Below are 288,358 nucleotides of genomic sequence, written 5' to 3' on the forward strand. Positions count from 1 at the left end.
AGTGTCCAAAATCTATAAAGAACTTAACAAACTCAACACCCAAAGAACAAATAATCCAATCAAGAAATGGGCAGAGGACATGAACAGACGTTTCTGCCAAGAAGACATCCAGATGGCCAACAGACACATGAAAAAGTGCTCCATATCACTCGGAATCAGGGAAATACAAATCAAAACCACAATGAGATATCACCTCACACCAGTCAGAATGGCTAAAATCAACAAGTCAGGAAATGACAGATGCTGGCGAGGATGCGGAGAAAGGGGAACCCTCCTACACTGTTGGTGGGAATGCAAGCTGGTGCAACCACTCTGGAAAACAGCATGGAGGTTCCTCAAAATGTTGAAAATAGAACTTCCCTATGACCCAGCAATTGCACTACTGGGAATTTACCCTAAAGATACAAACGTAGTGATCCAAAGGGGCACGTGCACCCGAATGTTTATAGAAGCAATGTCCACAATAGCCAAACTATGGAAAGAACCTAGATGTCCATCAACAGATGAATGGAGCAAGAAGATGTGGTATATATACACAATGGAATACTATGCAGCCATCAAACGAAACGAAATCTTGCCATTTGCGACAACATGGATGGAATTAGAGCATATCATGCTTAGCGAAATAAGTCAAGCGGAGAAAAACAACTATCATATGATCTCCTTGATATGAGAGAGTGGTGATGCAACATGGGGGCTTAAGTGGGTAGGAGAAGAATCCATGAAACAAGATGGGATAGGGAGGGAGACAAACCATAAGTGACTCTTAATCTCACGAAACAAACTGTGGGTTGCTGGGGGAGGGGAGTTGGGAGAAGGGGGGTAGGGTTATGGACATTGGGGAGGGTATGTGCTTTTGGGTAAATTGGAAGGGGAGATGAACCATGAGAGACTATGGACTCTGAAAAACAATCTGAGGGGTTTGAAGTGGCAGGGGGATGGGAGGTTGGGGTACCAGGTGGTGGGTATTGTGGAGGGCACGGCTTGCATGGAGCACTGGGTGTGGTGAAAAAATAATGAATACTATTTTTCTGAAAATAAATAAATTGGGAAAAAAAAAGAAAAAAAGAAAAAAGGCGTGCCTGCTGAGTCTGCCCGAAACCCCACATGAGGATCCCCCTGCCCGGCCCTCGATGGCACCCTAATATCATAGGCCGCCATGGGCACTGAGGCTCTGTCTGACACAGCCTGAGCCACGAAGTCCAGACAGCCATGCAGACAATGGGCCAATATCCTGCAGGTGGGCCCTGCCATAGACTGAAACCATCATCTCTACTCAACATGGGTATTCAGGCATCTTTACCACCATAGCTCAAATCCCTGCCTATGGGGGAACCTGAAGCACAAGAGTACTCCTTATTCCCAATGGCAGGAAACCTGGATGTTGAGATGGGTGTCCAACCCTAAGAGTGGGAACCAGCTACATGGTCCATGAGAACATGGTCACTCATGGGAGATGCCCTGGGCAAAAACAGGCATTGTGACCCTCAGCGTGAGCCTGTTTTCAAACAAACACCTTGCGGAGCTGGACCAGGAGACTGCAGAGCGGGCCTGCAGGTCCCTAGGGCCAAATGCTCACGATCGTTTGTGTTTTCCTGGTGGACTGACCAAGAACCTGTTTCTGGAATCTCTTCTATTGGGTCCCCTTAGACGGAAAAATGCAGTTTTCCCTTCTCTCAGAGACAAAAAAACTCTTGGGAGCTGGGTAGAATCCCCAGAAATGAAGAATCTCCCATGGCCTAATGAGGTCATCCCTATCTTTTCCGAGTTTCCTGGAAAAACAATCCCAAAACAAAAGCCTCCACTTCTGCCTCCATGACACCTTAATTTCACTACTCTATGAGCTACCCTCAGGGCCTGCAGATTGGGCCCGTGATCACCTCGGCCCTCACCCTAACCCTAGTTCGCCTTTGCAGATTTCTGTCCCGAAAGTGCCTGCCCCACATGCCCTCCAAGATGGGGCCTCTGGGGCCACGCCAGACAACTGTGCCTACCCTCCCAAAGGAAATTGCCCTTCACTATTGCCCAAACCCTGAAGATTAGGAGCGATCTACAAAGCCCCTGAGCTGGGGCAATCCGAGACGGAACAACTCCAGAGCAGAGTTCTAAGGATGGATGCCTGGGCCGCCCAACTCTCATTCCAATTGTCTCCTAGCGACAAGACAAGTTCGATCTGCTGGCTCTGGGGAGCAACCATGGGACTGAGTTGAAAAGGACTCTCCTGTGGATGGGTCATAATGTGGGTTTGTCTCAAAGGATACCTTGGAATGAGGCAGAGGCACCAGGGCCCTGAAGGATTCTCTTAACTGGAGGTTTTGACACAGCTCCAATGAGCATGGTTCCCATGGGGAGACAAGAATTGTTCTAATGGGTTCCTCAGGAAATCACCATATGCTGGTATTGGAAACCAGGCCTCTTATAAGAGATGCCTGGATACCAAAGCAATGGATCCGATTGGGGCCTAGGGTTTTGTCCTGTTCAATCTTCTTCTCTGTGGACATTTGTCTATGGGTCTGAGTGGAGGTAGTTCCTCAGCTGGTGTCAGATCGCCCCTGTTTGTCCCAGGTGGCCTATGCTTTGGGATGGCCTTGGGGACATTGGAGGTTTCTCCTAATTTGTATGGCTGTGGCAAATGGAATGGGCAGAATTCCCTTGGAGAGAACAGGCACAGTCCTGAGGTGTGGCTCCAGGGGGTTTACCCTGGAGGATGTGTGGTCCAGGGATGTGGACCCTGTGTTTGAAAACACAAACTCGGCTAAGGCTTGGGGACAAAGATATGGCAGGCCCGATCTACAGACCTTGAGGAGGACTCTTTGGCATATGAACAAAGGGCAAGTGTGAGGTGCTTGCTCAAGCGTTTGTCTCTGGATTTTGTGTCAGCAATGGCTGTGGAATGTCGTGGAGGCTTCATGGGTTGTGGACGAGTCTCCCTCTCTGTGGATTTGGCATCATCCCAAGAGTTTTGGGCCAATGTGTGGGATGGGAGGAGTCCTTTCTGTTTTTTTACCTCAGGTGTTCCACCAAAAGAGGGATGCCAGAGCAGAGCCCTGGTGAGGTGCAACTGGACAACCTGAACTCTGGTTAAAAATTGGGGCCTAAGGACATGGCAAGCCCGATACACCGTCTCTTTGTCCAGCCACTGAGAGGCCTTACTTGAGGACAGGACTCATGCTGAGGGTCACAATGTGTGTTTGTGCTCTCGTGGCGCTCAACATGATCCCGGCCTCATGGGCCACGCTGGTTTCTCCTATACTGAACTTTGGACAAGATGCCAACCACAATGCTTCTTGCCATGGGGAAGGAGTTCTGATTTCTGCATCACGTTCACCCCTGGGCAGTGATTGGAGTGAAGGTGTAGGTTCTGAAGCCTGAAAACCGAGGTTGGGAAGAGATGACAACCTAAGGCCATGGCGGGTCCAATGTGCTCAGTGTGCCACCAGCTGTCTTGGTGTCGGTCGGGAGGTCTGTGCTAAGGCATGACATGTAGGGCTTTAGTGCCCAGAGTAGACTGTATAATTGGGATACAGTTGAGTTGCGTGCAGGTTCATAATCAATTGGGTTTTCTGTGTAGCCCCGTAAGGCAACGTTTTTCTTCTGCAGGACAGGCAGAATGCTGCACTGTGACTCCGGAATTCCCAAACTGGAGGTCTTGTGGGCCAGGAGTGTGAGGGCGGAATTCTGAGAACACAAGAGAGGCTTAGGTTTGGGGGCGAGGGCATGGAAGGCACACTCTGCAGAGCTGAGTCGATATCTCATGCTTCTGAAGTCAGGGCGAGGATCAGACGTTGGCTCAGGTTGGAGTTTCTGTCCATGATGGCCCCTTCTTGAAGGGGTGGGGCATCACGTGGCCATGGAGATTTTCCCATATTTGGAGTTGTGAGATGCTCCAAACCGCAAGGATTCCTTCTGCGGGACAATTGAGACCTATTGAATGGCTGCGGGACGTCCCATACAGAACGACTCCAGATCACTGTTATAAGAATGGATGCCTGGGCAGCCCACCTCTCATTCCAATGGTCTCCAGTGACAAGACAGGTTTGATCGACTGTCTCTTGTGGAGAAAGTGAGGGGGTTGAGTTCATATGGACTCTCTTGCAAATGGATCCTAATGCGGGTTTGTGTCCATGGAGACCTCAGAATGGAGCGGTGGCACCGGCGCCCTGAAGGATTCTCCCAACCGGAGGTTTTGAAACAGCTCTAACAAGCAAGTTTCCCATGTGGAGAAGAGATTTGTTCTAATTGGTACCTCCGGAAACCCCCATATCCTGGTATTGGATACCAGGCCTCTGAGGAGAGATGCCTGGAAACCAAAGCAATGGATCCGATTAGGGCCTACAGGCCTGTCCGGTTCAATCTTCTCTGTGGACATCTGTCTATGGGTCTGAGTGAAGGTATTCCTCAGCTGGTATCAGATCTCCCTGTTTGTCCCAGGCGGCCTACACTATTGGGATGGCCTCGGGGACTTTGGAGGTTTCTCCTAATTTGAACGGTTGTGGCCAATGGAATGGGCAGAATTCCCTTGGAGAGGACTGACAAGGTCCTGAGTTTTGGCACCAGGGCCCCCAGCCTGGAGGTTGTGTTGGCCCTGTCAGTGGGGACAGTAGTCTGAAAACACAAATTCCTCTTAGGTTTGGGGATGTAGGTATGGCAGACCCGATGTACGGACCGAGAGGAAAATTCTTCAGGATATGAACAAAGAGCGAGCTTGAGGCACTTGCTCAGGCTTTTGCCTCTGGATTTTGTGTCAACGATGGCCGTGGAATGTCAGGGTGGCCTAATGGGCCATGGATGTGTCTTCCTCTCTGGGTATTTGGCCAGAACCCAAGAGTTTGGGTGCATTCTGTGGGATGGAAGGAGTCCGTTCTGATTTTTTACCTCAGGTGTCTCACTAAAAGAGAGATTCCAGAGCAATGTCCTGGGAAGGGGTGACTTGACAACCCGAACTCTGATTCAGATTGGGGGCCTAAGGGTACAGCAATCCCCATATGCAAGCTCTTGGTCTAGCCACTGAGAGGCCTTACCTGTGGATAGGACTCACTCTGAGGGTCACAATACTTGTTTGAGCCCAACCCAGCCCTCAAGCATGGGTGGGGCCTCATGAGCCTAGCTGCTTTCTCCTATACTGAACATTGGACAAAATGACAACCACAAGGTTTCTGGCCATGGGGAAGAAGGAGTTCTGATTACTGCATCACGGTCACCACTGGGCAGTCACTGCAGATAATTTCTTGATTCTGAAACCTGAAAACCGAGGTTGGGAAGAAATGACGTCCTAAGCCATGGTGGGTACGATGTGCTCAGTGAGTGGCCAGCTGTCTGGGTGTCGGTCGGGAGGTCCAGGCTCAGGCTGTGTCAGACAGGGCATTAGTGCCCAGGGTAGACAGTATAATTAGGGTAGAGTCTAGTGGCGTGCAGGCTGATCATTTGGTGATTCTGAGTTGCCCCATAGGGCAAAGTTTTTCTTCTGGAGTGTAGGCAGAGTGCTGTATTGTGGATCCCGTATTACCAAACTAGAGTGTTAGTGGGCCAGAAGTGTGAGGACAGAAGTCTGAGAACACAAGCTAGGCTTAGGTTTTGGGGTGAGGGCATGGCAGGCACACTCTGCAGAGCTGAATTGAGATCTCGTGCATCTGAAGTCAGGACGAGGATCAGACGTTGGCTCATGTTGGAGTTTCTGTCCATGATGGCCCCTTCAAAAGGGGATGGGCATCACAAGGCCATGGAGGTTTTCCCACTATGGGAGTTGTGAGTTGTTCCAAACCATAAGGATTCTTTCTGCAGGACAATTGAGACCCGTTGGATGGCTCCAGGATGTCCCATATGGAACTACTCCAGAGCAGGATCTAAGGATGGATGCCTGGGCAGCCTGCCTCGCATTCCAAGTGTCTCCTAGCGTCAAGACAGGTTCTATCTGAGGGAGCAACCAAGGGTGCTGAGTGGAAATGGATTCACCTGCAGATGGGTCCTAATGTGGGTTTGTGTCCATGAATACCTGGGAATGGCGTGGTGGCACAAGGGCCCTAAGGATTCTCCTAACCGGAGATTTTGACAGCTCCAATGCACAAGTTTCCCATGTGGAGACAAGATTTGTTCTGATGGGTGCCTCAGGAATGCCCCATATGCTGGTATTGGAAACTAGGCCTCTGAGGACAGAAGCCTGGAAACCAAAGCAATGGATCCGATTCGTGCCTAGGGGCCTGTGCTTTGCAATACTCTTCTCTGGGAACATCTGTCTACGGGTGAGTGGAGATAGGTGCACAGATGGTGTCAAATTGCCCATTTGTACTGGGCGGCTTACACTATTGGGAAGGCCTCGCGGACTTTGGAGGTTTCTCATTTGTACGGTTGTGGCTAATGGAGTGGGCTGAATTCCCTTGGAGAAGGCAGGCACAGTCCTGAGGTTTGGATTCAGGGGCCCCAGCCTGGAGGGTGTGTGGGCCAGGGCTGTGAGGACAGAAGTCTGGAAACAAAAATTTGGCTTTCATTTGGGGACGTAAGTATGGCAGGCTCGATCTACAGACCATTAGGAGAACTCTTTGGGACATGAACAAAGGGTGAGTGTGAGGCACTTGCTCAGGCCTTTGGATTTTGTGTCACCAATGGCCATGGAATGTCCTGGTGGACTCATGGGCCATTGAGGAGTCTTCCTTTCTGGGGATTTGAACCGATCCCAAGACTTTGGGGTCATTCTGTGAGAAGGGAGGAGTCCGTTCTGCTTTTTTGTTTTGTTTTGATTTGTTTGTTTTTGTTTTTTGTTTTTCCCCTCAGGTGTCTTTTTTTTCCCATTTTATTTATTTTCAGAAAAACAGTATTCATTATTTTCTCACCACACCCAGTGCTCCATGCAAGCTGTGCCCTCTATAATACCCACCACCTGGTACCCCAACCTCCCACCCCCCCGCCACTTCAAACCCCTCAGACTGTTTTTCAGAGTCCATAGTCTCTCATGGTTCATCTCCCCTTCCAATTTACCCAAAAGCACATACCCTCCCCAATGTACATAACCTTCCCCCCTTTTCCCAACCCCCCTCCCCCCAGCAACCCACATTTTGTTTCGTGAGATTAAGAGTCACTTATGGTTTGTCTCCCTCCCTATCCCATCGTGTTTCATGGATTCTTCTCCTACCCACTTAAGCCCCCATGTTGCATCACCACTCTCTCATATCAAGGAGATCATATGATAGTTGTTTTTCTCCGCTTGACTTATTTGGCTAAGCATGATACCTCTAATTCCATCCATGTTGTCGCAAATGGCAAGATATCGTTTCTTTTGATGGCTGCATAGTATTCCATTGTGTATATATACCACATCTTCTTGCTCCATTCATCTGTTGATGGACATCTAGGTTCTTTCCATAGTTTGGCTATTGTGGACATTGCTGCTATAAACATTCGGGTGCACGTGCCCCTTTGGATCACTACGTTTGTATCTTTAGGGTAAATTCCCAGTAGTGCAATTGCTGGGTCATAGGGAAGTTCTATTTTCAACATTTTGAGGAACCTCCATGCTGTTTTCCAGAGTGGTTGCACCAGCTTGCATTCCCACCAACAGTGTAGGAGGGTTCCCCTTTCTCTGCATCCTCGCCAGCATCTGTCATTTCCTGACTTGTTGATTTTAGCCATTCTGACTGGTGTGAGGTGATATCTCATTGTGGTTTTGATTTGTATTTCCCTGATTCCGAGTGATATGGAGCACTTTTTCATGTGTCTGTTGGCCATCTGGATGTCTTCTTGGCAGAAACGTCTGTTCATGTCCTCTGCCCATTTCTTGATTGGATTATTTGTTCTTTGGGTGTTGAGTTTGTTAAGTTCTTTATAGATTTTGGACACTAGTCCTTTATCTGCTATGTCGTTTGCAAATATCTTCTCCCATTCTGTCAGTTGTCTTTTGGTTTTGTTAACTGTTTCCTTTGCTGTGCAAAAGCTTTTGATTTTGATGAAATCCCAAAAGTTCATTTTTGCCCTTGCTTCCCTTGCCTTTGGCAATGTTCCTAGGAAGATGTTGCTGCGGCTGAGGTCGAAGAGGTTGCTGCCTGTGTTCTCCTCAAGGATTTTGATGGATTCCTTTCTCACATTGAGGTCCTTAATCCATTTTGAATCTATTTTTGTGTGTGGTGTAAGGAAATGGTCCAATTTCATTTTTCTGCACGTGGCTGTCCAATTTTCCCAACACCATTTATTGAAGAGGCTGTCTTTTTTCCATTGGACATTCTTTCCTGCTTTGTTGAAGATTAGTTGACCATAGAGTTGAGGGTCTATTTCTGGGCTCTCTATTCTGTTCCATTGGTCTATGTGTCTGTTTTTGTGCCAGTACAATGCTGTCTTGATGATGACAGCTTTGTAATAAAGCTTGAAGTCCGGAATTGTGATGCCACCAACTTTGGCTTTGTTTTTCAATATCCCTTTGGCTATTCGAGGTCTTTTCTGGTTCCATATAAATTTTAAAATTATTTGTTCAATTTCTTTGAAAAAGATGGATGGTACTTTGATAGGAATTGCATTAAATGTGTAGATTGCTTTAGGTAGCAAGGACATTTTCACAATATTTATTCTTCCAATCCAGGAGCATGGAACATTTTTCCATTTCTTTGTGTCTTCCTCAATTTCTTTCATGAGTACTTTATAGTTTTCTGAGTATAGATTCTTAGCCTCTTTGGTTAGGTTTATTCCTATGTATCTTATGGTTTGGGGTGCAATTGTAAATGGGATTGACTCCTTAATTTCTCTTTCTTCTGTCTTGTTGTTGGTGTAGAGAAGTGCAACTGATTTCTGCGCATTGATCTTATATCCTGACACTTTACTGAATTCCTGTATAAGTTCTAGCAGTTTTGGAGTGGAGTCTTTTGGGTTTTCCACATAGAGTATCATATCATCTGCGAAGAGTGATAATTTGACTTCTTCTTTGCCGATTTGGATGCCTTTAATTTCCTTTTGTTGTCTGATTGCTGAGGCTAGGACTTCTAGTACTATGTTGAATAGCAGTGGTGATAATGGACATCCCTGCCGTGTTCCTGACCTTAGTGGAAAAACTTTCAGTTTTTCTCCATTGAGAATGATATTTGCAGTGGGTTTTTCATAGATGGCTTTGATGATATTGAGGTATGTGCCCTCTATCCCTACACTTTGAAGGGTTTTGATCAGGAAGGGATGCTGTACTTTGTCAAATGCTTTTTCAGCATCTATTGAGAGTATCATATGGTTCTTGTTCTTTCTTTTATTGATGTGTTGTTTCACATTGACTGATTTGCGGATGTTGAACCAGCCTTGCAGCCCTGGGATAAATCCCACTTGGTCGTGGTGAATAATCCTTTTAATGTACTGTTGAATCCTATTGGCTAGTATTTTGGTGAGAATTTTTGCATCTGTGTTCATCAAGGATATTGGTCTATAGCTCTCTTTTTTGATGGGATCCTTGTCTGGTTTTGGGATCAAGGTGATGCTGGCCTCATAAAATGAGTTTGGGAGTTTTCCTTCCATTTCTATTTTTTGGAACAGTTTCAGGAGAATAGGAATTAGTTCCTCTTTAAATGTTTGGTAGAATTCCCCCGGGAAGCCATCTGGCCCTGGGCTTTTGTTTGTTTGGAGATTTTTCATGACTGTTTCAATCTCCTTACTGGTTATGGGTCTGTTCAGGCTTTCTATTTCTTCCTGGTTCACTTTTGGTAGTTTATATGTTTCTAGGAATGCATCCATTTCTTCCAGATTGTCAAATTTGTTGGCGTAGAGTTGCTCATAGTATGTTCTTATAATAATTTGTATTTATTTGGTGTTAGTTGTGATCTCTCCTCTTTCATTCATGATTTTATTTATTTGGGTCCTTTCTCTTTTCTTTTTGATAAGTCTGGCCAAGGGTTTATCAATTTTATTAATTCTTTCAAAGAACCAGCTCCTAGTTTGGTTGATTTGTTCTATTGTTTTTTTGGTTTCTATTTCATTGATTTCTGCTCTGATCTTTATGATTTCTCTTCTCCTGCTGGGCTTAGGGTTTCTTTCTTGTTCTTTCTCCAGCTCCTTTAGGTGTAGGGTTAGGTTGTGTACCTGAGACCTTTCTTGTTTCTTGAGAAAAGCTTGTACCGCTATATATTTTCCTCTCAGGACTGCCTTTGTTGTGTCCCACAGATTTTGAACCGTTGTATTTTCATTATCATTTGTTTCCATGATTTTTTTCAATTCTTCTTTAATTTCCCGGTTGACCCATTCATTCTTTAGAAGGATGCTGTTTAGTCTCCATGTATTTGTGTTCTTTCCAAACTTCCTCTTGTGGTTGAGTTCTAGCTTCAGAGCATTGTGGTCTGAAAATATGCAGGGAATGATCCCAATCATTTGATACCGGTTGAGTCCTGATTTAGGTCCGAGGATGTGATCTATTCTGGAGAATGTTCCATGCGCACTAGAGAAGAATGTGTATTCTGTTGCTTTGGGATGAAATGTTCTGAATATATCTGTGATGTCCATCTCATCCAGTGTATCATTTAAGGCCTTTATTTCCCTGTTGATCTTTTGCTTGGATGATCTGTCCATTTCAGTGAGGGGAGTGTTAAAGTCCCCTACTATTATTGTATTATTGTTGATGTGTTTCTTTGATTTTGTTATTAATTGGTTTATATAGTTGGCTGCGCCCACGTTGGGTCATAAATATTTAAAATTGTTAGGTCTTCTTGTTGGACAGACCCTTTGAGTATGATATAGTGTCCTTCCTCATCTCTTATTATAGTCTTTGGCTTAAAATCTAATTGATCTGATATAAGTATTGCCACTCCTGCTTTTTTCTGATGTCCATTAGCATGGTAAATTCTTTTCCACCCCCTCACTTTAAGTCTGGAGGTGTCTTCGGGTTTAAAATGAGTTTCTTGGAGGCAACATATAGATGGGTTTTGTTTTTTTATCCATTCTGATACCCTGTGTCTTTTGATTGGGGCATTTAGCCCATTAACATTCAGGGTAACTATTGAGAGATATGATTTTAGTGCCATTGTATTGCCTGTAAGGTGACTGTTACTGTATATTGTCTCTGTTCCTTTCTGATCTACCACTTGTAGGCTCTCTCTTTGCTTAGAGGACCGCTTTCAGTATTTCCTGTAGAGCTGGTTTGGTGTTTGCAAATTCTTTCAGTTTTTGTTTGTCCTGGAAGCTTTTAATCTCTCCTTCTATTTTCAATGATAGCCTAGCTGGATATAGTATTCTTGGCTGCATGTTTTTCTCGTTTAGTGCTCTGAAAATGTCATGCGAGCTCTTTCTGGCCTGCCAGGTCTCTGTGGATAAGTCAGCTGCCAATCTAATACTTTTACCATTGTATGTTACAGACTTCTTTTCCCGGGCTGCTTTCAGGATTTTCTCTTTGTCACTAAGGCTTGTAAATTTTACTATTAGGTGACGGGGTGTGGGCCTATTCTTATTGATTTTGAGGGGCGTTCTCTGAACCTCCTGAATTTTGATACTCGTTCCCATTGCCATATTGGGGAAATTCTCCACAATAATTCTCTCCAGTATACCTTCTGCTCCCCTCTCTTTTTCTTCTTCTTCTGGAATCTCAATTATTCTATTGTTGTTTCGTCTTATGGTGTCACTTATCTCTCGAATTCTCCCTTCATGGTCCAGTAGCTGTTTGTCCCTCTTTTGCTCAGCTTCTTTATTCTCTGTCATTTGGTCTTCTATATCGCTAATTATTTCTTCTGCCTCATTTATCCTAGCAGTGAGAGCCTCCATTTTTGATTGAACTTCATTAATAGCTTTTTTGATTTCAACTTGGTTAGATTTTATTTCTTTTATTTCTCCAGAAAGGGCTTTTATATCTCTGGAGAGGGTTTCTCTAATATCTTCCATGCCTTTTTCAAGCCCGGCTATAACCTTGAGAATTGTCATTTTGAACTCTAGATCTGACATATTACCAATGTCTGTGTTGATTAGGTCCCTAGCCTTCGGTACTGCCTCTTGTTCTTTTTTTTTGTTGTGAATTTTTCCGCCTTGTCATTTTGTCCAGCTAAGAGTATATGAAGGAGCAAGTAAAATACTAAAAGGGTGGCAACAATCCCAGGAAAATATGCTTTAACCAAATCAGAAGAGATCCCAAATCGTGAGGGGAGATTTCTCCCCCCTCACGATTGGGTGAGGGATCTCCTCTGATTGGGATCTCCTTTGATTGGGATCTCCCAATCTCTTCTGATTGGGATCTCCCAATCTCTTCTGATTGGGATCTCTTCTGATTTGGGGATAAAAAGAGGTTCAAAAAGAAAGAAAGAAAAAAAAGAAAAAAGAATTAAAAAAAAGAGATTGAATTAAAAATTCAATCAAGAATTTAAAAAAGAATTATGAAAAAAAAAGATTGAAGAGATTAGGATCTCTTCTGATTTGGGGATTAAAAAAGGTTCAAAAAGAAAGAAAGAAAAAAAGAAAAAAAAAGAATTAAAAAAAAAGAAAATGAATAAACAAAAGTATAAAAAAGAAAAATATATATATTAGATAATCTTGTTAAAAAACGTTAAAAGAGAAATGGGTAAAAGTTATAAAAAATTTTAGCAGAAGAAGAGAAAAAAAGTGAAAAAGAAAAAAATTAAATTAACTGCAAGACTGAAAAATCACAGGCCGAAAGCCATGAGTTCCATGGTTTGTTTTCTCCTCCTCTGGAATTCTGCTGCTCTCTCCTTGGTATTGAAACTGCACTCCTTGGTAGGTGAACTTGGTCTTGCCTGGATTTCTTGTTGATCTTCTGGGGGAGGGGCCTGGTGTAGTGATTCTCAAGTGTCTTTGCCCCAGGCGGAATTACACCGCCCTTACCAGGGGCCGGGCTGAGTGATCTGCTCGGCTTTGCTTTCAGGAGCTTTTGTTCCCTGAGTGCTTTCCGTAGAGTTCCGGAGGTCGGGAATACAAATGGCCGCCTCCTGGTCTCCGGCCCCGCTCCCCTGTGCGCCCTCAGTGAACAGCTCCCAGTAACTCGCTTCTGCCCAACCTCCGGCCGCGCTCCGAGCTCACCGAGCTTGCGACCGGTTCAAGGCAACTCCAAGCTGCGAGCTTACTGTCGGCTCTGTCTCTGCAGCCGGCTTTCCCGTTCCAATATCCGCAAGCTCTGCGACACTCAGACACCCCCGATCCTTCTGTGACCCCGCAGGACCTGAGGTCACGCCGACCCAGTGTGGGCTTCGGCCCGGTTTAGCCTCCGGAGCGATGTCCCTCAGCAGAACAGACTTTTAAAAGTCCTGATTTTGTGCTCCGTTGCTCCGCCGCTTGCCGGGAGCCGGCCCCTCCCCCCGGGGTCTATCTTCCCGTCGCATTGGATTCACTTCTCTGCCAGTCCTACCTTTAAGAAAGTGGTTGTTTTTCTGTTTCTAGAATTGCTGTTTTTCTTCTCTTCGATCTGCCGATGGATTTGCAGGTGTTTGCAATCTTTAGATAAGCTCTCTAGCTGATCTCCTGCTAGCTGAGGTAGTCTCAGCCTGCTACTTCTCCGCCATCTTGACTCCTCCCCCTCCCCTCAGGTTTCTTACTAAAAGTAGGATTCAAGAGCAGAACACTGGGGAGGGGCATCTGGACAGCCCAATCTCTGGTTAAGAATGGGGGCCTAGGGGCTTGGGAAGCCCCATATGCTGATTTTTGGTCAAGCCACTGAGAGGCCTAACCTGAGGACAGGGCTCATGATGAGGGTCACAATGCGTGTTTGTGCCCAACGCTGCCTTCATGCATGGGTGGGGACTCATGAGCCACACTGGTATCTCCTACACTGCACTTTGGACCACATGCCAACCACATGCTTTCGGGCCATGTGGAAGCAGGAGTTCTGATTTCTGCTTCACGTTCAACCCTTGGCAGAGATTGGAGATAAGGTATAGGTTCTGAAGCCTGAAAACCATGGTTGGAAAGAGATGACAATCTAAGTTCATGGCAGGTCCCATGTGCTTAGTGTGCGAACACCTGTCTGTGTGTTGGTCAGGAGGTCCGGGCTGAGGCTGTGTCAGATAGAGCATCAGTGTCCAGGGTAGACTATATAATTGGGATATAGTCAAGTGGCGTGCAGGCTGATCCCATTTTGGGGTTTCTGGGTAGCCCCCGAGGGCAACGTTTTTCTTCTGGAGGGCAGGCAGAGAGCTTTATTGTGGCTCCGGAATACCAAACTGGAGGGCTTGTGGGCCAGGAGTGTGAGGACGGAAGTCTGAGAACACAAGAGATGCTTAGGTTCTGGGCGAGGGCTCTGAAGAGCTGAATCGAGATCCCGTGCATCTGACGTCAGGGTAAGGATCAGACGTTCGTTCAGGTTGGAGTTTCTTTCCATGATGGCCCCTTCCTTAAGAGGGGTGGGGCAACATGAGGCCATGGAGTTTTTCCCTCGATGGGAGTTTTGAGATGCTCCAAACTTCAAGGATTCCTTCTGCGGGAGAATTAAGACCTGTTGGATGGCTTGAGGACGCCCCATATGGAATGACTCCAGAGCAGGATTCTAAAAACTGATGCCTGGGCAGCCCGCCTCACATTCCAATTGTCTCCTAGTGACAAGAGAGGTTTGATCTGCTAGCTCTTGGGGAGCAATGGAGAAGGCTAAGTTGAAATGGACTCTCCTGCAGATGGGTCATAATATGGGTTTGTTTCCATGGAGACCTTGGAATGGGGCAGTGGCACTGAGGCCCTGAAGTATTCTCCTAATAGGATTTGACACACCTCCAAAGAGCAAGTTTCCCATGTGGAGATGAGATTTTTTCTGATTGGTGCCTCAGGAATCCCCCACATGCTGCTATTGGAATCCAGTCCACTGAGGAGAGATGCCTGGAAACCAAAGCAAGTGATCCGAATAGAGCCTAGGAGCCTGTCTGGTTCAATCTTCTCACGGGGGACATCTGTCTATGTGTCTGCATGGAGGTAGTTGGTTAGCTGGTGTCAGATCGCCCCTGTTTGTCCTGGGTGACCTACACTATTGGGATGGCCTCAGACACTTTGGAGGTTTCTCCTAATTTGTACGGTTTTGGCCAAAGAAACGGGCAGAATTCCCTTGGAGAGGGTAGGCACAGTCCTGGGGTGTCACTCCGGGGACCCCAGCCTGGAGCGTGTGTGGGCCAGAGCTGTGGGGACAGAAGTCTGAAAACACAAACTTGGCTTAGGTTATTTCATAGGTATGGAAGTCCTGATGTATAGACCGTGAGGAGAACTCTTTGGGATATGAACAAAGAGCGAGTGTGAGGCACTTGCTCAGGCTTTTGTCTCTTGTATTTGTGTCACTGATGGCTGTGTAATGTCAGGGTGGCCTCAGGGGCCATGCACGAGTCCCCCTTTCTGGGGATTTGGCCCAATCTCAAGAGTTTGGGGTCATTCTGTAGGACGGGAAGAGTCCTTTCTGTTTTGTTTTGTTTTACCTCAAGTGTCCCAACAAAAGAGGTATTTCCGAGGAAAACCCTGGGGAGGGGTGTCTGAAAAACCTGACCTCTGGTTAAGAATGGTGGCCTAGGGGCATGGCAAGTCCCATATGTGGGCTCTTGGTCCAGTCACTGAGGAACCTTACTTGAGGGCAGGGCTGAGGGTCACACTGCATGTTTTTGCCCAACGGGTCCCTCAAGCATGGGCAGATCTTCATGGGTCCCGCTGGTGTCTCCAAGACTGAACTTTGGATAAAATGCAAACTACAAGGTTTCTTGCCATGGGGAAGGAGCAGTTCTGATTTCTTCATCACATTCACCCTTGGGCAGTGATTGGAGATAAGGTCTACGTTCTGAAACCTGAAAACCGAGATTGGGAAGAGATGATGACCTAAGGCCATGGAGGGTACATGTGCTCAGTGTGTGGCCAGCTGTCTGGGTGTCAGTCAGGAGGACTGGGCTCAGGCTGTGTCAGACAGAATATTAGTGCCCAAGGTAGACTGTATGTTGGGGTAGAGTTGAGTGGTGTCCAGGTTGATCCTCATTTGGGGTTTCAGTGTAGCCCCATATGGAAAAGTTTTTCTTCTGGAGAGCAGGCAAATTGCTGCATTGCGACTCTGTAATTGCCAAACTGGAGGGCTTTTGGGCCAGGAATGTGAGGTCGGAAGTCTGAGAACACAAGCTAGGCTTACTTTATGGGGCGATGGCACAGCAGGCACACTCTGCAGAGCTGAATCGAGATCTCGTGCATCAGACGTCAGGACGAGGATCAGACGTTGGCTCAGATTGGAGTTTCTGTCCATGATGGACCCTTCATGCAGAGGTGGGGTCATCACGAGGCCATGAGGTTTTCCCACGATGGGAGTTGTGAGATGCTCCAAACCGCGAGGATTCATTCTGCAGGACAACTGAGACCTGTCGGATGGCTCCAGGAACTCCCATACGGAATGACTCCAGAGCAGGGTTTTAAGGATGGACTCTTGGGTAGCCTGCCTCACGTTCAAATTGTCTCCTTGCAATAAGACAGGTTCTATCTGCTGGCTCTAGGGGAGCAACCGAGGGGGCTGAGTTGAAATAGACTCTCCTGCAGATGGGTCATAATGTGTTTTTGTGGCTAGTAGGACCTTGGAATGGGGCTTGGCACCAGGGTCCTGAAAGATTCTACTAACTGGAGGTTTTTACACATCTCCAACATGCAAGTTTCCCATATGGAGACGAGATATGTTCTGATGAATGCCTCAGGAAACCCCCATATGCTGGTATTGGAAAGCAAGCCTCTGAGGAGAGATGCCTGGAAACCAAAGCAATGGATCCAATTAGGGCCTAGGGGCCTGTCTTGTTCAAACTACTTCTCTGGGGATATCGGTCTATGGGTCTGAGTGGAGGTAGTAGCTCTGCTGGTCTCAGATCGTCCCTGTTTGGCCCGGTCGGCCTACACTATTGGAATGGCCTCAGGATCTTTTAATGTCTCTCCTAATTTGAAAGCTTGTGGCCAATGAAATGGGCAGAATTCTCTTGGAGAGGGCAGGCACAGTCCTGAGGTATGGCTCTAGGGGCCCCAGTCTGGAGGGTGTGTGGGCCAGGGCGGTGGGGACAGAAGCCTGTAAAAAAAATGGGTAAGTTTGGGGATGTAGCTATGGCAGGCCCCACCTATAGACTGTGATGAGACCTCTTCGGGATCTTCTTTTCTTGGGACATCTGTCTAGGGGTCTGAGTGGAGGTAGTTGCTCAGCAGGTGGCAGATTGTTCCTGTTTGTTCGGGGCAGCCAACACTCTTAGGATGGCCTCGGGGAATTTGGAGATTTCTCCTGCTTTGTTCTTATTGGAGCCATCCCGACATTTCATGGACATCATTGACATAAAATCTAGACAAAAGCCTGAGCAAGCACATCACACTCCCTCTTTCTTCATATCCCAAAGAGTTCTCCTCATGGTCTGTAGATCAAGTATGTCATACCTTCGTCCCCAAACCCAAGCCGAGTTTGTGTTTTCACCCTTATGTACCCACAGTCCTGGGCCACATACCCTCCAGGCTGGGACTCCTGGAGCCACACCTCAGGACTGTGCCTGCCCTCTCCAAGAAATTCTGCCCATTGCATTGGCCACACCTGTTCATATTAGAGGAACCTCTTAAGTCCCCAAGGCCATGCCAATAGTGTAGGCCGCCCTGGACAAACAGGGGTGATCTGCCACCAGGGGAGCAACTGCCTCCACTCAGACCTGTAGACAGACGCCCCCAGAGAAGAACATTGAACCCAAAAGGTCCCTAGACCCTAATCGGATCCATTGCTTTGGTTTCCAGTCATCTCTCCCCAGAGACCTGGTTTCCAATACCATCATTTGGGGTTTCGTGAGGCACCAATCAGAACAAATCTCATCTCTATATGGAAAAGTTGCTCTTTGGGGCTGTGTCAAAACCTCGGGTTAGGAGAGTCCTTCAGGGCCCTGGTGCCACCGCCCCATTGCAAGGTCTCCATGCACACAAACCCACAATATGACCCATTCGCAGGAGAGCCCATTTCAACTCAGCCCCCTCAGTTGCTCCCCTGAGCCAGCTTATTGAATATGTCTTGTGGCTAGGAGACATTTGGAATGTGAGGAGGGCTGCCAGGCATCAATCCTTAGAACTGTGCTCTGGAGTCGTTCTGTATGAGATGTCATGGAGCCATCCAATAAGCCCCAATTGTCCCACAGAAGGAATTCTTGTGGTTTGGAGCATCTCACAACTCCCACTGTGGGAAAACCTCCACGGCCTCCTGATGCACCCCTTTCATGAAGGGGCCATCATGGACAGAAACTCCAACCTGAGCCAACGTCTGGTCCTCGCCATGACTTCAGAAGCCCGAGATCTCGATTCAGCTCTTCAGAGTGTGCCTTCCCTGCTCTTGCCTAGAAATCTAAGCCTAGCTTGTGTTCTCAGACTTTTGTCCTCGCATTCCTGGCCCACAAGCCCTCCAGTTTGGGAATTCCGGAGCCACAATGCAGCAATCTAACTGCCATCCAGAAGAAAAATGTTGCTTTATGGGCCTACCCAGAAACACCAAATTATTATCAATCTGCACGCCACTCACTGTACCCCAATTATACAGTCTACCCTGGGCACTAATGCCTTGTTTGACACAGCCTGAGCTGGGACCTCCTGACTGACACCCAGACAGCTGGTCGCACAGATAGCACGTCGGACCCGCCATGGTGTTAGGTCGTCATCTCTTCCCAACCTCGGTTTTCAGGCTTGAGAACCTAGACCTTATCTCCAATCACTGCCAGGGGTAAACTTGACGCAGAAATCAGATCTCTTCCATCCCCATAGCAAAAACCCTTGAGGTTGGCACGTTGTCCAATGGTCAGTGTAGAAGAAACCAGTGTGTCAGTGAGGCTCTACCCATGCTTGTGGGCTGCGTTGTGCACAAACATGCATTGTCAAACACAGCGTGAGCCCTGTCCTCAAGTAAGGCCTCTCAGTGGCTGCAAAAAGAGCCCACATATGGGGGTTGCCATGCCTCTAGGCCACCATTCTTAACCAGAGGTCGGGATGTCCAGACGCCCTCCCCAGGGCTCTGCTCTGGAATCCCTCTTTTGGTGGGACACCTGAGGTTAAATAAATAAATAAATACAGAAAGGACTCCTCCCATCGAACTGAATGACCCCAAAACTTGGGATCTGGCCAAATCCCCAGAGAGGGAAATTCCTCCAGTGCCCATGAGGCCAACTTGACATCCCATGATAATCTTTGACAAAAAATACAGAGACAAAAGCCTGAGCAAGAACCTCACACTCGCCCTTGGTTCATATCCTGAAGAGTTCTCCTCATGGTCTGTAGATCGGGCCAGCCATACTTACGTCCTGAAACCTAAGCCGAGTTTGTGTTCTCAGACTTCTGTATCCACAGCCCTGGCCCACAAACCCTCAAGGCTGGGGACCCTGGAGCCACACCTCAGGACTGTGCTTGCCCTCTCCAAGTGAATTCTGCCCATTCCATTGGCAAAACCGTACAATTTGGGAGAAATCTCCAAAGTCCCTGGGGCCATCTTAAAGTGTAGGCCGCCCGGGACTAACAGGGGTGATCTGACACCAGCTGAGCAACTACCTCCACTCATACCCATAGACACATGTACACAGAGAAGATTGAACTGGACAGGCATCGAGGCCCTAATCAGATACATTGCTTTGGTTTCCAGGCATCTCTCCTCATAAGCCTGGTTTCCAGTACCAAATTATGGGTGTACCTCAGGCACCAATCAGAACAAATCTTGTCTATACATGGGAAACTTGCTCTGTGGAGCTGTGTCAAAACCTCCGGTTAGGAGAAAGCTTTAGGTCCCCGGAGCCATATCCCCATTCCAAGGTCTCCATGGACACAATCCCACATTATGACCCGTCCTCAGGAGAGTCCATTTCAACTCAGCTTCCTCGGTTGCTTCCCCAGAGCCAGCAGATCGAACCTGCCTTGTCGCTAGGACACAACTGGAATGTGAGGTGGGCTCTCCACACATCCAACCTTAGAACCCTGCTCTGGCGTCGTTCTGTATGGGACATGCTAGAGCCATCCAACAGGTCTCGACTGTCCCTCAGCAGGAGTCTTTGCAGTTTGGAGCATTTTACAACTCCCTTCATGGGAAAACCTCCATGGCCACATGTTGCCGCCCACCTTCATGAAGGGGGGTCATGGACAGAAACTCCAACCTGAACCAACGTCTTATCCTCGCCCTGACTTCAGATGCACGAGATCTCCATTCAGCTCTGCAGAGTGTGCCTGCCGAACCCTCAACCCAAATCCTAAGTCTAGCTTGTGTTTTCAGACTTCCATCCTCACTCTCCTGAACCACAAGCCCTCCAGTTTGGGAAAACTGGAGCCACAATGCAGCACTCTGTCTGTCCTCTAGAAAACAAATGTTGCCTTTTGGCTACCCAGAAACCAAAAATGAGGATCAAATTGTACTCCATTCGATTGTACCCCAATTATACAGTCTAGCCTGGGCACTAATGCCGTGTCTGACACAGCCAGAGCCTGGACATACCAACAGACACCCAGACAGCTGTAGCCACACCTCAGGACTGATCCTGCCCTCTCCAAGGGCATTCTTCCCATTACATGGGCCAAAACCCTACAGAATAGGAGAAACCTCCAAAGTCCCCTTGACCATCCCCATAGTGTAGGCCGTCTAGGACAAACAGGGGCATTCTGCCACAAGCTGAGCAATGACCTCCACTCAGAACCATTGGCAGATATCCCCAGAGAATAAGTTTGAAGTGGACAGGTCTTTAGGCCCTAATCAGATCTATTGCTTCATTTTCCAGGCATCTCGCCCCAGATGCCTGGTTTCCAATACCAAATTATGGGAGTTGCTGAGGCACCAATTAGGACAAATGTCATCTCACATGGGAAACTTGCTCTTTGTAGCTGTGTCAAAACCTCCAGTTAGGAGAATACTTCAGGGCCCCGGAGCCACCGCCCCATTCCAAGGTCTCCATGGACACAAACCCACATTATGACTGATCCTCAGGTGAGTCCATTTCAACTCAGTCCCCTCTGTTGCTCCCCCAGAGCCAGCAATTCGAACCTGCTTGTCTTTAGGAGACAATTCGAATGTGAAGTGGGCTGCCAAGGCATCCATCGTTAGAACCATGCTCTGGAGTAGTTCCTTATGGGACGTCCTGTATCCATCCAACAGGTCTCGACTGTCCCACAGATGGAATCCTTGAGGTTTGGAGCATCTCACACTCCCACCGGGGGAAAACCTCCACGACCTCATGATGCACCCCCACCTTCATTAAGAGGCCATCGGGGACAGAATCTCCAACTTGAGCCAACGTCTGATCCTCGCCCTTACTTCAGATGCACTAGATCTCGATTCAGCCCTGCAGAGTGAGCCTCCCATGCCCTCGCCCCGAAACCTAAGCCTAGCTTGTGTTCTCAGACTTCTGTCCTCACACTCCTGGCCCACAAGCCCTCTGATTTGGGAATTCTGGAGACACAATGCAGCACTCTGCCTGTCCTCCAGAAAGCCCTATGGGGCTACACAGAAACACCAAATGAGGATCAACCTGCACGTCACTCTACTGTACTCCAATTATACAGTCTATTCTGGGCACTAATGCAATGTTTGACACAGCCTGAGCCTGGACTTCGCGAACAACACCCAGAGAGCTTGCCACCCAATGAGCACATCGGACCCGCCATGGCCTTAGGTCGTCATTTCTTCCCAACCTCGGTTTTCAGGCTTCAGAACTTAGACTTTATCTCTACTCACTGCCCAGGGGTCAATGTGATGCAGAAATCAGAACTCATCTTTCCCCATGACAAGAAACCTTGTGGTTGGAATGTTGTCCAACGTTCAGTATAGGAGAAAGCAGTGTGACCCATGAGGCCTCGCCCATGCTTAAGAGCTGCGATGGACACAAACACACATTGTCACCCTCAGCTTGAGCCCAGTCCTCAAGTAAAGCCTCTCACTGGCTGGACCAAGAGCCCGCATATGGGGCTTGCCATGTCTCTATTCTGCCAATCTTAACCAGATGTGGAGATGATGAGTCACCCCTACTCTGGGCTATGCTCTGGAGTTCCTCTTTGGTGGGACACCTGAGGCAAAAAAATACAGAAATGACTCCTACCATCCACAGAATGGCCCTAAACACTTGGGATCGGGACAAATCCCCAGAAAGAAAGACTCGTCCATGGCCCATGAGGGGACCCTGACATTCCAGTGCCACCGTTGACACAAAATCCGGAGACAAAAGCCAGAGCAAGCGCCTCACACTCGCCCTTTGTTCATAGCCCGAAAAATTCTCCTCACGGTCTGTTGACCAGTCCTGCCATACCTAGGTCCCCAAACCTAAGCCGAGTTTGTGTTTTCAGATTTCTGTCCCCACAGTCCTGGCCCACACACCTTCCAGGCTGGGGCCCCTGGAGCCACACCTCAGGACTTTGCCTGCACTATCCAAAGGAATTCTCCCATTCCAATGGCCACAACCCTACAGAATAGGAGAAACCACCAATGTCCCAGAGACCATCTTAATAGATTAGGCCACCTGGGACAAACAGGGTGATCTGACACAAGCTGAGCAACGACCTCCACTCAGAACTGGAGACAGATATCCCCAGGAAAGATGATTGAACCGGACAGGCCCCTAGGCCCTAATCAGATCCATTGCTTTCATTTCCAGGCATCTCTCCTCAGAGGTCTGGTTTCCAATACCAGCATATGGGGGTTTCCTGAGGTACCTATCAGAATAAATATCGTCTCCACATTGGAAACTTGCTCTTTGGAGCTGTGTCAAAACCTCCAGTTAGGAGAAACCTTCAGGTCCCCGGAGACACCGCCCCATTCCAAGGTCTCCATGGACACAAACCCACATTATGACTCATGCTCAGGAGAGTCCATTTCAACTCAGCCCCTTCAGTTGCTCCCCCAGAGCCAGCATATCCAACAGGCCTTGCTGCTAGGAGATGATTGGAATAAGAGTTGGGATGCCCAAGCATTCATCATTAGAACCGTGCTCTGGAGAAGTTACTTATGGGATATACTAGATCCATCCAACAGGTCTCGACTGACCCGAGGATGGAATCCTTGTGGTTTGGAGCATCTCAACTCCCACTGTGGGAAAACCTCCATGGCCTCGTGATTGCCCCCCCCCACATTCATGAAGGGGCCAGCATGAACAGAAACTCCAACATGAGTCAATGTCTTTTCCTGCCCTGACTTCAGATGCACGAGATCTCGATTCAGCTCTGTATAGGGTGCCTCCCGTGCCCTCACCCCAAAACTTAAGCCTAGCTTGTGTTCTCAGACTTCCGTCCTCACACTCCTGACCCACAAGCCCTCCAGTTTGGGAATTCTGGAGGCACAATGCAGCATTCTGACAGCCCTCCAGAAACAAAACAATACAAAACAAAACAAACAAACAAACAAACAAAGTTGCTCTATGGGGCTATCCAGAAACCCCAAAGGAGGAAAAACCTGCACGCCTCTTGACTGTACCCAAATTATACAGTCTAGCCTGGGCACTAATGCCCTGTCTGACACAGACTAATCCCGGAAATCGCAACCGACACCCAGACAGTTGGCTGCACATTGAGCACATTGGAACCATCATTTCCTTAGGTCGTTATCTCTTCCCAACCTCGGTTTTTAGGCTTCAGAACCTAGACTTATCTCCGTTCACTGCCCAGGGGTGAATGTGATGCAGAATAGGAACTCTTCCTTCCCCATGGACAGAAAACTTTTGGTTGGCATGATGTCCAACTTTCAGTGTAGGAGAAAGCAGCGTGGCCCATGAGGACCCGCCCATGCTTGAGGGCCGCGATGGGCACAAACACACATTGCTACCCTCTGGTTGAGCCCTGTCCTCAGATAAAGCCTCTCAGAGGCTGGACCAAGAGCCTGCATATGGGGCTTGCCATGCCCCTAGGCCCCCAATGTTAACCAGATGTCGGGTTTTCTAGTCCCCTCTCCCCAGGTCTCTGCACTGGAATCTTTCTTTTGGTGGGACACCTGACGGAAAACAAAACAAAACAAAACAAAACAAACAAAAAAACATGAATATACTCTTCCCATCCTAGAAAATGTATCCAAACTCTTGAGTTCGGGCCAAATCCCCAGAGAGGGAGACTTGTCCATGGACCATGAGGCCACCCCAACATTCCATGGCCATTGTTGGCACAAAATCCAGAGAGAAAACCCTGAGCAAATGTCTCACACTCCCCTTTGATCATGTCCCGAAGAGTTCTCCTCACGGCCTGGAGATAGTGCCTGCCATACCTATGTCCCCAACCTAAGCAGAGTGTGTTTTTTCAGACTTCTGTCCCACATCCCTGGCCCACACACCCTCCAGGCTGGGGCCCCCGGGCCACACCTCAGTAATGTGCCAGCCCTCAACAAGGGAATTCTGCCATTCCATTGGCCACAACCCTACAGATTAGGAGAAACATACAATGTCCCTGAGGCCATCCCATTAGTGTTGACTACCCAGGACAAATAGGGGCTATCTGACTAATGCTGAACAACTACCTCTAATAAGACCTGTAGACAGATGTCCCCAGAGAATCAGATTGAACTGGACAAGGCACTAGGCCCTAATAGGATCCATTGTTTTGGTTTCCAGGCATCTATCCTCAGAGGCCTGGTTTCCAATACCAACATACGGGGCTTTCCTGAGGCACCAATAAGAAAAAAATGTCATTTCAACATGGGAAACTTGCTCGTAGGAGCTCTCTCAAAACCTCCCGTTAGGAGAATCCTTCATGGCCCCATAGCCACTATGCCATTTCAAGGTCCCCATGGATTCAAACCCACATTATGACCCATATAAAGGAGACTCCATTTCAACTCAGCCCCCTCGGTAGCTCCCACAGAGCCAGAAGATGGAACCTGACTTGTCGCTAGGAGAGAACTGGAATGGGAGGCGGGCTGTCCAGGTATCCATCCTTTGAACCCTGCTCTGGAGTCGTTCCATATGGAACATCCTGGAGCCATCCAACAGGTCTCGACTGTCTTGAAGAAGGAATCCTTGTGGTTTGGAGCATCTCACAACTCCCACTGTGGGAAAAAAATCTATGCCTCGCTAGACCATCCCCCTTCAGGAAGGGGATATTAAAGACAGAAACTTCAACTAGCCCAATGTCTGATCCTAGCCCTGATTTGAGATGCACGAGTTCTCGATTCAGCTCTGCAGAGTGTGCCTGCCATGCCCTCGCCCCAAAACCTAAGCCTATCTTGTGTTCTCAGACTTCAGTCCTCACACTCCTGGTCCACAAGCCCCTCATTTTGGGAATTCCAGAGTCACAATGCAGCATTCTGCTTGTCCTCCAGAAGTAAAATGCTGCCCTATGGGGATATCCGGAAACATAAAATTAGGATCAACATGTATTCCAAATGTACCCCAATGATAGAGTCTAACCTTTTCACTAATGCACTGTCTGACACAGCCAGAGCCAGCACCTCCCAACCGGCACTCAGATAGCTAGCCGCACACTGAGCACATCGGATCTGCCAGGGCCTTAGGTCATCATTTCTTTCCAACCTTGGTTTTTGGGCATCAGAACATAGACCTTTTCTCCAATCACTGCCTAGGGGTGAACGTGATGCAGAAATCAGAACTCCTCATTCCCCATGGCCAGAAACCTTGTGTTTGGCATGTTCTCCAATGTTCCGTGTAGGAGAAACCAGTGCGGTCCATGAGGCCCCGTCCATGTTGAGGGCCGCATTGGGTACAAACATGATTTACGACTCTCAGCATGAGCCCTGTCCTCAAGGAAGGCCTCTCAGTGGCTAGACCAAGAGCCTGCATATGAGTTTTGCCATGCCCCTAGGCCCCCAATCTTAATCAGATGTCAGGTTGTCCAGTGGCTCATTCCCAGGGCTCTTCTCTGGAATCCCTCTTTTGGTGGGACACCTGATGTTAAAAACAAACAAACAAACAAACAAACAAAAACCAGAAAGGACTCCTCCCATCCCACAGAATGTACCCAAAATCTTGGGATCGGGCCAAATCCCCAGAGAATGACTCATCCATGGCCCATTAGGCCACCCCTACATTCCATGTCCATCGTTCACACAAAATCCAGAGACAAAACCCTGAGCAAGTGCCTCACACTCACCCTTTGTTCATATCCCAAAGAGATCTCCTCACAGTCTGTAGATTGAGACTGCCATATTTACTTCCCCATATCTAAGCGGAGTTTGTATTCTCAGATTTCTGCCTTCACAACCTTGGCACACAGACCCTCCAGGAAGAGGCCCCTGGAGCCACACCTCAGGACATTGCCTGTCCTTTCCAAGGGAATTCTGTCTATTCCATTGGCCACAATCCTACAGATTAGGAGAAACCTCCAAAGTCCCTGAGGCCATCCCAATAGTGTAGGCCACCCAGGACAAACAGGGGCGATCTGCCAAGCTAAGCAACTACCTCGCCTCAGACCCATAGACAGCACCTGAGAAGAGACTGAACTGGACAGGCACCTAGGCCCTAATTGGTTCCATTGCTTTTGTATCCATGCATCTCTCCTCAAAGGCCTGGTTTTCAATACCAGCTTATGGGGGATGCCAGAGGCATCAGAACAAATTTCAACAGAACAAATCTCTTCTCCACATAGGAAATGTACTCTTTGGAGTTCTGTCAAAACCTCCATTTAGGAGAATCCTTCTGGGCCCCAGATCCACCACCCCATTCCAAGGTCTCCATGGACATAAACAGACATTATGGCTTATCCTCAGGAGAGTCCATTTCAACTCAACCCCATCGGTTACTCCACCAGAGCCAGTCAATCGAACCTGCCTTGATGCTAGGAGGCAATTGGAATGGAAGGCGGGCTGCCCAGGCATCCATTCTTAGAACCCTGCTCTGGAGTTGTTCCGTATGGGATGTCCTGGAGCCATCCAATAGGTCTCGAGTGTTCCACAGAAGGAATCGTTGTGGTTTGGAGCATCTCACAACTCCCACCATAGGTAAACCTCCATGGCCTCGTGAGACCCTCCCCTTCATGAAGGGGCCATCAGGGAAAGAAACTCCAACCTGAGCCAAAGTCTGAAACTCGCCCTGGCTTCAGGTGCACGGGGTCGCGATTCAGCTCTTCAGAGTGTGCCTGCCATGCCCTCGCTCCAAAACCTAAGCCTAGCTTGTGTTCTCAGACTTCTGTCCTCACACCCCTGGCCCACAAGCCCTACAGTTTGGGAATTCCGGAGCCAAATGTAGCACTCTGCCTGCCTTCCAAAAGAAAAACATTGCCCTATGGGGTTACACAGAAACCCCAAATGAGGATCAACCTGCATGCTACTCAACTGTATCCTGATGATACAGTCTACCCTGGGAACTAATGCCCTGTCTGACACAGCCTGAGCCCCCACGTCCAGACTGACACACAGACAGCTGGCTGCACAATGATCACATCGGTCCCGCCAGGGTCTTAAGTCGTCATCACTTCCCAACCTCGGTTTTCAGGCTTCAGAACCTAGACCTTATCTCCAATTACTACCCATTGCTAAACCTGATGCAGGAATCAGAATTCCTCCTACCCCTTGGCCAGAAATCTTGTGGTTGGCATGTTTACAACGTTCAGTGTAGGGGAAAACAGCATGGCCCATGAGGCCCAGCCCATGGTTGAGAGCCGCATTGGGCACAAACACGCTTTGTGATGCTCAGCGTGAGCCCTGTCCTCAAAGAAGGCCTCTCAGAGATTGGACTAAGAGCCCGCATATGGGTCTGGCCATGCACCTAGGCCACCAGTCTTACCCAGATGTTGAGTTGTCCAGTCTCCCGTCCCCAAGGATCTGCTCAGGAATCCTTTTGGTGGGACATCTGAGGTAAAAAAACAGAAAGGATTCCTCCCATCTCACTGAATGACCCCAAACTCTTGGAATCAGGCCAAATCCCCAGAGAGGGAGATTCATACAAGGCCCTATGGGACACCCCTACATTCCACGGCCATCGTTCACACAAAATCCAGAGAGAAAAGCCTGAGCAAGGGCCTAACACACGCCCTTTATTCATATCCCGAAGAGTTCTCCTCACGGTCTGTAGATCGGGCCTGCCATACCTTCGCCCCCAAGCCTAAGCGCAGTTTGTGTTTTCAGATTTCTATCCCAAAACACTGACCCACGCACCCTCCAACCTGGGGCCCCTGGAGCCACATCTCAATACTGTGCCTGCCATCAACAAGGGAATTTTGCCCATTCCATTGGCCAAAACCCTACAGATTAGGAGAAAACTCCAAAGGCCCTGAGGCCATCCAAATAGTGTAGGCCGCCCGGGACAAAAAAGGGCGATCTGACACAAGCTGATCAACTACCTCCACTCAGACCTGTAGATAGATGTCCCAAGAGAAGCAGATTGAACCAGACAGGCCCCTAAGCCCTAACTGGATCCATTGCGTTGGTTTCCAGGCATCTCTCCTCAGAGGCTTGGTTTCCAATACCAGCATATGGGGGTTTCCTGATGCACCAATAAGAACAAATGCCATCTTGAGAGGTGCAGTCAAGATGGCGGAGAAGTAGCAGGATGAGACTACCTCAGCTAGCAGGAGATCAGCAAGAGAGCTTATCTAAAGATTGCAAACACCGGCAAATCCATTGGCAGATCAAATAGAAGAAGAACAGCAATTCTAGAAACAGAAAAACAACCACTTTCTGAAAGGTAGGACTTGCGGAGAAGTGAATCCAAAGCGACGGGAAGATAGACCCCGGTGGGAGGGGCCGGCTCCCGGCAAGCGGCGGAGCAACGGAGCACAAAATCAGGACTTTTAAAAGTCTGTTCCGCTGAGGGACATCGCTCCGCAGGCTAAACCGGGGCGAAGCCCACGCGGGGTCGGCGTGACCTCAGGTCCTGCGGGGTCACAGAAGGATCGGGGGTGTCTGAGTGTCGCTGACCTTGCGGATATTGGAACGGGAAAGCCGGCTGCAGAGACAGAGCCGACAGTAAGCTCGCAGCTCGGAGTTGCCTTGAACCGGTCGCAAGCTCGGTGAGCTCGGAGTGCGGCCGGAGGTTGGGCAGACGCGAGTTACTGGGAGCTATTCGCTGAGGGCGCACAGGGGAGCGGGGCCCCGGGCTCTCGGCTCCTCAGGGCCGGAGACCAGGAGGCCGCCATTTGTATTCCCGTCCTCCGGAACTCTATGGAAAGCGCTCAGGGAACAAAAGCTCCCTGAAAGCAAAGCCGAGCAGATCACTCAGCCCAGGCCCTGGTAAGGGCGGTGTAATTCCGTCTGGGACAAAGACACTTGAGAATCACTACACCAGGCCCCTCCCCCAGAAGATCAACAAGAAATCCAGGCAAGACCAAGTTCACCTACCAAGGAGTGCAGTTTCAATACCAAGGAGAGAGCAGCAGAATTCCAGAGGAGGAGAAAACAAACCACGGAACTCATGGCTTTCTGCCTGTGATTTTTCAGTCTTGCAGTTAATTTAATTTTTTTCTTTTTCACTTTTTTTCTCTTCTTCTGCTAAAATTTTTTTGTAATTTTTACCCTTTTCTCTTTTAACGTTTTTTAACAAGATTATCTAATATATATATTTTTTTCTTTTTTATACTTTTGTTTATTCATTTTCTTTTTTTTAATTCTTTTTTTTTCTTTTTTTCTTTCTTTCTTTTTGAACCTTTTTTTATCCCCAAATCAGAAGAGATCCTAATCTCTTCAATCTTTTTTTTCATAATTCTTTTTTAAATTCTTGATTGAATTTTTAATTCAATCTCTTTTTTTAATTCTTTTTTCTTTTTTTTCTTTCTTTCTTTTTGAACCTCTTTTTATCCCCAAATCAGAAGAGATCCCAATCAGAAGAGATTGGGAGATCCCAATCAGAAGAGATTGGGAGATCCCAATCAAAGGAGATCCCAAACAGAGGATATCCCTCACCCAATCGTGAGGGGGGAGAAATCCCCCCTCACGATTTGGGATCTCTTCTGATTTGGTTAAAGCATATTTTCCTGGGATTGTTGCCACCCTTTTAGTATTTTACTTGCTCCTTCATATACTCTTAGCTGGACAAAATGACAAGGCGGAAAAATTCACAACAAAAAAAAGAACAAGAGGCAGTACCGAAGGCTAGGGACCTAATCAACACAGACATTGGTGATATGTCAGATCTAGAGTTCAAAATGACAATTCTCAAGGTTATAGCCGGGCTTGAAAAAGGCATGGAAGATATTAGAGAAACCCTCTCCAGAGATATAAAAGCCCTTTCTGGAGAAATAAAAGAACTAAAATCTAACCAAGTTGAAATCAAAAAAGCTATTAATGAAGTGCAATTAAAAATGGAGGCTCTCACTGCTAGGATAAATGAGGCAGAAGAAATAATTAGCGATATAGAAGACCAAATGACAGAGAATAAAGAAGCTGAGCAAAAGAGGGACAAACAGCTACTGGACCATGAGGGGAGAATTCGAGAGATAAGCGACACCATAAGACGAAACAACATTAGAATAATTGGGATTCCAGAAGAAGAAGAAAGAGAGAGGGGAGCAGAAGTTATACTGGAGAGAATTATTGGGAAGAATTTCCCCAATATGGCACAGGGAACGAGTATCAAAATTCAGGAGGTTCAGAGAACGCCCCTCAAAATCAATAAGAATAGGCCCACACCCCGTCACCTAATAGTAAAATTTACAAGCCTTAGTGACAAAGAGAAAATCCTGAAAGCAGCCCGGGAAAAGAAGTCTGTAACATACAATGGTAAAAGTATTAGATTGGCAGCTGACTTATCCACAGAGACCTGGCAGGCCAGAAAGAGCTGGCATGACATTTTCAGAGCACTAAACGAGAAAAACATGCAGCCAAGAATACTATATCCAGCTAGGCTATCATTGAAAATAGAAGGAGAGATTAAAAGCTTCCAGGACAAACAAAAACTGAAAGAATTTGCAAACACCAAACCAGCTCTACAGGAAATACTGAAACGGGTCCTCTAAGCAAAGAGAGAGCCTACAAGTGGTAGATCAGAAAGGAACAGAGACAATATACAGTAACAGTCACCTTACAGGCAATACAATGGCACTAAAATCATATCTCTCAATAGTTACCCTGAATGTTAATGGGCTAAATGCCCCAATCAAAAGACACAGGGTATCAGAATGGATAAAAAAACAAAACCCATCTATATGTTGCGTCCAAGAAACTCATTTTAAACCCGAAGACACCTCCAGACTTAAAGTGAGGGGGTGGAAAAGAATTTACCATGCTAATGGACATCAGAAAAAAGCAGGAGTGGCAATCCTTATATCAGATCAATTAGATTTTAAGCCAAAGACTATAATAAGAGATGAGGAAGGACACTATATCATACTCAAAGGGTCTGTCCAACAAGAAGATCTAACAATTTTAAATATCTATGCCCCCAACGTGGGCACAGCCAACTATATAAACCAATTAATAACAAAATCAAAGAAACACATCAACAATCATACAATAATAGTAGGGGACTTTAACACTCCCCTCATTGAAATGGACAGATCATCCAAGCAAAAGATCAACAGGGAAATAAAGGCCTTAAATGATACACTGGATGAGATGGACATCACAGATATATTCAGAACATTTCATCCCAAAGCAACAGAATACACATTCTTCTCTAGTGCGCATGGAACATTCTCCAGAATAGATCACATCCTCGGTCCTAAATCAGGACTCAACAGGTATCAAAAGATTGAGATCATTCCCTGCATATTTTCAGACCACAATGCTCTGAAGCTAGAACTCAACCACAAGAGGAAGTTTGGAAAGAACACAAATACATGGAGACTAAACAGCATCCTTCTAAAGAATGAATGGGTCAACCGGGAAATTAAAGAAGAATTGAAATAAATCATGGAAACAAATGATAATGAAAATACAACGGTTCAAAATCTGTGGGACACAACAAAGGCAGTCCTGAGAGGAAAATATATAGCGGTACAAGCATTTCTCAAGAAACAAGAAAGGTCTCAGGTACACAACCTAACCCTTCACCTAAAGGAGCTGGAGAAAGAACAAGAACAAAACCCTAAGCCCAGTAGGAGAAGAGAAATCATAAAGATCAGAGCAGAAATCAATGAAATAGAAACCAAAAAAACAATAGAACAAATCAACCAAACTAGGAGCTGGTTCTTTGAAAGAATTAATAAAATTGATAAACCCTTGGCCAGACTTATCCAAAAGAAAAGAGAAAGGACCCAAATAAATAAAATCATGAATGAAAGAGGAGAGATCACAACTAATACCAAAGAAATACAAACTATTATAAGAACATACTATGAGCAACTCTATGCCAACAAATTTGACAATCTGGAAGAAATGGATGCATTCCTAGAAACATATAAACTACCAAAATTGAACCAGGAAGAAATAGAAAGCCTGAACAGACCCATAACCAGTAAGGAGATTGAAACAGTCATGAAAAATCTCCAAACAAACAAAAGCCCAGGGCCAGATGGCTTCCCGGGGGAATTCTACCAAACATTTAAAGAAGAACTAATTCCTATTCTCCTGAAACTGTTCCAAAAATTAGAAATGGAAGGAAAACTTCCAAACTCATTTTATGAGGCCAGCATCACCTTGATCCCAAAACAAGACAAGGATCCCATCAAAAAAGAGAGCTATAGACCAATATCCTTGATGAACACAGATGCAAAAATTCTCACCAAAATACTAGCCAATAGGATTCAACAGTACATTAAAAGGATTATTCACCACGACCAAGTGGGATTTATCCCAGGGCTGCAAGGCTGGTTCAACTTCCGCAAATCAGTCAATGTGATTCAACACATAAATAAAAGAAAGAACAAGAATCATATGATACTCTCAATAGATGCTGAAAAAGCATTTGACAAAGTACAGCATCCCTTCCTGATCAAAACCCTTCAAAGTGTAGGGATAGAGGGCACATACTTCAATATCATCAAAGCCATCTATGAAAAACCCACTGCAAATATCATTCTCAATGGAGAAAAACTGAAATCTTTTCCACTAAGGTCAGGAACACGGCAGGGATGTCCATTATCACCACTGCTATTCAACATAGTACTAGAAGTCCTAGCCTCAGCAATCAGACAACAAAAGGAAATTAAAGGCATCCAAATCGGCAAAGAAGAAGTCAAATTACCACTCTTCGCAGTTGATATGATACTCTATGTGGAAAACCCAAAAGACTCCACTCCAAAACTGCTAGAACTTATACAGGAATTCAGTAAAGTGTCAGGATATAAGATCAATGCACAGAAATCAGTTGCATTTCTCTACACCAACAACAAGACAGAAGAAAGAGAAATTAAGGAGTCAATCCCATTTACAATTGCACCCCAAACCATAAGATACCTAGGAATAAACCTAACCAAAGAGGCTAAGAATCTATACTCAGAAAACTATAAAGTACTCATGAAAGAAATTGAGGAAGACACAAAGAAATGGAAAAATGTTCCATGCTCCTGGATTGGAAGAATAAATATTGTGAAAATGTCTATGCTACCTAAAGCAATCTACACATTTAATGCAATTCCTATCAAAGTACCATCCATCTTTTTCAAAGAAATGGAACAAATAATTTTAAAATTTATATGGAACCAGAAAAGACCTCGAATAGCCAAAGGGATATTGAAAAACAAAGCCAAAGTTGGTGGCATCACAATTCCGGACTTCAAGCTTTATTACAAAGCTGTCATCATCAAGACAGCATGGTACTGGCATAAAAACAGACACATAGACCAATGGAACAGAATAGAGAGCCCAGAAATAGACCCTCAACTCTATGGTCAACTAATCTTCGACAAAGCAGGAAAGAATGTCCAAAGGAAAAAAGACAGCCTCTTCAATAAATGGTGTTGGGAAAATTGGACAGCCACGTGCAGAAAAATGAAATTGGACCATTTCCTTACACCACACACAAAAATAGATTCAAAATGGATTAAGTACCTCAATGTGAGAAAGGAATCCATCAAAATCCTTGAGGAGAATACAGGCAGCAACCTCTTCGACCTCAGCCGCAGCAACATCTTCCTAGGAACATCGCCAAAGGCAAGGGAAGCAAGGGCAAAAATGAACTTTTGGGATTTCATCAAAATCAAAAGCTTTTGCACACAAAAGGAAACAGTTAACAACACCAAAAGACAACTGACAGAATGGGAGAAGATATTTGCAAACGACATATCAGATAAAGGACTAGTGTCCAAAATCTATAAAGAACTTAACAAACTCAACACCCAAAGAACAAATAATCCAATCAAGAAATGGGCAGAGGACATGAACAGATGTTTCTGCCAAGAAGACATCCAGATGGCCAACAGACACATGAAAAAGTGCTCCATATCACTCGGAATCAGGGAAATACAAATCAAAACCACAATGAGATATCACCTCACACCAGTCAGAATGGCTAAAATCAACAAGTCAGGAAATGACAGATGCTGGCGAGGATGCGGAGAAAGGGGAACCCTCCTACACTGTTGGTGGGAATGCAAGCTGGTGCAACCACTCTGGAAAACAGCATGGAGGTTCCTCAAAATGTTGAAAATAGAACTTCCCTATGACCCAGCAATTGCACTACTGGGAATTTACCCTAAAGATACAAACATAGTGATCCAAAGGGGCACGTGCACCCGAATGTTTATAGAAGCAATGTCCACAATAGCCAAACTATGGAAAGAACCTAGATGTCCATCAACAGATGAATGGAGCAAGAAGATGTGGTATATATACACAATGGAATACTATGCAGCCATCAAAAGAAACGAAATCTTGCCATTTGCGGCAACATGGAAGGAACTAGAGCGTATCATGCTTAGCGAAATAAGTCAAGCGGAGAAAGAGAACTATCATATGATCTCCCTGATATGAGGGAGTGGTGATGCAACATGGGGGCTTAAGTGGGTAGGAGAAAAATCCATGAAACAAGATGGGATAGGGAGGGAGACAAACCATAAGTGACTCCTAATCTCCCGAAACAAACTGTGGGTTGCTGGGGGGAGGGGGGTTGGGAGAAGGGGGGTAGGGTTATGGACTTTGGGGAGGGTTGTGCTTTTTGGTAAATTGGAAGGGGAGATGTACTATGAGAGACTATGGACTCTGAAAAACAATCTGAGGGGTTTGAAGGGGTTGGGAGGTTGGGGTACCAGGTGGTGGGTATTATAGAGGGCACGGCTTGCATGGAGCACTGGGTGTGGTGAAAAAATAATGAATACTGTTTTTCTGAAAATAAATAAATTGGAAAAAAAACATAACAAAAAAACAAAAAAGAACAAATGCCATCTTTACATGGGAAACTTACTTTTCAGAGCTGTGTCAAAGCCTCCAGTTAGGATAATTCCTCAGGGCCCCTAGCCACCGCCCCATTCCAAGGTCTCCATGGATTCAAACCCACATTATGACGAATCTCAGGGGACTCTATTTCAACTCAGCACCCTCAGTTGCTCTCCCAGAGCCAGCAGATAGAAAATGCCTTGGTGCTAGGAGACAACTAGAATGGGATGTGGGTTGCCCAGCCATCCATCCTTAGAGCCCTGCTCTGGAGTTGTTCCATATGGGATGTGCTGGATCCAACCAACAGGTCTTCATTGTCCTGCAGAAATATTCCTGTGGTTTGGAGTATCTCACAACTTCCATTGTGGGAAAACCTTCATGGCCTCATGATACCCTCCCTCTTCATGAGGGGCCATCATGGACAGAAACTCCAAACAACCCAACGTCTGATCCTCGCCCTGACTTCAGATACTCGCTTTCTCGATTCAGCTCTGCAGAGTATGCCTGCCGTACCCTCGTCCCGAAACCTAAGCTTAGCTTGTGTTCTCAGACTTCCGTCCTCACACTCATGGCCCACAAGCCCTCCAGTTTGGGAATTCCGGGCCACAGTGCACTATTCTGCCTGTCTTCCAGAAGTAAAATGTTGCCCTATAGGGCTACGCAGAAACCCCAAATGAGGATCAACCTGCATGCCACTCGACAGCACCCCAATGATACAGTCTACCCTGGGCACTAATGGCCTGTCTGACACAGCCTGAGCCCAGATGTCTCGAACGACACCCAGACGACTGGCCACACACTGAGCACATCGGACCCAACAGGACTTTGGGTCAGCATCTCTTCACAACCTTGGCTTTCAGGCTTCAGAATCTAGACGTTATCTCCAAGAATTGCCCAGGGGTTAACGTAATGCGGAAATTAGAACTACTCCTTCCCCATGGCCAGAAACCTTGTTTCCTGCATGTTGTCCAACTTTCAGTGTAGGAGAAACCAACGTGGACCATGAGACGTCGCCCAAGCCTGAGGGCTGTGTTGGGCAAAACACGCTGTGTGACCCTCAGTGTGAGCCCTGTCCTCATTTAAGGCTTCTCAGGGGCTGGAACAAGAACCCGCATATGGGGCTTAGCCTGCCCCTAGGCCCCCAATCTTAACCACAGCTCAGATTGTGCAGTCAACACTCCCCAGGGCTCTGCTCTGAAATCCCTCTTTTGGTGGGACACCTGAGTTAAATAAATAGATAAATAAATGAATGAATGAATAAATAAATTAATTAATTAAATAAATAAATATAACAGAAAATACTCCTCCCATGCCATAGAATGTCCCCAAAATCTTCGGTTAGGGCCACAACCCCAGCGAACGAGACTGGTTCAAGGCCCATGAGGCCACCCCAACATTCCTTGGTCATTGTTGACACAAAATCCAGAGACAAAAGCCTGAGCAAGTGCCTCACAATCACCTTTTGTTCATACACCGAAGAGTCCTCATGGTTTGTAGATTGGGCCTGCCATACATACATCCCCAAACCTAAGCCGAGTATGTGTTTTCAGATTTCTGTCCGACAGCCCTGGCCCACACACCTTCCAGGATGGGACCCTGGAGTCACACCTCAGGACTGTGCCTGCCCGCTCCAAGGGAATTCTGACCATTCCATTGGCCTCAACAGTACAGATAAGGAGAAACCTCCAAAAGCCTTGAGGCCATCCCAATTGTGTAGGACACCCTGAAAATAGGGGCTATCTGATACAAGTTGGGAATCTTCCTCAAATCAGATTTGTAGTCAGATGTCCTCAGAGAAGCACATTGAACTGGACAGGACCCTAGGCCCTAATCGGATCCATTGCTTTGGTTTCCCATCATCTCTCCTCACAGGCCTGCTTTCCAATACCAGCATATGGGGGTTTCCTGAGGCACCAGTAAGAACAAATGTAATCACATGGGAACCTTGCTCTCTGGAGCTGTGTCAAAACCTCTGGTTAGGAGAATCATTTAGGGTCCCTTAGCCCCGCCCCATTCCAAGGTCTCCATGGACTCACTCAAATTATGACACATCCTCAAGAGAGTCCAATTCAACTCAGGTGCCTCGCTTACTCCCCAAGAGCCATCACATAGAACCTGCCTTGTCACTAGGAGACACTGGAATGGGAGGTGGGATGCCCATTCATCCATCCTTTGAACCCTGCTCTGGAGTCAACCGACATGTCTCAACTGTCCTGCAGTAGGAATCATTGCGGTTTGGAGCATCTTACAACACCCATCGTGGGAAAACCTCCATGGACTCGTGAGATCCTCCCATCTAAGCCTAGATTGTGTTTTCAGACTTCTGTCCTCACACTCCTAGCCCAGAAGCCATCCAGTTTGGGAATTCTGGAGCCACAATGCAGAACTCTGCCTGCCCGCCAGAAGAAAAAAGTTGCCCTATGGGGCTACCCAGAAACCCCAAATGAGGAACAACCTGCATGCCACTCTACTGTACCCCAATGATACAGTCTACCCTGGGCACTAATGCCCTTCTGACACAGCCTGAGCCTGCACCTCCCGACTGACACCCAGACAACTGGCCACACACTGAGCACATCGGTCCCACCAGGGCCTTAAGTCGTCTTCTCTTCCCACCCTCGGTTTTTGGGATTCAGAACCTAGACCTTATCTCCAATCACTGCCCGGGGTGAACGTGATGTAGAAATCAGAACTCCTTCCCCATGGCAAGAAACCTTATGGTTGGCATGTTGTCCAACATTCAGTGTAGGAGAAACCAACGTAGCCCATAAGGCCCTACCCATGTTGAGGGCTGTGAGGTCACAAATACGATTTGTGACCCTAAGCGTGAGCCCTCTCCTCAAGGAAGGCCTCTCAGAGGCTGGAACAGGAGCCCACATATGGGGCTGGCCATGCCCCTAGGCCACAAATCTTAACGAGAGGTGGTTGTCCATCGCCCATCCACAGGGATCTGCTCTGGAATCTCTCTTTTGATGGGACATATGAGTTAAAAAACAGAAAGGCCTCCTCCCATCCCACAGAATATTAGTGGTGAGGTGATTGCAGGCATAATGAGTAGATCTGGAAGGCAACTCATCATGAACTGTAATTAGGGTGACTGGAAGGCGGTAGCACAGGCTTTTCTATCTGCACTGTGTATCCAGGGTAGCCTCGGAATGCAGGTGTGGTCTCATGGGTCCATGGGAGACATTTCCTCTCTAAGGATCCTGGTGGAACTCCATAGTTTGGTCGCTTTTTCGGGTAAGGGAAGAGGGCTGTTTTCTGTCTTATGGTTGCCTCTAAACAGGGATTCCAGTGACGGGCTCTAGCTCAGGGTGCCTGGAGAATTTCACGAAGGGTTAGGATTTGGGCCTTGGGGTGTAGCAGGCCTACAATGCGGGAACCTGGTGGTGCAACTGAGAAGGCTTGTTTGAAAGCATGCTCAGGCTGACGGTCACAATGCCTGTTTGTGCCCAGGGCGACCCAAAGGAGTGGGCATGGTCTCATTGGCCACGAAGCTGGCTCCCATTTTGAGGGATGGACACCCATACCAACTGCCAGGGTTCTGCCATGAGGAAGGAGGAGTTTTCTATCAGGCTTCAGGTTCCCCCATTGGCAGGGATTCCCGCAATGTTCTGGGGACAGATGCCTGAATACAAAGGATGTATAGAGATGACAGACTTGGGCCATGGCCGGTCCCATATGCTATATATGGGGACCGCTCGCTGGGTGAGTGACACCAGGTCGGGGCTCAAACTCTTTCAGACACAGCACTAGTGGCCACGGCACCCTATAAATTGGGTTCCCTCGAGGGCTGAGCAGATTGATCCTCATGTGGGGTGTCAGGCCGTACTCAACAGGATCTTCTTCTTTCTATGAGGAAGGCAGAATGCTGCACTGTGGCTCTAGCATTTCCTATCAATAGGGAATGGGGACAGTAGGGGTAGGATGGAATTGTAAACACAAGCTACGGTTCAATCAGTGCCAAGCGGAATGCAGTTCCATTGTGCAGCAGCTTAGTCAAGGTATCCAGCACTTGAGTAAGGGCCAATGGCATATGTTTCCACACAATGGAGTTTGTGTCTATGATGACTGACAAAGGGAGGGGTGGTATCAAGAGGCCATTGGAGGATTTCCCATGCTGACGCTTGTGAGATGCTCAAAAAAGCAAGGTTTCCTTCCACTGGACAGGTGGAGCCTGGTTGGTTTGCTCCAGTGTCCCCCATGTGGAAAATTTGGGTAGGAGAGCTCTCCCACAGGGATGCCTGGAAAGCACACCTCCATTGACTAATGCAGCTGAGGAACAAGGCAGGATTATTCTGAAGGCTCTGGAGCGAAGTACCATGGCCTTGAGTTGACATGGAATCTCTTGCAGATCGCCTCAATGCTGTTTTGTTACCACGGAGTTCTTAGAATATGCTGGTGGCTAAGGTACCATTCAGGATTCTCCTACCCTGAGGGTGTGGCAAAGGTCAAAGAGCACGGTTTCCTTCTCAGGACAGGGGATGTTCTGTAGTGTGGCTCAGGGAACACATGTTGTATCATAAACTGGTCTTTCACAACAGGCCTCTGAGGACAGATACCTGAAAACATAACTTAGGGTTCCAGTGAGGTCCTAGGGGCATATAAGGTTCAATATTCTGACTCAGGACCATTGACTTGGCTATCTGCCTGGATGTAGGTGATGAGAGTGTTTCAGACTGTGTATTTGCCTTCAGAGCAGCCGACAATATTGGGGTGAGCTCAGGGACCTTGCATGTTTCTCCTAATCTGGAAGTTTTGGGAAACTCTGATGGGCACAGTTTCCTTGTGGATGGCATCACAGTCCTGTGGTGTGGATCCAGAGACCCTATCTTGGAGGGCATGTGAGAAATGGTTTTGGGAGAGAAGTCTGTAAACAAAAATTTGGTGATTGCAGGCCCAATTCGTAATCCTGGAGGGCAGCTTGTCAAGAAATGTATTTAGGGTGACTGGATGGCTGTAGCACAGTCTTATCTATCTGGATTGTGTGCCTCGGAATGCAGGTGTGGTGTCATGGGTCGATGGGACACATTTCCTCTCTAAGGATCCTGGTGGCTTTCCATAGTTTGGTGGCTTTTTTGGGGAAGAGAAGAGTGCTCTTTTCCATCTTAGGAGTGCCCCAATACAGGGATGCCAGAGACGGGCTCTGAGTCTTGGCGCCTGGAAAATCCCACCAAGGTATAGTATTTGGGCCTAGGTGCATACCAGGCCTGCAATGCGGGATTCTGGTGGTGCAACTGAGAGGTCTCATCTGAAAACATTCTCAGGCTGAAGGTCATAATTCCTCTTTGTGCCCAGGGCGGTGCTCAGGAGAGGGTGTAGTCTCATTGGCTATGCAGCTGGCTCCCACTTTAAGGGTTGGGCACACATCCAAGCAGCCAACCAGGTTTCCTGCCTTGTGGAAGGAGGTCTCTAGTGGGTTCAGGTTCCACCCTTGGCAGGCATTGCAGCAATGGTCTGGGGACAGGTGCCTGAACACCAAGGATGGGTAGAGACGCCAATCTTGGGCCATGGCCAGTCCCACTTGCTAAATATGGGGCCGGCTCTCTGGGTGGCTGACACTAAGTCGGCGCTCAGGCTCTAGTGGCACTGGTGACCAGGACAGCCTATAAATTGGGGTTCCAGTGAGGACTGAGCAGAATGAACCTCATGTGTGGTTTCTGGCCATACATACCAGGTTCTTCTTCCTTCTATGGGGAAGGCATTTTGGCTCCAGAATTCCTAATCAAGTGGGTTTGGGGACCAGTAGGGTAAAAATAGAATTGTAAACACAAGCTACGGTTCAATTCAGTACCAGGCGAAAGGCAGTTCCAATGTGCAGTGGTATATTCGAGATATCCAGTACCTGAGTAAGGCAGAATCAGGTGGTTGCTCACACTGGTGTTTGTGTCTATGACAGACAAATGAAGGGTTCGCGTGAAGAGACCATGGATGATTTCCCATGCTGAGGCTTGTGAGATGCTCCAAACAGCAAGGTTTCCTTCTACTGCAAAAGTGGAGTCTCTCTCTCTCTCTCTCTTTTTTTTTTTTTTTTTTTTGCTCCAGGATCCCCCATGATGAAAGATTGGGTAACAGAACTCTGCTACATGGATGCCTGGAAAGCACACCTTCATTGACCATTGCAGATGAGGAACATGGCAGGTTTGTTCTGGTGGCCCTGGGGCGAAGGACCAACCCCTGGGGATGACATGGAATCTCTTGCAGATGGGCCACAATGCTGGTTTGTTACCAGGGAGATCTTAGAATGTGCTGGAGGCTAAGGTACCATGTAGGATTCTCCTACCCTGAGGGTTTGAGACAGGTCGAAGAGCACGGTTTCATTCTGGGGACAGGAGAAGTTCTGTTGTGTAACCCAGGGAACACACGCTGAAATATAAATTCTTATTCCAGAACAGGCCTCTGAGGACAGATGCCTGAAAACCTAATGTAGGGTTCCAATGTGGACCACAGGGCATGTCAACTTCAATCTTTTGACTCAGGACCATTGACTTGGATGTCTCTGGATGTAGGTGATCAGGTTGTTTCAGACTGCCCATTTGCGTCACAATGGGACACCAATATTGGTGTAGGCTCGGGGGCCTTGCAGGTTTCTCCTAAACTGGAAGGTCTGGGCAACTGTGGTGGGCACAGTTTCCTTCAGGATGGAAGCCAGAGTCCTGTGGTGTGGCTGAAGAGCCCATCCTCAAGAGCATGCGAGCCATGTTTTTTGCAGAGAAGTGCAACCTCAAATTCCGATTAGGATTAGTGGCGAGGTGATCACAGGCCCAATGAGTAGATCTAGAAGGTAGCTCGTCAGGAACTGTAATTAGGGTGACTGGAAGGCGGTAGCACAGGATTTTCTATCTGTACTGTGCGTCCAGGATGGCCCCGGAATGCAGGTGTGGTCTCATGGGTCCATGGGATACTTTTTCACTCTATGGATCCTGGAGGCTTCTCACAGTTCGGTGGCTTTTTAGAGGGAGGGAAGAGTGCTGTTTCCATCAAAGGGGTGCCCCATAACAGGGATTCCAGAGACGGGCTCTAGGTCTGGGCAACTGGAAAATCAAATGAAGGGTTAAAATTTGGGCCTTGGGGCGTACCAGGCCTACAATGCAAGAACATGGTGGTACAACTGAGAAGGCTTGTTTGTAAGCATGCTCAGGCTGAGGGTCACAATACATATTTGTGCCCAGGGCGGCCCTGAGGAGTGGGTGTGGTCTCATTGGCCATCAAGCTCGTTCCCACTTTGAGGGTTGGACACCCATCCCAATTGTCATGTTTCCTGCCATGGGGAAGGAGGAATTCTCTATTGGGCCTCAGGTTGCCCAATTTGCAGGGATTACAGCAATGGTCTAGGGACAGTTGCCTGAATACTAAGGATGTGTAGAGATAATGGAATTGGGCGATGGCCAGGCACATGCTAAATATGTTGCCTGCTCTCTGGATGGGTGATACTTGGTCGGGGCTCAGACTCTATCAGACACAGCACTAGTGGCCAGGTCAGCCTATACATTGGTTTCCTTCGAGGGTCGAGCAGATTGATCCTCATGTGCCGTTTCAGGCCCTACTCAACAGGATCTTAATCTTTCTATGAGGAAGGCAGAATGCTGCATTGTGGCTCCAGCATTACCTATCAAGAGGGCTAGGAGACCAGTAGGCTGTGGATGGAATTGTAAACACCAGCTAAGGTTCAGTTCAGTGCCAAGCAAAATGCAGTTCCATTGTGCAGCAGCTTAGTCAAGATATCCAGCACCTGAGTAAGGACCGATGGCAGATGTTTGCTCACACTGGAGTTTTTGTCTATGATGACCAACAAATGGAGGGGTGGCACCAAGAGGCCATTGGAGGATTTCCCACGCGGATGCTTGTGAGATGCTCCAAACAGCAAGGTTTCCTTCCACTGGACGGTGGTTTGCTCCAGGGTCCCCCATGTGGAAAGTTTGGGTAGCAGAGATCTCCTGCAGGGATGCCTGGAAAGCATACCTCCATTAACCATTGTAGCTGGGGAACAAGGCAGGATCGTTCTGAAGGCTCTAGAGCGAAGTACCAAGCCCTTGAGTTGTCATGGAATCTCTTGCAGATGGGCCACAATGTTTGTCTGTTACCACGGAGTTCTTAGAATGTGCTGGTGGCTAAGGTGCCATTCAGGATTCTCCTACCCTGAGGGTCTGACAAATTTCGAATTGCATAGTTTCCTTCCTGGGACAGGAGATGTTCTTTTGTGTGGCTCAGGGAACACATGTTGTATCATAAGTTGATATTCCAGAACAGGCACCTGAAGACAGATGCCTGAAAACCTAAACTAGGGTCCCAAGGAGGTCCTAGGGGCATGTCAGCTTCAATTGTCTGACTCAGGAGCATTGACTTGGCTGTCTGCCTGGATGTACGTGATCAGGGAGTTTTAGACTGCACATTTGCATCTAGAGCAGCCGACTGTATTGGGGTGGGCTCAGGGGCCTTGCAGGTTTCTCCTAATCTGGAAGATTTGGGCAACTCTGAAGGGCACAGTTTCCTTGTGGATGTCATCACAGTCCTGTGGTGTAGATCCGGAGACCCTATCCTGGAGGGCATGTGAGCCGTGGTTTTGGGAGGGTAGTCTGTAAACGAAAATTGGGATTTGGGTTAGTGGTGTGGTGATCGCTGGCCAAATGCGTAGTCCTGGAGGGCAGTTCCTCAGGAAATATAATTAGGGTGACTGGAAGGACATAGCACAGTCTTTTCTATCTGGATTGTGTGTCCAGGATGGCCTCAGAATGCAGGTGTGGTCTCATGAGTCCATGGGACACATTTCCTCTCTAAGGATCCTGGTGGCTCTCCATAGTTTGGTGGCTTTTTTGGGGAAGGGAAGAGTGCTCTTTTCCATCTTAGGAGTGCCCCAATACAGGAAAGCCAGAGACGGGCTCTGAGTCTGGGCACCTGGAAAATCCCACCAAGGGATAGTATTTGGGCCTAGGGGCATATCAGGCCTGCAATGCGGGATTCTGGTGGTGCAACTGAAAGGTCTTTTTTGAAAGCATGCACAGGCTGAAGGTCACAATGCCTGTTGTGCCCAGGGAGGCCCTCAGGAGTGGGCATGTTCTCACTGGCTATGCAGCTGGCTCCCACTTTGAGGGTTGGACGCCCATACAAGCAGCCAGCCAGGTTTCCTGCCATGAGGAAGAAGGTCTCTATTGGGCTCAGGTTCAACCCTTGGCAGGGATTCCAGCAATGGTCTGGGGAGAGGTACCTGAATTCCAAGAATGGGTAGAGACGCTGGTCATGGGCCATGGATATTCCTACATGCTACATATGGGCCCTGCTCTCTGGGTGGCTGACACTAGGTCATGACTCAAGCTCTAGTGGCACTAGAGACCAGGGCACCATATAAATTGGGGTTCCCTCGAGGACTGAGCAGATTGAACTGTATGTGAGTTTTTTGTCCATACTCACCAGGCTTTTCTTCCTTCTATGGGGAAGGCAGAATGCTGGATTTTGGCTCCAGAATTTCCTATCAAGTGGTTTTGGGGACCATTAGGGTGAGTATGGTATTGTAAACACAAGCTACGATTCAATACAGTGCCAAGCGGAAGGCAGTTCCAATGCACAGTGGTTTATTCGAGATATCCAGTACCTGAGTAAGGCAGAATCAGGTGGTTGCTCACACTGGTGTTTGTGTCTATGATGACAGACAAATGGAGGGGTGGTGTCAAGAGGCCGTGGATGATTTCCCATGCTGAGGCTTGTGAGATGCTCCAAACAGCAAGGTTTCCTTCTTCTGAAAGGTGAGTCTCATTTTTTTTGCTCCAGGATCCCCCATAAGGAAAGGTTGGATAGTAGATCTCTGCCACATGGATGCCTGGAAAGCACACCTCCATTGACCATTGCAGCTGAGGAACATGGCAGGTTTGTTCTGGTGGCCCTGGGCGAAGGACCAACCTCTTAGGATGACATGGAATCTCTTGCAGATGGACCACAATGCTGGTTTGTTACCAGGGAGATCTTAGAAAGTGCTGGTGGCTAAGGTGCCATGCAGGATTCTCCTACCCTGATGGTTTTTCTCGTGTCGAAGAGCACGGTTTCCTTCTGGGGACAGGAGAAGTTCCTTTGTGTGGCCCAGGGAACACATGCTGAAATATAAGTTCTTATTCCAGAACAGGCATCTGAGGACATATGCCTAAAAACCTAATGTAGGGTTCCAATGCGGTCATGGAACCGCAGGGGCATGTCAGTTTCAATCTTTGGACTCAGGACCATTGTCTTGGGTGTCTGTCTGGATGTAGGTGATCAGGTTGTTTCAGACTGCCTATTTTGTCACGATGAGCAGCCCATATTGGCGTAGGCTCGGAGGCCTTGCAGGTTTCTCCTAAACTGGAACGTCTGGGCAACTGTGGTGGGCACAGTTTCCTTCAGGATGGCAGCCAGAGTCCTGTGGTTTGGCTGAAGAGCCCATCCTCAAGAGTATGTGAGCCATGGTTTTGGCAGAGAAGTGTAACTGCAAATTCAGATTAGGATTAGTGGCGAGGTGATCACAGGCCCAATGAGTAGATCTAGAAGGTAGCTCATCAGGAACTGTAATTAGAGTGACTGGAAGGCGGTAGCACAGGATTTTCTATCTGTACTGTGCGTCCAGGATGGCCTCGGAATGCAGGTGTGGTCTCATGGGTCCATGGGATACTTTTCTACTCTAAGGATCCTGGCAGATCCCCACAGTTTGGTGGCTTTTTAGAGGAAGGGAAGAGTGCTGTTTCCATCTAAGGGGTGCCCCACAACAGGGATTCCAGAGACGGGTTCCGGGTCTGGGCGCCTGGAAAAACCCATGAAAGGTTAAAATTTGGGCCTTGGGGCGTACCAGGCCTACAATGCAGGAACCTGTTGGTGCAACTGAGAAGGCTTGTTTGAAAGCATGCTCAAGCTAAGGTCACAATGCGTTTTTGTGCCCAGGGCATCCCTGAGGAGTGGGTGTGGTCTCATTGGCCATGCAGCTGGCTCCCACATTGAGAGTTGGCACCCATCCCAAATGCTAGGTTTCCTGCCATGGGGAAGGAGGAGTTCTCTATTGGGCCTTAGGTTCCCCATTGGCATGAATTCCAGCAATGGACTAGGGACAGGAGCCTGAATACCCAGGATGTGTAGAGATGACAGACTTGGACCATGGCCAGTCCCACATGCTAGATATGTTGCCCGCTCTCTGGATAGGTGACATTAGGTCGGGGCTCAGACTCTGTCAGACACAGCACTAGTGGCCAGGTCAGACTATACATTGGGTTCCCTCGAGGGCTGAGCAGATTGATCCTCACGTTCCGTTTCAGGCCCTACTCAACAGGATCTTAATCTTTCTGTGAGGAAGGCAGAATGCTGCATTGTGGCTCCAGCATTTCCTATCAAGAGGGCTTGGGGACCAGTAGGGGAGGATGGAATTGTAAACACCAGCTACGATTGAATTCAGTGTCAAGCGGAACACAGTTCCATTGTACAGCGGCTTAGTCAAGATATCCAGCACCTGAGTAAGGGCTGATGGCAGATGTTTGCTCACACTGGAGTTTGTGTCTATGATGACCGACAAAGGGAGGGGTGGCATCAAGAGGCCATTGGAAGATTTCCCACGCTGATGCTTGTGAGATGCTCCAAAAAGCATGGTTTCCTTCCACTGGACAGGTGGAGCCTGGTTGTTTTGCTCCAGGGTCCCCCATGTGGAAAGTTTGGGTAGCAGAGCTCTCTCTCAGGGATGCCTGGAAAACACACCTCCATTGACCAATGCAGCTGAGGAACAAGGCAGGATTATTCTGAAGGCTCTGGAGCAAAGTACCAAGGCCTTGAGTTGACATGGAATCTCTTGCAGATGGCCACAATGCTGGTTTGTTACCACGGAGTTCTTAGAATATGCTGGTGGCTAAGGTGCCATTCAGGATTCTACTACCCTGAGGGTGTGGCAAAGGTCGAAGAGCACGGTTTCCTTCTCGGGACAGGGGATGTTCTTTTGTGTCCTGCCATGAGGAAGGAGGTCTCTACTGGGCTCAGCTTCCACCCTTGGCAGTGATTCCAGTAATGGTCTGGGGACAGGTGCCTGAATACCAAGGATGGTTAGAGATGCCGGATGTGGGCCGTGGCCAGTCCCACATGCTACATATGGGGCCTGCTCTCTGGGTGGTTGACACTAGGTCGGGTCTCGGGCTCTAGTTAACACTAGTGACCAGGGCAGCCTATAAATTGTGGTTCCCTCGTGGACCGAGCAGATTGATCCTCATGTGGGGTTACTGGCCATACTCAACAGGCTCTACTTTTTTCTATGGGTAATGCAGAATTCTGCATTTTGGCTCCAGAATTTCCTATCAAGTGGGTTTTGGGACCAGTAGGGTGAGGATGGAATTGTAAACACAAGCTATGATTCAATTAAGTGCTAAGCGGAAGGCAGTTCCATAGTGCAGCGGCTTATTCGAGATATCCTGTACCTGAATAAGGCAGAATCAAATGTTTGCTCACACTGGTGTTTGGGTCTATGATGACCGACAAATGGAGAGTTCTCGTCAAGAGGCCATGGGCGATTTCCCATGCTGAGGCTTGTGAGATGCTTCAAACAGCAAGGTTTCCTTCTTCTGCAAAGGTGGCGTCTTGTTTTTTGCTCCAGGGTCCCCCATGAGGAAAGTTTCAGTAGCAGATCTCTGCTACATGGATGCCTGGAAAGCACCACTCCATTGACCATTGTAGTTGAGGAACATGGCAGGTGTGTTCTGGTCGCCCTGGCGTAAGGACCAGCCCTTAGGATGACATGGAATCTCTTACAGATGGGACACAATGCTGGTTTGTTACCAGGGAAATCTTAAAATGTGCTGGTGGCTAAGGTGCCATGCAGGATTCTCCTACCCTGATGGTTTGTCACGTGTCAAAGAGCACGGTTTCCTTCTGGGGACAGGAGATGTTCTGTTGTGTGACCCAGGGAATACATGCTGAAATATAAGTTCTTATTCCAGAACAGGCCTCTGAGGACAGATGCCTGAAAACCTAATGTAGGGTCCCAGTGCGGTTCTAGGGGCATGTCAAGTTCAATCTTCTGACTCAGGACCATTGACTTGGGTGTCTGCCTGGATGTAGGTGATCAGGTTGTTTCAGACTGCACATTTGCGTCAAGACTTGCCGCCAATATTGTCATAGGCTCCAAGTCATTGCAGATTTCTCCTAAACTGGAAGGTTTGGGCAACTGTGGTGGGCACAGTTTCCTTCGGGATGGCAGCCAGAGTCCTGTGGTGTGGCCGAAGAACCCATCTTGTGGTGCATTTGAGCCGTGGTTTTGGCAGAGAAGTGCAAACACAAATTCGGGTTAAGATTAGTGGCGAGGTGATCACAGGCCCATTGAGTAGATCTAGAAGGTAGCTCGTCCGGAACTGTAAGTAGGGTGACTGGAAGGCGGTAGCACAGGCTTTTCTATCTGTACTGTACATTCAGGATGGCCTTGGAATGCAGGTGTGTTCTCAAGGGTCCGTGGGATACTTTTTCGCTCTAAGGATCCTGGCGGCTCCCCATAATTTGGTGGCTTTTCTGGGGAAGGGAAGTGTGTTTTTTCCATCTAAGGGGTGCCTCAAAACAAGGATTCCAGAGACAGGCTCTGGGTATGGATGCCTGGAAAATCCCATGAAGGTTTATGATTTGGGCCTTGGCGCATACCAGGCCTACAATGCAGGAACCTAGTGGTGCAACTGAGAAGGCTTGTTTGACAGCATGTTCAGGCTGAGGGTCACAATGCCTGTTTGTTTCCAGGGTGGCCCTGAGGAGTGGGTGTGGTCTTATTGGCCATGCAGCTGGCTCCCACTTTGAAGGTTGGATACCCATCCCAACTGCCAGGTTTCCAGCCATGGGGAAGAAGGAGTTCTCTATTGGGCCTCAGGTTCCCCCATTGGCAGGGATTCCTGCAATATCTGGGAACAGGTGCCTGATTACCAAGGATGTGTAGAGCTGACTGACTTGGGCCATGGCCGGTCCCGCAGCTTAGATATGTTGCCCGCTCTCTTGATTGGTGACACTAGTTCGGAGCTCAGACTCTGTCAGACACAGCACTAGTGGCCAGGGCAGCCTATACATTGGGTACCCTTGAAGGCCGAGCAGATTGATTGTCATGTGGGGTTTCAGGCCCTACTCAACAGGATCTTCTTCTTTCTGTGAGGAAGGCAGAATGCTGTGTTGTGGTTCCAGCATTTCCTATCAAGAGGGCTTGGGGACCAGTAGGGTGAGGATTTAACTCTAAACACAAGCTAAGGTTCAATTCAGTGCTAAGCGGAATGCAGTTCCATTATGCAGCGGCTTAGTCAAGACAACCAGCACCTGAGTAAGGGCCGATGGCAGATGTTTGCTCACACTGAAGTTTGTGTCTATGATGACCAATAAATGGAGGGGTGACGTCAAGAGGCCATTGGAGGATTTCCCACGCTGATTCTTGTGAGATGCTCCAAACAGCAAGGTATCCTTCCACTGGACAGGTGGAGCCTGGTTGTTTTGCTCCAGGGTCCGCCATGTGGAAAGTTTGCATAGCAGAGATCTCTCTCAGGGATGCCTGGAAAGCACACCTCCATTGACCAATGCAGCTGAGGAACAAGGCAGGATTTTTCTGAAACCTCTGGAGCGAAGTACCAAGGCCTTGAGTTGACATGGAATCTCTTGCATATGTGCCACAATGCTGGTTTGTTACCACAGAGTTCTTAGAATATGCTGGTGGCTAAGGTGCCATGCAGGATTCTCCTACCCTGAGGGTGTGGCAAAGGTCAAAGAACACGGTTTCCTTCTGGAGACAGGAGATTTTCTGTTGTGTGCTCAGGGAACACATATTGTATCATAAATTGGTCTTCCAGCACAGGCCTCTGAAGACAGATGCCTGAAACCTAAACTAGGGTTCCAACAGTTTTTAGGGGCATCTCAGTTTCAATCGTCTGACTCAGGACCATTGACTTGGCTGTCTGCCTGGATGTAGGTGATCAGGGTGTTTCAGATTGCGCATTTGCATCCAGAGCAGCCGACAATATTGGGGTGGGCTCAGGGACCTTACAGGTTTCTCCTAATATGAAAGTTTTGGGAAACTCTGATGGGCACAGTTTCCTTGTGGATGTCATCACAGCCCTGTGGTGTGGATCCAGAGACCCTATCCTGGGGGGCATGTGAGAAATAGTTTTGGGAGATAAGTCTGTAAACAAAAATTTAGATTAGGGTTAGTGGTGTGGTTATCACAGTCCCAATGCTAGTCCTGGAGGGAAGCTCTTTAGGAAATGTAACTAGGTTGACTGGGAGGTACAAGCACAGTCTTTTCTATCTGGATTGTGTGTCCAGGATGGCCTCAGAATGCAGTTGTGGTGTCATGGGTCCATGGGACACAATTCCTCTCTAAGGATCCTGGTGGCTCTTTATAGTTTGGTGGCTTTCTCAAGGAACGGAAGAGTGCTGTTTTCCATCTTAGCGGTGCCCCAATACTGGGATTCCAGAGACAGGCTCTGAGTCTGGGCACCTAGAAAATCCCACCAAGGGACTGTATTTGGCCTAAGGGCATACCAGGCGTGAATGCGGGATTCTGGTGGTGCAACTGAGAGGTCTTTTTTGAAAGCATGCTCAGGTTGAAGGTCACAATGCCTGTTTGTGCACAGGGCAGCTCTCAGGAGTGGGCGTGTTCAAATTGGCCTTGCACTTGGCTCCCGCTTTGACGGTTGGACACCCATCCCAACAGCCATATCTTCCTCCATCGGGGAAGGAGCAGTTCTGAATTGTGCTTCAGGTTCCCCTTTGGCATGGATTCCAACAAAGGTCTGGGACAGATTCCTGAATACCAAGGATGGGTAGTGATAATGGAGTAGGGTCATGGCCAGTCTCACATGCTAGATATGGGTTTGGTTCTCTGGGTGGTTGACACTAGACTGGGACTCAGAGTCTGTGAAACACAGCACTAGTGTCCAAAACAGCCTCTAAATTGGGGTTCTTTTGAAAGTGGAGCAGATTGATCCTCATGTGGGGTTTCTGGGCAGTCTCACCAGGCACGTCTTCTTCCTATGGGGAAGGCAGAATTCTGCATGTGGCTCTAGAATTCCCAATCAAGAGTCTTTGGGGACCAGTAGATGAGAATGGAATTGTAAACAATGCTATGGTTCAATTCAGTACAAGCAGAATGAAGTTCCAATGTCCATGTCTTATTCGAGATATCCAGTACCTGAGTAAGGGCAGATGTCAGATATTTCCTTCCACTGGAGTTTGTGTCTAAGATGACCGATAAATAGAGGGGTGGCGTCAAAAGGCCATGGATGATTTCCCAAACTGAGGCTTGTGAGATGCTCCAACAGCATGGTTTCCTTCTACTGGACAGTTGGTGTCTGGTTTGTTTGCACCAGGTTCCCCCGTGTGGAAAGATTGGGTACTAGAGCTCTCCTGCAGGGATGCCTAGAAAGCACACCTCCATTAACCATTGCAGCTGAGGAACATGTCTGGTTCATTCTGGTGGCTCTGGGGCGAAATACCACGGCTTTCAGTTTACATGGAATCTCTTGAAGTTGGACGACAATGCTCTTTTGTTACCAGGAAGATCTTAGAATGTCCTGGTGGCTACTGTCCCGTGCAGGATTCTCCTACTCTGAGCGTTTGGCATAGGTCGAAGAGCCCCGTTTCCTTCGGGGGACAGGAAATGTTCTGTTGTGTGGCTCAGGTATCACGTTTTATCACAAGGTGGTATTCCAGTACAGACATCTGTGGCCAAATGACTGAAAACCAAATCTAGGGTTCTAGTGAGGTCCTATGGGCTTGTCAGGTTCAATCTTTTGACTCAGAACCTTTGACTTGGCTGACTGCCTCGATGTAAGTGATCAGGTTGTTTCAGAGTGCACATTTGCGTCCAGAGCAACCTCCAATATTGGGGTGGGTTTAGGGGCCCTGCAGGATTCTCCTAATCTGGTAGGTTTGGGCAACTGTGATGGACACAGCTTCCTTGGGGATGGCAAGCACAGTCCTGTGGTGTGGCACTTGAGACCCCATCCTGGAAGACATGTGACCCATGGTTTTGGGGGAGAAGTCTGAAGACACAAATTCGGGTTTGGGTTAGTGGCAAGGTGATTGCTGGCCCAATTCATAGACCTGTGGAGCAGCTCGTCAAGAACTGTAATTAAGGTGAGTAGAAGGCTGTAGCACAGTCTTTTCTAACTGGATTGTGTGTCCAGGATGGCCTAGGAATGCAGGTGTGTTATCCTGGCTCCATGGGATATTTTTCGCTCTAAGGATCCTGCCAGCTCCCCATAGTTTGGTTGGTTTTTTGGGAAGGGAAGAGTGCTGTTTCCCATTTAAGGGTGCCCCAAAACAGGGATTCCAGAGATGGGCTCTGGGTTAAGGCACCTGGAAAATCCCACCAAGGGTTACAATTTGGGCCTAGGTCCATAACAGGCATGCAATGTGGGATCCTGTTGGTGCAACTGAGAGGTCTTGTTTGAAAGCATGCTCAGGCAGAGGGGCACAATGCATGTTTTTGCCCAGGGCGGCCCTCAGGATTGGGCATGTTCTCATTGGCCATGCAAGTCGTTCCCACTCTGTGGGTTGGACACCCATCCCAACAGCTAGGATACCTGCCATGGAGAAGGAAGAGTTCTCTACTGTGCTTCAGGATCCCCCATTGGCTTGGATTCCAGCAAAGGTCTGGGGACAGATGCATGAATACTAATGGTGGTTAGAAATCATGGACCAGAGCCATGTCCGGTCTCATATGCTGGATATGGGGTCTGCTCTCTGGGAGGCTGACACTAGGTTGGGACTCAGGCTCTGTCAGACACAGCACTAGTGGCCAAGGCAGCCTATAAATTGGGGTTCTCTCGAAGTCCATGCAGATTGATCCTCATGTGGGGTTTCTGGGAAGACTCACCAGGACCACCTTCTTTCTATGGGGAAGGCAGAATGCTGCATTGTGGCTCCAGAAGTCCCTATCAAGTGTGTTTGGGGACCAGTAGGGTGAGAATGTAATTGTAAGCCCAAGCTATGGTTATATCCAGTGCCAAGCAGAAGGCAGCTCCAGTGTGCAGAGGCTGATTTGAATATCTGGCACCTGAGTAAGGGCAGAGGTCAGATGTTTGCTCACGCTGGACTTTGTGTCTATGTTGACCGACAAATGGTGGGGTGGTTTCAACAGGCCATGGAGGATTTCCCACGCTGGGGCTTGTGAGATGCTACAAAAAGCAAGGTTTTCTTCTAACAGACAGGGGGAGTCTGGTTTGTTTGCTGCAGGTCCCCCATGTGGAAAGTTTAGGTAGCAGAGCACTCCCGAATGGATGCTTGGAAAGTACACCTCCATTGCCCATTGCAGTGGAGGAACATGGCAGGTTTGTTCTGGTGGCTCTGGGGCGGAGTACCAAGGCCTTGATTTGACATGGAGTCTCATGAAGACGGGCCACAATGCTGGTTTGTTACCAGAGAGATCTTAGAATGTTCTGGTGGCTAATCGGCCGTGCAGCATTAATCTACCATGACGGTTTGACACAGGTCCAAGAGCACGGTTTCCTTCTGGGGACAGGTGATGTTCTGTTGTATTGCTAAGGGGCTACATGTTGTATCATAAGTTGGTATTTCAAAGCAGGCACCTGAAGACAGATGCCTGAAAACCTAATCTAGGGTTCCAATGAGGTCCTAGGGGCATATCAGGTTCAATCTTCTGACTAAGGTCCATTGAGTTGGCTGTCAGCCTGGATGGAGGATATCAGGGTGTTTCAGACTGCTCATTTGCACCCAGAGCGGCCACCAATATTGTGGTGGGCTCATTGACCTTGCAGGTTTCTCCTAATCTGGAGGGTTTGGGAAAAAGTAAAGGGCACAGTTTCCTATGGATGGCAGGCACAGTCCTGTGGTATGGATGCAGAGACACCAACCTGAAGGGCATATGAGCCATGGTTTTTTGAGAAAAGTCTGCAAACACAAACTCGGGTCAGGGTTAATTGCAAGGTGATCGCATTCCCAATGCATAGACCTGGAAGTCAGCTCTTCAGAAACTGTAACTAGTGTGACTAGAAAGCGGAAGCACAGGCTTTGCTATCTGGAATGTGTGTCCAGGTTGGCCTCAGAATGCAGGTGTGGTCTCCCGGCTTCACGGGAGATTTTTCCTCTCTAAGGATCCAGGTGATTCCTTATAGTTTGGTGGCTTTTGATGGGAAAGGATGAGTGCAGTTTGCCATCTTAGGGATGCCCCAAAACAGATATTCCAGAGACAGGCTCTGGTTTTGGGCACCTGGAAATCCCACCAAGGGTTAGGATTTGGGCCTAGGGGCATAACAGGCTTACAATGCAGGATCCTTGTGGTGCAATTGAGAGGGCTTGTTTGAAAGCATGAGATGAAGGACTTGGGCCCTGATCTGTCTCAGAGTGCCTGGTGAGTCTCCCCAGAAACCCCACATGAGTATCAATCTACTCAGCCCTCTAGGGAACTCCAATGTTTAGGCTGTCCTGACCACTAGTGCTGTGTCTCACAGAGTCTGAGCCCCGACCTAGTGTCAGCCACCCAAAAAGCGGGCCCCATATCTAGAATGTGGGAGGGGCATGGACCAAGTCCATCATCTCTACCCATCCTTGGTATTCAGGCACCTGTCCCCAGATCTGTACTGGAATCCATGCCAATGGGGAAACCTGAAGCACAATAGAGAACTCCTCCTTCTCCATGGCAGGAAACCTGGCTATTAGGAAGTTGGTCCCAATCTCAAAGTGGGAGCCGACGTCAATGTTCCTGAGTCAGAAGATTGAACCTGCCATGCCTCTAGCACCCCATTGGAAACCTAGATTAGTTTTTCAGGCATCTGTCCTCAGAGGCCTGTTCTGGAATACCAACTTATGATACAACATGTGGTCTCTGAGCCACACAACAGAAAATCTACTGTCCCCAGAAAGACACCGTACTGTTTGACCTGTGCTAAACCCTCAGGGTAGGAGAATACTGCACGGCACCTTAGCCACCAGCACATTCTAAGATCTCCCTGGTAACAGACCAGCATTGTGGCCCATTTGCAAGATATTTCATGTCAACTCAAGGCTTTGGTCCTTCCCCCAGAGACACCAGAACGACCCTGCCATGTTCCTCAGCTACAATGCTCAGTGGAGGTGTGCTTTTCAGGCATTCATGCAGGAGTGCTCTGATAACCAAATTTTCCACATGGGGGTACCTGGACCAAACAAACCAGAGTCCACCTGTCCACTAGATGAAAACTTGCTCTTTGGAGCATCTCACAATCCTAAGCGTGGGAAATTCCCCATAGCCACTTGATTCTACCCCTTCATTTGTCGGTCATAATAGATACAAAGTCGAGCGTGAGCAAACATCTGACATCTGCCCTTACTCAGGTGCTGGATATCTCGAATAAATCACTACACATTGGAACTGCCTTGTGCTTGGCACTGAATAGAACCGTAGCTTGTATTTACAATTCCATCGTCACCATACTGGTCCCCAAGCCCTCTTGATAGAGAATTCTGAAGCCACAAGGCAGCATTCTGCCTTCCCCATAGACAGAAGAAGTGCCTGGTGAGTCTGCTCAGAAACCCCACATGAGGATCAATCTTCTCTGCCCTCGAGGAAACCCCAATTTATAGGCTGCCCTCGCCATGAGTGCTGTGTTTGATAGAATCTGAGCGCCGACCTACCGTTGGTCACCCAGAGAGCGGGCCCAATATGCAGCATCTGAGACTGGACATGGCCCAAGTATGTCATCACTATCCATCGTTGGTGTTCAGGCACCATGCCCCAGACATTTGTTGGAATCCCGGCCAATGGTAGATCCTGAAGCACAATAGAGAACTCCTCCTGCCCCATGGCAGGAAACCTGGCTGTTGGGATGGGTGTCCAACCATCAGAGTGGGAGCCAGCTGCATGGCCAATGATACCATGCCAACTCCTGAGGGCTGCCCTGGGAACAAACAAACACTGTGAACCGCAGCCAGAGCATGCTTTCAAACAAGCCCTCTTAGTTGCACTATCAGTATCCTGCATTGCAGGCCTGGTAGCCCCTCGGACCAAATCCTAATCCTTGGTGGGATTTTCCAGGCTCCCAGATTCAGAGCCCGTCTCTGGAATCCCTGTTTTGGGGCACCCCTAGGATGGAAAACAGCACTCTTCCCTCCATGAAAAAGCCACCAATCTATGGGAGCTGCCATTATTCTTAAATAGGAAAAATATCCCATGGACCCAAGAGACCTCACCTGCATTCCGAGGCCATCCTGGACACACAAACCAGATATAAAATCCAGTGCTATCACTTTCCAGTCACCCTAATTACAGTTCTTGACAAGCTCCCCTCCAGGTCTATGCATTGGGCCTGTGATCACCTCGCCACTAACACTAACCCAAATTTGTGTTTGCAGACTTCATTCCCAAAACCATGGCTCACATGCCTTCCAGGATGGGATCTCCAAGAGCCACAACACAGGACTGTGCCGGACATCTCCAAGGAAATGTGACTGTCAGAATTGCCCAAGCCATCCAGAGTAGGCGAAACCTGCAAGATCCCTGAGCTCTCCCCAATATTAGCGGCCACTCTGGACACAAATGCGCAGGTGAAACACGCTGATCACCTACATCCAGGCAGACAGCCATGTCAAAGGTTCTGAGTCAGATCATTGACCTGACATGCCCCTGGGACCTCATCTGAACCCTAGATTAGGTTTTCAGGCATCTGTTCTCAGGGGTCTCTTCTGGTATACCAACTTATACTGGTCCCTGGGCCACATAACAGAACATCTGCTGTCCCCAGAAGGAAACCGTGATCTTCGATCTGTGCCAAACCCTCAGGGTAGGAGAATCCCACTGGGCATCTTAGCCACCAGCATATTTTAAGATCTCCCTGGTAACAAGCCAGCATTGTTGCCCATCTGCAAGAGGTTCATGTCAACCCAAGGTCTTGGTACTTCACCTGAGAGCCACCAGAACGAACCTGCCATGTTCCTCAACTGGAATGATCATAGGAGTTGTGCTTTCCAGGCATCCATGCCAGAGAGCTCTGTTACTCAAACTTTGGACATGAGGGACCCTGGAGCAAACAAACCATAATCCCCCTGTCCAGTAGAAGAAACCTTGCAGTTTGGAGCATCTAAGAAGCCTCAGCGTGGGGAGTCCTCCATGGCTTCTTGTAACCACCCCTCCATTTGTCGGTCATCATAGACACAAACTCCAGTGTGAGCAAACATCTGACATCCACCCTAACTCAGTTGCTGGATATCTCGAATCAGCCACTGCACTTTGGAACTGACTTCTGCTTGGTATTGAAATGAATTGTATACTGTGTTTACAATTCCATCCTCACCCGACTGCTCCCAAGTCCTCTTGGTAGGGAATTCTAGAGATAAGAGGGAGCATTTTCCTTCCCCATAGAAAGAATAAGTGCCTGGTGAGTCTTCCCAGGGACCCCACATGAGGATCAATATGTTCAGCCCCGATATATAGGCTGCCCGGTCCACTAGTGCTGTGTCTGAGAGCCTGAACATGACGTAGTGTCATCCACCCTGTGATCGGGCCAGATATCCAGCATGTGAGACTGGCCATGGCCCAAGTGTGTCATCTCTACCCATCCTTGGTATTCAGGCACATGTCCCCAGACCTTTTTTGGAACTCCTGTCAATGAGTCAACCTGAACCACAATAGAGAACTCCTCCTTCCCCATGGCAGGATTCCTGACTGCTGGGATGGGTGTTCAACCCTCAAAGTGGGAGCCAGATGCATGGCGAATGAGACAACACCCACTCCTGAGGGTCGCCCTGGGCACAGACAGGCATTGTGACCCTAGTCTGAGCATGCTTTCAAACAAGCTCTCTCAGTTGCACCACAAGGTTCCCTCATTGCAAGCCTGATATGCCCCTAGGCACAAATCCTAACCCATGATGGGATTTTACAGGCACCCAGAACCAGAGCCCATCTCTGTAATCCTTGTTTTGGGGAACCTCTAAGATCTAACAGAGCACTCTTCCCTTCCCAGAAAAAGACACCAAACTATCAAGAGCTTCCAGGAACCTAAGAGAGGAAAAGTCTTCCATTGACCCATGAGACCACACTTGCATACCGTGGCCATCCTGGACACACAATCCAGATAGAAAAGCTTGTACTACCACCTTCTAGTCATGCGAATTAGAGTTCCTGACATGCTACACTTAGGTCTATGCACTGGGCCTGCGATCACCTCGTCAATAACTCACACACGAATTTGAAATTGCAGACTTCTCTCCCAAACCCATGGGTCACATGCCTTCCTGCATGGGGACTCTGCAGCCACACCACAGAACTGTTGCTGCCATCCCCCCAAAAACTGTTCCCATTACAGTTGTCCAAACCATCCAGATTTGGAGAAACCTGTAATGCCCCCGAGCCCACTGTAATATTGGCCGCCGATCTGGACGCAAATGTGCAGTCTGAAACACCTTGATCACCTACATCCAGGCAGAAGGCCACGTCAATGGTCCTGAGTCAGAAGATAGAACCTGACATGCCCCTAGGAACTCATTGGAAACCTAGATTAGGTTTTCAAACATTTGTCCTAAGAGTTCTGTTCTGGAATAACAACTTATAATACAACATGTGGTCCCTGAACCACACAACAAAAAATATCATGTCCCCAAAGGGAAGCGTGCGCTTCGACCTGTGCCAAACCTTCAGGGTAGGAGAATCCTGCACAACACCTTAGCCACTAGCACATTCTAAGATCTCCATGGTAAAAAACAAAACAAAACAAAACAAAACAAAAAACAAAAACAAAAACAAAACATCATTTCGACCATCTACAATAGATTCCATGTCAACTGAAGGCCTTGGTACTTCACCCAGAGCCACCAGAAAGAACCTTCCATGTTCCTTAGCTGCAATGGTCAATGGAGGTGTGCTTTCCAGGCATCCATGCAGGAGAGTTCTGCTACCAAAACTTTCCACATGGGGACACTGGATCAAACAAACCAGACTCCACCTGTCCAGTAGAAGGAAGACTTGCTGTTTGGAGCATTTCACAAGCCTCCACGTGGGAAATCCTCCATGACCTCCTGAAGAACCATTCCATTTCTCAGACATCATAGACACAAAATCCAGTGTGTGCAAATATCTGAGATCTACCCTTACTCAGGTGCTGGATATCTTGAAACAGCCACTGCCCATTGCAATGGCCATCCTCTGGGCATTGAATTTAACCTTAGCTTGGTTTGCCAATTCCATCCTCTCCCTACTTGTCCTGAAGCCCTCTTGATAGGGAATCCTTGAGCCACAACGCTGCATTCTGTCTACCCCATAGAAATAAGTGCCTGGTGAGTCTGCCTAGAAACCCCACATGAGGATCAATCTGCTTAGCCCTAGAGGGAACCCCATTAAAAAAATATTTATTTATTTATTTAACGGAGAGAGAGAGAGGGAGAGAGAGAGAGAGAGATCAGAAGCAGTCAGAGAGGCAGGCGGGGGGTGAAGCAGGCTCCCCACTGAGCAGAGAGCCCCACGCGGGGCTCGATCCCAGGACCCTGAGATCATGACCCAAGCCGAAGACAGAGGGCCAACCCACTGAGCCACCCAGGCTCCCCGAGGGAACCCCAATTTATAAGCTTCATGACCACTAGTGCTGTGTCTGACAAAGCCTGAGCCCCAAACTAGTGTCAGCCACCCAGAGAGTGGGACCCATATGCAGCATGTGAGACCGGCCATGCCCCAAGTCTGTCATCTCTACACATCCTTGGTATTCAGACACCTGTACCCAGAACTTGCTGGAATACCTGCCAATGGGGGGACCTGAAGCACAATACAGAGCTCCTATTTCCACATGGCAGGAAACCTGGCTGTTCGGATGGATGTCCAGCCCTCAGAGTGGGAGCCAACAGCATGGTCAATGACACCACGGTCACTCATCAGGTCCTCACTGGTCAGAAAGAGGCATTGTGACCCACAGCCTGATTATGCTTTCAAACAAGCTCTCTCAGTTGCAATTCCAGTATCACGCATTGTGGGCCTGGTCCACCCTTCAGCCCAAATCATATCTCTTCTTGGAATTTTCCACATGCCCAAACCCAGAGCCTGTCTCTGGAATCCCTGTTCTGGAGTACCCCTAAGATGTAAAACAGCACTCTTCCCTTCCCTGAAAAATCCACCAAACTATGGGTAGCAACCAGGATCCTTAGAGAGGAAAAATCTCCCATGGACCTAGGAGACCACACCAGCATTCCGAGGCCATCATGGACACACAATCCAGAGAGAAAATCATGTGCTACCACCTTCCACTCATGCCATTTACAGTTCCTGAGGAGCTGCTCCCAGGTTTATGCATTGAGCCTGTGATCACCTCACCACTAAACCTAACCCCTGTTTGTGTTTGCAGACTTCTATCCCAAAACCATGACTCACATGCTCTCCAGGATGGCTTCTCTGGAGCCACACCACAGGACTGTGCCTGCCATCCCCTTTGAAACTGTGCCCGTCCCAGTTGCTCAAACCCTCCATATTAGGAGAAACTTGCAAGGCCCCTGAGACCACCCAAATTTTGGAGGTCGCTCTGAACACAAATGTGCGTCTGAAACACCCTGATTACCGACATCCAGGCAGACACCCACGTCAATGGTCCTGAGTCAGAATATTGAAACTGACAGGCACCTAGGACCTCATTGGAACCCTAGATTAGGTTTTCGGTCATCTGCCCTCAGAGTCCTGTTCTGGAATACCAACTTATGATACAACATGTAGTCCCTGAGCCACACAACAGAACATCTCCTGTCCCCAGAAGGAAACTGTACTCTTCGTCCTGTGTCAAACCCTCAACGTGGGAGAATCCTGCATGGCCCCTTAGTCACGAGCACATTCTAAGAGATCCCTGGAAACAAACTAGCATTGTATCCCATCTTCAAGAGATTCCATGTCATCTCAAGGCCTTGGTACTTGGATACAGAGCCTCCAGAATGAACCTGCAGTGTTACTCAGCTGCAATGGTCAATGGAGGTATGCTTTCCAGGCATCCAGGCGGGAATGCTCTGCTACCTAAACTTTCCACATGGAGGACACTGGAGCAAACCAACCAGACTGCCCCTGTCCAGTAGAAGAAAACCTTGCACTTTGGAGTATCTCACAACCCCTGCGTGGGAACTCCTCATTGGCCTCATGATGCAACCCCTCCATTTGTCAGTCATAATAGACACAAACTCCAGTGTGAGCAAACCTCTGAATCACCCTTACTCACAGGCTGGATATCTCAAATAAGCCAATGCACATTGGAACTGTTTTCCGCTTGGCACTGAATTAAACCGTACCTTGTGTTTACAATTCCATCCTCAGCCTACTGGTCCCCAAGCCCTCTTGATAGGGAATTCTCAAGCCACATCGAGTATTCTGCCTCCCCTACAGAAAGAAGAAATGCCTGGTGAGTCTGCCCAGAAACCTCGCATGAATATCAATCTGCTCGACCCTCGAGGGAACCCTGATTTATAGGATGCCCTGGCCAATAGTGCTATGTCTGAAAGAGCCTGAGCCCCGACCTAGTGCCCTCCAACCAGACAGCGGGTCCCATATCCAGCATGTGAGGCCAGATATGGCTCATGTCTGTCATCTCTACCCATCCTTGTTATTCAGGCGTCTGTCCCTAGTCCTTTCCTGGAATCCTACCAATGGTGGAACCTGAAGCACAATAGTGAACTCCTCCTTCCAGATTGCAGGAAAGCTGGCTGTTGGGATGGGTGTCCAACCCTCAGAGTGGGAGCCTGCTCCATGGCCAATGAGACCACGCCTACTCCTGAGAATCACCCTTGGCACAAACAGGCATTGTGACCCTCAGCCCGAGCATGCTTTTAAACGAGCCCTCTTAGTTGCACCACCAGGATCCCGCATTGCAGGCCTGGTATGTCCCTAGGCCCATATAATAACCCTTGGTGAGATCTTCCAGGCACCCAGACCTAGAGCCGTCACTGGAATCCCTGTTTTAGGGCACCCGTAGGATGGAAAACAGCACTCTTCCCTTCCCCGAAAATGCCACCAAACTATAAGGAGCCACCTGGATTCTTAGACAGGAAAAATCTCCCATGGACTGTCACGGCCGGTGCAACAAGTGGAAGCAGGGTTGAAGGTTAGAAGAATGAAGAAAGAGAATGTGGCCAACAGGAGGGACAAAGGCGAATGTGTCAAGCAAGTGTCAAAGTTTATTTTGTAAAGTTCTGATTTATACCACACAGTAAAGGAATCACTTCCTATACATCTGGTGCTAGTTTCTATTTTGGCCTGAGAGTAGCTAGCCATGCAGAGATATCAGACAGCCTTGACATTTGTGGTTTGGATTCTTAGGCCATAACTCAATATTCACAAATCACAGGAGCCTTATCAACTTAGTCTTGAGACAGCAGCTGCAATGGCAACAAGCCGAACCTCACAATGTTCTCTTAACAATCACCAGGGAGACATGGGTGGCACTCTAGTTTGCCATCTGTGAAGGTCCTCAGTTGAAGAGGTTCCCAAGAACTGTTGCTCTATTGGGTTAACCCCTTCTAGACACGAGGTCCCCAACATTTCCCCCTTTTTGTTTTAAATGGAGAAAATAGATTTGTGCCTGTGTCAAAGCAGCTGACCTGTTCCACCTATTACACATACAACACCATATCATTGTAATTAGTACAATTAAAATGAGCACTCCACAGAATAGCCATAAGGAATGTTACAAAATGTTTCCAGGGTTAAACCTCCTGAGGGTTCTCAGGAATTGTCCAGCAATATTAGAAGGGTCTGTAATATCCAAGTGTGATTGTCTCATGGCGTGAATTTGTGATTGTAGCTCATCTAGGTCCAGGCTCAAATTGGTATGATGCCAGAAGCTACGCAAATGTCTCTGAACATTTTCCCAAGAGTGGTTATCCACGGGTAAGGGCATAACACATATGTGTTGATATCCTCCATGACATATCAATGACATTTGAGTCAGGAACAAAGATAATTGATTTTCCAAATATTCTACTGCTTCTTCAAGGCCATCGAGTCTACTCAATATCTTTCTATCTATAGTTTCCTGAGTGGAAAAAGAGTGAGATATATTTCGAGACAGAATATTAACATGTTCTGCAGTGTGAGCACTCTGAGATAATGCCAAAGAAGAGACAGTAGCTGTGGCTATTAGGGAAACTAAAGCTGCAATACCTGTTATAAGTAACACAACAAATCGACGTGTTTGTTTTAACTGTTTTTCTAATTTCAAAGCAAACTGATATCCATAGTTAGCATACCAAGGTCCTGTAACTTCTACAGACAATAAAACATAAGGCGGCTGCATAACTAAAAATAACATTGTAGGCCAATCAGACCTATGCAAACCGAAAGCAAGCAAACAATTAGTCAATATACAGCGAGGACAGTGAAGCTTGTACATAGTAGTTCCATTAACTGCATATCTTGCTATTATTCCTGCCCCAACAACCAATAGGAAGGGTCAAGGGATACAAGCTCTTAAGATCAGCTTTTTATTTGCTGGGTAAAAAGAAGACAGAGGTGCATCTGTGATAACAAACTCCATAGCAGCCACAAGCTTCCAAAGCTCTGGATGAAACATACCCTGTGGTGTAGAAAACATGCTACCATGGATAGCATTAAGATGAACATTAAGAGAATCAATACCAGCAGTGTGAGACCTTTGGGAGTTAAGATTTTTTCTCTTAGACCAATTAGTAATAGAGATGTCAGTGATACCATAGGGAGTAAGAACCTATGGATGTTTCTGCAAACATTCTACCCAAGGAGGTGAATTGGTGCACCAGGAACTAGAAGTAGTGCAATAAGGATGATCTAAAGGAGTCACCCCAACTACTGGATGAATGGGCATAGTTTTTTATTGTACCTCCAGCAGGGTCCAATGTTCTTTCTTAGCTCCTGGTTTAGCTATGGAAGTCTCTGTATCCTCATCATAACTCATGGTGAAACCACCTAAGTATTTTAAAGTATGTGAGGAGTTAGAAGCAATTAGGCACCCATATAGTGGTTGTTGATTATCTCGGGGAAACTGAAAACAAATGGGAGGGCCCAAGGTGAGGCCCATCCAATTAAATTCATGAGCAACAGTGTCAGGTGAGACAGTATCACTTACGCCTCCAAAAGCCCAGGTAAAATTTGTCTGGACCCTTGGAGACAGGTCACTCCAAGTAGCCGCCTGAATAGTAGGGAGATCTTACATGTAGGTTCAATATGGGCGAGCCTCTGAGGCAGAATTTAACAAAGCAAGGAATGCTAAGAACAAATTGGTTGGGGTAACAGGCTTATCTGCGGATTTTATTAATGCCACAGCTCAAGAAGAATGGGCTTTCACGGTGCCCCAAGTAGGTGTTGCTTGACGTCGAGCATGTCATTTCCTGGGCTCACTCAGTCGACGTTTGGCTATCTTCCTATTTATTGGGGAGGAATCGCACCCATCTTGCTGGGAGCTATCACGGAACTTCCTCATCCTGTGTAAAAATACAAATAAAATCATGTCCTCTGTGGAGGACAGGATTAGGATCCTTTCAAGTGTCTGTCAGGGGTTCTTTCCACCTAACATAAGGAAGTGGAGAAAAGTCTGGATCCCAAAAGTGTTCAGCTGCTGTGCGACCTATATTGTCAACATTCAAAAAATTTAAAACATAAAGAATTAAAATTAAATACATATGAGGAGAGTATTTCATGGTTCCCTGTAGTATCTCCCCATCTTTTAATTTTTTGAGATATGATTTAAGGGTACTGTTAGCTCTTTTGACAATGGCTTGTTCTTGTGAATTATAAGGGATGTTTATTGAATGTTTTGATTTGTTTGTAAATAAATATTTTTATATTTTGTAAGTTACAAATATCTTAAGAAAAAAAAATATCCCTAATCTGGAAGAGCAAACAATAGAGAACCAGTAATGTTTAAAATAAGACAAAACATTAAGAGACACAATATTATAATCCTTTAGTTTATTTAGTTCCATGTTACTAAATCTGGTTTAGTCCAAATGCAGTAGCCCTTATTTCTTTAAATTTTTACCCATTTTAGTTCCCAGAAATTTAACATATTGAAGACCTGTAATTGTCCTGAAATTTTTCCCATATGAATATCCTTTTAAGGTGGAATTCATCTTACAAGAGAACAAAAACAATAACAAATTAAAAAACTCAGAACATATATAGTTAAATATTAAGTGATGACAATTAACAAATCATTAAAATTTTAGGAAATGTATAGAACCTCTAGAATAATTACAGCATTTACCCAAATGCAACCCAAGGTTTATCTGTAACTTAGAATATTAAGGAAGCCTGGAGGAGTCAAGATGGCGGAGAAGTAGCAGGCTGAGACTACCTCAGCTAGCCGGAGATCAGCTAGAGAGCTTATCTAAAGATTGCAAACACCTGCAAATCCATCGGCAGATCAAAGAGAAGAACAGCAATTCTAGAAACAGAAAAACAACCACTTTCTGAAAGGTAGGACTGGCGGAGAAGTGAATCCAAAGCGACGGGAAGATAGACCCCGGGGGGAGGGGCCGGCTCCCGGCAAGCGACGGAGCAACGGAGCACAAAATCAGGACTTTAAAAGTCTGTTCCGCTGAGGGACATCGCTCCGGAGGCTAAACCGGGGCGAAGCCCACGCGGGGTCGGCGTGACCTCAGGTCCCGCGGGGTCACAGAAGGATCGGGGGACTCTGAGTGTCGCAGAGCTTGAGGATATTGGAACGGGAAAGCCGGCTGCAGAGACAGAGCCGACAGTAAGCTCGCAGCTCGGAGTTGCCTTGAACCGGTCGCAAGCTCGGTGAGCTCGGAGTGCGGCCGGAGGTTGGGCAGACGCGAGTTACTAGGAGCTGTTCGCTGAGGGCGCACTGGGGAGCGGGGCCCCGGGCTCTCGGCTCCTCTGGGCCGGAGACCAGGAGGCCGCCATTTGTATTCCCGTCCTCCGGAACTCTATGGAAAGCGCTCAGGGAACAAAAGCTCCTGAAAGCAAAGCCGAGCAGATCACTCAGCCCGGCCCCTGGTAAGGGCGGTGTAATTCCGCCTGGGGCAAAGACACTTGAGAATCACTACAACAGGCCCCTCCCCCAGAAGATCAACAAGAAATCCAGACAAGACCAAGTTCACCTACCAAGGAGTGCAGTTTCAATACCAAGGAGAGAGCAGCAGAATTCCAGAGGAGGAGAAAACAAACCATGGAACTCATGGCTTTCTGCCTGTGATTTATTAGTCTTGCAGTTAATTTAATTTTTTTCTTTTTCATTTTTTTTCTCTTCTTCTGCTAAAATTTTTTATCACTTTTACCCTTTTCTTTTTAACGTGTTTTAACTAGATTATCTAATATATATACATATATATTTTATACTTTTCTTTATTCATTTTCTTTTTTTTAAGTCTTTTTTTTCCTTTCTTTCTTTTTTGAACCGCTTTTTATCCCCAAATCAGAAGAGATCCTAATCTCTTCAATCTTTTTTTTCTTAATTCTTTTTTAAATTCTTGATTGAATTTTTAAATCAATCTCTTTTTTTTAATTCTTTTTTTCTTTGATTTCTTTCTTTCTTTTTGAACCTCTTTTTATCCCCAAATCAGAAGAGATCCCAATCAGAAGAGATTGGGAGATCCCAATCAAAGGAGATTCCAATCAGAGGAGATCCCTCACCCAATCGTGAGGGGGGAGAAGTCCCCCCTCACGATTTGGGATCTCTTCTGATTTGGTTAAATCATATTTTCCTGGGATTGTTGCCACCATTTTAGTATTTTACTTGCTCCTTCATATACTCTTAGCTGGACAAAATGACAAGGCGGAAAAATTCACAACAAAAAAAAGAACAAGAGGCAGTACCGAAGGCTAGGGACCTAATCAATACAGACATTGGTAATATGTCAGATCTAGAGTTCAAAATGACAATTCTCAAGGTTATAGCCGGGCTTGAAAAAGGCATGGAAGATATTAGAGAAACCCTCTCCAGAGATATAAAAGCCCTTTCTGGAGAAATAAAAGAACTAAAATCTAACCAAGTTGAAATCAAAAAAGCTATTAATGAAGTGCAATTAAAAATGGAGGCTCTCACTGCTAGGATAAATGAGGCAGAAGAAATAATTAGCGATATAGAAGACCAAATGACAGAGAATAAAGAAGCTGAGCAAAAGAGGGACAAACAGCTACTGGACCATGAGGGGAGAATTCGAGAGATAAGCGACACCATAAGACGAAACAACATTAGAATAATTGGGAATCCAGAAGAAGAAGAAAGAGAGAGGGGAGCAGAAGGTATACTGGAGAGAATTATTGGGGAGAATTTCCCCAATATGGCAAAGGGAACGAGCATCAAAATTCAGGAGGTTCAGAGAACGCCCCTCAAAAACAATAAGAATAGGCCCACACCCCGTCACCTAATAGTAAAATTTACAAGCCTCAGTGACAAAGAGAAAATCCTGAAAGCAGCCCGGGAAAAGAAGTCTGTAACATACAATGGTAAAAGTATTAGATTGGCAGCTGACTTATCCACAGAGACCTGGCAGGCCAGAAAGAGCTGGCATGATATTTTCAGAGCACTAAACATGAAAAACGTGCAGCCAAGAATACTATATCCAGCTAGGCTATCATTGAAAATAGAAGGAGAGATTAAAAGCTTCCAGGACAAACAAAAACTGAAAGAATTTGCAAACACCAAACCAGCTCTACAGGAAATACTGAAAGGGGTCCTCTAAGCAAAGAGAGAGCCTACAAGTGGTAGATCAGAAAGGAACAGAGACAATATACAGTAACAGTCACCTTACAGGCAATACAATGGCACTAAAATCATATCTCTCAATAGTTACCCTGAATGTTAATGGGCTAAATGCCCCAATCAAAAGACACAGGGTATCAGAATGGATAAAAAAACAAAACCCATCTATATGTTGCCTCCAAGAAACTCATTTTAAACCCGAAGACACCTCCAGACTTAAAGTGAGGGGGTGGAAAAGAATTTACCATGCCAATGGACATCAGAAAAAAGCAGGAGTGGCAATCCTTATATCAGATCAATTAGATTTTAAGCCAAAGACTATAATAAGAGATGAGGAAGGACACTATATCATACTCAAAGGGTCTGTCCAACAAGAAGATCTAACAATTTTAAATATCTATGCCCCAACGTGGGAGCAGCCAACTATATAAACCAATTAATAACAAAATCAAAGAAACACATCAACAATAATACAATAATAGTAGGGGACTTTAACACTCCCCTCACTGAAATGGACAGATCATCCAAGCAAAAGATCAACTGGGAAATAAAAGCCTTAAATGATACTAGATGAGATGGACATCACAGATATATTCAGAACATTTCATCACAAAGCAACAGAATACACATTCTTCTCTAGTGCACATGGAACATTCTCCAGAATAGATCACATCCTCAGTCCTAAATCAGGACTCAACCGGTATCAAAAGATTGGGATCATTCCCTGCATATTTTCAGACCACAATGCTCTGAAGCTAGAACTCAACCACAAGAGGAAGTTTGGAAAGAACACAAATACATGGAGACTAAACAGCATCCTTCTAAAGAATGAATGGGTCAATCGGGAAATAAAAGAAGAATTGAAAAAAATCATGGAAACAAATGATAATGAAAATACAACAGTTCAAAATCTGTGGAACACAACAAAGGCAGTCCTGAGAGGAAAATATATAGCGGTACAAGCTTTTCTCAAGAAACAAGAAAGGTCTCAGGTACACAACCTAACCCTACAACTAAAGGACCTGGAGAAAGAACAAGAAAGAAACCCTAAGCCCAGCAGGAGAAGAGAAATCATAAAGATCAGAGCAGAAATCAGTGAAATAGAAACCAAAAAAACAATAGAACAAATCAACCAAACTAGGAGATGGTTCTTTGAAAGAATTAATAAAATTGATAAACCCTTGGCCAGACTTATCCAAAAGAAAAGAGAAAGGACCCAAATAAATAAAATCATGAATGAAAGAGGAGAGATCACAACTAATACCAAAGAAATACAAACTATTATAAGAACATACTATGAGCAACTCTACGCCAACAAATTTGACAATCTGGAAGAAATGGATGCATTCCTAGAAACATATAAACTACCAAAAGTGAACCAGGAAGAAATAGAAAGCCTGAACAGATCATAACCAGTAAGCAGATTGAAACAGTCATTAAAAATCTCCAAACAAACAAAAGCCCAGGGCCAGATGGCTTCCCGGGGGAATTCTACCAAACATTTAAAGAAGAACTAATTTCTATTCTCCTGAAAATGTTCCAAAAAATAGAAATGGTAGGAAAACTTCCAAACTCATTTTATGAGGCCAGCATCACCTTGATCCCAAAACCAGACAAGGATCCCATCAAAAAAGAGAGCTATAGACCAATATCCTTGATGAACACAGATGCAAAAATTCTCACCAAAATACTAGCCAATAGGATTCAACAGTACATTAAAAGGATTATTCACCACGACCAAGTGGGATTTATCCCAGGGCTGCAAGGTTGGTTCAACATCCGCAAATCAGTCAATGTGATACAACACATCAATAAAAGAAAGAACAAGAACCATATGATACTCTCAATAGATGCTGAAAAAGCATTTGACAAAGTACAGCATCCCTTCCTGATCAAAACCCTTCAAAGTGTAGGGATAGAGGGCACATACCTCAATATCATCAAAGCCATCTATGAAAAACCCACTGCAAATATCATTCTCAATGGAGAAAAACTGAAAGCTTTTCCACTAAGGTCAGGAACACGGCAGGGATGTCCATTATCACCACTGCTATTCAACATAGTACTAGAAGTCCTAGCCTCAGCAATCAGACAACAAAAGGAAATTAAAGGCATCCAAATCGGCAAAGAAGAAGTCAAATTATCACTCTTCGCAGATGATATGATACTCTATGTGGAAAACCCAAAAGACTCCACTCCAAAACTGCTAGAACTTATACAGGAATTCAGTAAAGTGTCAGGATATAAGATCAATGCACAGAAATCAGTTGGATTTCTCTACACCAACAACAAGACAGAAGAAAGAGAAATTAAGGAGTCAATCCCATTTACAATTGCACCCCAAACCATAAGATACCTAGGAATAAACCTAACCAAAGAGGCTAAGAATCTATACTCAGAAAACTATAAAGTACTCATGAAAGAAATTGAGGAAGACACAAAGAAATGGAAAAATGTTCCATGCTCCTGGATTGGAAGAATAAATATTGTGAAAATGTCTATGCTACCTAAAGCAATCTACACATTTAATGCAATTCCTATCAAAGTACCATCCATCTTTTTCAAAGAAATGGAACAAATAATTTTAAAATTTATATGGAACCAGAAAAGACCTCGAATAGCCAAAGGGATATTGAAAAAGAAAGCCAAAGTTGGTGGCATCACAATTCCGGACTTCGAGGTCTATTACAAAGCTGTCATCATCAAGACAGCATTGTACTGGCACAAAAACAGACACATAGACCAATGGAACAGAATAGAGAGCCCAGAAATAGACCCTCAACTCTATGGTCAACTAATCTTCGACAAAGCAGGAAAGAATGTCCAATGGAAAAAAGACAGCCTCTTCAATAAATGGTGTTGGGAAAATTGGACAGCCACGTGCAGAAAAATGAAATTGGACCATTTCCTTACACCACACACAAAAATAGATTCAAAATGGATTAAGGACCTCAATGAGAGAAAGGAATCCATCAAAATCCTTGAGGAGAACACAGGCAGCAACCTCTTCTACCTCAGCCACAGCAACATCTTCCTATGAACATCGCCAAAGGCAAGGGAAGCAAAGGCAAAAATGAACTTTTGGGATTTCATCAAAATCAAAAGCTTTTGCACAGCAAAGGAAACAGTTAACAACACCAAAAGACAACTGACAGAATGGGAGAAGATATTTGCAAACGACATATCAGATAAAGGACTAGTGTCCAAAATCTATAAAGAACTTAACAAACTCAACACCCAAAGAACAAATAATCCAATCAAGAAATGGGCAGAGGACATGAACAGATGTTTCTGCCAAGAAGACATCCAGATGGCCAACAGACACATGAAAAAGTGCTCCATATCACTCGGCATCAGGGAAATACAAATCAAAACCACAATGAGATATCACCTCACACCAGTCAGAATGGCTAAAATCAACAAGTCAGGAAATGACAGATGCTGGCGAGGATGCGGAGAAAGGGGAACCCTCCTACACTGTTGGTGGGAATGCAAGCTGGTGCAACCACTCTGGAAAACAGCATGGAGGTTCCTCAAAATGTTGAAAATAGAACTGCCCTATGACCCAGCAATTGCACTACTGGGAATTTACCCTAAAGATACAAACGTAGTGATCCAAAGGGGCACGTGCACCCGAATGTTTATAGCAGCAATGTCCACAATAGCCAAACTATGGAAAGAACCTAGATGTCCATCAACAGATGAATGGATCAAGAAGAAGTGGTATATATACACAATGGAATACTATGCAGCCATCAAAAGAAACGAAATCTTGCCATTTGCGACAACATGGATGGAACTAGAGCGTATCATGCTTAGCGAAATAAGTCAAGCGGAGAAAGACAAATATCATATGATCTCCCTGATATGAGGAAGTGGTGATGCAACATGGGGGCTTAAGTGGGTAGGAGAAGAATCCATGATACAAGATGGGATAGGGAGGGAGACAAACCATAAGTGACTCTTAATCTCATGAAACAAACTGTGGGTTGCTGGGGGGACGGGGGTTGGGAGAAGGGGGGTAGGGTTATGGACATTGGGAAGGATATGTGCTTTTGGGTAAATTGGAAGGGGAGATGAACCATGAGAGACTATGGACTCTGAAAAACCATCTGAGGGGTTTGAAGTGGCGGGGGGGTGGGAGGTTTTGGTACCAGGTGGTGGGTATTATGGAGGGCACGGCTTGCATGGAGCACTGGGTGTGGTGAAAAAAAATGAATACTGTTTTTCTGAAAATAAATAAATTGGAAGAAAAAAAATTAAAAAAAAAAAAAGAATATTAAGGAAGCCTTATGAGCCAAAGAGATTTCACTTATAACTCTGGGCAAGCAAAGAGAAAACTCATTTATATTTTAGTTAACCGAAGAAAACTTTGCACTTGTTTAGATAATTGGGGGCATTAAGCACGAAAATGTCTAAAATTGCCACACTGAAAACATGCTTATTAAATTGTCCTCCCTTAGATTTAATAAAGAGTCGGTGCATTTCTTGAGGGGAAATTCATTTTAATATCGCAGCCATAGTAACTTCTTGAATATAGGAAGGCCGAATTTCAGCACACAATCGAATGTAATCTTCTAAAGTGCCTGTTTTTCTCCAAGGGCGTATAGCAGTCTGACATGCAGAGTTAGCATTTTCATAAGCCAATTGTTTGACTATAATAGTCCCAGCTTCACCATCCAATACAATGTCCATCAACAGATGAATGGATAAAGAGGATGTGGTATATATACACAATGGAATACTATGCAGCCATCAAAAGAAATGAAATCTTGCCATTTGTGACGACGTAGATGGAACTAGAGGGTATCATGCTTAGCGAAATAAGTCAAGTGGAGAAAGACAACTATCATATGATCTCCCTGATATGAAGAAGTGGTGATGCAACATGGGGGCTTAAGGGGGTAGGAAAAGAATAAATGAAACAAGATGGGATTGGGAGGGAGACAAACCATAAGTGACTCTTAATCTCACAAAACAAACTGAGGGGAGGGGGGCTTGGGAGTTGGGGAGTGGGGTTATGGACATTGGGGAGGATATGTGCTTTGGTGAGTGCTGTGAAGTGTGTAAACCTAGCGATTCACAGAACTGTACCTCTGGGAATAAAAATATATTATATGTTTATAAAAAATTAAAAATTAAAAAAAGGAAAGAAAAGAAATGGGCCAAAAAGTCCTGATAGGGTTCATCATGTCCCTGTCGAATTTTAGATAATTCCTCAGTTTTGGCCCCTGTAGTAGGTAATCTCTTTCAAGCCTTAAGAGCACATTCATTACTTTGAGTGTATGTAATCTCTGGAAAATCTATTTGAGTGCCAACATCATAATAAGGCCCAGCTCCTACTAACATATCATAAGTAATACGAATCTGTGTTCTTCTATTATACAAAGCCATTTCATTAGCTCTTTCAGTGAATTCAGCCTTCCATAATAGGAAATCTCTACCTGATAAACATGCTTGAGCTATGACCTTCCAATCACCAGGACACAAAGCTTCCCTTCCCAAATTATCAAGTAGAGGTAAAGTAAAAGGAGTGGTAGGATCATATTGAGCAGGGGCAGTTTTCATTTCTTTTAAGACTTTGAAATTAGAGCTGTGTAAATTCTTTGTCCTTGTTGGTTGGCAGTAACAGGGAGTGAAGAAAAGTCTGCAATATCTTTCCCTTTTTGCTGTGCTTGATACAAAGCGCACTGTTATGGTGTTACTCCCGATACAGAAAATGACCGTGCACTTTGTTGTGCAGCACAGTTACAGGAAAAGCAGCACATTTAGCTCTTACTTTCACTTTATGACTTGGCGCCTGCCATCTAGTATCTGGGATTTCACAGGCCGATTTTATCTTAGATTCACCCCCTAAAAAGGGTGTAGTATCAACCCCAACATGAGTGCACTGTGGCATTAAAGGATTATTCGGTACCAGCTGTTTACATGGTGTATCTAAAAAGGAGTGCAGCAGAGCTGGAGAAGAGGAAACATGGTAGACATTATAGTAATCAAGATAAACATCATCTTTTCAATTTCATCACCCCCTGAAGTTATTAATACTGGGCCGGTAAAGTGATCACACTGGGAGGACTCTCAGATATATGACTTTTATTGAATAATTCCTCCAAAGAAGGGAGAGATGGCACCGACGCCATCATGTGCTCTCTGCCCTGAGAAGGGCTTAAACTGCACATTAGAAAATCCTCACCTTCTCCCACTGACTGAGATTTTAAAGACAATAATTCAATAGAATGTTTAGGGTCCAAAAGGTCCCAAATCTGGGACCAGAGGTTCATTGTACCCTCTGGAACTGCTGCAGCACTGCGAGCAAAAATTTGATTAATTTCTTGACCCATATGGCGCCATTGTTCAAGATCTATACTCCCTTCCTTAGGAAACCAGGAGCATAAATCACTAACAACCTCAAAAAACCCCTGAAGAGTCTTGTGAGACACTGTTGACCCTCTCTCCTTTAGAAGAGCTTGCAGGGATGGCAAAAATAACCCTCTTAGGTTGACTGAGCTTTCCCCATATTTTACTCCTGTCATTCCACACCACCTGGATTCTCCTAGTTAATACAAAGTCCTCAAAAGAGATGCCACTTGTCCTCAGATCCCTGTTAGGGCGCAACCTGAGGCGGCCAGTGCGAGAAGAGGGAGCAGGGTTGAAGGATAGGATAATGAAGAAAGGGAATATGAAGAACAGGAGGGACACAGGCGAACCTGTCAAGCAAGTGCCAAAGTTCATTTTTCAGAGTTCTGATTTATGCCACACAGTAAGGGAATCACCTCTTATACTCTGGTGCTAGTTTCTATTTTGGCCTGAGAGTAGCTGGTCATGCAGAGATATCAAACAGCCTTGAACTTCGTGGTTTGTACATTTAGGCCATAACTCAATATTCACAAAACACAGGAGCCTTATTAGCTTAGATATTATTAGCTATTAGCTTGAGACAGCAGCTTCAATGGTAAGAAGCCAAACCTCACAATTTTCTAACAATCACCAAGGAGACATGGTGGCACTCTGGCTTGCCACCTGTGAAGGTCCTCAGTTGAAGAGGTTCCCAAGAACTGTTGTTCTATGGGGTTAACCGCTTCTAGGCACGAGGCCCCAACAATGGACCCTTGAAACCACACCTGCATTCAGAGAAAATCCAGGACACACAATCCAGATATAAAAGCCTGTGCTACCACCTTCGATTCACCCTAATTACAGTTCCTGATGAGCTGCCTTCCTGGTCTATGCATTGGGCCTGCTATTACTCTGGCGCTATCCCTAACCCGAGTTTGTGTTTGCAGACTTCTCTCCCAAAGCCATGGCTCATATGTCCTCCAGGATGGGATCTCTGGGGCCTCACCACAGGACTGGGCCGTCCATCCCCAAGGAAAATTTGTCCATCACAGTTGCCCAAACCCTCAGATTAGGAGAAACCTGCAAGGCCCCTGAGCCCACCCCAAAATTAGAGGCCGCTCTGGACACCAATGCCCAGTCTGAAACACCCAAATCACCTACATGCGGGCAGATATGCAAGTCAATGTTTCTGAGTCAGAAGATTGAACCTGACATGCCCCTAGGACCTCATTGGAACCCTAGATTAGGTTTTCAGGCATCTGTCCTAAGAGGCCTGTTCTGGAATACGAACTTATGATATAACATGTGGTCCCTAAGCCCACAACAGAACATCTCCTGTCCCCAAAAGGAAACCGTGCTCTTAGACTTGTGCCAAACCCTTATGGTAGGAGAATCCTGCATGCCACCTTAGTCAACAGCACTTTCTAAGATCTCCCTGGTAATAAACCATCATTGTGACCCCTGTGAAAGAGATTCCATGTCAAATCAAGCCTTGGTACTTCTCAGCAGAGTCACCAAAAGAGACCTGCCATGTTCCTCAGCTGCAATGGTCAGTGGAGGTGTACTTCCCAGGCATTGATGCAGGAGAGCTCTACTACCTAAATTTTCCACATGGGGGACACTGGAGCAAACAAACCAGAATCCCCAAGTCCAGTAGAAGAAAACCTTGCTGTTTGGAGCATCTCACAAGCCTCAGCTTGGGAAATCCTCTATTCCCTCTTGACGCCACCCCTCCTGTTGTTGGTCATCTTAGACACAAACTCCAGTGTGAGAAAACATCTAACATCCACCCTTACTCAGGTGCTGGATATCTCCAATAAGCCAGTGCACATTGGAACTGCCTTCCACTTGGCACTGAATTTAACCATAGCTTGGTTTTACAATTCCATCCTCATCCTACTGGTCCCAAAGCCAACTTGATAGGGAATTATTGAGCAACAATGCAGCATTCTGCCTTACCCATAGAAAGAAGAATGCGTGCTGAGACTGCCCAGAAAGAGCACATGAGAATAAATCAACTCAGCCCCCGAGAGAACCCCGATTTATAGGCTTCCCTGGCCACTAGTGCTGTGTCTAACATAGCCCGAGGCCCAACCTCGTGTCAGCCACCCAGAGAGAAGGACCCATATCCAGCATATGAGACTGGCTATGGCGCAATTCTGTCATCTGTACCCATCCTTGGTATTTAGGCATTTGTCCCCAGACATTTGCTGGAATCCATGCCAATGGGGAATCTGAAACACAATAGAAAACCCCATGTTTTCTATTTCCCCATGTCAGGAAACCTGGCTGTTCGGATAGGTGTCCAACCCCCAGAGTGGGAGCCAGATGCATGGCCAATGAGGCCACGCCCACTCATGATGGCTGCACTGGGCACAAACAGGTATGATGACCCTCAGCCTGAGCATGCTTTAAAGCCAGCCCTCTCTGTTGCACCACCAGGATCCCACACTGCAGGGCTGATATGCCCCTAGGCCTAAATCCTAAAACTTGGTGGGGTTTTCCAGGCCCCAAGACCAGAGCCAGTCTCTGGTCCCTGTTTTGGGGAACCCCAAAGATGGAAAACAGCACTCTTCCCTTCCCCGAAAAATCCACCAAACTATTGGAATTCTCCAGAATCCTTAGAGAGGAAAAATAGCCCATGAACTGTTGGGACCACACCTGCATTCCCAGGCCATCCAGGACAAACATTCCAGATATAAAAGCCTATGCTAACATCTTCAAGTCAACCTAATTAGAGTTTCTGACGAGGTGCTCTCCATGTCTACACATTAGGCCTGCGATCACCTTGCCACTAACCCTAACCTGATTTTTTGTTTGCAGACTTCTCTCCAAAGCCATGGCTCACATGTTTTCAGGATGGCGTCTGTGGAGCCACACCACAGACTGTGCCTGCAATCCCCAAGGAAACTCTGCCTGTCACAGTTGCCCAAATCCTCCTGATTAGGAGAAATCTGCCAGGCCCCTACACTAATCCTAATATTGGAGGCTTCTCTGGATGCAAATGTGCAGTCTGAATCATACCGATCACCTACATCCAGTCAGTCCCCCACGTCAATGATCCTGAGTCAGAAGATTGAACCTGACATGCCCCTAGGACCTCATTGGAATCCTAGATTAGGTTTTCAGGCATCTGTCCTCAGAGGCCAGTTCTGGAATATAAACTTATGATACAGCATGTGGTCCCTGAGCCACACAACAGAACATCTCCTGTCCCCAGAAGGAAACCGTGTTTTTCTTCCTGTGTCAAAACCTCAGGGTAGTTGAATTCTGCATGGCACCTTAGCCACCAGCACATTCTAAGATCTCCCTGGTAACAAACTAGCTTTGAACACATCAGCAAGAGATTCCATGTGAATTCAAGGCCTTGATACTTCCCCCCATAGCCTCCAGACTGAACCTGCCATGTTCCTCAGCTGCAATGGTCATTGGAAGTGTGCTTTCCACACATCTCTGGGGGAGTGCTCTGCTATAGAAAGTTTTCACATGGGGGACACTGGAGTACACAAACCTTATTCCACCTGTCCTGTAGAAGGAAACCTTGCTGTTTGGAACATCTCACAAGCCCCAGGAAGGGAAACCCTCCATGGTCTATTGACGCCACTCCTCCATTTGGTGGTCATCATAGACACAAACTCCAGTGTGAGCAAAAGTCTGACATCACCATTTCTCAGGTGCTGGATATCTCGAATCAGCCGCTGAACACTGGAACTGCCTTCCGCTTGGCACTGAATTGAACCATAGCTTGTGTTTACAATTCCATCCTCACCCTACTGGTCCCCAAGCCCTCTTGGTGGGGAATTCTCCAGCCACATCACAGCATTTTGCCATCCCCATAGAAGGAAGAAGTGCCTGGTGAGTCTGTCCAGAAACCCCATTTGAGGATCAATCTGCTCAGCCCTCGAAGAAAGCCCGATTTATAGGCAACTTTGGCAGAGCCCGAGCCCCGACCTAGTGCTCTCCACCCAGAGATCGGGGCCCATATCCAGCATGTCAGACCGTTCATGGCTCAAGTCCGTCATCTCTACCCATCCTTGTTATTCAGGCATCTTCCCCAGTCCTTTCCTGGATTCCCTGCCAATGGGGGTGTTAGGGTCTGTAATCAAAGAAGCGGGACTGATACAAAGTGAAGGTCAAGCAAAGCTTTATTTTGCGCCAAGCATCGAGAATCAAACTGACTGGTCAGGGCCGTCCCTTATAAAGAGATGACCCCTCCCAGCCCTACATTTTATAGAGGTAGTTTAGCCGGGCTATACGCAGGTGGCCAATGAGTTTGCAATACACAGAGAACACTGCACAGTCAAGCTAATTCTGCCACACACAGAAAAAAAAAAAAAAAAAAAGCTAGGTAACACACGGGTGCCCATTTGAATTTCAATTTACCCTAGTAGATATATGTGTGCCCCACTGATTGGATGTCTTCAACTGGCCTGACCCGCCCTTGTATCTAGGCTTTGCAAGTAAGTTCCTCTGGGCGGGGTGGGGTCAATCTAAGTTTACTGCATAGGGTCAATCTAAGTTCAATACCTAAACATAAAATGATGCCCTCTGGCCCACCAGGCCCTTACATTCCCCGCTTTTCTTTGGAGATTAGTCAAATCCTTGACTTTAAAGCCTGTTCTATGTTCTCTGGTTGTAAGGGCTTATATTTAGCATGTAAGTCCATTTTTATCACTCTAGTTTTCTTTTGTACAAATGACACTAGTGCACAGTCAGCTGATGAGTTACCCATTTACCCCTTTATCTAATTTCCTACCGATACTTTACATAAACAGGTAACAATAAGAGCAACAATAGACTCATAGTATTTTGAGTCTTAGCTTTAGTCCATGGTCAGCAGGGTCCATTGGCTGTGGCTTCCACCTCAGTGGGGTGGGGGGCGTCTTCATCCTCGGCTCTTTTGACGTGACACTTGTGAATCCAGGCCCTGATGCTTTCTACTTTTATTGATGTGGGGATGGTCAAGATAACAGTATATAGTCCCTTCCAGCAAAGCTCCAAGTTCCCCATTGATAGTGATGTATCCAATACAAATCCTTGGATTGGTAAGGATGTGGTTCCACCTCCATCTTCATCCCAGTATGGGCAGTCTGGATTCCTGCAAGGGCTTTTTTTTAAGACAGACTGTAATGCCTTCAGTGATTGGAGTACAGACTAATCAGTAATTTCTGCTAGTGCAACCTCTTGTAGATGAGGACAGAGTGGGGAGGGGTTCCCCAAACATTATTTCAAATGGGGTCACCCAGTTTAAATAGGGTGTACATCGTGCACTGAGGAGGGCAAAGGAAGAAGATCCACCCATCTACTGCCAGTCTCTAGAATTATTTTTGTCAAGGTCTCTTTAATTCTTGTTCGTTCTCTCTACTTGCCCAGAACTCTGGGGCCGATAGGCACAACGTAGTTTCCAATTTGTGCCCATGGCCTTGGCCAATGTCTGTGAGACTGAGCTCAAAATGCAGGGCCATAGTCTGACCCAATCACGAGAGGCAGCCCAAAACTCGGATTATTTCTTCCAGTAGCCTTTTTTTGCCTAACACTCCTGCCATCTCAAGTTTGGTGGAAAAAGCCTCTACCCATCCTGAAAAAGGTATCTACAAAAACTAACATACTCTTGTGCCCATATTTTAGAGGTTTCATTTCTATAAAATCAATTTCCCAATAAATTCCTGTTTCCTTACCTCTTTCTCTTTTCCCTCTTTTAATTCTAGCTCCTCCCACCTCAACTGCCTGGCATTGAGCACATCTATCAACTACATCCTGAACCATATGCCCTAATTTCGAAATCTGAAATTGCTTGCCTATAAGGTCCTTGAGTTTGTGTACCCCGAAATAAGTACCTTGATGTATCTGGTCTTCTAACGTCTTACCTAGTCTTTGAAAAGAATTAAATTTCCTCTTTTAGTCTTAACCCAGTCCCCTTCATAATCTAATTTAGCCCATTTTTGTAAATACTTTAAATCTTCCTCTGAATAGTCTGGTTTTTCTGGTAGGGCTAGAGCCGGGAGTATAACCAGCTCTTGACTGTCTCAGGCTGCTTGCTTTGTGGCTTGATCTGTTAAGTGGTTTCCTTTTGAAATCAGATCAGTCCCCTTTTGGTGTCCCGGGCAATGCATAACAGTCACCTCTTTTGGGTCCCAAATAGCCTGGAGGAGAGCCAGTATTTCTCCTCTGTTTATAATTCCTTTTCCTTTGGCTGCTAATAGGTCCCTTTCTTTATAAATAGCCACATGTATATGGAGAGTAGCAAAGGCATATCTGCTGTCCATATAGAAGTTGGTGGTTTTACCTTTGGCCATCTGCAGTGCTTTAGTGAGTGCAATCAGTTCTGCTTTTTGTGCTGAAGTTCCATATGGCAGGGCAGCTGTCCAGAGTTCCTGCTAAGGAGAAACCACCACAGCCCCCAACTACCTCCTTCCATTGACCATGTAGCTACTCCCATCTGTGAAGAGAGTCATCTTGGCATCCAGGAGGGGAATGTCTCTGAGATCCGGCCTTATTCCTAAGACATGGTTTAGGACCTCCCCAAAGTCGTGTGGATGGTCAGTCAGCTCCTCTGGCAGCAGTGTGGCTGGATTTAGCACCACCGGGGGATGGAAGGTCACTCTTGGTTCGTTTAGGAGGAGGGCCTGATAACCTCAGGTGTTCATCATTCATCAGTCGGGAGGAGTCCAGAGAATGCCCTCGATAGCGTGGGTGGTGGTCAAGATGAGATTTTGACCCAAAATCAAAATTTGCATCCTTGCACAGTCAAAATTTTCATCCTTGACCAGGAGGGCTGTGGCAGTAATTATGCAAAGGCACTGGGGGGAACCCAGCTGCTACTGGATCTAGTTTCTTGCTAAGATAGGATACTGGCCTTTACCAAGTCCCCAGTGTTTGAGTTAAAACCTCTTTGGCCACCCCTGCTTTTTCATCCGCATACAAATGGAAGGGCTTGGTAACATCCGGGATGGCCAATGCTGGGGCACTCAGTAAGGCTGTTTGTAATTCCTGAAATGCTCCTTCTGCCTTAGCTGTCCACTCTACCCAAGTGAGCCCTTCTTTTGCCAGTTAGTAGAGAGGTCAGGCAATCTCCGCAACCCGCGGTATCCACAGCCTACAGTAGACCATCATGCCAAGAAACTCCCTTGCTTAACGGGATGTGGTGGGGTGGGGGTATCGGGTGATCACCTGTTTCCTGGACTCAGACAGTGAACGCACTCCCTTGTGGAGATCATAGCCTTTAAGTGTCATGGCCCTGACAGAGCTGTGCTTTCTTCGCTGACACCCGATACCCTTTTTCCTGCAGTCTGTAAGAGAGCTCTCCTTCCTCACTAACATGACTTATAGTCCTCACAGGTTATTAACAAGTCATCAATATACTGTAGCAGAGTGAGTTCTGGGTTGGAGGTTCTCTACTCATGCAAATCCTCATGTAGGGCCTCGTCGAAGATAGTGGGCGAATTCTTGAACCCTTGGGGAAGCCTGTCCAGGTGAGCTGGCCTTGGAATCCTTCCTCTGGGTCAGATCACTCAAAAGCAAAAAGGTTCTGAGAATTCCTTTGCTAAAGACATGCCAAAAAAATGCATCCTTGAGCTCTGAGATGGTATACACAGTTCATCTGGGGCCCAGGAGGGCGAGTAGGGTATAGGGTATCCATCAAGTGGATATCTTCAACCCATTTATTAACTTCCCACAAGTCCTGGACAGGTCCGTACTCCCCAGTCTCACCCTTTATGACCTGCAGCAAAGGTGTGTTCCATGGATATTTGTAAGGAACTAGGATCCCCTCTCCTCAAAGGCGGATAATGTGTTTTCTGATCCCTTCCTTTGCTTCCCTGGGAAGGGGAGTACTGCCGAACGCGAACAGCCATAGCTGTCACATTTAATTGTACCACAACTGGAGGTAGTTTCTTGGCAAAGGCAGGGGGCTACCCTTCTGCGCAGACCTCGGGATACTCATCCTGTAGGATTTGGAGAAGGATCCCCCCACTTTATTTCCTTTGATTTTGAGACTGGCTCATAAAGGAGGTATTTATCTACTGCTGCCATAAGCACTTGTACAGTGGGTGGTCTCGAGGTTACAGACATGCCTCCTTCCAAGAACTGAATGCCAGCTCTTAACTTGTAGAGGAGATCTCTTCCCATCAAGTTATATGGGGCATTAGGGAGGACCAAAATTTGATGTTTAACTATTCCTGAGGCTAAATTTAAAGTCCTTTCTGTTGCCCATTTTTGTCTCTCTGTGCCATTTTCTCCTTGTACCCAGATTTCCTCTCCAAGTAGTTTTCCCATAGGTTTAAGTAATGATGAAAATTGAGCTCCCATGCCAACCAACAAATCAACTGATTTCCCCTCCACTTCAATTTGTACCCGAGGTTCGGGGAGGGGTACCAAACTATGACCCCTTCAGTCTCTGGTGGCAAGCATTGCTGTCTTCCTTTTGGGGCACTCCCTTGCCCAATGTACTCTTTTCTTACATTAAGCACACTAATCTGATTCTAAGTCTTCTCGCCTGCCTTCTCTGTGCTTAAGGTTTTCCTTCCATTGACTATCCCCTACCCATCTTCTCTCTGCCTCATGTAATGCCAAAACCTCACCAGTTTTTTTTATTTTTTCGTCTGTTTTTCATCCTCCTGTGCATCCCTGTTGTTAAACAACATTTCTGCTATTCCCACTAACACAGATTCTTCCCTTTAAATCCTTCAATTTTCTGAAGTTTCCTATATCTGGGGCTGACTGACTGACAAAGCAAGATCGTCTAAGTGAGCTATCATGCAACTTCCTGAAGATTACCTCAAGTTGTCTAGCTTAAGTAAACAAACATTTAAAGACAATCAAATCTAGAATTTAACATACATGAAGGTGTGCTACTAAAACATAATTTTTTCTCTCTAAAATAACCCTCGTTTTCAGAGATATTCAAATCAGGACTAATTTATTTGAAAAACAAGTCCAGTTGTAACAAGCTTGGCCTAATTATTTACATAAGCTCAGCAAGAACAGTGAGGGATCATATAAATCTTTTAGAACCTGCTCTGCTGCAACTTCTCATCAGGAATCTCTAGGTTGAACTTAATATAGCCTCTCCAGGCCAGAAACCAAGCTACATACTTGCACTTGCCATCAGACATGCCTGCAATACTTGTCAATTTGTGTGAATTCCACTTCCTGAGGCCCCCAAGAATCCTGAGGTTCCTGCACCTTCCAGGAAGTAACATCCTTTACTCACCTGGTGAGGCTGCTGGGAACTCTTTAAGCAAGGTAACAGGCCAACAGTTCCAAAGCGCTTTACGGTTCCAGGTTTTAGAAAGTCAACCTTAGTTTCTTTAAGCTGTCTAGTCATATCTGAGTCTTTTCTAATATGTCATTCCAGTCAAAGCCATAGTAAAATAAAATAACCAATGTTTCCAATGGTGTCCTGTTACAAGGAGAATGGATTCTTATTGAACTTTAGCAGATGTATGATTGCCATGGAAGAAAGAATACTTGCTGAGACATTTTCGTTTCAGAGAGTTCAGATAGAGAGAAAGACTTGAATACCTTGATTTGGTTACAAATGACTATGTTTTATCTCTGTAAGTTACAAATAACTTAAGAAAAAGTATCCTTAGTCTGGAAGAGCAAACATAAGACAAAACATCAAGAGATACAACATTATAGTCTTTCAGTTCACCTAGTCCCATGTTAATAATTATGGTTTAGTCCGAATGCAGCTTTTACCTCTTTAAATTCCTACCCATTTCAGCTCCAGAATTTCAACATATCAAAGACCTGTATTTGTCCTGAAAGTCTCCCATATGAATTTTCTTTGAGATGGAATTTATCTTACAAGAGAATTGAAACAATTACAAATGACAAAAACTCAGAATAGATATGGTAATGAGCTGGTGAGATGAGAATTTACAATGTAACTGGCAAGAAAATCAGGTTACTTCTGTGACACGTAACATTTCCATGATCACAATATCAAGTGGTGATCTATCAACGTATTAAAACTTTAGGAAATGCATGGCATTTTCCTAAATGTAACCCAAGGTTTACTGTTGGTTTAAATCTTGTCAACAATTGCTAAAACATTAGAAAGTTTTAAAATACATGCCAAAATATAATTAGGGATGTTAAACACCTGATAAAACAAAACAAAGAAACTGAATTTTCTGGGCAGGAAAAGAGAAATCCATAACAGATCAATTAACTTAAGAAAACTTTGTCTTTTTAAACATAGAGAACACCAACTTTTCTATACCAGTGTCTTTTTTTAAAGTATGCAGATAATGAGTTTACTAGGTTTTCCTCCCATTGTGAATGATGTTGCAGACAAGGGGAGGGGGAATCTTTCAGATGCTGTCCTGCTCGCGTAGCTCGTGGGAACTTAGGAGCTTCTTAGCTAAGGTCTGTCCGGATAAAACCCGGACCAGGATACTTTGTAAAGTAGATGACTGTTATGCCATATGATGCCTCGTGAGACTCAGGGTGCAGCCCACTCAGACTCTGTAGAGGAAGTGGAGCCATACAGACACATTCACACAGTCAGGCACTTTTCAGATTCAAACTTTCACATATCTCCTACTTTTTACATACAGAGTTGTTTTTCTCATTTCCATCAGTCTTAATTACACTTAACAGAATTTTTTACTCTTAGAAATACGTGAATGTCTACTGAAGTTCTTATACTGAAGACTAAATATAAATCAATTTTGAGTTATTACAACAGAATTCTTTAGATGGCAAATTTATCAATCAGTTGCACAGAATGTGTTCACCAGCAGATTTCAAAAGCACAAACCCAGTTCCAGCAGCCAATGTTCTAGCATTTTATCCCATTTGGTTAATACCTACATGTCCAACAAATTTAATTCCATTTGTCATTCAAGCAACCCTTCACAGTTTCAGATTACCAAAGACTTCGGAAGCCACTTTAACAATTACTCATTAAAACCTTGAGACAGACAAATAACCATCTCCATGTCAGATGCCATGCTCTCCCACCAGCAAGGGGGAGGGGCTATGCAGTCCACGTTGGGCCAGAAAAGGCAAAGAATTCCCCCAAACAAAGGGAGTTTTGGCAGCTGTCTGGGAATATTCCTTAAAGTTTCTGTCTCGATATCAGTTCATCCCCCAGTGCCAGTTCTGCTTACCAAAAATGGACCACTAGGCACTCATATTCCACACCCGGCTGCAGTGAGCCAGCATTGGGCATCTTTGCCCAGCATTAGACTAACCCCAGTTGGTTCCACTTATAGCCCTTAACACACAAAATGAGTGAGAGAGATGCCTCACAACTATTATGAAGAATGGAGTGTTGAATGTCAGAGTCCCCTTACTCTCTGCTTTCCCTATTCCTTCAATCATAACAAACAACACAACAGACAAAAAAGGACCAGGCAAAGACAACCACAGGTCCAAGGATTCTTACCCATAGCATGCCACTGGTGGGGGCTTTATCCCCTGACCATCTAGGGGGACTCAAAACCCCCAACAGCCCAAGGGGACTCAAGCCCGCAACTGCCCAGGGGTCTCAACCCCCACTACCATCTAGGGGGGCTCAAACCCCCTGACTTCCCAAGGAGACTCAAACCCCTTGAGAGTCTAGGGGGACTCAAACCCCCCGACCATAGCGGGTCTCGAATCCCCTGACCATCTAGGGGGACTCAAGCCACCCCACCGCCCTGGGGGATTTGAACCCCCGGCAGGCCCCTAACTGACCGGGGGATTCATACAGCCTGGTGACCGCCTAGAGTGACTCCAAATCCCCGACCGCCCAGGGGCACTAGAACTCCCCATCGATCTATCAGCAGAGGGATGGGGCATCCCTGCATCCACTCCAGTCCTGGGGAGCACGGCTGCGTCCATCTTCTCACTGGTGGGCCATACCATGGAGCGCCAACCAGACAGACAGATAGGATCCCGAGATCTTACCTCTGGAGGCTTTTCCCCAAAATTCCGACGCTGGCTCAGTTCTCATCCTTTGAATCTGGGTGCCCCTCCAACGTTAGGGTTCGTAATCAAAGGAGTAGACTGATAAAAAGCGAAGGTCAAGCAAATCTTTATTTTGCGCCAAGCATAGAGATTCAAACTCACTGATCAGGGTTGTCTCTTGCAAAGAAGCAAACCCTCCCAGCCTCACAGACTAACTTTTATAGAATTAGTTTAGCCGGGCTGTACACAGGTGACCAATGAGATTGCAATACACAGAGAACACTGCACAGTCATGCTAAATCACCACACATAGAAAAAAATAATGCCAGGTAACACACAGTGCCCAACTGAATTTCAATTTACCCTAGTAGATATATGTGTGCCCCATTGATTGGATGTCTTCACCTGGCCTGTCCCACTTGTATTTAGGCTTTGCAATAAAGTTCCTCTGGGAAGGGCGGGGTCAATCTAATTTTACTGCATAGGGTCAATTAAGTTCACTACATAAACACAGAATGACTTCCTCTGGCCAACCTGACCCTTACAGGGAAAACTTAAGCACAAGAGAGAACTCTTCCTTTCAGATTGCAGGAAAGTGACTGCTGGGATTGTGTCCAAACTCAGAGTGGGAGCCAGCTGCATGGCCAATGAGACGACACCCACTCCTGAGGCAAGCCCTGGGCACAAAGAGGCATTGTGACCCTCAGCCTGAGCATAATTTCAAACGATCACTCTCAGTTGCACCACCAGGATCCTGCATTGCAGGCCTGCTACGTCCCTAGGCCCAAATCATAAAGCCTATCATGCGTTCTCAGACTTTTGTCCTGAAATTCCTGGCCCACAAGCCCTCCGTTGGGAATTCTGGAGAAACAATGCAGCACTCTGCCTGCCTTCCAGAAGAGAAACATTGCCCTATGGGGCTACCCAGAAATCCCACATGAGGATCCACCTGCACGCCCCTCATCTGTACCCCAATAATACAGTCTAGCATGGGCACTAATGCCCTGTCTGACAGCCTCAGCCCGGACCTTCCGTCTGACACCCAGACAGCTGGATGCACACTGAGCACATTGGAACCGTCAGGACCTTAGGTTATCATCTCTTCCTAACCTTGGTTTTCAGGCTTCAGAACCTAGACCTTATCTCCACTCACTGCCAAGTAGTGTACATGATGCATAAATCAGAACACCTCCTTCCCCACGACCAGAAACTTTGTGCTTGGCATGTTGTCCAATGTTCAGTATAGGAGAAACCTGCGTGGCCCATGAGGCCCTGCCCATGCTTGAGGCTGCATTGGGCACAAACACACATTGGGAATGTCAGAGTGAGCCCTCTCCTCAAGTAAAGCCTCTCAGGGGCTGGACCAAAAGCCCGCATTTTGGCTTGCCATGCCCCTAGTCCCCCTATCTTAACCAGATCTCGAGTAGTCTAGTCACCCCTACTCAGTTCTCTTCTTTGGAATCCCTCTCCAGAGGGACACATGAGGTAAAAAAAAAAAAATAGAGAAAGGACTCCTACCATCTAAAGAATGACCCCAATCACTTGGAATTTAGCCAAATCCCCAGAGAGAAAAATTCGTCCATGGCCGATGAGGCCAGTCCAACATTCCCCGGCCATCGTTGACGCAAAATCCTGAAAAAAAAAAAAAAAAGCCTGAAAAAGCGCCTCACACTTGCCCCTTGATCATAGCCCGAAAAATTATCATCGAGGTCTGTAGATCAGTCCTGCCATACCTCTGTCCCCAAACCGAAGGTGAGTTTGTGTTTTCAGACTTCTGTCTCCACAGTCCTGGGCCACACACGCTCCAGGCTGGGGCCCCTGGAGCCACACCACAGGACTGTGCTTGCCCTCTCCAAGGGAATTCTGCTCCTTCCTTTGCACACAACCTGACAGATTAGGAGAAACCTCCAATGTCCCTGAGGCCATCCCAATAGTGTCAGCCACCTAGGAAAAACAGGGGTAATCTGTCATAAGCTGTGCAACTACCTCAACTCAGACCCGTAGACAGATATCCCCAGAGAAGAAGATTGAACCGGACAGGCACCTAGGCCCTAATGGGATCCAATGCTTTGGTTTCCAGGCATCTCTCCTCAGAGGCCAATGCAAGCATATGTGGTTTCCTGGAGGTATCAATCAGAACAGACCTTGTCTCCACATGGGAATCTTGCTCTTTGGATCTGTGTCAAAACCTCCAGTTAGGAGAGCCCTTCAGGTACACGGAGCCACTGCCCCATTCAAAAGTCTCCATGGACACAAACCCACATTATGAATCATCCTCAGGAAAGCCCATTGCAAATCAGCCCCCTTGGTTGCTCCCACAGAGCCAGCGAACTAACCTGCATTATCGCAAGTAGATAATTGGAATGCGAGGCGGGCTGCCCAGGATTCCATCCTTAGAACCCTGCTCTGGTGTCGTTGCATAATGGACATCCTGGAGCCATCCGACAAATCTCGACTGTCCTGCAGAAGGAATCCTTGGGGATTGGAGCATCCCACTACTCCCATCTTGGAAGAACCACCATGGTCTCATGATGTGCCTGCCCTTTCATGAAGGGGAGAAATGGACAGAAACTCCAACTTGAGCCAAAGTTTGATCCTTGCCCTGACTTCATATCCACGAGATCTCGATTCAGCTCACAGAGTGTGCCTGACGTGCCCTCACTTCGAAACCTATGTCTAGCTTGTGTTCTCAGACTTTCGTCCTCACCCTCCCGGGCCACAAGTCCTCCAGTTTGGGAATTCTAGAACCACAATGCAGCACTCTGTCTGCCCTCCAGAAGAGAAGTGTTGCCCTATGGAGCTACCCAGAAACCCCAAATGAGGATCAAGCTGCATGCCACACGACTGTATCCCAATTGTATAATCTACCCTGGGTACTAATGCACTGTCTGACACAGCCTGAACCCAGACCTCCCAACCCACACCCAGACAGCTGGGGCCAAACCTCAGGACTGTGCCTGCAATCTCCAAGGGAATTCTGCCCATTTCATTGGCCACAAACCTACAGATTAGGAGAAACCTCGAAAGACCCCGAGACCATATCAATAGTGTAGGCCTCCCGGGAGAAACAGGGGCGATCTGATACAAGCTGAGCAACACGCGCCAATCAGGATTGTAGACAGATATTTCCAGAGCAGAATATTGAAGTGGGCAGGCCCCTAGGCCCTAATTGGATCCATTGCTTTGGTTTCCAGGCATCTCTCCTCAGAAGCCTGGTTTCCAATACCTGCTTTTGGGGTTTCCTGAGGCACCAATCAGAACAAATCTTGTCTCCACACGGGAAACTTGCTCTTTGGAGCTGTGTCAATACCTCCGGTTAGGAGAATATTTCAGGGCGCTGAAGCCACTGTCCCATTCCAAGGTCTCCATGGACACAAACACAAATTATGACCGATCCTCAGGAGAGTCCACTTCAACTCATCCCCCTTGGTTTCTTCCCCAGAACCAGCAGACCGAACCTGCCTTGTTGCTAGGAGATAATTGGAATGAGAGTTGGGCTTCCCAGGCATCCATCGTTAGAACCCTGCTCATGAGCAGTTCCCTATGGGATGTCCCGGATCCATCCAACATGTCTCGACTGTCCCACAGAAGGAATCCTTGCGGCTTGGAGCATCAGACAATCCCACCATGGGAAAACCTCCATTGCCTCATGATGCCCCCCCCCACTTTCATTAAGGGGCCATCATGGACAGAACTCCAAACTGAGCCAACATCTGATCCTGCCCTGACTTCAGATGCACGTGATTTAGATTCAGCTCTGCCAAGTGTACATGCCATGCCCACGCCTCGAAACCTAAGACTAACTTGTGTTCTCAGACTTCTATCCTCATAGTCCTGCTCCACAAGCCCTCCACTTTGGCATTCCAGAGACACAATGCAGCACTCTGCCTTCCCTCCAGAAGAAAAATGTTGCCCTATATGGCTACCCAGAAACGTCAAATGAAGATCAACCTGCACGCCACTTGACTGTACCCAAATTATACAGTCTAGCCTGGTCACTGAACCCCAGTCTGACACAGCCCGAGGCTGGACATCCCGACCGACACCCAGACAGCTGGCTGCGTACTGAGCACATAGGACCTGCCATGGCTTTAGGTCGTCATCTTTCCCCAACCTCGGATTTCAGGCTTCAGAACCTAGACCATGTCTCCACTCACTGAGCAGGGTTGAATTTTATGCAGAAATCAGAAATTTTCCTTACCCATGGCCAGGAACCTTGTGGTTGGCATGTTGTCCAACGTTCAGTATGGGAGGAAACCAGTGTGGCAAATGAGGTCCACCCATGCTTGAAGACCGCCATGGGCAAAAAGAAACACTGGGGCTCTCAGTGTGAGCCCTGTCCTCAAGTAAAGCATCTCAGTGACTAGACCAAGAGCTCGAATATGGGGCATGCCGAGCCCATAGTCCCCCAATCTTAACCAGAGGTCAAGATGTCTAGTAACCCCTACTCAGGGCTCTGCTCTGGATTCCCTCTTTGTTTTTTGTTTTTTTTTTAAGTTTTTTTTTAAGATTTTATTTATTTATTTGACAGAGAGAAATCACAAGTAGATGGAGAGGCAGGCAGAGAGAGAGAGAGGGAAGCAGGCTCCCTGCTGAGCAGAGAGCCCAATGCGGGGCTCGATCCCAGGACCCTGAGATCATTACCTGAGCTGAAAGCAGCGGCTTAACCCACTGAGCCACCCAGGTGCCCCTGGATTCCCTCTTTGGTGGGACACCCATAGTAAAAAAAAATACAGAAAGACTCCTCCCATCCACAGAATGACCCCAAACACTTGGGATCGGGCCAAATCCACAGAAAGAAAGACTTTTCCATAGCCCATGAGGCCACCTCAACATTCCACGGCCACCATTGACACAAAATCCAGAGACAAAAGCCTGAGCAAGTGCCTCACACTCGTCCTTTGTTCATAGCCTAAAAAGTTCTCACGGTCTGTAGATCAGGCCTGTCATACATACGTCCCCACATAAGCTGAGTTTGTGTTTTCAGACTTCTGTCCCCACAATCCTGGCCCACACCCCCTCCAGGCTGGGGCCCCTGGAGCTACACCTTAGGACTGTGCCTGCCCTCTCCAGGGGAATCATGCCCATTCCATTGGCCACAACCCTACATATTAGGAGAAACCTAAAAAGTCCCTGAAAACATCCCAATAGTGCTGGACGCCCAAGTCAAACAGAGGCAATCTGTCACAAGCTGAGCAACGACCTCCACTGAGACCCATAGACAGATATCCCCAGAGAAGAAGTTTGAACCAGACAGGCACCTAGACCCTAATCAGATCCATTGCTTTTGTTCCAGGCATCTCTCCTCAGAGGCCTGGTTTCCAATACCAGCATATCGGAGTTTCCAGAAGTATCAATCAGAACAAATCTCGTCTCCACATGGGAAACTTGCTCTTTGGAGCCGAGTCAAAACCTCCAGTTATGAGAAAACTTCAGGTCCCTGGAGCCACCGCCCCATTCCAAGGTCTGCAAGGACACAAACCTACATTAATACCCATCTTCAACAGAGTCCATTTCAACTCAGCCCGCTTGGTGGCTCCCCCAGAGCCAGCAGATTGAACCTGCCTTGTTGCAAGGAGACATTTGGAATGGGAGGCAGGCTGCCCAAGATTATATCCATTGAACCCTGCTCTGACGTCGTTCTGTATGGGACATCCTGGAGCCATCCAACATGTCTCGACTGTCTTGCAGAAGGAATCCTTGCAGATTGGAGCATGTCGCAACCCCCTTCTTGGGGAAAACACCATGGCCCTGTGATGCCACCCCCTTATTTAAGGGGGATCATGGACAGAAACTCCAACCTGGCCAAAGTCTTATCCATGCCCTGACTTCAGTTACACGAGATCTCGACTCAGCTCTTCAGAGTGTGCCTGCCAGGCTTACGCCCTGAAACCTAAGGCTAGCTTGTGTTCTCACACTTCCTTCGTCACTCTCCTTGGCCACACACCCTCCAATTCGGGAATTCCGAAGCCACAATACTGCACTATGTCTGCCTTCCATAAGAAAAACGTAGCCCTATGGGGCTACTCAGAAACCCCACATGAGGATCAACCTGTAGGCCACTCGACTGTACCCCAATTATACAGTCAAGCCTGGGCAGTAATGCCCAGGCTGACACAGCCTGAGTGCAGACCTTGTGACCAACACCCAGACAGCTGATCGCACACTGAGAACATCAGCACGCCATAGCCTTAGGTCGTCATCTCTTCCGAACTTCTGTTTTCAGGCTTCAGAAACTAGACCTTATCTCCACTCACAGCCAAGAGGTGTACGTGATGCAGAAATCAGCACTTCTCCTTCCCCATGGCCAGAAACCTTGTGTTTGGCATGTTGTCCAACGTTCATTATAGGAGAAACCAGTGTGGCGCGTGAGGCCCCAGCCATGCTTGAAGACCGTGATAGGCACAAACCCATATTGGGACCCTCAGCGTGAGCCCTGTCCTCAAGTAAAGCCTCTCAGGGGATGGACCAAGAACACACATATGGGGCTTGCCATTCCCCTAGTCCCCCAATCCTAACCAGAGCTCGAGAAATCTAGTCACCCCTACTCAGAGCTTTTTTCTGAATTCTCTCTTTGGTGGGACACATGAGGTTAAAAAAGAGAGAGAGAGAGAGAAAGAACTCCTACCATCCAAAGAATGATCCCAAACACTTGGAATCAGGCCAAATCCCTAGAGAGAAAAACTCATCTCTGGCCGATGAGGCCAGCCCGACATTCCACAGTCACTGTTGACACAAAATCCGGAAACAAAAGCCCGAAAAATCGCTTCACACTCGCCCTTTCTTCATAGCCCAAAAATTTCTCCTCATGGTCTGTGGATCAAGCCTGCCATACCTATGTCCTCAAACATAAGCCGAGTTTATGTTTTCAGGCTTCTGTCTCCACTATCCTGGAACACACACCCTCAATTCTGGGGCCCCTATAGCCACACCTCAGGACTGTGCCTGGCCTCTTCAAGGGAATTCTGCTCATTCCTTTGGACACAACCCTACAGATTAGGAGAAACCCCCAATGTTCCTGAGGTCATCCCAATAGTGTAGGACGTCCAGGACAAACAGGGGCGATCTGACACAAGCTGAGCCACTACCTCCATTCAGACCTGTAGACAGATATGCCCAGAGAAGAAGATTGAACCGGACAAGCACCTAGGCCCTAATCAGATCCATTGCTTTTGTTTCCATGCATCTCTCCTCAGAGGCCTGGATTCCAATACCAGCATATCAGGGTTTCCAGAGGTACCAATCAAAACAAATCTCGTCTCCACATGGAAACTTTGCTCTATGGAGCTGTGTCAAAACCTCCCGTTAGGAGAAAACTTTAGGTCACCAGAGCCACCACCCGATTCCAATGTCTCCATGGACAAAATCCCACATTATGACCCATCCTCAGGAGAAACCATTTTAACTCAACCCCCTCGGTTGCTCCCCCAGAGCCAGCAGATCGAACTGGCCTTGTCTCTAGGAGACAATTAAAATGCCAGGCGGGCTTTTCAGGCATCCATCCTAAGAACCCTGCTTTGGTGTCATTCTTTAATGGACGTCCTGTAGCCATCCAACAGGTCACAACTGTCCCGCAGAAGGAATCCTTGTGCATGGAGCATCTCACAGTCATGGGAAAACTTCTTAGGCCATATGATGCCCCCAATCTTCATGAAGGCGGATCATAGGCAGAAACACCAACCTGAGCCAACGGCTGATCCTCGCCTGACTTCAGAAGCACGGGATCTTGATTCAGCTTTTCAGAGTGTGCCTGCCATGTCCTTGCACTGAAACCTAAGCCTAGCTTGTGTTCTCAGACTTCTGTCCTCACACTCCTGGCCCACAAGCCCTCCAGTTTGGGAATTTCGGAGCCCCAATGCAGCATTGTGCCTTCCCTCCAGAAGAAAAACGTTACCCTATGGGACTACACAGAAATCCCAAATGAGAATCAACCTGCACGCCACTTGACTGTTCCCCAATAATACAGTCTACCTTGGGCACTAATGCCCTATCTGACACAGCCTGAGCTCAGAAATCCTGACTGGCATCCAGACAGCTGGCCGCACAATGAGCATATAGGACCCGCCAGAGACTTAAATCATCATCTCTTCCCAACCTCGGTTTTTGGGCTTTAGAACTTAGACCTTATCTCCAATCACTGCCTAGCGGTGAACATGATTCAGAAATCAGAATTCCTCCTTCCCCATGCCCAGAACCTTTGGTTCGCATGTTATCCAACGTTCAGTGTAGGAGAAACCAGCGTGGCCGATGAGGCCCCAGCCATGTTGAGGGCGCTTTGGACACAAACACGCTTTGTGACCTTCAGCGATTTGACACAAGCTGAGCAACTACCTCCACTTAGACCGTAGACATATGTCCACAGAGAAGCAGATTGAACCAGAGAGGACCCTAGGCCTTAGGCCGTCATCTCTTCCCAACCTGGGTTTTCAGACATCTGAACCTAGACATTATGTCAAATCCCCGCACAGGTGAGTACCTGAAGCACAAATCAGAACTCCTCCTCTCCCATGGCTGGAAAGCTTGCTGTTGGCATGGAGTCACACCTTCAGTGTAGGAGAAACCTTCATAGCCCCTGAGGCCACACCCAAACTTGAGTGCCGACTTGGGCACAAACTCGCATTGTGACCCTCAGCGTGAGCACCATGTCGAAGTAAGGCCTCTCAGGGCCGGAACCAAGAGCCCCCATATGGGGCTTGCCAAGCCCCTATGCTCCCAATCCACACCAGAGTTCAAGTTTTCCAGTCGCCTGTACCTGGGGCTTTGCTCTGGAATCCCTCTCTTGGAGAGACAACTGAGCCAGACAACAGGACTCCAACCTTCCCACAAAATGACCTCAAACTCTTGGGAGCCGGGCCAAATACCCAGAGAGGGAGACTCCTCCATAGCCTCTGAGGCCACCCAATAATCCACGGCTATCCAGAACGCAACATCCAGAGACAAAAGCCTGAGGGACTGCCTCCCACTTGCCCTTCTTTCACAAGTCGAGGAGCTCCCCTAATGGTCTGTAGATCCAGCCTGCCATACCCTCTGCACCACACCTAAGGCGAGTTTGTGTTTTCAGACTTCTATGCACATGGCACAGATCCACACACCTTCCAGGCTAGGGCCTATGGAGCCACACCGAAGGAGATTGCCTGTCCTCTCCAAGGAAACTGCCCAATCCATTGGCCACAACCCTACAAATTAAGAGAAATCTCAAAGGCCCCCGAGGCCATCCCGGTAGTGTAGGCTTCCCTGGACTAAGAGGGGCACTCTGACACTAGGTGAGCAACTATCTCATCTTAGACACTCAGACAGTGTCCCCAGAGACAGAAGATTGAAACGGACAGGCCCCTAGGTCTTAATCTGAACCCTAGTTTTGGTTTCCAGGTGTCTCTCCTCAGAGGACTCGTTTCAAAGACCAGCATCTGGGGATATTATGAGGCACCCAACAGAACCTCTCTTGTCTCCACATAGGGAGCTTTCTTATTGGATCTATATCAAACCCTTCAGGTAGGTGATTTCTACAGGGCCCAGCACATTCCAAGGTCCCATGGACACAAATCCACAATATGACCCATCCTCAGGAGAGCCCATTTCAACTCAACCCCCTGGGTAGCTCGCCCCAGAGCCAGTAGTTCAAACATGTTTTGTTGCAAAGAGCCAGTGGGAATGCGAGGTATGCTGTACAGGCATCCATCCTTCGAACCCTGCTCTCCAGTCCTTCCATATGGGACGTCTTGGAGCGATCCAATAGGATTCAACTGTCCCACAGAAGGAAACCTTGTGGTTTGGAGCAACTCACAAACTCAGCGTGGGAAAACCTCCTTAGCCTCATGAGGCCCCCGCTTCATGAAGGGGCCATCATGAAAACAAACTCCAGCCTCAGCCAACGTTTGATCCTCACCCTGACTTCAGATGCAGGAGATCCCGATTCAGCCTCTGCAGAGTGGGCCTGTCATGCCCTTGGCCCCAAACCTCACCATAGCTTGTGTTTTCAGACTTCCATCCTCACACTCCTGGCACACAAGCCCTCCTGATTGGGAATACTGGGGCCAAAACAAGGCACTCTGCCTGCCCACCGAAAGAAGTACATTGTCTATGGCGTTGCCCAGAAAACCAAAATGAGGATCAACCTGCTCGGCCCTCGGCAACACCCCAATTACATAGGCTACCCTAAGCACTAATGCTCTGCCTTATATAGACTGAGTCCAGACCTTCCGACAGACACTGAGACAGCTGGCCGCACACCCAGCACCTTGGACCCACCATGGCCTCAGGGCATTTATCCATTCCCATTGACTTTTGTGTCTTCCTGGAGGTATGTTCTGAGACTGTGTCAGACTGTGCGTTTTTCCAGAGCGGCCTATGGAATTGGGGTGGGCTTAGGGGTCTTGGAGGTTTCTGCTAATCTGGAGGGCTTGGGAACCTGAGACGGGCAGAGTTTCCTTGGAAGAGCAGGCCCAGTGATGTGATGTGATGTGGTTCTGGAGGCCCCATCCTGGAGGGCATGTGGGTCAGGGATTTGGGACCAAAGTCTTCAGACACAAACTCAGGTAAGAGTTAGGGGTGAGGTGATGGCAGGCCCTATCTTCAGACCCTGAGGGCAGCTTTTATGGATTTGAAATTCGGATGGCTGGGAGGCAGGAGCACAGGCTTTTCTGTCTGGATTGTGTGTTTAGGATGGCCATGGTATGGAGGGGTGGCCTCATGGTTCCATGGGAGATTCTAACTCTCTGGGGATTCCTCCCGGCACGCAAGAGTGTGGTGTCTTTCAGGGGGAAGGGGAGAGCACGGTTTTCCATCTCAGGCGTCCTGTCCAAACAGGCATTCCGGAGATTGGTTCTGGGTACAGGCACCTGCATAACCCACTAAGGCTTACGATTTGGGCCTAGGGGCATGACAAGCCCACTCTGTTGGCTCCTGGTCCAGCTCCCGTGGGGGATTGTTGGAAAGGGGTCTCAGGCTAAGGGTCAAAATGCCTGTCTGTGCCTAGAAGCCCATACGGGGTGGGTGTGGTCTCATAGGCCATGCATTTGGCTCCCACTCTGAGGGTTGGCCAGCCATCTCAACATTCAGTTTTCCTGCCATGGAGAAGGAGAAGTACTCTTTTGTGCTTCTGGGTCACCCATGGGCAGGAATTTGTTCCATGTTCTGGGACAGGTACCTGAATACCCAGCTCAGTTGAGAAGACGTTCTCGGGCCAAGACAGGACCCACCTGCATGATATGGGGTCTGCTGTCTGGGTGGCTGACAGGAGTTCGGGGCTCGAGCTGTGTCAGACAGAGCATTCGTGCAGAGGGTGGCCTATGATAATGGAATGCCATTGAGAGATGTGCACCTGGATCCATGTGGGGTTTCTGCACAGACCCTTAGGGCAATTCTTCTTTCTGGTGGGCAGGCAAAGACTGCTTTGTAGCTCCAGTATTCCCAATATGGAGGTCTTGCAGGTAAGAAGTGTGAGGACAGATGTCTGATAACACAAGCTATGGTTAAGCTCAGTGCTGAGCACATGGTCGTTCCAATGTGCAGTGGGTTTTTCGACATCTCCAGCACCTGAGTATGCGTGAGGGTCAGATTTCTGCTCACGCTGGAGTTTGTATCCATGAAGGTCAAAAAATGGTGGGGTTTTCTCAAGAAGCCTTAGAGGTTTTCCCAAGCTGGAGCTTGTGAGCTGCTCCAAACAGCAAGGCATCCTACTGTGGGACAGGGGTAGTCCGCTTAGATTCGATAGCAGAGCTCTCTAAATGGAAGCCTGGGAAGCCCACCTCAGGTTACCATTACAGCCGAGGAACAGGGCAGGCTTGATCTGCTGTTTCTGGTTCCAAGTTCCAAGTTATCTGAGTTGACGGAAGTTCTCAGTCTAACGTGTCCCAATGCTGCTTCATATTCAGGGAGACTTTAGCATATGGTGGAGGCCATGGGTCCATGCAGGATTCTCCTATCCTAAGGGTTAGACCCAGTTCCCAGGAGAAAGGTTTCCTTCTCGGGACAGTAGGGGTTCTCTTGTATGTCTCACGGACCACAGGTTGAAACATATATTGGTTTTCCAGAAGAACCCTCTAGGGACAGAGGCCTGAAAACCTAAGCTAGGGTTCTGATTACGTCCTAGGGGCATGGCAGATTCAATCTTCGGACTCAGCGCCATTGACTTGCGTGTCTTCCTGGAGGTAGGTGCTGAGGCTCAGACAGACTGTACATTTCTTTCAAGAGCAGCCTATGAAATTGGGGTGGGCTCAGGGTCTTTGCAGTTTACTTCTAATCTGGAGGGTTTGGGCAACTTAGACGGGAATAGTTTCCTCTGGAGAGCAGGCCCAGTGATGTGCTATGGTTCTGGAGGCCCCATCCTAGAAGGCATGTGGTTCAGGGTTCTGGGACCAAAATCATCAGACACAAAATCTTGTAAAAGTTAGGGGCGACGTGATGGCAGGCCCGATCTGCAGACCCTGAGGACAGCTCCTCGGGATTTGAAATTCGGGTGGCTGGGAAGCATGAGCACAGGCTTTTCTGTCTGGATTGTGTCTAGGATGGCCATGGCATGGAGGGGTGTCCTCATGTGTCCATGGGAGTTTCTTCCTATCTGGGGATTCTGGCCCGGCACCCAAGAGTTTGATGTCTTACTGGCGGAAGGGGAGACCGCATTTTACCGTGTCAGGGTTTCTGTCAAAACATGAATTCCAGAGATGGTTTCTGGGTCCTGGTGCCTGGGTAATCCCACCTAGGCTTAGGATTCGGGCCTAGGGGCCTTACAGGTCTGCTATCTGAGGTCCTGGTTCAGCTCCCACTGGGGCTTGTTGGAAATGGGTCTCAGGTTGAGGATCACAATGCCTGTTTGTGCCAAGCTGCCCATTCTGTGTGGGCGCTGTCTCTTGTTCCATGCACCTGGATCCGAATCTAAGGGTTGGACAACCATATCAACATTTAGTTTTCCTGCCATGGGGAAAGAGGAGTACCCTTTTGTGCTTCAGGTTACCCCATGAAAAGGAATTCGAGCTATGTTCTGGAACAGGAACCTGAATACCCAGGTTGGTTCAAGATGAAAGACTCAGGTCAAGGCAGGTCACACCTGTAGGATATGGGACCCGCTATCTGTGTGGATGCCAGGAGGTCGGGGCTCGGGCTGTGTCAGACAGAACATTAGTGCACAGAGTGACCTATTATATTGGGGTGCCATAGAGGGCCGTGCAGGTGGATTGTCATGTGGATTTTCTGTGGAGACCCATAGGGCACTTCTTTCTGGTGGGCAGGCAGAAGGCTGCATTGTGGGTCCCAAATTCCCAATACAAAGGGCTTACAGGTGAGGAGTGTGAGGACAGAAGTCTGAATAGATAAGCTACATTTAAGCTCAGTGCTGAGCACATGGCTGTTCCAATGTGCAGCGGTTTTTTCGAGATCTCCAGCACCTGAGTATGGTTGAGGTCAGATGTCTGCTTATGCTGGAGTTTGTATCTATGACGGCCAATGAACGAGATATCCAGCACCTGCGTAAGGGCAGATGAATGATGTTTGCTCACTCTGAAGTTTGTGTCTATGATGACCGAAAAATGGAGGGGTGGCATCAAGAGTCCATGGACAATTTCCCACGCTGAGTTTTGTGAGATGCTCCAAGCAGCATGTTTGCCTTCTACAGAACAGGTGGAGCCTGGTTTGTTTGCTCCAGGGTCCCCCATTGGGAAAGTTTGGGGAGGAGAGCTCTCCCACATGGATCCCTGAAAAGCACACCTACATTGACAATTGCAGCTGCGGAACATGGCAGGTTCCTTATGGTGGCTCTGGGGCGAAGGAACAAGGCCTTGAATTGACATGGAATCTCTTGCAGATGGGTCACAATGCTGGCTTGATACCAGGGATGTCTAAGATGATGCTGGGAGCTATGGTTCCGTGCAGGATTCTCTAAAATTGAAGGTTTGGCAAAGGTCGAAATGCACGGTTTCCTTCTGGGGACTGGAGAAATTCTGTTGTGTGGCTCAAGGACCACATATTTTATCCTAAGTTGGTATTCCAGAACAGGCCCCTCAGGACAGATGTCTGAAAAACTAACCTAGGGTTCCAATGGGAATCTAGGGGCATGTCAGGTTCAATCTTCTGACTCAGGACCATGACATGGCTGTCTGCCAATATGTAGGTGATCAGGGTGTTTCAGACTGCACATTTGCATCCAGAGCAGACAGCAATATGGGAGTAGGCTCAGAGGCCTTGCAGGTTTCACCTAATCTGGAAGGTTTGGGCAACTGTTACTGGCCCAGTTACCTTGAGAATGGCAGGCGCAGTCCTGTGGTGTGGCTCTGGAGATGCCATCCTGGAGGGCATGAGAGCCATGGTTTTGTGAGAGAAGTATGCAAAAACACAAATTCAGATTAAGGTTAGTTGCGATGTGATCGCAGGCCCAATGCATAGACCTGGACAGCAGCTCATCGGGAACTGCAATTAGGTGACTCGAAGTCGGTAGCACAGGCTTTCTATCTGGATATCCAGGATGTGTGTCCAGGATGGCCTCAGAATGCAGTGGTGTTCTCATGGCTCCATGGGAGATTTTTCCTCTCTACGGAGCCTGGTGGTTCCCCATAGTTTGGTGGCTTTTTCGGGGAAGGGAAGAGTGCTGTTTTCCATCTTAGGGGTGCCCCAATACAGGGATTCCAGAGACGGGCTCTGGATCTGAGCCCCTGGAAAATCCCACCAAGTGTTAGGATTTAGGCCTAGGGGTGTACCAGGCCTGCAATGCGGGATTATGGTGTTGCCACTGAGAGTGCTTGTTTGAAAGCATGCCCCGGCTGATGGTCACAATGCCAGTTTATGCCCATGGCATCCCTCAGGAGTGGTCGTGGCCTCATTGGCCATGCATCTGGCACCCACTTTGAGGATCCGACACACATCCCAACAGCCAGATTTCCTGCCATGGGGAAGGAGTTCTCTATTTTGCATCAGGTTCCTCCATTGGCAGGGATTCCCACAAAGTTCTGGGGACAGGTGCCTGAATAACAAGGTTGGGTGAGATGACAGATTTGGGCCATGGTCGGTTTAAAATGCTGGATATGGGGCCCACTTTCAGGGTGTCTGACACTAGGTTGGGGCTCAGTCTCTGGCAGACACAGCACTAGTGGCCAGGGCAGACTATGAATCGGTATTCCTTCGAGGACCTAGCAGATTGATCCCCATGTGGGGTTTCTGGGCAGACTCACCAGGCACTTCTTCTTTCTAAGGGGAAGTCAGAATGCTCTGTTGTGGCTCCAGGATTCCTCATCAAGAGGGTCTGGGGACCAGTAGGGTGAGGATGGAACTGTAAACATAAGTTAGAGTTAAATTCAGTGCCAAGCAGAAGGCAGTTCCAATGTGCAGCGGCTGATTTGAGATATCTAGCCCCTGAGTAAGGGCGGATGTCAGATGTTTGTTCACACTGGAGTTTGTGTCTATGATGACCAATAAATGTAGGGGTGGTGTCAAGAATCCATGGATGATACCCCACGTTGAGGCTTGTGAGATGCTCCAAACAGCAAGGTTTCCTTGTACTGGGCAGGTGGACCCTGGTTTATTAAATCCAGTGTCCATCTATGGAAAATTTGTGTAACAGAGCAGAGCATGGATGCCTGGAAAGCACAGGTCCATTGACCTTTGCAGCTGAGGAACATGGAAGATTCATTCTGGTGGCTCTGCGGCAAAGTACCAAGGCCTTGAGGTTACATGAAATCTTTTACAGATCGGCCAAATTGCTGGATTGTTACCAGGGAGATCTTAGAATGTGCTGGTGGCTAAGGTGCCAGCAAGATTCTCCTATCCTGAGAGTTTGGCACAGATTGTAGAGCACGGTTTCCTTCTGGAGACAGGAGGTGTTTTCTTGTGTGGCTCAGGAACCACATGTTGTATTATAAGTTGGTATTCCAGAACAAGCCTTTGAGGACTGAATCCTGAAAACCTAAGCTAGGGTTCTATTTTGGTCCTAGGGGCATGTATGGTTCAATCTTCTGACTTCGAACAATTGACTTGGCTGTCTGCCTGGATGTAGGTGATCAGGTTGTTTCAGACTGCATTTGCATCCGGAGCGGCCGCCAATATTGGGATGGTCTCAGGGACTTCATGTTTCTCCTAATTTGGAATGTTTGGGCAACTGTGATGGGCACAGTTTCCTTGGGGATGGCAGGCACAGTCCTGTTGTGTGGCTCTAGAGACCCCATCCTGGAGGGCATGTGAGCCATGGTATTGTTAGAGAAGTCTCCAAACACAAGTTCAGGTTGGGTTTAGTGGCTAGGTGATTGCAGGCCCAATGCCTACACATGGAGGGCAGCTCGTAAGGAATTGAAATTAGGGTGACTCGAAGGCGGTAGTAAAGCCTTTTCTAGCTGGATTGTTTGTCCAGGATGGCATTAGAATGCAGGTGTGGTTGCCTGGGTCCATGGGAGATTTTTGCTTTCTAAGGATCCTGGTGGCTCCCCATACTTTGTTGGCTTTTTCGGGGAAGGGAAGAGTGGTGTATTACATCTAAGGGGTGCCCCAAACAGGGATTCCAGAGATGGACTCTAGGTCTGAGCACCTCAGAAATCACTCCAAGTGTTAGAATTTGGTCGTAGGGGCATAGCAGGCTTTCAGTGCATTATCCTGATGGTGCAACTGAGAGGAGATGTTGGAAAGCATGCTCAGACTGAGGGTTACAATGCTTGTTTGTGCCCAGGGTGGGTCCTCAGTCATGGGCGTGGTCTCATTGGACATGCAGCTAGCTCTGACTTTGAGGGTTGGACACCCATCCCAACAGCCAGGCTTTCTGCCATGGGGAAGGAGGAGTTCTCTATTATGCTTCAGGTTCCCCCATTGGCAGGGTTTCCAACAACGATCAGGGGACAGGTTCCTGAAGACCACGAATGGGTAGAGATGATGTTCTAGGATATGGGCACCACTCTCAGTGTGGTTGAGATTGGTATGGGCTCATGGTCTGTCAGACACAGCACTAGTGGTCAGAGCAGCCTATAAATCAGAGTTCCCTTGAGACCCGAATAGATTGATCCTCATATGGGTTTTCTGGGCAGACTCATCAGGCACTTTGCCTTTCTATGGGGAAGGCAGAATGCTGCGTTGTGTTTCCAGAATTCCCTATCAAAAGGGCTTGGGGATCAGTAGGGTAAGGATTGAAATGTAAACACAAGCAACCGTTCAGTTCAGTGCCAAGTGGTAGACAGTTCCAATGTGCAGTGGATTATTCGAGATATCCAGCACCTGAGTAAGGTGGAATCAGATGTTTGCTCACACTGCAGTTTGTGTCTATTAGGAGCGACAAATGGAGGGGTGGCGTCAAGAGGCCATGGAGGATTTCCCAATCTGAGGCTTGTGAGATGGTTCAAACAGCAAGATTTCCTTCTACTGGACAGGTGGAGTCTCATTTGTATGCTCCAGGGTCCCCCATGTAGAAAGACTGGGTAGCAGAGAACTCCCACATGGATGCCTGGAAAGCACACCTCCATTGACCATTGCAGCTGAGGAACATGGCAAGATCTTTCTGGTGGCTCTGGGGCGAAGTACCAAGGACTTGAGTTGACATGGAATCTCTTGCAGATGGGCCACAATGCAGGTTTGTTACCAAGGAGATCTTAGAATGTGCTGGTGTCTAAGGTGCCATGCAGCATTCTTCTAACCTGAGGGTTTGGCAAAGGTCGAAGCACACGCTTTCCTTGTGCGGACAGGAGATGTTCTGCTTTGTGGCTCACGGACCACCTCTTGTATCATAAGTTGGTATTCCAAAACAAGCCTCTGAGCACAGATGCTTGAAAACCTCATCTAGCGTTCCATTGAGGTCATAGGGGCATGTCAGTTTAAATCTTCTGACTAAGGACAATTGACGAGGCTGTCTGCCTGGATATAAGTGATCAGGGTGTTTCAGACAGCACATTTGCGCCCAGAACGGCTGACAATATTCGTTGGACTCAGGGGCATTGCAGGTTTCTCCTAATCTCAAAGATTTTGTCCACTGTGATGGGCACAATTTCCTTGGGGATGACAGGCATAGTCCTGTGATGTGGATCCAGAGACCCTACTCTGGAGAGCATGTGAGCCTTGGTTTTGGGAGAGAAGTCTGTAAACTCAAATTCTGATTTGGGTTAGTGACATGGTGATTGCAGGCCCAATCCGTAGACCTGGATGGCAGCTTGTCAAGAACTGTGATTAGATTGATGGGAAGGCTGTAGCAAGGCTTTTCTATCTGGATTGTGTGTCCAGGATGGCCTCGGAATGCAGATGTGGTCTCACGGGTGCATGGGAGACATTTCTTCTCTAAGGATCCTGGTGGCTCGACATCGTTTGGTGGCTTTTTTGGGGAAGGGAAGAGTGCTGTTTTCCATCTTAAGTGTGCCCTGATACAGGGATTCCAGAAACGTACTTTGGGTCTGGTCGCCTGGAAAATCCCACCGAGGGTTAGGATTTGGGCCTAGGGGCGTACCAGGCCTGCAATGCGGGATACTGGTGGTGCAACTGAGAGGGCTTTTGAAAGCTTGATCAGGCTTAGTGTCACAATGCATGTTTGAGAGTTGTACATACATCCCAACAGCCAGGTTTCCTGCCATGGGGAAGGAAGAGTTCTCTATTGGACTTCAGGTCACCCCAATTTCAGGGATTCCAGCAAAAGTCTGGGGACAGGTACCTGAATAACAAGAATGTGTAGAGATGTCAGAGTAGGGCTATGGCCCATCCCACATGCTCTGTATGGGTCCCGGCCTCTGGGTGTCTGACACTAGGTCGGGGCTCAGGCTCTCTTAGACACAGCACTAGTGCCAGGGCAGCCATTAAATCGGTGTTCCCTCAAGGTCTGAGCAGATTGATCCTTATGTGGGGTTTCTGGGCAGCCTCACCAGGTACTTCTTCTTTCTATGAGGAAGACAGAATGCCGTGTTGTGGCTTTTTAATTCCCTTTCAAGGGGCCTTGGGGGCCAATATGTTGAGGAAGGAATTGTAAACACAAGCTGCGGTAAAATTCAGTGCGAAGCAGTAAGCAGTTCCATTGTGCTGCGGCTTATTTGAGATATCCAGCACCTGAGTAAGGGCAGATATCAGATATTTGCTCACACTGGATTTTCTTTCTATGATGAACGACATATGGAGGGGTGGCGTCAAGTGGCCTACGCTGAACATTCTTAGAGAGAAAATGTCCCCCATGGACCCGTGAGACCACACCTGCATTCAGAGGTCATCCTGGTCACATAATCCAGATATAAAAGACTGTGCTACCGACTTGCAGTCACTCTAATTAAAGTTCCTAATGAGTTGCCCTCCAGGTCTACATATTGGGCCAACGATCACCTCACCACTAACCCTAACCCGAATTTGGGTTTGCAGAATTTTCTCCCAAAACCATGGCTCATATGCCCTCCAGGATGGGGTCTCTGCAGCCACAGCACAGGTCTGTGCTGGCCATACAACCTGTGCTGCCTGAGCTACACAACAGAACATCTCCTGTCCCAAGAAGGAAACCATGTTTTAGACCTGTGCCAAACCCTCAGGGTAGGAGAAACCTGCACAACACCTTACACACGAGCATATTCTAAGATCTCCCTGGTAACAAACAGCATTGTGGCTCATCTGCAAGAGATTCCATGTCAACTCAAGGCCTTGGTACTTCGACCCAGAGCCACAAAAACGAATCCGCAATGTTCCTGTCCTGCTATGGTCAATGGAGGTGTGCTTTCCAAGCATCCATGAAGGAGAGCTCTGCTACCCAAACTTTCCACATGGGGGACCCTGGAGCAAACAAACGAGACTCCACCTGTCCAGGAGAAGGAAACCTTGCTGTTTGGAGATTCTCACAATCCTCAGCATGGGAAAACCTCCATGGCCTCTTGACACCATCCCTCCATTTGTCGCTCATCATAGACACAAAATCCAGTGTGAACAATGATTCCACCTTACTCAGGTGCTGGATATCTCGAATAAGCCGCTGCACATTTGAAATGCATTCCGCTTCACATTGAATTGAACCGTAGCTTGTGTTTACGATGCCTCCTCATCTTACTGGTTCCCAAGACCCCTTGATAGGGAAATCTGGAGCCACAACGCAGCATACTGCCTTCCCCTTAGAAATAAGACATGCCTGGTGAGTCTTCCCTGAAACCCCACATTAGGATGAATCTGCTCGTCCCTGGAGGGAACCCTGTTTTATAGGCTGCCCTGGCCACTAGTACTGTGTCTGACAGAGCCTGAAATTCGACCTAGTGTCAGCCACCCAGCGAGCAGACCCAATTCGAGCATGTGGTATCGGCCATGGCCAAAGTCCCTCATCTCTACTCATGCTTGGTAATCAAGCACCTTTCCCCAGACCTTTACTGGAATCACTGCCAATGGGGGAACCTGGAGCAAAATAGAGAACTCCTCCTTCCCCATGGCAAGAAACCTGACTGTTGGGATGGGTGACCAAACCTCAAAGTAGGAGCCAGCTGCATGGCCAATAAAACCACAACCACATCTGAGGGCCAAACTGGTCCCAAGAAGGCATTGTGACCCTAAGCCTGAGCAGGCTTTCAAACTAGCCCTCGCAGATGCACCACCATGATTCCGCATTGCAGGCTTGGTACGCCCTAGGCCCAAATCCTAACCCTTGGTGGGATTTTCTAGCCTCCCAGACCCAGAAGCCGTCTCTGGCATCCCTGTATTGTGGCACCCCTAAGATGGAAAAGATCACTCTTCCCAACCCCGAAAAAGCCACAAAACTATGGGGAGCCGACTGGATCCTTAGAGAGGAAAAGCATCCCATGGTCCCATGAGACCAGATCGGCATTCTGAGGCCATCCTGGACACTCAATCCAGATAGAATACCCTGTGCTACCGACTTCCAGTCACACTAATTACAGTTACTGACGAGCTGCCCTCCAGGTCTACGCATTGGGCCTCCGATCACCTCGCAACTAACCCTAACCCGAATTTGGGTTTGCAGACTTCTCTCCCAAAACCACTCACATACCCTCCAGGATGGGATCTCTGGATCCACACCACAGGACTGTGCCGGCCTTCCCCAAGGAAACTATGCCTGTCACATTTGTCCAAACCTTCCAGATTAGGAAATCCTGCAAGACCCCAGAGTCCACCCCAATACTGTTGCCGCTCTGGATGCAAATAGCTGTCTGAAACACCCTGATCACCTACATCCAGACAGACAGCTAAGTCAATGATCCTGAGTCAGAAGATTGAACCTGACATTCCCTAGGAACTCATTGGAACACCAGATTAGGTTTTCAGGCATCAGTCCTCAGGGGCCTGTTCTGGAATCCCAACTTATGATACAACAGGTGGTCCCTGAGCCACACAACAGAACATCTCCTTTCTCCAGAAGGAAACCGTGATCTTGGACCTGTGTCAACCCTCAGGGTAGATGACTCCTGCATGGCCCCTTAGCCAACAGCATATTCTCAGTTCTCCCTGGTAAAAAATGAGCATTGTGACCCATCTCCTGGAGACTCCATGTCAACTCAAGGCCTTGCTACTTCGCCCCAGAGCCACCAAAACGAACATGCCATGTTCCTCAGCTGCAATGGTCAATGGAGTTGTGCTTTGTAGGCATCTATGCGGGAGTGCTCTGCTACCCAAACTTTCCACATGGGGAACCCTGAGGCAAACAAACCAGACTCTCCCTGTCCAGTACAAGGAAACCTTGCTGTTTGGAGCATCGCACAAGCCCCAGCATGGGAAATTCTCCATGGCCTCTTGACGCAACCCCTCCATTTGTCGGTCAGCACAGAAACATACTCCAGCATGAGCAAACATCTGACATCCGCCCTTACTCAGGAGCTCGATTTCTGATCCAACCGCTCCACACTGGAACTGCCTTTTGCTTGACACTGAATTTAACCATAGCTTGGGTTTACAATCCCATCCTCACCCTCATCATCCGCAATCCCTCTTGATAGTGAATTCTGGAGACACAACGCAGCATTCTGCCATCCCCAAGGAAAGAAGAAGGGCCTGGTGATGCTGCCCAGTGCTCCACATGAAGATCAATCTGCTCGGCCCTTGAGGGAACCCTGATTAATAGTTTACCCTGGCCACTAGTGCTTTGTCTGACAGAGCCTGAGATCCGACCTCGTGTCAGAAACCCAGAGGGCAGCGCCCATATCCAGCATGTGAGACCGGCCATGGACAAGGGCCGTCAACTCTACACATCCGTGGTATTCAGGCATCTGTCCCCAGACCTTTCCTGGAATCCCTACCAATGGGGGAACCTGAAGCACAATAGAGAACTCCTCCTTCCCCATGGCAGAAATCCTGGCTTTTGGGATGGGTGTTCAACCCTCAGCGTGGGAACCAGCGTCATTGCCAATGAGACTATGCCCACTCCTGAAGGCAGACCTAGGCACAAGCAGGCATGGTGAACCTCAGCCTGAACCTGCTTTCAAACAAATGTTATCAGTTGCTCCTCCAGGATCCCTCATTGCAGGCCTGGTATGCCCCAGGCCCAAATCCTAACACTTGGTGGGATTTTACAGGAGCACAGACCAGAGCTCCTCTCTTAAATAACTGTTTTGGGGCACCCCTAAGATGGAAAACCACACTCTTCCCTTCTGCGAGAAAGGCACCAAATCATTGGGAGTCTCCAGGATCCTTAGAGAGGAAAAATCTCCCACGGACCCATGAGACCACACCTGCATTCCAAGGCCATCCTGGACACACAATCCAGATACAAAAGCCTGTGCTACCGCCTTCGAGTCACCCTATTTACAGTGCCTGATGAGCTGCCCTCCATGTCTATGAATGGGGCCTGCGATCACCTCACCACTAACCATAACCCCAGTTTGTGTTTGCAGACTTCTTTTCCAAAACCATGGCTCACATGCCCACCATGATGTGGTTTCTGGAGCCAAACCACAGGAAAGTGCCTGGCATCCCCAAGAAAACTGTGCCTGTCACAGTTGCCCAAACCCCCAGAATAGGAAATACCTGCCAGACCCCTGAGCCCACCCCAATACTGGAGGCCGCTCTGAACACAAACGTACAGTCTGAAACATCCTGATCACTTCCATCCAGGCAGACAGCCAAGTCAATGGCCCTGAGTCACATGATTGAGCCAGTCATGCCCCTAGGACTTCACTGGAACCCTAGATTGGGTTTTCAGACATCTGTTCTCAGAGTCCTGTTCTTGAATACCAAGATAGGAAACAACATGTGGTTCCTGATCACCACAACAGAACATCTCCTGCCCCCAGAAGGAAACGATACTTTTGGACCTGTGTCAAACTTTCAGGGTAGATAAATCCTGCACGGCTCATTAGCCACCAGCACATTCTATGACCTCCGTGGTAACAAACCCGCATTGTGACCCATCTTCATGAGACTCCATGTCAACTCAAGGCCTTGGTAATTCACCCCAGCCACCAGAATGAACCTGCTATGTTCCTATGCTGCAATGGTCAGTGGAGGTGTGCTTTCCAGGCATCCATGTGGGAGTGTTCAGTCTTTCCACATGGGGGACCCTGGAGCAAACAAATCGGACTGCCCCTGTCCAGTAGAAGGGAACCTTCTGTTTTTTGCATCTCAGAAGTACCAGCATGGGAAATCCTCCATGGCCTCTTGACACAACCCCTCCATTTGTTGGTCATCATAGACAAAAACTCCAAAATAAGCAAACATCTGACATCGGCCCTTCCTCAGGTGCTGGATTTTCATTTCCACCACTGCACACTGTAACTGCCTTTCACTTGACACTGAATTTAACCATAGCTTGGGTTTATAATTCTATCCTCAGCCTCCTGGTCCGCAAGCCCTCTTGAGAGGGAATTCGGGAGCCACAAAGCAACATTCTGCCTGCCCCTTAGAAAGAAATAGGGCCTGGTGAATCTGCCCAGAAACGCTATATGAGGATCAATCTGCTTGGCACTCAAGGGAAGCTTGATTTATAGGCTACTCTGGGCACTAGTGCTGTGTCTGACAGAGCCTGAGCCAAGGCCTAGTTTCAGCCACCCAGAGATCTGAGACCATATCCAGCATGTGAGACCGGCCATGGCCCAAGTCCATCACCTCTATCCATCCTTGGTATTCAGGCATCTGTCCCCAGACCTTTGCTAGAATCCCTGCCAATGGGGGAACTTGAAGTCCAATAGGGAACTCCTTCCCAATGGCAGGAATCCTGGCTGTTGAGATGGGTGTCCAAACCTCAAAGTGGGAGCCAGCTGCATGGTCAAGGAGATCACGCCCACTCATGAGGCCCGTCCTGGGCACAAGCAGGCATTGTGACCCTCAGCTTAAGCATGCTTTCAAAGAAATGCTCTCAGTTGCACCTCCAGGATCCCGCATTGCAGGCCTGGTACGCTCCTAGGCCCAAATCCTAACTTTTGTTGGGATTTTCCATGTGCCCATACCCAGAGCCCATCACTGGAATCCCTGTTTTGGGCCACCCCTACAATGGAAAACAGCACTCTTCTCTTCCCTGAGAAAGCCACCAAACTATTAGGATCCCCCAGAATCCTTGAGAGGAAAAATCTCCCAAGGACCCATGAGTCCACACCTGCATTCAGATGCCATCGTGGATACACAATCCAGATACAAGAGCCTGTGCTACTGCCTTTGAGTCACCTGATTTATAGTTCCTGACATGCTGCCCTCCAGGTCTATGCATTGTGCCTGCCAACACCTCACCACTAACCTTATCCCAAGTTTGTGTTTGCAGATTTCTCTCCTAAAACCATGGCTCATATGCCCTCCAGGATGGGGCCCCTGAAGTCACACCACAAGACTGTGCCTGCCATCCCCAAGGAAACTGGGCCCATCACAGTTGCCCAAACCCTCCTGATTAGGAGAAACCTGCAAGGCTCCTGAGCCCACCCCAATATTGGAGTCCGCTCTGGACTCCAATGGGCAGTATGAAGCAACGTGTTCACCTCCATCTAGGCAGACACCCAAGTCAAAGGTCCTGAGTCAGATGATTGAAACTGACATGGCCCTAGGACCTCACTGGAAGCCTAGATTAGGTTTTAAGGCATCTGTCCTCAGAGGCCTCTCCGAGAATACCAACTAATGATACAACATATGGCCCCTGAGCAAAATCTCCTGTCCCCAGATGGAAGCCATGCTCTTGGACCTGTGTCCATTCCTCAGGGTATATGAAACCTGCACAGCCCCTTAGCCACCAGAACATTCTAAGATCTCCCTGCTAACAAACCAGCATTATGACCAATCTTCTTGAGACTCCATATCAACTCATGGCGTTGATACTTCACCCAGAGCCACCAGAACGAACCTGCCATGTTCCTCAGCTGCAATGGGCAATGGAGGTGTGCTTTCCAGGCATCCATAAAGTAGTGCTCTGCTACCCAAGCGTTCCACATGGGGGACCCTAGAACAAACAAACCAGGCTTCCCCTATCTGGAAGAAGGAAACCTTGCTGTTTGGAACATCTCACAAGCCCCAGCTTGGGAAATCCTCCATGGCCGGTTGACGCCACCCCTTCACTTGTCAGTCAACATAGACACAAACCCTAGCATGAGCAAACATCTGGTATTCACCCTTACTCAGGTGCTCTGCCTGTGGATATCTCAGCTGCTGGATATCTCGAATAAGACTCTACACAATGGAACTGCCTCCTGCTTTACCCTAAATTGATCCGTAGCTTGTGTTTACAATTCCATTCTCTCCCTCCTGGTCCACAAGCCCTCTTGAGAGGGAATTCTAGAGCCACAACGCAATATTCTGCCTTCCCTGTAGAAAGAAAAACGGCCTGGCGAGTCTGCCCAGAAGCTCCCCATGAGGATCAATCTGCTCGGTGCTCGAGGGGACCCCAATTTATAGGCTCTCCTGGGCCTTATTGCTGTGTCTGCCAGAGCCTAGCCAAGACTTAGTGTCAGCCACCAAGTGAACAGGGCCCATATCTAGCATGTGGGAACGGCCATGGCCCAAGTCCGTCACCTCTACCCATTTTTGGTATTCAGGCATCTGTCCCCAGACTTTTGCTGGAATCCATGCCAATGGGGGAACCTGAAGCACAATAGAGAATTCCTCCTTCCCCATGGCAAGAATCCTAGCTGTTGGGATGGTTTTCCAACCCTCAAATTGGAAGCCAGCTCCATGGCCAAGGAAACCACGCCCACTCATGAGTGCCACCCTGGGACCAAGCAGGCATTGTGACCCTCAGCCTGAGCATGCTTTCAAATGATCCCTGTCAGTTGCACCACGAGGATCCTGCATTGCAGGCCTGGGACAGTCTAGGCCCAATCCTGACCCTTGTTGGGATTTTCCAAGTGCTCTTACCCAGAGCCCGTCTCTGGAATTCCTGTTTTGGGCACTCCTCAGATGGAAAACAGCATTCTTCCTTTCCCCCCAAAACTACCGAACTATTGGTAGCCACCAAGATCCATAGAGAGGACAAATCTCCCATGGAACCACACCTGCATTCCGAGGCCATCATGGACACACAACCCAGATAAAAATGTCTGTGCTTCCACCTTCGAGTCCCATAATTATAGTTCCTAAGGGGCTGCCCTCCAGGTCTATGCATTGGGCCTGTATCACATCGCCTTAACCCTAACCCGAGTTTGTGTTTGCAGACTTCTCTCCCAAAACCATGGCTCACATGCCCTCAAGGATGAGGTCTCTGGTGCCACACCACCGGCCTGTGACTGCCATCCCCAAGGAAATTGTGCCCATCACAGTTGTCCAAACCCACCAAATTAGGAGAAACCTGCAAGGCCTCTGAGCCCACTACACTATTGGAGGACGCTCTGGACAGAAATGCAGTCAGAAACAACCTGATCACCTACATCCAGGCAGACAGCCCAGTCAATGTTCCTGAGTCAGAAGATTGAAACTGACATGCCCCTAGGACCTCATTGGAAATGTAAATTATATTTTCAGGCATCAGTCCTCAGAGGACTGTTTTGCAATACCAACATACGATACCACATGTGGTCCTTGAACCACACAACAGAACAACCCCTGTCTCCAGAAGGAAACCGTTTTCTTGGACCTGTGTCAAACCCTCAGGTTCAGAGAATCCTGCATGGCACCTTAGCTACCAGAACATTCTAATATTTCTCTGGTAACACCTGCACTGTGACCCATGTGCAAGAGATTCCAAGTCAACTCAAGGTCTTGTTACTTCGCCCAAGAGTCACCAGAATGAACCTGCCATGTTCTTCAGTGGCAATGGTCAATGGAACTATGGTTTCCCAGTCTAAGCAGTAGAGCTTTGCTACCCAAACTTTCCACATGGGGGACCTGGAAGCAAACCAACCAGACTCCACCTGTCCAGAGGAAGGAAACCTTGCTATTTGGAGCATCTCACAAGTCTCAGTGTGGGAAATCCTCCATGGCCTCTTGATGTAACCACTCCATTAGTCAGTCATCATAAACACAATCTTCAGTGTGAGTAAACATCTGACATCCGCTTTTACTCAGGTGCTAGATGTCTTGAATAAGCTGCTGCACATTAGAACTGCCTTCCTCTTGGCACTGAATTAAACTGTAGCTTGTGATGACAATTCCATCCTCACCCGACTGGTCTCCATGCCCTCTTGATAGGGCATTCTGGAGCCACAATGCTGCATTCTGCCTTCCCCATAGAAAGAAGAAGGGACTGGTGAGTCTTACCAGAAAACCCACATGAGCATTAATCTGCTTGGCCTTCGAGGGAGCCCCGATTTATCGGCTTCCCTGGCCACTAGTGCTGTGTCTGACAGAGCCTGAGCCCCGGCCTTCTGTCAGCCACCCAGAGAGGGGGTCCCATATCCAGCATGAGAGACTGACCATGGCCCAAGTCCATCATATCTACACATCCTTGGTATTCAGGCACCTGTGCCAGACCTAACCCTATCCCGAATTTGTGTTTCCGACTTCTCTTCCAAAACAATGGCTCACATGCCCTTCAGGATGATGTCTCTGGAGCCACACCACAGGACTGTGCCTGCCATCATCATGGAAACTGTGCTTGTCATAGTTGCCCATACTTTCCAGATTAGGAGAACCCTGCAAGGACCCTGAGCCCACCACAATATTGGCGGCTGCTCTGGAGACAAATGGGTAGGTGAAACACCCTGATCACCTACATTCAGGCACAAAAAAGTCTATGTCCTGAGTCAGAAGATTGAGCCTGTCATATCCCTAGGACCTTTTTGGAACCTTATATTAGGTTCTCAGGCATCTGTCCTCATAGGCTTGTTCTGGAATACCAACTTATGATACAATATATGCACCCTGAGCCACACAACAGAACATTTCCTGTTCCCAGAAGGAAAACATGCACATCAACCTCTGTCTAACCTCAGGGTAGGAGAATCCTGCATGGCATATTAGCCACCAGAACATTCTAAGATCTCCCTGGTAACAAACCAGCATTGTAGCCCTTCTTCCAGAGATTCCATGTCAACTCAAAGCCTTGGTACTTTGCCCCAGAGCCACCACAACGAACTTGCCATGTTCCTTAGCTTTAGTGGTCAGTGGAGGTGTGCTTTCCAGGCATCCATGCGGGAGACCTCTACTACCCAATCTTTCCACATGGGGGACCCTGGAGCAAATAAACGAGACTACACCTGTCCAGTAGAGGGCAACCTTGTCGTTTGGAGCATCTCCAAAGCCTCAACATGAGAAATCCTCCATGGCCTCTTTACACCACCCCTCCATTTGTTGGTCTTCATAGACACAAACTCCAGTGTGAGCAAATATCTGACTTCTGCCTTTATTCAGGTGCTGGATATCTCTAAAAAGCCTCTGCACATTGGAACTGCCTTCTGTTTGGGACTCAATTGAACCGTAGATTGTGTTTACAATTCCACCCTCACCCAACTGGTCCCCAAGTCCGCTTGATAGGGAATTCTGGAGCCACAGGGCCGCATTCTGCCTTCCCCATAGAAAGAACAAGTGCCTGGTGAGACTTCCCAGAAAACCCATATGAGGATCAATCTGCTTGGCTGTCGAGGGAACCCCGATTTATAGGCTGCCCTGGCCACTAGTGCTGTCTGACAGAGCCTGAAATCTGACCTAGTGTCAGCCACCCAGAGAGCTGTTCCCATATCTAGCATGTGGGATGGGCCATGTCCCAAGTCCGTCAACTCTACCCATATTTTGTATTCAGGCACCTGTCTCCTGACCTTTGCTGGAATCCCTGCCAATGGGGGAACCTCAAGCACAATAGAGAACTCCTCCTTCCCAATGGCAGGAGACCTCGCTGTTGGGATTGTTGTCCAACCCCCAAAGCGGGAGACAGCTACATGTCCAATGAGACCCCAGCCACTCCTGAGGGCCACCCTGTGCCCAAACAGGCATTTTGACTCTCATTATGAGCATGGTTTCAAACAAGCCTTCTCAGATGCACCACGAGTATCCCACCTTTGGGCCTGGTACACCTTAGGCCCAAATCCTAAACATTGGTGGGATTTTCCAGGCACCCAGAACCAGAACTCGTCTCAGAAATCCCTGTTTTGGGGCACCCCTATTATGGAAAACAGTACTCTTCCCTTCCCCGAAAAAGCCACCAAACTATGGAGAGCCCCTAGGATCCTAAGTGAGGTAATGTCTCCCATGGACCCAAGAGAACACACCTGCATTCAGAGTCTAACCTGGACACAGAATCCAGAGAGAAAAACTTGTGTTACCACCTTCCAGTCACACTAATTACAGTTCCTGAGGAGCTGCACTCCAGGTCTATGCATTGGGCCTGCAATAACCTCGCCACTAAACTTATCCAGGTTTGTGTTTGCAGACTTCTCTCACAAAAACATGGCTCACATGGCTTCCAGGATAGGGTTTCTGGATCCACACCACAGGGCTGTGCCTGCCATTTCCAGGGAAACTGTGCCCGTCAAAGTTGCCCAAACCTTCCAGATGAGGAAAAGCCTGCAAGGCCCCTGAGCCCACTCCAATATTCTAGGCAGTGCTGGATGCAAATATGCAGTCAGAAACACCCTGATCGCCTACATCCAGGCAGACAGCCAAGTCAATGTTCCTGGATCAGAAGATTGAACCTAACATACCCCTAAGACCTCATTGGAACCCTAGATTAGGTTTACAGGCATCTGTCCTCAGGGTCCTGTTCTGGAATACCTGAGCCACACAACAGAACATCTCCTTTCCACAGAAGGAAACCGTACCCTTCGACCTGTGCCAAACCCTCAGGTTTGGAGAATCCAGCACATGCGCTGAGTCTGTGTGTTGCTCCAAACCACAAGGTTTCCTTCTGCGGGAGAGTCAAGTCCTGTTGGATGGCTCCAGGATGTCCCATATGGAAGGACTGGAGAGTAGGGTTCGAAGTATGGATGCCTGTACACCATACCTCGCATTCTCATTGGCTATTAGTGACAAAACATGTTTGAACTTCTGGCTCTGGGCAGGTTACCCAGTGAGCTGAGTTGAAATGGACTCTCCTGAGGATGGGTTGTAATGTGGGTTTGTGTCCATGGAGACCCTGGAATGTGCTGGTGGCTCAGGGGCCTTGCAGATTTTGCCTAACCCAAGGGTTTAATACAACTCCAATAAGGAAAGCCCCCCCTGTGGAGATGAGAGAGGTTCTGTTTGGTGCCTCAGAAAAGCCCCAGATGCCGGTATTCGAAACCAGTCCTCTGAGGAGAGACACCTGGAAAACAAAGCTAGGGTTCAGATTAGGGCCTCAGGGCCTGTCCGTTTCAATCTTCTGTCTCTGGGGACACTGTCTGAGTATCTACATGGAGACAGTTGCTCAGCTGGTGTCAGTGTGCCCCTCTTAGTCCAGGGTGGCCTACACTATTGGCATGCCCTCGGGTGCCTTGGAGGTTTCTCCTAATCTGTAGGGTTTTGGCCAATGGGTTGGGCACAGTTTTCTGGGAAAGGACAGGCACAGTCTTTTGGTGTGGCTCCAGAGGCCCTAGCCTGGAGGTTGTTTGGGTCGAGGCTGTGGGCACAGAGGTCTGAAAACACAAACTCGGCTTAGGTGTGGCACCAAGGGTATGGCAGGCAGAGATCCACAGACCATGAGGGGAGCTCCTTGGGTTATGAAAGAAGGGGGAGTGGGAGACGCTTGCTCAAGGTTTTGTCTCTGGATGTTGTGTCTCCCATAGCTGTGGAATGTAGGGTGGCCTCAGGGGCTTTGGAAGAGTCTCCCTATCTGGGGATTTGACCCAGCTCCCAAGATTTTGGGGTCATTTTGTGGGAAGGGTGGAGTCCTGTTGTCTGGCTCAGGTGTTTCCCCAAGAGAGGAACTCCAGATCACAGCCCTTGGTGCGGGCGACTGGAAAAACTTGAACTCTGGTGAGGTTTGGGAGCATAGTGGCTTGGCAAACCCCATATACAGGGTCTTGGTCCAAGCCCTGTGAGGCCTTACTTCAACATGGGACTCATGCTGACAGCAACAATGCGAGTTTGTGCACAAGGCGGCACTCAAATTTGGGCTTGGCCTCAGGGGAATGAAGGATTCTCCTACACTGTAGGTGTGACTCCATGCCAACAGCAAGCTTTACAGCCATGGGGAAGGAGGAGTTCTGATTTGTACTTCAGGTACCCACTTTTTCTGTGATTTGATATAATGTCTAGGTTCAGATGTCTGAAAACCCAGGTTGGGAAGAGATGAGAGCCTAAGGCCATGGCGAGTCTGATGTGCTAGTGTCAGCTGTCTCCTTGTCTGTTGGTACATCTGGCCTCACTCTGTGTCAGACAGAGTATTAGTGCCCAGGGCAGCCTATCCAATTGGGGTGTGGTCGAGGCCCCAGCAGTTTGATCCTCATTTGGGGTTTCTGGAGAGTCCCATAGGGCAACGTTTTTCTTCTGGTGGGAAGGCAGAGGGCTGTGTGTGGTTCCAGAATTCTCAGTCTGGAGGGCTTGTTTTCCAGGAGTGTGAGGAAGGAAGTGTGAAAACACAAGCTAGCTTTAGGTTTGGGGCCAAGCACATGGCAGGCCCACTCTGCAGAGGCTGAATCGAGATCTCCTGCATCTGAGGTCAGAGCAAGTATCAGACGTTGCCTCAGGGTGGAGTTTGTGTCCATGATGGCCCCTTCCTGAAGCGGGTGGGGGTGTCAGGAGTCCAGGGAGGTTTCCCTACACTGGGAGTTGTGAGCTGCTCCAAACCTCAGGTTTCCTTCTGTAGGACAGTCGAATCCTAATGGATGGTTCTTTCCAATACGGAAACAATCGAGAGCAGGAGTCTAAGCATGGATGCCTGGAAATTCCACCTCACATTACCACTGGCTGGTCGGGCAAGGCAGGCTCAATATGTGGGCTTTTAGGCGAGCTATCCAGAGGGCTGAGTTGAAATGTACTCTCCTGAGGATGAGTCATAATGTGGGTTGGTGGCCATGGAGACCTTGGAATGTGACGGTGGCTTAGGGACTCTGCAGGACTCTCCAGCCCAAAGGGTTTGACACAGCTTCAACAAGGAAGCTTCCCATGTGGAGACAAGAGGTGTTCTGTTTGGTGCCTCAGGAAAGCCCCATATGCTGGTCATCGAACTCTGTCCTCTTAGGAGTCACACCTGGAAACCAAAGCCAGAGTTCATATTAGGGCCTAGGGGCCTGTCTGGTTCAATCTTCTGTCTCTCCGGAAATATGTCTATGTGTTTGTGTGGAGGTATTTGCTCAGTTTGTGTCAGGATGCTCCTGTTTGTCCAGGGTGGCTTACAGTAGTGGGATGTCCTCGGGGACCTTGAGGTTTCTCCTATTCTCTAGGGTTTTGGGCAATGGAATGGTCACAGTCTCCTAGGAGAGAACAGGCACAGTCATGTGGTGTGGCTCCAGAGGCCCCAGCCTGGAGGATATGTGGGCCAGGGATGTGGGTATAGACTTCCAAAAACACAAACTTGGCTGAGGTTTGGGGCCTAGGTTATGGCAGGACTGATCTACAGTCTGTGAGGTGAGCTCCTCGCGATATAAAAGGAGGTTGAGTGGGAGGCGGTCATTCAGGCTTATGTCTCTGGATGTTGCATTCACGATGGTCGTTTAATGTAGGAGTGGGATCATGTGCCATGGAAGAGTCTCCCTCTCAGGTGATTTTCCCATCTCCCAAGAGATTGGGGTCATTCTGTGGGAAGGGCGGAGTCCTGTTCTCTGCATCATGTGTCCCGCCAATTGAGCGATTCTAGAGCAGAACACTGGGTACAGACAAGTGGAATACACGCCCTCTGGTTAGGCCTGGGGGCCTACGGACATGGCAAGCCCCGTACGCGGGCTCTTGTTACTTGACTAGGGGACTCACGCTTAGGGTCACAATGCGTGTTTTTGCCCAAGCCGGTCCTTAATCCTGGGCAGGACCTCATTAAACATGCAGGTTTCTCCTACACTGAATGTTGGACAACATGCCAATCACAAGGTTTCTTGCCATGGGGGAGGAAGAGTTCTTATTTCTGCATCACATTCACCTCTGGGCAATGATTGGAGATAAGGTCTAGGTTCTGAAGCCTGAAAACCGAGGTTGGGAAGAGATGATGACCTAAGGCCATGACGTTTCCAATGTGTTCAGTTTGGGGCCAGCTTTCTAGGTGTTGTTCAGGAGGTCTGCACTCAGGCTATGCCAGACAGGACATTAGTGCCCAGATAGGCTGTATAATTGCTATAGAGTCGAGTAGCGTGCAGAAGATAATCATTTGGGATATCTTGGTAGCCACATGTGGCAAAGTTTTTCTTCTGAAGGGCAGGCAGAGTGCTGCATTGTGGCTCCAGAATTGCCAAACTGGAGGGCTTGTGGACCAGGAGTGTGAGGACGGAAGTCTGATAACACAAGCTAACCTTAGGTTTTGGGGCGAGGGCACGGCAGGCACACTCTGCAGAGCTAAATCAAGATTTCGTTCATGTGAAGTCAGTGCAAGCATCAGACATTGGCTCAGGTTGGAGTTTCTGTCCATGATATCCCCATCATGAAGGGGGGTCATTTCGAGGCTATGGGGGTTTTCCCATGATGGGAGTAGTGAGATGCTCCAAACCACAAGGATTTTCTGCGGGTCAATTGAAACCTTTTGGATGTCTTCGGGATGTCCCATACAGAAAGACACCAGAGCAGGGTTCTAAGGATGGATGCCTGGGCAGTCCACCTCACATTCCAATTGTCTCCTAGCGACAGGACATATTTGATATGATGGATCTGGCATAGCAACTGATGGGGCGAAGTTGAAATGGACTCTCCTGAGAATGGATCATAATGTGGGTTTGTGTCCATAGAAACCTTGGAATGGGGCGGTGGCACCAGGGCCTTGAAGGATTCTCCTAACCGGATGTTTAGACACAGCTCCAATGAACAAGATTCCCATAGGGAGATGAGATCTGTTCTCATTGGTGCTTCAGTAACCCCCCATATTCTGGTACTGGAAACCAGAACTCTGAGGAGAGATGCCTGGAAACCAAAGCAATGGATCTGATTAGGGCCTAGGGGCATGTCTGGTTTAATCTTCTTCTCTGGGGACATCTGTCTATGGGTCTGAGTGGAGGTAGTTCCTCAGCTGGTGTCAGATAGCCCCTGTTCCCCTCGGGCGGTCTACACTATTGGGATGACCTCAGTGACTTTGGAGGTTTCTCCTAATTTGTAAGTTTGTGCCCAATGAAATGGGCAAAATTCTTTTTGGGAGGGAAGGCACAGTCCTGAGTGTCGCTCCAGGGGCCCAAGCATGGAGGGTGTGTGGGCCAGAGATGTGGGGACAGAAGTCTGAAAACAGAAACTCGGCTTAGGTTTGGGGACGTAGGTATGGGAGGCCCGATCTACAGACCTTGAGAACTCTTCATGATACGAACAAAGGGCGAGTGTGAGACGCTTGCTCAGGATTTTGTCTCTGGATTTTGTATCACCGATGGCCATGGAATGTCTGGGTGGCCTCATGGGTCATGGATGAGTCTCCCTCTCTGGGGATTTGTCCCAAAGCCAAGATTTTGGGGTCATTCTGTGGGATGGGAGCAGTCCCTTCTGTTTTTTTTTTTTGTTTGTTTGTTTTTTTGTTTTTTTGTTGTTTTTTTTTTTACCTCAGGTGTGTGCCACTAAAAGAGTGATTCCAGAGAAGAGCCCTGGGATGGGCGACTGGACAACCCGACCTCTGGTTAAGATTGGGGGCCTAGGGGCATGGCAAGCCCCATATGCGGGATATTGGTCCAGCCACTGAGATGTCTTACTTGAGGACAGAGCTCACACTGAGAGTCACAATGCATGTTTATGCCCAATGCAGCCCTCAAGCATGGGCGGGGACTCTTGGCCATGCCGGTATCTCCTACACTGATTGTTGGACAACATGCCAACCACAATATTTCTTGCCATGGGGAAGAGTTCTGATTTCTGCATCACGTTCACCCCTGGGCAGTGATTGGAGATAAGTTCTAGGTTCTGAAGCCTGAAAACCGAGGTTGGGAAGAGATGATGACCTAAGGCCATGGTGGATCCAATGTGCTCAGTGTGCGGTCAGCTGTCTGGATGTTGATCAGGAGATCCAGGCTCAGGCTGTGTCAGACTGGCCATTAGTGCCCAGGTTAGAGTATATAATTTGGGTACAGTTGAGTGCCGTGTAGGTTTGTCCTCATTTGGGGTGTCTGGGAAGCTCCATAGGGCAACATTTTTTTTTTTTTTCTGGAGTGTAGGCAGAGTGCTGCATTGCGGGTCCAAAATTGCCAAACTTTAGGGCTTGGGGGCCAGGAGTGTGAGGACGGAAGTCTGAGAACACAACCTAGGCTAGGTTTCAGGGCGAGAGCAAAGCAGGCAAACTCTGCAGAGCTGAATCGAGATCTCGGGCATATGGAGTCAGGGCAAGGATTAGATGAACGCTCAGGTTGGAGTTTCTGTCCATGATGGCCCCTTCATGAAGGAGGGGGACATCACAAAGCCATCGAGATTTTCCTACATTGGAAGTTGTGAAATTCTCCAAAACGCAAGGATTCCTTCTGCAGGACATTTGAGACCTGTTGGATGGGTCCAGGACATCTCATACAAAAGGAGGCCAGAGCAGGATTCTAAGGATGGATGCCTGGACAACGGCCTCGCATTCCAATTGTCTCCTAGCGACAAGACAGGTTTGATCGGCTGGCTCTGGGGGTGCATCTGAGGGAGCTGATTTGAAATAGACTCTCTTGTGGATGGGTCCTAATGTGGTTTGTGTCCATGGGGACCTTGGAATGGGGTGGTGGCACCGGGGCCCTGAAGGATTATTTTAACCGGAGGTTATGAGACAGCTCCTAAGAGGAAGTTTCCCATGTGGAGACGAGATTTGTTCTAATTGGTGCCTCAGGAAACCCCCATATGCTAGTATTAGAAACCAGGCTTCTGGGGCGCCTGGGTGGCTCAGTGGGTTAAGCCGCTGCCTTCGGCTCAGATCATGATCTCAGGGTCCTGGGATCGAGTCCCGCATCAGGCTCTCTGCTCAGCAGGGAGCCTGCTTCTCTCTCTCTCTCTCTCTCTCTGCCTGCCTCTCCATCTACTTGTGATTTCTCTCTGTCAAATAAATAAATAAAATCTTTAAAAAAAAAAAAAAAGAAACCAGGCTTCTGAGGAGACACCTGGAAACCAAAGCAATGATTCCGATTAGGGCCTAGGGACCTGTCCGGTTCAATCTTCTTCTCTGGCAACATCTGTCTATGGTATGAGTGGAGGCAGTTGCTCAGCTGGTGTCAGACCGCTCCTGTTTGTCCGGGAGGCCTACACTATTGGAATGGCCTCGGGGACTTTGGAGGCTTCTCCTAATTTGTACAATTGTAGACAATGGAATAGGCAGAATTCTCGTGGAGTGGTCAGGCACAGACCTGATATGTGGCTCCAGTGGCCAGTCTGGAAGGTGTGTGGGCCAGGACCGTGGATACAGATGTCTGAAAACACAAACTCAAATTAGGTTTGGGGACGTAGGTATAACAGGCCCGAATACAGACCGTGAGGAGAACTGTTCGGGATATGAAGAAAGGGCGAGTGTGAGGCGCTTGCTCAGGCTTCTGTCTCTGGATTTTGTGTGACGATGGCCGTGGAAGGTCAGGGAGGCCTCATGGGCCATGGACGAGTCTTCCTCTCTATGGATTTGTCCCGATCCCAAGAGTTTTGGGTCAATCTGTGGTATTGGAGAAGTGTTTTCTGTTTTGTTACCTCAGGTGTCCAACCAAAAGAGGGATTCCAGAGCCGAGCCCTGGGGAGGGGCGACTGGACAACCCGAATTCTGGTTAAAAATTGGGGCCTAGTGGCATGGCAAGCCCAATATGCCATCTCTTGGTCCAGCCACTGAGAGGCCTTACTTGAGGCAGTGCTCATGCTGAGGGGCACAATGCATGTTTGTGACCAACGTGGCCGTCAAGCATGGGCGGGACCTCATGGGCCACACTGGTTTCATGGACACTGAACATTGAACAACATGCTAACCACAAGGTTTCTTGCCATGGGGAATGAGTATAGATTTCTGCATCATGTTCAACCCTGGGCAGTGATTGGAGATAAGGTCTAGGTTCTGAAGCCTGAAAACCGAGGTTGGGAAGACATGACAACCTAAGGCCATGGTGAGTCCTATGTGCTCAGTGTGCGGTCAGCTGACTGGGTGTGTGTCAGGAGGTCCAGGCTCAGGCTGTGTCAGAAAGGGCATTGGTGCCCAGGGTAGACTGTATAATTGGGGTACATTCAAGTGGCATGCAGGTTGATCCTCATTTGGCGTTTCTGGATAGCCCCAGAGGGCAATGTTTTTCATCTGGAGGTCAGGCAGAGTGATGTATTGTAGTTCTGTAATTGCCAAACTGGAGGGCTTGTGGGCCAGGTGTGTGAGGACGGAAGTCTGAGAACACAAGCTAGGCTTAGGTCTCTGGGCAAGGGCACGGCAAGCACACTCTGCAGAGCTGAATTGAGATCTCGTGCATCTGAAGTCAGGGCGAGGAGCTGATGATCGCTCAGGTTGGAGTTTCTGTCCCTGATGGCCCCTTCATGAAGGGTGGGGGATCTCGAGGCCATGGAGGTTTTCTCTCAATGGAAGTTGTGAGATGCTCCAAACCACAAGGATTCTTCTGTGGGACCATTGAGACCTGTTCGTTGGCTCGAGGACTTCCCATACGGAACGATTCCGAGCAGTTCTAAGAATGGTATGCTGGGCTACCCGCCTCTCATTCCAATTGTCTCCTAGCGACAAGACAGGTTCGATCTGCTGGGTCTGGGTGAGCAACCGAGGGGGCTGAGTTGAAATGGACTCTCCTGTGGATGGGTCCTAATGTGGGTTTGTGTTCATGGAGACCTTGGAATGAGGCGGTGGCACTGGGGCCCTAAAGGGTTCTCCTAACCAGAGGCTTTGACACACCTCCAATGTGCAAGTTTCCCATGTGGAGATGAGATTTGTTCTGATGGGTGCCTCAAAAAACAGTCATATGTTGGTATTGTAATCCAGGCCTCCAAGGAGATATGCCTGGAAACCAAAGTAATGGATCTGATTAGGGCCTGGGGGTCTGTTCCTTCCAATTTTATTTCCTGGGGACATCTGTCTACGGGCCTGAGTGCAGGTAGGTGCTCAGATGGGCTCAGATTGCCTCTGTTTGTCCTGGGCGGCCTACACTATTGGGATGGCCTCGGGGACTTTGGACGTTTATCCTATTTGTAGGGTTGTGGCCAATGGAATGTGCAGAATTCCCTTGGAGAGGGCAGGTGCAGTCCTCAGGTTTGACTCCAGGGGCCAGAGCCTGTAGGGTGTGTGGGCCACAGCTGTGGGGACATTTGTCTGAAAATACAAAATCGGCTTGGGTTTCGGGTCATAGGTATGGCAGGACTGATCTACAGACCGTGAGGAGAACTCTTTGGGATATCAACAAAGGGTGAGTTTGAGATTCTTGCTCAAACTTTTGTCTCTGGATATTGTGTCATCGATGACCTTGGAATGTCTGCGTGACTTCATGGGCAATGGAAGAGTCTCCCTCTCTGGGGATTTGGCCCAAACCCAAGAATTTGGGGTCATTCTGTGTGATGGGAGGAATCCGTTGTGTTTTTTTGTTTGTTTGTTTGTTTGTTTTTTACCTCAGGTGTGTCACCAAAACAGGGATTCCTGAACAGAGCTCTGGGGAGTGGCGACCTCTGATTGAAAATGTGGGCTAGGGGCATGGTATCACCATATGTGGGCTCTTGGTCCAGCCACTGTCAGGCCATACTTGAGGACAGGACACACGCTGAGGGTCACAATGTGTTTTGTGCCCAATACAGCCCTCAAGCATGGTCGTGGCCTGATGGGCCACGCTGTTTTCTCCTACTCTGTACGTTGGACAACACGCCAACCACAAGACTTATTGCCATAGGAAAGGAATACTTCTGATTTCTGAATCACGTTTACCCCTGGGAAGTGATTGGACATAAGGTCTAGGTTCTGAAGCCTGAAGAATGAGGTTAGAAGTGATGACGACTTAAGACCATGGCGGGTCTGATGTGCTCAGTGTGCAGCCAGCTGCCTGGGTGTCAGTCGGGAGTTCCGGGCTCAGGCTGTGTCAATCAGGACATTAGTGCCCAGGATAGGATAGACTGTATAATTGGGGACTAGTCGTGTTGCATGCAGGTTGATCCACATTAGGAGTTTCTGGTTAGCCTTATAGGGCAAAGTTTTTCTTCTAGATGGCAGGCAGAGTGCTGCATTGTGGCTCCGGTATTGCCAAACTGGAGGGCATGTGGGCCAGGAGTGTGAGGATGGAAGTCTGAAAACAGAAGTTAGGCTTAAGTTTCAGGGCGGGGGCATGGAAGACACACTCTGCAGAGCTGAATCGAGATCTTGTGCAGCTGAATCAGGGCGAGGATCAGACGTTGATCAGGTTGGATTTTCTATCCATGATAGCCTTTTCATGAAGGGGATGGTACATCATGGGGCAAGGAGGTTTTCCCAAGATGGGAGTTGTGAGATGCTCCAAGCCGCAAGGATTCCTTCTGTGGGACAATTGAGACCTGTTGGATGGTTCCAGAACCTCTGATACCAAATGACTCCAGAGCAGGGTTTTAAGGATAGATGCCTGGGCAGCCTGCATTGCATTCCAATCATCCACTTGTGACAAGACAGGTTCGATTGGCTGGCTGTGGGGGAGTAACCAAGCATCTTTCAATTGGCTACAATGTGTGTTTGTGTCCATGGAGACCTTGGAATTGTGTGGTGGCACCGGGGTCCTGAATGATTCACCTAACTGGATGTTTTGACACAGCTCCAATGAGCACGTTTCCCATGTGGAGACGAGATGTGTTCTGATGGGGCCCTCTGGAAATCCCCATATGCTGATATTGGAAACCAGGCCTCTGGGGAGATATGCCTGGAAACCAAAGCAATGGATCTGATTAGGGCCTAGGGGCCTGTCCCTTCAATCTTCCACTCTGGGGACATCTGTTTATAGGTCTGAGTGGAGGTAGTTGCTCAGCTGGTTTCAGATCACCCCTGTTTGTTCTGGGCAGCCTAGACTATTGGGATGGCCTCGGGGAATTTGGAGGTTTCTCCTAATTTATACGGTTGTGGCCACTAGAATGGGGAGAACTCCCTTGGAGAGGGCAGGTACAGTCCTGTGGTGTGGCTCCAGGGTTCCTAGCCTGGCGGGTGTGTGGGCCAGGGCTCTGGGGACAGAAGGATGTAGGTATGGCAGGACAGATCTACAGACCATCTGGAGAACTCTTTGGGATATGAACAAACCGCAAGTGTTAGGCACTTGCTCAGGCTTTTGTCTCTGGATTTTGTGTCAGTGGTAGCCGTGGAATGTCGGGTTGGCCTCCTGGGACATGGACGTGTCTCCCTCTCTGGGGATTTAGCCCGATCCCAAGAGTTTGGGGTCATTCTGTGGGATGGAAGGAGTCTGTTATGGGTTTTTTTTTTGTTGTTGTTGTTGTTTTGGTTTGTTTTGTTTTTGTTTTTTGTTTTACCGCAGATGTCCCTCCAAAAGAGGAATTCCAGAGCAGAGCCCTGAGTGGAGCGACTGGACAACCCAACCTCTAGTTAAGATTGGGGGCCTAGGGGCATGGCAATCCCCATATGCGGGTTATTGGTCCAGCCACTGAGAGATCTTACTTGAAGACAGGTCTCTCCCTGAGTGTCACAATGCATGTTTGTGCCTAACGCTGCCTTCTAGCATGAGCGAAGCCTCAAGGGCCATGCTGTTTTCTCCTACACTGAACATTGAACAACATAACAAATACAAGGTTTCTTGCCATGAGGAAGGAGGAGTTCTGATTTATGCATCATGTTCACCCCTGGGCAGTGATTGGAGATAAGGTATAGGTTCTGAAGCCTGAAAACCAAAGTTCGGAATAGATGACATGGACCCGCCATGGCAGGTCCAATGTGCTCAGTGTGCGGCCAGCTGTCTGGGTGTCGGTCAGGAGGTCTGGGGTCAAGCTGTGTCCGCAGGGCATTAGTGCCCAGGGTGGACTATGTAATTGGGGTACAGTCGAGTGGTGTGCAGGTTGATCCTCATTTGGGGTCTCTGATTAGCCCCAGAGGGCAATGTTTGTCTTCTGGAGGGCAGGCTGAGTGCTGCTTAATGGCTCCAGAATTGTCGAACTGTAAGGCTTGTGGGTCCGGAGTGTGAGGACTGAAATCTGAGAACACAAGCTAGGCATAGGTTCGGGGCGGGGGCACTGAAGTCACACTCTACAGAGGTCAATCAAGCTCTCATGCATCTGAAGTCAGGACGAGGATCAGACTTTGGAAGGTTGGAGTTTCTGTCCATGATGGCCCCTTCAGGAACGGGATTGGGGCAAAAGGAGGCCATGAATTTTTTTTCTCGATGGGAGTTTTGAGATGCTCCAAACCACTAGAATTCCTTCTGCGGGACAATTGAGACATGTTGGATGGGTTAAGGATATCCCATACAGAACAACTCCAGAACAGTGTTCTAAAATTTGATACCTGGGCAGCCCACTTCATATTCCAATTGTCTCCTTGGGACAAGAGAAGTTCGATCTGCTGGGTCTGGAGGAGCAACCGAGGGGTATGTGTTGAAATGGACTCTCCTGCGGATGGGTCATAATATGAGTTTGTGTCCATGGAGACCTTGGAATGGGGCGGTGGCACTGGGGTTATGAAGGATTCTCCTAACCTGAGGATTTGACACACCCCAACAAGCATGTTTCCCATGTGGAGACGAGATGTGTTCTGATCGGCGCCTCAGGAATCCCCCGTATGCTGGTATTAGAAACCAGTTCTCTGTGGAGATGCCTGGAAACCAAAGCAATGGATCCGATTAGGGCCTAGGGGCCTGTCTGGTTCAATCTTCTTCACGGAGGACATCTGTCTATGGGTCTTAGTGGAGGTAATTCCTCAGCTGGTGTCAGATCACCCCTGTTTGTCCTGGGGTGCCGACACTTTTGGGATAGCCTCACGCTGTTTGGAGGTTTCTCCTAATTTGTATGGTTGTGGCCAATGGAATGGGCAGAATACCCTTGAAGAAGGCATGCACAGTCCTGAGGTGTCACTCCAGGGACCCCAGCCTGAAGGCTGTGTGAGCCAGGGCTGTGGGGACAGAAGTCTGAAAACACTACAGACCATGAGGAGAACTCTTTGGGATATGAACAAAGGGCGAGTGTGAGGCACTTGCTCAGGCTTTTGTCTCTGGATTTTGTGTTACCAGTGGCTGTGGAATGTCGAGGTGGCCTCATGGGCCATGGACGAGTCTCCCTTTATGGAGACTTGGTCTGATCCCAGGAGCTTGGGGTGATTCTGTGGGATGGGAGAAGTCCGTTCTGTTTTTTATTTCAGGTGTCCCACCAAAAGAGGGATACCAGAGCATAGCCCTGGGGAGGGGCGAATGGACAACCCGAACTCTGATTAAGAATGGGGCCTAGGGGGGCGCCTGGGTGGCTCAGTGGGTTAAGGCCTCTGCCTTCAGCTCAGGTCATGATCCCAAGGTCCTGGGATCAAGCCCCACGTCAGACTCTCTGCTCTGCAGGGAGCCTGCTTCCTCCCCCTCTCTCTCTCTGCCTGCCTCTCTACCTACTTGTGATTTCTCTCTCTCTGTCAAATAAATAAAAAAAAATATCTAGAAAAAAAAAAAAAAGAATGGGGCCTAGGGGGCGCCTGGGTGGCTCAGTGGGACCTCAGCCCTCGGCCCAGGTCATAAACACAGGTTGCTGGGATCGAGCCCCACATCAGGCTCTCTGCTCAGCAGGGAGCCCGCTTCCTCCTCTCTCTCTGCCTGCCTGCCTCTCTGCCTACTTGTGATCTCTGTCTGTCAAATAAATAAAATATTAAAAAAAAAAAGAATGGGGCCTAGGGGCATGGCAAGCCCCATATGCGGGCTCTTGGTACAGCCAATGACAGGGTTTACTTGAGGACTGGACTCACGCTGAGTTTCACAATGTGTGTTTGTGCCCAATGAAGCCCTCAAGCATGGGCGGGGCCTCATGGTCCACGCTGGTTTCTCCTACTCTGAATGCTGGAAAACATGCCAACAACAAGGATTCTTGCCACGGGGAAGGAGGAGTTCTGATTTCTGCATCACCTTCACTGCTGGGCAGCGATTGGAGTTAAGGTCTAGGTTATGAAGCTTGCAAAACGAGGTTGGGAAGAGATGACGACCTAAGGCCATGGCGGGTCTGATGTGCTCAGTGTGTGGCCAGCTGTCTGAGTGTCAGTGAAGAGGTCCAGGTTCAATCTGTCAGACAGGGCATTAGTGCCCAGGCTAGACTGTATATTTGGGGTACAGTTGAGAGGCGTACAGGTTGATCCTCATTTGGCGTTTCTGGGTAACCCCGCAAGGCAACGTTTTTCTTCTGGAGGGCAGGCAGAGTGCTGCATTGTGGCTCCAGAATTGCCAACCTGAGGGCTTGTGGGCCAAGAGTGTGAGGATGGAAATCTGAGAACACAAGCTAGGCATAGGTTTTGGGGCGAGGGCATGGCAGGCACACTCTGCAGAGCTGAATGGAGATCTTGTACATCTGAAGTCAGGGCGAGGATCAGACGATGGCTCAGGTTGGAGTTTCTGTCCATGATGCCCCCTTCATGAAGAGTGGGGACATCACGATGCTATGGAGGTTTTCCATGATAGGAGTTGTTGAGATTCTCCAAACTGAAAGGATTCCTTCTGCGGGACAACTGAGACCTGTTGGATGGCCTAGGACATCCCATAGGGACGACTCCAGAGCAGGGTTCTAAGGATGGTTGCCTGGGCTGCCCGTCTCACATTCCAATTGTCTCCTTGCAATAACACAGATTCCGTCTGCTGTCTCTGGGGGAGCAACCGAGGGTGCTGAATTGAAATGGACTTTCCTGTGCATGGCTCATAAGGTGGGTTTGTGTCCATGGGGACCTTGGAATGGGGTGATGGCACTGGGGTCATGAAGGTTTCTATTAACCAGAGGTTTTGACACAGTTCCCATGTGCAAGTTTCCCATACGGAGACGAGATTTGCTCTGTAAAATGCCTCAGTAAAGCCCCATATGGGGCTATTGGAAACCAGGCATCTGAGGAGAGATGCCTGGAAACCAAACCAATGGATCTGATGAGGTCCTCGGTTCCTGTCCGGTTCAATCTTCTTCTCTGGGGACATCTGTCTCCCAGTCTGAGTGGAGGTAATAGCTCAACTGGTGGCAGAGAGCCCCTGTTTGTCCCAGTCGGCCTACACAGTTAGGATAGCCTTGGGGACGTTGGAGCTTTCTCCTAATTTGTTCTGATTGGTGCCACCCCGACATTCCATGGCCATCGTTGACACAAAATCCAGTGACAAAAGCCTGAGCAAGCACCTCACACTCGCCTTTTGTTCATATCCCCAAGAGTTCTCCTCAAGGTCTATAGACCATGCTTTCCATACCTACGTCCCCAAACCTAAGGCCAATTTGTGTTTTCAGACTTCTGTCCCCACCACCCTGGCCAGCACACCCTCCAGGCTGGGGTCCCTGGAGCCAGACCTCAGTACTGTGCCTGCTTTCTCCAAGGGAATTCTGCCCATTCAATTGGCCACAACCATACATATTAGGAGAAACCTCCAAAGATCCTGAGGCCATCCCAATAGTGTAGGCAATCCGGGACAAACAAGGGCGATCTGACAAAGAGGGGCCATGTGACACACGCTGAGAAACTCCCTCCAATATGACCTGTAGTTTGATGGCCCCAGAGAATCAGACTGAACCAGATAGGCCCCTAGGCCCCAATCGGATCCATTGCTTTGGTTTCCAGACATCTCTCCTCAGAGTCCTGGTTTCCAATACTAGCATATGGGGGATTCCTGAGGCACTCATCAGAACAAATCTCGACTCCACATTGGAAATTTAATCTTTGGAGTTCAGTCAAAACATCCGGTTGGGAGAATCCTTCAAGTCCCCGGATCCACTGCCCCATTCCAAGGTTTCCATAGACACAAACGCACAATATGACCCTTCCTCAGGAGAGTCCATTTCAACTCAGCCCCCTCGGATGCTCCCACAGAGCCCGTAGATCGAACCTGCCTTGTTGCTAGGAAATAAATGGAATGTGAGCCGGGCACAACACGCATCCATCCTCAGAATCCTGTTCTGGAGTCGTTCGTATGTGACCTCCGGAAGCCATCCAACAGTTCTTGAGGGTCCTACAGAAGGAATCCTTGTGGTTTGGAGCATCTCACAATTCCCATCATGGGAATACCTACATGGCCTCTTGAGAACCTCCCCCTTCATGAAGAGGCCATCATGGACAGGAACTCCAACCTGAGCCAAAGACTGATCCATGCCCTGAGTTCAGATGCACGAGATCTCAATTAAGCTCTGCAGAGTGTGCCTGCCATGCCTTCGCCCCGAAACCTAAGCCTAACTTGTGTTCTCAGACTTTCGTCCTCACACTTCTGGCCCCAAAGCCTTCCAGTTTGGGAATTCTGGAGCCACGGTGCAGCACTCTGCCTGCCCCCCCCAGAAGAAAAACATTGCCCTATGGGGCTACCCAAAAACCCCAAATGAGGATAAACCTACATGCCACTCGACTCTACCCCAAATATATAGTCTACACTGGGCACTAATGCCCTGTCTGACACAACCGGAGTCTGGACCTCCCGAACGACCCCCATACAGCTGGCCGCACACTGAGCACATTAGACCCGACCATGGCCTTATGTCATCATCTCTTCCAAACCTCTGTTTTCAGGCTTCAGAACCTATACCTTATCTCCTATTACTGCCCAGGGTTGAACGTGATGCAGAAGTCAGAACTACTCCTTTCCCATGGAAAGAAACCATGTGGTTAGCATGTTGCTGAACCTTCAGAGTAGGAGAAACCAGCGTGGCCCATGAGGCCCCACCCATGCTTGAAGGCCAGGTTGGGCATAAACTCGCATTGTGACACTTACCATGAGCCCCGTCCTCAAGTAAGGCCTCAGAGTGGCTGGACCTGGAGCCAGCATATGGGGATTGCCATGTCCCTAGGCCCCCATTCTAAATCAGAGGTCGGGTTGTCCAGTCGCCCCTCCCCAGGGCTCTCCTCTGGAATCTGTCTTTTGTTGGACACTTGAGGTAAAAAAAAAAAAAAAAAAAAAAAAAAAAAAAAAAAAAAAAAACCAGAAAGGACTCCTCCCATCCTAAAGAATGACCCCGAAGTCTTGGTATCGGGCCAAATCACAGAGAGGGATACATGTCCATGGCCGATGAAACCACCTGGACATTCAATGGCTATCGTTGATACAAAAGCCAGACAAAAGCCTCAGCAAGCGCCTCACGCTGGCTCTTTGTTCATATCCTGAATAGTTCTCCTAAAGGTCTGTAGGTCGGGCCTGCCATACCTCCGTCCCCAAACCTAACCCGAGTTTGTGTTTTCAGGCTTCTTCTGTCACCACAACCCTGGCCCACACACCCTGTAGGCTGGGGTTTCTGGAGCCACAACTCAGGACTGTGCCTGCCCGCGCCAAGTGAATTCTGCCCATTCCATTGGCCACAACTGTACAAATTAGAGGAACCTCCAAAACCCCAAAGTTATCCCAATGGTGTAGGTCGCCCGGGAGAAACAGGGGCGATCTGCCACGAGCTGATCAACTACCTCCACTCAGATGCATTGACAGATATCCCAAGAGAAAAACATTGAACCCGACATGCCCCTAGGCCCTAATCAGATCCATTGCTTTTGTTTCCAGTCATCTCTCGCCAGAGGCCTGGTTTCCAATACCAGCATTTGGGGTTTCCTGAGGCTCCCATCAGTGCAATTGTCGTCTCCACAAGTTAAACGTGCTCTTTGGACCTAGGTCAAAACCTGCAGTTAGGAGAATCCTTCAGGGCCCCGGTGCCACTGCCCAATTCCAAGGTCTCCATGGACACAAACCCACATAATGACCCATCCTCAGCAGACTCCATTTCAACTCAATCCCCTCGGTTGCTCCCCCAGAGCAAGCAGATGTAACCTGCCTTGTTGCTAGGAGACAATTGAAACGAGAGGTGACTCTTCAGGCATCCATCCGTAGAACCCTGCTCTTGCGTTGTTCCTTATGGGACATCCTGTTGCCATCCAACAGCTCTCGACTATCCCGCAGAAGGAGTCCTTGCGAATTGGAGCATCTCACAACTCACATCGTGGGAAAATGTCTATGGGCACTTGATGCCCCCAATCTTCATGAAGGCGGATCATGGACAGAAACTCCAACCTGAGCCAATGGCTGATCCTCACATTGACTTCAGTTGCATGAGATCTCGATTCAGCTCTTCAGAGTGTGCCTGCCGTGCCCTTGCCCTGATACCTAAGTGTAGCTTGTGTTGTCAGACTTCCATTTTCAAATTCCTGGCACAAAGCCCTCCAGTTTGGGAATTCTGGAGGCACAATGCAGCACTCTGCCTGTCCTTCAGAAGAAAAAGTTTTCCTCAATGGGGCTACCTAGAAACCACAAATGAGAATCGACCTGCACGCCACTTGACTGTACCCCAATTATACAGTCCAGCCTAGGCAGTAATGCACTGACTGACACATCCTGAGCCCAGACTTCGTGAACGACACCCAGACAGCTGAACGCACACTGAGCACATTGGACCCGCCATGGCCTTAAGTTGTCATCTCTTCCCAACCTCGGTTTTCAGGCATCAGAACCTAGACCTTATCTCTACTCACTGACCAGCAGTGAACTAGATGCAAAAATCAGAACTTCTCCTTCCCCATGGCAAGAAAGCTTGTGGTTGGCATGTTGTCCAACATTCAGTGTAGGAGGAACCAGAGAGGCCCATGAAGCCCCGGTTACGCTTGAGTGCTGTGATGAGCACAAACACATATTGGGACCCTCAGCGTGAGCCTTATCCTCAAGTAAAGACTCTCAGTGGCTGGACCAAGAGCCTGCATATGGGGCTTGCCATGCTCTTAGTCTCCCAATCTTAACCAGAGTTCTAGATGTCTTGTCACCCCTACTCAGGGCTCTGCTCAGAATCCCTCTTTGGTTTGACACCTGAGGTAAAAAAAAAAAAAATACGGAAAGGACTCCGCATCCACAGAATGACACCAATCACTTGGGATTGGTCCAAATCTCCAGAGAGAAAGACCCGTGCATGGCCCATGAGGCCAGCCCGACAGTCCATGGCTACCGTTGACCCAAAATCTGACGTCAAAAGCCTGAGTAATCACCTCAAAATTGCTCTTTGTTCAGAGCCCCAAAATTCTCCTCATTGTCTGTAGATCAGGCCTGCCATACTTATGTCCCCAAACCTAAGCCGAGTTTGTGTTTTCAGACTTCTGTCCCCACAGTCCTGGCCCACACACCCTCCAGGCTAGGGCCCCTGGAGCCACACCTCAGGACTGTACCTGCCCTCTCCAAGGAAATTCTCCCCATTCCATTGGACACAACCTGACAGATTAGGAGAAACCTCCAAAGTCCCCAAGACCATCCCAATAGTATAGTATGCCCAGGACAAACAGGGGTGATCTGTCACAAGCTGAGCAATGACCTTAACTCAGACCCATAGACAGATATCCCCAGAAAAAAAGATCGAACCAGACAGTCCCTAGACCGTAATTGGTTCCATTGCTTTTTGTTTCTAGGCATCTCTCCTCAGAGGCCTGGTTTCCAATGTCAGCATATGAAGGTTTCCAGAGATACCAATCAGAAAAAATCTCGTCTCCACAAGGGAAACTTCTCCTTCAGAGCTATATAAAAACCTCCAGTTAGGAGAAACCTTCAGGTACCCGGAGACACTGCCCTATTCCAAGGTCTCCATGGACACAAACCCATATTATGACCATTCCGCAGGAGAGTACATTTCAATTCAGCCCCCTCGATGGCTCCCCCAGAGCCAGAATATCAAACCTGCTTTGTCGCTAGGAGACAACTGGAATGTGAAGCAGCCTCTCCAGGCATCCATCCTTAGAACCCTGCTCTGGCATTGTTCTGTATGGGACGTCCTGGAGCCTTCCAGCAGGTATTGACTGTCCCTCAGAAGCAGTCCTTGCAGATTGGAGCATCTCACAACTCCCATTGTGGGAAAACCTCCATGGCTTCGAGATGCCCCCCTACCTTCATAAAGGGGCCATCATGGACAGAAACTCCAACCTGAGCTAACGTCTGATCCACGCCTTGACTTCAGATGCACGAGATCTCCATTCATATCTGCAGAGTGTGACTGCCGTGTCCTCGCCCCGAAACCTAAGCCTCGCATGTGTTCTCAGACTTCCATCCTCAAACTCCTGGCCCACAAGCCCTCCAGTTTTGGAACTCCAGAGCCACAATGCAGCACTCTGCCTGCCTTCCAGAAGAAAAACTTTGTCTTACGGGGCCACTCAGAAATGCCAAATGAGGATCAACCTGCACGCCTCTCTACTGTACCCCAAAAATACAGTCTAGCCTGGGCACTAATGCCCTGTCTGACAGACTGAGCCCGGACCTCCCAACCGACACCCAGACAGCTAGAGCCACACCTCAGGACTGTGACTGCCCTTTCCATGTGAATTCTGCCTATTCCAATGGAAACAAACTTACAGATTAGGAGTAACCTCCAAATTCCCTGAAACCATCCCAGTAGTGTAGGCCGCCTGGGACAAACAGGGACTATCTGTCACAAGCTGAGCAATGCCCTCCACTGAGAGCCATAGACAGATGTGGCCAGAGAAGATTGAAGCATACAGGCCCCTAGGTGTGAATCGGATTTATTGCTTTGGATTCCAGGCATCTCTCCTCCATGCCTGGTTGCCAATATCAGCTTATGGAGGTTCCTGAGGCACCAAACAGAACAAATCTCGTCTCCCACATGGGAATCTTGCTCTTTGGAGCTGTGTGGAAACCTCCAGTTAGGATAATCCTTCAGGTCCCCATAGCCACCGCCCCATTCCATGGTCTCCATGGACACAAACCCACATTATGACCGATCCTCAGGAAAGTCCATTTCAACTCAGCCCCCTCGGTTTCTCCCCCAGAACCAGCAGATCAAACCTGCCTGGTCGCTAGGAAAGAATTGGAATGCAAGGTGGGCTGTGCAGGCATCCATCCTTAGAGCCCTGCTCTGGAGAACTTCCTTATGGCATGTCCTGAATCAATCCAACAGTTCTCGACTGTCCCGCAGAATGAATCCTTGTGGTTTGGAGTATCACACAATCCAAACTTGCGAAAACCTCCATTGCCTCATGATACCCCCCCACCTTCATGAACGGGCCATCATGGACAGAAACTCCATCCTCAGTTAAAGTCTGATTCTTACCCTGATTTCAAAAGTATGAGATCTCAATTCAGCTCTGCAAAGTGTGCCTGCCATGTCCTCGCCCAGAAAACTAAGCCTAGACTGTGTTCTCAGACTTCCATCCTCACAATCCTGGCCACAATCCCTCCAGTTTGGCAATTCTGGAGACACAATGCAGTACTCTGCCTGCCCTCCAGAAGAAAAACGTTGCCCTATAGGGCTAACCAGAAAGGCCAAATGAGGAACAACCTGCATGCCACTCGACCGTACCCCAATTATACAGTCTAGCCTGTGCACTAAAGCCCTGTCTGACACAGCCTGAGCCCAGACCTCCCGTCCGACACCCAGGCAGCTGGCCGTACACTGAGCCCATCACACGCACAATGACTTTACATCATCATCTCTACCCAACCTCGGTTTTCAGACTTCAGAACCTATACATTATCTCCACTGACTGCCCAGGAGTGAACGTGATGCAGAAATCAGAACTCCTCCTTCCCCATGGCCTGAAACCTTGTGGTTGGTATGTTGTCCAACGTACATTGTAGGAGAAAGCAGCATGGCCCATGAGGTCCCGTCTATCCCTGAAGGCCGCAATTTGTACAAATACACATTGTGACCCTCAGAGTGAGCCTTATCCTCAAGTAAAGCGTCTCAGTGACTGGAACAAGAGCTTGCATATGGGGCTTGCCAAGCCCCTATTCCCCTAATCTCAACCAGATTTTGAGATGTCTAGTCACCCCTACTCAGTGCTCTGCTCTGGAATCCCTCTTTGGTGGACAACTGAGGTAAAAATAAAAAATACAGAAAGAACTCTTCACTTCTACAGAATGACCCCAACCACTTGGGATCAGGCCAAATCCCCAGAGAGAAAGACTTGTCCTTGGCCCTTGAGGTCACCTCGACATTCCACAGACACCCTGGACACAAAATCCAGACACCCTTGACACAAAAGCCTGAGCAAGCTCCTCACACTCGCCCTTTGTTCATAGCCCGAAAAATTCTCACGGTCTGTAGGTCGGACCTTTCATACATATGTCCCCAAACCTAAGCTGAGTTTGTGTTTTCAGACTTCTGTCCACACAGTCCTGACCCACACACCCTCCAAGCTTGGGCCCCGATCCAAACTTCAGGACTGTGCCTGCCCTGTCCAGGGGAATTCTTCCCATTCCATTGGTGACAACCCTACACATTAGGAGAAACCTAAATGTCCCCAATGCCATCTCAATAGTGTCGGTCGCCCAGGACAAACAGGTGTGATCTGTCACAAGCTAAGCAACTACGTCCACTCAGACCCAGAGATAGATATTCCCATAGAAGAAGATTGAACCGGACAGGCACCTAGGCCCTAATCGGATCCATTGCTTTTGTTTCCAGGCATCTCCCCTCAGAGGCCTGGTTTCCAATACCAGCATATGGGGGATTACTGAGGCAATCATCAGAAAAATCTCGCCTCTACATAGGAAACGTACTCTTTGGAGCTCTCTCAAAACCTCCAGTTAGGAGAATATTTCAGGGCCCCCAATCAAGCGCACCATTCCAAGGTCTTCATGGACTTAAACCCACATTATGATGCAACCTCAGGACAGTCCATTTCAACTCAACCTCCTTGGATTCTCCCCCAGAGCCAGCAGATCGAACCTGCCTTGTTGCTAGGAGACAACTGGAATGGGAGGCAGGTTGCCCAGGCATCCATCCTTAGAACCCTGCTCTGGATTCATTCTATATGGGACATCCTGGAGCCATCCAACAGGTCTCAAGTATCCCACAGAAGGAATCTTTGCGGTTTGGAGCATTCATAACTCCCATTGTGGGAAAACGTCCATGGCCTCATGAGACACTCCCCTTCATGAAGGGGCCGTCATGGACAGAAACTACAACCTGAGCAAACGTCTGATATTCGCCCTGGCTTCAGGTGCATGAGATCTCGATTCAGCTCTGCATTGTGTGCCTGCCATGCTTTCGCCCCAAAACCTAAGCCTATCTTGTGTTCTCAGACTTCTATCCTCACACTCCTGGCCCACAAGCCCTCCAGTTTGGGAATTCTGGAGACACAATGCCACACTCTCCCTGCCATCCAGAAGAAAAATTTTGCCCTATGGAGCTACCCAGAATCCCCAAATGAGGATCAACCTGAACACCACTCAACTGCACCCCAGTTATACAGTCTACCCTGTCTAATGCCCTGTCTGACACAGCCTGAGCCCTCACTTCTGGACCTACACTCAAGAACTGGCCGCACACTGAGCTCATCGGACGATTTAGGTCCTTAGGTCTTCATGTCTTCCCAACCTCGGTTTTCAGGCTTCAGAACCTAGACCTTAACTCCAATCACTGCCAAGGGGTGAATGTGATGCAGAAATAAGAACTCCTCCTTCCCCATGGCCAGAAACCTTGTGGTTGGCATGTTGTGCAACGTTCAGTCTAGGAGAAACCAGCGTGGGCCTATTTGGGCACAAAGAGGCATTGTGACCCTCAGCGTGAGCCCTTTCCTCAAGGAAGGCCTCTCAGTGTCTGGACCAAGAACCCGCATATGGGACTTGCCATGCCCCTAGGCCCCCAAACTTAACCAGACGTGGGGTTGTCCAGTTGCCCCTCCCAAGGGCTCTGCTCTGGAATTCCTCTTTTGGTGGAACACAAGAGGTAAAAACAAAAACTAAAACAAAAACAGAAAGGACTCCTCCCATCCCACAGAATGTACCCAAACTCTTGGGATAAGGCCAAATCCTCAAAGAAGGAAAAATATCCATGGCCCATGAGACCATGCCAACATTCCACCCACATTGTTGACACAAATCCAGAGACAAAACCTGAGCAAGCATCTCAAACTCACCCTTTTTCATATCTCAAAGCGTTCTCCTCATGGTCTCTAGATTGGGCGTGCCATACCTACGTCCCAAATCCTAAGCAGAGATTGTGTTCTCAGACTTCTGTTCCCACAGGCCTGGCCACACACCCTCCAGGCTGGTGCCCCTAGAGCCACACCTCAGGACTGTGCCTGCCCTCATGAGGGGAATTCTGCCCAATCCATTGGCCACAACCCTACAGATTAGGAGAAAACTCCAATGTTCCTGAGGACATCCCAATATTATAGGCCTCCCAGGACAAACAGGGGCAATCTGACACAAGCTTAGCAACTACCTCCCCTCAGACCCATAGACAGATATCCCCAGAAAAGAAGATTGAACCGGATAGGCACCTAGGCCCTAACAGATCCATTGCTTTTGTTTCTAGGCATCTCTCATCAGAAGCCTGGTTTCCAATACCAGCATATGGGAGATTCCTTAGGCACTCATTAAAAACAATTCTCATCTCCACATAGGGAAAGTACTCCTTGGAGCTCCATCAAAACCTCCAGTTATGAACATCATTCAGGGCAGATCATTCAGGATCTGCCACCCCATTCCAAGGTCTCCATGGGCACAAACGCACATTATGGCTCATCTTCAGGAGAGTCCATTTCAACACACCCCCCTCAGTTGCTCCCCCAGAGCCTACAGATCGAACTTGCCTTGTCGCTAAGAGACAGTTGGAATGGGAGGCGGACTGCCTTGGCATTCATCCTTAGACTCCTGCTCTGGAGAACTTCCTTATGGGACGTCCTGGAGCCATCCAACAGGTCTTGACTCTCCCACAGCAGGAATCATTGCGGTATGGAGCATCTCACAACTCCCATCGTGGGAAAACCTCCATGGCCTCGTGAGACCCTCCCCTTCATGAAGGGGCTGTCATGGAAAGAAACTCCAACCTGAACCAACGTCTGATCCTAGCTCTCTCTTCAGGTGCACGAGATCTCGAATCATCTCTGCAGAGGGTACCTGCCGTGCCCTTGCCCCGAAACCTAAGTCTTGCTTGTGTTCTCAGACTTCCGTCCTCACACTCCTGGCCCACAAGCCCTCCAGTTTGGGAAGTCCGGAGCCAAAATGCGGCACTGTGTCTGCCCTCCAGAAGAAAAATTTTGCCCTCTGGGGCTACACAGTAACCACAAATGAGTATCAACCTGCAAGAAACTCTACTGCACTCCAATCATACAGTCTAGCCTGGGCACGAATTCCCTGTCTGCCACAGCCTGAGCTCACACCTCCCGACCCACACTCAACAGCTGGCCAAACATTGAGCACATAGGACACGCCATGGCCTTAGGTCTTCATCTCTTCCCAACCTCGGTTTTCAAGCTTCAGTACCTAGAACTTAACTCTAATCACTGTCCAGGGGTGAATGTGTTTCAGAAATCAGAACTCCTCCTTCCCCATGGCCAGAAACCTTGTGTTTGGCATGTTGTGCAACATTCAGTGTAGGAGAAACCAGCATAGTACATTAGGCCCCACCCAGGCTTGAGGGGCTCATGGGCACAAATACGCATTGTGAACCTCAGCATGAGCCCTGTCCTCAAGGAAGGCCTCTCAGTGTCTGGACCAAGATCCCCCATATTGGGCTTGCCATGCCCCAGGGTCCCGTGTTAACCAGAGGTCTGGTTGTCCAGTCGCCCCTCTCTAGGACTCCGCTCTGGAATCCCTCTTTTGGTGGTATACCTGAGGTAAAAAACAGAAGGGTCTCCTCGCTTCCCGTAGAATGCCCCAAAACTCTTGGGATCATGCCAAATCCCCAGAGAGGGAGATCGTCCATGACCCATGAGGCCACCCTGACATTCCACAGCCATCGGTGATGCAAAATCCAGAGACGAAAGCCTGAGCAAGCGCCTCAACTCATCCTTTCTTCATATCCCGAAGATTTGTCCTCACAGTCTATAGATCGTGCCTGCCATACCTACATCCCCAAACATAAGTGAAGTTTCTGTTTTCAGACTTCTGTCCCGAAAGTCCTGGCCACACACCCTCCACGCTTGAGTCTCTGGAGCCACGCTTCAAGACTGTGCCTGCCCTCTCCAGGGTAATTTTGGCCACTCCATTGGCCACAACCCTACAGATTAGGAGAAACATCCAAAGTCACCGAGCCCTCCCAGGAAAAACAGGGTTGATCTTAAATCAGCTGAGCAGCTACCTCAACTCAGACCCATCGACAGATGTCCCAGAGAAGAAGATTGAACCGGACAGGCCACTAGGCCCTAATCAGATCCATTTCTTTTTTTTCCAGGCATCTCTCCTCAGAGGCCAGGTTTCCAATACCAGCGTAGGGTGGTTTCCTGAGGCACAAATAAGAACGAACCTAGTCTCCCCATGGAAAACTTGCTCGTTGGAGCTGTTTCAAAACCTCTGGTTAGGAGAATGCTTCAGGGCCCTGGTGCCACTGCCCCATTCCAAGGTCTCCATGGACTCAAACCCACATTATGACCCATCCTCAGGAGAGTCCAGTTCAACTCAGCCCCCTTGATTGCTACCCCAGAGCCAGCAGATCAAATGTATCTTTTCGCTAGGAGACAACTGGAATGTGAGGCCGGCTTCCCCGGCATCCATCCTTAGAACCCTGATCTGGGGAACTTCCTTATGGGACGTCCTGGAGCCATCCAAAATTTCTTAATTGTCCCGCAGAAGGAATCCTTGCGGTTTGGAGCATCTCACAACTCCCATTGTGGGAAAACCTCCATGGCCTCATAATGTACCCCACCTTCATGAAGGGGCCAACATGGAAAGAAACTCCATCCTGAGTGAACATCTGATCTTCGCCCTGCCTTCAGATGCATGAGGTCTTGATTAAGCTCTGCAGAGTGTGCCTGCTGTGCCCTCGCCCCGAAACCTAAGCCTAGCTTGTGTTCTCAGACTTCCTCCTCACACTCCTGGCACACAAGCCCTCCTGATTGAGAATACTGGGGCTAAAACAAAGCACTCTTTTGCCCACTGGAAGAAATACATTGTTTATGGTATTGCCTAGAAACCCAAAAGGAGGATCAGCCTGATAGGCCCTCTGCAACACCCCAATTGCATAGGTTACCCTAAGCACTAATGTTCTGTCTTACAAAGCCTGAACCCAGACCTTCTGACAGAAACCAAGACAGCTGGCCGCACACCCAACACCTTGGACTGACCATGGTCTTAGGGCATTCATCCCTTCCCATTGACCTGCATGTCTTCCTGGAGGTATATTCTGAGGCTGTGTCAAACTGTGCATTTTTCAAAGTGGCTTATGGAATTGGGGTGGGCTTAGGGGCCTGACAGGTTTCTGCTAATCTGGAGGGCTTGGGATACCGAGATGGGCAGATTTTCCTTGGAAGAGCAGGCCCAGAGATGTGATGTGGTTCTGGAGGTCCCATCCTGGAGTGCATGTGGGTCAAGACTTGGAGACCAAAGTCTTCAGACACAAACTCGGGAAAGAGTTAGGTGGGAGGTGATGGCAGGCCTGATTGCAGACCTTGAGGGCAGCTGCTCGGGATTTGAAATTCGGACGGCTGGGAGGCAGGAGCACAGGCTTTTCTGTCTAGATTGTGTGTCTAGGATGACCATGGAATGGAGGGGTGGCCTCATGGATCCATGGGAGATTCTATTTCTCTGAGGATTCTGCCTGGCACCCAAGAGTTTGGTGTCTTTCAGGGGGTAGGGGAGAGCACGGTTTTACATCTCAGGGGTCCCATCAAAACAGGCATTCTAGATATTGGTTCTGGGTCTAGGCACCTGGATAACCCCACCAAGGCTTAGGATTTGGGCCCAAGAGCATGACAGGACCACTCTGTGGGATCCTGGTCCAGCTCACGCTGGGGGCTTGTTGGAAAGGGTCTTAGGGTGAGGGTCACAATGCCTGTTTGTGCCCAGCTGCCCATCCTGAGTTGGTGTGGTCTCAGGGGCCATGCACCTGGCTCCTACTCTAAGGGTTCCACTGTCATCTCAACATTCAGTTTTCCTGCCATGGGGAAGGAGTAGTACTCTTTTGTGCTTCAGGGTCCCCCGTGGGCAGGAATTTGTGCTAAGTTCTGGGACAGGTACCTGATTACCCAGGTTCCTTCAAGAAGGAACCTCGGGCCAAGGCAGAGCCCACCTGCTGGATATGGGGCCCACTGTCTGGGTGGCTGACCGGAAGTTGGGGCTCAAGCTGTGTCAGACAGAGCATTTGGGCAGAGGGTGGCCTATGATATTGGGGTGCCATTGAGAGCTGTGCGACTGGATCCTTATGTGGGGTTTCTGCGCAGACCCATAGGGCACTTCTTCTTTCTGGTGGGCCCACAGTAGGCTGCATTGTGGCTCCAGAATTCCCAATATGGTGGGCTTGCAGGCGAGGACTATGTGGACAGAACCCTGAAAACACAAGCTATGGTTAAGCTCAGTTCTGAGTTCATGGCTGTTCCAATGTACAGTGGTTGTTTTGAGATCTCCAGCACCTGAGTATGGTCGAGGGTCAGATGTCTGCTCACGCTGGAGTTTGTATCCATGATGGCCAACGAGTGACCTCAAGAAGCCTTGGAGGTTTTCCCAACCTGGAGCTTCTGAGCTGCTCCAAACAGCAAGGTGTCCTAATGTGGGACAGGGGAAGTCTGTTTAGAGGGTTCCAGGTTCCCCCATATGGAAGGTTCGATAGCATAGGTCTCTGAATGGGGGCCTGGGAACCCCACCTCACGTTACCATTACAGCCGAGGAAGAGAGCAGACCTGATCCGCTGTCTCTGGTTCCAAGTTGGAAGTGATCTGAGTTGATGGAAGTTCTCAGTCTAATGGGTCCCGATGCTGCTTCGTGTCCAGGGCCAAGGGAGACCTTAGAATGTGACAGTAGCCCGGGGACCATGCAGGATTCTCCTGTCCTAAGGGTTAGACCCAGTTCCCAAGAGAAAGTTTCCTTCTCTGTCAGGAGGGTCTCTCTTGTATGGCTCACGGACCACATGTTGGACCATATATTGGATTTCCAGAACAAGCCGCTGGGGACAGAGGCCTGAAAACCTAAGCTAGAATACTGACGAGGTCCTAGGGGCATGGCAGATTCAATCTTCGGACTCAGCGCCATTGACCTGTGTGTATTCCTCGAGGTAGGTTCTGAGGCTGTGTCAGACAGTGCATTTTTTCCAGAGCGGCCTATGAAATTGGGGTGAGCTCAAGGGACTTGCAGGTTTCTCCTAATATGGAGGGTTTGGGCAACTGAGACAGGCAGAGTTTCCTCCAGAGAACAGGCCCAGTGATGTGCTGTGGTTCTGGAGGCCCCATCCTGGAGGGGGTGTGGATCAGGGCTCTGGGGTCAAAATCTTCAGACACAAAATCGGGTAAGAGTTTTGGGCGAGGTGATGGCAGGCCCGATCTGAAGACCCTGAGGGCAGCTCCTCGGATTTGAAATTTGGGCAGCTGGGAGGCAGGAGCACAGGTTTTTCTGTCTGGATTGTGTCTAAGATGGCCACTGAATGGATGGGTGTCCTCATGTGCCCATGGGAGTTTCTTCCTATCTGGGGTTTCTGCCCGGCACCCAAGAGTTTGGTGTCTTACTGGGAAAGGTGAGACCGTGTTTTACCGTGTCAGGGTTCCTCTCAAAACATTGATTCCAGAGATGTGTTCTGGGTCCTGGTGCCTGGGTTATCCCACCAAGGCTTAGGATTTGGGCCTAAGGGTCTTACAAGCCTGCTCTCTGAGGTCCTGGTCCAGTTCCCGCTGGGGCTTGTTGGAAATGGGTCTCAGGGTGAGGGTCACAATGCCTGTTTGTGCCTAGCTCCCCATCCTGAGTGGGCACTGATTCTTGTTCCATTCACCTGGATCCCAATATGGGGGCTGGACAACCATCTCAACATTTAGTTTTCCTGCCATGGGGAAGGAGGGGTACTCTTTTGTGCTTCAGGTCCCCCATGGGCAGTATTTTGAACTATGTTCTGGAACAGGTACCCGAATACCCAGGTTGGTTCTAAATGAAAGACTCAGGTCAAGGAAGCTCACACCTGTAGGATATGGGGCCCACTATCTGTGTGGCTTCCAGGTGGTCAGGGTTCGGGCTATGTCAGACAGGGCATTAGTGCCCAGGGTGGCCTATTATATTGGGGTACCATAGAGTGCCATGCAGGTGGATCCTTATATGGATTTTCTGCGAAGACCCATAGGGCACTTCTTCTTTCGGGTGGTCAGGCAGAAGGCTGCATTGTGGCGCCCAAATTACCAATATGGAGCACTTACAGCCAAGGAGTGTGAGGACAGAATTCTGAATTGACAAGCAACATTTAAGCTCAGTGCCAAGCAAATTGCCCTTCCAATGTGCAGCGGTTTATTCAAGATCCCCAGCACCTGAGTATGGGCGAGGTCAGATGTCTGCTCACCCTGGAGTTTGTATCTATGATGGCCAATGAACGAGATATCCAGCACCTGAATAAGGGTGGATGAATGATGGTTGCTCACACTGGAGGTTGTGTCTATGATGACCGACAAATGGAGAGGTGGTGGCAAGAGGCCATGGAGGATTCCCCACACTGATGCTTCTGAGATGCTCCAAACAGCAAAGTAGTTTTTTCTACTGACAGGTGGAGTCTGGTTTTGTTTCTTTTCTTTTTTTTTTTTTTTTTTGCTCCAGAGTCCCCCACGTGGAAAGTATGGATAGCAGAGCTCTTCTGCATGGATGCCTGGAAAGCACACCTCGAATGACCATTGCAGCTGAGGAAAATGACAGGTTCCTTCTGGTGCACTTCGGCCAAGTACCAAGGCCTTGAGTTGACCTTGAGTCTCTTGCAGATGCGCCACAATGCTGGTTTGTTGAAAGGGAGATCTTAGAACATGCTGGTAGCTAAGGTGCCATGCAGGCTTATCCTACCCTGAGGGTTTAACACAGGTCAAAGTGCTGTGTCCACTTCTGGGAACAGGAGATGTAGTGTTTGTGGCTCAGGGACCACATGTTGTATCATAAGTTCATATTCCAGAACAGGCCTCTGAGGACAGATGCCTGAAAACCTAATCTAGGATTCCAATGAAGTCGTAGGGGCATGTCAGGTTCAATCTTCAGACTCAGGACAGTTGACTTGGGTGTCTGCCTAGATGTAGGTGATCAGAGTGTTTCAGACTGTGTATTTGCGTCCAGAGCGGCCTCCAATATTGTGTTGTGCTCAGGGGATTGGCAGGTTTCCTAATCTGGAGGTTTGGGAAACTGTGACATGTACACTTTCCTAAGTGATGGTACACGCAGTGCTGTGGTGTGATTTAAAGACCCCACCCTAGTGGGCATGTGAACCATGGTTATGGAGAGAAGTCTGCAAACAACAACTCAGGTAGGGATAATGACGAGGTGATCGCAGTCCCAATGAGTAGACCTGGAGGGAAGCTCATCAGAAACTGTAATTAGGGTGATGCGAAGTCAGTAGCACAGGCTTTTATATCTGGATTCTGTATCCAGGATGTCCTCAGAATGCAGGTGTGTTCCCATGAGTCCATGGGAGATTTTACTCTTTAAGGATGCTGCCGTCTCCCAATAGTTTGGTGGGGTTTTCGGGAAGAGAAGAGTGCTGTTTTCCATCTTAGGGGGTGCCCCAAAACAGGGATTCCAGAGATGGGCTCTGGGTCTGAATGCTTGAAATATCCCACCAAGGGTTAGGATATGGGCCTAGAGGCGTCTCTGGCCTACAAAGCGGGATTTTGGTGGTGCAACTGAGAGGGATTGTTTGAAAGCATGCTCACGCTGAGGGTCACAATGCCTATTTGGGCTGTAGGAGGCCCTCATGTGTGGTTGTGGTCTCATTGGCCATGCAGCTGGCTCCAACTTTGAGAGTTGGACAACCATCCCAACAGTTAGGATTTCTGCCATGGAAAAGGTGGAGTTCTCTGTTGGTTTCAGGTTCCCCCATTGGCAGGGATTCCAGCAAAGTTCTGAGAACAGACGCCTGAATATCAAGGATGAGTAGAGATGATGGAGTAAGGACTTGTTCAGTCCCACATGCTAGATACGGTCCCGCTCTCTGGGTTGCTGACACTAGATCGGGGCTCAGGCTCTGACAGACACTGTATGAGAGGCCAGGGAAGCCTATAAATAAGGGTTCCCTTGAGGGCTTCACAGATTGATCCTCATGTGGGTTTTCTGGGCAGACTCACCAGTCACTCTTCTTTCTATGGAGAAGGCAGAATACCGTGTTGTGACTCTGGAATTCCGTATCCAGAGGGCTTGGGGACCAGTAGGGTGAGAATGGAATTGTAAACATAAGCTAAGGTTAAATTCAGTGCCAAGAGGAAGGCTGTCCCCATCGGCAGCAGATTCTGTGAGATCTCCAGCACCTGAGTAAGGGAGGATGTCAGATGTTTGCTCACACTTGAGTCTGTGTCTATGATGACCGACAAATGGAGACGTGGCGTCAAGAGGCCATGGAGGATTTCCAACACTGGGGCTTGTGAGATGCTCCAAACAGCAAGGTTTTCTTCTACTGGACAGGTGGACCCTGGTTTGTTTCCTTCAGAATCCCCCGTGTGATAAGTTAGGTAGTAGAATTCGCCTGTTTAGATGCCTGGAAAGCACACCTCCATCGTCCATTTCAGCGGAGTAACATGGTGACTCTGCTGGCTCTGGGGATAAGTTCCAAGCAATCTGAGTTGACATGGAGTTTCATGCTGTTGGATCACAATGCTGGTTGGTATCCATGGAGAAATTAGAATGTTGATTGGTCAGAGGGCCATGCAGAACTCTCCTACACTGTATCTGGAACACAGCTACCAAGAGCAGGTTATCCTACTGTGGATAAAAGGGGTTCTTTAGTGTGGCTCAGGGACCGCATGTTAGAATATAATTTGGTCTTGTGGAACAGTGGACAGTCACCTGAAAACCTAAGCTCATGTATTGATGAAGTCCTAGAGGAATGTCAGGTTCAATCTTCTGACTCAGGTCCTTTGACTTGAATGTCTGCTTGGAGGCAGGGGCTCATTGTGTGTCACAATGCACATTTGGGTCCAGAACGTTCTTCAAAATGGAGGTCGTCTACTTTGCTCCTATTCTTCAATGTTTGGGCAACAGTGAAGGGCAGAGTTTCCTTTGGGAGGATAGGCACAGTTGTCCGGTGTGGCTCCAGAAGCCCCTTCCTGAGAGCATGTGGGTCAGGGCTTTGGGGACAGAAATCTGCAAATGCGAACTAGCGTTACAGTGAGGACCGAGGTAATCATAGGTCTGATCTGCAATCCCTGAGTGCAGCTCATATTGTACTGAAATTAAGGTGCCATGGAGGCAGTAGCACAGGCTTGTCTGCCTGGATTGTATGTGCAGAACGGTCCCAAAATGTAGCTGTGGATCATGGGGCCATGGGAGATTCTTTGTCTCTGGGGATTCTGCTCAGATCTCAAGAGTTTGGTTTCTCTGCGGGAAGGAAAGACTGCTGTTTTCGGTCTTGGGGGATCCCTAAAAGAGGGATACCAGAGACAGGTTCTGGGTGGGAGACTCAAAATAAAAAAAGACGGTGAGGATTTGGCCCTAGGAACATGGGAGACCTGCTCTGTGGGCTCCTGGCCCAGCTACTGAGGAGGTTTGTTTGAAAGCAGGCTCATGTTGAAGGTCACAAACCTTATTTGTGCCCAGGGTGGCTCTGAAGAGTTACAGTGGTCTAATGGCCCATGCAGCTGGTTCCACTCTGAGGATTGGACACCTATCCCATCAGCCAGTTTACCTGCCATGGGGAAGGAGGGTTACACCTGGGCTTCAGGTTTCCCCATAGGCAGGGAGTTGAGCTATGGTCTTGGGAGAGATGCCTGAATATGCAGGTTGAGTAGATGTGACGGTTTTGTTCCACGACAGGTCCCTCCTGCAGGATATGGGGTCCACTGTCTAAGGGCCCTTCTGAAGGTCATGGCCCAGGCTGTGTCATACAGATTCTCAGTGCCCATGGTGGCCTATGATATTAGGGTGCCGTCGAGGGCCGGGCAGGTGGATCGTCATGTGGCTTTTCCCTCCTACAGACTCACCAGGCACTTCTTCTTCTGTGGGGCAGGCAGAATGCTGTGTTGTGGCTCAAGAATTTCCTATCAAGAGGGCGTGTGCAAAAGGAGGGTGAGGATGGAATTGTAAACACAAGCTACGACTCAATTCAGTGACAAGCGGAAGGCAGTTCCAGTGTGCAGCGGCTGATTCTAGATATCCAGCACCTGAGTAAGTGTGGATGTCATATGTTTGTTCACACTGGAGTCTGTGTCTATGATGACCGCCAATTGGAGGGGGGGCGTCATGAGGCCATGGAGGATTTCCCAACCTGTGGCTTGTGAAATGCTCTAAACGACAAGATTTCCTTCTATTGGAGAGGGGGAGTCTGGTTTGTTTTCTCCAGAGGCCCCCATACGGAAACTTTGGGTAGAAGAGCTATCGCTCATGGATTCCTGGAAAGCACAATTCCATTGACCATTGTAGCTGAGGAACATGACAGGGTCGATCTGGTGCCTCTGGGGCAAAGTTCCAAGAGGCCTGAGTTGAAATGCAGTTTCATGCTGTTGGATCAAAAAGCTAGCTTTTCCAGCTCTACAGAAAATACTGAAAGGGGTCCTCTAAGCAAAGAGAGAGCCTACAAGTGGTAGATCAGAAAGGAACAGAGACAATATACAGTAACAGTCACCTTACAGGCAATAAAATGGCACTAAAATCATATCTCTCAATAGTTACCCTGAATGTTAATGGGCTAAATGCCCCAATCAAAAGACACAGGGTATCAGAATGGATAAAAAACAAAAACCCATCTATATGTTGTCTCCAAGAAACTCATTTTAAGCCCAAAGACACCACCAGATTTAAAGTGAGGGGGTGGAAAAGAATGTACCATGCCAATGGACATCAGAAAAAAGCAGGAGTGGCAATTCTTAGATCAATTAGATTTTAAGCCAAAGACTATAATAAGAGATGAGGAAGGACACTATATCATACTCAAAGGGTCTGTACAACAAGAAGATCTAACAATTTTAAATATCTATGCCCCCAACGTGGGCGCAGCAAACTATATAAACCAATTAATAACAAAATCAAAGAAACACATCAACAATAATACAATAATAGTAGGGGACTTTAGCACTCCCCTCACTGAAATGGACAGATCATCCAAGCAAAAGATCAACAGGAAAATAAAGGCCTTAAATGATATACTGGATGAGATGGACATCACAGATATATTCAGAACATTTCATCCCAAAGCAACAAAATACACATTCTTCTCTAGTGCACATGGAACATTCTCCAGAAGAGATCACATCCTTGGTCCTAAATCAGGACTCAACCGGTATCAAAAGTTTGGGATCATTTCCTGCATACTTTCAGACCACAATGCTCTGAAGCTAGAACTCAACCACAAGAGGAAGTTTGGAAGGAACCCAAATACATGGAGACTAAACAGCATCCTTCTAAAGAATGAATGGGTCAACCGGGAAATTAAAGAAGAATTGAAAAAAATCATGGAAACAAATGATAATGAAAATACAACGGTTCAAAATCTGTGGGACACAACAAAGGCAGTCCTGAGAGGAAAATATATAGCGGTACAAGCTTTTCTCAAGAAACAAGAAAGGTCTCAGGTGCAAAACCTAACCCTACACCTAAAGGAGCTGGAGAAAGAACAAGAAAGAAACCCTAATCCCAGCAGGAGAAATCATAAAGATCAGAGCAGAAATCAATGAAATAGAAACCAAGAAAACAATAGAATAATAAAACAATAGAACAAATCAACGAAACTAGGAGCTGGTTCTTTGAAAGAATTAATAAAATTGATAAACCCCTGGCCAGACTTATCAAAAAGAAAAGAGAAAGGACCCAAATAAATAAAATCATGAATGAAAGAGGAGAGATCACAACTAACACCAAAGAAATACAAACTATTATAAGAACATACTATGAGCAACTCTACGCCAACAAATTTGACAATCTGGAAGAAATGGATGCATTCCTAGAAACATATAAACTACCAAAATTGAACCAGGAAGAAATAGAAAGCCTGAACAGACCCATAACCAGTAAGGAGATTGAAACGGTCATTAAAAATCTCCAAACAAACCAAAGCCCAGGCGTTGGTGGTATAGTGGTGAGCATAGCTGCCTTCCAAACCAAAGACCAGGGCCAGACGGCTTCCCGGGGGAATTCTACGAAACATTTAAAGATGAACTAATTCTCCTGAAACTGTTCCAAAAATAGAAATGGAAGGAAAACTTCCAAACTAATTTTATGAGGCCAACATCACCTTGATCCCAAAACCAGACAAGGATCCCATCAAAAAAGAGAGCTATAGACCAATAACCTTGATGAACACAGATGCGAAAATTCTCACCAAAATACTAGCCAATAGGATTCAACAGTACATTAAAAGGATTATTCACCACGACCAAGTGGGATTTATCCCAGGGCTGCCAGGTTAGTTCAACATCCGCAAATCAGTCAATGTGATACAACACATAAATAAAAGAAAGAACAAGAACCATATGATACTCTCAATAGATGCTGAAAAAGCATTTGACAAAGTACAGCAACCTTCCTGATCAAAACTCTTCATAGTGTAGGGATAGAAGGCACATACCTCAATATCATCAAAGCCATCTAAGAAAAACCCACCGCAATATCATTCTCAATGTAGAAAAACTGAAAGCTTTTCCACTAAGGCAGGGATTTCCATTATCACTACTGCTATTCTACATAGTACTAGAAGTCCTAGCCTCAGCAATCAGACAACAAAAGGAAATTAAAGGCATCCAAATCAGCAAAGAAGAAGTCAAATTATCACTCTTCGCAGATGATATGATACTCTATGTGGAAAACCCAAAAGACTCCACTCCAAAACTGCTAGAACTTGTACAGGAATTCAGTAAAGTGTCAGGATATAAGATCAATGCACAGAAATCAGTTGCATTTCTCTACACCAACAACAAGACAGAAGAAAGAGAAATTAAGGAGACAATCCCATTTACAATTGCACCCCAAACCATAAGACACCTAGGAATAAACCTAACCAAAGAGGCTAAGAATCTATACTCAGAAAACTAAAAAGAACTCATGAAAGAAATTGAGGAAGACACAAAGAAATGGAAAATGTTCCATGCTCCTGGATTGGAAGAATAAATATTGTGAAAATGTCTATGCTACCTAAAGCAATCTACACATTTAATGCAATTCCTATCAAAGTACCATCCATCTTTTTCAAAGAAATGGAACAAATAATTTAAAAATTTATATGGACCCAGAAAAGACCTCAAATAGCCAAAGGGATATTGACAAAGAAAGCCAAAGTTGGTGGCATCACAATTCCGGACTTCAAGCTGTATTACAAAGCTGTCATCATCAAGACAGCATGGTACTGGCACAAAACCAGACACATAGATCAATGGAACAGAATAGAGAGCCCAGAAATAGACCCTCAACTCTATGGTCAACTAATCTTTGACAAAGCAGGAAAGAATGTCCAATGGAAAAAAGACAGCCTCTTTAATAAATGATGTTGGGAAAATTGGACAGCCACGTGCAGAAAAATGAAATTGGACCATTTCCTTACACCACACACAAAAATAGATTCAAAATGGATTAAGGACCTCAATGTGAGAAAGGAATCCATCAAAATCCTTGAGGAGAACACAGGCAGCAACCTCTTCGACATCAGCCGCAGCAACATCTTCCTAGGAACATCACCAAAGGCAAGGGAAGCAAAGGCAAAAATGAACTGTTGGGATTTCATCAAGATCAAAAGCTTTTGCACAGAAAAGGAAACACTTAACAAAATCACAAGACAACTGACAGAATGGGAGAAGATATTTGCAAACGACATAGCAGATAAAGGACTAGTGTCCAAAATCTATAAAGAACTTAACAAACTCAACACCCAAAGAACAAATAATCCAATCAAGAAATGGGCAGAGGACATGAACAGACATTTCTTCAAAGAAGACATCCAGATGGCCAACAGACACGTGAAAAAGTGCTCCATATCACTCGGCATCAGGGAAATACAAATCAAAACCACAATGAGATATCACCTCACACCAGTCAGAATGGCTAAAATCAACAAGTCAGGAAATGACAGATGCTGGCGAGGATGCGGAGAAAGGGGAACCCTCCTACACTGTTGGTGGGAATGCAAGCTGGTGCAACCACTCTGGAAAACAGCATGGAGGTTCCTCAGAATGTTGAAAATAGAACTGCCCTATGACCCAGCAATTGCACTACTGGTTATTTACCCTAAAGATACAAACATACTGATCCAAAGGGGCACGTGCACCTGAATGTTTATAGCAGCAATGTCCACAATAGCCAAACTATGGAAAGAACCTAGATGTCCATCAACAGATGAATGGATCAAGAAGATGGGGTATATATACACAATGGAATACTATGCAGCCATCAAAAGAAACGAAATCTTGCCATTTGCGACAACATGGATGGAACTAGAGCGTATCATGCTTAGTGAAATAAGTCAAGCAGTGAAAGACAACTATCATATGATCTCCCTGATATGAGGAAGTAGTGATGCAACATGGGGGCTTAAGTGGGTAGGAGAAGAATAAATGAAACAAGATGGGATAGGGAGGGAGACAAACCATAAGTGACTCTTAATCTCACAAAACAAACTGTTGGTTGCTGGGGGGAAGGGGGTGTGGAGGAGGGGGGTAGGGTTATTGACATTGGGGAGGGTATGTGCTTTTGGGTAAATTGGAAGGGGTGTTGAACCATGAGAAACTATGGACTCTGAAAAACAATCTGAGGGTTTTGAAGTGGCTGGGTGGGTGGGAGGTTGGGGTACCAGGTGGTGGGCATTATAGAGGGCATGGCTTGCATGGAGCACTGGGTGTGGTGAAAAAATAATGAATACTGTTTTTCTGAAAATAAATAAATTGGAAAAAAAGATATATTCAGGGCACTGAATGAGGAGAGCATGCAGCCAAGAATACTTTATCCAGCAAGACTGACATTCAAAATGGATGGAGAGATAAAGAGTTTCCAAGACCGGCAAGGCTTAAAAGACTATGCAACCAAAAAAACTCTGTATTTGAGTATATTTTCAGGAAGATTTTTTAGGAAAACAAAAAATAGCTTGAAATTAGATACCAGGTTCATTGGCTTTGGCTGAATGATACACTTCACTTAGTAACCTGATGTGATCTTTGTAAAAGAGAACAAGAGTGTTCATTATGGCTACTTTCAAAAAAAGGTTGAATGTGATTGTAGTCTCTTCACAGTTCTTCTCATTTTCTGCTGTGTTCTGGAGGATCATGGGGGAAGAACTGCTCATGGGCGGAAAAACCAAGTTGAAGACTTGACTCTGTTTTAAGAATAAATGGTGCCTGTTAAAGGGCTTTTCTTCTTTTACTTCTCTTTCTCCTGCTCCTACTGCTCCTCCTCTTTTTCCTTTGTTATCCTTGTCTTTGTACAGTTACGGTCCTGTTCTTATGAATATAATTAAAAAACAGCATTTTACCTAAAAAAAAAAAAAAGCTGGTTTTTATCCAGGCAGATGTTAGCATGTTGGGGTGCTTAGGGTCTATGCAGGATTCTCCTACACTGAGTCTTGAACAAAGCTAGCAAGAGTAAGGTATCCTTCTGGGGACAGGAGGGGTTCTGTAGTGTGGCTTAGGAACCATATGTTAGAATATAAATTGGTATTGGAGGACAGGCTTCTGGGGACTGGCACCTGATAATGTAAGATAGGGTATTTATGAAGTCCTAGGGGCATGTCAGGTTCAATATTCTGACTCAGGACCTTTTACTTGGATGTCTTCCTGGAGGCAGGTGCTCATTGTCTGTCAGAATAGGCATTTCGGTCCAGAGTGTCCTTTGAAATTGACAGGGGCTCAGGGGCTTTTACTTTGCTGTTAATCTTCAGAGTTTGGGCAACAGTGAAGTGTAGAGATTCCTTCAGGAGGGTTGGCACAATCATCTGGTGTTGCATCAGAGGCCCCATCCTGGAGGACATGTGGGCCAGGGCCTTGGGGACAGAAATCTGCATACGCGAACTAGGGTTAGGGTGAGGCCTGAGGTGATCACAGGCCAGATCTGTAGGCCTTGAGGGCAGCTCATAGTGTACTGAAATTAAGGTGTCATGGAGGCTGTAGTGAAGGCTATTTTGTCTGGATTCTGTGTTCAGGACAGTCGCAAAATATAGGAGTGGCTTCATAGGGCCATGGGAGATTCTTCATCTCTGGGTATTCTGCCCAGTCCCCAAGACTTTGGTGTCTCTGTGCGAAGAGAGTACTGCTGTTTTCCGTCTCAGGGGAACCGGAAAAGAGAAATTCCAGAGACAGCTTCTGGGTCTGGGTGTCTGGAAAACACCAACAAGAAAGAGGATTTGGCCATAGCAACCTGGTAGGCCCGCTCTGTGGACTCCTGGTGCAGCTAACGAGGGGTACTTTTTGAGAAAGGCTCACGCTGAGGGTCACAATGCCTTTCAGTGCTCAGGGCATCTCCCATGAGTGACCGTGGTCTCAAGGGAAATGCAGCTGGTTCCCCCTCTGAGGATTGGAAACCCATTTCACGGACCAAATTTCCTACTATTGGGAAAGAGGAGTACTCTTGTGCTTCAGGTTCCCACATAAGCAGGGATTTGAGCTAAGTTCTAGGGACAGATGCCTGAACAACCAGGTTGAGCAGAGATGACAGTTTTGGGCCACGCCTGGTCCCACTTTCAGGATATGGGGCCCAATGTCTAGATGGCTGACTGGAGGTTGTGAATCAGGCTATGTCAGACAGAGCTTTAGTGCTCATGGTGGCCTATGATATTAGGGCATTGTTGAGGGCCATACAGGTGGATCCTAATGTGGGGGATCTGGGCAGACTCACCAGGTACTTCTTATTTATATGGGGCAGGCAAAATGCTGCGTTATGCCTCAAGAATGCCCTATCAAGAGGGCTTGGGGACCAGTAGGGTGAGGAAGGAATTGTAAAAACAACTATGTTTAAATTCAGTGCCAAGCGGAAGGCAGTTACATAGTGTGGGGGCTTATTCAAGATATCCAGCACGTGAGTAAGGGCGGATGTCAGGTGTTTGCTCACACTGGAGTTTGTGTCTATGATGGACGACAAATGGAGAGGTGGCATCAATTGCCATGGAGGATTTTCCACTCTGAGACTGGTGACATGCTCCAAAGAGCAAGGTTTCCTTCTAATGGACATATGGAATCTGGTTTGTTTGCTCCAGGGTCCCCCATGTTGAAATTCTGTATAGCAGAGCTCTCTGACATGGATGCCTGGACAGCACACCTCCATTGACCATTGCAGCTTAGGAACATGGCAGGTTCGTTCTGTTGGCTCTGGGACAAAGTACCAAGGGTAATGAGTTAACATGGAATCTCCTTCAGATGGATCACAATGCTGGTTTGTTACCAGGGAGATCTTAGAATGTGCTGGTGTGCTAAGTTGCCATGTAGGCTTCTCTTATCCTGAGTTTTACATAGGTCAAAGAGCAGAGTTTCCTTCTGGGGATAGGATATGTTCTGTTGTGTGGCTCAGGGACCACATGTTGTATCATAAGTTGGTATTCCAGAATATGTCTCTGAGGACAGATGCTTTACAACCTAATCAAGTGTTCCAATGAGGTCCAAGGGCATGTCAGGTTCAATCTGACTCAGGACCATTTACATCGGTGTCTGCCAGGATGGAGTGGATCAGGTTTCAGACTGCGCTTTTGCATACAGAGCGGCCACAATATTAGGGTGGGCTCAGGGGCCTTGCAGGTTTCTCTTAATCTGTAAGGTTTGGGCAACTATGATGGACATGTTTTCCTTAGGGATAGCAGCCACAGTTCTTTGGTACACCTCGAGTGACCCTATCCTGGAGGGCATGTGAGCCATGGTTTTGGGAGTGAAGTCTGCAAACAAAAATTCTGGTTCAGGTTAGTCGAGAGCCGATTTCAGGCCCAATGCATAGACCTGGGGGGCAGCTCGACAGGAACTGTAGTTAGGGTTACTGGAAGAGTGTAGCACAGACTTTTCTATCTGGATAGTGTGTCCATAATGGCCTCTGAATGCAGATGAGGTCTCATGGGTCTATGGGAGACTTTTCCACTTTAAGGATTCTGATGGCTTCACATAGTTTGGTGGTTTTTTCGTGGAAGATAAGAGTGCTGTTTTCCATCTTAGAGGTGACCCAAAACAGGGATTCCAGAGAAGGGCTATGGGTCTGAGCACCTGGAAAATCCCACCAAGGGTTAGGATTTGGGCCTAGGGTCATACCAGGCCTGCAATGTGGGAACCTTGTGGTGGAACTGAGAGTGTTTGAAAACATACTCAGGTGAGGGTCACAATGCCTGTCTGTGCCCCGGGCAGCCCTCAGGAGTTGATGTGGTCATATTGGCCATGCACCTGGCTCTGACATTGAGGGCTGCACACCCATCCCAACAGGCAGGTTTCCTTCCATGGGGAAGGAGTAGTACTCAATTATGCTTCAGGTTTCCCCATTGGAAGGATTCCAGCAAAGTCTGGGGAAAGGTGCCAGAATACCAGGATGGGTAGAGATGATGGACGTGGGCCATGGCCAGTCCCACATGCTAGATATGGGGCCCACTCTCTGGATGACTGACACTAGGTCGGGGCTCAGGCTCTGTCAGACACAACATTAGTGGCCAGGGCAGTCCATATATTGGGGTTCCCTTGAGACCCGAGCAGATTGATCCTCATGTGGGGATTCTGGATAGACTCAGCAGGCAATTCTTCAATCTATGAAGGAGGCAGAATGTTGCACTGTGGCTCCAGAATTCAATATCAAGAGGCCTTGGGGACCAGTAGGGTGAGGATGGAATTGTTAACACAAGCTACTGTAAAATTCAGTGCCAGCAGAACACAGTTTGAATGTGAAGCGTCTTTTTCGAGATATCCAGCACCTGAGTAAGGGCGGATGTCAGATGTTTATTCACACTGGAGTTTATGTCTATGATGACCAACAAACGGAGGGGTGGCATCAAAAGCCCATGGAGGATTTCCCCCGCTGAGGCTTGTGAGATGCTCCAAACATCAAGGTTTCCTTCTACTGGACAGATGGAATCTGGTTTGTTTGCTCCACTGTACCCCATGTGGAATGTTTGGGTAGCAGAGCTCTTTGGCATGGATGCCTGCAAAGCACACCTCCATTATTTTTTTTCCAATTTATTTATTTTCAGAAAAACATTATTCATTATTTTTTCACCACACCCAGTGCTCCATGCAAGCCGTGCCCTCTATAATACCCACCACCTGGTACCCCAACCTCCCACCTCCCCGCCACTTCAAACCCCTCAGACTGTTTTCAGAGTCCATAGTCTCTCATGGTTCACCTCCCCTTCCAATTTACCCAAATTCCCTACTCCTCTCTAACGCCCCTTGTCCTCCATGCTATTGGTTATGCTCCACAAATAAGTGAAACCATATGATACTTGACCCTCTCTGCTTGACTTATTTCACTCAGCATAATCTCTTCCAGTCCCGTCCATGTTGCTACAAAAGTTGGGTATTCATCCTTTCTGATGGAGGCATAATACTCCATAGTGTATATGGACCACATCTTCCTTATCCATTCATCCGTTGAAGGGCATCTTGGTTCTTTCCATAGTTTGGCGACTGTGGCCATTGCTGCTATAAACATTGGGGTACAGATGGCCCTTCTTTTCACGACATCTGTGTCTTTGGGGTAAATACCCAGGAGTGCAATTGAAGGGTCATAGGGAAGCTCTATTTTTAATTTCTTGAGGAATCTCCACACTGTTCTCCAAAGAGGCTGCACCAACTTGCATTCCCACCAACAGTGTAAGAGGGTTCCCTTTCTCCACATCCTCTCCAACACATGTTGTTTCCTGTTGTGTTAATTTTGGCCATTCTAACTGGTGTAAGGTGATATCTCAATGTGGTTTTAATTTGAATCTCCCTGAGGGCTAATGATGATGAGCATTTTTTCATGTGTCTGATAGCCATTTGTATGTCTTGATTGGAGAAGTGTCTGTTCATATCTTCTGCCCATTTTTTGATGTGTTTGTCTGTTTCGTGTGGGTTGAGTTTGAGGAGTTCATTATAGATCCAGGATATCAACCTTTTGTCTGTACCGTCATTTGCAAATATCTTCTCCCATTCCATGGGTTGCCTCTTTGTTTTTTTGACTGTTTCCTTTGCTGTGCAGAAGCTTTTGATTTTGATGAAGTCCCAGAAGTTTATTTTCGCTTTTGTTTCCTTTGCCTTTGGAGACATATCTTGAAAGAAGTTGCTGTGGCTGATATCAAAGAGATTACTGCCTATGTTCTCCTCTAAGATTCTGATGAATTCCTGTCTCACGTTGAGGTCTTTTACCCATTTTGAATTGATCTTTGTGTACGGTGTAAGAGAATGGTCGAGTTTCATTCTTCTACATATAGCTGTCAAGTTTTCCCAGCACCATTTATTGAAGAGACTGTCTTTTTTCCACTGTATATTTTTTCCTGTTTTGTCAAAGATTAATTGACCATAGAGTTGAGGGTCCATATCAGGGCTCTCTACTCTGTTCCACTGGTCTATGTGTCTGTTTTTATGCCAGTACCATGCTGTCTTGGTCATCACAGCTTTGTAATAAAGCTTGAAATCAGGTAAGGTGATGCCGCCAGCTTTATTTTTGTTTTTCAACATTTCCTTAGCGATTCGGGGTCTCTTCTGATTCCACACAAATTTTAGGATTATTTGCTCCAGCTCTTTGAAGAATGCCAGTGGAATTTTGATCGGAATGGCATTAAAAGTATAGATTGCTCTAGGCAGTATAGACATTTTAACAATATTTATTCTTCCGATCCAAGAGCATGGAATGGTCTTCCATCTTTTTGTGTCTTCTTCAATTTCTTTCATGAGTGTTCTGTAGTTCCTCGAGTACAGATCCGTTACCTCTTTGGTTAGGTTTATTCCCAGGTATCTTATGGTTCTTGGTGCTATAGTAAATGGAATCAATTCTCTAATTTCCCTTTCTGTATTTTCATTGTTAGTGTATAAGAAAGCCACTGATTTCTGCACATTGACTTTGTATCCTGCCACGTTGCTGAATTGCTGTATGAGTTCTAGTAGTTTGGGGGTGGAGTCTTTTGCGTTTTCCATATAAAGAATCATGTCATCTGCGAAGAGAGAGAGTTTGACTTCTTCATTGCCAATTTGGATACCTTTTATTTCTCTCTGTTGTCTGATTGCTGTTGCTAGGACTTCTAATACTATGTTGAACAAGAGTGGTGAAAGTGGGCATCCTTGTCTTGTTCCTGATCTCAATGGGAAGGCTGAAAGCTTTTTCCCATTGAGGATGATATTTGCTGTGGGTCTTTCATAAATAGATTTGATGAGGTTCAGGAATGTTCCCTCTATCCCTATACTTTGAAGCATTTTGATCAGGAACGGATGCTGGATTTTGTCAAATGCTTTTTCTGCATCAATTGAGAGGACCATGTGGCCTTCTTTATGGGTGCATTTAGGCCATTCACATTGAGAGTGATTATTGATAGATATGTTTTTATTGACATCGAGTTACCTTTGAAGTCTTTCTTTCTGTAGACTGTCTCTACATTTCTGTTCAATGCTACTCTTGGGATTTTTCCTCTTTTATAGAACCCCCCTTAATATTTCCTGCAGTGTCGGCTTGGTGGTTGCATAGTCTTTTAAGCCTTGCCGGTCTTGGAAACTCTTTATCTCTCCATCCATTTTGAATGTCAGTCTTGCTGGATAAAGTATTCGTGGCTGCATGTTATTCTCATGTAGTGCCCTGAATATATCTTGCCAGCCTATTCTGGCTTGCCAGGTCTCTGTGGACAGGTCTGACGTTATTCTGATGGGCTTCCCTCCGTAAATAAGGAGCCTCTTTGCCCTGGCGGCTTTCAAGAGATTATACCTTCAATTATAATTCCCCAATTTGACTATCAGGTGTCGTGATGTTTTTTTGGAGTGTATAATCTTGGGTGGAGACCATTCAGCCTCTAGTACATGAACGCTGGTTTCATTCGCGAGATTCAGAAAATTTTCATGAAGGACTTGTTCCACGATATCTTCTAGACTTCTTTCTTTCTCCTCCCCTTCAGGGATTCCAATAATTCTGACGTTGGAATGCTTCATGGCATCATTTATTTCCCTGATTCTGCTTTCGTGGGATCTAAGCTGTTTGTTCCAGGCTTCCTCCTGATCCTTTCTCTCTATCTGTTTGTCTTCCAGATCACTAATTCTATCTTCTGTCTCAGTTACCCTAGCTTTGAGAGAGTTTAGATTAGATTGGAACTCATTGAGAGCATTGTGGACCTCCTCCCTGGTAGCTTTAAGCTCTGCCCTAACATTGTGAACATCCTGTCTGGTCGCCTTCAGTTCGTCCCTAATCAATTCTGTTTGGTCATCCATGGTTTTCTCCAACCTAGCTATTGCCTGGATAAGTGTTAGCCTGAATTCTCTTTCGGACATATTGTCTATGTTGATAGCCGTTAGCTCTGTTGCAGAAGGTCCATCCTCTGTATTTTTCTTCTGTTGGGCATTTCTCCTCCTAGTCATTTTGGTGGGAGAAGACTGAACAGATGTAGCTGGATGTATCAACTCTGGTGCAGTCAAGGTGCACCCTGGAACACTTCCTGATATCCATCTCAGAGAGAAGCCTCAGTCTGGGTGCAGAAGCTGAATACATTCTCCCTTGGACGCTGGCAGCGCAGGTTCCAAGTTGCAGACCCTGGGGGCGCAGGATCTTTTGCTCGTCCCCAAAGCCAAGGCAGTGGCGGCTGTCTGGGAGCTCCTGACCGCCAGAGAGGTTCCAAGCAGCGATCGCACACTGAGATTTTGCCACCGGCCCGGGCTGGGAGTGCCCGGCTCTCGCGCACCTCTTTTCAGAGGCGGCTGTGGGTCGGGCGCGCGTCTGGGGCACTGAGAACGGGGCGCTGGTCCGTAAGCCGCAGGCTGGGCTTTTGCGCGCCTCTGTCCGGGGAAGAGTTTCGTGCGCACGCGCGGCTTAGGCTTTGAAACAATTGCGCGGGTCAAGGAGCTCCGGCTGGGCCTCAGTAATCCAGGGGAGGTCGAGGGACGTGCGCGCGCATCTCAAGCTTTGTGGTAGGGCTAGCGCGCCTTCTGCAGACCGGCGGGGCTCCCATCCCCTCACAGGAGCTGGAACCCATGCGCTCTGGGGCGCGCTGGCGGCTTAGGGACCAGGATCTGGTTTCTCCGCTGCACTCACTCTGCCTCCACGCTGGGGAGGCCGTCTGGGACCAGGGACTTAATCCCCTGTCCCTAGCCGCCCCGATTCCCACAATTTCCCCCTGCGATCCTTTGCTCTTTTGGAGTGCTTTCAACCAGTCTCCAAGTTAATGCTGGTCCCCAGACGCAGGGCACTCTTGCTCGTATTGGGGTATTACTTTCCCACCAGTCGCCACTGGTGGCTCCCTCCCCCTTTTGTTTATCTTCCGATATCAATCCGCCATTCCCATTCTGCTTTACCTGCTCACTGGCGTCTTCTGCCCCTGTAGAGATCCGGACGTGTATAATTCTGATCTCAGGCTGATTCCATGGGTGATGGGAGTTCTTTGGTATGTAATCAGCTCACTTTGGGGTACCAGCTGGAAAGACGCCTCTTCCTACTACCCCGCCATCTTGTCCCCACCGCACACCTCCATTCTTAATTGAAGTTGAGGAACATGGCAGGTTCATTCTGGTGGCTCTGGGGCGAAGTACCAAGGCTTTGAGTTGACATGGAATGTCTTGCAGATGGTCCACAATGCTGGCTTGTTACCAAGGAGATCTTAGAATGTGCTGGTGGCTAAGGTGCCGTGCAGGATTCTCCTACACTGAGGGTTTGGCACAGTTCGAAGACCGCGGTTTCCTTCAGGGGACGGGAGATGTTCCTTTGTGAGTCTCAGGGACCACCTGTTGTATCATAAGTTGGTATTCCAGAGCAGACCCCGGAGGACAGATGACTGAAAACTTAATCTAGGGTTCCAATGAAGTCCTACGGGCATGAAAGTTTCAATCTTCTGACTCAGCACCATTGACTTGGCTTTCTGCCTAGATGTAGGTGATCACAGTTTTTCAGATGCATATTTGCATCCAGAGCAGCCCCCTATAATGGGGTGGGGTCAGGGGCCTTGCAGGTTTCTCCTAATCTGGAAGATTTGGGAAACTGTGACAGGCACAGTTTCCTTGGGGATGGCAGGCACAGTTCTGTGGTTTGGCCCCAGACACCCCATCCTGGAGGACATGTGATGAATGATTTTGGGAGAGAAGTCTGCAAACACAAATTCGGGTTAGGGTTATTGGTGAGGTGATCACAGGGCCAATGTGTAGACCTGGATGGCAGCTCGTCAGGAAATGTAAAGGTGACTGGGAGGCGGTAGCACAGGCTTTTTAATCTGGATTGTGTGTCCAGGATGGGCTTGGAATGCAAGTGTGGTCTCCTGTGTCAATGGGATATTTTTCTTCTCTAAGGGTTCTGGCTACTCCCCACAGTTTGCTGGCTTTTTCAGGGAAGGGAAAAGTGCTGTTTTCCATTTTGGGGGTACCCCAAAACAGGGATTCCAGAGATGGGCTCTGGGTCTCGGCGCCTGAAAAATCCCACCAGGATTTCATCCTAGGGGAGTACCAGGCCTGCAATGAAGGATCGTGGTGGTGCAACTGAGAGGTTTGTTTGAAAGCATGCTCAGGCTGAAGGTCACAATACCTATTTGTTCCCAGGGCAGACTGAAGGATGGGCGTGGTCATTTTGGCCATGCAACTGGCTCCCACTCTGAGGTTTCCTAACAGTCAGGTTTCCTTCCATGGGGAAGGAGTAGTTCTCAATTGTGCTTCAGGTTCCCCTACTGGAAGGATTCCAGCAAAGTTTGGGGAAAGGTGCCAGAATACTAAGTATGGGTAGAGAGGATGGACTTGGGCCATGGCCGGTCTCACATGCTGGACTAGGGGCCTGCTCTCTGGGTGGCCAACACTGGTTCAGGGCTCAAACTCTGTCATACATAACACTAGTGGCAAGAGCAGCCTATAAATCGGGGTTCCCTCCAGGGCTGAGCAGATTGATCCTCATGCGGGGATTCTGGACAGACTCAGCAGGCACTTTTTCTTTCTATGGGCGAGGCAGAATGCTGCCTTGTGGCTCCAGAATTCAATATCAAGAGGCCTTGGGGAGCAGTAGGGTGGGGATGGAATTGCAAACCCAAGCTACGGTTCAATTCAGTGCCAAGCAAAACGCAGTTCCAATGTGAAGCGTCTTTTCCAAGATATCCAGCACCTGAGTAAGGCAGTTGTCAGATGTTTGCTCACACTAGAGTTTCTATTTTGATGACCCACAAATGGAGGGGTGGCCTCAAGAGGTTATGGAGGATTTCCCACGCTAAGGCTTTTGAGATGCTCCAAACAGGAAAGTTTCCTTCTACTGGACAGTAGGAGTCTGGTTTGTTTGCTCCAGTGTCCCCCATGTGGAAAGTCTGGGTAGCAGAGTTCTCCGGCATGGATGCCTGGAAAGCACACCTCCATTGACCATTGCAACTGAGGAACATGGCAGGTTCGTTCTGGTGATTCTGCAGCGAAGGACCAAGACCTTGAGTTGACATGGAGGCTCTCTCAGATGGGCCACAATGATGCATTGTTACCAGGGAGATCTTAGAATGTTCTGGTGGCTATGGTGCCATGCAGGATTCTTCTACCCTGAGGGTTTGACACAGGTCAAAGAGAACGGTTTCCTTTTGGGGATAGGAGATGTTCTGTTCTGGGGCTCAGGCACCACATGTTGTATCATAAGTTGGTATTCAAGAACAGAACCCTGAGGAAAGATGCCTAAAAACTTAATCTAGGGTTCCAATGTGTTCCCGGGGGCATGTCAGATTCAATCTTCTGACTCAGGACCATTGACTTGGCTGTCTGCCTGGATATAAGTGATCAGGGTGTTTCAGACTGCGCATTGTCATAGAGAGCAGCTGCCAATATTGGGGTGGGCTCAGGCGTCTTCCAGGTCTCTCCTAATCTGGAAGGTTTTTGGCAACTGTGACGGGTACATTTTCCTTGGGGATGACAGGCACAGTCTTGTAGTGTGGATCCACAGACCCCATCCTGGAGGGCCTGTGGCCCATGGTTTGGGAAAGAAGTCTGCATACACAAATTAGGGTTAGGGTTAGTGGCAAGGTGATCTCAGGCCCAATGTGTAGACCTGGATGGCGCCTCATCAGGAACTGTAATTAGAGTGATGAAAGGAAGTAACACAGGCCTTTATATCTGGTTGTGTGTCCATGATGTCGTGGAAATGCAGGTGTGGTCTCATGGATCCATGGAGACTTTTCCTTTCTAAGGATCCTGGTGGCTCCCACAGTTTTGTGGCTTTTTTGGGGAAGGGAAGAGTGCTGTTTTCTATCTTAGGGGTTCCCCACAACAGGGAATCCAGAGACAGGCTCTGGTTCGGGGCATCTGGAAAATCCCACCAAGGGCTTGGATTTGGGCCTAGGGCGTACCAGACCTGCAAAGCATGATCCTGACAGTGCAACTGAAAGGGCTTCTTTGAAAGCATGCTCAGAATGAGGGTCACAATGCCTGTTTGTGCCTAGGGAGGCCTTCAAAAGTGGGAATAGTCTCATTGGCCATGCAGCTGGCTCCCTATTTGAGGACCGGACACCTATCGCATCTACCAGCATTCCTGCCATGGGGAGGAGGAGTCTTCTATTGTGCTTCAGGTCCCCCATTACCAGGAATTCCAACAAAGGCCTGGGGACAGGTGCCTGAATACTAAGGATGAGTAGAGATGACGGACTTGGGCCATAACTGGTCTCACATGCTAGATATTGGTCCCTCTCTCTGGGTGGCAGACACAGGTCAGTGCTCAGGCTCTATCAGACACAGCAATAGTGGACAGGGCAGCCTATAATTCGGGGTTCCCTCGAGGGCCGAGCATATTAATTCTCATGTGGGGTTTCTGGGTAGACTCACCAGGCACTTCTTCTTTCTATGGGGAATGCAGAATGCTGTGTTGTGGGTCCAGAATTCCCAATCAAGAGGGCTTGGGACCAGTAGGGTGAGGATGGAATTGTAAACACCACCTACTGTTCAATTCAGTGGCAAGCGGAAGGCAGTTCCAATGTGCCGTGGCTTATTCAAGATTTTCAGTACCTCAGTAAGGGCAGATGTCAGATGTTTGCTTACACTGGAGTTAGTGTCTATGATGACAGACAAATGGAGGGGTGGAGTCAAGAGGCCATGGAAGATTTCCCATGCTGAGGCTTGTGAGATGCTCCAAACTGAAAGGTTTCCTTCTACTGGACAGGTAGAGTTTATTTTTTTGCTCCAGGGTTCCCCATATGGAAAGTTTGGATAGTGGAGCTCTCCCGCATAGATGCCTGGAAAGTACACCTCCACTGACCATTGCAGCTGGGGAACATGGCAGGTTCGTTCTCATGGCTCTAAGGCGAAGTACCAAGGCCTTGAGTAAATATGGAATTTCTTTGAGATGGGCCACAATGCTGGTTTGTTATCAGGAAGATCTTAGAATGTTCTGGTGGTTAAGGTGCCATGCAGAATTCTCCTACTCTGAGGGTTTGGCTCAGGTTGAAGGGCATGGTTTCATTCTAGGGACAGGAGAGATCTGTTGTGTGGGTCAGGGACCACCTGTTGTATCATAAATTGGTATTCCAGAACAGGCCCATGAGGACAGATGCCTAAAAACCTATACTAGGGTTCCATTGTGGTTTAGGGCATGTCAATTTCAATCTTCTGACTAAGGAACATTGACTTGGCGGTCTGCCTGGATTTATGTGATCAGGGAGTTTCAGATTGTACATTTTCATAAGAGTGGCCGCCAATATAGGGGTGGGCTCAGGGGTCTTGCAGCTATCTCCTAATCTGGAAGGTTTGGGCAACTGTGAAGGGAACGGTTTCCTTTATGATGGCAGGCACAGTCCTGTGGTGTGGATCCACAGACCCTATCCTGGAGGGCACGTGACCCATGGTTTTGGGAGAGAAGTCTGCAAAGACAAATTAGGGTTAGTGTGTGTGGTGAAGTGATCACAGGCCAGGGGGGAAGCTTATCAGAAACTGTAATTAGGAAGCCTGGAAGAATGTAGCACAGGCTTTTCTATCTGGATTGTGTGTCCAGGATGGCCTCGGATTGCAGGTGTGGTCTCATGGATTCATGGGAGACATTTCCTCTCTAAGGATTTTGCCAGCTCCCCATAGTTTGGTGGCTTTTTCGGGAAGGGAAGAGAGCTGTTTTCCAATTTAGGGGTGCTGCAAAACAGGGATTCCAGAGGAGGGCTCTGGGTGTGCTTGCCTGGAAAATCCCACCACAGTTTAGGATTTGGGCCTGGGGCATATCAGACCTGCAATGCAGGATCCTGGTGGTGCAAACGAGAGGGCTTGTTTGAAAACCTGCTTAGACTGAGGGTCATATTGCCTGTTTGTGCCCAGGGCATCCCTCAAGTGCGGGCTTGGTCTTATTGGCTATGCAACTGTCTCCCACTTTGAGGTTTGGACACCCATCCCAATACCCAGGTTTCTTGCCATGGGGAATGAGGTGTTCTCTATGTGCTTCAGGTTCCCCCATTGGCAGGGATTCCACCAAAAGTCTGGGGAAAGGTGCCCGAATACCAAGGATGGGTAGAGATGACAGACTTGTCCCATGGCGGGTCTCACAGGATGGAGTGGGGCCCACTCTCTGTGTTGTTGACCTAGGTCGGGACTCGGGCTCTGTCAGAGACAGCACTAGTGGCCAGGGCAGCCAATAAATCGGGGTTCCCTCGTGGGCAGGGAAGATTGATTCTCATAGAGTGTTTCGGGGCACACTCACCAGGCACTTGTTCTTTCTATGGGGAAGGCAGAATGCAGTGTTGTGGCTCCAGAATTCCCTATCAAGGGGGCTTTGGGACCAGTAGGGTTAAGATGGAATTGTAAACACAAGCTACGGTCCATTTCAGTGCCAAGGGGAAGGCAGTTCACATGTGCAGCAGCTTATTTAAGATATCCAGCACCTGAGTAAAGGGCAGATGTCCGATATTTGCTCACACTGGAAATTGTGACTTTGTTGACTGAGAAATGGAGGGGTGGCGTCAAGAGGCCTTAGAGGATTTCCCACTCTGAGGATTGTGTGATGCTCCAGTCTGCATGGTTTCCTTCTAGAGGACAGGTGGAGCCTGGTTTGTTTGCTGCAGGTTTCCCCATATGGAAAGTTTGGGTAGCAGAGCTCTCCCTCAAGGATCTCTGGAAAGTACACCTACATTGACAATTGCAGCTTAGGAACAAGGAAAGTTCGTTCTGGTGGCCCTGGGGCGAAGGACCAAGCCTTGAGTTGACTTGGAATCTCTTGAAGATTGGCCACAGTGCTGGTTTGTTACCAGAGAGATCTTAAAATGTTCTGGTGGCTAAGGTGCCATGCAATAATCTGCTAACCAAGGGTTTGGCACAGGTCAAAGAGCACGGTTTTCTTCTGGGGACAGGAGATGTTCTGTTGTGTGTATCAGGGACCACCTGTTATATCATAAGTTGGTATTCCAGAACAGGATCCTGAGGACAGATGCCTGAAAACCTAATCCAGGGTTCCAATGAGGTCATAGAGGCATGTCAGGTTCAATCATCTGACTCAGGATCATTGACATGGCTGTCTGACTGGATGTAGGTGATCAAGGTGTTTCAGACTGTGTATTTGCGTCCAGAGCAGCTGACAGTATTGCGGTGGGCTCAGGGGCCTTGCAGGTTTCTCCTAATCTGGAAGGTTTGGACAACTGTGATGGGTACAGTTTCCTTGGGGATGGCCTACACAGTCCTGTGGTCTGGATCCAGGGACCCATATCCTGGAGGGCATGTGAGCCATGGTTTTTGGAGAGAAATCTGAAAACACAAATGCAGGATAGGGTAAGTGGCGTGGAGATCGCAGGCCCAATGCATAGACATGGAGGGCAGTTTGTCAGGAACTGTGATTAGTGTGATGGGAAGGTGGTAGCACAGGCTTTTCTATCTGGATTGTGTGTCCAGGATGTACTCCAAATGCAGGTGTGGTTTCATGGGTTCATGGGAGACATTTCTAATTAGGGATCCTCAGCTTGTGAAATCCTCCATGGCCTCTTGATTCCACCCCTCCATTTGTCAGTTATCACAGACCCAAACTCCAGTGTGAGCATATATCTGACATCTCCCCTTACTCAGGTGCTAGATATCTTGAATAAGCCGCTGCACATTGGAATTGCCTTCCGCTTGGAAATAAATTGAACCATGCCTTGTGTTTACAATTTGATCCTCACTCTAATGGTCTGCAAGGCCCCTTGATAGATAATTCTAGATCCACAACGCAGCATTCTGCCTTCTTTATAGAAAGAAGAAGTGCCTGTTGAGTCTTCCCAGAAACCCCACATGAGGATAAATTTGCTCGGACCTCGAGGAACCCCGATTTATAGGCTGCCCTAGGCACTAGTGCTGTGTCTGGCAGAGAATGAGCCCTGACCTAGTGTAAGCCACCTACAGAGCTGGACCCATATCTAGAATGTGGGACGGTCCATGGCCCTACTTCCTCATCTCTACCAATCCTTGGTATTCTGGCATCTTTTCCCAGAACTTTGCTGGAATCCCTGCCAATGGGGGAACCTGAAGCCCAATAGAGAATGCCTCCTCTCCATGGCAGGAAACCAGGCTGTTCGGATGGGTGTCCAACCCTCAAAGTGGGAGCCAGCTGCATGGCCAATGAGACAACGCACAATCCTGAGGACCGCCCTGGGCACAAACAGGCATGGTGACCCCCAGCCTGAGAACGCTTTCAAACAATCCCTCTCAGTTGCACCACCACAATCATGCATTGCAGTACTGGTATGTCCCTATGCCCAAATCCTAACATATGGTGGGATTTTCCAGGGGCCCAGACCCAGAGCCCATCTTTGGAACCCCTGTTTTTGGGGCACCCCTAAGATGCAAATCTGCATTCTTCCCTTCCCCGAAAAAGCCACAAAACTATGGGAAGCCACCAGGATCTTTAGAGAGGAAAAGTGTCCCATGGGCCCAAGAGACCACACCTGCATACCGAGGCCATCCTGGGCACACAATCCAGAAAGAAAAGACTGTGCTACCACCTTCCTGTCACCCTAATTAGGTCCTCTCCAGGCCTATGCATTGAGCCTGCGACCTCCATGCCACTAACCTTAACCCAAATTTGTGTTTTTGCAGATTTCTCTCCAAAAACCATGGCTCATATGCCCTCCAGGTTGGGATCTCTGGAGCCACACCATAGGACTGCTGCCATCCCCAAGGACACTGTGCCTGTCACAGTTGACCAAACCTTCCAGATTATGAGAAACCTGAAAGTCCCCTGAGCCCACCCCAAAATTGGCAGACACTCTGGGAGCAAATGCACAGTCTGAAACAACCAGATCACCTACATCCAGACAGACACCCATGTAAATGGTACTGAGTCAGAAGATTGAAACTGACATGCCCCTAGAAATGCACTGTAACCCTAGTTTAAGAATTAAGGCATCTGTCCTTAGTGTTTTTTTTTTTTTCTGGAATACCAACTTAGGATACAACATGTTGTCCCTGGGCCACACAACAGAACATCTCCTTTCCCCAGAAGGACACCATGTTCTTTGACCTGTACCAAACCCTAAGCGTAGGAGAATACTGCAAGGCACCTTAGCCACCAGCACATTCTAAAAACTTCCTGGTAACAAACCATCATTGTGACCCATCTGTAAGAGATTCATGTCAACTCAAGTCCTTGGTCCATCGCCCTAGAGCCATCACAACATACCTGTCATATTCCTCAGCTGCAAAGGACAATGGAGGTGTGATTTCCAGGCATCCATATGGGAAAATTCTCCTACCCATACTTTCCACATGGGGGACACTGGAGCAAGCAAACCAGACTCCACCTGTCCAGGAGAAGGACCTTGCTGTTTGGAGCATCTCACAAGCCTTGGCATGGGAAATCCTCCATGTCCTCTTGATGCCGCCCCTCCATTTCTCAGTCATCATAGACACAAACTCCAGTGTGAGCAAACACCTGAGAGCCGACCTTACTCATGTGCTGGATATCTCGAATAAGCTGCTGCACATTGGAACTGCCTTCAGCTTAGCACTGAGTTGAACCATAGCATGTGTTTACAATTCCATCCTCACCCTGCTGGTACCAAAGGCCTCTTGTTAGGGAATTCTAGAGCCACAATGCAGCATTCTACCTTCCCCACGAAAGAAGTAGTACCTGATGAGTCTGCCCAGAAACCTCACATGAGGCTTAATCTGTTCAGACCTCAAGGGAACCCCAGTTTATAGGCTTCCCTAGCCACTAGTGTTGTGTCTGACAGAGCCTGATCCCTGACCTATTCTCAGCCACCCAGAGAGCGGGACCCATATCTAGCATGTGGGACCGGTCATGGCCCTACACCATCACCTCTACCCATCCTTGGTATTCAGGCATCTGTCACCAGACCGTCGCTGGAATCCCTGCCAATGGGGAAACCTGAATCCCAATAGAGAAATCCTCCTTATCCATAGCATAAATCCTAGCTGTGGGAATTGTGTCCAACCCTCCAAGTGGGAGCCAGCTGCATGGCCAATTAGACCACGCTCACTGATGAGGGCCGCCCTGGGCACAAAAAGGCATTGTGACCCGAAACCTGAGCATGCTTTCAAACAAACGCTCTCTGTTGCACCTTCAGGATCCCACATTGCAGGCCTGGTACACCCTTTGGCCCAAATCCTAACACGTGGTGGCATTTTCCTAGGGCCCAGACCCAGAGCCCTTCCTTGAATCTCTGTTCTGGGGCACATGTAGAATGGAAAACAGCACTCTTTCCTTCCCAGAGAAAGCCACCAATCTATTCGGAGCTGCTAGGAAATATATGGAGTTAAAATCTGCCATGGACCCAAGAGACCACACCTGCATTTGGAGGCCATCCTGGACATACAATCAAGATACAAAAGCCTGTGCTACCACCTTCGAGTCATCCGATTTACAGTTCCTGATGAGCTGCATTCCATGTCTATGCATTGGGGCTGTGATCACCTCACCACTAACTCTAAATGAATTATTGTTTACAAACTTCACTCTCAAAACCATGGCTCACATGCCCTCCAGGATAGGGTCCCTGGAGCCAGACCACAGGACTGTGCCTGCCATCCCCAAGAAAACTGTGCCCCTCACAGTTGCCCAAACATTGCAAATTAGGAGAAACCAGCAAGGCGCCTGAGCCTTTCCCAATATTGTCGCCTCTCGGGATGCAAATGCGCAGTCTGAATCATCCAGCTTACCTACATCTATGCAGACAACCAAATCAATGGTCCTGTGTCAGAAGATTGAAACTGACATACCCCTAGGACCTCACTGGAACCCTAAATTAGGTGTTTAGGCATCTGGCATCAGATGCCTGTTCTGGTATATCAACTAATGATACAATGGGTTTTCTCTGAGCCACACCCCAGAACATCTCCTGTCCCCAGAAAGAAACTGTGAACTTCGACCTTTGCAAACCCTCAGAATAGGAGAATCCTGCACAGCACCTTAGCCACCAGCACATTCTATGATCTCCCTGGTAACAATCCAGCATTGTGACTCTTCTGAAAGAGATTCCATGTCAACTCAAGGCCTTAGAACTTCGCCCCAGCGCCACCAGAATGAACCTGTCATGTTCCTCATGTTCAAGGTCAAAGAAGGTGTGCATTCCAGGCATCCATGTGGGAGAGCTCTGCTACCCAGACTTTCCACATGGGGGACCCTGGAACAAACAAACCAGACTCTACCTGTCAAGGAGAAGGAACTTGCGGTTTGGAGCATATCACAGGCCTCAGCGTGGGAAATCCTCCATGGGCTATTGATGCCACCCCTCCATTTGACGGTAATCATAGACAAAAACTCCTGTGTAAGCAACATCTGACATCTTCCCTTACTCTGCTGCTGGATATCTTGAATAAGCCACTGCAAATTGGAAGTGGATTCCGCATGGCACTGAATTGAATCGAAGCTTGTGTTTACAAAGCCATCCTCACCCTACTGGTCCCCTAGCCCTCTTGATAGGGAATTCGTGAGCCACAACGTAACATTCTGCCTGCCCTATAGAAAGAATAAGTGCCTGGTGAATCTACCCAGAAACCCCACATGAGGATCATCTGCTTGGCCTTCGAGGGAAACCCAATTTAAAGGGTTCCCTGGCCACTAGTGCTGTGTCTGATATAGAATGGCCCCAAAATAGTGTGAGCCACACAGAGAATGGGTCCCATTTCCAGCATGTCAGAAAGGCCATGGCCCAAGTCTGTCATCTTTACACATCCTTGGTATTCAGGCACCTGTCACCAGACCTTTGTTGGAAACACTATGAATGAGGGTACCTGAAGAACAATAGAGAACTCTTCTTTCCCATGGCAGGAAGCCTGGCTGTTGGGACGGGTGTCCAACCCTCAAAGTGGGAGGAAGCTGCACGGACAATAAGACCATGCACACACCTGAGGGCCGGCCTGGGCACAAACAGGCATTGTGACCCTCAGCCCGAGCATGCTTTCAAGCAAGCCTTCTCAGGTGCACTACCAGGATCCTGCATTGCTTGCCTGGTATGCCCTAGGCCCAAATCCTAACATATTGTGGGGATTTGCAGGAGCCCAGACCCAGAGCCCATCTCGGGAATCCTTGTTTTGTGGCACCCATAAGATAGAAAAGAGCACTCTTCACTTCTCCGAAAAAGACACAAATCTATGAAGATCCACGAGGATCCTTACAGAGTAAAAGTCTCCCATGGACCAATGAGACTACTCCTGCGTTCCCAACCCATACTGGACACACAATCCAGATAGAAAACCCTGTGCTACCGCCTTCCAGTCACCGTATTTACTTTTCTTGTTGTGTTCACCTCTAGGTCTATGCATTGGGCCTATGACTACCACTCCACTAACCCTAACCTGAATCTGTGTATGCAGACATCAATCCCAAAACCAAGGCTCTCATGCCCTCCAGAATGGGGGTCTCTGGAGCCACACCACAGGACTGTGCCTGCCATCCCCAAAGAATCTGTGCCTGTCACAGTTGCCCAAACCTTCCAGATTAGAAGAAAGCAGCCATGCCCTGATCCAACCCCTATATCAGCGGCCATTCAGGACAGAAATGCACAGTCTTTGAAAACCTAATCACCTACATCCAGACAGACAGTCAAGTCAGTCGTCCTCACTCAGATTAAACCTGACATGCCCCTAAAACCACATTGGAACCGTCGATTAGGTTTTCAGGAATCTTTCCTCAGGTGCCTGTTCTGGAATACCAAGTTATGATACAACATTTGGGCCCTGGGTCACACAAGAGAACAAATCTTGTCCCCACAAGAAAACCGTGCTCTTCGAACTGTGCCAATCCCTCAGGGTAGGAGAATCCTGTATGACACCTTACCCACCAGAACATACGAATATCTCCCTGGTAACAAACCGTCATTGTGGCCCCGCTGCAAGACATTCAATGTCAACTCAAGAACTTGGTACTATGCCCCACAGCCACCAGAATGTACCTGTCATATTCCTCAGCTGCTATGCTCAATGGAGGTGTGCTTTCCAGGCATCCATGTGGGAGACATCCGCTACCCAAACTTTCCACATGGGGGACCTTGGAGAAAACAAACCAGACTCATTCTGTCTAGTAGAAGGAAACCTTCCTGTTTGGAGCATCTCACAATCCTCAGTGTGGGAAATCCTACAGGGCCTCTTGACGCCACCCCTCCATTTGTTGGTCATCATAGGTACAAACTCCAGTGTGAGCAAACCTCTGACATCCGCCCTTACTCACGGCCTGGATATCTTGAATAATACTTTGCACATTGGAACTGTCTTCCGCCTGGCACTGAATATAACCGTGGCTTGGGTTTACAATTCCATCCTCACCATACTCGTCCTCATGCCCGCTTGATGAGGAATTCTGGAGCCACAACGCAGCATTCTGTCTTCCCCTTAGAAAGAAGATGTTCCTGGTGAGACTGCCAGAAAACCCCACATGAGGATCGGTCTGCTTGGCCCACAAGGGAACCCCAATTTATAGGTATACTGGCGACTACTGCTGAGTCTGACAGAGCCTGAGCCCCGACTTCTTGTCAGCCACCCAGATAGCCGGGCCCATATCCAGCATGTGAGACCAGAGATGGCCCACGACTGTCATCTCTACCCATTCTTAGTATTCAGTCATTTGTCTCCAGACCTTTGCTGGAATCCCTGCCAATGGGGGAACCTGAAGCACAACAGAAAACTCCTATTGCCCCAAGGCAGGAAACTTGGCTTTTGGGATGGTTTTCCAACCCTCAGAGTGGGAACCAGGTGCATGGCCAATGAGACCATGTCCACTCCTGAGGGCCGCCCTAGGGACAAACAGGCATTGTGACCCTCAGCTTGAGCATGCTTTCAAGCCATCAGTCTCATTTGCACCACCAGGATCGGGCTTTGAAGGCCTGGTATGCCTCTAGTCCCAAATCCTAACCGTTGGTTGGATTTTTCAGGTGCCCAGACCCAGAGCTCATCTCTGGAATCCCTATTTTGGGGCACACATACGTTGGAAACCATCACTCTTCCCTTCCACAAAAAAAGCCCCCAAATTACAGGGAGCCAGCAGATTCCATAGAGGGGAAAAGTCTCCCATGGAACCATGAGACCACACCTGCATTTCATCCATCCTGGACACACAATTCAGATATAAAAGCCTGTGCTACCGCTTTTGAGACACCCTAATTACAGTTCCTGATGAGCTGCCCTTCAGGTCTATGCATTGGGCCTGTGATCACCTCTCCACTAACCCTAACCCGAGTTTGTGTATGTATACTTCTCGCCCAAAACCATAACTCACATGCCCTCCAGGATAGGGTCTCTGTAGCCAAACCAGAGGACTGTGAATGCAATCACCAAGGAAACTATGGCCATCACATTTGCCCAAAACCTCCAGTTTGGAAGAAACCTGGAAGGCCCCTGAGCCCATCCAAGTATTGAAGACAGTTCTGGTTGCAAATGCGGAATCTGAAACACCCTGATCACCTCCATCGAGGCAGACACCGAGGTGAATGGGCCTGAGTCATAATATTGAACCTGACATGCCCTTAGGACCTCACTGGAACCCTAGATTAGGTTTTCAGGCGTTTGTCATCTGTTCTGGAATACCAACTTAGGGTACAACATGTGGTCCCTGAGCCACACAACAGAACATCTCATATCCCTAGAAGCGAACCGTGCTGTAGGACCTGTATACAACCCTCAAGGTGGGAGAATCCTGCATGTCCCCATAGCCACGAGCACATTCTAAGATCTCTCTGGTAACAAACCAGCATAGTGAAACATCTGCAAGAGATTCCGTGTCAACTCCAGGTCTTGGTACTTCGCCCCAGAGACAACAGAAGGAACATGCCATGATCCTCAGGTGCAATGATTTATGGCCATGTGCTTTCCAGGCATCCATGCGGGAGAGTACTGTTACCCAAGCTTTCCACATGGAGGACTGTGGAACAACCAAAGCAGACTCCACCTGTCCAATAGAAGGAAACCTTGCTGTTTGGAGCATCTCACAAGCCACAGCGTGGGGAATTCTCTGTAGCCTCTTGACACCACCACTCCATTTTTTGGACATCATAGACACAAACTCCAGTGTGAGCAAATATCTGACATCCCCCCTTACTCAGGTGCGGGCTATCTCGAATAAGCCGCTGCCCTTTGGAACTGCCTACTGCTTGACACTGAATTGAACCATAGCTAGTGTTTACAATTCAATCCTCAACCGACTGGGCCCCAAGCCCTCTTGATAGGGAACTCTGGAGCCACAACGCGGCATTCTGCCTTCCCCATAGAAAGAAGAATGCTTGTTGAGACGGTCCAGAAACCCCACATGAGGATCATCTGCTCAGCCCTCGAGGATCCCCAATTTACCAGCTGCCCTGGCCAGTAGTGCTGTGTCTGACAGAACCTGAGCCACGACTTCGTGTCAGCCACCCAAAGAGTGGTTCACATATCCAGCATGTGAGACCGGCCATGGCTCAATCCGTCCTCTCTACCCATCCTTGGTATTCGGGCATCTGTCCCCAACCCTTTGCTGGAATCCCTGCCAATGAGGGAACCTGAAGCCCAATAATGAACTGCTCCTTCCCCATGGCAAGAAACCTAGCTGTTGGGATGGGTGTCTAACGCTCAGAGAGGGGGCCAGGTGTATGACCAATGAGACCATGCCCACTCCTATGGGTCGCCCTGGGAAAAAAACTGGCATTGTGACCCTCAGCCTGAGCATGCTTTCAAATAAGCCCTCTCTATTGCACCACCAGGATACTGCATTGCAGGGCTGGTATGCCCCTAGGCCCATACCTAACCCTTGGTGGGAATCTCCTGGCGCCCAAACCCAGAGCCCATCTCCGGAATCCGTTTTGGGGCACCCCTAAGATGGAAAACAGTACTCTCCCCTTCCCTGAGAAAGCCACCAAACTATTAGAAGCCACAAGGATCCTTAAGGAAGAAAAATCTCCCATGGACCTATGAGATCACACCTGAATTCTGAGGCCAACCAAACACACAATCCAGATAGGAAAGCCTGCCTTATAGTCGTCCTAATTACAGTTCCTGATGAGCTCTCCTACAGGTTTACACACTGAGCTTATGATCACCTCACCACTAAGCCTATCTGAGTTTGAGTTTGCAGTCTACTCTCCCAAAACCATGGCTCATATGTCCTCCAGAATGGGGTTTTTGGAGCCACACCACAGGACTGTGCCTACCATCCCCAAGGAAAATTTGCCCATCCTAGTCTCCCAAACCGTCTAGATTAGGAGAAACCTCAAAGATGCCTGGGCCCACCGCCATATTGGAGGCTGCTCTGGACACAAATGCACAGTCTGAAACAGAATGATCACCTACATCTGGAAGACGCCAAAGTCATTTGTCCTGAATCAGAAAATTGAAACCGGCATGCCCCTAGGACCTCACTGGAATCCTAGATTAGGTTTACAGGCATTGTCCGCAGAGGCTTGTTCTGGAATAACAACTTATGATATAACATGATATAACAAGAATAGCTCCTGTCCCCACACAGAAACCGTGCTCTTTGACCTCTGACAAATCCTGTTTGGCCCCTTAGCAACAGGACATTCTAAGCATTCCTTGGTAAAAAACCAACATTGTAACCCATCTGAAAGAGATTCCATGTTAATTCATCGCCCTTGGTACTTCGCACCAGAGCCACCAGAAAGAACCTGTCATGTTCCTCAGCTTCAATGGAGAATGGAGGTTTGCTTTCTAGGTATCATGCAGTAGTGCTCTGCTACCCAAACTCTCCATGGGGGAATGTAGAACAAACAAACCAGACTCCACATGTCCAGTAGAAGGAAACCTTGCTGTTTGGAGCATCTCACAAGCCTCAGCATGGGAAACCCCCCGTGGCTTCTTGATGCCACCCCTCCATTTGTCGATCATCATAGATACAAACTAGAGTGTGAGAAAATATCTGACAACAGCCTTTATTCAGGTACTGGTTTCTCAAATAAGTTGCTACATATTGGAACTGCCTTCCACTTGGCACTGAATTGAACAGTAGCTTGGTTTTACAATTCCATCCTCACCCTACTGGTCTCCAAGCCTTGTTGAGAGGGAATTCTGGAGCCACAATGCAGCATTATGCCTTCCCCATAGAAGAAGAGCCTTGTGTGTCTGACCAGAAACCCAAAATTAGGATGAATCTGCTCAGCCCTCTAGGGGACCCTGATATATAGGCTTCCCTGGCCATTTGTGCTCTGTATCACAGAGCCTGAGCCCCGACCTCGTGTCATCCACCCAGAGGCTGGGGCCCATATCCAGCATGCAGACCGGACATGGCTTTAGTCCGTCATATCTACCCATCCTTGGTATTCAGGCATTTGTCCCCAGTCTTTTGTTGGAATCCTTGCCAATGGGGGAACTTGGAGCACAATAGAGAACTCCTCCTTCCCCATGGCAGGAAACCTGGCTGTCGGGATGGGTGTCCAACCATCAGTGTGGCAGCCAGCTGCATTGCCAATGAGACAACACCCACTCCTGAGGACCGTGCTTGGATCATAGAGGCATTGTGACCCTCAACCTGAGCATGGTTTCAGACAAGCACTCTCAGTTTCACCACCAGGATACGGCATTGCCAGCCTGGGACACCCCTAGGCCCAAATCCTAACCCATGGTGAGATTTTCCAGGTGCCCATACCCAGTTCCCATCTCTGTAATTTCTCTTTTGGGGCACCCCATAGATGGAAAACAACACTCTTATCTTCCCTGAAAAAGCCACCAAAGTATTGGGAGCTGCCAGGATCCTTAGAGAGGAAAAATATCCCACAGACCCATGAGACCACACCTGCAATCCAAGGCCATCCTGGGCACACAATGCAAATATAAAATCCTGTACTACCTCTTTCAAATCACCCTAAGTACAGGTCCCGAGCTGCCATCCAGGTCTATGCATTGGGCCCGTGATCACCTCGCCACTAACCCTAACTCGAGTTTAGGTTTGCAGATTTCTCTCCCAAAACCATGGCTCAAATGCCCTCCAGGATGGGGTCTCTGGCCAAACCACAGGACTGTGCCTGTCATCCCGAAGGAAAATTTGCCTGCCACAGTTTCCCAAACCCTCCAGATTAGGAGAAACTTGCAAGGCCCCTGAGCCCACTACAATATTGGAGTCCGCTCTGGAAGTAAATGCGTATTATGAAACACCCTAATCACCTACATCCGGCAGACACTCAAGTCAATGGTTCTGAGTCAGAAGATTGAAACTGACATGCCCCTAGGACCTCACTGGAACCCTAAATTAGGTGTTCAGGCATTTGTCCTCAGAGGCCTGTTCTGGAGTACCAACTTATGATATAACATGTGGTTCCTGAGCCACAGAACAGAACATCTCCTGTCCCCAGAAGGAAACCATGCCCTTCGACCTGTGTCAAACCCTCCGGGTTGGATAATCCTGCATGGCCCCTTAGCCACCAGGACATTCTAAGATTTCCTTGGTAACAAACTAGCATTGGGGCCCAACTGAAAGAGATTCCATGTTAATTCATTGCCCTTGGTGCTGGACACCAGAGCCACCAGAACGAACCTTCCATATTCCTCAGCTGCAATGGACAATGGAGGTGGGCGTTCATAGCAGCCATGCGGGAGAGCCGTACTACCCAAACTATCCACATGGAGGACACTGGAGCAAACAAAACAGACTCCCCAACTCCAGTAGAAGAAAGCCTTGCTGTTTGGAGAATCTCACAAGCACAGGCGTGGGACAACCTCCATGGCCTTTTGACGCCACCCTTCCTTGAGTCAGTCATAATAGATACAAACTCCAGACTGAGCAGACATCTGACATCCACCCTTACTCAGGTGCTGGATATCTCGAATCAGCTGCTGCACACTGGAGCTGCCTTATGCTTCACACTGAATTTAACTGTAGTTTGTGTTTACAAATCTATCCTCACCCTCAAGGTCTCCATGGCCTCTTAATAGGTAATTCTTGAGCCACATTAGAGCATTCTGCATTCCTCATAGAAGGAAGAAGTGTCGTTCAATCTTCCAAGAAAGCCCACATGAGGATCAATCTGCTCGACCCTCGAGGGAACCCCAATTTGTAGGCAGCCCTGGTCACTAGTGCTGTGTATGACAGAGCCTAAGCTCTCCCCTGGACCCCTGAGACCATACCTACATCCCAATGCCTTCCTGGACACACAATCTAAATAGAACATCCTTTGCTACTGTCTTTGAGTCACCCTAATTACAGTTCCTGATGAACTGCCCTCTAGGTGTATGCATTGAGCATGAGGTCACCTCACCACTAATCCTAACCTAAGTTTGTCACAGTTTTCCAAACCCTCCAGAATAGGAGAAATCTGCAAGAACCCTGAGCCCACCCCCTTACTGGAGGCTGATCTGGTCACAAATGTGCAGTCTGTACACCTGATCACCTACATCCAGGCAGGCACCCAAGTCGATGTTCCTGAGTCAGACGATTGAACCTGACATGCCCCTAGGGCCTCATTGGAACCCTAGATTAGGTTTTCAGGCACCTTTCCTCAGTAATGGGTCACAATGCTGAATTGTTACCAGGGAGATCTTAGAATGTGCTGATGGCTTATGTGCCCAGCAGGATTCTCCTACCCTGAGGGTTTGGCACAGTTCGAGGCACGGTTTCCCTGGAATACCAACTTATGATAGAACATGTGGTCCCTGAGCCACACAACAGTACATCTCCTGTCCCCAAAAGGAAACTGTGCTCTTGGACCTGTGTCAAACCCTCAGGGTAGGAGAATCCTGCATGGTCCCTTACCTACCAGCACATTGTAAGATCTCCATGGTAACAAACCAGCATTGGGACCCATCTGCAAGAGATTCAGTGTCAACTCAAGGCCTTGGTACTTTGCGACAGAGCCACCAGAAGGAAACTGCCATTTTCCTCAGCTTCAATGGTCATTGGGGGTGTGCTTTCTAGGCATCCATGCAGAAGAGCTCTGCTCCCAATCTTTTCACATGTGGGACCCTGGAGTTAGCAAACCAGACTCCACCTGTCCGGTAGAAGGAAACCTTGCTGCTTGGAGCATCTCACAAGCCACAGTGTGGGAGATACTCCATGGCCTCTTGATGCCACCCCTCCATTTTTCAGTCATCATAAATACAAACTCCAGTGTGAGAAAACATCTGACATCCGCCCTTACTCAGGTGCTGGGTATGGCGAATTAGCCTCTGCATATTGGAACTCCTTTCTGCTTAGCACTGAATGGAACCGTAACTTTTGTTGACAATTCCATCCACCCTACTTGTCCCCAAGCCCTCTTGATGAAAACTCTGGAGCCACAACGCAACTTTCTACCTTCCCCATAAAAAGAAGAATTGCCTGGACAGTCTGCCCAGAAACCCCACATGAGAATCTATCTGCTTAGCACTCGAAGGAATTCTGATTTATAGGCTGTTCTGGCCACTAGTGCTGTGTCTGACAGAGCCTAAGCCACGACCTAATGTTAGCCACCCAGAGAGCGGGCCCCATATCCAGCATGTGAGACCGGCCATTGCCCAAGTCCATCATCTCTGTCCATTATTGGATTCAGGAACCTTTCCCTAGACTTTTGCTGGAATACCTGCCAATAGGGGAACATGAAGCACAATAGAGAACTCCTCCTTCCCCATGACAGGAAACCTAGCAGTTGGGATGTTTGTCAAAACCACACAGTGGGAGCCAGCTTCATGGACAATGAGATCACGCCAACTCCCGAGGGCCGCCCTGGGCACAAACAGACATTGTGACCCTCAGCGTGAGAATTCTTTCAAACAAGCCCTATCAGTGTCATGGCCAGAATCCCTCATTGCAGACCTGGTATGCCCCTAGGCCCAAATAATAACCCTTGGTGTGATTTTCCAGGCAACCAGTCTGAGAGCCCATCTCTGAAATCCCTGTTTTGGGAGCAACACAATGACGGAAAATAGCAACTTCGTCCCTGTAAAAGCCACAAAACTTCGGGAGCCATCAGGATCCTAAGAGGGGAAAAATCTCCCATGGTCCCATGAGACCACACCAGCATTCCAAGGCCATCCTTCGAACACAATCCGTACAGAAAAGCCTGTGCTACCGCCTTCGAGTCACCCAAATTACAGTTCCTCATGAGCTACCCTCCAGGTGTATGCATTGGGCCTGTGATCACCTCGCCACTAACTCTAACTCGAATTTGTTCTTGCAGACTTCTTTCCCAAAACCATGGCTCACTTGCCCTCCAGGATGGTGTCTCTGGAGCCAGAGCACAGGACTGTGCCTGCCATCCCCAAGGAAACTGTGCCCGTCTCAGTTGCCCAAACATTTTAAATATGGACAAGGCCCCAGAGCCCACCTCAATATTGACGGCCCCTCTGCATGCAATGTCCAGTCTGAAACACCCTGATCACCTACATCCAGGCAGACACCCAAGTCAATGGTCCTGAGTGAGATGTTTAAACCTGACACGGCCCTAGTACTTCATTGGAACCCTAGATTAGGTTTTCAGGAACCTGTCCTCAGAGGCCTGTTCTGGAATATCAACTTATGATTCAACATGTGGTCCCTGAGCCACACAACAGAACATTCCTGTCCTCAGAAGGAAACCGTGTTCTTGGACCTGTGTCAAACCCTCAGGGTAGATGAATCCTGCATGGCCCCTTAGCCACCAGCACATTCTAAGATCTCCCTGGTAACAAACCAGTATTGTGACCCAACTTCATGAGACTCCTTGTCAACTCAGGGCCTTGATACTTCGCCTTAGATCCAACAGAACGAACCTGCCATGTTCCTCTGCTGCAATGGTCAATGGAGGTGTGCTTTCCAGGCATCCATATGGGAGTGCTCTGCTACACAAACTTTCCTCATGGGGGACCCTGGAGCAAACAAACCATAATTCCCCTGTCCGGTTGAAGGAAAACTTGCTGTTTGGAGCATCTCACAAGCCCTAGCGTGGGAAATCCTCCATGACCTCCTGACGCCACCTCCATTTGTTGGTCATCATAGACACAAACTCTTGTGTGAGCAAACATCTGCACTTACTCAGGTGTTGGATATATGCAGTCAGCCACTGCACACTGGAACTGCCTTCCACTTGGTAATGACTTTAACAGTTGCATGTGTTTACCATTCCATATTCACCCCCCTGGTCCACAAGCCCTCTTGAAAGGGAATTCTGGAGCGACAATGCAGCATTCTGCCTGCCCCAAGAAAGAAGAATTGCCTGGTGAGTCTGCCCAGAAACCCCACATGAGGATCCACCTGCAGGGCCTTCGATGACACCCTAATATCTAAGGCCACCATGGGAACTAAGGCTCTCTCTGACAGAGCCTGAGCAAAGAGGTCCAGCCAGCCACCCAGAGAGTGGGCCCCATTTTCTGTAGGTTGAACTTGTTGTGGCCCAAAGCTGTCATCTGTACTCAACCTGGATATTCAAACCTCTGTGCCCAGTCCGTAGCTCAAATCCCTGCCTATGGGGTACCTGAAGCACAAGGATACTCCTCCTTCCTGATGGCAGGAAATATGGCTGTTGGGATGGGTGTCCAACCCTCAGAGTGGGAACCAGCTGCATGGACATGAGACCACGGCCACACATGGGTGCTGCCCTGGGCACAAACAGACATTGTGACCAACAGCGTGAACCTGCTTCCAAACAAACCCCCACAATAGCTGGACCAGGAGCCCTCAGAGTGGGACATCCAGGCCCCTAGGGACAAATCCTCACCCACGTAGGTGTTTTTCAGTTGCCTAGACCCAGAAATTGTCCCTGGAATCCCTCTTGTGTGGGTCCTTTGAAACGGAAAATAGCAGTCTTCCCTTTCCCAAGAGACAGCAAGTTCTTGAGAGATGGGCAGAATCCACAGAGATGAAGAATGTTCCATGGCGCCATGAAGCCACCCCTACATCTTGTGACCATTCTGGACACACAATCCAGACAGAAAAGACTTCCCAACTGCCTCAATGACACCTTAATTTCAATACACACAGAGATGCCCTCAGAGCCTGCAGATCGGGGCTGTGATCACCTCAGGCCTCACCCTAAGGCTAGTTCACGTTTGCAGATTTCTATCTCCAAAACGCTGTCACACATGCACTCCAGGATGGGGCCTCTGGAGCCACAATGGACGACTGTGCCTATCCTCTGAAGGAAACACTGCCCTTCATGGTTGCCAAAACCCTGAAGCTTAGGAGCAAAGTACAAAGCCCCTGAGCCCACCTAAATTTCCAAGAATGGTCTGGACCCAAGTGTACAATGTGACACACAATGAGCACCTGCCTCCAGGCAAACATTCAAGTCAAAGGCCCTAAGACAGAAAATTGAACCTGACATGCTCCTAGGACTTGATCGATGCCCTAGCTTAGGTTTTCAGGTGCCAGTCCCGAGTGGACTGTTCCCCCATACCGTCTTATATTCCAACATCTTGTCCCTGAGCAACACAACAGAACCCTCCTGTCCCAGAAGGATACCTTGCTCTTGGTAGCTTTGTCTAGACTCAGTGTAGGTGAATCCTGCATTGCCCCTGACCATCCCAACATTCCAGTGTCTCCCTGGATAAAAACCAGCATTGTGATCGAACAGCATCAAACTCCATGTCAACTCAGCCCCCTTGGCTCTTCACCCCAGAGCCACCAGATCGAACCTAACATGTTCCTGAACTGCAATGGTCAATGGAGTCGTGCTTTGCAGGAATCCCTGAGGGAGAGCTCTGCTACCAACGTTTCCATATGGGGGACCCTGGAGCAAACAAACCAGACTCCCCCTGTCCAGTAGAAGAAAACCTTACTGTTTGGAGCATCTGACAAGCCGCAGAGTGGGAAATCCTCCATGGACTCTTGACGCAAACCCACCATTTGTCCGTCATCCTAGACAAAAACGCCAGTGTGAGCAAATATCCGTCATCCACCCTTACTCAGGTGCTGGATGTCTCAAATCAGATGTTGCACGCTGGAAGTGCCTTCCGCTTGTCCCTGAATTGAACCGTAGCTTGTGTGTTTAATTCCATCCTCACGCTGCTGGTCCCCAAGCCCTCTTGATAGGCAGCATTCTTCCTTCCCCCATTGAAAGAAGAAGTGCCTGGTGAGTCTGCCCAGAAACCCCACATTAGGATCCACCTGCATGTCCCTTGATGGCATCTCAATATCTTAGGCCGCCATGGGCTCTCAGTATCTGTCTGACACAGCCAGAGCCATGACCTCCTGGCAGCCATGCAGACAATGGGCCCCATATCCTGCAGGTGGGAACTGCCATGGCCGGAAGCTGTCATCTCTATCCAACCTGGGTATTCAGGCATCTTTCCCAAACCATAGTTCAAATCACTGCCTATGGGGGAACCTGAAGCACAGGAGAATCCTTATTCCTGATGGCAGGAAACCTGGTTGTTGAGATGGACACTAAGACTCTGTCTGACACAGCCTGAGCCACGACCTAGAGTCAGCCTTGCAGATAGTGGGCCCCATATTCTGCAGGTTGGACTTGTCGTGGCCCAAAGCCATCAACTCTACTCAGCCTGGATATTCAAGCATCTTTCACAGATTGTAGCTCAAATCCCTGACTACGGAGGAACCTGAAGCAGAAGAGTACTCCTCCTTCCTGAAGGCAGGAATCCTGGCTGCTGAGATAGGTGTCCAGCCCTCAGAGTGGGAACCAGCTGCATGGCCCCTGAGACCATGGCCACACATGGGAGCCACTCTGTGAATAAACTTGCAATGTTACTCTCAGCGTGAGGCTGCTTTCAAACAAAACCCTTCGGTAGCTGGACCAGGAGCCCGCAGAGCACGCATACTACCTTAGGGCCAAACACTCACCCTCATCGGTGTTTTACAGGCACCCACACCCATAACCTGTCTCTGGAATCCCTCTTTTGAGGGGTTCCCTGAGACGGAAAACAGCAGTGTTCCCTTCTCCCAGAGACAACAAACTCTTGGGAGCTGAGCAGAATCTCCAGAGCCGAAGTATCTCTTATGGCCCTATGAAGCCAACCCTGTATTTTGTGAAAGTCCAGGACAAACAATGCAGACAGAATAGCCTGCACTACCGCCTCCATGATACCTTAACTTCAGTACACTATGAGCTTCCAACAGAACCTGCAGATCAGGCCTGTGATCACCTCAGCCCTCAACCTAAGCCTAGTCCGTGTTTGCAGATTTCTGTCGAAAGCCTTGGCACACATGCCCATCAGGATGGGGACTCTGGAGACACACCAGATGAAGGAAACTCTGAAGGAAACTCTGCCCTTCACAGTTGCCCAAACCCTGATGATTAGAGGCAAAGTACAAAGCCCATGAGCCCACCTGAATTCCGATGAAAACTCTGGACCCAATGACGCATTCTGACACACAATGAGCCCCTGCCTCCAGGAATACATCCAAGTCAAAGGCCCTGAATCAGAAGTTTGAACATGCTGTGACTATAGAACTTCATTTTTACTCTAGTTTAGATTTTTAGGTGTCTGTCCCCAGAGGCCTGTTCTCCAATACAAACATATCACAACATGTGGTCCTTGAGCCACAGTACAGAACCCCGCTGTCCCCAGAAGGATACATTACTCTTGGTAGCTGTGTCCAAGACTCAGTGCAGGAGAATCCTGCATGGGCCCTGGACCACCCCAAAATTCTAATGTCTCCCTGGATACAAATCAGCATTGTGATCCAACAGCATAATACTCCATGTCAATTAAGCCCCCTTAAAAACTTCGTCCCAGAGCCACCAGATCAAATCTGCCACGTTCCTGAGCTGCAATGGTCAATGGGGGTGTGCTTTCCAGGCATCTATGCGAGAGAGCTCTGCTACCCAATCTTTCCATATGCGGGACACTGGAGTAAACAAACCAGACTCCCCCTGCCCAGTAGAAGGAAAACTTGCTCTTTGGAGCATCTCACAAGCCACAGAGTGGGAAATCCTCCATGGTCCCTAGACGCCACCCCACCATTTTTTGTCATCATAGACACAAAATCCAGTGTGTTCCAACATCTGACATCCACCCTTACTCAGGTGCTGGCTAACTTGAATCAGCTGCTGCACACTGGAACTGCCTTCAGCTTGGCACTGAATTTAACAGTAGATTGTGTTTATAATTCCATCCTACTCCTGGTACACAAGCCGTCTTAAAAGGGAATTCTGGAGACATAATGCAGCATTCCGTCTGTTCCATTGAAAGAAGAAGTGCCTGATGAGTCTGCCCAGTAACCCCATATGAGGATCTACCTGTATGGCCCTCAACAACACTGTAATATCATAGGTTTCCATGGGTACCAAGGCTTCGTCTAACAGCCTGAGCCACGACCTCCAGTCAGCCACCCAGACAGAGGGCCCCATTTCTTGCAGCTCTGACTTCCTGTGGCCCGAAACCAACATCTCTACTCGACCTGGATATTCAGGCCTCTGTCTCAGACCCTAGCTCAAATAAATCCATGCCTATGGGGGAACATGACACACAAGAGTACTCGTCCGTCCCAAACCTCTGAGTGGGAACCAGCTGCATGGCCCATGAGACCACAGTCACACATGGAAGACTCCCTGGATACAAACAGGCATTGTGATCCTCAGCGTGAGCTTGCTTTCAAAAAAAAAAAAAAAAAAAAAAAACCCTCGGTAGCTGGATCAGGAGCCCACAGAGTAGGACTACCCGGTCCCTAGGGCCAAATACTCACCCTCATTCATGTTTTCCAAGTTCCCAGACCCAGAACCTGTCTCTGGAATCCCTCTTTGGGTGTCCTCTGAGACGGAAAACAACAGTCTTCCCTTCCCCCAGAAACACCAAACTCTTGGGAGCTGAGCAGAATCCCCAGAGACGAAGAATTTCCCATGTCCTTATGAAACCACCCATACCTTTTGTGACCATCTTGGACCCACACCCGACAGAAGAGTCTGTGCTACCGTCTCCATGACACCTTAATTTCAGTACACTATGAGCTGCCCTCAGGACCTGCACATCGGGCCTATGATCACCTTGGCCCTCACTATAACCCTAGTTGGCTTTTCCAGATTTGTCTCCCCAAAGGGTTGTCCCATATGCTCTCCAGGATGGAGCCTCTGGTGCCACATCAGATGACTGTCCCTATGTTCCGGAAGGAAACTCTGCCCTTCACGGTTGCCCAAACACTGAAGATTAGGAGCAAAGCATAAAGCCCTAGAGCCCACCTCAAATTCAAAGAAGGCTCTGGACCCAAATGCACCTTCTGACAAACAATAATCCCCTGCCTCCAGGCAGACATCCAAGTCAAAGGCCCTGAGTCAGAAGTTTTAACCTGCCATGACTATAGGACTTCATCGATACCCTAGTTTAGATTTTTAGGCGCCTGTCCCCAGAGATCTGTTCTACAGTACCAACTTATATTACAACATGTGGTCCTTGAGCCACACAACAGAACCCATGCTATCCCCAGAAGGATACCTTGCTCTTGGTAGCATTGTCCATGTCTCACTGTAGGAGAATCCTGCATGGCCCCTGACCACCCCAACATTCCACCGTCTCCCTGGATACAAACCAGCACTGTGATTCAACAGCATGAAACACCATGTCAACTCGGGCTGCTTGGAACTTCGCCACAGAGTCACCAGATCGAACCTGCCATTTCCTTGGCTGCAGTGGTCAATGGAGTTGTGCTTTTCAGGCGTCCATGACAGAGAACTCTGCACCCAAAATTTCCATATGGGGGACACTGGAGCAAACAAACCAGACTCCCCCTGTCTAGTGGAAAGAAACCATGCTATTCAGAGCATCTCACAAGACCCAGCGTGGGAAATCCTCCATGGTCTCATGATGCCACCCCTCCATTTGGTGGTCATTGTAGACACAATCTCCTGTATAAGCAAGCATCTGACATTGGCTTTTACTCAGGTCCTGGATACCGCTAATCAGCCACTGCACACTGGAACTGCCTTCTGCTTGGCACTGAATTGAACCCTAGATTGTGTTTACAATTCCTTCTTCACCCTCCTCGTCCCCAAACCCTCTTGATAGGGAACTTTGGAGCCACAATGCAGCATTCTGTCTACCACAAAGAAAGAAGACGTGCCTGTTGAGTCTGCCTGAAACCCCACATGAGGACCCACCTGCCTGGCCCTCGACGGCACCTTAATATCATAGGCCGCTATGGGCACTCAGGCTTTGTCTGACACAGCCTGAGCCATGACCTCCAGACAGCCACGCAGACAGTGGGCCCCATATACTGCAGGTGGGACCTGACATAGCCCAAAACCATCATCTCTATGCAAAATGGGTATTCAGTCATCTTTCCTAGACCATAGGTCAAATCCCTGCCTATGGGGGAACCTGAAGCACAAGAGTACTCCTCATTCCCGAGGGCAGGAAACCTGGCTGTTAAGATGGGTGTCCAACCCTCAGAGTGTGATCAGCTGCATGGTACATGAGACCACGGTCACTCATGGGAGCAACCGTTGACATAAACAGACATTGTGCCCCTAAGCCTGAGCATGCATTCAAACAAGCCCTCTCAGTTGCACCACCAGGATACCGCATTGCAGGCTTGGTACTCCCCTAGTCCCAAATACTAACACTTGGTGGGATATTCCAGGCACCCAGACCTAAAGCCCATCTCTGGAATCCCTGTTTTGAGGCACCCCAAATATAGAAAACAGCCCTATTCCATTCCGCGAAAAGGCCACCAAACTCCTGCGAGCCGCTAGAATCCTTAGAGAGGAAAAATCTCCCATGTATCCATTTGACAACATCTGCATTCTGAGGCCATCTGGGACACACAATCCAGATATAATAGCCTGTGCTACCACAATCATGTCACCCTCTTTACATTTCCTGATGGGCTGCTCTCCAGGTCTATGCATCGGGCCTGTGATCACCTCAACACTAACTCTAACCCAAGTTTTTCTTTGCATACATCTCTCCCAAACCATGGCTCACATGCCCTCCAGGATCTCGTCTTTGGAGACACACCACAGGACTTTGACTGCCATTCCCAAGGAAAATTGCCCATCACAAATTGCCCATGCCCAAAACCTCTAGATTAGGAGAAAACTGCAAGGTCTCTGAGCCCACCCCAATGTTTCTTCTTTTTCTGGAATCCCAATTATTCTAATGTTGTTTCGTCTTATGGTGTCACTTATCTCTCGAATTCACCCCTCATGGTCCAGTAGCTGTTTGTCCCCCTTTTGCTCAGCTTCTTTATTCTCTGTCATTTGGTCTTTTATATCACTAATTCTTTCTTCTGTCCCATTTATCCTAGCAGTGAGAGCCTCCATTTTTGATTGCACCTCATGAATAGCTTTTTTGATTTCAACTTGGCTAGATTTTGGTTCTTTTATTTCTCCAGAAAGGGCTTTTATATCTCCGGACAGTGTTTCTCTAATACTTTCCATGCCTTTTTCGAGCCCGGTTAGAACCTTGAGAATTGTCATTCTGAATTCTAGATCTAACATATTACCAATGTCTGTATTGATTAGGTCCCTAGCCTTCGGTACTGCCTCTTGTTCTTTTTTTGTTGTGGTAAATTTTTCCGCTTTGTCATTTTGTCCAGATAAGAGTATATGAAGGAGCAAGTAAAATACTAAAAGGGTGGCAACAATCCCAGGAAAATATGCTTTAACCAAATGAGAAGAGATCCCATATCGTGAGGGGGGAAAAGGGGATAAAAAGAGGTTCACAAAGAAAAAAAAAAGAGAGAGAAGAAACAATTAAAAAAAGAAAATGAATAAAGAAAAAGTATAAAAAAGAAAAAAAATATATATATATTAGAACAACTAGTTAGAAAACGTTAAAAAAAGAAAAGGGTAAAAGTTAAAAAAAATTTAGCAGAAGAGAAAAAAAATTGAAAAATAAGAAAATTTAAATTATCTGTAAGATTAAAGAATCATGGGGAGAAAGCCTCAGGAGAAAGTTCCCTGCTTTGCTTTCTCCTCCTCTGGAATTCTGCTGCTCTTCTTGTTATTGAAACTGCACTCCTTGGTAAGTGAACTTGGTCTTGGCTGGATTTCTTGTTGGGGCCTGTTGTAGGGATTCTCAAGTGTCTTTGCCCCAGGCGGAATTGCACCGCCCTTACCAGTGGCCGGGCTGAGTAATCCACTTGGGTTTGCTTTCAGGAACTTTTGTTCCCTGAGCCCTTTCTGTAGAGTTCCGGAGGACGGGACTAAAAATGGTGGCCTCCTGGTCCCTGGCCCAGAGGAGCCGAGAGCCCGGCGCCCCACTCCTCAGTGAGCCCTTGGAGAATAGCTTCCAGTACCTCCCGTCTGCCTGACCTCCTGCCTCCCTCCAAGCTCACCGAGTCTGTAACCGATTCAAGGTAACCCTGAGCTGGGAGCTCACTGTAGGCTCTGTCTCTGTAGCCAGCTTCCCAGTTCTAATACCTGTAAGCTCTGTGACATTCAGACACCCCCAATCCTTCTGTGACCCTGCGTGACCAGAGGCCATGCTGACCCCGCGTGGGCTTCACCTCGGTTAGCCTCTGGAGAAATGTCCCTCAGTGGAACAGACTTTTAAAAGTCCTGATTTTGTGCTCCATTGCTCCGATGCTTGCCGGGACCAGCCCCTCCTACCGGGGTCTATCTTCCCGTTACTTTGGATTCACTTCTCCGCCAGCCCTACCTTTCAGAAAGTGGTTGATTTTCTGTTTCTAAAAATGCTGTTCTTCATCTCTTCGATCTGCCAATGGATTTGTAGGTGTTTGCAATCTTTGGATAAGCTATCTAGCTGATCTTCTGCTGGCTGAAGTAGACTCAGCCTGCTACTTCTCCACCATCTTGACTCCTCCAGAAAAGATTTATTCTAATTGGTGCCTCAGGAAACCCCCATATGTTGGTATTGGAAACCAGGCCTCTGAGGAGAGATACCTGGAAACCACATCAATGGATCTGATTAGGGCCTAGGTGCCTGTCCAGTTTAATCTACTTCTCTGGTGACATCCGCCTAAGGTATGAGTGGAGGTAGGTGTTGAGCTGGTGTCCGACCGCCCCTGTTTGTCTGCGCGGCCTACACGTTTGGGATGGCCTCAGGGAATTTGGAGGTTTCTCCTAATTTATATGATTATGGACAATGGAAGGGGCAGAATTCCCATGGAGTGGGCAGGCACAGACCTGATGTGTGGCTCCTGGTGCCCCAGCCTGGAGGCTGTGTGGGCCAGGACTGTGGGTACAGAACTCTGAAAACACAAACTTGGCTTAGGTTTGGGGATGTAGGTATGGCAGGCCCGATCAACAGACCTTGAGGAGAACTCTTCAGGATATGAAGAAAGAGCGAGTGTGGGGCGCTTATTCAGGCTTTTGTCTCTGGATTTTGTGTTAACAGTGGCCATGGAATGTCGGGGAGGCATCATGGGCCATGGACGAGTATTCCTCTCTGTGGAATTGGATCAATCTATGGGATGGAAGGAGTCCTTCCAGTTTTGTTCCCTCAGGTGTCCCGCCAAAAGTGGGATTCCAAAAAGAGCCCTGGGGAGGTGCAAATGGACAACCTGAACTATGGTTAAAAATTGGGGTCTAGTGGCATGGCAAACCCAATATACCGTCTCTTGGTCCAGCCACTGAGAGGCCTTACTTGAGGACTGGGCTCACGCTGAAGGTCACAATACATGTTTGTGCCAATGCGGAGCTCAAGATTGGGTGGAGTCTCATGGGCCAAACTGGTTTCAACTACACTGAACGTTGGACAACATGCCAACCACAAAGTTTCTTGCCATGGGCAAGGAGTTCTGATTTCTGCATCATGTTCAACCCTGGGAAGTGATTCGTGATAATGTCTAGGATCTGAAGCCTGAAAAACAAGGTTGGGAAGAGATGATGACCTAAGGCCATGGCGGGTCCAATGTGCCCAGTGTTCAGCCAGCTGGCTCGGTGTGGGTCGGGAGGTCCAGGCTCAGGCTGTGTCAGAAAGGGCATAAGTGCCCAGGGCAGCCTGTATAATTGAGGTACAGTCAAGTGGCGTGCAGTTTGATCCTCTTTTGGGGTTTCTGGGTAGCCCCAGAGGGCAATGTTTTTCTTCTGGAGGGCAGGGAGAGTGCTGCATTGTAGTTCTGGATTTGCCAAACTGGAGGGTTCTGGGCCAGGAGTGTGAGGACGGAAGTCTGAGAACACAAGCTAGGCTTAGGTTTCTGGGCAAGGGCATGGCAGGCACATTCTGCAGAGTTGAATTGAGATCTTGTGCATCTGAAGTCAAAGCGAGTATCAGATGATCACTGAGGTTGAAGTTTCTGTCCCTAATGGCCCCTTCATGAAGGGGGGGGGGGGTCATGAGTCCATGGAGGTTTTCCCATGATGGGAGTTGTGAGATGCTCCAAACCTCAAAGATTCTTCTGCAGAACCATTGAGACCTGTTGGTTCACTCCAGGACTTCCCATAATTAATGATTCCGAGGAGGGTTCTAAGGATGGATTGCTAGGCAGCTCGCTTCTCATTCCAATTCTCTCCTAGCGTCAAGACAGTTTAGATCTGCTGGATCTGGGGGAGCAACCGAGGGGGCTGAGTTGAAATAGACTCTTCTGCAGATGTGCCCTAATATGGGTTTGTGTCCATGGAGACCTTGGAATGAGGCGGTGGCACCAGGGCCCTGAAGGGTTCTCCTAACCAGAGGCTTTGACACAGCTCCAATGCACAAGTTTCCCATGTGGAGACGAGATTTGTTTTGATTTGTTTTGATGGGTGCCTCAAGAAACAGCCATATGCTGGTATTGGAATCCAGGCCTCTGAGGAGAGATGCCTTAAAACTAATGCAATGGATCCGATTAGGGTCTAGGGGCCTGTACATTCCATACTACCTCTGGGGACATCTGTCTATGGGTCCGAGTGCAGGTAGGTCTCAGATGGGCTCATATTGCCCCTGTTTGTCCTGGGCAGCCACCGCTATTGGGATGGCATTGGGGACTTTGGAGGTTTATCCTATTTATAGGGTTGTGGCCAGTGGAATGGGCAGAATTCCCTTGGAGAGGGCAGGTACAGTCCTCAGGTTTGGCTCCAGGGCCGTGAGCCTGTAGGTTGTGTGGGCCAGGGCTGTGGGGACAGTTGTCTGAAAACACTAACTCAGCTTGGGTTTCGGGTCGTAGGTATGGCAGGACTGATCTACAGACCGTGAAGAGAACTCTTCAGGATATGAACAAAGGGCGAGTGTGAGGTGATTGCTCAGTCCTTTGTCTCTGGATATTGTATTACTGATGGCCATGGATTGTCCAGGTGACCTCATGGGCAATGGACGAGTCCTCCTCTCTGGGGATTTTGCCCGATCCCAAGAGTTTGGGGTCATTCTATGGGATGGGAGGAGTCCGTTGTTTTTTTTCTTTTTTAATTTTTTAACCCTAGGTGTCCCACCAAAAGAGGAATTCCAGAGCAGAGCCTCGGGAGGGACGACTGGACAACCAGAAATCTGATTAACAATTGGTGCCTAGGGGCATGGCAAGCCCATTATGATGTCTAATGTTCCAGCCACTGAGAGTACCTACTAGAAGACTGGACTCATGCTGAGGGTTACAATGTATGTTTATTCCCTTGTAGCACTCAAGCATGGGAGGGCACTCATGGTGAAGGCTGGTATTCCCTACACTGAACATTGGACCAACATGCCAAACACAAGGTTACTTGCCATGGGGAAGGAGGAGTTATGAGTTCTGCATCACGTTCACCCCTTGGCAGGGTTTGGAGTTAAGGTATAAGTACTGAAGCCTGAAAAGCTAGGTTAGGAAGATATGATGAGCTAAGGCGAAGGTGGATCCGATGTACTCAGAGTGTGGTCAGCTGGATGGGTGTTGGTCAGGAGTTCAGGGCTAAGGCTGTGTCAGACAGTGTATTAGTGCCCAGGATCGACTATATAATTTGTGTACAGTAGAGTGCCAAGTATGTCTATCCTCATTTACAGAGTCTGGGAAGCTCCATAGGGCAACATTTTTCTTCTGGAGGGCATGCATATTGCTGCATTGTGGGTCCAGAATTGCTAAACTTGAGGTCTTGGGGGCCAGGAGTGTGAGGACGGAAGTCTGAGTACAGAAGCTAGACTTAGGTTACACGGCGAGGGCAAGGAAGGCAAACTCTGCATAGCTGAATCGAGATCTCATGCATCTGAAGTCAAGGCGAGGATCAGACGTTGGCTCACGTTGGAGTTCTTGTCCATGATTTCCCCTTCATAAAAGGGGGGGCATCACAAATCCATCGAGGTTTTCCCATGTTGGGAGTTGTGAAATGCTCCAAAACGCAAGGATTCCTTCTGCAGGACATTTGAGACCTGTTGGATGGCTCCAAGACAGCCCATACAGAATGATGCCAGAGTTGAATTCTAAGAATGGATGCTTGGGCAGCCCGCCTCGCATTCAATTGCCTCCTAGCGACAAGACAGGTTCGATCTTCTGGTTCTGCAGAGCACCCAAGGTGGCTGTGTTGAAATGGAATCTAGTGCAGATGGAATCCATTGAGACCTTGGAATAGGGACCAGGTCCCGGGGCCCTGAAGGATTCTACTAACCACAGATTTTGAGACATCTCCAAATAGAAAGTTTCCCATGTGCAGACAAGATTTGTTCTAATTAGTGCTTCAGGAAACCCCCATATGTTGGTATTGGAAACCAGGCCTCTGAGGAGAGATACCTGGAAACCACAGCAATGGATCCGATTAGGGCCTAGGGGCGGATCAATCTTCTTTTCTGGCGACATCTGTCTATGGTAGGAGTGGAGGTAGTTGCTCAGCTGGTGTCAGACAGCCCCTGTTTATCCAGGCATCCTACACTATAGGTATGGCCTCGGGGACTTTGGAGTTTTCTCATAATTTGTATGATTATGGACAATGGAATGGGCAGAATTCCCGTGCAGTGGGCAGGCACAGACCTGATGTGTGGCTCCAGGGGCCCCAGCCTGGAGGGTGTGTGGGCCAGAACTGTGGGGACAAAAGTCTGAAAACACAAACTCGGCTTAGGTTTGGGGATGTAGGTATGTCAGGCCCAATCTACAGACCATGAGAAGAACTCTTCAGGATATGAAGAAAGGATGAGTGTGAGGGTCTTGCTCAGGCTTTTGTCTCTGGATTTAGTGTCAATGATGGCCGTGGAATGTCAGGGAGGCCTCATGGGCCATGGATGAGTCTTGCTGTCAGTGGATTTGGCCCTATCCCAATTGCTTTGGTCAATCTGTGGGATGGGAGGAGTCGTTTCTGATTTGTTACCTCAGGTGTCCCATCAAAAGAGGGATTCTAGAGCAGAGCCCTGGGGAGGGGCGATGGGACAACAAGAAATCTGGTTAAAAATTGGGGCCTGGGTGCACGGCAAGCCCAATATGCCTTCTAATGGTCCAGCCACTGAGAGGCCTTCCTTGAGGACAGAAATCACGCTGAGGGTCACAATGGGTGTTTATGATCTCGTGGCACTCAAGCATGGGTGGGGACTCATGATGCATGCTGGTTTCTCCTACACTGAACTTTGGACACATGCCAACCACATGTATTCTTGACATGGAGAAGTATTAGTTCTGATTTCTGCATCTCATTTACCCCTGGGCAGTGACTGGAGATAAGGCCTAGGTTGTGAAGTCTGAAAACCAAAGTTGGGAAGAGATGATGACCTAAGGCCATGCCGGGTCTCAGTGTGGAGCCAGCTGTCTGGGTGTTGATCAGGAGGTTCAGGCTCAAGCTGTGCCTGACAGGGCATTAGTGCCCAGGGTAGACTGTATAAATGGGGTACATTCAAGTGTTGTGCAGGTTGATCCTCATTTGGCATTTCTGGGTAGCCCCAAAGGCAATATTTTTTCTTCTTGAGGGCAGGCAGAGTGCTGCATTGTGGCTCCGGAATTCTCAAACTGGATGCCTTTGTGGGCGAGGAGTTTGAGGACAGAAGTCTGAGACCGCATGTCAAGCATAAGTTTCGGGGCGAGGGCAAGGCAGGCACCCTCTGCAGATCTGAATCGGGATTTCGTGCATCTGAAGTCAGGGCGAGGTTCAGACCTAGGCTCAGGTTGGAGTTTCTGTCCATTATGGCCCCTTCATGAAGGAGGTAGCATCTCGAGACCATGGAGGTTTACCCACGATGGAGTTGTAAGTTGCTCCAAACTGCAAGGATTCCTTCTGATCAACAATTGAGACCTGTTGGATCGTTCCAGGACATCCTATACGGAACAACGCTAGAGCAGGGATCTAAGAATGGATGACTGGGAAGCCTGCATTGCATTCCAATTGTCTCCTATCAAATAGGCAGGTTTGATATGCTGGCTCTGGTGGAGCAACCGAGGGTCTGTGATGAAATGGACTCTCCTACGGATGGGTCTAATATGGGTTTGTGTCCATGGAGACCTTGGAATGGGGCGGAGGCACACGGGCCCTGAAGGAGTCTCTTAACCGGAGGTTTTGAGATATCTCCAAAGGACAACATTCCCATGTGGAGATGAGATTTTTTCTGATTGGTGGCTCAGGAAACCACCATATGCTGATATTGGAAACCAGGCCTCTGAGGAGAGATACCTGGAAACCAAAGCAATGGATCCGATTAGGGCCTAGAGTTCTGTCCGGTTCAATCTTCTTCTCTGGGGACATCCATCTATGGTATGAGTGGAGGTAGAATCTTAGCTGGTGTCAGACCACCCCTGTTTGTCCACGTGGCCTACACTATTGGGATGGCCTCGAGGACATTGGAGGTTTCGCCTAATTTGTATGATTGTGGAAAATGGAATCGGCAGAATTCCCGTGGAGTTGGCAGGCAAGTCCTGATGTGTGGCTCCAGGGATCTCAGCCTGGAGGGTGTGTGGGCCATGACTGTGGGGACAGAAGTCTGAAAACACAAGCTCAGCTTAGGTGTGGGGACGTAGGTATGGCAGGCCCGATCTACAGACCGTGAGGAGAACTCTTCGGGATATGAAGAAAGAGCGAGTGTGAGGCGCTCATTCAGGCTTTTGTCTCTGGATTTTGTGTTAACAATGGCCGTGGAATGTCAGGGAAGCATCATGGGCAGTGGACGAGTCTTCCTTTCTGGTGATTTGGCCCGAACTCAATAGTTTTGAGTGAAACTGTGGGATGGGAGGAGTCCTTTTATTTTTGTTCCCTGAGGTTTCCCGCCAAAAGTGGGATTTCAAAACAGAGCCCTGGGGAGGGGCGAATGGACAACCAGAACTATGATTAAAAATTGGTACCTAGCAGTATGGCAAGCCCAATATGTCGTCTCTTGGTCCAGCCACTGAGAGGCCTTATTTGAGGACTGGGCTCACGTTGAGGGGCACAATACGTGTTTGTGACCATCGTGGTGCTCAAGAATGGGCGAGGCCTCATGTGCCACACTGGTTTAAACTATACTGAATGTTGGTCAACATGCCATCCACAAGGTTTCTTGCCATGGGGAAGGAGGAGTTCTGATTTATGCATCATGTTCAACCCTGGGCAGTGATTGGAGATAAGGTCTATGTTCTGAAGCCTGGAAACCGAGGTTGGGAAGAGATGACGACCTAAGGCCATGGCGGGTCCGATGTGCTCAGTGTGCGGCCAACTGGCTGGGTGCGGGTCGGGAGGTTCAGGCTCAGGCTGTGCCCGAAAGGGCATTAGTGCCCAGGGAAGCCTGTATAATTGGATACAGTCAAGTGGTGTGCAGGTTGATCCTCATTTGGGGTTTCTGGGTAGCCCCAGACGCAATGTTTTTTTTTTTTTTTTTTTTTTTTTTTTTTTTTTTTTCTGGAGGGCAGGCAGAGTGCTGCATTGTAGTTCTGGAATTGCCAAACTGGAGGGCTTGTGGCCACTAGTGTGAGGATGGAAGTCTGAGAGCACAAGCTCGACTTAGGTTTCAGGGCGAGGGCAAGGCAGGCACACTCTGCAGAGCTGAATCGAGATCTTGTGCATCTGAAGTCAGGACGAGGATCAGACGTTGGCTCAGGTTGGAGTTCCTGTCCATGATTTCCTCTTCATAGGGGTGGGGGCATCACAAAACCATCGAGGTTTTCCCACGTTGGGGGTTGTGACATGCTCCAAACGCAAGGATTCCTTCTGCAGGACATTTGAGACCTGTTGGATGGATCCAGGACGTCCCATATGAAACACCGCCAGAGCAGGGTTCTAAGGATGGATGGTTGAGCAGTCCACCTCTCATTCCAAATGTCTTATAGGGACAAGACAGGCTCCATCTGCTGATTCTGGGGGAGCAACCAAGGGGGCTGAGTTATATTTGAATCTACTGAGGATGGGTCCAAGTGTGGTTTTGGGTCCATGGAGCCCTTGAATGGGGCAGTGGCATCAGGGTCCTGAAGGATTCTCCTAACCGGAGATTTTGAAACAGCTCCAAAGAGCAAGTTTCCCATGTGGAGACAAGCTTTGTTCTAATTCGTGCCTCAGAAAACCCCCATATGCTGATATTGTAAAGCAGGACTCTGAGGAGAGATAACTGGAAAGCACAACAATAGATCCAATTAGGGCCAAGGGGCCTATCCGGTGCAATCTTCTTCTCCAGCAACACCTGCCTATGGTATGAGTGGAGGTAGCTGCTCAGCTGGTTTCTGACCGCCCCTGTTTGTCTGGGCACCCTACACTATTGGGATGGCCTCGGGGACTTTAAAGGTTTCTCCTAATTTGTATGATTATGGACAATGGAAAGGTCAGAATTTTCGTGGAGTGGGCATCCACAAACGTGTTGTGTGGCTCCAGGGGCCCCAGCCTGGAGGGTGTGTGGGCCAGGACTGTGGGGACAGAAGTCTGAAAACACAAACTCAGCTTAGGTTTGGGGACGTAGGCATTGCAGTCCCGATCTACAGACCGTGAGGAGAACTCTTCGAGATACGAAGAAAGGGCGAATGTAAGGCACTTGCTCAGGCTTTTGTCTCTGGATTTAATGTCAGCGATGGCTATGGAATGTCAGGGAGGCATCATGGGCCATGGACGAGTCTTCCTTTCTGTGGATTTGGCCCGATCCCAATAGTTTTGGGTCAATCTGTGGGATGTTCTGTTTTGTTACCTCAGGTGTCCCACAAAAGAGGGATTCCAGAGCAGAGCCCTAGGGAGGGGCTACTGGACAACCTGAAATCTGGTTAAAAATTGCGGCCTAGGGGCACAGCAAGCAGAATATGCCTTCTAATGGTCCAGCCACTGAGAGGCCTTCCTTGAGGACAGAACTCACGCTGAGGGTCAAAATGAGTGTTTATGCCCTCATGGCACTCAAGCTTGGCCGGGACTCCTGGTGCATGCTGGTTTCTCCTACACTGAATGTTGGACTACATGCCAACCACATGTATTCTTACCATGGGTAAGTAGTAGTTCTGATTTCTGCATCTCATTCACCCCTGGGCAGTGACTGGAGATAAAGTCTAGGTTGTAAAGTCTGAAAACCAAGGGTGGGAGAGATGACGACCTAAGGCCATGTTGGGTCCAATGTGCTCAGTTTGGAGCCAGCTGTCTGGGTGTTGATCAGGAGGTTCAGGCTCAGGCTGTGTCATAAAGGGCATTAGTGCCCAGGGCAGCCTATATATAATTGGGGTACAGTCAAGCGGTGTGCAGGTTGATCCTCATTTGGGGTTTCTGGGTAGCCCCAGAGGACAATGTTTTTCTTCGGGAGGGCAGGCAGAGTGCTGCATTGTAGTTCTGGAATTGCCAAGCTGGAGGGCTTTTCGGACAGGAGTGTGAGGATGGAAGTCTGAGAACACAAGCTAGGCTTAGGTTTCTGGGCGAGGGTAAGGCAGGAACACTCTGCAGAGCTGAATTGAGATCTCGTGCATCCAAAGTCAGGGCGAGAATCAGACTATCGCTCAGATTGGAGATTCTGCCCTGATGACCCCTTCATGTAGGAGGGGTGATCACGAGTCCATGGAGGTATTCCCACAATGGGAGTTGTGAGATGCTCTAAACCGGAAAGATTCTTCTCGGGACCATTAAGACCTGTTGGTTTGCTTCAGGACTTCCCATATGGAATAATTCTGAGCAGGGGTCTAAGTATGGATGGATGGCTGGGAAGCACGCCTCTCATTCCAAGTGTCTCCTAGCAACAAGAGAGGTAGATCTGCTGGATCTGGGGAAGCAAACGAGGGGGCTGAGTTGAAATGGACTCTCCTGCAGATGTGTCCTAATGTGGGTTTGTGTCCATGGAGACCTTGGAATGAGGCAGTGGCACCAGGGCCCTGAAGGGTCCTCCTAACCAGAGGCTTTGACACAGCTCCAATGTGCAAGTTTCTCATGTGAAGATGAGATTTTTTCTGATGGTTGCCTCAAGAAACAGCCATATGCTGGTATTGGAATCCAGGCCTCTGAGGAGAGATGCCTGGAAACCAAAGCAATAGATTCTATTAGGGCCTAGGGGCATGTCCGTACCAATTTACCTCTGGGGACATCTGTCTACAGGTCTGAGTGCAGGTAGGTCTCAGATGGGCTCATATTGCCCCTGTTTGTCCTGGGCAGCCACCACTATTGGGATGGCCTCGGGGACTTTGGAGGTTTATCCTATTTGTATTATTGTGGCCAATGGAATGGGCAGAATTCCCTTGGAGAGGGCAGGTACAGTCCTCAGGTTTGGCTCCAGGGGCCCGAACCTGTAGGGTGTGTGGACCAGGGCTGTGGGGACAGTTGCCTGAAAACACAAACTGAGCTTAGGTTTGGGTCGTAGGTATTGCAGGACTGATCTACAGACCATGAGGAGAACTCTTCAGGATATGAACAAAGGGCGAGTGTGAGGTGCTTGCTCAGTCTTTTGTCTCTGGATATTGTGTCACTGATGGCCGTGGAATGTCCGGATGACCTCATGGGCCATGGGCGTGTCTTCCTCTCCTGGGATTTGGCCCGATCCCAAGACTTTGGGGTCATTCTGTGGGATGGGAAGAGTCCATTTTGTTTTTTTATCTCAGGTGTTCCACCAAAAGAGGGATTCCAGAGCAGAGCCCTTGGGAGGGGAGATTGGACAACCAGAAATCTGGTTAAAAATTGGGGCCTAGGGGCATGGCAAGCCTTTATGACGTCTGATGGTCCAGCCACTGACAGGACTTACTAGAGGACAGGACTCATGCTAAGGATCACAATGCGTGTTTATGCCCTCGCCGCACTCAAGCATGGGTGGGGCCTCATGGTGAACACTGGTTTCTCCTACACTGAACATTCGACAACATGCCAACCACAAGTTTTTTTTTGCCATGGGTAAGGAGGCTTTCTGATTTGTGCATTCCAATGTGCAGCAGATGATTCGAGACATCCAGCACGTGAGTAAGAGCCTATGTGTGATGTTTGTTCACACAGGAGTTTGTGTCTATGATGAACAACAAATGTAGGGGTGGTGACAAGAATCCATGGATGATACCCCACACTGAAGCTTTTGAGATGTTCCAAACAGCAATGTTTCCTTGTACTGGGCAGATGGAGCCTGGTTTATTAAGTCCAGTGTCCCCCTGTGAAAAATTTGGGTAGCAGAGCTCTCCCGCATGGATGCCTGGAAAGCACAGCTCCATTGACCATTGTAGCTGAGGAACATGGCAGATTCGTTCTGGTGGCTCTGTGGCGAAGTAACAAGGCCTTGAGTTGACACGGAATCTCTTGCAGATGGGCAACAATGCTGGATTGTTACCAGGGAGATCTTACAATGTGCTAATGGCTAAGGTGCCCGGCAGGATTCTCTTATCCTGAGGGTTTGACGCAGGTCGAAGAGCGTGGTTTCCTTCTGGAGACAGGGGATGTTTTCTTGTGTGGATCAGGAACCACATGTTGTATTATAAGTTGTATTCCAGAACAGGCCTTTAAGGACAGATGCCTGAAAACCTAAGCTAGGGTTCTAATGTGGTCCTAGGGGCATGTATGGTTCAATCTTCTGACTTTGAACCACTGACTTGGCTGTCTGCCTGGATGTAGGTGATCAGGTTGTTTCAGACTGGGCATTTGCATCCAGAGTGGCTGCCAATATTGGGATGTTATCAGGGACTTCAAGTTTCTCCTAATTTGGAATGTTGGGGCAACTGTGTTGGGCACAGTTTCCTTGGGGATGGCAGGCACAGTACTGTGGTGTAGCTCCAGAGACTCCATCCAGGAGGGCATGTGAGCAATGGTATTGTTAGAGAAGTCTGCAAACACAAGTTCAGGTAGGGGTAGTGGCTAGGTGATCACAGGCCCAGTGCCTACACATGGAGGGCAGTTCCTCAGGAACTGAAATTAGGGTGACTCGAAGGTGGTAGTCCAGGCTTTTCTACCTGGATTGTTTGTCCTGCATGGCATCAGAATGCAGGTGTGTTTGCCTGGGTCCATGGGAGATTTTTCCTCTCTAAGGATCCTGGTGGCTTCCCATAGTTTGGTGGCTTTTTCGGGGAAGGGACGAGTGCTGTATTCCATATAAGGGGTGCCCCAATCAGGGATTCCAGACATGGGCTCTAGGTCTGCGCACCTCGGAAATCACACCAAGGGTTAGAATTTGGTCGTAGTGGCATAGCAGGCTTTCAGTGCAGGATATTGAGGGTGCAACTGAGAGGGGACGTTGGAAAGCATGCTCAGGCTGAGGGTCATAATGCTTGTTTGTGCCCAGGGCCAGTCCTCAGTCGTGGGCATGGTCTCATTGGACCTGCAGCTAGCTCCGACTTTGAGGCTTGGACACCCATCCCAACAGCCCGGTTTCCTGCCATGGGGATGGAGGAGTTCTCTATTATACTTCCGGTTCCCCCAATGGCAGGGATTCCAGCAAACGTCTATGGACAGGTGCTGAATACCAAGGATGGGTAGAGATGATGGACTTGGGACATGGCCGGTCTCACATGCTGGATATGGGGCCCACTCTCTGGGTGGCTGACACTGGGTCTAGCCTCAGGATGTTTCAGTCACAGCAATAGTGGCCAGAACAGCCTATAAATCGGGGTTCCCTTGAGTGCTGAAGATTGATTCTCATATGGGGATTCTAGGAACACTCACCAGGTACTTCTTCATTCAATGGGGAAGGCAGAATGCTGCGTTGTGGCTCCGGAATTCCTCATCAAGTGGGCTTGGGCACCAGTAGGGTGAGAATGGAATTGTACACACAATCTACGGTTCAATTTACTGCCAAGCGGAAAGCATTTCCAATGTTCAGCGGCTGTTTCGAGATATCCAGCACCTGAGTAAGGTCAGATGTCAGATGTTTGCTCACACTGGAGTTTGTGTCTATGGTAACTGAGAAATGGAGTGGGGGAGCGTCAAGAGTCCATGGAGGATTTCCCATGCAGAGGATTGTGACATGCTCCAAACAGCAAGGTTTCCTTCTACTGGACAGGTCGAGCCTGTTTTTTGTTTTATTTTTTTCCTCTGGGGTCCCCCATGTGGAAAGTTGGGTAACAGAGCTCACCTGCAGAAATGCCTGGAAAGCCCACCTCCATTGACATTGCAACTGAGGGACAAGGCATGTTCGTTCTAGTTGCTCTGGGGCGAAGGACCAAAGCCTTGAGTTGACATGATCTCTCTTGCAGATGGGTCACAATGCTGGATTGTTACCAGGGAGATCTTAGAATGTGCTGGTGGCTAAGGTACTGGCAGGATACTCCTACTTTGAGGGTTTGCCAGATGTCGAAGAGCACGGTTTCCTTCTTGGGACAAGAGGTGTTCTGTTGTGTGGCTCAGGGATCACCTGTTGTATCATGAATTTGTATTCCAGAACAGGCCCCTAAGGATAGATGCCTGTAATCTTAATCTAGGGTTCCAAAGGGGTACTAGTGGCACATCAGGTTCAATGTTCTGACTCAGGACCATTTACTTGGCTGTCTGATTGGATATTGGTGATCAGCGTGTTTCACACTGCGCATTTGCGTCCTGAATGGACACCAATATGGGGGTGGGTTCAAGGGCCTTGCAGGTGTCACCTAACCTGGAAGGTTTGGGCAAATGTGACGGGAACAGTTTCCTTGGGGATGGCAGGCACAGTCCTGTGGTGTTGCTCCAGAGTCCCCATCCAGGAGGGCATGTGAGCCATGGTTTTAGGAGAGAAGTCTGCAAACACAAATTCGGGCAAGTGTTAGTGGCGAGGTGATTGGAGGACCAAAGGGAAAACCTGGAGGGCAGCTCATCATGAACTGTAATTAGGGTGACTGGAAGGCTGTAGCACAGGCTTTTTATCTGGATTGTGTGTCCCGGATGGCCTCAGAATGCAGCTGTGTTCTCATGGGTCCATGGGAGATTTATCCTCTCTAAGGTCCTGGTCGCTCCCCATAGTTTGGTGGCTTTTTTGGGGAAGGAAAGCATGTGGTTTTCCAACTTAGGGGTGCCTCAAAACAGGGATTCTAGTGAGGGGTTCTGAGTCTGGGTGCCTGGAAAATCCCTCCAAGGGTTAGGATTTGGGCCCAGTGGTGTATGAGGCCTGCAATGAGGGATCCTGCTGGTACAACTGAGAGGGTTTATTTGAAAGCATGCTCAGGCTGACGGTCACAATGCCTGTTTTTGCCCAGGGCAGCCCTCAAGAGTGGGTGTGGTCTCATTGGCTATTCAGTTTTCTCCCACTTTGAGGATTGGATAAGCATCCTAACTGCCAGGATTGCTGACATGGTGAAGGAGGAGTTCTCTATTTTGCTTTAGGTTCCCCTATTGTGAAGGATTCCAGCAAAGGTCTGTGGACAGATGCATCAATACCAAGGATGGGTGGAGCTGACAGACTTGGGTCATGGCTTATCTCACATGCTGGATATGTGGACCACTGTCTTCGTGGCTGACATTAGGATGGGGATCAGGCACTCCCAGACACAGCTCTAGTGCCCAAGGCAGCCTATAAATCATGGTACCCTCGAGGGTCGTGCAGATTGATACCCAAGTGGGGTACCTGGGCAGACTCACCAGGCACTACATTTTACTATGGTGAAGGCAGAATCATGAGTTGTGGCTGCAGAATTCCCTTTTCAGCAGTCCTCACTTGAGGACAAGTAGGGTGAGGATGGAATTTCAAATATAAGCTACGGTTCAATCCAGTGCCAAGCAGATGGCAGTTCCAATGTGAAGTGGCTTATTTGAGATATTCAACACCTGAGTTAGGGCTGATGTCAGATGTTTGCTCACACTGGAGTTTGTGTGTATGATGACCGTCAAATGGAGGAGTGGCGTCAAGAGTCCATGGAGTATTTTCCACGCTGAGTCTTGTGAGATGATCCAAACAGCAAGGTTTCCTTCTACAGAACATGTGGAACCTGGTTTGTTTGCTCCAGGGTCCACCATGTGGAAAGTTTGGGTAGCAGAGCTCTCCCGCATGGATGCCTGGAAAATACACCTCCATTGACCATTGCAGCTGAGGAACATGGCAGGTTCCTTCTGGTGGCTCTGGGACGAAGGTCCTAGGCCTTGAGTTGACATGAAATCTATTGCAGATGAGTCACAATGCTGGTTTGTTACCAGGGAGAACTTAGATTGTGCTTGTGGCTAAGATTCTGTGCAGGATTCTCCAAACCTGAAGGATTGGCTGTGGTCGATGTACATGGTTTCCTTCTGGGGACAGGAGATGTTCTGTTGTGTGGCTCAGGGACCACATGTTGTATCATAAGTTGGTATTCCATAACAGGCCTCTGAAGACAGAAGCCTGAAAGCCTAACCTAGGTTTCAAATGTGGTTCTAGGGGCATGTATGGTTCAGTCCTCTGACTCTGAACCATTGACTTGGGTGTCGGCCTGGATGTAGGTGATCAGGTTGTTTCAGGCTGTGCATTTGCATACAGAACGGCCGCCAAAATTGTGGTGTTCTCAGGGTCCTCAGGTTTCTCCTAATCTGAAAGGTTTGGGCAACAGTGACGGGAACAGAATCCTGGTGGATGGCAGGCACAGTCCTGTGTTATGGCTCCAGAGACCCCATCCTGCAGGACATGTGAGCTATGGTATTGTTAGTGAAGTCTGCAAACACAAGTTCAGGTTAGGGTTAGTGGCTAGGTGATTGCAGACCCAATGCCTACAACTGGAGGGCCGCTCTTCAGGAACTGAAATTAGGGTGACTTGAAGGCGGTGGTATAGGCTTTTCTATCTAGATTGTTTGTCCAGGATGGCCTCGGAATGCAGGTGTGGTCTCCTGGGTCCATGGGAGATTTTTCCTCTCTAAGGATCCTGGTGCGTCCCCATAATTTGGTGGCTTTTTCGGGGGAAGGGAAGAGTGCTGTACTCCAACTAAGGGGTGCCCCTAAATAGGGGTTCCAGAGACAGGCTCTGGGTCTGGGCGCCTTGGAAATCATACCAAGGGTTAGAATTTGGGCATAGGGGTGTAGCGGGCTTACAATGCTGGATCCTGGTGGTGCAACTGAGAGGGCTTCTTTGAAAGCATGCTCAAGCTGAGAGTCACCATGCATGTTTGTGTGCAGGGGAGCCCTCAGGAGAGGGCGTGGTCTCATTGGCCATACAGCCGGCTCCCACTTTGAGGGTTGGACACCCATCGCACCAGTCAGTCTTCCTGCCATGAAAGAGAAGTTCTCTATTGTGCTTCAGGTTCCCCCATTGACAGGGTTTCCAGCAAAGGTCTGGGGAATGGTGCCTGAATACCAAGGATGTGTAGAGATGACGGACGTGGGCCATGGCCGGTCTCACATGCTGGTAATGGGGCCCGCTCTCTTGGTGGCTGACACTATGTTGGGGCTCATGCTCTGTCAGACACAGCACTAGTTTCCTGGGCAGTCTATAAATCTGGGGCTGAGCATATTTATCCTCATGTGGGGTTTCTGGGAAGACTAACCAGGCACCTCTTCTTTCTATGGGTAAGTCAGAATGCTGTGTTGTGGCTCCAGAATTCCCTATCATGAGGGCTTTGGGACTAGGAGGTTGACGATGGATTTGTAAACACAAGCTATGGCTCAATTCAGTCCCAAGTACAAAGCAGTTCCAATGTGCAGTGGCTTATTCGAGATATCCAGCAGCTAAATAAGGGCAGATGCCAGATCTTTGCTCACACTGAATTTGTATCTATGATGACCGACAAATGGAGGGTGGCACCAAGAGGCCATGGAGGATTTCTAACGCCAAAGCTTGTGAGATGCTCCTAACAGCAAGGTTTCCTTCTACAGGACAGTTGGAGTCTGGTTTTGTTTCCTCCATGGTCGCCCATGTGGAAAGTATGGGTAGCAGAACCCTCCCACTTGGATGCCTGGAAAGCACAACTCCATTGACCTTTGCAGCTTAAGAACATGACAGGTTCCTTCTGGTCACTCTGATGACAGGAATCTCTTGCGGTTTGGTCACAGTGCTGGCTTGCTATGAGGGAGACCTTAGAATGTGCTGGTGGCTAATGTGCCATGCAGGATTCTCATACATAGAGGGTTTGGAACCGGTCAAAGAGCACAGTTTCCTTCTTGGGACAGGAGATGTTCTGTTGTGTGGCTCAGGGACATGATGTATCCTAACTTGGTATTTCAGAACAGGACCCTGAGCACAGATGTTTTAATCTTAATCTAGGGTTCCAGTACAGACCTAGGGTCATGTCAGGTTCAATATTCTGACTCAGGACCATTCAATTGGCTGTCTGCCTGGATGTAGGTTATCAGGTTGTTTCAGACTGTGCATTTGCGTCCAGAGTGGGCAACAATATTGGGGTTGGCTCAGGGGCCTTGCAGATTACTCCTAATCTGGAAGGTTTGGGCAACTGTGATGGGCACAATTTCCTTGGTGATAGTAGCAGAGTGCTATAGTGTGGCTCCAGAGACCCCATCCTGTTGGGCATGTGATCCATGGTTTTGGGAGAGAAATCTGCAAACACAAATTCAGGTTAGGGTGAGTGACGTGGTGGTCGCAGGCCTAATGCGTAGACCTGGAGGGCAGCTCGTTAGGAACTGTAATTGGGGTGATGGGAAGGGTGTAGCACAGACTTTTCTATCAGGATTGTGTGTCCACGATGGCCTCGGAATGCAGGTGTGTTCTCATGGGTCCATGGGACACTTTTCCTCTCTAAGGATCCTGGCGGCTCCCCATAGTTTGATGGCATTTTCGGGGAAGGGAAGAATGCACTTTTCCATCTTAGGGGTGCCCCAAAACAGGGATTCCAGAGATGGGCTCTGGGTCTGGGCGCCTGGAAAAGCCCACCAATTGTTAGGATTTGGGCCTAGGGGTGTAATGGAACTGCAATGCAGGATCCTGGTGGTGTAACTGAGAGGGCTTCTTTGAAAGCATGAAGAATGGCCTGGTTAGTCTGTCCAGACTCCCCATGAAAATAAATCTACTCAGCCCTCAAGGGAACCCTGATTTATACTTTTCCCAGGACACTAGTGTTGTGTCTGACAGTGCCTGAGCCCTGACTTCGTGGCAGTGACCCAGAGTGTAGGCTACATATCCAGCATGTAAGACCAGCCATGGCCCAGGGCCATCATCTCTACCCATCCTTGGTATTCATGCAGCTGTCCCAGACGTTTGCTGAAATCCCTACCAATGGGGTATCCTGAAGCACAATACAGAACTCCTCATTCCATATGGCAGGAATCCTGACTCTTGGGATAGGTGTCAAACCCTCAGAATGAGAACCAGCAGCATGGCCAAGGAAACCACGCCCACTCCTGGGGGCCGCCCTAAACACAAGCAGGCATTGTGACCCTCAGCCTGAGCATGATTTCAAACAAACGCTCTCAGTTGCAACTCAAGGGTCTGACATTGCATGACTGGTACACTCCTAGGCCCAAATCCTAAATCTTGGTTAGGATGAGGATCAATCTGCTCGGCCCTCGAAGAAACCCTGATTTATAGGCTGCCTTGGTCACTAGAGCTGTGTCTGACAGAGCCTGATCCTGAACATCGGGTCAGCCACCCAGAAAGTGAGACCCATATCCAGCATATGAGACCGGCTATGGTGCAAGTCTGTCATCTGTATCCCTTCTTGGTATTTAGGCATCTGTCCCCAGACAGTTGCTGAAATCACTGCCAGTGGGGGAAACTGAAACAGAATAGAGAACCCCTAATTCCCCATGGCAGGAAACCTGGCTATAGGGATGGGTGTCCAACCCTCAGAGCGGGAGCCAGCTGCATGGCCAATGAGACGACACCCACTGTGGATTGTCGCCCTGGGGACAAAGAGGCATTATGACCCTCAGCCTGAGCCTTCTTTCAAACAAGCCTTCTCTGTTGCACCATTAGGATCCCTCACTGCAGGCCTGGTATGCCACTAGGCCCAATCCTAACCCTTGGTGGTATTTTCCAGGAGCCCAGACCCAGAGCCCATCTCTGGAATCCCTGTTTTGGGGCACTCCTATGATGGAAAACATCACTCTTCCTTTCACCGAAAAAGTCACCAATCTATTGGGAGTCGCCAGGATCCTTAGGGATGAAAAATCTCCCATGAAGCCATGAGACCACAACTGCATTCCGAGGCCATCCAGGACACACTTCCAGATACAAAATCCTGTGCTTGGGCCTTTGAGTCAACCTAATTAGAGGTCCTGATGAGATGCCCTCCATGTCTACACATTAGGCCTGCAATCACCTCATCACTAACCCTAACCCAAATTTGTGTTTTCAGACTTCTCTTCCAAAACTTTGGCTCACATGTCCTCCAGGTTGGCGTCTCGGGAGCCACAGCACAGACTGTGCCTGCAATCACCAAGGAAACTCTTCTTGTCACAGTTGCCCCAAACCTCCAGATTAGGAGAAAACTGTCAGGCCCCTGCGCCAACCCCAATTTTGGAGGCCGCTCTGAATGCAAATGTGCAGTCTGAATCGTCCTGATCACCTACATCCAGGCAGGCAGCCAAGTCAATGGTCCTGAGTCAGAAGATTGAACCTGACATGCCCCTAGGATCTCATTGGAATCCTAGATTCGGTTTTCAGGCCTCTGTCCTCAGTCGCCAGTTCTGGAATACCAACTTCTGATACAATATGTGGTCCCTGAGCCACACAGCAGAACATCTCCTATCCCCAGAAGGAAACCGTGCTCTCCTTCCTGTGTCAAACCCTCAGCGTAGTTGAATCCTTCATGGCACCTTAGCCATCAGCACATTCTAAGATCTCCCTGGTAACAAACTAGCATTGAGATCCATCAGCAAGATATTCCATGTGAACTCAAGGCCTTGATACTTCGCCCCATAGCCACCAGAACGAACCTGCCATGTTCCTCAGCTGCAATGGTCATTGGAGGTGTGCTTTCCATGCATCTTTGCAGGTGTGCTCTGCTACCAAAAGTTTCCACATGGGGGACACTGGAGCACCCAAACAAAACTCCATCTGTCCAGTAGAAGGAAACTTTGCTTTTTGGAGCATCTCACAAGACCCAGCGATGGAAATCCTCCATGGCCTATTGATAACACACCTCCATTTGTTAGTCATCATAGACACACTCCAGTGTGAGCAAAAGTCTGACATCGCCCTTTACTCAGGTGCTGGATATCTCGAATCAGCTACTGCACACTGGAACTGCCTTCCACTTGGCACTGAATTGAACAGTAGCTTGTGTTTACAATTACATCCTCACCCTCCTGGTATCCAAGCCGTCCTGATAGAGAATTCTCCAGCCACATCACAGCATTCTGCCTTCCCCATAGAAAGAAGAAGCACCTGGTGAGTCTGCCCCAAAACACCACTTGAGGATCAATCTGCTTGGCCCTCGAGGAAACCCAGATTTATGGGCTGCTTTGCCACTAGTGTTTTGTCTGACAGAGCCTGAGCCCCGACATAGTGCACTCCACCCGGAGAGCATGGCCCATATGCAGCATGTAAGACTGGTTATTGCTCACATCAGTCATCTCTACTCATCCTTGTTATTCAGGCATCTGTCCCCAGTCCTTTCCTGAAATCCCTGCCGATGGGGGTGTTAGAGTCCAAAATCAAAGAAGCAGGACTTATACAAAGTAAAGGTCAAGCAAAGGTTTATTTTGCTCCAAGCATGGAGAATCAAACTGACCATTCAGGGCCATCTCTTGCAAAGAGGCGACCCCTCCCAGCCTCACAGACTAACTTTTATACAGGTAATTTAGCCAGGCTATACACAGGTGGCCAATAAATGTTCAATTCACAGAGAACACTGCACTGTCATGCTAAGTCTGCCATACATGGAAAAAAATGCAAGGTAACACATGGGTGCCCAGTTGAATTTCAATTTACCCTAGTAGATATATGCGTGCCCCACTGATTGAATGTCTTCACCTGGCCTGACCCGCTCTTGTGTCTAGGCTTTACAAGTAAGTTCCTCTGGGAAGGGCAGGGTTAATCTACGTTTATTGCATAGGATCAATCTAAGTTCACTACATAAGCACAAAATGACTCCCTCTGGCCAACCAGATCCTTATAGGGGAACCTTAAGCACCATAGAGAACTCCTTCTTTCAGATGGCAGGAACCTGTCTGTTGAGATTGATATCCAACACTGAGTGGGAGCCAGCTGCATGGCCAATGAGACCACACCCACACATGAGGGCCACATAGGACACAAACAGGCATTGTGACCCTCAGCCTGAGCATGCTTTCAAATAATCCCTCTCAGTTGCACCACCAGGATCCCGCATTTCAGGCCTGGTACATCCTGAGGCCCAAATTATAACACTTCATGAGGTTTTCCAGGCACCCAGACCCAGAGCCTGGCTCCGGAATCGACGTTTTGGGGCATGCCTAAGATGGTAAACATCACTCTATACTTCCCTGAAAAAGCCACCATACTATGGGGAGATGCCAGGATCTTTAGAGAGGAATAAGCTTCCATGGACCCATGAGAATATACCTGTATTCCGACGCTATCCTTAACACACAATATAGATACAAAAGCCTGTGCTTCCGCCTTCCAATCACCATAATTACAGTATCTGATGAGCTGCCCTCCAGGTTTATGCATTGGGCCTGCAATCACCTCACCACTAACTATAACCCGATTTGGATTTGCAGGCTACTCTACCAAAACCATGGCTCACATGTCCTCCAGAATGGGGTCTCTGGAGACACAGCACAGGACTGTGCCTGCCATCCCCAAGAAAACTGTTCCAGTCACTGTTGCCCAAACCCTCTAGTCATGATAAACCTGAAGGGCCCCTAAGCTCACCCCAATATGGGAGGCAGCTCTGGATGCAAAAGCCCAGTCTGGAGTACCCTGATCACCTCCATCCACGCAGACACACAAATCAATTGTCCTGAGTCAGAAGATTGAAACTTACATGCTCCTAGGACCTCATTGGGACCCTAGATTAGGTTTTCAGGCATCTGTGCTCAGAGGCCTGTTCTGGAAAACCAACTTATAATACAACATGTGTTCCCAAGCCACACAACAGAACATCTCCTGTCCCCAGAAGGAAATCATGCTCTTGGACCCGTGTCAAACTCTCAGGGAGGTAGAATCCTGCATGGCCTTTTAGCTGCCAGCACTTTCTAAGATCTCCCTGGTAACAAATAAGCATTGAGACCCATCTGCAAGAGATTCCATGTCAACTCAAGGCCTTGATACTTCGCGCCATAGCCACCAGAATGAACCTGCCATGTTCCTCAGCTGCAGTGGTCATTGGAGGTGTGCTTTCCACACATCCTTGTGGAAGTGCTCTGCTACCCAAAATTTCCATATGGAGGACACTGGAGGAAAGAATCCAGATTCCACCTGTCCAGTAGAATGAAACCTTACTGTTTGGAGCATCTCCTAAGCCCCAGCGAGGGAAATCCTCCATGGCATCTTGACACCACCCCTCCATTTGCTGGTCATCATAGACAAAAACTCCAGTGTGAGCAAAATTCTGACATTGTCCTTACTTAGGTGATGAATATCTCGAATAAGCCGCTGCACACTAGAACTGCCTTCTGCATGGCACTGAATTTAACTATAGCTTGGGTTTACAATTCCATCCTCACCCCCATGGACCCAAATCCTCTTGGTGGGGAATTCTCAAGCCACATGAGAGCATTCTGCCTTGCCCATAGAAAGAAGAAGTGCCTGGTGAGTCTGCCCAGACACACCAAATGAGGAACAATCTGCTTGGCCATCGAGGGATTTATAGGCTGCCTCGACATACAGGTTACCCTGGCCACTAGTGCTGTGTCTGACAGAGCCTGAGCCCCCAACATGTGTCAGCCACCTGGAGAGAGGGCCCCATATCCAGCATGTGAGACCAGCCATGGCCCAAGTCCATCAACACTACCCATCCTTGGTATTCAGGCACCTGTCCCTAGACCTTTGCTGGAATCACTGCCAATGGGGGAACTTGAAGCAAAATAGAGAACTCCTCCTTCCCCATGGCAGGAAACCTGGCTAGTGGGATGGGTGTCCAACCTCAAATTGAGTTCCAGTTTTATGGCCAATGAGACCACGCCCATTCCTAAGGGCCGCCCTGGGAACAAACAGGCATTGTGACCCTCAGTCAGAGTAAGCTTTCAAAAACACCCTCTCAGTGGCACCAGCAGTTTCCCACATTGCAAGCCTGGGATGTCCCTCGGCCCAAATCCTAACCCTTGCTGCGATTTTCCAGGCGCCCAGACCCAGAGGCTGTCTCTGGAATTCGTGTTTTGGGGCACTACTAAGATGGAAACAGCACTCTTCCCTTCCTCGAAAAAACCATCAAAGTATTGGTAGAAGCTGGGATCCTTAGAGAGGACAAATCTCCCATGGACCCATGAGATAACACCTTCATTCCGAGGCCATCCTGGTCACACAATTCAGATAAAAAGCCTGTGCTACCAGCTTCCAGTCACCCTAATTACAATTCCTGACGAGCTACCCTCCAGGTCTATGCATTGGGCCTGCGATCACCTCGCCACTAACCCGAACCTAAGATTGTTTTTACAGACTTCTCTCCCAGAACCATGGCACACATGCCCTCCAGGATGGGGTCTCTGGAGCCACATCACAGGATTGGGCCTGCCATCCCCAAGGGATCTTTGCCAGTCACAGTTGCACAAACCCATCGGATTAGGAGAAATCAGCAAGAACCCTGAGCCAACTCCAATATTGGAGGTCGTTCTGGAAGCAAATGTGCAGTATGAATGACCCTGATCACCCAAATGCAGGTAAACACCCACGTCAATGGGCCTGAGGCATATGATTGTACCAGACATGCCCCGAGGACCTCACTGGAACCCTTGAATAGGTTTTCAAACATCTGTCCTCAGAGGCCTGTTCTGGAATACCACCTTATAATACAACTTTTCATCCCTGAGCCACACAACAGAACTTGTCTTTTCCCCAGAATGAAACTGTGCATTCTACCTGTGCCAAAACCTCAGAATTTGAGAATCCTGCATGGCACCTTAGCCACCAGCACATTCGAAGCTTTCCCTGGTAACAAAACAGCATTGTGGCCCATCTGCAAGAGATTCAATGTCAAATCAAGGCCTTGGTATTTTTCCCAGAACCACCAGAACGAACCTGCCATGTCCACAGCTGCAATGGTCAATGGAGGTGTGCTTTCCAGGCACCCATGCGGGAGAGCTTTGCTATGAAACTTTCCACATGGGGGACACTGGAGCAAACAAACCAGACTCCCCCTGTCCTGTAGAAGGAAACCTTGCTGTTTGGATCACCTCACAAGCCTCAGCATGGGAAATCCTCCAAGGCTTCTTGACTCCACCCATCCCTTTGTAAGACATCATAGACACAATCTCCAGTGTGAGCAAACATCTGACATCCACCCTTACTCAGTTGCTGGATATCTTGAATCCAACACTGCACATTCAACTGCTATTTGCTTGGCACTGAATTGAATCGTAGCTTGTGTTTACAATTCCATCCTCAACCTACTGGCTCCAAAGGCCTCTTGATAGGGAATTCTGGAGCCACAACACAGCATTCTCCCTGCCCCACAGAAAGAAGTGCCTGGTGACTCTACCCAGCAACCCCAAATGAGAATCAATCTGCTCAGCCCTTGAGAGAACCCTGATGTATAAGCTGCCCTGCCACTATTGCTGTGTCTGACAGCCTGAGACCAGACTTAGCTTTAACCACCCAGAACACGGGCCCCATATCCAGCATGTGAGACCGGTCATGGCCCAAGTCTGTCATCTTTACCCATCCTTGGTATTCAGGCATCTGTCCCTAGTCATTTTCTGGAATTCCTGACAATGGGGGAACCTGAAGCACAATAGAGTACTCCTCCTTCCCCATGGAAGGAAACCTGGCTGTTGGGATGGGTGTCCTGCCCTCAAAGTGGGAGCCAGCTGCATGGCCAATGAGACCAAGCCCACTCCTCAAATCTGCCCTGGACTCAAACAAACATTGTGACCTGCAGCCTGAGTATGATTTCAAACAAGCCCTCGCAGTGGCACCCCCAGGATCATGCATGCAGGCCTGGTATGCCCTTAGGCCAAATCCTAACCCTTGATGCGATTTTCCAGGCACCCAGACCCAGAGCCCATCTTTGGAATCCCTGTATTGGGGCACCCCAAAGATGTAAAACAGCACTCTTTCCTTCCCCGAAAAAGGCACCAAACTATGGAAAGCCGCCGGGATCCTTAGAGAGAAATATTCTCCAATGGACCCATGAGACCACACCTGCATTCCAAGGCCATCCTGGACACACAATCAAGATAAAACCCCCTGTGCTACCGCCTTCCAGTCACACTATTTACAGCTCCTGATGTGCTGCCCTCTAGGTCTATGCATGGGGACTACGATTACCTCCCCACTAACCCTAACCCAAATTTCAGTTTTCAGAATTTTTTTCCCAAAAGCATGGCTCTCATACCATCAAGGATGGGGCCTTTGGAGCCACAACACAGGACTGTTCCTGCCATCACCAAGGAAACTGTGCACATCACAGTTGCCCAAACCTTCCAGAATAGGAGAAACTTGCAAAGCCCCTGAGCCCACCACTATATTGGCAGCTGCTCTGGTGCAACTCGCTGTCTGAAACACCCTGAATCACCTACATCCAGTCAGACATGTCAAAGGTCCTGAGTCAGAAGATTGAACCTCTCATGGCCTTACGACCTCATTGGAACTCTAGATTAGGTTTTCAGTCATCTGTCTTCAGGGGCCTGTTCTGGAATACCAACATGATACAACATGTGGTTCCTAAACCTCACAAGAGAACATATCCTGTCCTGAGAAGAAAACCGTGCCCTTTGACGTGTGCCAAATCCTCAGGGTTGGAGAATCCTGCATGGCACCTTAGCCACCAGCACATTCTAAGATCTCCCTGGTAACAAACCAGCATTGTGGCCCATCTGCAACAGATTCCACTTCAACTCAAGGCCTTGGTCCTTTGCTGCAAAGGCACCAGAAGAAACCTGTCATGTTCCTCAGCTGCAATGCTCAATGGAGATGTGCTTTCCAGGCATCCATGCGGTAGAGCTCTACTACCCAAACTTTCCACATCGAGGACCCTGGAGCAAACAAACCAGACTCCACCATTCCAGTAGAAGGAAACCTTGCTGTTTAGAGCATCTCACAAGCCACAACGTGGGAAATCCCCTATGGCTTCTTGATTCCACCCCTCCATTTGTGTCATCAAGACACAAACTCTAGTGTGAGCAAACATCTGGCATCCACCCTTACTCCGATGCTGGATATCTCGAAAAAGATGCTTCACATTTGAACTGCCTTCTGCTTGGCACTGAATTGAACCGGAGCTTGTGTTTACAATTCCACCCTCACCGTACTGATCCCCAAGGCCTATTAATATTGAATTCTGGAGCTGCAACACAGCATTCTGCCTTCCCCATAGAAAGAAGTGTCTGCTGAGTCTGCCCAGAATCCACACAAGAGTATCAATCAGCTCGACTCAGTCCAGGCTGTCCTGGACTCTAGTGTTGTATCTGACAGAGCCTGAGCCCAGACTGTATGTCAGCCACATGGAGTGTGGGTCCCATATCTAGCATGTGGGACTGGCCATGGCCCAAGTCTGTCATCTCTACCTATTCTTGCTATTCTTGGCTCTTTACCCAGACTTTGCTAGAATTCTTCCAATGGGGGAACCTGAAGCACAATAGAATAGTACTCCTTCCCCAAGGCAGGAAACCTCCATTTGGGATGGGTGTCCAAGCCCCAAAGTGGGAGCCAGGTGCATGGCCAGTGTGACCACGCACCTGAATCCTGAGGGCTGCCCTGGGCACAAGCAGGCATTGTGACCCTCAGCCTGAGTATGCTTTCAAACAAGTCCTCTCAGTTCCATCAAAAGTCTCCCACATTGCAGGCCTGGTATGTCCCTAGGCCCAAATCCTAAACCTCGGTTGGATTTTACAGGCGCCAAAAACAGATCCCGTCTCTGCAATCCCTGTTTTGGGGCACCTATAAGATGGAAAACAGCAATCTGACCTTCCCCAAAAAAGCTAACAAACTATGGGGAGCAGCCAGGATCCAAAGAGAGGAAAAGTCTCCCATGGTCCCATGAGACTACACCTGCATTCCGAGGCCATTCTGGAAACACAATCCAGATAGAAAAGCCTATGCTACCACCTTTCAGTCACCCTAATTACAGTTCCTGATATGCTGCCCTCCAGGTCTATGCATTCACCTGCAATCTCTTTGTGACTAACCCAAACCCAAATTTGTGTTTGCAGACTTCTCTCCCAAAACCATGGCTCACGTGCCTTCCAGGATGGGGTCTCTTGAGGCACACCACAGAACTGTACCTGCCATCCCCAAGGAAAATGTACCTATCACAGTTTCCCAACCCTTCCAGATTAGGAGAAACCTGAAAGGCACCTGAGCCCACCCCAATACTGGTGTCTGCTCTGGACGCAAATGTGCAGTCTGAAACAACCTGAACACCTCCATCCAGGCAGACAGCCAAGTCAAGGGGCCTGAGTCTGAAGATTTAATCAGACATGCCCCTAGGACCTCATTGGAACCCTAGATTGGGTTTTCAGTCACCTGCCTTCAGGGGCCTGTTCTGAATACCTATTTATGATGCAACATGTGTTCCCTGAGCCACACAACAGAAAATCTCCTGTCCCCAGAAGGAAACTGTGCTCTTCGACCTGTGTCAAACCCTCAGTGTAGGATACTCTTGCACGTAACGTTAGGCACCAGCACATTCTAAGATATCCCTGGTAACAAACGCACATTGTGGCCCATCTGAAAGAGATTCCATGTCAAATCAAGGCCTTTGTACTTCGACACACAGCCACCATAAAGAACCTGAGATGTTCCTCAATTCCTGCAATTGTCAATGGAGGTGTGCTTTCCAGGCATCCATGCGGGAGAGCTCTGCTTCCTAAACTTTCCACATGGGGAACCCTTGAGCAAACAAACCAGAATCCACCTGTCCAGTGGTAGGAAACCTTGCTGTTTGGAGCATCTCACAAGCCTCAGCGTGGGAAATCATCAAATGGCCTCTTGACACCACCCCTCCATTTGTTGGTCACAACAGACACAAACTCCAGTGTGAGCAAATATCTGACATCCGCCCTTCCTCAGGTGCTGGATATTCGAATCAGTCGCTGTACACTGGAACTGATATTCACTTGATACTGAATTGAACCCTAACTAGTGTTTACAATTCCTTCCTCACCCTACTTGTCCCCAAGGTCTCTTTATAAGGAATTCTAGAGCATAAATGCAGCATTCTGCCTTCCTCATAGAAATAAGAAGTGCCTGGTGAGTCTGCCCAGAAACCCCACATGAGGATCAATCTGCTCGGCCCTCAAGGGAACCCCGATTTTTAGGCTGTCCTGTCCACTAGTGCTGTGTCTGACAGAGCCTGCATGCCGACCTAGTGTCAGCCACCCAGAAATCGGGACCTATATCTAGCATGTGGGGCTGACCATGGCCCTACTCCATCATCTCTACAAATCCCTGGTATTCAGGCACCTGTCCCCAGAACTTTGCTGGATTCCCTGCCATTGGGGGAGCCTGAAGCACAAGAGAGAACTCCTTCCCATGGCAGGAAACCTGGCTTTAGGGATGGGTGTCCAACCCTCAACATGGAGCCAGCTCGATGGCCAATGAGCCAACGCCCTCTCCTAAGTGCTGCCATGGACACAAACAGGCATGGTGATCCTAAGCCTGAGAATGCTTTCAAACAATCCTTCTCAGTGGCACCACCATTATCCCCCATTTCAGGCCTGGTATGCCCCTTGGACCAAATCCTAACCCTTGGTGGGAATTTCTTGGTGCCCAGACCCAGATCCCGTCTCTGGAATCCCCGTTTTGGGCACCCCTAAGATGGAAATCATCAGGCTTCAGTTCCCCGAAAAAGCCACCAAACTATGGGGAGCCGCCAGGATCATTAGAGAGGAAAAGTCTCACATGGACCCATGCTACAACCCCTAAATTCTGAGCCCACCCTGGACACACAATCCAGATAGTAAAGCCTGTGATACTGACTTGCAATCACCCTAATTACAGTTGCTGACGAGCTGCCCTTCACGTCTATGGATTGGCCCTGCGATCACCTTGCAAAAAACATTAACCCAAATTTTTATTTGCAGACTTCTCTCCCAGAGCATCTCACAAGCCACCTTGTGGGATGGGCTCACATGCCCTCCAGGATTGGGTCTCTGTAGCCACACCACAGGACTGTGGCTGCCATCTCCAAGGAAACTTTGTCCATCACATTTACCCAATCCCTCCAGATTAGGAGAAACCTCCAAGGCCCCTGATCCCACCTCAATATTGGAAGTGGCTCTGGATGCAAATGCACAATCTGAAACACCCTGATCACCTACATCCAGGCAGACACCCCAGTCAATGATCCTGCATCATAAAATTGAAGCTGACGTGAACCTAGGAGATCATAGGAACCCTAGATTATGTTTCCGGCATCTGTCCTCAGAGGCCTCTTCTGGAATGCCAAGTTAGGATACAACATGTGGACCCTGAGCCACACAACAGAACATCTCCTGTCCCAAGAAGGAAACTATGCATGTCGACCTGTGTCAAACCCTTAGGGTAGGAGAATCCCTCATGGCCCCTTAGACACCAGCACATTCTAAGACCTACCGGGTAACAAACCAGTATTGGGACCCATCTGTAAGAGATTCCATGTCAATTCAAGGCCTTGGCACTTGGCCCAAGAGCCACCAACACGAGCCTGTCATATTCGTCAGCTGCAATGGTCATTGCACTTGTGCATTCCAGGCATCCATGCAGAAGGGTTCTGCTACCAAAAGTTCCACGCGGGGGACCCTGGAGCAAGCAAACCAAACTATACCTGTCCAGCAGAAGGAAACCTTGATATTTGGAGCATCTCACAAGCCTCAGCATGGGAAATCCTCCATGGCCTCTTGATACCACATCTCCGTTTGTCGGTCATCATAGACACAAACACCAGTGTGAGCAAACATCTTTCATCTGCCCTTACTCAGGTGCTGGATGTCTCGAATGAGTCACTGCACATTTGAACTGCATTCTGCTTTTAATTGAATTTAACCCTAGCTTGTGTTTATAATTCCATCCTCACCCTACTGGTCCTCAAGCGCTCTTGATAGGGAATTCTGGAGCCACACCTCAGCATTCTCTGTTCCCCATAGAAAGAAGAGGTGCCTGGTAAGACTTCCCAACAAGCCCACATGAGGATCATCTGCTCGGCCCAAAGGATCCCCGATTTATAAGCTGCTCTGCCCACTAATGCTGTGTCTGACAGAGCCTGAGTCCTGACCTTGTGTCAGCCAACCAGAGAGCAGGACACATTTGCAGCATGTGAAACTGGCCATGACCCAGTCCATCCTCACTACACATCCTTGGTATTCGGGCATCTGTCTCCAGACCTTTGCTGGAATCCCTTCCAATGGGGGAACCTGAAGCCCAATAGAGAACTGCTCCTTCCCCATGGCAGGAAACCTAGCTGTTGGGATGTGTGTCCAACGTTCAGAGAGTGAGCCAGCTGCATTGGCAATGAGATCATTCCCACTTCTGAATGGTGTCCTGGGAAAAAAACAGGCATTGTGACCTTCAGCCTGAGCATGCTTTCAAACAAACCCTCTCTATTGCACCACCAGGACCCTGCATTGCAGGCCTGGTTGGCCCCTAGGCCCAAATCCTAACCCTTGGTGGGAATTTCTTGGTGCCCAGACCCAGAGCCCGTCTCTGGTATCCCTGTTGTTGGGCACCCCTATGGTGGAAAACAGCACTCTTCTTTTCCCTGAAAAAGCCACCAAACTATGGGGAGCCGCCAGGACCCTTAGAGAGGAAAATCATCCATGGACCCATGAGACCACACTTGCATTCCAAGGCCATCCTGGACACACAATGCCAATAGAACAGGCTATGCTACCGCCATTGACTCACCCTAATTACAGTTCCTGACGAACTGCCCTCCAGGTTGACTCATTGGACTGTGATCACCATGCCAATAAGTCTAAACCTAGGTTTCCTTTGCAGACATCTCACCCAAAGCCATGCCTCACATGTCATCCAGGATGGGGTCTCTGGAGCCACACCACAGGACTTTGCCTACCATCCCCAAGGAAACTTTGCCCATCACATTTGCCCAAACCCTCCAGATTAGGAGAAACCTCCAAAGCCCCTGATCCCACCCCAATATGGGATGCTGCTCTGGACACAAACATGAAGTCTGAAACACCCAAATCACCTACATCTTGGCAGTCACCTGAGTCAATGATCCTGAGTCAGAAAATTGAAACTGACATGCCCCTAGGACAGCCTGGGAACCCTAGATTAGGATTCAGGCATCCATGCTCAGAGGCCTATTCTGGAATACCAAGTATGGATACAACATATGGACCCTGACCCACACAACAGAACAACTCCTGTCTCAAGAAGGAAACTGTGCTCTTTGACCTGTGCCAAACCCTCAGGGTAGGAGTATCCTGCAAATCACCTTAGCCATCAGCACATTCTATGATCTCCATGGTAACAAACCAGCATTGGGACCCATCTGTAAGAGATTCCATGTCAACTCAAGGCCATGGCACTTGGCCCCAGAGCTACCAGAACTAACCTGTCATGTTCGCCAGCTGCAATGTTCATTAGACATGTGCTTTACAGACATCCACGCAGGAGAGCTCAGCTTCCCAAACTTCCCACATGGGGGACGCTGGAGCAAACAAACCAGACTCCAGCTATCCAGTAGAAGGAAACCTTGTTGTTTGGAGCATCTCACAATCCTAAGCATGGGTACTCCTCCATGGCCTCTTGAAGACACCCCTCCATTTTTCGGTCATCATAGACTCAAACTCCAGTGTGAGCAAATCTGACATCTGCCTTTACTCTGGTGCTGGATATCTCGAATCAGCTGCTGCACATTGGAACTGCCTTCCGGTTGGAAATGAATTGAACCGTAGCTTGTGTTTACAATTCCATCCTCACCCTACTGGTCCCCAAGCCCTCTTGATTGGGAATTCTGGAGTCACAATGCAGCATTCTGCCTTCTCCATAGAAAGAAGAAGTGTTTGGTGAGTCTGCCCAGAAACACCACATGAGAATCAATCTGCTCAGCCCTCAAGATATCCCCGATTTATAGGGTGACCTGGCCACTAGTGCTATGTCTGACAGAGCCTGAGCCCCAACCTCCTGTAAGCCAGAGAGTGGGCCCCATAACTAGCAAGTGGGACCGGACAGGGCCGATGTCCTGCATCACCACCCATCGTTGGTGTTCAGGCACCTGTCCCCCGACATTTGCTGGAATCCCTGCCAATGGGCGTCTTTACGCCACCCCTCCATGTGTCGGTCCTCATAGACACAAAACCCAGCATGTGAACAAACATCTGACATCTGCCCGTACTCAGGTGCTGGATATTCATTTCAGCCATTGCACAATAGAACTGCCTTTCGCTTGACACTGAATTGAACCGTAACTTGGGTTTACAATTCCATCCTCACCCTACTGCTCCACAAGCTCTCTTGACAGGGAATTCTGGAGCCACAATGCAGCATTATGCCTTCCCCATAGAAAGAAGAAAGGCCTGGTGAGTCTGCCCAGAAACTCCTTATGAGGATCAATCTACTCGTCCCTCGAGGGAACCCAGATTTATAGGCTACCCTGGCCACTAGTGCTGTGTCTGACAGCGCCTGAGCCCCGACTTCGTGTCAGTAACCCAGACATCAGGGCCCCTATACAGCATGTGAGACCGGCCATGACACTGGGCCATCATCTCTACCCATACTTGGTATTCACACATCTATCCCCACATTTGATGGAATGCCAATCAATGGGACAATATTCAGCACAATAGAGAAATCCTCCTTCCCCATGGCAGGATTCCTGGCTGTTGGGATGGGTATCCAACCCTCAGAGTGGGAGCCAGCTGCATGGTAAGGAGACCACGCCTAGTCCTGAGGTCTGTCCTGGACACAAGAAGGCATTGTGATCCTCAGCCTGAGCATGCTTTCAAGCAACACTTTCAGTTGCATATCCAGGATCCTGCATTGCAGGCCTGGTACGTCCCTAGGCCCAAATCCTAACCATTGGTGGGATTTTCCAGGTTCCCAAACCAGATGTCCATCTCTGGAATCCCTGTTTTGGGGCACCCCTAAGATGGAAAACATCACTCCCTTTCCCGAGAAAGCCTCCAAACTATTGGGAGATGATGCCAGGATCGTAAGAGAGGAAAAATCTCCAATGAACACATGAGACTACAGCTGCATTCCAAGGCCATGCTGGACACACCGTCCAGATACAAAAGCCTGTGATACCGCATACGAGTCACCCGATTTACAGTTCCTGAAGAGCTCCAGCTCTACGCATTGGGTCTGCAATCACCTCGCCACTAACCCTAACCCAAGTTTGTGTTTGCAGACTTCCCTCCCAAAACCATTGCTCACATGCCCTCCAGGTTGTGGTATTTGGAGCTACACCACAGGACTGTGCCTGCCATCCCCAAGGAAACTGTGCCCCTAACTGTTGCCCAAACCCTCTAGATTAGGAGAAACCTGCAATGCCCTTGAGCCCACCCCAGTATTGGGCGCTTCTCTGGAAGCAAATGTGCAGTTTGAAACACCCTGATAACCTCCATCAAGGCAGACACCCAAATACATGGTCCTGAGTCAGAAGATTGAACCCGATATGCCCCTAGGACTTCATTGGAACCCTAGATTAGGTTTTCAGGCATCTGTCCTCAGAGGACTGTTCTGGAATACCAACTTACGATACAACATGCGGTCCCCAGAAGGAAGCTGTGCTCTTGGACCTGTGTCAAACCATCAAGGTAGATGAATCTTGCACAGCCCCTTAGCAACCAGCACATTCTATGAACTCCCTGGTAACAAGCCAGCATTGTGACCCATCTTAATGAGACTCCATGTCAACTCAAGGCCTTGATATTTCACCCCAGAGCCACCAGAACGAACCTTCCATGTTCCTCAGCTGCAATGGTCAATCGAGGTGTGCTTTCCAGGCATCCATGTGGGAGTGCTTTGCTACACAAACTTTTCACATGGGGAAACCAGAGCAAACTTACCAGACTCTCCCTGTCCGGTAGAAGGAACCTTGCTGTATGAAGCATCTCACAAGCCCAAGTGTAGGATATCCTCAATGGCCTCTTGAGGCCACCCCTTGATTTGTTGGTTATTTTAGACACAAAGTCCTTGTGTGAGCAAACATTGGACATCCGCCATTACTCAGGTGGTGGATATTCGAATCAGCCGCTGCATAGTGGAACTGCCTTTCGCTTGGCACTGAATTTAACCATAGCTTGGGTTTACAATTCCATCCTCACCCTAGTGGTCGGCAAGACCTCTAGATAGTGAATTCTGGAGGCACAACACAGCATTCTGCCTTCTCCATAGAAAGAAGAAGGGCCTTGGGAGACTGCCCAGAAACTTCACCTGAGAATCAATCTACTCCGCCCTCAAGGGAGCCCCAATTTATAGGCTTCCCTGGCCAATAGTGCTGTGTTTAACAGAGCCTGAACCCTGACCGTGATGCAGCCACCCAGAGGGCGGGGGCCATATCCAGCATGAGAGACTGGCCATGGCCCAGGGCCATCATCTCTACCCGTCCTTGGTATTCAGGCATCTTTCCCCATACCTTTGCTGGAATCCCTACAAATGGAGGAAGCTGAAGCATAATAGATAAACCCTCCTTCCCCATGGCAAGAATGTTGACTGCTGGGAAGGGTGTCCAATCCTCAGAATGGGAGCCAGCTCTATGGCCAATGAGACCACGCCCAATCCTGAGGGCTGCCCTAGGCACAAACGGGCATTGTGACCCTCAGCCTGAGCATGCTTTCAAACAAGCCCTCTGAGTGGCATCACCAGGATCCCGCATTGCAGGCATGGTATGCCCCTAGGCCCAATTCCTATACCTTGGTGGGATTTTCCAGGTGTCCAGACCCAGAGCCCGTCTCTGGAATCCCTGTTTTGGGGCATACTTAAGATGGAAAACTGCACTCTTCCCTTCCTTGCAAAAGCCACCGAACTATGGGGAGCCGCTAGGATCCTTAGAGAGGAAAATTCTCCCATGGACCTATGAGAACAAATCTGCATACCAAGGCCTTCCTGGACACACAATCCAGATAGAAAAGCCTGTGCTACTGCCATCAGATCAACCTAATTACAGTTCCTGACGAGCTGCCATCCAGGTCTACGCACTGGGCTTGCGATCACCTTGCCACTAACCCTAATCTGAATAGTGTTTGCAGACTTCTCCCCCAAAACTGTGGTCATGTATCTCCAGGATGGGGTCTCTGGAGTCACACCACAGGACTGTACCTGCCAACCTCCATGGACACGTTGCCCATCACAGTTGCCCAAACCTTACAGATTAGGAGAAACTTGTAAACCCCTGAGCCCCCCTAAATATTTTCAGTCTCCCTGGATGCAAATGCACAGTCTGAAACACCCTGATCAGCTGCATCCAGGCAGACAGCAATGTCAATGGTCCTGTGTCAGAAAATTGAACCTGACAAGCCCCTTTGGACCCCATTGGAAACCTAGATTAGGTTTTCACTCATCTATCCTCAGTGGTCTGCTCTGGAATACCAACTTGTGATACAACATGTGGTCCCTGAGCCACACAACAGAACATCTCCTGTCCCCAGAAGGAAACCGTGCTCTTCAACCTGTGCCAAACCCTCAGTGGAGGAGAATCTTGCACGGCCCCTTAGCGACCAGCACATTCTAAGATATCCCTGGTAAAAGAACAGCATTGTGGCCCATCTGCAAGAGATTCCATGTCAACTCAAGGCCTTTGTACTTCTCCCCAGAACCACCAGAACGAACCTGCCATTTCCTCAGTTGCAATGGTCAATGGAGGTGTGCTTCCAGCCATCCATGTGGGAGAGCTCTGCTACCCAAACTTTCCACATGCGCAACACTGGAGCAAACAAATCAGACTCCATCTGTCCATTAGAAAGAAACCTTGCTGTTTGGAGCATCTCACAAGTCTCAGCGTGGGAAACCCTCCGTGGCCACTTGATGCCACCCCTCCATTTTTCGGTCAACATAGATACAATCTTCATTGTGAGTAAACATCTGAGAAGAACTAAGACCCTGGCGGGTCCAATGTGCTCAGTGTGTGGCCCGTTGTTGAGAGCTGGTCGGGAAGTGTCGTCTCAGGCTGTGTCAGACTGGGCTTAGTGCCCAGGGTAGACTGTATAATTGTAGTACAGTCGAGTGGCCTGTAGGTTGATCCTCATTTTGGGCTTCTGGGTAGGCCCATAGGCCAACGTTTTTCTTCTGGAGGACAGGCAGAGTGCTGCATTGTGGCTCCAGAATTCCCAAACTGTAGGGCTTGTGGGCCAGGAGTGTGAGGACGGAAGTCTGAGAACTCAAGCTAGCCTTAGGTTTCCGGGCGAGGGCATGGCAGGCACATTCTGCAGAGCAGAATCGAGATCATGCATCTGAAGTCAGGTCAATGACAGACGGTGGCTCAGGTTAGAATTTTTCTTCATGATGGCCCCTTCGTGAAGTGGGGGAGCATCATGAGGCCATGGAGGTTTTCCCACGATGGGAGTTGTGAGATGGTTCAAACCTCAAGGATTTCTTCTGCAGGACAGTTGAGACCTGTTGGATGACTACAGGACGTCCCATACAGAATGACTCCAGAGCAGTGTTAAGGATGGATGCCTGGGCAGCCTGCCTCTCATTCCAATTGTCTCTTAGTAAGAAGACAGGTTCAGTCTGCTGGCTCTGGGTGAGCAACCAAGTGGGCTGAGTTGAAATGGACTCTCCTATGGATGGGTCATAATGTGGGTTTGTCTCCATGGAGACCTTGGAAAGGTGAAGTAGCACCGGGGCCCTCAAGGATTCTCCTAACTGGAGGTTTTGACACAACTCCAATGAGCATGTTCCCCATGTGGAGACAAGATTTCTTAAGACTGGTTCCTCAGGAAAACCCCATATGCTGGTATTGGAAACCAGGCCTCTGAGGAGAGATGCGTGGAAACCAAAGCAATAGATCCGATTAGGGCCTACGGGGCTCTCCAGTTCAAACTTCTTCTCTGTGGACATCAGTCTTGGGTCGAGGTGGAGCTAGTTGCTCAGCTGTTGTCAGATCACCACTGTTTTTCCTGGGCGGCCTACAATATTGGAATGGCCTCAGGGATTTTGGAGGTTTCTCCAAATTTGCAAGGTTGTGGGCAATGGAATGAGCAGAATTCCCTTGTAGAGGGCAGAGACAGTCCTGAGGTGTGGCTTCAGGGACGTCAGCCTCGAGGGTGTGTGGGCCAGGGCTGTGGGTACAGAAGTCTGAAAACAGAAACTCGGCTTAGGTGGGGACGTATGTATGGAAGGTCCAATCTACAGACCATGAGGAGAAGTCTTTGGCATATGAACAAAGGGCAAGTGTCAGGCGCTTTCTCAAGCTTTTGTCTCTGAATTCTAAGACACTGATGGCCGTGTAAAGTAGGGGTGGCCTCATCAGCAATGATCGAGTTTCCCTCTCTGGGGATTTGGCCTGATCCTAAGAGTTTGGGGTCATTTTCTGGGATGGGAAAAGTCCGTTCTGTTTTTTACCTCAGGTGTCCAACCAAATATGGGATTCCAGAGCAGAACTCTGGGGAGGGGCGACTGGAGAACCCGACCTCTGGACAAGAATGGGTGCCTAGGTGCATGGCAAGCCCCATATGTGGGATATTGGTCCAGCCACTGAGAGGTCTTACTTGAGGACAGGGCTCATGCTGAGGTCACAATGTGTGTTTGTGCCCAATGCTGCAGTCAAGCACGGGTGGGCCCTCATGGACCACACTGGTTTCTCCTACACAGAACGTTGGACAGCATGCCAACTGCAAATTTTCTTGCCATGGCAAAGGAGGAGTTCTGATTCCTGTATCACATTCACCCCTGTGCAGTGATTGAGGTTAAGGTCTAAGTTCTGAAGCCTGAAAACCGAAGTTGGGAATCATGACGACCTAATGCCATGGCAGGTACCATGTGCTCAGAGTGCAGCCCACTGTCTGGGTGTTGGTCGGGAGGTGTGGAGTCAGGCTATGTCAGGCAGGGCATTAGTGCCCAGGCTAGACTGTATAATTGGAGTACAGTCGAGTAGCATGCAGGTTGATCCTCACTTGGGGTTTCTGGGTAGCCCCATCAGGCAAAGTTTTTATTCTGGATGGCAGGCAGAGTGCTGCATTGTGTCTCCCGAATTCCCATACTGGAAGGCTTGTGGGCCAGGAGTGTGAGGATGGAAGTCTGAGAACACAAGCTAGCCTTGTTTCGGAGTGAGGGCACGGCAGGCACACCTTGCAGAGCTGAATTGAGATCATGCATCTGAAGTGAGGTGAAGGACAAACGGTGGATCAGGTTGGAGTTTCTGTCCATGATGGCCCCTTCATGAAGGTGGGGTGCATCAAAAAGACATGGAGGTCTTCCCATGATGGGAGTTGTGAGATGCTCCAATCCTCAAGGATTCCTTCCGCGGGACAGTTGAGACCTGTTGGATGACTCCCGGACATCCCATACAGAACGACTCCAGAGCAGTGCTAAGAATGGATGCCTGGGCAGCCCGATACTCATTCCAATTGTCTCCTAGTAAGAAGACAGGTAAGATCTGATGGCGCTTGGGGAGCAACTGAGTTGGCTGAGTTGAAATGGACTCTCCTACAGATGGGTCATAATGTGGGTTTGTCTCCGTGGAGACCTTGGAATGGTGCGCTTGCACCAGGGCCCTGAAGGATTCTCCTAACTGGAGGTTTTGACACAGCTCCAATGAGCAAGTTACCCATGTGAAGAGAAGATTTCTTCTGACTGGTGCCTAAGGAAAACCCTATATGCTGGTATAGGAAACCAGGCCTCTGAGGAGAGATGGGTGGAAATCAAAGCAATGGATGGGATTAGGGCCTCGGGGACGCTCCTGTTCAAACTTCTTCTCTGTGGACATTGGTCAACGGGTCTAGGTGCAGCTAGTTGCTCAGCTGTTGTCTGGTCACCACTGTTTTTCCCGGGCGGCCTACAATATTGGGATGGCCTCGGGTTTGGAGGTATCTACTAATTTGCAAGGTTGTGGTCAATGGAATGGGCAGAATTCCTTTGGAGAGGGCAGAAACAGTCCTGTAGTGTGGCTCCAGGGACGCCAGCCTCGAGGGTGTGTGGGCCAGGGCTGTGGGGACAGAATTCTGAAAAGAGAAACTCGGCTTAGGTTTGGGGATGTAGGTACGGCAGGCCCTATCTACAGACTGTGAGGAGAACTCTTCGGGATATGATAAAAGGGCGAGTGTGAGGCACTTGCTCAGGCTTTTTTCTCTGGATTTTGTGTCTCCAATGGCCGTGGAATGACGGGGTGGCCTCATTGACCATAGTCGAGTTTCCCTCTGGGGATTGTGCCTGATCCCAAGAGTTTGCGGCCATTCTGTAGGATGGGAGGAGTCCATTCTCTTGTGTTTTTTCTTTCCTCAGGTGGCCCACCAAAATTGGTATTCCAGAGCAGAGCTCTGTGGAGGGGCAACTGGAGAATCCGAGCTCTGGATAAGAATGGGTGCCTAGGGTCATGGCAAGCCCCATATGCGGGCTCTTGGTTTAGAGACTGAGAGGTCTTACTTGAAGGCAGGGCTCACACTGGGGGTCACAATGCGTGTTTGTGCCCAAAGCTGCCATCAAGCATGGGCAGGCCCTCATGGGCCACGCTGATTTCTCCTACACTGAACATTGGACAGCATGCCAACTGCAAAATTTCTTGCCACAGGGAAGGAGGAGTTCTGATTTCTGCATCACGTACACCTGTGCATAGTGATTGTTCATAAGGTCTAGATTCTGAAGCCTGAAAACTGAGGTTGGGAAGAGATGACGTCCTAAGGCCATGGAGGGTTTCATGTGCTCAGAGTGCGGCCTGCTGTCTGGGAGTCGGTCGGGAGGTGTGGGCTCAGGCTGTGTCAGACAGGGCATTAATGCCCAGGCTAGACTGTGTAATTGGGGTACAGTCGAGTGGTGTACAGGTTGACCCTCACTTGGGGTTTCTGGGTAGCCCCATAGGGCAACGTTTTTCTTCTGGAGGGGAGGCAGAGGGCTGCATTGTGTCTCCAGAATTTCCAAACTTTTGGGCCAGGAGTGTGAGTATGGAAGTCTGAGAACACAAACAAGGCTTAGGTTTCGGGGCTAGGGCACAGCAGACACACTCTGCAGAGATGAATCGAGATCTCGTGCACCTGATGCCAGGGCGAAATCAGACATTTTCTCAGGTTGGAGTTTCTGTCCATGATGTCCTCTTTATAAAGGGGAGCATCTCACGAGGCCATAAAGGTTTTCCCACAATGGGAGTTGATATGCTCCTAACCGCAGTGATTCCTTCTGTGAGACACTCGAGACCTGTTGGATGGCTCCAGAACGTCCCATATGGAATGACTCCAGAGGAGCGTTCTAAGGATTGATGTCTCGGCAGTCCACCTCCCATTTCAGTTGTCTTCTAGTGACAAGGCAGGTTCGATCTGCTGGCTCTGGGAGAGATTCCGAAAGGGTTCAGTTGAAATGGACTCTCCTGAGGTTGGGTCATAATGTGCGTTTGTGTCCATGGAGACCTTGGAATGGGGCATTTGATCCGTTTGGCCCTGAAGGATTCTTCTAAACAGAGGTTTTGACACAGCTCTAGGAGTACGTTTCCTATGTGGAGACGAGATTTTTCTGATGAGTGCCTCTGTAATCCCCCATATGGTGGTACTGGAAACCAGGCCTCTGAGGAAAGATGCCTGAAATCAAATCAACGAATCCAATTAGGGCCTAGGTTCCTGTCTGGTTCAATTTTCTTCTCTGGGTATATCTGTCTATGAGTCTGAGGGGAGATAGTTGCTCCACTTGTTTCAGATCACCCGTTTTTCCTTGGCAACCTACACAAATGGGATGGCCTTGGGAACATTGGAGGTATCTCCTAATCTGTAGGGTTGTGGCCAATGGAATGGGCAGAATTCGCTTGGAGAGGGCAGACACAGTTCTGAGGTGCGGCTCCAGGGGCCCCAGCCTGAGAGGGTGTTTGTGCCAAGGCTGTGAGGATAGAAGTCTGAAAACACATACTCGGTTTAGGATTTGGGACGTAGATATGGCAGGCATGATCTACAGACCATGAGGAGAACTCTTTGGGATATGAACAAAGCTCGAGTGTGAGGCACTTGCTCAGACTTCTGTCTCTGGATTTTGTTTCAACAATGGGCGTGGAATGTTGGGGTGGCCTCCTGGTACATGGACAAGTCTCCCTCTCTGGGGATTTGGCCTGATCCAAAGACTTTGGGTACATTCTGTGGGATGGGAGGAGTATTTTCTGTTTTTTGTTTGTTTGTTTTTTCCCTCAGGTGTCCCACCAAAAATGGGATTCCAGAGAAGAGCCCTGGAGAGGGGGACCTGGATGATCTGACCACTGGTTAAGATTGGGAGACTAGGGGCATGGCAAGCCCCATATGTGGGCTCTTGGTCTAGACACGGAGAGGCCTTTCTTTAGGACAGGGCTCACGCTGAGGGTTACAACACATGTTCGTTCCCAATGCAGCCCTCAAGCATGGACGGGGCCTCATGGACCACCCTGGTTTCTCCCACACTGATTGTTGGATTACTTGCCGACCATAAGGTTTCTTGCAGGAAACTTTATGGGAAAAGAGGAGCCCTAATTTCTGCATCACGTTCACCCCTGGGTAGTGATTGGACATAAGGTCTAGATTCTGAAGCCTGAAAACCGAGGTTGGGAAGAGATGAAGACCTAAGGCTCTGGTGGGTCCGATGTGCTCAGTGTGCAGCCAGATTTTTGTGTCTTGGTCGGGAAGTCCGGGCACAGGCTGTGTCAGACAGGGCATTAGTGCCCAGGCTAGACTGGATAATTGAGATACAGTCGAGTGACGTGCAGGTGATCCTCATTTGGGGATTGTGGGTATCCCCATAGAGCCATGATTGACTTCTGGAGGACAGGCATAATGCTGCATTGTGGCTCCGGAATTCCCATACTGGAGGGCTTGTGGGCCAGGAGTGTGAGGACAGAAGTCTGAGAACACAAGGTAGGCTTAGGTTTCGGGGCAAGGGCACGGCAGGCACACTCTGCAAAACTGAATCAAGAACTCGTGCATCTGAAGTCAGAGCATGAATCAGACATTGGACTAGTTGGAGTTTCTGTCCATCATGTCCCCTTCATGAATGGGGATGGTCTCACGAGGCCATGGATGTTTTCCCATGATTGGGAGTTGTGAGATGCACTAAACCACAAGGATTCCGTCTGCAGGACATTCGAGACCTGTTGGATGGCTCCAGGACGTTCCATATGGAACAACTCCAGAGTAGGGTTCTAAGGATGGATCCCTGGAGAGCCCGACTCCCTTTCCAGTTGCCTCCTAGTAACAAGGCAAGTTTTATCTGCTGGCTCTGGGGGAGCAACCGAGGGAGCTGGGTTGAAATGGACTCTTCTGAGGATGATTCATAATGTGGGTTTGAGTCCATGGAGATCTTGGAATGGGGCTGTGGCTATGGGGCCCTGAATTATTCTCCTAAACGGAGGTTTTACACTGCTCTGAAGAGCAATTTTTCTCATGTGGAGATGACATTTGTTCTGATTGGTGCCTCAGAAAAGCCCCATATGCTGATACTGAAAACCAGGCCTCTGAGGAGAGATGCCTGGAAACAAAAGAAATGAATCTGATTAGGGTCTAAGGGCCTGTCCAGTTCAATCTGCTTCTCTGGGGACATCTGTCTAAGGATCTGATTGGAGGTAGTTGCTCAGGTTGTGTCAGATCACCTCTATTTGTCGCGGGTGGCCTACACTATTGGAGTAGCCTCGGGGACTTTGGAGGTTTCTCCTAATCTGTAGGGTTGTGGCTAATGGAATGGTCAGAATTCCCTTGGAGAGGGCTGGCACAGTCCTGTGGTGTGGCTCCAGGGGCCATAGCCTGGAGGGTGTGTTGGCGAGTACTGTGGGGTCAGAAGTCTGAAAACACAAACTTGGCTTATGTTTGGGGATGTAGGTATGGCAGGCCCGATCTACAGACCGTGAGGGGAATTCTTTGGGATATAAGAAAGGGCGAGTGTGAGGCGCTTGCTCAGGTTTTTGTCTCTGGATTTTGTGTCAACAGTGGCCGTGGAATATTTGTGTGGTTCCATGGTCCATGAACGAGTCTCCCTCTGTGGGAATATGGCCAGATCCCAAGAGTTTGGGTACATCTATAGGATGGGAGGAGTATTTTCTTTTTTTTTTTTTTTACCTCAGGTGTCCCACCACAAGAGGGATTCGAGAGCAGAGACCTGGGGAGGGGTGACTGCACAACCCGACCTCTGGTTAAGATTGGGGGCCTAGGGGCATGGCAAGCCCCATATGCCTGCTCCTGGTCCAGCCTCTGAGAGGCCTTAATTGAGGACAGGACTCACGCTGAATCACAACACGTGTTTGTGCCCATTGCATCCCTCAGGCATGGCCAGGCCCATTTGCTGCCCTGGTTTCTTCTTCACTGAAGGTTGCACAACATGCCACCCACAAGGTTTCTCGCCATGGGGAAGGAGGAGTTCTGATTTCTACATCACGTTCACCCCTGGGAAGTGCTTGGAAATAACATCTAGATTCTGAAGCCCGAAAACCGAGGTTGGGAAGAGATGGCGACCTAAGGCTATGGCGGGTCTGATGTGCTCAGTGTGAGGCCAGCTGTCTGAATTTCGGTCAGGAGGTATGGGCTCAGGCTTTGTCAGACAGGGCATTAGGGCTGAGGGTAGACTGTTTCATAGGGTACAGTCGAGTAGTAAGTAGGTTGATCCTCATTTGGCACTTCTGGGTAGGCCCATAGGGCAACGTTTTACTTCTGGAAGACAGGCAGAATGTTACATTGTGACTCAGGAATTCCCAAACTGGAGGGCTGTGGGCCAGGAGTGTGAGGACAGAAGTCTGAGAATACAAGCTAGGCTAGGTTTTGGGGCGAGGGCACGGCAGGCACACTCTCTAAAGCTGAATTGAGATCTCCTGCAATTGAAGTCAGGGCGAGGATCAGACGTTGGGCTGGTTGGCCCCTTGATGAATGGGGAGTGTCCCACCTGGCCATGGAGGTTTTCCCATGATGGGAGTTGTGAGATGCTCCAAACCGCAAGGATTCCTTCAGCTTGACATTCGGGAACTGTTGGATGGATCCAGGACGTCCCATTAGGAACAACTCTAGAGCAGATTTCTAAGGATGGATGCCAGGGCAGCCCGCCTCCCATTCCAGTTGTCTCTTAGCGACAAGGCAGGTTCAATCTGCTAGCTCTGGGGGAGCAACGGAAGGGGGCTGAGTTGAAATGGACTCTCCTTAGGATGGGTCATAATGTGGGTTTGAGTCCATGGAGACCTTGTAATGGGACGGTGGCACTGGGGCCCTAAAGGATTCTCCTAACCGGAGGTTTTGACACAGCTCCGATGAGCAAGTTTCCCATGTGGAGATGATATATTTTTTTTCTGATTGGTGCCTCAGAAAAACTCCATATGGTGGTATTAGAAACCAGGCCTCTGAGTAGAGATTCCTGGAAACCAAAGCAATGCATCTTATTAAGGCCTAGGCGACTGATTGCTTCAATCTGGATCTCTGGGGATATCTGTTTATGCATCTGAGTGGAGGTAGTTGCTCAGCTTGTGTCAGATCGCCCCTGTTAGTTCCTGGCATCCTATGCTATTGGCATGGCCTTTTCGTGTTTAGAGGTTTCTCCTAATCTGTAGGGTTGTGGCCAATGGAATGGGCTTAATTCCCTTGGAGAGGGCAGGCACAGTCCTGAGGTATGACTCCAGGGTCCTCAGCCTGGAGGGTCTGTGCCAGGGTTGTGGGGACAAAAGGTTCTGAACACAAAATCTGCTTAGGTGTGGGGACGTAAGTATGGCAGACCTGATCTACAGACCGTGAGGTGATCTCTCCGGGATATGAACAAAATGTGAGTGTGAGGCGATTGCTCAGGCTTTTGTCTCTGGATTTTGTGTGAATGATGGCCGTGGAATGTAGGGGTGGCCTAATGGGCCATGGATGTGTCTCTTTCCCAGAGGATTTGGCCCAATCCCAAGAGTTTAGGTACATTCTGTGGGATGAGAGGGGTCCTTACTGTTTTTTTTTTTTTTTTTAACGTAGGTGTCCCACCAAATGATGTATTCCAGAGCAGAGCCCTGGGAATGGGCGACTGGACAGCCCGAAGTCTGGTTAAGATTGGGGGCCTTGGGGCATGGCAAGCCCCATATGCCTGCTCTTGGTCCAGCCACTGAGAGGCCTTCCTTGAGGACAGGGTTCACACTAATGGTCACAAAGAGTGTTTATGCAACACGGCCCTCACCATGGGCAGGGCCTCATGGGCCACGCTGCTTTCTCCTACACTGAACATGGGACAACATGCCAACCAGAAGGTTTCTGGCCATGGGGAATGAGGAGTTCTGATATCGGCATCACGTTCACTCCTGGGCAGTGATTGGAGATAAGGCCTAGGTTCTGAAGTCTGAAAACATAATTAGGAAGAGATGACGACCTGAGGCCCTGGTGGGTCCAATGTGCTCAGTGTGCGGCCAGCTGTCTGGGGGTCGGTCGGGAGGTCCGGGCTCAGGCTGTGTCACAGAGTGCATTAGTGCACAGGGTAGACTGTATCATTGGGGTGCAGTCTAGTGGAATGCAAGTTGATCCTCATTTGGGGTTTCCAGGTATCCCCATAGTGCAAGGTTTTACTTCTGGAGGACAGGCAGAATGCTGCATTGTTGCTTGGTGTTCCCAAACTGGAGGGCTTGTGGGCCAGGAGTGTGAGGACAGAAGTTTGAGAACACAAACTAGGCTTATGTTTTGGGGAGAGGACATGGCAGGCACACTCTGCAGAGCTGATACAAGAACTCGTGCATCTGAAATCAGGGCGAGGATCAGACATTGGGCTGGTTGGAGTTTCTGCCCATGATGTCTCCTACATGAAGAGGGAGGGTCTCATGAAACCATGAATGTTTTCCCACGATGGGAGCTGTGAGATTCTCCAAACCGCAATGATTCCTTCACTGGGACACTCGAGACCAGTTGCATGGCTCCAAGACGTCCCATATGGAAGGAATCCAGAGCAGGTTTTTAAGGATGGATACCTGGGCAGCCCGCCTCCCATTCCAGTTGTCTCCTAGCGACAAGGCAGGATCGATATGTTGGCTCTGGGGGAGCAACCGAGGGTGCTGACTTGAAATGGACTCTCCTGAGAATGGGTCATAATGTGGGTTTGAGTCCATAGAGACCTAGGAATGGGGCGGTGGCACTGGGGCCCTGAAGGATTCTCCTAAACGGAGGTTTTGACACAGCTCTGAAGAGCTATTTTCCCATGTGGAGAGGACATTTATTCTGATTGGTGGCTCAGGAAATCCCCATATGCTGGTATTGGAAATCAGGCCTCCAAGGAGAGATGCCCAGAAAACAAAGTAGTGGATTTGATTAGGGCCTAGGGTCTTGTCTGGTTCAATCTGATTCTCTGGAGACATCTGTCTACAGGTCTGATTGGACGTAGTTGCTCATATTGGGTCAGATCATCCCTGTTTGTCCTGGGAGGCCTACTGTATTGTGATGGCCTCGGGGACATTGGAGGTTTCTCCTAATCTATATGGTTTTTGCCAAAGTAATGGGCAGAATTGCCTTGGAGAGGGCAGGCACAGTCCTGAGGTGTGGCTCCTGGGGCCCCAGCCTGGAGGGTGTGTGGTCCAGGGCTGTGGGGACAGACATCTGAAAACGAATACTCGGCTGAAATTTGGGAACGTAAGTATGGTACGCCCGATCTACAGACCGTGAGGAGAACTCTTCGGAATATGAACAAAGGGTGAATGTGAGGCGCTTGCTCAGGCTTTTGTCTCTGGATTTTGTATCAACAATGGCCTTGGAATGTCTGTATGGCCTCATGGGCAATGGTGGGAATCCTTCTCTGGGGATATGGCCCGATCCCAAGAGTTTGGGTACATTCTGTGTAATGGGAGGAGTCCTTTCTCTTATATACCTCATGTGTCCCACCAAAGAGGGATTCCAAAGCAAGCCCTTCGGAGGAATAATTGGGCAACCCGAATTCTGGTTAAGAATGTGGGCCTAGGGGCATGGCAAGGGCCATATGTGGGCTCTTGATCCAGCCATTAAGAGGCCTTCCTGAGCATAGGGCTCACGCTGAGGGTCACAATGTGTGTTTGTGCCCAACGCGGCCCTCAACATGGGCGGGGCCTCATGGGCCACACTGGTTTCTCCTACACCAAAGGTTGGAAAACTTGCCAACCACAAGATTTCTGGCCATGGGGAAGGAGGAGTTCTGATTTTGGCATCACGTTTACCCCTGGGCAGTGATTGAAGTTAAGGTCTAAGTTCTGAAGCCTGAAAACCAAGGTTGGGAACTGATGAAGATCTAAGGCCATGGCAGGTCTGATATGCTCAGTGTGTGGCCAGCTCTCTGGGTGTTGGTCGGGAGGTCCGGGTTCAGGCGGTGTCATACAGGGCATTAGTGCCCAGGGTAGACTGTATAATTGGGGTGTAGTCGAGTGGAATGCAGGTTGCTCCTCATTTGGGGTTTCTGGGTAGCTCCATAGGACAATATTTTTCTTTGCGAGGGCAGGGAGAGTGCTGCATTGTGTCTCCAGAATTCTCAAACTGGAGGACTTGTGGGCCAGATGTGTGCGGATGGAAGTCAGAGAACACAAGCTAGGCTTAGGTTTCATGTCCCCCTCATGAAGGGGGATGGTTTCATGAGGCCATGGGAAGGCATCATGAGTCCATGGATGTTTTCCCACGGTGGGAATCTGTGATGCTCCAAACCGCAAGGATTCCTTCTGCAGGACATTCATCCTGGATGGATCCAGGATGTCCCATACGGAACACGCCAGAGCAGGGTTCAAAGGATGGATACGTGGACAGTCTGCCTCGCATTCCAATTGTCTCCCAGCCACCAGGCAGTTTCGATCTGCTGGCTCTGGGGGAGCAACCAATGGGACTGTGTTGAAATGGACTCCTCTGAGGATGGGTCATAATGTGGGTTTGAGTCCATAGAGACCTAGGAATGGGGAGGTAGCTATGGGACCTTGAAGGATTTTCCTAACCATAGGTTTTGACACATCTCCACTGAGCAAGTTTCCCATGTGGAGATGACATTTTTTCTGATTGGTGCCTCAGGAAACCACCATATGGTGGTATTGGAAACCAGGCCTCTGAGGAGAGATGCCTGGAAACAAATCAATGGATCCGATTATGGCCTAGAGGCCTGTCTGTTTCAATCTGCTTCTCTGGGGACATCTGTCTACAGGTCTGAGTGGATGTAGTTGCTCATCTTGTGCTAGATCACCCCTGTTGTCCCGGGAGGCCTACACTATTGGGATGGCCTCAGGGACCTTGGAGATTTCTCCTAAACTGTAAGTTTGTGGCCAATGGAATGGGCTTACTTCCCTTGTCCATGGAGACCTTGAGATGGGGCAGTGGCATCAGAGCCCTGAAGGATTCTCTTAACCAAAGGTTTTAAGACAGCTCCAAAGAGCAAGTTTCTCATGTGGAGATGAGATTTGTTCTGATTGGTGCCTCAGGAACCATAATAAGATGGTATTGGAAACCAGGCATCTGAAGAGAGTTGCCTGGAAACCAAAGCAATGGATCTGATTAGGGCCTAGGGGACTGACCGGTTCATTATTCTTCTCTGGGAACATCTTTGTATGGTACTGAGTGAAGGTCATTGCTCAGCTGGTGTCAGATAGCCCCTGTTTGTCGCGGGGGGCAGACAGTATTGGGATGGTCGTGGGGTCTTTGGAGTTTTCTCCTAATCTGTGTGACTGTGGCCAAAGGAATGGGCAGAATTCCCTTGGAGAGGGCAGGCACGGTCCAGAGGTGTGGCCCTAGCTGTCTGGGTGTCGGTCGGGAGATCCGGGCTCAAGCTGTGTCAGACAAGGCATTAGTGCCCAGGCTAGTATGTATAATTGGGGTACAGTCGAGTGGCGTGCAGGTTGATCCTCACTTGGCATTTCTGGGTAGCCCCATAGGGCAAAGTTTTTCTTTTTTTTTTTTTATTTAAAGATTTTTATTTATTTATTTGACAGACAGAGATCACAAGTAGGCAGAGAGGCAGGCAGAGAGAGAGGAGGAAGCAGGCTCCCTGACAAGCAGCGAGCCCGATGTGGGGCTCAATCCCAGGACCCTGGGATCATGACCTGAGCCGAAGGCAGAGGCTTTAACCCGCTGAGCCACCCAGGCACCCCTAGGGCAACGTTTTTCTTCTGAAGGGCAGGCAGAGTGCTGCATTGTGGCTCCGGAATTCCCAAACTGGAGGGCTTGTGGGCCGGGAGTGTGAGAATGGAAGTCTGAGATCACAAGCTAGGCCAGGTTTGGGGGGCGATAGCAGGGCAGGCACAACTGAATCGAGATCTCGTGCATCTGAAATCAGGGCGAGGATCAGATGTTAGCTCAGGTTGGAGTTTCTGTTCATGTTTGCCCTTCATGAGGGTGGGGCATCAAGAGGCCATGGAGGTTTTCCCTCAATGGGAGTTATGAGATGCTCTAATCGGCAAGGATTGCTTCTGTGGGCCAGTTGAGACCTGTGGGATGGCTCTAGGTTGTCCCATACGGAATGACGCCAGAGCAGTGTTTTAAGGTGGATGGCTGGAGAGCCCACCTGTCATTCCAACTGTCTCCTAGTGACAAGGCAGGTTCAATCAGCTGGTTCTGAGGGAGCAACCGAGGGGGCTGAGTTGAAATGGAATCTCCTGAGAATGGGTCATAATATGGGTTTGTGTCCATGGAAACCTTGGAATGGGGCAGTAGCTTGGTGTACCTGAAGGTTTCTCCTAACTGGAGGTTTTGACACAGCTTTAAAGAGCAAGTTTCCCATGTGGAGACAAGAATTGTTCTGATTGGTACCTCCGGAAACCCCCATAGGCTGGTATTGGAAATCAGGCCTCTGAGGAGAGATGCCTGGAAACAAAAGCAATGGATCCGATTAGGGCCTAGGTGCGTGTCCAGATCAATCTTCCTCTCTGGGGATATCTGTCTGCCGGTCTGAGTGGAGGTCATAGATCAGCTTGTGACAGATCGCCCCTGTTTGTCCTGGGCAGCCAACACTATTGGGATGAATTCAGGGACTTTTTAGGTATCTCCTAATCTGTAGCATTGTGGCCAATGGAATGGGCGAAATTCCCTTGGAGAGGGCAGGCACAGTCACGAGTTGTGGCTCCAGGGGTCCCATCCTGGAGTGGGTGTGGGCCAGGACTGTCGGGAGAGAAGTCTAAAAACACAAACTCATCTTAGGTTTGGGGACATAGGTATGGTAGGCCTGATATACAGACCGTGAGGAGAATTTTTCAGTCTATGACAAAGGGCGAGGGTGAGGTGCTTGCTCAGGATTTTGTCTCTGGATTTTGTGTCAACGATGAGCGTGGAATGTTGGGGTGCACTCATGGGCCACGGACGAGTCTTTCTCTCTGGGGATTTGGCCCAGAGAAAGAGTTTTGGATAATCCTGTGGGATGGGAGGAATCCATTCTGTTTTTATAACTCAGGTGTTCCACCAAAAGATGGATTCCAGAGAAGAGTCCTGGGGAGGGGCAACTGGAAAATCCGAACTCTGATTAAGAATGGGGGACTAGTTTGAAGTGGCGGGGGGGTTGGAGGTTGGGGTACCAGGTGGTGGGTATTATAGAGGGCATGGCGTGCACGGAGCACTGGGTGTGGTGAAAAAATAATGAATAATGCTTTTCTGAAAATAAATAAATTGAAAAAAAAATCATAAAGAAAAAAAAAGAATGGGGGGGAGGAGTCAAGATGGCAGAGAAGAAGCAGGCTGGGACTACTTCAGCTAGCAGGACATCAGCTAGAGAGCTTATCTAAAGATTGCAAACACCTGCAAATCCATCGGCAGATTGAAGAGAAGAAGAACAGCAATTCTAGAAACAGAAAAACAACCACTTTCTGAAAGGTAGGACTGGCGGAGAAGTGAATCCAAAGCGACGGGAAAATAGACCCCGGGGGGAGGGGCCGGCTACCGGCAAGCGGCGGAGCAATGGAGCACAAAATCAGGACTTTTAAAAGTCTGTTCCGCTGAGGGACATCGCTCCACATGCTAAACTGGGGCAAAGCCCACGCGGGGTCGGCGTGGCCTCAGGTCTTGCAGGGTCACAGAAGGATCGGGGGTGTCTGAGTGTTGCAGAGCTTGCGGATATTGGAACGGGAAAGCCGGCTACAGAGACAGAGCTGACAGTAAGCTCACAGCTCAGTGTTACCTTGAACCGGTGGCAAGCTTGGTGAGCTCAGAAAGGAACAGAGACAATATACAGTAACAGTCACCTTACAGGCAATACAATGGCACTAAAGTCATATCTTTCAATAGTTACCCTGAATGTTAAGGGGCTAAACGCCCCAATCAAAAGACACAGGGTATCAGAATGGATAAAAAACAGAACTCAATATCCCTTTGGCTATTCGAGGTCTTTTCTGGTTCCATATAAATTTTAAAATTATTTGTTCCAATTCTTTGAAAAAGATGGATGGTACTTTGAGAGGAATTGCATTAAATGTGTAGATTGCTTTAGGTAGCATAGACATTTTCACAATATTTATTCTTCCAATCCAGGAGCATGGAACATTTTTCCATTTCTTTGTGTCTTCCTCAATTTCTTTCATGAATACTTTATAGTTTTCTGAGTATAGATTCTTAGCCTCTTTGGTTAGGTTTATTCCTAGGTATCTTATGGTTTGGGGTGCAATTGTAAATGGGATTGACACCTTAATTTCTCTTTCTTCTGTCTTGTTGTTGGTGTAGAGAAATGCAACTGATTTCTGTGCATTGATCTTATATCCTGACACTTTACTGAATTCCTGTATAAGTTCTAGCAGTTTTGGAGTGGAGCCAAAGTTGGTGGCATCACAATTCCGGACTTTAAGCTTTATTACAAAGCTGTCATCATCAAGACAGCATGGTACTGGCACAAAAACAGACACATAGACCAATGGAACAGAATAGAGAGCCCAGAAATAGACCCTCAACTCTATGGTCAACTAATCTTCGACAAAGCAGGAAAGAATGTCCAATGGAAAAAAGACAGCCTCTTCAATAAATGGTGTTGGGAAAATTGGACAGCCACGTGCAGAAAAATGAAATTGGACCATTTCCTTAGACCATACACAAAAATAGATTCAAAATGGATTAAGGACCTCAATGTGAGAAAGGAATCCATCAAAATCCTTGAGGAGAACACAGGCAGCAACCTCTTCGAACTCAGCCACAGCAACATCTTCCTAGGAACATCGCCAAAGGCAAGGGAAGCAAGGGCAAAAATGAACTTTTGGGATTTCATCAAAATCAAAAGCTTTTGCACAGCAAAGGAAACTGTGAACAAAACCAAAAGACAACTGACAGAATGGGAGAAGATATTTGCAAATGACATATCAGATAAAGGACTAGTGTCCAAAATCTATAAAGAACTTAACAAACTCAACACCCAAAGAACAAATAATCCAATCAAGAAATGGGCAGAGGACATGAACAGACGTTTCTGCAAAGAAGATATCCAGATGGCCAACAGACACATGAAAAAGTGCTCCATATCACTCGGCATCAGGGAAATACAAATCAAAACCACAATGAGATATCACCTCACACCAGTCAGAATGGCTAAAATCAACAAGTCAGGAAATGACAGATGCTGGCGAGGATGCGGAGAAAGGGGAACCCTCCTACACTGTTGGTGGGAATGCAAGCTGGTGCAACCACTCTGGAAAACAGCATGGAGGTTCCTCAAAATGTTGAAAATAGAACTGCCCTATGACCCAGCAATTGCACTACTGGGAATTTACCCTAAAGATACAAACGTAGTGATCCAAAGGGGCACGTGCACCCGAATGTTTATAGCAGCAATGTCCACAATAGCCAAACTATGGAAAGAACCTAGATGTCCATCAACAGATGAATGGATCAAGAAGATGTGGTATATATACACAATGGAATACTATGCAGCCATCAAAAGAAACAAAATCTTGCCATTTGCGACAACATGTTTGGAACTAGAGCATATCATGCGTAGCGAAATAAGTCAAGTGGAGAAAGACAACTATCATATGATCTCCCTGATATGAGGGAGTGGTGATGCAACATGGGGGCTTAAGTGGGTAGGAGAAGAATCCATGAAACAAGATGGGATAGGGAGGGAGACAAACCATAAGTGAATCTTAATCTCAGGAAACAAACTGTGGGTTTCTGGGGGGAGGGGGTTGGGAGAACGGGGGTAGGGTTTTGGACATTGGGGAGGGTATGTGCTTTTGGGTAAATTGGAAGGGGAGGTGAACCATGAGAGACTATGGACTCTGAAGAACAATCTGAGGGGTTTGAGGTGGTGGGGGGGTGAGAGCTTAGGGTACCAGGTGGTGGGTATTATAGAGGGCACGGCTTGCATGGAGCACTGGGTGTGGTGAAAAAATAATGAATACTGTTTTTCTGAAAATAAATAAATTGGAAAAAAAAAAGAATGGGGGACCAGGGGTATGAACGCCCCATATGCAAGCTCTTGGTCCGGCCACTCAGAGGCCTTACCAGAGGACTTGCACACGCTGAGGGTGACAATGTGTGTTTGTGCCCAGCGTGGCCGGCAAGCATGGGTGGGTCCTCATGGGCAATGCTGGTTTCTCCTACACTGAATGTTGTAAACATGCCAACCACAACATTTCTGGCCATGAGTAAGGAGGAGTTCTGATTGCTGCATCACGATCACCCCTGGACAGTGATTGGACATAAGGTCTAAGATCTGAACCCTGAAAACCGAGGTTGGAAGAGATGATGACCTAAGGTCATGGCGGGTCCAATGTGCTCAGTGTGCAGCCAGCTGTCTAGGTGTGGGTCGGGAGGTCCAGCTCAGGCAGTGTCAGACGGGGCATTAGTGTCCAGGGTAGACTGTATAATTGGGGTACATAGAGTTGCATGCAGGTTGATCCTCATTTGGCATTTCTGAGTAGCCCCAGAGGGCAATGTTTTTCTTCTGGAGGGCAGGCAGAATGCTGCATTGTGTCTCCTGAATTCTCAAACTGGAGGTCTTTGGGGCCAGGAGTGTGAGGACGGAAGTCTGAGAACACAAGCTAGGCTTAGGTTTCAGCACGGCAGACACACTCTGCAGAGCTGAATCGAGATGTCGTGCATCTGAAGTCAGGGCAAGGATCAGATGTTGGCTCTGGTTCGAGATTCTTTCCATGATGGCCCCTTCATTGAGGGGGCAGGTATCATGGGGCCATAGGGGTTTTCACATGATGAGAGTTGTGAGATGCTCCAAACAGCAAGGATTCCTTCTGCGGGACAGTTGAGACATGTTGGATGGTGCCGGGACGTCCCATATAAAACGACTCCGTAGCAGGGTTCTAAGGTTGGATGCCTGTCAGCCCGCCTCACATTCCAATTGTCTCCTAGCGACAAGGCAGGCTCCATCTGCTGGATCTGGGGGAGAAACCGAGGGCGGTTGAGTTGTAATGGATTCTCCTTTGGATGGATAATAATATGGATTTGTGTCCATGGAGACCTTGGAATGGGGCAGTGGCACCGGAACCCTGAAAGATTGTCCTAATTGGAAGTTTTGATACAGCTCCAAAGAGCAAGTTTCCCATGTAGGGACAAGATCTGTTTTGATGGGTGCCTCAGGAAACCCTTATATTGTGGTATTGGAAACCAGGCCTATGGGGAGAGATGCCTGGAAACAAAAACAAAGGATCCAATTAGGGCCTAGGGGCCTATCCGGTTAATGTTCTTCTCTGGGGACATCTGTCTACGGGTCTGAGTGGAGGTTGTTGCTCAGCTGGTGGCAGATCACCCCTGTTTGTCCCAGGGGGCCTACACTATTGGGATGGCCACAAGGACCATATATATATGGTTGTGGCCAGTTCAATGGGCAGAATGCCCTTGGAGAGGGCAGGCACAGTCTTGAGGTGTGGCTCCAGGGGCCCAAGCATGGAGCATTTGTGGGCCAAGGCTTTGGGGACAAAAGTCTAAAATTACAAACCCGGCTTAGGGTTGGGGACGAAGGTATGGCTGCCCTGAAATACATACTGTGAGGAGAACTCTTCGGTATATGAACAATGGACGAGTGTGAGGCACTTGCTCAGGCTTTTGTCTCTGGATTTAGTGTCAAAGATAGCCGTGGAAAGTCAGGGTGGCCTCATGGGCCATAGACGAGTCTCCCTCTCTGAAGATTTGGCCCAATCCCAAGAGTTTGGGCTCATTCTCTGGAATGGGAGCAATTATTTCATTCTTTCTTTTCTTTTTTCTTCTTCTTCTTCTTTTTTTTAACCTGAGGTGTTCCACCAAAAGAAGGATTCCAGAGCACAGCCCTGGGGAGGGAAGACTTGACATCTCAACCTGTGGTTAACAATGGAGTCCTTGGGGCATGGCAAGCACCATATGCAGGCTATTGTTCCAGCCACTGAGAGGCCTACTTGGGGACAGGGCTCATGCTGAGGGTCACAATGTGTGTTTGTGCCCAACGAAGCCTTCAAGCATGGGCGGGTCCCTATGGGCGGGGTTCTCCTACACTGAACATTGTACAACATGCCAACCACAAGGTTTCTTGCCATGGAGAAGGATGAGTTCTGATTTCTGTATCACATTAACCCCTGGGCAGTACTGGGAGAAAAAGGTCTAGGTTCTGAAACTTGAAAACTGGGGTTGGGAAGAGATTACGACCTTAGGCCATGGCGGTTCCGAGTGCTCAGTGTGGGTCCCGCTGTCTGGGTGGTGTTCGCGAGGTCCTGTCAGACATTTACGAGGAATGTCAGACAGGGCATTAGTGCCCAGGATATACTATATAGTTGGGGTACAGTCAAGTGATGTGCAGCTTGATCCTCATTTGGCATTCCTGGGTAGTCCCATAGGGAAACTGCAGAGCTGAATGAATATGTTGTGCATCTGAAGTCAGGGAGAGGATCAGACGTTTGCTCAGCTTGGAGTTTCTGTCCATGATGCCCCGTCCATGAAGGTGGGGGGCATCATGGGGCCATGGAGGCTTTCCCATGATGGGAGATGTGAGAAGCTCCAATCGGCAAGGATTCCTTCTGTGGGCCATTCAAGACCTGTCAGATGGCTCCAGGATGCTGCATATGGAACAACTGCAGAGCGTGGTTCTAAGGATCGTTGCCTGGAGAGCCTGTCACGTATTCCTATTGTCACCTAGCAACAAGGCAGGTTTGATCTGTTGGGTCTGGGGGAGCAACCGAGTGGGCTGTGTTGAAATGGACTGTCCTGAGGATGGGTCATAATGTGGGTTTGTGTCCATGGAGACCTTGGAATGGGGCAGTGGCTCTAAGGAACTGAAGGTTTCTCCTAACTGGAGGTTTTGACACCACTCCAAAGAACACGTTTCCCATGTAGAGACGAGATTTGTTCTGATTGGTATTTCCAGAAAAAAACACATATGCTGGTACTGGAAAGCAGGCCTCTGAAAAGAGATGCCTGGAAACAAAAGCAATGGATCCGATTAGGGCCTAGGATTCTGTCCGGTTCAATCTTCTCTGGAGATATCTGTCTGCGGGTCTGAGTGGAGTTAGTTGCCCATCTTGTGAAAAATCACCCTTTTTGGTCCTGGGCGGCCGACACTATTGGGATGGCCTTGGGGACTTTGAAGGTTTCTCCTAATCTGTAGGGTTGTGGTCAATGGAATGGGCAGAATTCCCATGGAGAAGGCAGGCACAGTCCTAAGGTGTGACTCCAGGGGCCCCAGCTTGGAGGTTTTGTGGGCCAGGACTGTGTGGACAGAAGTCTGAGAACCCAAACTCGGCTTAGGCTTGGGGACGTATGTATTAAACGCCCGAACTATAGACCTTGCGGAGAATTTTTCGGGCTATGAACAAAGGGCGAGTGTGTGGCGATTGCTCAGGCTTTTGTCTCTGGATTGTGTGTCAACGGTGGACATGGAATGTTGGGGTGGCCTCATGGGTCATGAATGAGTCTTTCTCTCTGGGATTTGGCCCGATCCCAAGTGTTTGGGGTCATTCTGTGGATGGGAGGAGTCTTTCCTGTATTTTTTTTACCTCTGGCTCCCCACCAAAGAGGGATTCCAGAGCAGAGCCCTGAGCAGGAGTGACTAGACATCTCGACCTCTGGTTAAGATTGGGGGACTATGGGCTTGACAAGCCCCATATGCGGGCTCTTGTTCCAGTCACTGGGAGGATTTACGTGAGGACAGGGCTCACACTGATGGTCACGATGTGTGTTTGTGCCCATCGCAGCACTCAAGCATGGGCAGGGCCTCATGGGCCGCTGGTTTCTCCTACACTGAACCTTGGTCAACATGCCAACCACAAGGTTTCTGGCTATAGGGAAGGAGGGGTTCTGATTTATGCACCACGTTCACTCCTGGGCAGTGACTGGAGATATGATCTAGGTTCTGAAGCCGGAAAACCATGGTTGGGAACAGATGAAAACCTAAGGCCATGGTGGGTCTGATGTCCTCAGTGTTCGCCCTGCTGTCTGGGAGTCGGTTGTGTGGTCTGGGCTCAGGCTGTGTCATACAGGGCTTTAGTTCCCAGACTAGACTGTATAATTGCGGTACAGTCGAGTGGCATGCAGGGTGAAGGTTTTGACACAGCTCCAATGAGCAAGCTTCCCATGTGGTGATGAGATTTGTTCTGATCAGTGCCTCAGGATACCCCCATATGCTTGTATTAGAAACCAGGCCTCTGGGGACAGATGACTGGAAATCAACGCAATGGATCCGATTAGGGTCTAGAGGCCTGTCCAGTTCAATTTATTTCTCTCGGGAAATCTGTCTACTGGTCTGAATGGAGGTAGTTGCTCCACTGGTGTCAGATCGTCCCTGTTTCTCCCGGGAAGCCTACACTATTGGGATTGCCTCAGGGACTCTGGAGGTTTCTCCTAATCTTTAGGGTTGTGGCGAATGGAATGTGCAGAATTTCCTTGGAGAGGGCAGGCACAGTCTTGAGTTGTGGCTCCAGGGGCCCCAGCCTGGAGGCTGTGTGTCCAGGGCTGTGGGAACAGAGGTCTGAAAACACAAACTTGCCTTAGGTTTGGGGAACTAGGTTAGGCAGGCCATATCTACAGACCGTGAGGAGAACTCTTTGGGATATGAAGAAAAGGCTAGTGTGAGGCGCTTGCTCAGACTTTTCCCTCTGAATTTTTTGTCACCAATAGCCGTTGAATGTCAAGATGGCTTAATCTGCCATGGACGAGTCTCCCTCTCTGGGGATTTGGCTCAATCCCAAGAGTTTGGGGTCATTCTTTGGGATAGGAGGAGTCCTTTCTATGTTTTTACCTCAAGTGTCCCACCAAAAGGTGGATTCCAGAGGAGCGCACTGGAAAGTGGTGATTGGACAATGGGAACTCTGGTTAAGAATGGGGGACTAGGAGGGACAAGATGGCGGGGGAGTGGAGGAAGTGCCTTCTCAGCTGGTACCCCAAAGTGAGCTGATTACCTACCAAAGAACTCCGATCAGCCATGAAATCAGCCTGAGATCAGAATTATACATGTCTGGATCTCTACAGAGGCAGAAGATGCCAGTGGGCAGGTAAAGCAGAGTGGTAAAGGGGGGCTGATATTGGAAGATAAACAAAAGCAGGAGGGAGCCACCAGAAGCAACCGGTTGGAAAGTAATACCCCAATAGGAGCAAGAATGCCCTGCATCTGGGGACTAGCATTAACGTGGAGACTGGTTGAAAGCACTCAGAAAGAGCAAATGATCGCGGGGGGGGGGAATTGTGGGAATCAGGGCAGCTAGGGACAGGGGATTAAGTCCCCGGTCTCAGGACAGCCTCCCCCGGTCTGAGGCAGAGAGAGTGCCGTGGAGAAACAAGCTCTTGGTCCCTAAGCCGCCAGGGTGCCCGAGAATGCTTGGGTTCTAGCTCTTGTGAGGGGATGGGAGCCAAGCCAGTTGGCAGAACGCACGAGCCCTACCACAAAGCTTGAGATACACGTGCATGTCCCTCATGCTCCCCTGAGTTACAAAGGCCAGGCTGTCGCTCTTTGACCCGTGCCATTGTTTCAAAGCCTAAGCCGTGCACCCCAAACTCTCCCATGACAGAGGTGCGCTAAAGCCCAGCCTGGTGTTTATGGACTTGCGCCCCGTTCTCAGTGCCTGAGACGTGCACGCGACCGATAGCCTCCTCTGAAAGAGGTGCAAGCAAGCCAGCCACTCCCATCCCTGGCCAGCGGCAAAATCTCAGTGTGCGATCGCTGCTTGGAACCTCTCTAGCCGTCAGGAGCTCCCAGACAGCTGCCACTGCCTTGGCGTTGGGTACAAGCAAAAGATCCTGCGCCCCCAGGGTCTGCAACTTGGAACCTGCTCTGCCAGTGGCCAAGAGGGAACTTATTTAGGCTCTGCACCCAGACTGAGGCTTGTCTCTGAGAGGGAGATAAGGGTGCGGTTTGTTTTCCTCTAAAACTACAAAAACCATCAAAGGCGGTCAAGGTGAGAGAAAAAAACAAAAGTGAACAAGCATAAAAACCGCCAGAGAACAAAAACCTGAAAAAAACCAGTTTCCTAAGAGCCCACCCTCTTGAGGGGGGCAGGAGTACTTAACTCAGGAAACATCATTGACTGACAACGGATGTGTCAGGCCCCTTCCTCAGAAAACAAACCAAGAAAGAAAAAAAATGAGATAAAAAAGGACTACAAGAGAACAGTCACTACTTCATAGGAAAACTTGTATTGTTCACTCGTTCCCACTATTCCAGTTCATTTTTTTACACATAGGTAATTTTTTTAACCTATTTACCATCACAGTGAGCTGTACAGTACATCAAATTCCTTAATACCTTTACTTGCACCTATGTTTTTCTTTTGCATTTTTATTTTTTGAATTCCTTTTTAAAAATTTTAGATTAGTTTAGTCTAGTTTATTCCTTTTTATTTTATCCTCTAATATTCATATAGAGCTAAATTTCAAAGTAATCCCCTTTCCCCAATCAATACTACCCCTATAGGTAAACCAATTTTTAATCCCCTTTTATCTTAGGAAAGTTGAGTCCTTTAACAAAGATATCAAGATACATCCAGGAAGAATCAGAACAACCATCCTTGCACACACTGAGAATTTATAAGAACTATCCCAACTTCTTCCATCAGTGTTTCTGTGTTTTTTGTGTTTGTCCTGATAGCATAATAAATTTTACCCTTGGGGTTCTTTTTAATGAGGTTCTTTCTTTATTTGCATATATATATATTTCTCTTGTCATATATTTGTATCAGTATTTTTATCTCTTTTTGTGTGTCTACTTCATAAATCTTACCTTGGGGCCCATCTGGAATGAACCTTCTTTTTCATCTTCCCATTCTTTCCTGTCTCTCTCTCTCTCTCTCTCTCTCTCTGTCTTATTTTTTCCTTCTTTTCTTTTCTTTTGTCTCTCGTTTAGGTGGGGAATCCTGATTGCTCAGAAGTGTTCCAGGGTGCATCTTGACTGCACCACAGTTGATACATCCAGCTACATCTGTTCAGTCATCTCCCACCAAAATGACTAGGAGGAGGAATGCCCAACAGAAGAAAAATACAGAGGGTGGACCTTCTGTAACAGAGCTAACAGCTATCAACATAGACAATATGTCAGAAAGGGAATTAAGGCTAACAGTTATTCAGGCAATACCTAGGTTGGAGAAAGCCATGGATGACCAAACAGAATTGATTAGGCCTGAACTGAAAGCGACCAGACAGGATTTTCACAATGTTAGGGCGGAGCTGAAAGCTACCAGGGAGGAGGTTCACAATGCTCTCAATGAATTCCAATCTAATCTAAACTCTCTCAAAGCTAGGGTAACTGAGACAGAAGATAGAATTAGGGATCTGGAAGACAAACAGATAGGAAGGATCAGGAGGAAGCCTAGAACAAACAGCATAGAAACCACGAAAACAGAATTAGAGAAATAAATGATGCCATGCAGCGTTCCAACGTCAGAATTATTGGAATCCCTGAAGAGGAGGAGAAATAAAGTATTCTAGAAGATATAGTGGAGCAAGTCCTTTATGAAAATTTTCCCAATCTCGCGAATGGAACCAGCATTCATGTACTAGAGGCTAAGCAGTCTCCACCCAAGAATATACATTCCCAAAATTCATCAAAACACCTGATAGTCAAATTGAGGAATTATAATTGTAGGTATAATCTCTTGAAAGCAGCCAGGGCAAAGAGGCTTTTTACTTACAGAGGGAAGCCCATCAGAATAACGTCAGACCTGTCCACAGAGACCTGGCATGCCAGAAGAGGCTGGCAAGATATATTCAGGGCACTAAATGAGAAGAACATGCAGCCAAGAATACTTTATCCAGCAAGACTGACATTCAAAATGGATGGAGAGATAAAGAGTTTCCAAGACCGGCAAGGCTTAAAAGACTATGCAACCACCAAGCCGACACTGCAGGAAATATTAAGGGGGGGTTCTATAAAAGAAGAAAAATCCTAAAATAACATTGAACAGAAATATAGAGACAGTCTACAAAAAGAAAGACTTCAAAGGTAATTCGATGTCAATAAAAACGTATCTATCAATAATCACTCTCAATGTGAATGGCCTAAATGCTCCAATAAAGTGGCACAGGGTTGCAGATTGGATAATATGACAGGACCCTCCAAGAGACCATTTTGAACCTAAAGATACACCCAGACTGAAAGTGAAGGGATGGAGAAGCATCTTTCATGCCAATGAGCCTGAAAAGAAGGCTAGGGTAGCGATTCTCATATCAGAAGAATTAGACTTCAGAGTAAAGACTGTAGTCAGAGATACAGAAGGACAGTACATAATCCTTAAAGGGACTATCCACCAAGATGATCTAACAATTGTAAATATCTATGCTCCCAATATGGGAGCAGCCAATTAGTTAAGAAAACTGTTAATCAAGATAAAGAGTCATATTGATATGAATACAGTAATCGTAGGAGATCTTAACATGCCTCTCTCAGAAATAGACAAATCATCGAAGCATAAAATCAATAAAGAAGCAAGAGAATTAAATGACACATTGGACCAGATGGACCTCATAGATATATACAGAACATTCCACCTTAAAACAACAGAATACTCATTCTTCTCAAGTGCACACGGAACCTTCTCCAGAATAAACCTCATACTGCATCACAAATCAGACTTAACCTATACCAAAAGACTGAGATTATTCCCTGAATATTCTCAGATCACAATGATTTGAAACTGGAGCTCAATCACAAGGAAAAGTTCCAAAGGAACTCAAACACCTGGAAGGTAAAGACCACCTTGCTTAAGAATGCTTGGATCAACCAGGAGATCAAAGAAGAGCTAAAACAATTGATGGAAACCAATGAGAATGAAGACACTTCTGTCCAAAATCAATGGGATACATCAAAGGTGGTCCTAAGGGGGAAATACATAGCCATCTAAGCCTCCCTCAAAAAAATTGAAAAATCCAGAATACACTAGCCGTCTCTACACCTTAAAGAACTGGAGAATCAACAAAAAATCAAACCAACTCCACACATAAGAAGGGAAATCATCAAGATTAGAGCTGAGATTAATGAGGTAGAAACCAGAGATACAGTAGAATGTATCAATGAAAATAGAAGCTGGTTTTTTGAAAGAATCAATAAGATTGATAAACCATTTTCCACACTAATCCAAAAGAATAGAGAGAAATCCCAAATTCATAAAATTATGAATGAAAAGGGAGAGATCACAACTAACACCAAGGAAGCAGAAACAATCATCAGAAGTTATTATCAACAGCTATATGCCAATAAGCTTAGCAACCTAGATGAAATGGATGCATTCCTGGAAAACTATAAACTCCCAAAATTTAACCAGGAAGAAATGGACAAGCTGAATAGAACGATATCTAATAACAATATTGAAGCAGTTGTCAAAAACCTTCCAAAAACAAGAGCCCAGGACCTGATCGATTCCCTGGGGAATTCTACCAAACCTTCAAAGAAGAAATAACACCTATTCTTCTGAAGCTGTTTCAAAAAATTGAAGGAGAAGGAAAAATTCCAGACTCTTTCTATGAAGCCAGCATTACCGTGATCCACAAACCAAGCAAAGACCCTACCAAAAAGGAGAATCTTAGACCAATATCACTGATGAATATGGATGCTAAGATTCTCAACATGATCCTAGCCAACAGGATCCAACAGCACATTAAAAAGATTATCCACCATGATTAGGTGGGATTCATCCCTGGGCTACAAGAATGATTCAACATTCACAAATCAATCAATGTGATACAACAAATTAATAGGAGAAGAGAGAAGAACCACATGGTCCTCTCATTTGATACAGAAAAAGCATTTGACAAAATCCAGCATCCGTTCCTGATTAAAACTCTTCAAACTATAGGGATAGAGGGAACATTCCTGAACCTCATCAAATCTATCTATGAAAGACCCACAGCAAATATCATCCTCAATGGGAAAAAGCTTGCAGCCTTCCCATTGAGATCAGGAACAAGACAAGGATGCCCACTTTCACCACTCTTGTTCAACATAGTATTAGAAGTCCTAGAGACAGCAATCAGACAACAAAGAGAAATAAAAGGTATCCAAATTTGTGATGAAGAAGTCAAACTCTCTCTCTTCCCAGATGACATGATTCTTTATATGGAAAACTCCATATAAAAAAGACTCCACCCCCAAACTACTAGAACTCATACAGCAATTCAGCAACGTGGCAGGATACAAAGTCAATGTGCAGAAATCAGTGGCTTTCTTATACACTAACAATGAAAATACAGAAAGGGAAATTAGAGAATTGATTCCATTTACTATAGCACCAAGAACCATAAGATACCTGGGAATAAACCTAACCAAAGAGGTAACGGATCTGTACTCGAGGAACTACAGAACACTCATGAAAGAAATTGAAGAAGACACAAAAATATGGAAGACCATTCCATGCTCTTGGATCAGAAGAATAAACATTGTTAAAATGTCTATACTGCCTAGAGCAATCTATACTTTTAATGCCATTCCGATCAAAATTCCACGGGTATTCTTCAAAGAGCTGGAGCAAATAATCCTAAAATTTGTATGGAATAAGAAGAGACCCCGAATCGCTAAGGAAATGTTGAAAAACAAAAATAAAGCTGGGGGCATCACTTTACCTGATTTCAAGCTTTATTACAAAGCTGTGATTACCAAAACAGCATGGTACTGACATAAAAACAGACACATAGACCAGTGGAACAGAGTAGAGAGCCCAGATATGGACCCTCAACTCTATGGGCAATTAAGCTTCGACAAAACAGGAAAAAATATACAGTGGAAAAAAGACAATCTCTTCAATAAATGGTGCTGGGAAAACTGGACAGCTATAAGTAGAAGAATGAAACTCGACCATTCTCTTACAGTGTACACAAAGATAAACTCAAAACGGATAAAAGACCTCAACATGAGACAGGAATCTATCAGAATCTTAGAGGAGAACATAGGCAGTAATCTCTTCGATATCAACCACAGCAACTCCAAAGGCCAAGGAAACAAAAGCGAAAATAAACTTTTGGGACTTCATCAAAATCAAAGCCTTCTTCACAGCAAAGGAAACAGTCAAAAAAACAAAGAGGCAACCCATGGAATGGGAGAAGATATTTGCAAATGACAGTACAGACAAAAGGTTGATATCCAGGATCTGTAATGAGCTCCTCAAACTCAACACACATGAAACAGGCAAACATATCAAAAATTGGGAAGAAGATATGAACAGACACTTCTTCCATCAAGACATACAAATGGCTATCAAACACATGAAAAAATGTTCATCATCATTAGCCTTCAGGGAGATTCAAATTAAAACCACATTGAGATATCACCTTACACCAGTTAGAATGGCCAAAATTAACAAAACAGGAAACATGTGTTGGAGAGGATGTGGAGAAATGGGAACCCTCTTACACTGTTGGTGGGAATGCAAGTTGGTGCATCCTCTTTGGAGAACAGTGTGGAGATTCCTCAAGAAATTAAAAATAGAACTTCCCTATGACCCTACAATTGCACTCCTTCGTATTTACCCCAAAGATACAGATGTTGTGAAAAGAAGGGCCATCTGTACCCCAATGTTTATAGCAGCAATGGCCACGGTCGCCAAACTATGGAAAGAACCAAGATGCCCTTCAACGGATGAATGGATAAGAAAGATGTGGTCCATATATACTATGGAGTATTATGCCTCCATCAGAAAGGATGAACACCCAACTTTTGTAGCAACATGGACGGGACTGGAAGAGATTATGCTGAGTGAAATAAGTCAAGCAGAGAGAGTCAAATATCATATGGTTTTATTTATTTGTGGAGCATAACAAATATCATGGAGGACAAGGGGTGTTAGAGAGGAGAAAGGAATTGGGGTAAATTGGAATGGGAGGTGAATCATTAGAGACTATGGACTCTAAAAAACAATGTGTGGGGTTTGAAGTGGCGGGGGTGTGGGAGGTTGGGGTACTAGTTGGTGGGTATTACAGAGGGCACAGATTGCATGGAGCACTGGGTGTGGTGCAAAAATAATGAATACTGTTTTTCTGAAAATAAATAAATTGAAAAAATTAAAAAAAAATGGGAGACTAGGAGCATGAACGCTTCATATGCGGGCTCTTGGTCCAGCCACTTAGATGCCTTACCTGAGGACAGGGCACACACTGAGGTTCACAATGCCTGTTTGTGCCCAACATAGCCGGCAAGCATGGGCGGGGCCTCAAGGGCAACGCTGGTTTCCCCTACACTGAACATTGAAAAACATGCCAACCACAAGGTTTCTCACCATGGGGAAGGAGGAGTTCTGATTTCTGCATCACGTTAACCCCTGGCCAGTTAATGGACATAAGGTGTAGGTTCTGAAGCCTGAAAACCAAGGTTGGGAAGAGATGACGACCTAAGGACATGGTGGTTCCAAAGTGCTAAGTGTGCAGCCAACTGTCTGGATGTCGGTCAGGAGTTCCAGGCTCAGACTGTGTCAGACAGGGCATTAGTTCCCAGGGTAGACTCTATAATTGTGGTACATTTGAGTGGCATTCAGGATGTTCCTCATTTGGGGAATATCCCACCAAGGGTTAGGATTTGGGCCTAGGGATGTACCAGGCCTACAATTGGAATCCTGGTGGTGTAACTGAGAGTGCTTGTTGAAAGCATGCTCATGCTGAGTGTCACAATGCCTGTTTGTGCCCAGGGAGGCCCTCAGGAGTGGGTGTGGTCTCATTGGCTATGAAGCTGGCTCCCATTCTGAGGGTTGGACACCCATCCCAACAGCCACGTTTCCTTCCATGGGAAAGGAGGAGTTCTCTATTGTGCTTCAAGTTCCCCCACTGGCAGGGATTCCAGCAAAGTATTGGGACAGGTGTCTGAATACTAAGGATGGGAAGGGATGATGGACTTGGGCCATGGGTGGTCACACATGCTGGATATGGGACCCGCTCTCTCTTTGGCTGACTTTAGGTCGGGACTCAGGCTCTGTCAGACACAGCCCTAGTGGCAATGGCAGCCTATAAAACAGGATTCCCTCGAGGGCCGAACAGTTTGATCTTCATGTGAGGTTTCTGGGCAGACTCAACAGGCACTTCTTCATTCTATGGGGAAGACAGCATGATGCATTGTGCCTCCAGAATTCTCTATCAAGAGTGCTTGGGGACCAGTAGGGTGAGGATGGAATTGTAAACTCAAGCTATGGTAAAATTCAGAGCTAAGTGGAAGGCAGTTCCAATGTGCAGCGCCTTATTTGAGATATCCAGCACCTGAGTAAGGGCGGATGTCAGATGTTTGCTCACACTGGAGTTTGTGTCTATGATGACCCACAAATGGAATGGTGGCATCAAGAGGCCATGGAGTATTTCCCACACTGAGGCTTTTGAGATGCTCCAAACAGTGAGGTTTCCTTCTACTGGACAAGTGGAGTCTGATTTGTTTGCTCCAGGGTCCCCCATGTGGAAAGTTTGTGTAGCAGAGCTCTCCTTCATGGAAGCCAGGAAAGCACACCTCCATTGACCTTTGCAGCTGAGGAACATGGCAGGTTCATTCTGGTGGCTCTGGGGCGAAGTACCAAGGCCTTGAGTTGACATGGAATCTCTTGCAGATGGTCCACAATGCTGGTTTGTTTCAAGGGAGATCTTAGAATTTGCTTGTAGTTAAGGTGTTGTGCAGGTTTCTCTTACACTGAGGGTTTGGCACAGGTCAAAAAGTCCCGTTTCCTTCTCAGGACAGGAGATGTTCTGTTTTGTGGTTCAGGGATCACATGTTGTATCACAAGTTGGTATTTGTGAACAGACCTCTGAGGAAAGATGCCTGAAAATCTAATCGAGGGTTCCAATGAGGTCCTAGGGGCATGTCAAGTTCAATTTTCTGAAAGGACCATTAGCTTGGCTGTCTGCCTGGTTATAAGGGATCAGGTTGTCTCAGATTGCAAATTTGTGACCAGAGCGGTCAGCAATATTGGTGTGGGCTCAGGGGCTTGAAAGTTCCTCCTAATCTGGAATGTTTGGGCAGCTGTGACGGTCAGAGTTTCCTTGGGGATGGCAAGCACAGTCCTGTGGTGTGGCTCCAGAGACCCCATCCTGTAGGGTATTTGAGCCATGGTTTGGGAGAGAAGTCTGCAAACACAAATTCGGGTTAAGTTAAGTGGCGAGGTGATCGCAGGGCCAATGTGTAGACTTGGAGGACAGCTTGTCAGGAAGTGTAATTAGGGTGACTGGAAGGCGGGAGCACAGACATCTAACTGGATTATGTGTCCAGGTTGGCCTTGCAGTGCAGGTGTGATCTTCTGGGTCCATGGGAGATTTTTGCTCTCTAAGGATCTTGGTGGCTCCTCATAGTTTGGTGGTTCTTTCGGGGAAGGAAAGAGGGCTGTTTTCCATCCTAGGTGTGCCCCAAAACAGGGATTCCAGAGACGGGCTCTGGATCTGGGCACCTGCAAAATACCACCAAGTGTTATGATTTGGGCCTAGGGTTGTACCAGGCCTGCAATGCGGATCGTGGTGGTGCAACTGAGAGGGTTTGTTAAAAGCATGCTCAGGCTAAGGGTCACAATGCCTGATTGTGCCCAGGGGGGCCCTCAGGAGTGGGCGTGTTCTCTTTGGCCATAAAGCTGGCTCCCACTTTGAGTGTTGAACATCCATTCCAACAGCCAGGTTTCTGCCATGGGGAAGGATGAGTTGTCTTGCTCAAGAATTGCCAAACTGGAGGGCTTGTGGGCCAGGAGTCAGAGGACGAAAGTCTGAGAACACAAGCTAGACTTAGATTTCGGAGCGAGGGTACGGCAGGCACACTCTGCAGAGCTGAATTGAGATCTCGTGCATCTGAAGTCAGGGCGAGGATTAGATGTTTGCTCAGTTTGGAGTTTCTGTCCATGATGTCCCCTTCATGAAGGGAGCTCATCAGGAGGCCATTGAGGTTTTACCACGATGGGAGTTCTGAGAAACTACAAACTGCAAAGATTCCTTCTGCGGTACAATTGAAACCTGTTGGATGGCTCCAGGACATCGCATATGAAACGACTCCAAAGCAGGGTTCTTAGGATAGATGCCTGGGAAGCCCACCTCACATTCCAATTATCTCCTAGCAAAAAGACATGTTCAATTTGCTAGCTCAGAGGAGCAACCGAGGGGGTTGATTTGAATTGGATTCTCCTGCGGATGGGTCATAATATGGGTTTGTGTGCATGGAGACCTTAGAATGGGGCAGTGGCACAGGGCCCTGAAGGATTTTCCTTACCGGAGGATTTGACACAGTTCCAAAGAGCAAGTTTCCCATGTGGAGACGAGATTTGTTCTGATCGGTGCATCAGGAAACCCCAAATGCTGGTATTGGAAATCAGGCCTCTGGGAAGAGATGACTGGAAACCAAAGCAATGGATCCAATTAGGGCCTAAGGCCTGTTGGGTTCAATTTTCTTCTCTGGGGAAATCTGTCTTCGGATCTGAGGGGAGGCAGATGCTCAGCTGTTGTCAGATAGGCCCTATTTGTCCCAGGAGGCCTACACAATTGGGGTGGACTCAGAGACTTTCGATGTTCTTTTAATATGAAAGGTTGTGGCCAATGGAATGGGCAGAGTTCCCTTGGAGAGGGCAGGCACAGTCCTGAGCTGTGGCTCCAGGTGTCCCAGCCTGGAGGGTGTGTGGGCTAGGGCTGTGGGACTGAAGTCTGAAAACACAAACTCGGCTTAGGTTTGGGGACTATGGTATGGCAGACCCGTTTTAGACCTAGAGGAGAACTCGTCGGGATATGAACAAAGGGTGAGTGTGAGGCACATGCTCAGACTTTTGTCTGGGTTTTGTGTCAACAATGTCCATGAAATATTGAGATGGCACCAATGCAAACCATCTTGATAGGGCATTCTGGAGGCACAATGTGGCATTCTGCCTTCCAAATAGAAAGAAGATATGCCTGTTGCGTCTTCCCAGCAACTCCACATGAGGATCAATCTGCTCGGCCCTCGATGGTACCTCGATTTATAGGCTGCCCTGGCCACTAGTGCTGTGTCAGACAGAGCCTAAGCTCTGGCCTCGTGTCAGCCACCTAGAGAGCCGGGCCCATATCCAGCGTGCGAAAGCAGCAATGGACCAAGTCCGTCCCCTCTACCCATCCTTTCATTCAGGGAGATTTCCCTCGACCTTTGCAGGAATCCCTGCCAATGCGGGTACAAGAAGCACAATAGAGAACTGCTCCTTCCGCATGGCAGGAAAAAAAAAAAAAAGAGTTCCCTCATGGTCTGTAGTTCAGGCCTGCCATACCTATGTCCCCAAACCTAAGCCAAGTTTGTGTTTTCAGACTTCTGTCTCCACAGACCTGGCCCACACAGCCTCCATGATAGAGCCCCTGGAGTCTCACCACAGTACACTGCCTGCCCTCTCCAAGGGAATTCTGCCCATTACATTGGCCACAACCTTAGAAATTAGGAAAAACCTCCAATGTCCCCGAGGCCATCCCAATAATGTAGGCTTCCTGGGGCAAACAGGGGTGATCTGACACCAGCTGAGCAACTACCTCCACTCAGACCTGGAGGCAGATGTACCCTGTGAAGAAGATTGAATCGGACAGGCCCCTCGGCAATAATTAGATCCATTGCTTTGGTTTCCCGACATCTCTCCTCAGAGGCCTGGCTTCCAATACCAGCCTATGGGGGTTTCCTGAGGCAACCCTCAGAACAAATCTCGTTATCCCATGGGAAACTTGTGCATTGGAGCTGTTTCAAAACCTACGGTTGGAAGAATCCTTCAGGGCCTGGCGCCATCGCCCCATTCCAACATCACCATGGACACTAACCCACGTTATGACCCATCCATTGGAGATTCCACTTCACTCATCCCCCCTGATTGCTCCCCCAGAGCCAGCAGATTGAACCTGTCTTGTCACAAGGTGACTATTGGAATGCCATGCGGGCTGACCAGGCATCCATCCTTAGAACCCTGCTCTGGAGTCCTTCCATATGGGTCATCCTGGAGCCACCCAACAGGTCTCAATTGTCCCGCAGAAGGAATCCTTGCAGTTTGGAGAACCTCACAATTCCCATTGTGGGAAAAGTCCATGGCCTCGTAATGCCCCATCCCCTTCATGAAAGGGCCATTATGGATAGAAACTCCAACCTGAGCCACGTCTGATCCTCGCCCTGACTTCAGATGCACTAGATCTCGATTCAGCTCTGCAGAGTGTGCTTGCCTTGCCGAGCCCCCGCCCCAAAACATAAGCCTACCTATTGTTCTCAGACTTTCATCCTCACACTCCTGGCCCAAAAGCCCTCCAGTTTAGCAATACCGGAGCAAGAATGCAACACTCTGCCTGCCCTCCAGAAGAAACACGTTGCCCTATGGGGCTACCCAGAAACACCAATGAAGGTCAACCTGCACGCAACTCGGCTGAACCACAATTATACAGTCTACACTGGGCACTACTGCCCTGTCTGACACAGCCTGACCATGTCACAGCCCGGACCTCCCCACCGACACTCAGATAGCTGGCAGCACACTGAGCACATCAGACCCGCCATGGCCTTAGGTCGTCATCTCTTCCCAACCTTGGTTTTCAGACTTCAGAACCTAGACCTTATCTCCAATCACTGTCCAGCGGTGAACGTGATGCAGATATCAGAACTGCTCATTCCCCATGGCAAGAAACCTTGTGTTTGGCATGTTGTCCAACTTTCAGTGTAGGAGAAACCAGCGTGGCCCGTGAGGTCGCGCCCATTCTTGAGGGCCCCATTGGGCACAAGCATGCATTGTGACCCACAGAGTGAGTCCTGTCCTCAAGTAAGGCCTGTCATTGGCTGGACCAAGAGCCCACATATGGGGCTTGGCATGCCCCTAGGCCCCAATTCTTAACCAGAGGTCGGGTTGTCGAGTTGTACCTCCCCACGACTCTGCTCTGGAATACCTTTTGGTGGGACACCTGAGGTAAAAAAAAACAGATAGGACTCCTCCCGTCCCACAGAATGACACCAAACTCTTAGGACTGGGGCAAATCCCCTAGAGGGAGACTCGTCCATGGCCCATGAAGCCACCCCGAAATTCCATGGACACCGGTGATACAAAATCCAGAGACAAAAGCCTGAGTAAGCATCCCACACTCGCCCTTTGATTATATCCCAAAGAGTTCGCCTCATTGTCTGTAGATCGGGCCTGCCATACCTACGTCCCCAAACCTAAGCCAAGTTTGTGTTTTCAGACTTCTGTCCCCACAGACCTGGCCCACACTCTCCAGGCTGTTTTCCCTGGATTGACACCTCAGGACTGTGCCTGCCTTCTCCAAGGGAATTCTTCCCATTTCATTGACCAAAACCAAACAAATTAGGAGAAACCTCCAAAGTGCCTGAGGCTATCCCAATAGTATAGGTCGCCCGGGAGTAACAGTGTCAATCTGACACCAGCAAAGCAACTACCTCCACTCAGACCCATAGACAGATGTCTCCCATGAGGAATATTGAACCAGATAGGCCCCTACGCCCAAAAAAGAGCCATTGCTTTGGTTTCCAGGGATCTCTCCTCAGAGACCTGTTTTCCAATATCAGCATATGGGGGTTTCCTGAGGTAACCATCAGAACAAATCTCATCTCCATATGGGAAATTTGTGCATGAGATCTCTGTCAAAACCTCCAATTAGGAGAATGCTTCAGGGCCCCGGTGCCACCGCCCCATTCCAAAGTCATCATGGACACAAACCCACATTATGACCCATCTGCAAGAGAGACCATTTCAACTCAGCCCCCTTGGTTGCTCCCCTAGAGCCAACAGATTGAACCTGTCTTGTCACTAGGAAACAATTGGAATGTGGGGCAGGATGGGCAGGCATCCATCCTTAAAACCCTGCTCTGGAGTCATTCTGTATGGGACGTCCTGGAGCCATCCAACAGGTCTCAATTTTCCCGCAGAAAGAATCCTTGAGGTTTGGAGCATCTCACAACTATCATTGAGGGACAACCACCATGACTTCGTGGTGCACCACCACCCACTTCATGAAGGGGCCATAATGGACAGAAACTCCAACCAGAGCCAATGTCTGACACTCGCCCTGAGTTCAGATGCACCAGATTTCGATTCAGCTCTGCAGAGTGTGCCTGCCATTCCCTCGCTCCGAAACCTATGCCTAGCTTGTGTTCTCAGAATATTGTTCTCACACTCTTGGCCCACAAGCCCTCCAGTCTGGAAATTCCGGAGACACAATGCAGCACTCTGCCTGCCCATAGGAAGAAAAAAGTTGCCCTCTGGGGCTAACCAGAAACCACAGATGAGGATCAATCTGCACGCAACTCGACTGTACCCCAATTATACAATCTACCCTGGGCACTAATGCCCTGTCTGATACAACATGAGCCTGGACCTCCCGACCCACTCCCAGACAGCGGGCCGCACACTGAGCACATTCGGACCCACCATGCCCTAGGTCCTCATCTCTTCCCAGCCTCGGTTTTCAGGCTTCAGAACCTTGACCTTATCTCCAGTCACTGCCCAGCTGTGAATGTGATTCAGAAATGAGAATACCACTTTCACCATGGCAAGAAACCTCCTGGTTGGCATGTTGTCCAACCTTCAGTGCAGGAGATAACAGCATGACCCATGAGGCCCCGCCCATGCTTGAGGGACGCGTTGGGCACAAACAACATTGTGACCCTCAGCGTGAGCCCTGTCCTCCAGTAAGGCCTCTCAGTGGCTGGACCAAGAGCCCGCTTATGGGGCTTGTGATGCCCCAAGGCCCCCAGCTAACCCAGAGTTCGGGTGGTCTAGTCGCCCCTCCCCAGGGCTCTGCTCTTTAATCCCTCTTTTGGTGGCACACCTGAGGTATAAAAAGAGAAAGGACCCATCCCATCACACAGAATGATCCCAAAATTTTGGGATCGGGCCAAATCACCAGACAGGGAGAGTCGTCCATGGCCCCTGAGGCCACCCCAACATTCCACGGCCATCAATTACAAAATCCAGAGACAAAAGCTGAGCATATGCCTCCCACTCGCCCTCTGTTCATATCCTGAAGAGTTTTCCTCACGGTCTGTAGATCAGGTCTGCCATACCTATGCTCCCAAACCTAATCTGAGTTTGTGTTTTCAGAGTTCTGTCCCCATTGCACTGGCCCACACACCCTACAGTCTGGGGCTTCTGGAGCCACAACTCAGGACTAATGCTCTGCGTGACACAGCCCGAGGCCCAACCTCCTGGCAAACACCCAGAGAGCGGGCCCAATAACCGGAGGTGTGATCTACCTTTACCTGAGTCCTTCATCTCGAACCAACCTGGGTATTCACATACCTGTCCCAGAACATAGCTCAAATTCCTGTGCATGGGGGAACCTGAAGCACAAAGGAGTATTCCTCCTTCCCCATGGCATGGAAACTAAATGTTGAGATGGTGGTCCAACCCTCAGATTGGGATCCAGGTGCATGGAACATGAGACAGCACCCACTAAGGATGGGCAGCTTGTCACAAACAGGCATTGTGACCATCACCCTGAGACCCAATTCCAACAAGTCCCCGTGGAAGCTGGACCAGGGCCCCACAGAGCGGGCCTTTCATGCCCCTAGGCCCAAATCCTAAGCCTTTGTAGGATTATCCAGGCACAAGGACCAAGAACCCATCTCTGGAATCCCTGTTTTGACAGGAACCCTGACACTGTAAAACGCGCTCTCTCCTCCCCCCAGTAAGACACCAAACTCTTGGGTGCTGGACAAATTCCCCAGAGAGGTAGAATATCCCATGGACACATGAGGACACCCCACCATTCCGAGGCCATCCTAGACATAATCCAGACAGTAAAGCCTTTGCACCTGCCTCCCAGCCGCACAAATTTCAAATCCCAAGGAGCTGCCATCAGGGTCTGCAGATCGGGCCTGCCATCACCTCGCGCATAACTCTTACCCAATTTTGCGTCTAAAGACTTTTGTCCCAGATCCATAACCACATGACCTCCAGGATGGGGCCACCAGAACCACACTACATCTCTGCGCCTGTGCTCTGGAGGAAACTCTGCTGTATCAGTTGCCCAAACCTTCCAGAGTAGGAGAATCCTGCAAGGCCCCTGAGCCCACCCCAAATTCATAGGCTGCTCTGGAAAAAATGTACAGTCTGACACAGCCTCAGCACCTACCTAAAGGAAGACACGCAGGTCAAAGGCCCTGAGCCCGAAGGATATACATGACATGCCCCTACAACCTCATAAGAACCCTAACCTAGGTATTCAGGCCTCTGTACCCAGAGGCCTGTTCTGGAAATTCAACATATGATCCAACATGTGGTCCTCGAGCCATACAAGAGAAGCCCTCTTGTTCCGAGAAGGAAACCTGGCTCCTGGGAACTGGGTCTAACCCTCAGGTAGGAGAATCCTGCATGGCCACAGACCTACACCACATTCTAAGGTCTCCCTGGACACCAAGCAGCATTGTGACTCTTTAGACTGAGAACATCCGTCAACTTAGATCACTTGGAAATTGGAAGCAGAACGAGTGGATCAAGCCTGCCATGTTCCTTGGCTGCAATGGTAATGCAAGGAAGGCTTCCCTGGCCTCCATTCAGGGAGCTCTGCTATCGAATCTTTCCATATGGGGGATCCTGGAGCCCTGTAAGCAGACTTCTCCTGTCCCGCAGTAGGACACCTTGCTGTTTGGAGCAGCTCACAAGGTCCTGCTTGGGAAAACCTCCAAGAATTATTGAGGCCACCGCACAATTCGTTGACCATCATGGATACAAACTCCAGTGTGAGCAGACATCTGACCCTCGCCCATACTCAGGTGCTGGGGATCTCGAAACAACCACTGCACATTGGAATGGCCATGTGCTCGGCACTGAGCTTATCCTTGGCATGTGTTTTCAGACTTCTGTCTTCACACTCCTTGCCTGAAAGCCCTCCATATTGGGAATTCTGGAGCCACAACACAGCCTTCCACCTGTCCACCAGAAAGAAGTACCCTATGGGTCTTCGCAGAAACCCACATGAGGATCCTCCTGCACGGCCATCAATGGCACCCCAATATAATAGGCTGACCTCTGCACAAATGCTCTGTCTGACACAGCATGATCCCTGACCTTCTGTCAGCCACCCAGACAGCGGGCCCCATTTCTTGCAGGTGGATCCAGCCTTGGTCTGAGGCCATCATATGAAAGCAACCTGGGTATTCAGGTACCTGTCCCAGACTTAGCTCAAATTCCTGCCCGTAGGGGACCCTGAAGCACAAAAGAATAATCCTCCTTGCCCATGGCCAGAAAACTGAATGTTGAGATGGCTCTCCAACCCTCAGAGTGGGAGCCAAGTGCATGGCCCATGAGACCACGCCCACACAGGATGGGCAGTTAGGCACAAACAGTCATTGCACTCAGAATGAGACCCCTTTCCAAAAAGCCCCCTTGGGAGCTGGACCAGATCCCACAGAGAGGGCCTGTCATGCCTCTAGGCTTAAAACTGAAGACTTGGCTGGGTTTTCCAGGTGCCTGGACCCAGAACCCATCTCTGGAGTCTCTGTTTAGAGAGGACCCCTGAGATGGAAAACAGCATTTTCCTTTTCCCCAGAATGTATATCAAACTCTTGGGTGCCAAGCAGAATCCCCAGAGGGGAAGAATATCCCATGGAACCATGAGGTCACCCCTCCATTTTGTGGCCATCCTAGACAAGCCAGACCGAAAAGCCTGTGCTCCTGCCTTCCATCCGTCCAAATTTCAAATCCCGAGGAGCTGCCCTTAGGGTCTGTAGATGGGGTCTGCCATCACCTCGCCCCTAACTCTTACCCAAGTTTGAGTCTGAAGACTTTGGACCCAAAGTCCTGACCTATATGCCTTCCAGGATGGGCCTCCAGTACCACACCACATCACTTGACCTGGTATCCTGAGGAATCTCAGCACGTATCAGTTTCCCAAACCCACCAGATTAGGAGAAACCTGCAAGGACCCAAAGTCAACCCCAATTTCATAGGCTGCTCTGGAAAAAATGCACAGTCTGACACAGCCTCAGAACATACCTCCAGGAAAACACACAAGTCAATGGGAAGGGATGAATGGCCTAAGACCATGGGGGGGTCCGATGTGCTGAATGTGTGATCAGCTGCCTCAGTGTCTGTCAGAAGTTCTGGGCTCAGGCTATGTAAGACAGAGCATTAGTGCTTAGGGTAGCCTAGACAATTGGGGTGTTGCCGAGGGCCGAGCAGGTTGACTTTCATTTGGGGTTTCTGGGAAATGCCATAGAAAATGTTTTTCTTCTGGGGGGCAGGCAGAGTGCTTCGTTCTGGCCCCAGAATTCCCAATCGGGAGGGCTTGTGGGCCAGGAGTGTGAGGACGGAGGTCTGAAAACACAAGCTAGAGTGAGGTTTGGAGCCAAGGGCACAGGAGGTCCACTCTGCAGAGACTGATTCGAAATCTGCATCTGAAGTCAGGGTGAGGATCAGACGTTGGCTGAGGCTGGAGTTTGTGTCCATGATGGCACCTTCATGAAGCGGGGGCCTCATGAGGCCAAGGAAGTTTTCCCCTGCTGAGTTTGGAGGTTGCTCCAAACCACAAGGTTTCCTTCTGCAGTACAGTCAAGTCCTGTTAAATGGCTCCAGGACGTCCCATATGGAAGGACTGGAGAGCAGGGTTTGAATTATGGATCCCTGTACAGCATGCCTCACATTCCCATTGGCAATTAGTGAAAATACATGTTTGATCTGCTGGCTCTGGGGCAAGCTACCCAGGGGCCTGATTCGAAATGGACTCTCCTGAGGATGCATAATAATGTGGGTTTGTGTCCATGGAGACTTTGGAATGTGCTGGTGGTTCAGGAGCCCTGCAGGATTCGCCTACCTGAAGGGTTTGATACATCTCCAATAAGAAATCTCCCCATGTGGAGACGAGAAAGGTTCTGTTTGGTGCCACAGAAAAGCCCCATATGCTGGTCTTTGAAACCAGTCCTCTGAGAAGGGATACCTGGAAACCAAAGCTAGGATTCAGATTAGGGCCCAGGGGTCTGTCTGTTTCAATCCTCTGTCACTGGGGATACTGTCTGAGTGTCTAAGTGGAAATAGTTGCTCAGCTGGTGTCAGAGTGCCCCCTCTTGGTCCAGGGCAGTCGACACTATCGGGATGGCCTCAGGGGCCTTGGGGGTTTTGCCTAATCTGTAGGGTTGTGGTCAATGGATTGGGCACAGCTTCCTTGGAGAGGACAGGCACAGTCTTTTGGTGTGGCTCCATAGGCCCTAGCCTGGAGGTTGTGTGGGTCCAGGCTATGGGCACAGAAGTCCAAAAACACAAACTCAGCTTAGGTGTGGCGCCAAGGGTATGGCAGGCTGGATCTACAGACCTATAGTGGAGCTCCTTGGCTTATGAAAGAAGGGCGAGTGGGAGGCGTTCCCTCAGCCTTTTGTCTATGGATGTTGTGTCCAGGATAGCTGTGGATTGTAGGGGTGGCCTCAGTGACTATGGACGAGTGTCCCTCTCTGGATTTGGCCCAGCTCCCGAGAGTTTGGGGACATTTTGTGGGAAGGGTGGAGTCCTGTTGTCTGGCTCATGTGTCTCTCCAATAGAGGGATTCCAGAGCAGAGCCCGAGGTACGGGTGACTGGAAAACGAACTCTGGTGAGGATTGGGAGCATAAGGGCTTGGCAAACCCCATATGCGGGCTCTTGGTCCAGGCCCTGAGAGGCCTCACTTCGATGTGGGGCTCACACTGAGGGTCACAATGCGAGTTTGTGCCCAAGGCGGCACTCAAGTATGGGCGTGGCCTCAGGGGCCATGAAGTTTTCTCCGACCCTGAAGATGTGACTCCATGCCAACAGCAAGCTTTACAGCCATGGGGAAGGAGGAGTTCTGATTTGTGCTTCAGGTACTCACCTGTGCGGGGATTTGACATAATGTCTAGGTTCAGATGTCTGAAAACCCAGGTTGGGAAGAGATGACGGCCTAAGGCCATGGCGTGTCTGATGTGCTGGGTGTGTGGCCAGCTGTTGCCTTTTCTGTTGGGAAGTCTGGCCTCAGGCTGTGACAGACAGAGCATTAGTGCCCAGGGCAGCCTTTTCAATTTGGATGCGGTTGAGGCCTGAGCAGTTTTATCCTCATTTGGGGTTTCTGGAGAGCCCCCTAGGGCAACGTTTTTCTTCTGGTGGGCAGGCAGATGGCTGCATTGTGGTTCCGGAATTCCCAGTCTGGATGGCTTGTTTGCCAGGAGTGTGAGGAATGAAGTCTGAAAACACAAGCTAGCATTAGGTTTTGGGCCGAGGGCATGGCAGGCCCACTCCTCAGAGGCTGAATCAAGATCTCCTGCATCTGAGGTCATGGAGAGTATGAGACGTTGCCTCAGGCTAGAGTTTGTGTCCATTATGGCCCCTTACTGAAGGGGGTGGGGGCTTCATGAGGCCAGGGAGGTTCCCTACGATGGGAGTTGTGAGCTGCTCCAAACCTCAAGGTTTCCTTCTGTAGGACAGTCGAGTCTTATTGGATGGTTCCAGCCTGCCCCATACGGAAAGACTCGAGAGTAGGTGTCTAAGCATGGATACTTGGAAATGCCACCTCACATTACCACTGTTTGGTCGGGACAAGGCAGGTTCAATCTGGGGACTCTTGGGTGAGCTACCCAAAGGGCTGAGTTGAAGTGGACTCTCCTGAAGATGGGTCATAATGTTTTTTGATGGCCATGGAGACCTTGGAATGTGGCGTGTGGCGGTGGCTCAGGGATTCTGCAGGATTCTCCAACCCGAAGGGTTTGACACAGCTCCAACAAGGAATCTTCCCATGTGGAGACGAGAGGTGTTCTGTTCGGTGACTCAGAAAAGCCCCATATGCTGGTCTTTGAACCCAGGCCTCTGAGGAGTGACACCTGGAAACCAAAGCAAGAGTTCAGATTAGGGCGTTGGGGCCTGTCCAGTTCAATCTTCTCTCTCTGTGGACATCTGCCTGCATGTCTGTATGGAGGTAGTTGCTCAGCTTGTGTGAGAATGCCCCTGTCTGTCGAGGGTGGCTTACAGTAGGGGGATGTCCTCAGGGGCCTTGAGGTTTCTCCTATTTTGTAGGGTTGTGGCCAATGGAATGGGCACAGTTTCCAAAGAGAGAGCAGACACAGTCCTGTGGTATGGCTCCAGTGGACCCAGCCTGGAGTCTGTGTTTGCCAGGGCTTTTGGGACAGATGTCTCAAAACCCAAACTTGGCAAAGGTTTGGGGCCAAGTTTATGGCAGGCCTGATCTCCAGTCCATGGGGGAGCTCCTCTGGATATGAAATGAGGGCGAGTGGGAGGCAGTCGCTCAGGCTTTTTTCCTCTGGATGTTCTGTTCACAATGGCCATTTAATATAGGGTTTGCCTCATGGGCCGAGGAAGAGTCTCCCTCTCTGGGGATTGGCCAAGATCATTCTGTGGGATGGGAGGAGTCCGTTTTGTTTTTTTACCAAAAGAGGGATTCCAGAGCAGAGCCCTGGAGAGGGGTGACTGGACAACCAGAAATCTGGTTAAAAATTGGGGCCTAGGTGCATGACAAGCCCGTTAGGACGTCTAATGGTCCAGCCACTGAGAGGACTTAATAAAGGACAGGACTCACGCTGAAGGTCACAATGCTTGTTTATGCCCTCACAGCACTCAAGCATGGGCAGGGCCTCATGGTGAACTCTGGTTTCTCCTACACTGAACGTTGGACAATATGCCAACCACAAAGTTTCTTGCCATGGGGAAGGAGGAGTTCTGATTTCTGCATCACGTTCACCCCTAGGCAGGGTTTGGAATTAAGGTTTAAGTTCTGAAATCTGAAAAGCTAGGTTTGGAAGAGATGATGGGCTAAGGCCATGGTGGGTCCGATGTGCTCAGTGTGCGGTCATCTGTCTGGGTGTTGGTCAGGAGGTCCGGGCTCAGGCTGATTCAGACAGTGTATCAGTGCCCAGTTTAGACTATATAATTTGGGTACAGTAAAGTGCCGTGTAGGTCTCTCCTCATTTAGGGTGTCTGGGAAGCTCCATAGGGCAACATTTTTCTTCTGGAGTGCAGAGTGCTGCACTGTGGGTCTGGAATTGCCAAACTGGAAGGCTTAGAGGCCAGGAGTGTGAGGACGGAAGTCTGAGAACACAAGCTAGACTTAGGTTTCTGGGTGAGGGCAAGGCATGCACCCTCTGCAGATTTGAATCGAGATCTTGTGCATCTGAAGTCAGGGCGAGGATCAGACGTTGGCTCAGGTTGGAGTTCCTGTCCATGATTTCCCCTTCATAAAGGCGGGAGGCATCACAAAGTCATTGAGGTATTCACACGTTGGGAGTTATGAGATGCTCCAAAATGCGAGGATTCCTTCTGCAGTATATTTGAGACCTGTTGCATGGCTCCAGGACATCCCATACAGAATTATGCCAGAGCAGAGTTCTAAGGATGGATGCTTGGGCAGCCCAACTCATATTCCAATTGTCTCCTAGCGACAAGACAGGTTCGATCTGCTGCTAAGGACGGATGCCTGGGCAGCCCAACTCGTAATCCAATTGTCTCCTAGCGACAAGACAGGTTCGATCTGTTGCTAAGGATGGATGCCTGGGCAGCCCAACTTGCATTCCAATTGTCTCCTATAGACAAGACAGGTTTGATCTGCTGGCTCTGGGGCTAAAACCAAGGGGGCTGATTTGAATTGGAATCTCCTTCAGATGGGTCCTAATGTGGGTTTGTGTCCATGGAGACCTTGGAATGGGGCGGATGCACCATGGCCCTGAAGGATTCTCCTAACTGGAGATTTTGAGACAGCTCCAAAGAGCAAGTTTCCCATCTGCAGACAAGATCTGTTCTAATTGTTGCTGAGGAAACCCCAATATGTTGTATTGGAAACCTGGCCTCTGAAGAGATACCTGGAAACCAAAGCAATGGATCTGATTAGGGCCTAGGGGCCTGTACGGTTCAATCGTCTTCTCTGTGGACATATGTCTATGGTATGAGTGAGGTAGTTGCTCAGCTGGTGTCGGACTGCCCCCGTTTTGTCCGGGTGGCCAACACTATTGGGATGGCCTCCGAGACTTTGAAGGTTTCTCCTAATATGTACGATTATGGACAATGGAATGGGCAGAATTCCCGTGGAGTGGGCAGGCACAGTCCTGATATGTGGCTCCAGGGGCCCCAGCCTGGACCATGTGTGGGACAGGACTGTGAGGACAGATGCCTGAAAACACAAACTCAGCTTAGGTTTGGGGACATAGGTATGGTAGGCCCAATCTATAGACCGTGAGGAGAACTCTTCAGGACATAAAGAAAGAGCGAGTGTGAGGCGCTTGCTCAGGCTTTAGGCTCTGTATTTTGTGTCAGTGATGGCCGTGGAATGTCGGGAAGGCCTCATGGGCCATGGACGAGTCTTCCTCTCTGTGGATATGGCCCAATCCCAATTGTTTTGGTTAATCAGTGGGATGGGAGTAGTGTAAGGGTGGGGCAGACTGAGTGGAGTCATCCAATCAGTAAGCCGTATGTATATCCACTGGGAAAATTGGAATTCAATTGGCCACCTGTGTAGGGGCGGGGCTTAACCACCTCCATAAAGGTTACTCTGACAGGCTGTCAAAGGGGGGGGCTGCTGCAGGAGAGCCGGGGGGCTGCTGCAGGAGAGCTGGGGGGCTGCTGCAGGAGAGCCGGGGGCTGCTGCAGGAGAGCGGTGGAGCCGAGTCCGCGGAGAGTGGAGCGAAGAGCGGTGAAGTCGGCGGAGAGCGGTGAAGTGGAGCGGAGAGCGGTAGAAGTCGTAGAAGAGCAGGGGAGTCAACGGTGTATAGAAGTGCTGTAACAGCTCTTGTAAGAGCTATAACCGCGTTTGGCGGTCCAGCCTCCGGCGGCGGCTCGGAGCGCCGCCGCCTGCAGCCTCCAGCCTCCGGCGGCCCCGAGCGCCGCCGCCTGCAGCCTCCGGCGGCGGCCCCGAGCGCCAGCGCCTGCAGCTTCCAGCCTCCGGCGACGGCCCCGAGCCGTCGCCTGCAGCCTCCAGCCTCTGGCGGCCCAGCAGTCCAGTTGTCTGCGGTCCAGTTGTCAGCGGTCCCTCGACGCCTGCGGTCCTGAGACATCTGCGGTCCAGTTGTCAGCGGTCCCTCGACGCCTGCGGTCCTGAGACATCTGCGGTCCAGTTGTCAGCGGTCCCTCGACGCCTGCGGTCCTGAGACATCTGCGGTCCAGTTGTCAGCGGTCCCTCGTCGCCTGCGGTCCTGAGACATCTGCGTCCAGTTGTCAGCGGTCCCTCGACGCCTGCGGTCCTGAGACATCGCGGTCCAGTTGTCAGCGGTCCCTCGACGCCTGCGGTCCTGAGACATCTGCGGTCCAGTTGTCAGCGGTCCCTCGACGCCTGCGGTCCTGAGACATCTGCGGTCCAGATGTCAGCAGTCCCTCGACGCCTGCGATGCCAGCGGCCCTGCCCCTCACTCCAGGACCCTCAGCAGTGACACAGTGAGAAACGACTTAGATGTCAGCAACCTCATTGGGAGTAGGCTAGCCGGGGTCAAAGTTGTCATCTTTTATAAAAGAAAGCCCTGACCGGTCAGTGTGATTCATGATGCTTGGCGCGAAATAAAGCTTTGCTTGACCTTCGCTTTGTATCAGTCTCGTTCCTTTGATCACGGACCCTAACATTTGGGGGCTCATCCGGGATCAAACGACGAGAACTGAGCCAACATCAGAATTTTTAGGAAAAGCCTCCGGAGGTATTAGGTTTCGAGGTATTGGGTTTCGAGGTATTGGGTTTCGAGGTATTGGGTTTTGAGGTATTGGGTTTCGAAGTATTGGGTTTCGAGGTATTGGGTTTTGAGGTATTGGGTTTCGAGGTATTGGGTTTCGAAGTATTGGGTTTCAAGGTATTGCGTTCGAAGTATTGGGTTCCGAGGTATTGGGATCCTATCCGTCTGTCTGGTTGGAGCTCCAGGGTATAGCCCACCGGGGAGAAGCTGGACGCAGCCATGCTCCCCAGGGCTGGAGTGGATGCGGGGATGCCCCATCCCTCTGCTGATAGATCGACAGGGGTTTCGAGTCCCCCTGGGCGGTCGGGGGGTTCGAGTCCCCCTGCATGGTTGGGGGGTATGATTCCCCTGCCACCCCTTAGGCAGTTGAGGGGTTCGAGTACCCTCAGGCGGTTGGAAGATGAAAATAGCCGCCATAAGTGGCAAATTTTGGGTAAGAATCGCTGGGTCTGCAGTTGTCTTTGTCTGGTTCTTTTGTTATCTATTGTGTGGTGTGTTGTGGACCAAAAAAGCCCCCCCCCCAGCAGCACGCTCTGGATAAGGATCACTGGGTCTACGTTTGTTTTTGTCTTGTTCTTTTGTTGTTGTCTTTTGTGCTGTTTGTTGTATTTGGAGAAATGGGACAAACAGAGAATAAGGGGCCTGTGACACCCCTAGGTCTTGTTCTTGAACATTTCAAAGATTTTCAAGGTAAAGCCACTCAGTCAGGTGATAAGGTTTATCCAGGAAAGCTAAAAACACTCTGTCAATTAGAATGGCCCAATTTCTCCACAGGGTGGCCACCGGAAGGAACGTTTGCCTTGACTCAGATATATTCTACCCTGAGTGAGGTCTTGGATCTACATCGAGACCAAGTACCATATATTGTGGCCTGGCGATACCTGATAGAAGAGCCGCCGTCATGGCTCAAGTCCCATCTTCCACCCGCTGATGAAATTATTTCTCTCCCTCTAAGGCAGGTTGGAGCACCAAAACCAGAACGAACAGATTAGGGGGATTCAGGGAAGAGGACCGTTCTACCTCCATCAGATATGGAGGATGCGGAATTCACCTCCTGTATTTGTCTTCTAAATCTGACTCTCAGTCCCAAAATGTCTTTGCAAGTCCACCTCATGCACGGTCGGGGTCCACCTATGGGATCACCATGCGGTGTGACTGCCCTGATCCTTCCCCTTTCCCCTATCCTCCTCAGCCTTCCTCTACCTCACTGGTACGGTCTGCACCGATGCTGCCCCTTCGCGAGGTTGCTCTACCAGAGGGGAGAGGGCGGCCTTACTTAAGCTATATCCCTTTCTCCTCTTCTGACGTCTATAACTGGAAAACCCAACACAAATCCTTTTCTGATCACCCTCAGGATTTAATTAGCCTCTTGGAAACTGTTTTTCTTACTCATCAACCCACCTGGGTAGATGTTCAACAGCTCCTTATGGCTCTCTTTAATGGGGAAGAACGGGATCGCATCATGCGAGAAACCCATAAGGTGATAAGTGAGAGACTTGGCAGGGACCTCGATCCCCGCCGGATGGAGGACTACTGCCCAAGGGAATCTCCCGACTGGGATCCAAGCTCTGATGAGGGTAAGGAGAGCTTACGTTTCTACCACCAGGCTCTATTGGGAGGCCTCCGTGCAGCTGCAGGGAGACCCATAAATTTGTCCAAAATTAGTACGGTGATTCAGGGTGGGAATGAGTCTCCAGGAGCCTTCCTGGAAAGGCTAATTGAAGCCTATAAAATGTATAGCCCGATCAATCCTGAGGCACCTGAAAATCAGAGGGCAATGAATCTTGCTTTTGCAAGTCAGTCAGCCCCAGATATAAGGAGAAAACTTCAGAAAATCGAAGGATTTGAAGGAAAAAATCTGACTGAGTTAGTGGGAATAGCAGAAAAGGTATTTAACAACAGGGATGCACAAGAGGATGAAAAATAGACAAAAAAATTGGTTAAGGTTTTGACATTACATGAGGCGGGGAGGAGACGTCTAGGGGATAGTAAATGGAAGGAAAAACCTAAGCAGAGAGAAGGCAGGCGGGAAGACTTAGATTCCAATCAGTGTGCTTACTGTAAAGGAAAAGGACATTGGGCCAGGGAGTGCCCTAAAAGGAAGACGACAATGCTTGCCACCAGAGATTGAAGGGACCATGGTTCGGAACCCCTCCCCGAACCTCGGGTAAAAATTGAAGTGGAGGGGAAATCAGTTGATTTTTTGGTAGACACAGGGGCCCAATTTTCATCGTTACTTAAACCTATGGGAAAACTATCTGGAGAGGATGTTTGGGTACAAGGAGCAAATGGCACAGAGAGACATAAATGGACAACAGAAAGGACTTTAAATTTAGCCTCGGGATTAGTTAAAAGTCGATTTTTGGTCCTCCCTAATGCCCCATATAATTTGATGGGAAGAGATCTCCTCCACAAGTTAAGAGCTGGCATTCAGTTTTCAGAAGGAGATATGACTGTAACATTGAGACAACCCACTGTACAGGTGCTTATGGCAGCAGTGGATGAATACCGCCTTTACGAGCCAGTCTCAAAACCAAAGGAGACAAAGGGGGAAAGCCTCCTCCAAATCCTACAGAACGAGTTTCCTGAGGTCTGGGCAGAAGGGAAGCCCCCTGGCTTGGCTAAAGAACAACCTCCAGTGGTGGTACAATTAAAGGCGACAGCTACGGCTATACGCGTCCGGCAGTATCCTCTTTCCCAGGAAGCAAAGGAAGGGATCAGGAAACACATTAACCGCCTCCGAGGAGACGGGATTTTAGTTCCTTGTAAATCTTCATGGAACACTCCTTTGCTCCCCGTCAAAAAGGCCGAGACTGGGGAATACCGACCAGTTCAGGACTTGCGGGAAGTTAACAAAGGGGTTGAAGATATACACCCGACAGTGCCTAACCCCTATACCCTACTCTCCCTCCTGGGCCCCAAAAGAACTGTATATACTGTCTTAGATTTAAAGGATGCATTTTTCTGTATACCTATAGCAAGGGAATCTCAGCCCCTTTTTGCTTTTGAGTGGTCTGAACCACAGGAGGGGTTTCAAGGCCAGGTCACCTGGACAAGACTTCCCCAAGGATTCAAGAATTCGCCCACCATTTTTGATGAGGCCCTGCATGAGAATTTGCGTGAGTACAGAATTTCTAATCCAGGAGTCACTCTGTTACAATACGTTGATGACTTGCTAGTAGCCGCCGAGGACTATGAGTCGTGTTTGTGGGGGACGAGAGCTCTCTTACAGGCTCTGCAGAAAAAAGGGTATCGGGTGTCAGCAAAGAAAGCACAGCTCTGTCAGAGCTATGCCACTTATCTAGGCTTTGACCTCCATGAGGGAGTACGTTCACTGTCTGAATCCAGGAAACAGGTGATTACCCGATACCCCCGTCCCACCACGTCCTGACAAGTAAGGGAGTTTCTTGGAACAGTGGGCTACTGTAGGCTATGGTTACCACGGTTTGCAGAGATTGCCCAACCGCTCAATGAACTGACAAAAGGAGGGCTCACTAGGATTGAGTGGACAGCTGAAGCAGAGGGAGCATTTCGGGAATTACAGACAGCCTTGCTGAGTGCCCCAGCATTGGCCATCCCAGATGTAACCAAACCCTTCCAATTATACGTGGATGAAAAATCGGGAGTGGCCAAAGGAGTTTTAACTCAGACTCTGGGACCTTGGCAAAGACCAGTGGCCTACCTTAGTAAGAAACTAGACCCAGTAGCAGCTGGGTTCCCTCCTTGCCTCCGCATAATTGCCGCAACAGCCCTCCTGGTTAAGGATGCGAACAAATTAACTTTGGGCCAAAATCTTGTTATAACCACCACACACGCGATTGAGGGCCTTCTCCGGACTCCACCAGACCGATGGATGACGAACGCCCGAGTAACGGGGTATCAGGCCCTTCTCCTCAATGAACCAAAAGTGGCCTTCCGACCCCCAGCAGTGCTAAATCCAGCCACACTGCTGCCAGAAGAGCTAGCTGACCATCCACAAGATTGTGGGGAGGTCTTAACCCAAGTCACAGGAATAAGGCCGGATCTCAGAGACATTCCCCTCCCAGATGCCGAGATGACTCTGTTCACAGATGGGAGCAGCTACATAGTCAATGGAAAGAGGTATGCAGGGGCCGCGGTGGTTTCTCCTGAGCAGAGACTCTGGACAGCAGCCCTGCCACATGGAAGTTCGGCACAGAGAGCGGAACTAATTGCACTCACGAAGGCACTGCAGATGGCCAAAGGAAAAACCACCAACATCTATACGGACAGCAGGTATGCCTTTGCTACACTGCACATACATGGGGCTATTTATAAAGAAAGGGGCCTGTTAACAGCAGAAGGAAAAGGAATTAAAAACAGAAGAGAAATATTAGCTCTCCTCCAGGCTATTTGGGACCCGAAAGAGGTGGCTGTTATGCATTGCCCAGGACATCAAAAGGGGACTGATCTGATTTCAAAAGGAAACTACTCAGCAGATCAAGCCGCAAAGCAAGCAGCTCGAGAAAAAGTGCAAGAACTAGTTGCACTCCCGGCTCCAGCACTACCAGAAAAACCAAACTATTCAGAAGAGGATTCAATTCAAGAGGGTTGAATTAGACTATGAAGGGGACTGGGCCAAGACAAAAATAGGAAAAATAATTCTTCCTCGAAGACTAGGTAAGAAGTTAGTAGGCCAGATACATCAGGGTACTCATTTGGGGACACGAAAACTCAAGGAGCTTATAGGCAAGCAGTTCCAGGTTTTTAAATTAGGTCGTATGGTTCAGGATGTAGTTGATAGATGTGCCCAATGCCAGGCAGTTAATGTAGGAAGAACTAAAATGGGAAGAGGGAAAAGAGAAAGAGGTAAGGAACCAGGAATTTATTGGGAAATAGATTTTACAGAAATGAAACCTGGAAAGTATGGGCACAAGTATATGTTGGTTTTTGTGGATACCTTTTCAGGCTGGGTGGAGGCTTTTCCTGCCAAGCATGAGACCGCAGGGGTAGTAGCAAAAAAGATACTAGAAGAAATAATTCCTAGGTTCGGGCTGCCTCTTGCAATTGGGTCAGACAATGGCCCTGCATTCGTAAGTTCAGTCTCACAGGCATTGGCCAAGGCTGTGGGCACAAATTGGAAATTACATTGTGCATACAGGCACCAGAGTTTGGGGCAAGTAGAAAGAATGAATCGGACTCTTAAAGAGACCTTGACAAAACTAATTCTGGAAACTGGCGGAGGTTGGGTAGATCTCCTTCCTTTTGCCCTCCTTAGAGCCCGATGTACACCCTATTTAAGCAAGGTGACCCCATTTGAAATATTGTTTGGGAGATCCCCCCCCGCTCTGTACTCGGCTACAGGAGGTTGCCCTAGCAGAAATGACGGATCAGTCTGTACTCCAGTCACTGCAGGCATTACAATCTGTCTTAAAAAAGCCCATACAGGAATCCGAGTTGCCCACACTGGAACAGAGACGGTGGAACCACATCCTTACCAACCCGGGGACTTGGTTTGGATATGTCGCTATCAAGTGGGGAATTTGGAGCCTCGTTGGAAGGGACCATTTACTGTTATCCTAACCACCCCCACGGCAGTAAAAGTGGAAGGCATCAGGGCCTGGGTTCATGCGGGTCATGTCAAACGAGCTGAGAGTAAGGATGCCCTCCAGAAATGGGAAATGCAGCCAAAAGACCCTGCTGACCATGGACTGAAACTAAGACTAAAGAAACTGTGAGTGTATTGTTGCTATACTAAAGAAATGACAAAATATTTACCTTATATGCTTGAAATAACATAGAACAAGCTGAAAAGTCTAGGATTTGACTAATCTCCAAAGGAAAGGAGGGAATGTAAGGGTGGGGCAGACTGAGTGGAGTCATCCAATCAGTAAGCCGTATGTATATCCACTGGGAAAATTGGAATTCAATTGGCCACCTGTGTAGGGGTGGGGCTTAACCACCCCCATAAAGGTTACTCTGACAGGCTGTCAAAGGGGGGGGCTGCTGCAGGAGAGCCGGGGGGCTGCTGCAGGAAAGCTGGGGGGCTGCTGCAGGAGAGCCGGGGGCTGCTGCAGGAGAGCGGTGGAGCCGAGTCCACGGAGAGTGTAGCAAAGAGCAGTGAAGTCGGCGGAGAGCGGTGAAGTGGAGCGGAGAGCGGGGAGTCAACGGTGTATAGAAGTTCAGGACTTGCGGGAAGTTAACAAAGGGGTTGAAGATATACACCAAGAGCAGGGGAGTCAACGGGTGTATAGAAGAGCTGTAACAGCTCTTGTAAGAGCTATAACCGCGTTTGGTGGTCCAGCCTCCGGCAGCGGCCCGGAGTGCCGCCGCCTGCAGCCTCCAGCCTCCGGCGGCGGCCCCGAGCCGTCGCCTGCAGCCTCCAGCCTCCGGCGGCACCGAGCGCCGCCGCCTGCAGCCTCCAGCGGCGGCCCCGAGCACCGCTGCCTGCAGCTTCCAGCCTCCGGCGGCGGCCCCGAGCCGTCGCCTGCAGCCTCCAGCCTCCGGCGGCCCAGCAGTCCAGTTGTCTGTGGTCCAGTTGTCAGCGGTCCCTCGAAGCCTGCGGTCCTGAGACATCTGCGGTCCAGTTGTCAGCGGTCCCTCGACGCCTGCGGTCCTGAGACATCTGCGGTCCAGTTGTCAGCGGTCCCTCGACGCCTGCGGTCCTGAGACATCTGCGGTCCAGTTGTCAGCGGTCCCTCGACGCCTGCGGTCCTGAGACATCTGCGGTCCAGTTGTCAGCGGTCCCTCGTCGCCTGCGGTCCTGAGACATCTGCGTCCAGTTGTCAGCGGTCCCTCGACGCCTGCGGTCCTGAGACATCTGCGGTCCAGTTGTCAGCGGTCCCTCGACGCCTGCGGTCCTGAGACATCTGCGGTCCAGTTGTCAGCGGTCCCTCGACGCCTGCGGTCCTGAGACATCTGCGGTCCAGATGTCAGCAGTCCCTCGACGCCTGCGATGCCAGCGGCCCTGCCCCGCACTCCAGGACCCTCAGCAGTGACACAGTGAGAAACGACTTAGATGTCAGCAACCTCATTGGGAGTAGGCTCGCCGGGGTCAAAGTTGTCATCTTTTATAAAAGAAAGCCTGACCGGTCAGTGCGATTCATGATGCTTGGCACGGAATAAAGCTTTGCTTGACCTTCGCTTTGTATCAGTCTCGTTCCTTTGATCACGGACCCTAACATTGGCCGCCGCCAGAGGCTGGAAGCTGCAGGCGGCGGCGCTCGGGGCTGCCACCGGAGGCTGGAAGCTGCAGGCGGCGGCGCTCGGGGCCGCCCCGGAGGCTGGAAGCTGCAGGCGGCGGCGCTTGGGGCCGCCGCCGGAGGCTGGAGGCTGCAGGCGGCGGCGCTCGGGGCCAACGACGGAGGCTGCAGGCGGCGGCACTCGGGGCTGCCACTGGAGGCTGGAAGCTGCAGGCGGCGGCGCTCGGGGCCGCCGCCGGAGGCTGGAAGCTGCAGGCGGCGGCGCTCGGGGCCGCCACCGGAGGCTGCAAGCTGCAGGCGGTGGCGCTCGGGGCCGACGACGGAGGCTGCAGGCGGCGGCACTCGGGGCCGCCGCCGGAGGCTAGACTGCCGGAGGCTGGAAGCTGCCGGATGCTGGAGGCTGCAGGCGGCGGCTTGGGGCCCGCGGGAGGCTGGAGACTGCAAACACGGTTGTAGCTCTTACAAGAGCTGTTACAGCTCTTCTATTCACCGTTGACTCCCCTGCTCTCCGCCGACTTCCACTGCTCTCCGCACCGCTTCACCGCCCTCTGCCGACTTCACCGCTCTCCGCAGACTCCATCCCTCCTGCAGCAGCCGCTGCTCTCCTGCAGCAGCCCCCCTTTGACAGCCTGTCAGAGTAACCTTTATGGGGGTGGTTAAGCCCCACCCCTACACAGGTGGCCAATTGAATTCCAATTTTCCCAGTGGATATACATACGGCTTACTGATTGGATGACTCCACTCAGTCTGCTCCACCCTTACATTCCCTCCTTTCCTTTGGAGATTAGTCAAATCCTAGACTTTTCAGCTTGTTCTATGTTATTTCAAGCATATAAGGTAAATATTTTGTCATTTCTTTAGTATAGCAACAATACACTCACAGTTTCTTTAGTCTTAGTTTCAGTCCATGGTCAGCAGGGTCTTTTGGCTGCATTTCCCATTTCTGGAGGGCATCCTTACTCTCAGCTCGTTTGACATGACCCGCATGAACCCAGGCCCTGATGCCTTCCACTTTTACTGCCGTGGGGGTGGTTAGGATAACAGTAAATGGTCCCTTCCAACGAGGCTCCAAATTCCCCACTTGATAGCGACGTATCCAAACCAAGTCCCCGGGTTGGTAAGGATGTGGTTCCACCGTCTCTGTTCCAGAATAGGCAGTTTGGATCCCTTCTTTTTAAGACAGACTGTAATGCCTGCAGTGACTGGGGTATAGACTGATCAGTCATTTCTCCTAGGGCAACCTCCTGTAACCTAGGACAGAGCTCCCAAACATTATTTTAAATGGGGTCACCTTGTTTATTACATCGTGCCCTGAGAGTAAAAGGAAGGAGATTTTCTATCCACCGCCAGCCTCCAGAATTAACTTTGTCAAGGTCTTTTCGAGAGTCTGGTTCATTCTCCTTGCTCAGAGCTCTGGGGCCAGTAGGCACACTGTAGTTTCCAGTTAGTGCCTGTGGCCTCGGCCATCTGTAGTGCCTTGGTGAATGTAATCAGCTTTGCTTTTCCACCGAGATCCTATGTGGAAGGGCTGTCATCCAGAGTCTCTGCCCAGGGGAAACCATTGCAGTCCCCGCATACCTCTTTTCCACTGACCATGTAACTACTCCCTTCTGTGAACAGAGTCATTTCCGCATCCGGGAGGGGAGTGTCTCTGAGATCCGGCCTTATTCCTGTGACTTGGGTTAAGACCTCCCTACAGTCGTGTGGATGGTCAGCTAGCTCTTCTGGCAGCAGTGTGGCTGGATTTAGCACTGCTGGGGGTCGGAAGGCCACTTTTGGTTCATTGAGGAGAAGGGCCTGATACCCCGTTACTCGGGCGTTCGTCATCCATCGGTCTGGTGGAGTCCGGAGAAGGCCCTCAATCGCGTGTGTGGTGGTTATAACAAGATTTTGGCCCAAAGTTAATTTGCTCGCATCCTTAACCAGGAGGGCTGTTGCAGCAATTATGCGGAGGCAAGGAGGGAACCCAGCTGCTACTGGGTCTAGTTTCTTGCTAAGATAGACCACTGGCCTTCACCATGCCCTAGAGTCTGAGTCAAAACTTCTTTAGTCAGCCCTGCCTTCACATACAAGTGGAAGGGCTTGGTAACATCTGGGATGACCAATGCTGGGGCACACAGTAAGGCTCTTTGTAATTCCCGAAATGCTCCTTCTGCCTCAGCTGTCCACACTCTACCATAGTGAGTCCTCCCTTAGCCAGTTCGTAGAGAGGTTGTGCCATCTCCGTGAAGGTAGCATCCACAGCCTGCAGTAGCCCACCGTCCCAAGAAATTCCCTCTTGGAGATCAAAGCAAATCAACCGGTATTCCCTGGCAGTCTTCCATCCAAGTACTAACCAGGCCCGACCCTTCTTAGCTTCCAAGATCAGACGAGATCTGGCGCCTTCAGGGTGGTATGGCCGTAGACAATCATAAGGTTCTTACCCGATATTCTCAGATGAGTGTACGTGACACCCTATATAACATGGAACCGTCCTCCCCTTGCTGGAGGAAGCTGAACTTTCTCATACCCTACTTTTACCTTAATTTGTCCAGGCTTGGTTAGCTACCATATCTCTCTTGTTCATAGTTACATAGGCCCCCGGCCTTCTTGGGCTACTGATGCCTTGTGGTCATACCCATTCTGTACAAAGGAGGAGGTAGTGGAGGGTTTCTAAGTGCTTGGAACAGAATGATGTTTCAGACAGATGGACATGTTGTTCAAAGATGCAGAGGCTGAAGAGAGCCAGCATATTCAGAAACGTGCCAGCAGCTGCACGTGTATCAATCGGGTCAGGTCCCTGGCAGCCTCCGATGGCCAAGATTTGTAGCCTTGACTCCCGAGCTCCTCCCATAGGCCCTTGTGTGACCCATCGAGTCCAGACATCAGAGAAGAGGGACGAGCAGCTCACGGAGCTTCAGAGAGTTTTCTTCCTCTTGGAAGATGGCTTCCTAGACTCAAAGTGGACCCTCAGGCTCTCGTTTTTCCAGGTCTGAGAGCCAACACAGAGGTGCTAAGCAGAGTCCAAATTCATTGCACAGAATTTCCCCTGTTCCATCTCCCAGATTCTGGGTGGAGGTGCCCAGAGAGAACAGCTGTGGTCTGCTCTGCCATTGGAGCAGGGCTGTCCCTGGATGCTGTCCTGCTTGTGTCCCTCGTGGGAAATTAGGAGCGTCTTATTTAAGGTGTGTCTGTATAAACCCTGGACTGGGCTACTCCATGCAGTAGATGACCGTTATGCCATATGAAGCCCTGCAAGATTTAGGGTGCAGTCCATTCAGACTCCATAGTGGAAGCGGTGGAACCATAGAGATACATTCACACAGTCAGGCATTTTTCAGATTCAAACAGGTTGGACATCCTCCCCTTTTGGTATCCCTGGCTAATGGGAGGTGATCAGTCTCCCCTTCCATTCTTTTACGAATGGATTTAGCTCTGACAGTGGCCTTAGGGATGTTTATCTCTCTTTTACATATCTCCTACTTTTTACATACAGAGTTGCTTTTCTCATTTCCATCAGTCTTAATTACACTTAACAGAATTTTGTACTCTTAGAAATACCTTAACCTCTACATAAGACTAAATATAAACCAATGGTGAGTTGTTACAACAGAATTCTTTAGATGGCAAATTTATCAATCAGTTAAGCACAGAATGTGTTCACCAGCAGATTTCAAAAGTACAAACCCAGTTCCAGCAAACAGCGCCCTAACATTTCATCCCATTTGGTTAGGATCTAGATGTCCAACAAATTTAACTCCATTTGTCATTCAAGCAACCCTTCACAGTTTCAGGTTATCAAAGACTTCGGAAGCCACTTTAACAATTACTCATTAAACCCTTGAAACAGACAGTTAACCATCAGCCCAGCCATCCCTTCGCCAACAGACCTCATGTTCCACCTGGGCCCATTGCACTTCAGATGCCATGCTTTCCCTGCCAGCAAGGGGGAGGGGCCAGGCAGTCCACGTCGGGCCAGAGAAGGCAAGGAATTCCCCGAAACAAAAGAAGTTTCGGCAGCTGCTTGGGAATATTCCTTAAAGTCTCTGTCTCGAGGTTGGTTCATCCCACAGTACCAGTTCTGCTTACCATAAGTGGCCCACTACGCACTTATATTCCATGCCCGGCTCTAATGAGCATCAGCATTGGACACCTTAACCCGGCATTTGACTAACTCCAGGTAGCTCGTTATAGCCCTTAACACACAAAATGAGTGAGGGAGAAGCCCCACATCTATTATGAGGAACAGAGAGATGAAAGCTAGCGTCCCCTTACTCTCTGCTTGCCACATTCCTTCAACCATAACAAAACACAATAGACAACAACAACAACAACAACAAAAAAAAAAACAAACAAATAACCACAACCCCAGTGGCCCTCGTCCAGAGCCTGCTGCTGGGGGGGGGGACTTCCTTTCCTGAGCTCCATGAGCTTTTTCATATTCTCCTATTATCTTGTTATTTACCTTTCTATTTGTTGTTCCTTTAGAGTTCCTATAACCTTTAAATGGTTTATTGAAATGTATACTTTAAAAGTATGAATTGTGTCCAATCAAGTTCTGGACATTTTCACCATCCTAAATGAAACCCCATTCAAACATTGGTCACTCCCATCTCTTGGCAACCTATCTTAAGTAACTATTAATTTACTTTCTTTTCCTATAGATCTGAGTTTTCTGGACATTTCACATATAAACAGGATCATACATGTAGTCTTTTATCACTGGCTTCTTTAATTTGGCCTAATGTTTTCAAGGGTCATCGATATTATAGCATATATCAGTTGCCTTATAGAGTACAATATAGGTTTCTGATCCTTTTAAAATTTTGTATATTGTATGAGGTAGAAGTTTAACTTCATCCTTTAAAACAGGTGCTTACTGCTATAATTTCCCTTTAAGTGCTGTTTTAATGGCATTCCATAAGCTTTGGTGTGTTGTTTTTGTTTTTGTATAGCTCAATGGATTTCCCAATCGGATTTTTCTCTTTGTCCTCCTGACCAAATTTATGGAGTGCATTAATTTCTATACACTTTTTAATTTACCCAGAGCTTGCCACTGGTGGGGGCTATCTTTATCCCCAACCGTCTAAGGGGACTTGAACCACTCAACTGTCAAAGGGAAGGCAGGGGACTCGAACCCCCCGACCGCCCAGGGGGACTCGAACCCCCCCGACGGCACAGGGGGACTCGAACCCCCCCAACGGCGCAGCGGGACTCAAACCCCCCGACCGCCCAGGGGGACTCGAACCCCCGACCGCGCAGGGGGACTCAAACCCCCCGACCGCCCAGGGGGATTCGAACCCCCTGTCGATCTATCAGCAGAGGGATGGGGCGTCCCTGCATCCACTCCAGCCCTGGGGAGCATGGCTGCGTCCAGCTTCTACCCGGTGGGCTATACCCTGGAGCTCCAACCAGACAGACGGATAGGATCCCAATACCTCAGATCCCAATACCTCGAAACCCAATACCTCAGATCCCAATACCTCGAAACCCAATACCTCAGATCCCAATACCTCGAAACCCAATACCTCGAAACCCAATACCTCCGGAGGCTTTTCCTAAAAATTCTGATGCTGGCTCTGTTCTCGTCGTTTGATCCCGGACGAGCCCCCAAATGTTAGGGTCCGTGATCAAAGGAACGAGACTGATACAAAGCGAAGGTCAAGCAAAACTTTATTTCGCGCCAAGCATCAGGAATCAAACAACCGGTCAGAGCTACCACTTACGAAAAGGCGGTGACGATGAACCCAACAAGGTCACTTCCAAGAAGGCCACTCTGGACGAGGCCGCTCTAGATGACGCTGCTGCTCCGCAGATGAGGCCGCTCCATAATTGGAGCCGTTACCAAGAAGAGGCCACTCCCAAGACAAGGCCACTGCTCAATGAAGTTGCTCCCCGGACAAGGCCGATCCCAAGAAGTGGCTGTTCTGGACAAGACCATTTCCTGGATGAGGCCACTCCCAATGACGAAGAAGCAACAATGACAAGGAGGACAACCCAGATGACACAGACTCTGCTCCCCACGATGCTACTCTGACCAGGCTTACACCCGGAGGAAGCCACCACTGCGGACAAGGCCACTTGTGGTTCGGGGTGGCGAGGCATTTTGCAGCGAGGCTGCTGGTGTCTAGGGGACGTTGGCATCTCAGGGATGCTTACGCCTCCAGACCGCTGGCATCTAGGGGCTGCAGGTGACAGGACTGACTGCTGGTGTCTAGGGTCTGTAGGCATCAGGACCGCAGGCGTCGAGGGACCGCTGACAACTGGACCGCAGATGTCTCAGGACCGCAGGCGTCGAGGGACCGCTGACAACTGGACCGCAGATGTCTCAAGACCGCAGGCGTCGAGGGACCGCTGACAACTGGACCGCAGATGTCTCAGGACCGCAGGCGTCGAGGGACCGCTGACAACTGGACCGCAGATGTCTCAGGACCGCAGGCGTCGAGGGACCGCTGACAACTGGACCGCAGATGTCGGACCGCAGGCGTCGAGGGACCGCTGACAACTGGACCGCAGATGTCGTTGACAACTGGACTGCTGGGCCACCGCCGGAGGCTGGAGGCTGCAGGCGGCGGCTCGGGGCCGCCGGAGGCTGCAGGCTGCAGGAGGTGGCGCTCGGGGCCGCCACCGGAGGCTGGAGGCTGCAGGCGGTGGCGCTCGGGGCCGACGCCGGAGGCTGGAGGCTGCAGGCGGCGGCGCTAGGGGCCTACGCCGGAGGCTGGAAGCTGCAGGCGGCGGTGCTCGGGGCCGCCGCCGGAGGCTGCAGGCGGCGGCGCTCGGGGCCGCCACCGGAGGCTGGAGGCTGCAGGCGGCGGCTCGGGGCCGCCGGAGGCTGCAGGCTGCAGGCGGCGTCGCTTGGGGCCGCCGCCGGAGGCTGGAAGCTGCAGGCGGCGGCGCACGGGGCGCCGCCGGAGGCTGGAGGCTGCAGG

Source organism: Neovison vison, chromosome 4 (genome assembly GCF_020171115.1).
Source record: "Neovison vison isolate M4711 chromosome 4, ASM_NN_V1, whole genome shotgun sequence".
NCBI classification, from domain to species: Eukaryota; Metazoa; Chordata; class Mammalia; order Carnivora; family Mustelidae; genus Neogale; species Neogale vison.